The sequence below is a fragment of the Pelodiscus sinensis genome, chromosome 3 (assembly GCF_052426305.1).
Source record: "Pelodiscus sinensis isolate ZL-2025 chromosome 3, ASM5242630v1, whole genome shotgun sequence".
In the NCBI taxonomy this organism is placed as follows: Eukaryota; Metazoa; Chordata; order Testudines; family Trionychidae; genus Pelodiscus; species Pelodiscus sinensis.
Window position 1 is genome coordinate 142359326 of NC_143054.1, and position 281405 is coordinate 142640730.

The 281405-nt window shown below is 53.1% G+C and overlaps 5 protein-coding genes across 19 annotated transcripts in view; 4 read left to right on the plus strand and 1 right to left on the minus strand.

The window, feature by feature from the left end:
* Nucleotides 1–22410: 22410 nt before the first annotated feature.
* On the minus strand, nt 22411–37475 carry MRPL14 (mitochondrial ribosomal protein L14). 2 transcript variants are annotated; one of them, XM_006126512.5, is made up of 3 exons: nt 37320–37475; nt 26981–27074; nt 22411–22996 (listed from the first exon to the last, which is right to left on the minus strand). In XM_006126512.5, exons 1-3 carry the CDS (start codon nt 37432–37434, stop codon nt 22630–22632), a joined length of 576 nt encoding a protein of 191 aa, XP_006126574.4. In that variant the 5' UTR covers nt 37435–37475; the 3' UTR covers nt 22411–22629. The 2 variants fall into 2 exon arrangements, with proteins under 2 accessions (XP_006126574.4, XP_006126575.1); XM_006126513.5 differs by having other exon boundaries at nt 37288–37426.
* A 75-nt stretch (nt 37476–37550) lies between these two features.
* On the plus strand, nt 37551–135490 carry TMEM63B (transmembrane protein 63B). 4 transcript variants are annotated; one of them, XM_075925034.2, is made up of 24 exons: nt 37552–37714; nt 95933–96131; nt 99070–99149; nt 106055–106093; nt 113289–113379; nt 114513–114550; nt 115688–115830; nt 116295–116346; nt 117262–117370; nt 117882–117952; nt 118766–118846; nt 119872–119995; nt 120459–120592; nt 120785–120922; nt 121329–121482; nt 122444–122550; nt 124002–124088; nt 126643–126708; nt 127017–127179; nt 127661–127766; nt 130351–130518; nt 130724–130839; nt 131357–131437; nt 133032–135490. In XM_075925034.2, exons 2-24 carry the CDS (start codon nt 95955–95957, stop codon nt 133197–133199), a joined length of 2493 nt encoding a protein of 830 aa, XP_075781149.1. In that variant the 5' UTR covers nt 37552–37714; nt 95933–95954; the 3' UTR covers nt 133200–135490. The 4 variants fall into 4 exon arrangements, with proteins under 4 accessions (XP_075781152.1, XP_075781149.1, XP_075781150.1 ...); XM_075925035.2 differs by lacking the exon at nt 37552–37714 and adding an exon at nt 57820–57965; XM_075925036.2 differs by lacking the exon at nt 37552–37714 and adding an exon at nt 80422–81136.
* A 7459-nt stretch (nt 135491–142949) lies between these two features.
* CAPN11 (calpain 11) lies at nt 142950–177896 on the plus strand. 2 transcript variants are annotated; one of them, XM_075925039.2, is made up of 22 exons: nt 142950–143105; nt 155604–155885; nt 156527–156596; nt 164110–164228; nt 164421–164554; nt 164716–164884; nt 166282–166365; nt 166450–166535; nt 167072–167146; nt 167535–167695; nt 168515–168684; nt 168939–168950; nt 169562–169773; nt 170282–170321; nt 170592–170657; nt 171381–171438; nt 171551–171615; nt 172563–172631; nt 172762–172840; nt 173340–173456; nt 174607–174665; nt 175247–177896. In XM_075925039.2, the coding sequence occupies exons 2-22, from the start codon at nt 155640–155642 to the stop codon at nt 175271–175273; spliced, it is 2118 nt and encodes a 705-aa protein (XP_075781154.1). In that variant the 5' UTR covers nt 142950–143105; nt 155604–155639; the 3' UTR covers nt 175274–177896. The 2 variants fall into 2 exon arrangements, with proteins under 2 accessions (XP_075781154.1, XP_075781155.1); XM_075925040.2 differs by lacking the exon at nt 142950–143105 and adding an exon at nt 143136–143281.
* A 17916-nt stretch (nt 177897–195812) lies between these two features.
* LOC102448657 (uncharacterized) lies at nt 195813–248425 on the plus strand. 5 transcript variants are annotated; one of them, XM_089777398.1, is made up of 35 exons: nt 195813–195971; nt 196527–196596; nt 198549–199840; nt 205855–205962; nt 211831–211992; nt 212934–213065; nt 213268–213459; nt 214200–214283; nt 215378–215496; nt 215646–215760; nt 216686–216772; nt 217146–217261; nt 218249–218396; nt 219661–219770; nt 220101–220204; nt 220307–220434; nt 220810–220947; nt 221547–221803; nt 222129–222252; nt 222574–222768; nt 223121–223276; nt 225684–225904; nt 227081–227258; nt 227774–227875; nt 228492–228905; nt 229298–229417; nt 234310–236148; nt 237436–237516; nt 239503–239589; nt 240729–240820; nt 242318–242403; nt 244445–244511; nt 244927–245099; nt 246178–246312; nt 246643–248425. In XM_089777398.1, exons 3-35 carry the CDS (start codon nt 199418–199420, stop codon nt 246858–246860), a joined length of 6711 nt encoding a protein of 2236 aa, XP_089633524.1. In that variant the 5' UTR covers nt 195813–195971; nt 196527–196596; nt 198549–199417; the 3' UTR covers nt 246861–248425. The 5 variants fall into 5 exon arrangements, with proteins under 5 accessions (XP_089633524.1, XP_075781146.2, XP_075781147.2 ...); XM_075925031.2 differs by lacking the exon at nt 220307–220434 and having other exon boundaries at nt 220101–220182; XM_075925032.2 differs by lacking the exons at nt 220307–220434; nt 229298–229417 and having other exon boundaries at nt 220101–220182.
* Nucleotides 248426–251750: 3325 nt separating this feature from the next.
* SLC29A1 (solute carrier family 29 member 1 (Augustine blood group)) overlaps nt 251751–281405 on the plus strand; it is a 78096-nt gene continuing 48441 nt past the window's right edge. The window contains exons 1-2 of one of the 6 annotated variants that reach the window (XM_075925044.2): nt 251751–251875; nt 271528–271704. The gene's annotated coding sequence lies outside the window, so the exon portion shown is untranslated. The other 5 variants (XM_075925045.2, XM_075925043.2, XM_075925042.2 and 2 more) reach the window with 5 other exon arrangements.

The following is a 281405-nucleotide window of genomic DNA, read 5'->3' on the forward strand; positions in this document are numbered from 1 at the left end:
ACTGCGCTTGGGCACCTTAAGGCGACGCTTGGCGCAGCTGAGTCGGTGCCCGGAAGCAGCTGACGCGCTGGGCCGCTGCCAGGGCTGGTGACTGTTGGATCGCGGAGCGGCAACGTGCAGCCTGACATGTAAACTGCCGGCCAATGCTAATGGACAGGGGAGGGAAACGGCGCAGGCTCCGCCAGCTCCCTCCTCCCCCGCCGGCTCCTCCATTCATAAAATCAGGTGGGCACTGCCCCCTATTTTACAAATGGGAACTCACCTCGCGTCTGGCCCCCTTCCGGGGAAGGCTGCTCGCTCCATGCTCAGGGACCCCCCCTCCAGACACCTGCCTGCTGCGGGGTGCTATGCCACCCTGCTAGCTCACCACACCACAGCGACCCCTTCTCCACACTCCTATTTACCTCTCCTGCCCCATCCATCACATCCACCCCTGCACCAGCCTCCCCCTCCGGTCCCACATCTCCCACGGCTGAGCTGCAGTCTTTGTCCTCCGCTTTGTGTGTGCTGCACGGTCTTGGGGCTGCTTTTCAGCTCTTAGGAACAGAGACCCAACCTTCCAGTCACAACGCAGAGCCCTGCTCCGTAGCCCTGAGCTAGGGTCCCACCAAGCACCATCCTTGGTTTGGGGGTTCATAGCATTTGCTGAGGGGCCAAGTTCAACACTGTCTGCCCTACAGATCATTTGACTGCTTTAAAAATCAGGGGAATTTAAAGAAACAAAAATTGGAATCATCTTTCTTTGGCTTCTGCCCCTTAAGGGTACCCCCAGGTCATGATTTCAAGTGTCTGTGTGCAACCATGGAGGCGAGGCACCTTTTTTACGTGAAAGCTGCAATTGTCCCATAGCACACGACTCCAGGCGCCGGGCCTTTCAGAACACCCGCCACCAGGTGACTTCCGTGCAATTGTGATTTCCCTCCCGTTTTTTCCCTCTTCCGCCCCATACAGCCACCTGGCATGTTCCTTCAAAACAGGCCAAGGAGCAGTTTTGCAGGAAGGGATGCTGGGGGCAGATACAAACTCAGCTCTTTTCCCACTGACAAGTCCCCATGGAACACAATGTGCAATGGAGGTATGGTGGAAGGATTTCTGTGCTCAAGGTCATACAGCAATTCAATGCCAGAGCCAGGAATAGCACCCAAGAGTTTCCCTGCCTGGGGTCAGAGCAGCAAGGTCTAGTGGTCTGAGTCATGACAATGGAAGCTTATCAGCTCAGGCCTCCCCCTTCTTGTTCCCAGGCAGGCTAAGTCCATGTCGGCTGCAGACCCAATATCACAGCAAAGCATGCAAGTGGAAGCCTGGTATATCTCGACTAGCCTTTGTGCATGTGGAGCAGATCTCCTCGCTCATGCACACGCATGTCAGTGTGTGCACGGGTATGTCTGATGCGTGTGCAGGTCTGTAGTCTGCTGGTGACTAAAAGGGAACGGAACAGGCCGCCTGACTCTCCAGGGCAAAGCAGCCGCTCCCTTGCGAGTGCAGTGTGTGCAGAATGCGCTAGCAGTAAATAGCTGGGGGATAGATGGCGTCTCTGTACGTGAGGCAGAGCACGGAGACCTGCACCTGAGCTAGGCACGGGCGCTGCTCACTTCAGCATCCTAATGGAGAAGCCATTCACTGGTGCATCTGCCCCAGACAGCCAGCTGTCCCTGTGCATCCGTGCCCCCCCCCCCCTTCCTCCAGGAGAATGCAGTGTTCAAAGGGTCTCTAACACCCAGTGCTGGACACAAAGGAGATGGCAGGCAGAGAGCACAATGAGGCTTGTTTTAGGGGTTGTCTGATGCCAGGCACTGTGGGCAAGGATATTCAGTCTTTGACACTTGCTTGCTAACCCATTTTCCTGCTCTGTACTCACAGCGGCTTCCGCCCCCTTCACAGCCTTTCCCCTGAGGAAGAGCAGGCTTGGCGCCAACGCACCCGGCTGATTTTGTTCTCTCTGCATCACTGTGTTCTCATGCCAGCACCTCTTGCCTTTGACTTGGCTGAGGCCAAGCAGAACTCATTCCACATGTGTGATTCAGGCAGGGCCCTAGCCACGCAGTTGGGAAAGACCTAAACAGAACTCATCTCACTGATCCATGGAGAATCTGGCATACTAAGCATCTCTCCATCCCATCGGGAGAGGCACAGAAGCTCCCCCACCCCCCATTCCTTTAGGAAGAGTTGTGCAGGCAGAACAGCAGTACAAACAACACAAAAGTAGCCAAAGAACATGGTTCTGCCTGGGGCCACTTCTTTTCATTACATTGGGGTTCTGAAACGCCTTCACCCCCCACGCCAGCCCCGCTGAGTGACTCCAGATGTCGAGGGCTGCTTGTGCACTGGGACTCCCGCACATGGCCAGGGCTGTCAAAGCGCCACTTTTACTAGACACCGTAGCTACGCCACAGCTCTTGCCTTGTAATAAAGCTCAGCAGCTGCTGGTGTGGAGCTGGGTCCAAGGCTAGCCACTTGCTTAGACCACGCACGTTGAACGTTAGAGGGAGGCCAGCCCGAGTCAGGACCAGGGAGGGCAGGAACTGGGGACAGGAAAATTCTCCTCACAACTGAGCCTAAGGTGCGGATCAATAGCTTCTGCCCCTCGCAGCCCGGTCCTCTTCTTCCAGCGTCTCCCTCCCCTCATCATTTGTCTCACCCACCCTCAGCCCCTCTCACTTCATCTCTGTCCCTTGCCTGCTGTTAAAAGTGGCTTCCACAAGACTCCCACGCCCTGAGTGACACCATGTGGCCATTGTCTGTTTTGCAGCCTTCCTGGTGTACAGTTAACAAGTGAGCTATTTATAGTTATCTTCACACACTTTCCTTCCTTGGTGCTGTTTCTAGGAGTCCTCTTCCCCCCACCCCCTTCCCCCTTTAATCTATTTCCTTACATTTACCTCTGCTCCTGCATTTGTTTGGAAGTGGGTGACAGGGGAGGGATCACGTGAGGATTACCTCTTGTGTTCCCTCCCTCTGGGGCATCTGGTATTGGCCACTGTCGATAGATGGGATACTGGGCTGGATGGACCATTGGTCTGACCCAGTAGGACTGTTCTTATGGCTCTTCTGCCTCACTATCATCACAATAATTGGCTGCCAGGTCAGACACCAAGTGTGGTGGACAGTAAACAGTGAAGGCTTGTTGAGCAAAAAAAAAAGGGGGAACCGAACAGGGCAGCAAAACTTGATGGGGGGGGGGGAGGGGACTGGGTTGCCTTGCGCCCCCCTAGAATATCTTCACACACCCCATTTTGGGAACCCAGGCTCTAGCTGGTGCTGCTGCAAATCCTGTGAGCTGAGCTGTATCTGTTCAGTGAGCCCACCTGGAGCAGATCCATCACTTTCTAAGGCTGCAGTGTTGCACTGTGCAGAACACACTCCAACATTCCTACCCAGGTGGCCCCTCTGACATCTCCAGCTCGGGCCCAGGAAGTAGCCTGCATCCCCCACAGAGCAGCCAATTTGCGCTCAAGCGGGGACAAAGTTAGCTGCAAGTGGATACTGCATGGAGCTGACTGTCTTGAAGAAATGCGGGGGGGGGGGGGGGGAGAGCCCACTAGCTGCTTGAGGCAATGATTCCTGGGAGGGAATCAGATACCACCATGATGGGTATACAAACCTAGATGGAGATAGGTCAGACAACAGGAAGTGTTGTCTCAGCCTAGCTGTAGACCTCCAAGAGCTGGTACTGCCACTGTGCGGAGAGAGAACTGGGTCTCAGCAGGGACACCAAGGGAAGGTCAGCCTGGGCACCCACGTTCCCTGGTCCCTGATCGGAGCTGGGGGCGTAAAGGAAGAGCCCCTTCACTGCTGCCAGGGTGGCTGGGGGCCTTGATTCAATTCCAGTGAGTGGCATTGCAACCTGACATCTCAAATCTGAAGTGACTAGCAGGAAGCCTGGGTCCCTTCCTTAGCAAAGGTCTGTGCCCCTAGGTGTCCACTGTGGAGGTAACACTGCAGCCCGGAAAGAATCTATCCTGGGCTTCATTTGCATGTTCCCAGGCGCCGCCATTTTTAAATCCGCCTTAGTCTGAACTCCGTGCCCGTGGCTACACACAGCACGGACTAGGTAGTTCGCATTAAAGAGCCTAATTCGAACTACATGGAATGAGGAGTAACGGTAGTTTGAATTAGAATCTTTAATGCAAACTACCTAGTCTGTGCTGCGTGTAGCCAAGGGCACGGAGTTCAGACTAAGGGGGATTTAAAAATGGCGGCGCCTGGGAACATGCAAATGAAGCCCGGGATATTTAAATCCTGGGCTTCATTTGCAACTCCGCTTGCTCTCATTACCCTACTTAGCTCGAACTAACGAGCTAGTGTAGCCGTACCCTCTTTGTGTGAGAAAGCTGGTGTTGGTCTCCAAGCCCAGACTGAATGTTGCCAACATAGGAGCCAACTCCCTGAATTGCACACCCCACTCCACCGTCTCCTGCACTGGAGACGTGAGGCTGTGCCCATCACAACACACACCCAGGACCTCCTGCATAAGGGATGAGTCAGAGTGAAGCCAGGAGGGAGGACAGGCTGGGAAGGAGCAGCCAGCCCTGACTATTAGTCTTAGCTTTGCTCTGCTAACATGCTAACGGGACGGAGCCAGAAATGGGGCCTGAGAACAGAGCATGTGGTTGTCCTGCCACCCATTAGCCAGGGGAAAACATCACAACTGCTTTAATAAAGCAGCACGCATGTGTCCAGACTGTTCCTGCAGGTGCCAATATAGATCTGAAAGAGAACGCATTTCAGTTCACGTTAACTGATGCCACAGTCTCTTACACAACATGCACTAGTTATGGGGCTGTGTGCAGAGCCCACTGCGAGCACACCAGTAACTGTATGCACACTGTACACACAAATGCAGTGGAGTCCCCACTTTCATGAATGTGCATGCACTGGCTGTTTGCTTCCCAGGTCCAGGAACTGGGGGGGGTGTTTGCCCTCTAGAAATACCCCCCCAAAGTTCACTGCCATTGCACCTAGCCAGGGTACCTGCACTGCGTGGCTTGTTTTGTCTTGCGTGCTCCATTCTTGTTGACTTCACATGCCTTTATTATCATCTGACCTATACAAATGGACATTTCTTGTGTTTGATTACAATGCTTAATGTACATCCCACAGGAGGAGAAAATTGCTTACCACCTGTCTGGACAAAAAAACCTGTTTTTCACCTTCGCTGGTGACTGAGACCTTGACACAGACATTCAAACCATGTTTTCAGTGTATGTACTTTTCTTCTGTGGTGTCTGCACCTATACTCCACAATGCCATTGACAACCGGTATAACCCGGCGCTCGGTTGAGGCTTCACATAACATTCTTTGGTAAAGCAGAATGTACTCGTCAGAGCCATGCCATTGCTGTTGCTCCCTTTGTTACTAAGGCTACGTCCACATTGCAGGCTAGTTTGGGATACTGGAGCATCCCAAAATAGCTATCCAGTGTCTTCACCGCAAGCCCGTTACTTCGGGCTTGCTATCCGACATCCGGGTAAACCTCATTCCATGAGGAGTACAGGACGCTGTGGAATAGCGGATTATTTTGAAATGTGGTGCTGTGTAGACTGCACCAAATGACAAAATAAGCTATTTCGAAATAGCATTGAAATAAGATACTCAATTCGCATAGCTCAAATCACAGATCTTATTTCGAACAACAGTGCAGTGTAGACGTAGCCTAAGAGGCTCCATGCTCAGAAACACTAGTGCCAGAGGGAAATTCAGCAGCAGCTGCACACATAGCCCCCTGCCCTCCCCCAACTCTCAGACCTTCCTCCCCATGTATTAGCCATCTGCTTAAGAGTCACCCAGGACCCCTCCAAATATGCCCCTGGAGAGGAACTCTGTAACTACTCTTCTTGCCAGGGAGAACAGCACTGAATCAGGAGTCCCTGACCTGGAAAGGAGTCTGCAAAGCTGCTTCACACCAAGAGGAATGCTTCCTTTCTCCAGAAAAACTCATGGGAAGTCCCCCCCCACCACCACCACTTCAAAATCCCTTGGGGACCTTCTGATCCCCACTCAGGGTGCTGTAACACCCGTTTGGTGCCATCGAGCTCAGTACCTCTCATACATGGAGCCCAGAACCCCTTTCCTGCCGCCCAGCACCATTCTGTGACCAGGGCACCAGAAGGTTCTGGGGTTAGACGGGTAGGTGGCCCATGAAGGAAGCTGTTTCTTATGAAGCAGGTCCCAGTTTGTGAGCCATTCACTCCAGGAACATAAGGAGACATTGACATCTGGGGGTGGGATGAAACAGGAGAGGCCTTTGTGCTGGAATCCCCTCCTGTGACATGCCAGGGGGATTCCAGGCACCTCTGAGTGGGCAGGGAGATGTTTGCCTTTATGAAGGTGCCCTGGGGCTGACAGTCCCCTTAGATACCCTTGCTCATTTCTCATGGCACAGTGGCCCCCCTTCCTCCCCAGCTTGTAAGACAACGAACAGCACATGTGGCCAATGCAAACCACTCTCCTCTAAGGACATCGACAAACGCTCTCCCAGTAGATACCAAGCACTACCCCTGCTGCCACTTCCCAGGCCTGGGCCCATTGTGGCTGGCCCACCAGGTACTCCAGGGAGGGGAGGGATAACTGTGCTGTCCTGCTCAGCACTATCTCAGATGCTCTCAAGAAAGTCAGGCCTGTGCAGAGGCAAGAATAATCACTACTGCCCGGCCCCCAGTGGGCCCTGGCCTCCCGCAACTCTGGGCAGGGCTCGCCCCTGTTCTCGAATGATTTGGCAAAGGTATTGTGGAGTTTCAGCTGCTTTCCCCGCTTGGAACTGGCAGGTTCTCAGAGAGATCTCGGTTAGATGGTTCAGACCCAGCAAGTCTCTCTGTCCGTACCCCACCAGGAGCATGAGCCATGAGAGCAGCATAGGGCAGTGGGACCATTCAAATTAACATGTGGGCAGTGGGGAGGGGGTGGTTTGGGGATGCTGCAGGAGCAGAAGGGGCTATACTTGTAACTTCAGGAAAAAATGAACTCCCAGAGGGAGGGGTGTAAAATGGATGGCACAGAGGCAGACTCCTGGGAAGGGAAAATATTCTTTCCCCAAGGTCCACGCTGGGAAGTTATCATATTGTGACTAGGGAAGCATATAATATGCTGCTGAAGTTTCCCTCTGCCTCCCACCCCAAAAAAAAGGCCAGTCAGGGGTATGGGACTCTTGAACATAATGCCAGCAGGAACACACCTCAGGAGCAGGAGAAACGTCTATTTCCCTGGTGAAATTCAACCCTATGGAGAAGGAGCAGCAGCAAGCCCAGGCACTGTCTAAATTGAATGAACAATAAACAAGAAGAAAGTCAGACCAAAAACCGGAGGCGATCCTACAGCTGTGGGACATTCCTGCCAAGCTGTTAGGAATGGAAGCAACAAACGCCACCTTCGTGAGATGAGAGTGATCCATGGAGCCTGACCCATTCCATTGTCTGTGCGGGAACCTCAAAGCCACAGTGCTTTCTGCGCCAAATTTGTATAGGTCAATCTTGATGCCAGTTGTTGCTGAGGGTGGGAAGAGGCTGAACAGGATGAAAATGAAGGAGAAGATACGCTGAAGAGAAATGTCCTCACTGAGAGACGGAATTAGGCTGTAGAATTTTCTCAGCAGGGATCTGGTGAGGAACCCCATGACTTGGGAAACTTAGGACAGGACCAAACAGTAGTGAATGTACAGTAAGAACCAATTCTGCCCTGGCCCCTTGTGGATAGGCTGGATGGGTCCCCGAATTAATGTCTGATCACTGCGATTTTCCCACATTGACCTTGATTCCCTATGACAATTCTCAGGGAATCCCCCCAGATAGAGACACTGTCTGGCTTTGAGTTGACAGAAATGCTTCCCCCTGTTCCATGCAATCCATACTTCCCACTCCCTATATTATCTATGAACATCAGCAAGTTGGGTCAGATTCACCCCCTCTGCATTGCGCAATTCCCATAGGTGCAACGTAGGGACAAAAGGGCCATTACTTGTTTGAGCGAGCAGAGAATTCTGACTTGGGAGCTTTTGCTCCACCCTTTTCATAGGTATAAAGTTCTCACGCCAGGCATAAGGCAGGGGAGAACTGAGTCCCATGGAGCCTCTGTATTATTGCCAGTCACCACTCTTTCCTATAAAGGAATAATTGAATAGATGAGTACCAGAAATCCACCCCTCTGGACTGATTCCAATGTCTCATGCTACACAGGTCCATTGAAAAGCTAGCAGATGAGGACAGCTGCCTGGGCAGTCTTAGCAGCAAAGCCTTTGGTTTCTCATTCCTACTCAGCGGAGCCCCCCCTCGATAGGCTGGGTTCAAAAAGGTGCTGGGGAGGTTCCGCTCCCGGTCCACAGGAGTCCAGCCATGCCAACCCACAATGCCTTTCACACCACGTGGAGAGCATCGCCATCCAATGGAATCCATCCAATGGAATCCTGTGGAATGTTGGCAGCCAGAGGCTGTGGGGCTGCTCGGCCAATCACAATAAAGAGCCTTAGTTGCTGACCAGAGCCAGCAAGACGCACTCCGCCTTGCAGGAGCCAGAAGAACCAGAGACAAGGATTCAGCAGCAGGGCCCACATGCTGGGCATGGAGGGCTCTTGGCCTCCCAGGGATCGTCTGCAAATAGGCCAGTCTTCAAGATCCCGGAGAGTGAGAAGGCTGGGGACTGGCAGGACCAGAACAGCTAGGAAAGGCTAGAGAGAGGCTACGTGAGCCTTCTCAGGCAGGCCTGATCTTATTAATAAAAGCTGCTTCTTCCCAAGGCCTTGATAATCTCTCCCGCGGCAGATTATTTACAGCTGTGGAATTTGATACTCCAATGAACAAAGCTTCCCCAAGCACGCTGGAGAGAGGTAGAGGCCAGCCTGTTAACCCTTCTTGGCAGAACCTAAAGCTTTCAGCTCTCCTATAGTGCCGCTGTGCCCCTTTTGCACCCTGGTCTCCTCAGTGCTGGGTAACTAAGGCTGGCCTGGCTGGCACTGGGAGAGAAGTCAGGGGAAAACCCACATGCACACCCACCTGGAGAGGAAACAGTTGCCTTAAGAAGGCGCTTCACTTAACCGTGCACAAAGGGAGAGCCTGGTCCCAGCACAGGGGCTGGGGGGTGTCCTGAGCTTTATGCTCCAGGCAGGATGGGTGAGTCTGTAGGATAGTGGTGAACAACCTATGGCCTGAGGGCTGCACGCATCCCATCGAGGGTCTGTGTGTGGCCCTCAAGACATTTTGGCTATGTCTACACTCGCGGCTTCTTATGCAAATGAGGCTAAGCATGGAATATCGCCAAGCCTCATTTACATACCTAATGAGCCACCATTTCTGCAGAAGAAGCTCTTGCGCCAGAAGGAGCTGTTTATACTGCCCCTTCTTGCGCAACAAAAACCCTCTTGTGCAATGCCACTATGCTAGGTAGGCAAGCACTGTTATCAAAACTGCCCTACCCCTGACTGGCTGGGTTAGGGCAATCTGGCAGCTCATTGAGATGAAAAAGGACACCTCATGTGGCCCGCTCACTAGCCTAGGTCGCCCATCACCGCTGTAGGGGGTGCTCTCCCATCACCGTGCTGGCCTCGTGCTGTGGCACTGTGCTAAGGGGCACCCCACTGTGAGGGGGGCTGTGAATCTGACAGTGCCTCCCCCAGGGTCATGTGTGCAGGAACAATTTGTGCAATGGGGGCCCCCGCACCAAACTGTAACTATTTCAAGCCAGGGAACAACTTCAAGCCAGGGAGTGCGGCTCCCTCCACTTCCCCCCGGTCCCCTAGTCCTGAGACCTGTGCTCAGCAGAGAAGCGCACTGGCAGGGAACAGAGCATGTATTAACCTGCACGGCCCCCAGCCATCCTAGGGAGGAGCAGAGGACTCCACTGAACCCAGTCCCTTTTCCCAGCCCACTATTCAAATACTCACAACTCTGCACCAAAAAGCAGCTACCTCACTTGGCACCATTTAAAATTGGAGGGCAGAAGGGTGGGGTGGAGGTGGGCAGGAGTGTCCAGCAGGGCTCCAGGGGCAGTGAAGTGGGTAAACTACCCTCATCTCCATCTTCCCTCTCCTGCTCTTACTAGAGCCTGTGCTAGGGCTCAGGAACCACTTCAACTGGACAGGCATGGCTGCAATCTCCTGTGCAGTCCTCCCCTTGGGAGGTGTCTGGGGTTCTACCTGCTGCCTTGGCTGGCAGTCTTGGAAGGCCTGCTTCCCGGGGCAGAGCTGCGGGGGTTATGTTGTGGGCGGGTTGCGGGTGGTGTGTCCCAGGGCCAGCTGGCAGTGGGGGAGTGTACATAGCTGCAGATGCAGGTAACTGGGGGGGAGCCAAGTTCATGCAGAACAGACACACTTCAGGGGCTGTTGGGCGCCCAGCCCTTCCCCTAATAACCTTCTCCTCAGAGGGCTGCAGTACCAGTCCCTCTCCATAGTATCCATGAGCTTCCATCTTCCCCCCTGTCCTCCCCAGGCCATTGGGCCCAGCCTCCCACTGCCAGAGGTGACATTAAGGTGTAGCCTGAGCAGTACGGTGAGAAATGTATTGTTCCTAAAATTAGCACATGGTGTGAATTACAAGGGTGCCAATCGCCCTCCCTCCACCCCGCCCCCGCTCTACCTAAATGGCACTCCAGCCCAGAGGTGGCTGCATTTCAAGGGGGAAGGAAGCAATTCCTGTCGCAGAGGCCTGGGCCATGCTTGGAGACAAAGGCACTATGAAAATGTGAGCTGTAATTAGTTCTCTATAAAGGCACAGGGCTCTTCGCCAGGGCTGAGTTTCTCACGCAAAATCCTGCTGACTTCAGATAATCCAGTTCTGATAACACAGCCGGGCTGACACCTAACATCAGATACATGACCAGCAGCCTTCACTTTCAGCATTACTGGCCCCTGCTGAATTGTCCAGCACAGGGCTCACTCCACATCCATTGGAAATCAGCCTTCTCCTGTGCAGTGGAGTCAGCACGGCCTGAGAACCCCAAAAGGACCTCTGAAAAGAACCTGAATCCAGCTCGGGGGACAGGACAGGAGCAGGAGAGGTGATTTGCAACCGACTTGCTAAGTGGAAGAGACACACAGAATTCTCCCAAGGCAACAGAGACCATAATAACCTCGCCCCAGAGACCCCTTGAAGCATGGATCCCACCACTGGAGCTCATTAGACAGCCAGTTTCACCCCCACATACCCCCAAGAGGGAAGTGGCTCCTTTCCTTTCTAGCCCCCACCAAATGAAAGCAAGGCCTGGAGCTCCACTTAAAACATGGGTCGACATAGCAGCAATGCTCAAGGGTGTGAAAAATTTACCTCCCCTGCCTATGGCCACTCTGGGAGATGGAGTCCTACAGCAAAGGAAAAGTCCCTTCTGTTCACATTAAGCCAGCCCAGCTAGAACACTGTAACCGTGCTGCCGCCATCCCTGTTAGCATAGACCTGGCTTAAGCCACCCAACTCAACATTGGAATTGCCGGAGGCGTTGTTGCTTTGTCACTGAGCCCAGGGAGACCGTTTGCAACTGCCCCCAGTCCTAACTAACCCCTGTGCCCTGCAGTCACCACTGTGGACAGCACCTCCAGTTTTGGGATCTCGCTTGTGGATTCTTGGGAGCAATCCGGGCAAGGGGAGTTTCTTACCCCAGGCTTTGAACTGTGCAATTGAGGATAGTGAGAACCACTCCAATAAAAGCATAGCTCCAGTAGCCCCCTCATGCTCCTCCAGGCTGAAATCTCAGCACACAAAGCAATTCAGTGCCCAACCCTCAAAGCCAGGGGGTCTTTTTGTGTGTCCCCCTCTGCCCTGCATTACTCCCACCCCCCATTTCTATTTTTTCCTCTACCATGTAGCCACCCATTCACCTCTCCATCTTCCCCGGCACTAGACTGCTTCTTCCCCTTTGCTCCCCTGCCATTCTCTTCCCCCCTGCTCCAAATCTTTCTCCTGTGTTGTGCCTCCTCTGGACCACAGACATTACTATTCACGGCTACCTTTCTGCATGGCAGGTGCATAGCGTTGTCATCCCTGATGCGCACACACCGCTGGCTCTGTTATTTTAGAGTAGACCTCGCTGTCGTCTCTGACAGGGAAGCACAGCACTGAGAGGCCCAAACCCACAAGTCTGACATCCAGAAGCAGGGAGAAATTCTGTGTCCTACCATCAAAGCTGCAGAGACAAGGGCCGAGGCCAGGAGATCCTGGTGGTCAGTCCTGCGTTCACTTCACCCCAGCAGGCGGCCTGTCCTGCTCAGTAAAGCCACAAGCTCAGTTGTTAACAGCTGGGAGGCAGCTTGTGGCAACCCAAGAGCTCTCAGCAGTAGCCGGGGTCCCCCCTTGACTCTTCCTCACAGTGGTGTCCGTGTTGTGGGAATCTGTACCACAGATAGGGGAGAAACCAGGAAACCACGAGAAGCTTTCAGCCCCAGCCTGGCTTTCCATCTTCTCAGGCACTGTGCAGTGTAAAAGGCCAGACTGTGCCTTAATTCAGTGGAAGCAGAGACTAGCTTTGACACCTCAGCCCCAAAACACTAGGAGAAGCCAGCGGCTACAGCTGTCAAGGGCCCAGACAGAGCCTTGGTTTTACCTGTGCAGGCGCTTCTCAGCTGCACAGACAGTGGCCCGACCCCACACGGGGTGGGAGTTAGAACAGGGACACAGACACCCCCAGCCCTGGAGGGATCCCTGAAGCACTGTACGTTAGCCGAGCCCAGACTGAGGCGGGCTCCCCCCAGGACACACTTGGCATGTAAAATCCCCCTGGCTGGGCCCAGGCTGGTTTGCCATTGGCCCCACTAACAAGCAACCTAGCAAACTCCCCACAGCAAATTCCCTCAGGACAGGGGAGGCCTCCCACGACCAGGCCAAGCTTCCTCACCGCAGGCTGCCGCTCCTTTGTCCTGTTGCAGTTGCCTGTGGAACGCGCTGACAGAGAGAGATTTCAGCTATTTCATGTCAATCAGGCTTAGACTGCTTAGTCTCTGGGAGCTCATCTTCACAGCCTCTGGCCCGGCCCACATTTTTGCACCCACGCTGCCCTCCAGCGGCCAAAAGAGGGTTTGTGCAGAGATCTGCGGTGGCTTATAGGAATACCCTTACCTTGTGATCTCTGGTTTAAGACTCTCCCTGAGAGGCAACAGGTGGTCCACTATCTGGATATCGCTGCTAGAGAGAAGCACAGCGACAGTCCCACCTCTCAGTCTTTTGCTTTTGTGTTGCTGGTGATAGGTTCTCAGGCTGGACTTTGCTAAGGTATATCATACCAGGGTCTTACCTCCTTTGGCATCACACTCCCTCACTGCCTCAGTTTCAGGGCCGGATTAAAGCATGGGCTAGCCAGGCAGCTGTCCGGGGCACCAACCTATGGTGGGTGCCTGATGGCAGCTGTAAGGGACGCACAGCACCCCTTATGGCTGCCATCAGACACCATGCGCCCGGCTCCCGGGCTGCAGCAGCTCCCAGCGGCCACTCTGCAGCGGCTGCCTGGGGCAAGGGACGCATTAACCCCCACAACACTGGCCAGCAGCACCCTTCCTCCTGCAGCCCTGCATGGCCAGGCTCGGCCCGCCCTGGGCAGCCTCGGACTGCATGCCAGCAGCAGTAGCTGGGCTGGGCACATGTGTCCTGCCGCCACCAGCTCCACATGCCCTCCCTCATGTGCCGGCGCGGGGCCACGCGTGCGCCCTTCCCCACACGCCGGCGCAATTAAACTGTCTGCCCGGAGCGCCAGAATGGCTCCGTCTGGCCCTGCTCAGTTTACCTGCTCTGGTCAACTCGTGTTTCCCCTGATGGTCCTCTGTCTCCTGGCCTTTCACACTCCAATGCACCACTTCTTATGCTTGCTAGTGACGTAGCCCTCTGTGACGGCGCGTTGGGGGTTCCCCGTCTCCTGCACCCCGAAATGGCACAAACAGACTGCACCAGCCAGTGGAATTGAGGGTGGTTTATTGCTCCTCCAGCACAGCGCAGCACAGATGTAATCTGGTTACAGGAACTGGGGCTAAGAGGCCTCAGTGCCCCCCCCTTGAGATAGGGGAGTCCCAGCCCCCTCCCCAGCTCCTTATTCCCTGCCTTCCAGCCAGGAACTAACTAACCCTCTTCCAGCCCTGCCCCCCAGCCAGGGCAGCATTCCACCTCCCTTTGTTCCTCTCCATGGGGGGTGTCTGGCCACTGGTTCAACAAGTTTGGCATTACCTTTGCCTAGTGAGGCTTTCCCTGCTGGGTCTTGCTCCAGACCAGCCCAGCAAGTACCCCCACTACGTCACACCCTCCTGCCACATCAGAGTGTCCATGGTGGGGAGGAACAAAAATCCAATAAAACAGCTCTCTTGCAACCTCACGTTGGGTCTTCCCCCATTTGACCAGGGTGCACCCCCCACACACTTCACTGAGGCTGGGCTATAGTTCCCTTCCTGGTCTCAGCAAGATCACAGAATAGCAACTTCCTTCCACTCTCACTGGAAGGCCCAGCCTGGACCCCTAAGCCAGGGTGAGTCAACTCTCTTTGGCATCTATCCTGTCCAGATACTTACTTCCTCAGGTACCACTAGCCTCCTTGTATCAGAGCTCCAGGCCCTGGCTCTCTCTCAGCTCCCAGTCTCCTCAGAGTAAGAAAGCATAACCAGTCCTACTCCAGAGCCTAGGCCTGCGGAGAGATCTCACTGCAGGTCTTTCCTAGCTAAGCAGCTCCTGGCAGTCTCTCCCCTCCAGCCAAACATGCTGTATCTTCTAAGAAAGCTTCACTCCAATCTGCCACCACATTATACCTGGGCATCTGAACCCCAAACGCATCACCAGAGAAGCAGGCCTAGAGGGGACTGGGCCTCACCCTAGGAGAGAAGTTCAATTTGGGGGGAGGGGAGGAGGATTTAATCCTAGGCAAGCGCCATCTCTCAGCACACAATCCGATAATAAATCATACATGGTTGTTAGTGCGCTGGCTTTTCACTGTGAGAAAACAGGTTTCTTTGGAATTTGCAGGCCAGTCTGACTTCAGAGCATCTCAGAGGCAGTACTCCCAACAATTACAGCTTGAGCTGGAAAGGGAACATTTATTACTACTCAGTGGGACTGGGGCACTATTTGGTCTCCCTTTGCATAGGGGCTCAGTGGCAGGACTACAGAAAAGACTGCTTGGGAGACACAACGGGGAGAATGCCCTTGGGAAAATCAGGGCCCATAGCAGCTTTATAGAACTGGATTGGACTCCACACACACTGGTCAGACTTTCTCTTTAGAATGTATAGCACTTGGCTCCTTAGTTATGAACATGAACGGGGGATGGAGAAAAGACACACACCTTGTGGACAGCAGCTGTACTTTTCTGACACATTCCATCAGGTGACAGCCACCTTCGCAGGCAAAGAATTAGAGGGATTGGTAATAGGGCAGGAGGCAGGACTAAGTGATGAACAGTGCAGATGCATAGTAGGGCCTTGCTTATACTTAATACAGAGATCTATGCTCCAGCGATCAACCTTTGGAGTTTGATTTAGCAGGTCTAGTAAGAGACTGCTAAATCGAATGTGGGGGCACCCCTATGAATCCTGGTACGCCATGTGATTTTGAGTAGTAGGGGATATCAATGGGCGAGTTTCTCCCATTGACCTCACGCAGTGCAGCTACCCCAGAAATTCGGCTGAAGATACGTCCACTCCAGCTACACAATTCTCGTAGCTGGAGTTGCATCTCTTAAATCGACTCTCAGTTTCTGGGGCCCTTGGTTGCATTTCCCAGAGGGCAAGCTGCGTAAGAGGGGCCACTAAAAAAGACACTCCAAACAGGTGGCAACCTTTTCCTTGAAGTACAACCAGTGGAGGATGCTTGTTACAAAGTAAACATGCAACCCTGAACTAGACACAAGGCCCTGAGTTCCCCAATGGGATTGCCTGTATAGTCACTGTCTCTCCATTTGAAGGTCTTTCAGTAGGCTTCCCTGCACTTAACAGAAGCAAACATGCATACAGAGCATAGATGGCAAGAGAAGAGCGTCGGAAGAAAAAGTGAAGATGAGAAGAAAATGTATTTTTGGTTATTGCCCTCTGTGCAGAAAGAAAACCAGCAACAAAGGAGATGGAAATTTTGGACAGATCACAGGAAAATAAAATTAAGACCCCTAAGCCAGCCAGAAAACAGGGGGAAGCAGTCTGTCTACCTTACTAACAATTCTGGACTTGAGATATAGCTAGCCCATCTGTGCCAGCCCACAGTTATTGGGAATCCTATGATAACACACACTAGCACTGGGACTGTTGTAATATATGCATCTCCCAGCATATTCTGAGCAGGACAGAATTCTGTACAAAACACACAAATTACTTAGCATCTTATCTGCACTGCAAGCCACCCAGTTCTATTTTTCCCTCTACCAGCCCAGACACAAGAACTGTTTCAGCAAAAAAATCACTACAAAGGGACTGGAGTTTTTCAGACAGAAAGCATAACACCGGGACACTGATTTCTGGCAGGCCTCTCTCCAGCCACTCATTCCTTGCTGGGCCAAGCCTGGTAAAAAACTGCAGTAGGTTCTATACAGGATATTAGCTTAGTTGTCTGGCGTGTCTGCTTATTTTAACCTCATCAGTTTGGGATTTAGTTCCACATATTTATTTCCTTGCAAATAAAAATCTCTTTATAGTTTAATCCTACATACATCCCATTGTCTTGTCCATTTCCCCCTACCCCTGGCAAAATGCTGGAGAGTTTTGAGATTACCCCATGAAATATTTAATATCCTAACAGCAGGGTCCACTTATCCCAAAAGAAATACATAAATCCTGATGTTCAAAGGTTAAGGACTGGAGGATGTGTGCAGACTTTTAAAGACTCCAACCATTTCTAAGATGACTGTAAGAGCAGAGTAACTGATTATGCAGGAATTACACAGAGTGGATATTTAAATGATTTACAAAGTAATAAGGCAGCTTGATTGTCCCAAGTGGCTCTTGTTCTCGTAACCATGAAGATAAGGCTAGACTCCTTGCAGAAGCCTAAAGCAGTGGCAAAGGACACTTGAAAATACATTTTCATCCTTACCTGTTCTGGACGCAGTGAAAACAATTGTATAGCAGTTGTCCAGTGCATTTTCCCCTACTTCTGTCTCCCTTTCAAAAAATATTTACAATAGGAGAAAGTCTGACTTTCCCGGGTCTTCAGGAAGGATGGAAAAGGCAACTGAGCTGATGAGACTTGATAGGAAATACAGCTTCCTGGAGAGGAGGGTGGCTGTTGAGGTCAGAGGAAGGTTTCCTAAAAGTAGCAGGAAGGATTATTTAGCAATATACAGGCTCATTCTGTGGTTCATTCAGTTTTTACTTGAAAGGCTTTAGCCAGTAGCACACAGTTATGATGAGCATCCAGACAGCTGTACTTCAAAGCACTTTAACTTTCATGATCTATTAGAAAACTATATCACATAATGCTGATTTTCTAAACCTTGGTTGGTTTAACTCACATCATTTTAGGCTCCCCTGTAATTGCACTGGCTAATGCTATATGGGAGTGAAGATTCTGCAAGCCTGACATCCCTGAACCAGAGGAATGTTTATCTGAGGAAACTAGCTATTGTAGCTCCTCAGTGCTAAACTCTTTCACGAACCTAGGAGTCTGTTTTCCAAGTAGATCTTTGCTCAAATTACCTAAACATATACCTGCTCAATCATGGCAATCTAACCTATTTCTGATCTCTTTAAGGATCTCCTGGGATTCTAAACAACTTTAAAACAGGAAAAAGTTTGTCTTGGAACCATTTGACTGTAACCCTTTAAAGCAGGGGTGGCCAACCCATTAAACGAAGAGACCTGAAACAGTAGCGGAAAAAAATGCAAAGAGCTGCACCAGAATTGTTGAGCAACAAAAAACAGAACAAAAAAAAAATGCTGCCCTTTTAAAACCAGGCAGGCTTTTTTGCCACATCAGGCTCCTGTCAGCCGCCACCATCCTGCCATGCCAGATGGCTCCCCTGCACCCGGTGACCACAGGGGGTCAGGGGCCGATTATAGGGGCACATGGGGTGGCTTCGCAAGCCCTGGGGGAGGCTTTGCGAGCTGCACCTTCAGGGGGTGAAGAGCCGCATGTGTATTTGGCTTGTGGAATTTATTCTTGTATTGTGTATACAATGCTTCCCTGTGTATTTGGCTTGTGGAATTGGCCTGAAACAACAAGATGACTCTGAGATCCATTAATAAGTGCCAGGGCAGATTAAAGTGTTCTCCAGCAGGTTTGTGTGTGTTGCCGTTTTGGATATCTGATTTGTGTCCATTAATTCTTTTCTGTAGAGACAATCCAGTTTGGCCAATATACATGGCCATGGGGCATTGCTGGCTTTTGATGGCATAGATCATATTAGTGGATGTGCAGTTAAATAAGCCCCTGATGTAGTGACTGTGGTTGGTGGGTTCAGTGATGAAATCGCTTGTCTAGATGTGTGGACAGAGTTGGCACCGGCTGATTGCAGAGGTGGGTTCCTGGATGATGATGATGGAGATGTGCTGCATGGTTACTGGAGAGAATTTGTTTGAGGTTAGGGGGCTGGCTGTAGGTGAGGATTGGCCTGTCCCCAAGGCCTGTAAAAGTGAGGGGTCATTTTCCAGGATAGATTATAGACTGTTGATAATGTGTTGGAGGGGGTTAAGTTGTGGGCTGCAGGTGATGACAAGTGGAATTCTGTTTTCTCTTCTTGGCCTGTCTTGAAATAGTTCATGTCTGAGTATTCTTCTGGCTCTGTCAATCTGCTTTTTCATGTCTCTGGGAAGGTAATTCAATTTTAAGAATGCTCTATATAGATCCTGTAGGTGTTTGTTTCTGTCTGTAGGATTGGAGCAAATCAAGTTTATTTTAGGGCTTGGCTGTAAACAGTAGATTGAGAAATGTGTCTTGGATGGAAGCTAGAGGCATGAAGGTAAGTGTAGCGGATGGTAGGTTTCTGGTATAAGGTGGTGAAAATGCATCCATCATGTGGATCTCTGATCCAGGCTGAGACTGATGGTGGGGTGGAAGTTGTTGAAATCCCTGTGAAATTCTTCAAGAGTCTCTTTCCCATGGGTCCACATGATGAAGATGTCATCAATGTAGTTAGAGGGAGAGAGCGGAGGAAACGTTGTTCAAGGTCAGCCATAAAGATGTTGACATACACATAGAAACCTGTTGGAGAACACTTTAATCTGCCCTGGCACTCATTAATGGATCTCAAAGTCACCTTGTTGTTTCAGGCCAATTCCATAAGCCAAATACACAGGGAAGTGTTGGAGCTTAACTTCATTTACAAGTTTGCGACCCATCACAAAGGTATGAATAAAGTCATTACCTGGCTAGCACACTATCTTCCACATCCTAATGAAGAGAAGAGTGAGGGGGGATTTGATAGCAGCCTTCAACTTCCTGAAGGGAGGTTCCAAGGAGGATGGAAAGAGGCTGTTCTCAGTAGTGACGGATGGCAGAACAAGGAGCAATGATCTCAAGTTACAGTGGGGAAGGTCTAGGTTGGATATTAGGGAAAACTATTTCACTAGGAGGGTGGTGAAGTGCTGGAATGGGTTTCCTAGGGAGGTAGTGGAATCTCTATCCCTAGAGGTTTTTAAGTCTCGGGTTGACAAAGCCCTACCCTTGCTGGGTTGATTTAGTTGGGATTGGTCCTGCTTTGGGCAGGGGGCTGGACTCAATGACCTCCTGAGGTCTCTTCTAGCCCTATGATTCTATGACTTTACCAACCAAACAATGAGTAGTCAAGAACAATTTTCACCTTCTCAATTAGCTTTATGTAACGTGAACTCTCTAATTCACTTCCCCCCCCCCTCCTTCTATCCCATCCCCCTACCCCATCCCCTATTTATTCTGGAACTGGACTTTTAATACTCCGTTCACGTGAAGAAGTGGGTTGTACCTACGAAAGCCATCTACAGTTTTTTTTAGTCTTTAAGATACTGCTAGACTATTCGGGTTTTTTTAAGTGTTTCCAGTTATAGACTAACTCGGCTACCCCTCTGAAACTTCAGTTGATGAGGTGAACAAACCTGCAACAAGCACAGGAAGTAACTGCTAAAGATCTCAGAGGTTGCCTTACACCTATAAGAGAGGCAATGCTAAATGTCTGGACTACCTCCACATGGGGTTTATAAATACGTAATTCAGAGGAAAGAAGATGGCTTTCAGCTATATAAAATCCCAGCTGCAAGACTCATTCAGGCAATGGAGATCCACTAGAGGGCACCACGAGTGCAGAAATAGTGAATGCTTCTGTCTTCACTCCCTCTAATGTAGGATTTTGTGATTCTTTTTAGGAAACAATCGGATCATTTCTGCTGCCCATGCCTTTAACAATCAGAATTATTATAACAAATAAACCATCACTGCTACTCCACTAACCTGGAGAATATGAAAAGGATTACAGATAGAATTTAATTTAACTCATGGGATTTTCACATAGCCACCTTTATCCCGCCAGAGCCCTGACTGTATTGCATCAGCTGTATGCAATCTTTCCCAGTCCTTAGCCAGCACTTCGTAAGCCTTGATGCAACATGTAAGTCAGATGTTTGCTTCCCAAGGTGGCAGATGCCTGTGACACTGTGGAACACTGTAGTGCTGATTTTAAAATAAGTCACAGCAGCTGAAACTCCCTAAAAGTATCATGCCATTCTGGGCCCACGCTCAACCAAAAATGACTTTCTACAATGCCTATGTTTGCAACTCCCTATAGTAGAATAGTAACAAACTCAGGCTCAGGTATCTAACCTACCTGCACTGATCACTGTTAACCACCAGAAGTGGCGTTCCTACTGACCACAGAATCACAGAAATGTAGAACTGGAAGGGACTTTGAGAAGTCATCTAGTGAGTCCAGCACTCTGCACTGAGGAGGTTCACGTATAACTAGACCATCACCAACAGGTATTTTCCCGTCCTGTTCTTAAAAACCTCTAACAGGGATTCCAGAGCCTTGTGGGGGTGCCTACTCCAAAGCTTAATTATCCTTAGAGTTAGAGCCCAGGGCAGGGCCTCTTTTCTACCACAGACACAACAGGTCTTGCACAAAAAAGTGACATAAATGTCCCCTCAAAGGTTTGTTTGGAAGGAGATTGCTATAAAATGAGATGAAGAAACTGTCCTGGGTTAGACTAGAACTAGTCTTTTCTTTAGTTACACCACAAGGCTGAGAACCCGGAAAGCTGGTGGTGTGAAGGTGAAAAAAGGAACCTGAAAGGATTCAAAAAAGAAGTTTTCTAAAAAGAGACTGGGTCTAGTTTAAACCCAATTTTAATTTACTTTTAAAATTATTAAAAAGATTTGGTTTAAAACACACAAGAAACAGTCTGAATATACACCTTCCACAGCAACCTTTGCAACTTGAACCTAAGAGCTAGTGCAGAGAACTAGAAAACAAAACAGACTAGTTTATTTCCAAAGCCCTCCCCTTCAAGACTCTACACACCTGAGTTAGGTATGTAATAGTGTAGTTGATTAACGGATAAGCAAAAGCTTATACATTAATGCTATAGACTACATGCATTTCCCTCCCCCCCCCCCTTGCCAGTACATTTTTTAGCATGCTGGACAGCAGCCCAGCTCAGTCCTGGCTTGCGCAAGGTCCAAGATCTGCTGAGGCTCTGCATTTAAAGTGTAATTAGGAGCCAGGCGGGCAGGCAGCCCGATTCAGTTCCGACTCACACCAGACAGGGGCTGCTGCCACCTTGTGCTTCTGCCTCTGTATCAGAGGCAGCAGCGTGGGGCAAGAGGCAGCCAGGCCATGAGGGGAACTGTTTTTTAAACTGGCTCCCTTTGTGGACCAGCTCCCTCCTACCATCCCGTGCCACTGCCTCCGATACAGAGGTAGCAACGTAGAGCGGCAGGGGGCTCCTCAGGAGAGAGGTCAGAGCACACTGGCTGCTGTTCCCACCCCCAGGGACTATAGAATAGTCGAGTAACCAAGAAGAATTCATGAGGTTAATCGACTATTCAATTAACCAATATTTAATATCCCTAACCTCAGTCCTGGCTTGCATCTCAGATCTTATCAGATTCCCTCAGGCCCCCATTTGTTTTCACTCCCATTCTCACCTCTGCACCTTCCTCTGGAGTGCCCACAGACATGGAGCAACTTCTCACTACCACTATGGTAATTCCCCACAGCTATCCTCATAACAAACCCTCCTGAAGACTTGCTTTTTTCTGCAAGGTCCTAGGAGACTAAGCCATCACTCAAATGCCTTTAGCACTTCAACATTTAATTTCAATCATATACTTTTCTCTGGCTTTCCCCCCCGTGTTTTTTATCTGAGTCTTTTAGACTTGCAAGATCTTTGGGGGCAGGAACTGTACTTATTTGTGCATTACGCATCAGAAAGTATTCTCAATGCTCACACTGTCAAAACTGAGAAACGCAAAAGAGTAAAAAACCAATATAACTGAGCAAAGCAAGTTAGAGTTTTAACATATTAAGTGTTAATGATCTTAGATCAGGTTAACACCACAGGAGGGAAAGGGTTAATCTAAAATAGTTTTATTACCTAACTGCATCACATCCTTTCAGATGTTTCTGCCAAAGTACTTAAAAAATGTTTTTTAATCTTTACAATCTTTTATTCTTAATTCACAATCAGAAGATAAGTCTCCAAATGAACCTTAATTCTTAAATTGAAGCACATGGAACTCTTATGGTTTCCAAGATTATGCAGCAGGACAATCCAAGACCTTTCTTAGTCTTCACACCAAGTTTTGGGCAATGGCCAACACTTTAGAGAACTCTCCTTCGTGCTTCCGCAGGATCAAGGGTATTGGGGTTTTTATTCTAGTCCCAGTTGGGTTTCCATTGTCTTCAATGAGCACTACATTGTTGGAATCAAATCTAGGTGTCATGCAAGGGCCAGGCCTCCTGTGACCTACAATTAAAGCCTTTTTCTTTTCTCCTTTGATAGCCAGGAGAATTTTATCTCCCACTTTACCAACTCCACTCTTGTTATACACATGGATGCATTTGGGTGGCCGATGGTATGGCGTGTTCCCCAAGGTGCTGTTGTCCACCACTCGCACGCGGGTCATTTTCTGTATTGCGCTGCATGCGCCAGTGATGCTGGGAAAAGAGAAGTAAGAATGCTAGACAGAGATTCTCAAACAATTCTTAGGGATCAAGAGCAAAGCCAGCACAGTATAAAACTGATACATGAGCTTGTAATAAGGAGTCAGTGAGAAATACATTCTATACTGGTCATACATTACTGCATGGAAAGTGTTCTTTGAAAGTCAGGTGCTACTTTGGGCTTCATGTACAATTTACTAAATGTAAACAAATTATTCAGGCTAAATTTTAACAGGGTATTCTGAAATATAACTAACACCCTGGTGAACATGCAGCCCATCAAGGTTCTATGTCTGGCCTGCAAGGCATTTTGTTTATCATTGCCCATGCATGGGGTTGCCAGATTCTACTGGTTTCTGTCCATGTAGTTTTGCTCCTATCAGTATTACTAAAGTGACACACAGGTGAAGCAAGGGCATGGTAAGTGAGTTGCATGCTGCTTGTATACAACACTGACTGTAAGAGCTATGTGCTCCCCCTTTATCCAATCAAAGCACTGCTATGATTCAATTAGCACATCCCACAAATTTTAGCTATGCAAGCACAGTTAGCAAAATTATCCTATCCCAGGGGACAGTTTTGGCTGCAACAATCTTGCTTCCCACTGAGATGGAGGGCGACTCATAAAGCCCACTCACTAGATTACGTTGCCCATCGTTGCCTCAAAACATGACACTGCAGAGCTTCATGTTTACTTCACCCTTTAGAACCTCCACATGCAAGGTGTTCAGTTTAAAAGTGAAAGGATTTGGGGTTTGGTTTTTTAGTCAGTGCCAAAAACAGCACCAGGGACTTGAGAATCAAACTGAGCTTTTTGTTTCATGCATGTCTTCATGAGTAATAAAGGTTCTATATATACTACATTCTCCCTTCAAGAGACATCTGTGAAGCCCCACTGCCGTCTGCAAATGCGCACAGGTGCCACTTAGGTGGAACTTAAAGGAAAATTCTCTTCATAATTCAAAATAAGGAACAGAGCATGAACTGGCCAGAGACGGGCAACCAGGCCAGAGCAGAGATGGCCCGCCTCCCGGTCCACCCCTGCTTTTTTTTTTTTTTTTTTTACTTTTGTTATTCCCATGAATTGCAGAGGGGCCAGGCAAAAATCGCTCGTTCAGGACCAGTCAAGTCCCCAAGGTGCCAGACCAGGGAAGTCCAATCTGTTGTTAGTTACTGAATTACACATGGTCACTCAAAGAAGTTCATGGTGAAAGGCCAGCCTATCCACTCAGGCTCTCCCTAGTTTTACAGATTATTGTAACAACCACAAGATCTCCCTCATTCTCTCTTGAACATAAAGGATTTATGCACATAAATTTGTCTCCCACCCTCCTGAAAGGAGTGGTACACAAACTTCCAGACTCATCAAGTACAGCAGGGGGATGTTAAATTTAGCTTAATCAACAACTGACTAGTCAATAAGGAGAGGGAGCCACAACAGGGTTAGCTCCTGGGCGGGGCGGAGGGAGGGGGGGGGGGGAAACGACGACCTGCTAACCTCACTGCAGCTCTGCCTTTTAAATATATTAAGAGCCTGCTCTTAGATGTGAGCCAGGACACCTGATTCCTGGCTCATGCCAGGTGTCGTCCCCCCCCCCCCCCACTGCACTTCTGCTTTTTAAATGTATTAAGAGCTGGCAGGTTCTTGGTTTGACAAGATTTGTTCTTTATAAATTCATGCTGGCTGTTACCTATCACCTTATTATCTTCCAGATGTTTGCAAATGGATTCCTTAATTACTTGCTCCATTATCTCCCTGGCACAGAAGTTAAACTGACTGATCTGTAGTTTCCTGGGCTGTTCTTATTTCCCTTTTTATAGATGGGCACAATATTTTCCCTTTTCCAGTCTTCTGGAATCTCTCTCGACTTCCATGATATTTCAAAGATGATAGCTAAAGGCTCAGATACCTCCTCTATTAGCACCTTGAGTATTCTAAGATGCATTTCATCAGGCCCTGGTGACTTGAAGACATCTAACTTATCTCTAAGTAATTTTTAACTTTTTTTTTAAACTTCTAAACCTACCATATGCCTTTGCCTTTCTAATCTTTTCCCTGCATACTTGCATTGTTTACTTGTATTCATCCTTTGTAACTGTACATAGTTTCCACTTTTTATATGACTCCTTTTTTATTTTTAGGACATGTAAGATCTCCTGGTTAAGCCAAGGAGGTCTCTTGCCATACTTTCTATCTTTCCTATGCAGTGGAATAGTTTGCTTTTGGGCCCTTAATAATGTCCCTTTACTACAATGATGGGCGTGACGTGAATGACTAATAAAGAGTCCATTTATTATACTAACACTCCCCTTGCAAACTTAGGCTTTAATACACATTCAAATTTAAAGCATTTTAAGACATCAGTGTGGCTACGGCACCAATGCTCTAGGTCAGTGGTCGCCAACCAGTCGATCGGGATCTACTGGTAGATCTTGGAGCCTCTGACAGGGGATTCCGACTGGTTTGGCAAAGTGGCTATCAAGCACTGGCACTTCAGCTGAGTCCCCAGAGTGCTGTGCATCTCCTGCTCTTTGCTGTGGAGCTGTCCCTTTCAGGATCCATAAGCTTTCTGTGCAGTGCAGGAGAGGGTGCGGTGCTCACGCCAAGGTGCCCCCTCTCCCACTCTGTATCCTATTTCCACAGAGCAGAGAGGGGGCACAACAGGACTTGGGATGGAGTTTGCTGGCTGCTTTTGAGAGTGGTACAGGGCCAGAGCAGGGGTGAGCCTGCCTTAGCCCCACTGCTCCACCACTAAGGCGCTACCTGAGGTCAGCGGGGCCCCGCTGGAGCCTACATCCTGAAACCCTACCCCAGTCATGAACCCCCTCCTACACCCCAAACTCCTGCCCTAGCCTGAAAACCCCTGTATCCAAACACCCTCCCAGAGCCTGCACCTAGAACCCCTTCTGGTACTCCAACTGCCTGGCCCAGGCTCAGCTCAGAGCCCCCCTGCACTCCAGATCCCTTAATCCAAGACCAGAGCCTGTGCCCCAATGCCTGTTGAAAAGGAGGGAGGATGGAGTGAGCTGGGGGTGGGGCCTCGCAGAAGGGGCAAGGGTGTTTGGGTTTGAGGTAGATCTTGGATTGCACTTAAATTCAAAAAAGTGATCTCCTGCTTAAAAAGGTTGGAGACCACGGCTCTAGGTAAACCACCTCCACAAAGGGAGTAGCTAACAGTGCGGGGAGACTTTACACTGGCACTTTACAGAGCCATAACTTGCTGCACTTGGGGAGTTCACACCCTAGCCAGAAAGTTACAGAGCAGTAACTTGCAGTGTTGATAAGCCCATCTCTAATCAATCCTGCAATGAATACTGTGTTGGTGGCTCCACACATCCACACACAGCATATTGCAGGATCGAGGTCTTAAAGACTAGTCAATACGTTGCAGTGTATGAAATTAATAAATGAGACTTTAAATTCCTAGAGGCAGGGACTGGCACTTTAAAAGAAAAAGAAAGCTACATAAGGGACACAGTCAAGATACAAGGAAAGAATTTTTAAAATTATTTGTGGTCTAAATACTACACAATCAACACCTGAAGAATTCTAAGCATGTAACTTGACTTTTCACCACTCGGGGCTTTGTTATCTTTTCTGCAAATCATATTCCAGGTGGCAAAAGTAACAAGGCAGCTTTACCTTCTGCTCACAAACCCCGATCATGCAATCAAATAGATACAAGAACTCAGTACACAGCCACAAGATCTGATCATTGGATCAGGCCCACAGCCAGTATCATGTCTTGACTGTCAGGCACCAGCATACATTGTTGTATTTGGATTGCTTAGGCAATCTTCTGAATGTCTTTTCATGGATTGTAATTACAATGTTTCTATGACACTGATTTTATATAAAATTAGAATCATGACATTTTGTGTTTGAGATACTAAATGTCCCTTTAAACATGAAAAATACTCAGTTTAAGAAAACAACAGGCATTTCAATAAATTCCGCTTACAGTATTTGAAAAGTACCTGAAATGTCGCTGCTCAACTGCTCTGTTTACTTGGGTTAACAGCAAGCCCAGTCGCCTACTCAAGAAAGCCATTGAGATTCTGGTGACAAGCCCTGCATGAGAAACAAGAGAATTGTGGATTCTGGAAAATGGATAGTGCTGATTTCAAGGGTTTTTTTGTTAAGTAAATCATAGGCTAGAACGCCAAAGACACATTTGGGATGTACAAATATTGTACTCTGAGCATACATTACTTGAGTGCTGACAGCATCCCCAGCATTGGACAAACCAGAGCAACAGTCCCTGTTTGAATCCAACAACCAGTACAACTCAGGCATATTGCAGTGGCAGTAGTAAGTTCAATATCACTACAGTGCAGTTTTCTACCTACGGGGAAATATATCATCTTAGTGCATTTTCCCTCAATGCAAGCCATAAACCATTAATTTTTGGAATTGTGGCCCTGCATGTAGAAAACATAATCTCTATGTAAGAGACTTTATGCAACCATTAACATCTATTAAAATTCTCCATAAAAACAAGAACCAAAACGGAAAAAGAAAATTCTGATTCCTTTAATGCAGGTTTAAATAAAAAAAAAATCTGTGAGTTTGTGGATTGCAAGAGTCAAGTCACTAGAAAACATGAAAGGAATGAAGCTCAAATTCCCACTGATCAATGGTGTTCCAAATCTTAGAGAGCAGCAAGCACTCCTCTAGTTTGTAGACCCCAATGCTATTTTCAGACAATATTTCCCCACTTAGGGTGTCCACAGGACACAATCCCTATAACTCAAAGTTCTTTCAGGAGACACAGCACTGAGTAGTAATGCCATCCTTCAGTTCCTGCAGCATTCCGAACTCTTATAGCCTTTTGTAAGACTTAGGCATGAATTTATCAGATACCAAAAATGCAAAACTAGATTCCCTGACTTTCTCCCAGACCTATATTTTAGGCACCTTTATTTCTTTGCATCTATGACCATACGGTATAACTAGATTATTTTAAACAAGACTCCCTTTTGCCTCTCTCCTTCCTGAACTAACACTTAAAATACAAAAAATGCTTTTTCCTTCTCCCCCCCCCCTTCCCCCACATTCCCTATGTATTTAGAAACTGGATCTTTATTAACTCCATTCATCTGAAGTGGGTTGTGCCCACAAAAGCTCGGGATACCATTTACATGTTTTGTTAGCCTCTAAGGTGCTGCAAGACTATTTGTTGTTTTTTAAGTTTTTCCAGTTACAGACTAACTCGGCTACCTCTCTGAAACCTTAAAATACAACGAGGAGTCCTGTGGCACCTTAAAGACTAGCAGTTTTATTTGGGTATAAGCTATCATAGGTCAAAAACACTTTGTCAGATGTGGCAGAAAGATTAATGTTGACCTTGCCTAGCTACATCAAGGTTAAGACTCTCTATGCCTTGACTCCACTGGGATTTTACAGCCAGATTGCTTCAGTTGCCTAACCCTAAACACATACCTTTCCTGGCACTGACGACACAGACTTTGTCCCCAGTTTTGCTAACCATCTATATGCTCAGTTTTACTTAATGAAGTGAAAGTAAGTCAGGGATGGGCAAGATACCTCTCACAGGCCAGATAAGGCCCATCAGGCCACCGGATCCAGCCCATGGCCGACCCTCCCGGGCCCCATAGGCATGCAACACAGGGCTGCTCCGTGTGAGACTCTATTCTGGAGGGAGAGAGAAGCTTCAGGTCATCTCCATGCCCCCAGACTAATCCTCAGCTCCTATTAGTCAGGAACAACCAGCCAATAGGAACTGACCCCACCCAATCTCTCAGCTCCTAGCGGCCAGAACAACCAGACAATAGGAGCTGAGAGATTTGGCCTGGGAATGGGGGCAGCGCAAGCCTCTCCCCTCTCGCAGAATGAAGAGCCACGCAGAGGGAGGAGGCTGCATTTTCAATGCTTTGGTGCTGCAGTAGGCAGAGAGCCCATCCTGCCTTGGGGGGTGCTACAGGGCTGCTGGCTGGGAGATGCTTAGGTAAGCGCCTCCCAGCCAAAGCCTGACTCTGGCATCCTTGCCCCTCCTGCACCCCAACTCCCTCCCCTAGGTCACTTTCCAAACCCTCTGCCCCCTGCACCCAGGTCACAACTCCCTCCCAGACCCTGTACCCCCCCTTCCCCCGGCCAGAATCCTCTCCTGCACCCATACTCCCTCCCTGACCTTACACCTCAATTACCTGACCAGGTCACAACCTCCTCCTTCACCCAAACTCCCTCAGACTTCACTGTCTCCTACACTCCAGTCCCTTACCCCACGTACCCTTCTGCACCCAACCTCCATCCTAGACCCCACACCACCTCCACAGAAAAGTGTGGCCCTTGACCACTTTTTAAAGTCTTGGAGTGCCCCCCCACCAAAAATTATTGCCTACCCCTGAATTAAATACACACACAACTCCAGAGCCTCTGTCTAGGCCATGGATCTTTCCAACAGAAGGCATCAATGAGAAATACCAGTGCCTGTCTGCCTCTTATGTTTCACGCTCTCTGTTAAACTCTACACTTCTTATCTTTCAGTGGTGGCTGGATGCAGGATGATGCCTGCCAGGGGGAAAAAGTCACTAATGAGATTTAAGATGACTGAGGAATCTGATCCATGTTCTACACATTTTTCCATATATAATACGATGAGTGGGTGCAGGGAGAGAACACAACAGCTGGCTGGGATACAGTAGACTTCCTTCCTCCTCTGCCATTTCTTAGCACCTTGAGCAAAGTGATTCTTTTCATAACAGGCTGAGGCTTGGTGCAAGATGGGACGCCACTGCGGTGTATTGCCAGCCAGCTCTTTCCAATTCATGGGGTCAAGCCTCCCTTCTTAAGACATACTTTCAGGTGTCTTTGTGGAGTTTCCTCTCTCCCCCCATGAGTCCTCTTATGACTAGGATGAAAAAAGGGCCCCATTCTCAATCCATACTGGTGTTAAGCAAGGCTGTGTTGTTGACCCCAACCCTTTTTTTCTGACTTGCCATGATCTTGATTCTTATTTGTGACCACTTTTCTTCTGAAATTCAGATTGAAGAGCTGGAGGTCCATGCAATACTCAACCTGTGACACCTTCATTCTAAAACGTAGGTAACCGGGACTGTTATTACTGATCTTCAGTATGCTGAGAACTGTGCTCTCCTCACATACATGGAGGCTGACTTGCAATCCACTCTAGTTCTCTTCTCAGGTGCCTATCACAGCCAGGGACTTTCCCTCAACACTAGGGATGTTAACTAGTTATCCAGTTTAACCAATTATCCAATAAGCATTAGGTTTACCAGAATGCTTACTGGAAAACCGGTTTCACAGCCAACCACAGTAGGCTCAAGCAACCCTGGCTGAGTTCAGTCTGCTATGGGGAGCGGCAGGCAGGGCTGTGCCTGTGTCGGCCAGCGGGACCCTGCCTGCATCAGGGTGTCAGACAAGAACCCCAGCTGCTCCGACTTAGCATGGGGTGTTCCAGCATCCCAGCCTCAGCTTCATGGGGCAAGCAAGTGGGTCTCTAGCCCCTGCCAGCCAAAACCACTGTCAGTCGGACTTGGCGCAGGCATGCCAGCAGGAAACCACCTCCTCCACCCTGTGTTAGAGCAGCAGAAGCCAGGAGGGTGTTTAACTAGTTAAATAACTAAAATGTTAGTAGTTTAACTAGTTAACTATTTAAACTCTTTTACATCCCTACTCAACTGTGAAGATTCAGGTGCTCCACCAGCCTACTCCAGCACAAGTCTCTCCTCCCCCTTCCCCCACAAATTGTCATTGGTGGTGAACTCCTGGAAAACACTGAGCATTTCATTGGCTAGCCATTGGTTCATGGAAAGCTGCTGGATGCTTCTAACCCCAAAGCCTCTGTGTGGCGTAAAATTACCCGGCCACTGACACAATACACACTCTGCATTATTCAAGTGGACAGTATTCAAGAACTGTGTGATCAGTATTCCATCTTTATAGCAATGCTGAAAGAGTCTTCCATTCCCTCTTTCCCATCACATTCCACTAGTCTTAACACTCCCTTTAATCTGAAATGCCCTGCAATTTAGCTACTGCAGTGAAACACACCTTGCACTTACTACTACATAAACAGCAAATCCCCAGGGAACAACAGGTAAGCAGTTTTTTGGTCAATAGTACTGGGTGCCAGACACTCCTGAGTTAAGATTTAGCTCTGATATAATCTGGGTAGCGTTTAACAAGTGATCTATCCTCCCTGCCTTTTTTTCTCCATCTTAATCCCAAGGGGTAGATTTATTTTTTTACTATCTGTGTGGCTGTATAAAAAGCTGGGTTTAAATACACATTTAACAGTCCTTATAAAACACTGAAACTTATCCCATCAGTTGAGCACAGAACAAGTCAACACTCCAGAGAGCTGTTCCCTCATGCTGGCAAATCTTCAAAGCAGGACAGAGAGGAGGAGACAGCATTTGGTACATTCTGTTAGAACAGTAACCACAAATGTATGAACAACAAATTGACTTAGTTTACTTAAATTAGCTTTCCACTGTCATCTCTGTTAATGTTTCAGTGCTTTGACATGTATTTGTAAAAGGTTCTTCCCAGCCCCTCTCAAGCATTCATTTGGGCAGTTCCAAGAGCTACTCACCTATAGCTGCTACTGCCCAATCAGCACACAAGAGTATGTTATCTAGGCTAGGCAAGGGACTATTAAACAGTAATATTTAAATATTAGCATTCTTCTGACTGTTGAATCATTCATGTTAGTATAGAAAAGGCATCTTCTTGTAGCTACTGTTGAAAACAGACTCAAGACAGCCACCAAACCAAAAGCCAATTTCACACAGTGTAGCATTTATATGTCAAGAGCGGCTGCCTTATCATAGAAATGCTCTATCAGAGGCAACAAGTGAGGGGGGCGGGGGAGCAGGAGCCAGTGCTAGGGAGAGCTGGCTTAAAAGCCAGTTCCCCCCAGCACTATTGCGGCAGTGCTGCCTCTCTCCCCATTCCCATGCTGCTGTCTAAAGACAGCAGCACAGAGGGAAAGGAGTCAGGGAGGCTGCCATGAAGGAGCCTCTGCGTGCAGCATGCCCAAGCCTGGCCTGCGCAGACAGGGGCTGCTGGACCCAGCGTGAGCCAGGAATGAGCAAGCCCGGCTCAGTGCCGGATCAGGCCAGGTCCAGGAGCTACTCCCGTTGCAGCTCGGCATTTAAAATGTAGTAATAGAGTAAAATGGAAAAAGAGGAAAATCCATTTTTAAGGGACACAATCCACATGACATCTAATCAGTTTGGAAAATGAGTTAGCTACTTGCTTCCTATGGGACCGCATGTAGTCTGACAATCACATTTTCCTATTTTTAACTTATTTTTCTGTCCACTATTGCCAAGTAAAAGGGCAAACATGGAAATCAACTACACACAAAATTGCTATTAAATGTGCAAAACAAATCTGAAAAAAAGGGGGAAAAACATCTTTGCTAAAATTGAGAGCGAGTAATCTTATTATTGATAGAGTAGCATCTAACATGACCATTCTTTCAAACTGAGACTGAAAAAGTCAAATTCTGGACACTAGGAAGAAATGAGTTCTTTATTCATCATTAAATTGAAGGTGATGAATTCAAGATGATATGCACAAAGCAAATGTCTGAACCTGCAGCAACAGTGTAAGGGCTTATTTATGGAAGGTCTGCAATGTGCTCAATGAGAGCCTACTGAGAGCTACAGGGGCTCAACCAATTAAGAGTTTTCTTCAAAAGGAAAGATGTGATTAAGAGTTTGTATGTGTTAAAAACACGGGAGATATTCATTACAAAGGCATAATTGGTTCTATATTAATAACAGACTGTAAAGCCAAGACTCACACAGAGGGAGTTAAGTCTTCTAGAATTCAGGATTTATGAATGGGACTGGTTATTAACCAGGGTATTTATTGGTTCAAGGCAGCAATAAAATTCATTACACCTGTCTTTCAAAAAGAAAAGAAGGAACAATTCTACTTTTACACAGTTTCCAAATGAATCACAAGAATTTGGAATTAGTTATAAGTAGGAATGTAAGAGTTTAACTGGTTAATCAATAAGCTGGTGCTTATCAGTTCTAGGTACTGTTAAACTCTACTGGATCTTACTTTCTAGTCCCCACAGGCTATGCACATATACATCTCAAATCTCAAAACATCTCTTTTAAATATTTGTGAGATCTAGCAGATAAGACAACAAACAGGAAGTCAGAAGACTGAGTTCTAGTCAAAGATACTGATTTGATTTCCTTCCCACTCCCCTCCCCCCAGTTCTGCCTTGTCCTTCCTTTATCTCTGCTATTATAGTCCATGATCCCTCACATTTCTGAGCCATCTCCAAGGTTTCCATGTTTTTCACTTACCTGAGGGCAGGTAACCAAAGCCCACAGTTAAGTGCAAAACATGGAGACCTGGAAAATGGCTCAGAAATGGGAAGGAGCATGGGCTATAATAGCAGAGATAAAGGAGAGAACGCAGAACTGGAGGGCAAAATCAAATCAGTATCTTAGATGCCTATATATAAATGCAAGAAATATGAGGAATAAGCAGGAAGAACGTGTTGATTTATTAGCACTACAAAACTATAACATAGTTGGTATCACAAAGACTTGGTGGGATAATATACACATCTGGAATATTGGCACAGAAGGGTACAGCTTGCTCAGAAAGGATAGGCAGGGAGGAAAAGCGAGGTGTTGCCTTATATATTAAGAATGAATGCAATTGGACTGAGGTGGAGATGGACATAGAAGACAGACTTGTTGAGTCTCTGGGTTAGGTTAAACGGAGTAAAAAAAATAAAATAAAAATAAAACAACAGTGACGTCATGCTAGGGGTTTACTACAGACCACCTACCCAGAAAAGGTGGATGAGGCTTTTCTTAAACAACTAACAAAATCATCCAAAGTCCAGGATTTGGTGTGATGGGGGACTTCAACTATCCCCCATCTGTTGAAGAACATATCTATCTGTTGGAAACTAGAACAGCAGGGCACATATTTTGTAATAAGCTCTGGTACTGCATTGGAGACAATTTTTTATTTCAGAAGGTGGAGAAAGCGACTGGGAGGAAGCTGTTCTAGATTTGATTTTAACAAACAGGGTGGAACTGGTTGAAAATTTGAAAGTGGAAGGCAGCTTGGGTGAAAGTGACCATGAAATCATAGTATTCATGATTCTAAGGAATGGTATAAGGGAGAACAGCAAAATAGAGACAATAGATTTCAGGGAGGCAGATTTTAGTAAACTCAGAGAGCTGGTAGGTAAGGACCCATAGGAAACAAGACTAAGAAGAAAAACAACTGAAAAGGGTGGCAGTTTTTTAAAGGGACATTATTAAGGGCTGCAAGCAAACTATTCCACTATGTAGGAAAGATCGCAAGTATGGCAGGAGACTACCTTGGATCAACAGGGAAATCTTATATGATCTAAAAATCAAAAAGGATTCATATAAAAAGCAGAAACTAGGTGAAATTACAAAGGATGAATACAAGCAAATGATGCATGTATGCAAGGGGAAGATTAGAAAGGCAAAGGCACAAGATGAATTCAAACTAGCTAGAGACATAAAAAGTAACAAGACAACATTCTATAAATATATTAGAAGCAAGAGAAAGACCAAGGACAGGGTAGGCCCATTGCTCTGTGAAGAGGAAGAAACAACAACAGGAAACTTGGAAACGGAAGAAGTGCTCAATGACTTATTTGTTTCACTTTTCACCGACTTTGATGATGAAGGAATGCCTAACATAGTAAATGCCAATGGAAATGGGGTAGGTTTAGAAGTTTAAAAATGTGTTAAAATTACTTAAAAATAAGTTAGATGTCTTGAAGTCACCAGGGCCTGATGAAATGCATCCTAGAATACCCAAAGGAGCTGATACAGGAGGCATCTGAGCATTTAGCTATTATCTTTGAAAAATCATGGAAGTCAGGAGAGATACCAGAAGACTGGAAAAGGGCAAATATAGTGCCCATCTATAAAAAGGGAAATATGAACAACCCAGGAAGCTACAGACCAGTCAGTTTAACTTATGTGCCAGGGAAGATAATGGAGCAAGTAATTAAGGAACCCATCTGCAAACATCTGTAATAAGGTGATAGGTAACAGCCAGCATGGATTTGTAAAGAACAAATCATGTCAAACCAATCTGATAGCTTTCTTTGATAACATATCAAGCCTTGTGGATAAGGGACAAGCGGTGGATGTGGTATACCTAGACTTTAGCAAGGCATTTGACATGGTCTTGCATGAACTTCTTATTAATAAACTCAGGGAAATGCAACCAAAATGGGCTTGTTTAGTTTAGAAAAGAGAAGAGAGAGGGGATATGATAGCGGTTTTTGGGTATCTAAAAGGGTGTTATGTGGAAGAGGGAGAAAATTGTTCTTCTTGGCCTCTGAGGCTAGAGCAAGAAGCAATGGGCTTAAACTGCAATAAGGGAAGTTTAGGTTGGACATTAGGAAAAACTTCCTGCCTGTCAGGGTGGTTAAACACTGGACTAAGTTGCCTAGGAAGGTTGTGGAATCTCCATCACTGGAGATATTTAAGAGGTGGTTAGACAGACACCAGACAATGCTTGGTCCTGCCATGAGGACAGAGGACTGGACTTGATGACCCCCTGAGGTCCTTTCCAGTTCTAGGATTCTAGTCTTAGCTCTACCGCTGACCTGTTATCTAACTACGGCTGTCTTCTCAGCAAAAGAAAAAACAGCTGTGTGTTTACACAAAGAGCTGAGTCAGCTGTCTCAATATAAAATTCTGCAGGAGACCAAGCTAGTTTTTACTCTAAGGGAGCTAGTTGAGGCCAATGTTAGGTCTGGGTACAGTTTTTATCAAGATAAAATCTTAGTCTCCACTGAAGTTTTACTGAGAAACAGCTACGATATTAAATTGTCTTGGTCCATTTCACCTTCAATTTTTTGCGCTTGTCTTCATTAAACATTTACCACCTTCACTACAGTTGGTTCAAGCATTTACATGGGTGCTGCCCCAACCCCTCTTATCAACATGGCTAGACGGATAATTGGTCTGGTCTAGTGTGGCCGTTCTTATGTTCTCAAGAAACAAAATTGTGAGTTATAATACACTTATGGAGTATCCAGCACAGACATACATGTTGTCTACCTTTTGTAGTTATACCATAAGTTCATTGACACAGGGAGTGTCTCTTACTACAGTGGTTCCAACTGCCGGTCCGCAAACCACTGGCTGCCGGGCCACGGCAGCTCTGGGGACTATGATACATCACCTAGCCAGTGCTCCCTCTGAGGGCCGCCCACCTCAACAGAGCCATGCAGTGGCAGCTCAGCTGCTCAAGAGTGGGGCCATGTGGTGGGCTGCTGCTGCCCCCATCCCAGGAGCAGCAGGGCAGCCACCATGTGGCCCTGGCCCTAGCTTCAGCCATTCCCCAGAGATGGAGCAGCCCCAGCCAGAGACAGAGCAGGAGCTGTGTGGTGGGAGGCCTGTGGCTGCTCTGGTGGCCCCGGCCAAAGCCAGAGTTGGAGCTGCTTGGTGGGAGGCCTGTGGCTCCTCTGGCAGCTGGGACCAGAGCCATGTGGCTGTGGCGGCTCCTCTGGCAGTCAAGGCCAGAGTTGCATGGCCCTGTGACATGACCCCCTATGGTAATGGGGCTCTAGAAATAGGAGGATGTCACTGGAAGGTCTGGGGGTCTCTATGGGGCAGGGACTGGCAGAGCTAAAGCAGGCTGTTCACAGCGGCTCTGGGGGGCAAAGCTTTTGGCGGACTGTCAATATTTTATCTTTATATTCATTACTCGCACAACGAATATGGAAATATGCAAATAAAATGTGACCAGTCCACCAAAACGTTGTGAATGGGTTTGCCGGTCCATGGTGTGCAGCACTAAAGTAACGGCCCCCAGTGTTGGTTGGGGATTAGCGGCACTAGTAAAGAATCACCAGGATGGCCACCCCAAGCCCCATCTAAACCTGAACAAAATGTCCCCTGGCCCGCCAGAAGGGTTACAAGAAAGGGCCGGGGCAGGTTAACAGAAAGGTCTTGCGGCAGGAAAGAGAAGCGGGACAGGCTCGGGGCTGCCACCAAGCGAAGGGGGGGAGGCCAATGAGCGGAGCGCGGGCCAAGCCCGAACCCCCCGGCATTTCAGAACAGCCCCTCCAGGCTGCTCGGTCCTGTATCCCCGTGGCGCCGGGACCCCGCCGAGAGAAGCGGGGCCTTTGCACAGCGCAGCCCCCCCCCCCGGGGCGCGACACCCCCGCCCGGCCGCGCAGGAGAGGAGCCCGGAGCTGCCTCCAGCCAAGCGCCCGGCCGCCCCCGACCCTCAGCGCCCCGCTCCAGGCCACGCTCACCCCGCACGGGCTGGGCCCCCACAATCACTCACAGGCTCCCGGGCCCTCGCTCGATCCCAGCACGCATGCGCAAGAGAGGCGCCTCTGAGAGATGAGGCAGGGAGGGACGGGCGTTCCAACCGGCCCGAGGGGAGGGGGGGGGCGCATGCGCACCAGCCTCTGGCGAGACGTCCTGGGAATAGCCCCTCCCACCCCTACTACCTCCTCCTCCTCCTGCGCAGGAGAGGCCACGCCCCCTCGCTCCTTGTCCCTCTCTCCGCCTACCAGTTCTGCCAGCTGAGCTAGCCAGTGGCTGGCGCGGGAGACTTGGCTGGTGAGGGGCCGGGGTGCCTCTTGTGGGTGGGTGCGGTGCCGCCCTCCCTGCTTCGGAGGGGCCAGCGGGAGCCCGGCAGAAGGAGAGGGGAGCCGGTCCGTGTCTGACCCTGGGGTAAGAGAGCCGCCCGGCACAGACATTGCAATGGCTTATTCCTTCCCCTTCCTCCGCCCCCTCCCCCGCCGCTCTTCCCTCTGCAGCAGCACCAGGGACCTGTCTCCAAGGCAGCCTGGAAATGTCTCACTCCTGCGTGCACCTCTCGCCGCCCGTGGGAACTGCTCTCCCCTTCCCTGCTCCGAGATCGGTTCTCCATAGAGCCGAGGGTGGCGCTGAGCCTGCCTCTGAAACAATGGTAGCGGGGTGGCTCGGGGCTCCCTGTGAGCCACCGCTAGGGAGGTGGCTCCCGCAAATGCCCCCGGGTGGTTTTCGACTCTGCCGGGAGCCCAGCAGCGGGCTAGGAGGCTGTCTCAGAGTAGCCCGGGCTGCCCGCAGACGCACGCCAGCCGTATCGGTGTGTCCCCGGCGACACTCGTTCCCCGTGTCGGTGGCGATTTTTGTTTTAATCGATCCAGCTCTGTCTGCTTGCAGCTTTCCCCTTCCCTCCCCCACGTCCCCATGTCAAAGCCGATTGGCAAAGGAGGCCACGTATTTTCCTGCTATTGAGGCTGGATGGTAGGACTGATCCGGGTTCATTGTCAGGCTCCGAGTGTACGTGAAGCAAGATGGCAAGAGGAGTGTTTCTTTGTTGCTCTCCGTTTTTGGTGGGGTGGGGTAGCGTGATGTGATGTGGGTTCGCGGTGCTGCAGTCTCGCTTTCCCTGGCGGAAGGTGTATTTGTGGGGAGTTGCTTCCTTCTGTTCCACAGTCCCACTCCAGAGCCGTTCTTCTTGGGAGATGACTCTGCAGTCGCCCTTCAAACTGCAGCAGTATTCCTGGGAGAGAGGCCTTGGAAGATCCAGGGCGCTGGAGGCAAAATCCACCGTCCTCCTCCTCAGTTAAAGGAATCTCTTTGAATCCACTCTCCTTCCCCTGGGAGCAAAAGGACTCCCTTGCTTCTGTTCAGTAGCTCATTGTCTGTCAATCTGCCCGATTCTTCTTTTAATGGAGCCTGGCTGGACTGAAAAGGCTCTGAGACAATGTGAATGTAGCCACACACAAAAAAAAACCAGCTGGGGCAGCTAGGATCTCTGTCAGAGATGCTTTCTTCTGTCTGGTTTTGAGGAGGAAGGGGGGCTATTTTTGTCAGCTCAAGCAAAGGTATAAGGAAATTATTTTGCCTTAGACTAGATTACACCTCCTAAACCCTTTTATCTGCTGCATGCTGACATCAGCTATTCACTTGCTTACTTCTTTTCCCCAATCCTTTCCTCTTCTCTCCTTTTACTAGTGCTTCACCACCACTACCACCTCCTCCACTTCCTCCTCACTTTCTACCAGGATGTGTTTCTCCTGCTGCTCTGCTATAAATAACAAAGTTGGCTTAAAAGCAAAGAAGGCAACCAGGAGAGATGGGGTGTGATCCTGGGCTGCTGCCATTCCTGTTTGTTATGACTTAGGAATTCCTCCATTCTTCCTTTAATGATCGCAATATTGTCTAATTTTATTCCAAGTCAGAGTGTGCTAATGTGGATCGTCATCTCATGATGCTGATCTGTCCCCCACCCTCCACCCCAGGGATGAATTAGCTAATGTTGAGCCATGTTCAATACTGTATACCTGCCATATTATTAAATGGCATGGAGTTGACCCCCAACTTTGTTCAGGTTTGTCATTCTGGATGGAATTTATTCTTTGACTATTGTAGACAAAATATTAAAAGCCTGAATTTTTAGTGAGCAGTAAGAAAAATGGGAGGGGAGGCACTCATGCTCCTTCTGGCCACACTGTAAATTGGGAAATAGCTTCAGATTTTTTTAAATGACATGTCTGATGTGGGAGTATAACATAATTCACATGGGTAGGGTCTTCTGGAAAGCTGAGGGGCATGAATGAGCATCCAAGAGCCTTGTGGGTCTCTTGCTGGTTGGATGTGATTGGCTGGTAGTTTTGGTACTGATTGCATTGGTTCTGAAGTTAGTGCCCCTTCTTAACAACAGTCACCCTTCTGTGAACAGCCTGAAATGTACAATAGGTGTTGGGACTTTGGCTTACATTGCCTCTTATATAAATGGGGATACCGTGTGAGTTATATTTTTAAATGCTGATGGCAATAAAGTCTAGGTACCAATCCTTTCTGTCAAGTAAGTATTATTCACTAGTTCTCAACCTCCATTCAAACAGAAAATTAATATGCATAATCCTGGCCTTAAGGACATACAATTTAAGGCCCTCATTCTATAGCCACGACCAGATGCAAAGCCCCTCATGCTGGCATGCCATGCCATTACACTTTCAGGACTATGTATAGTGAGGGTAGAATGTGTATATATTGTTACATTTTATATATATAATGTAACCAGTGGAATGTTACAATATTTCTGCAGCTACAAATGTACCATAGACAACTATATTCCTGATGAAAAGCTGATGCCTATAGCTGACCATAGAACCACATCTCAATGATAAATTACATTAGCGATGGTCATAACACTTAGCATATAGTGTAACTACTCTCTGCAAATGGTTTTTCTAGCCGGTTATGCACCCACCTTTATAGTAGCTCCAACTAGGTTGTATTTCCTTAGTTTGTTTATCCTGGCCTCTGATTTTCTGGATACTATGCTCTGTGTGAGGCTGGCCTTGAAAGGATCATCTGACACAGAATGTGGCTATATTAGCCCGACAGGACATTACACCAGTTCTCCAAAGATGACATTGGCTTCCTCTTCCCTTCCAAGTGCAATGTGAGACGTTGATATTGCTCTATACAGCTTGGCTATGTCTAGACTGGCCCCTTCTCCGGAAGAGGCATGCAAAGCAGGCAAGTCAGAATAGGGAAATCCATGGGGGATTTAAATATCCCCCGCGGGATTTAAATAAACATGTCCGCCGCTTTTTTTCCGGCTTGGGGAAAAGCCGGAAAAGAGCGTCTAGACTGGCGCGATCCTCCGGAATAAAGCCCTTTTCCGGAGGATCTCTTATTCCTACTTGCAAGTATCCCACGGGGGATATTTAAATCCCCCGCGGATTTCCCTATTCTGACTTGCCTGCTTTGCATGCCTCTTCCGGAGAAGGGGCCAGTCTAGACATAGCCCTTGTGTATGGAGTGGGTCTTGGCCACTTGGGAGACATTGCTTCTCTCTTCCAGTGCATCATTGTGGTGAGTGACAGCAGATGGGGGCAAGCAAAAAATACGGGCATCAGGCAGATATGTCGAAGTTAGGGGAAGGCTAATAATGCTTCTAATGTCTCCAAGAGTCTTGAAGCACTTTGCAAAGATAGTTAAGTATTATCCCTGTCTTGCAGGTGGGGAAACTAAGACACAGATGCCAAAGGACTTCCCCACAGTTGTACAGCAAGGCAGGGCCAGGACTCACTCTGCTGTCCTTCAGTCCCCGGCTCCACCACTAGACCAGTGATACTCAGACTGAGACTCGCAAGCCACAAGTGGCTCTTTAATGTGTCTCCTGAAGCTCTTTGCAGCATGGTACTAAAACACTATGTGATTTTAATTATTAAGCAAGCTGGATATTTTTCCTATGTTGTTAACCAACTGTAGTTGTTAAAATAATAATACATAGTCATTTTGCTGTGAAAATACTTTATAACACAATCTACATATTTCCCTTGTCATATTGTTTAAATATAAATATGAGGTAATATAATAAATGAAACAGTGAATTCCCACTGCTGTGGCTGTTTGGGGGAATGTGGGTCTGTGTGTCCCTGCATGTTCCTTCTCATACCCAAAAGTGTGTCTACTGGGGCAGTGGTCCCCGAACTTTTTTATGCTGTGGACCAGCAAACCCATTCACAAACATTTGGTAGACTGGTAACATTTTAGTTGTATATTTGTTATGCAAATAATCACTATGCTAATGTGCACATAAAATGTTACTGGTTCGCCAAGCCCCTACCCCGTCTCTTGCTCCCCAGTGCCTAACACCCTCCTATGCCCCATGCCCTTTGACCTTTAAATCTCTGACCCCTACAGCCCATGCCAACACCCTCTTGTCCCATGACCCTACCATGCCCTCACCCATCACCCCTTTGCCCCCACCCCTGCACTCACCACAGTGAAGCTGCCACCTCTAGAGAGCATGGCTGTTACTGCTGCATGGGCAGGGAGAACAGCCCTCCTCCTTTGTACCCCCTCCCTCCTCAAATGCATCTTGCACCCCCATGGGTGGGGAGGGAGCGCAGAGCCCTGGCCAGCCTCCATTACAGGGTGGGAGGTGGGAGGCAGGTGCCTTCTGCTGCTGCCGCTGGCAAAAAAGATTGTGTGGGTGGGAGGAGAGGAGGAGCCCTGGGGAGGCGCCTGCTCCGCCTCAGTGCTGCCACTGGCAAAAGCGGCTGCATGGGCAGGTGGGAGGGGGCAGCAGAGCCCTGGGGAGGCGTCTCGTGCTCCACCTCCTCCTGCTGCCATTCGCAAAAGTGGGCGCCTGGGCAGGGGGAGCGGCCATTGGTGGTATGCGCACCTCCCTCCTTCTTTGTGCCCCCTCCTTTCCTAGCACAGCATGGGGAGGAGGAAGGGAAACTCCTCCTGCTGCCACCACCTGAGCCACCACAGCTGCCAGAAATGAACCACGGGGAACAGCCGGCTTGTGCTCTGATAGCCACCATGGTCCAACAGCCAGTGGTTCAAGGCCCGGCAGTTGTGGGATGCAATGACCACTTGTAGGCATCACACAGAGAGTCTGGGTTATGACTGTGGGCAGCCTAAAGACTATTGCTGATTAAAGAGCTCCCAACTGAATGGAGGGCAGGTAGTAAGGAATGCACCTCAGTGGTGTATGGGGAAAGAGGAACTTAGTGTGGGGACCATTAGGTGGACCTGAAGCCCAAAAGCTGATGTGTGTGACTGTGTCTAGGAAACAACCCATCTAGATGAACAGTACATGCTGTACCCCTGTTCTGGTTGTTGAAGCAGTCTATTCCACACCTTAATTAATCTTTGGGCGTGTGCATGTGTATGTGTAAAGCCATTGACTTTTTGGGAGGACTGTCCATTTCCAGGGCTAACTCCTAGTGACCAAGTGGTTTGCATTTTTACTGGTCCCTCCTGACTGACTACTTCTGCAGATGCTTCACCCTAAGATTGGAGAAAACCTTTGAGGATACGTTGCAGGGATAACCTCACCTTGTGACTGGCATCTAGGCTAGATGGGCTTTAATAGCTTTTGATCCTTCTCTAACTCTCTGTGCAGCAAGCAAGCCAATCACTCAGCTAATAAGAAACTCCAGGAGGACTCCATGCAAACCAGAAATAGCAAAGCATTAAGGATATTACCTCTAATGAGTGCAATTAGCTCGAGTCTTACCTAGAAAATGCCTTTTCCTCTGAAACCTTTTTGCCTTAAGAATATTCTCTCTTCACTGATGGAGGAAGCCAATTCTGCCTTAGCCACCCAGGTAGCACTAGTGGGAATTACATGAACATGACCAACTGTAGAGGGTAGCGGGGAGACCCCAGTGGGGGATGGTGAGTAGATTGTATTACACAACGTTCTGTGTGTCTTTGTAACCTTGGAAGGAAGTGGGGCTACAGGATTTTCTGAGTATTTTGGCTGTTAGCTGTGTAGCCAGGAAATCTCTCTGGAGGACTTGTATACTGGTACCTCTTCCCCTTGGACAAAGACACAATTTTGCCAACCCCAACCGTGTACAAATCATGAACTGGGTACAAAAATCATGTTGTTTTTAAGTTGGGCTCTGAGCCTTCATGTAAACTGAGGGCAACATGTTCCTGATTTGTGAGGAAGCCCTAATAGTCAGCCACACTGTTGGAATGTTTTGTCCCGTGCTAATAATGGAACCAGGCTGAGGTGCCTCAGGCTGCAGGTAGCCTCATGGAATTGCTACCTTCTCCTTTAATACTGTGAGATAGTCTGGGAAGAGTGCATATCCCAGCATACAGTGCTCTGTCTTCATCCAGGCAGCCCAGATGGCACATTGCATGCTGGGACCTATACAATATGTCTACATTGCAACGAAATTAACACCTGTAGTTGGTACTGGTCAGCTGACTGGAGCTCCAGGGCTACAGAATGGCAGTGCAGACATTGAGGCTCTGGGACCCTGAAAGTGGGAAGAATCCCAGAACCTGGCCTCCAGCCTGAGCTCAAACATCTAAATTTCAGCATTACAGCCCCACAATCTGAGCCCTGTGACCCCTGTGGATATCATTAGTCTCTGTGGGAGGCACCTCTAGCCCTGGGGCTCCTGTTCAGTTGCCAAGCCCTGTTCAGTTCCCAGCCTCTGGAAGTCCTTTCTCCCTGCACTGAGATAATTGCAAGAGAGCATTGATTGTGGCTCTAAAAGCCAGTTTGCATATGAAAGGATCTGTGAGCTCTGGAATCTGTTGCCTCCCCTCCTCCACCCTGGCTTACTGGACTTTGGGGTAAATCTGCCCCCAGCTTTTTTTTTTTTTTTTTTTTTTTTTTTTTTTTTTTTTAAAGCAACATAATACCCTGGTTGGCATCTGTGGTAATAAATGTCCTGTCAACAGCTATCTGCTGTAGAACTGTCTTCTAGAACACAGGAACAACACAGATGGGAGAAAATGGAAAGTTAAGCAGGAAGGGTCACTCTCTGGGATCCTGGTGCAGCCCTTCCCCCATCTCATCTGGAAGCTGTGTCCTCTGATTGCTAGCCCTTCAAGGCCTTGCATATTCCTGTGTGTGAAGTGCCTCGTGCAACATGACATTAAACAAATAATCAATCAACAGGCTGGCTAGAGGCCAGAATCTGCCCAGTGTTCCCCCCTAGGCACGTGTAACCTTGTTCTTGTGTCAGCCCAAGAGCTTGGAGGTTTTATTTTAAAATGGGTGCCAACCAGGCCAGCCTGCATCTCTGTCCCTATGGTAACAAGCCAGCAAATACAGCCCTGGAACCCTGGGCTGTCGGGAGAGCAAAGAGCCCAGGCTTGCATCGCCCTGCTGACCCAAACTATCTTGCTTGGCTCCACACTCACAAGGAGACCCTGTAATCAACTGGTGAGCCGCCAAGCCCATTTTGTGAAGGATGGTTTATTTCCTTGTTACCACTAGTTTGCTCAGGACTGCTTGGTGCATACAAATCCAGGCATTGTCTGCCCCAAGGAGCTTTGCTAATGAAGCAAACTCAAATGTTAGCTTCTCTAGCGAACTAGCAACTATGACCAGGAATGGGGGACTAAATGATGGAAAATCTTTGGCCAGTTTCCCATCTAGGATTCTGTGAGGTTGCTCAAAGGAAGTTGTTCGAGCATATGGCAGCTGGAATCTCTGGGGATGCCGAGAAGGAGGTTGGAAGCTGATGTTCCCAACATGTGCCATGCAGGAGGGCTCCTTGCCATCTGCCCAGTGCAGTGATCTGCTGGCAGGCATGGCCCAGGAAAAGAGAGCAAAAGCACACACAGGATCCAATTCTTGATGCATATTTTCTCCTCTGAATTTTCCATATGACTTGCTGACTACAGGAAGGAAACAGAAAGTCTGTCAAAAGCTGGAAGTGAAAGGAAAGGATTTCTACCCCTCCAACAGGCTCTGCAAAGTCCCAAACCATGCATAATGCACTTGGAGGCCCTGGGGAGTGGGGAGGAAGGAGAGATTGGAATTCTTAATGCTGCCATTGCCCTTAAATTTCGGAGATGTCACATGAATCTGAGCAGGCCTGGTCAGTGCAGAGCTGGATTTCCTGCTTTGTCCTGTATCTGAAAGTCTTGTGAGTGGGCTAGCAGGGAATGTATCTCAGTGCAATGGCTGAAGGGGCCCAACTACCCCCAGTCCATTCCTAGCTAATCTGAGACACTGCAGCTACTGCAACTCAGGGTATGTCTACGCTTGATTCCTCCTTTGAGGGAGGAATGCCAATGTAGACATCCGAAATTGCAAATGAAGCGGGGATTTAAATATCCCATGCTTCATTTGCATAATTGCAGACTGCCGCTTTTCCGTAATAGCGCTATTTTGGGACATCAAACTCGGTCCCCGCGAGGTTATTTCGAGAGAAAACCCTTCCCTCAAAATAACCCTTAAACCTCATTTTTTGAGGAGTAAGGGTTATTTCGAGGGAAGGGTTTTCTCTTGAAATAACTCCACAGGGACTGAGTTTGATGTCCCGAAATAGCGCTATTGCGGAAAAGCGGCAGTCTATGATTATGCAAATGAAATGTGGGATATTTAAATCCCCGCTTCATCTGCAATTTCGGATGTCTACATTGGCATTCCTCCCTCAAAGGAGGAATCAAGCGTAGACGTACCCTCAAGGAACTGGACTGGTTGATCGTCTGTCTTGAAGAAAAGCTTTCCCTTTCAGGCCTGGATGTTGCGGAAATGGGACCTGTAACTCCCCAGCACGGCGAGTGGGACCAGAAGTGCAAATGGGGTGCGCAGGGCTTTACTGAGAAACAGAGTACTAACTTTGCCCCAGGATAGAAATATCCGCCCCTCCCCCCCCAATGGGATTTAGAGTCAAGCAAATAGCTTGCTGAGTTTAAGCAGATAGCTCTACTGAAGCCACTGAATCCTGCCCTGCAGCCCCCTCACTAGTCCAACCCTGGGCTCCCCAGTTAAAATCTGCTATTTCAAAGCTAAATTATAGTAATGCCCAGTACAAGCTAGACTAAGATGGTCCAACTCATTTTAATGTGTTACCTGAGCTAGATTTTCAGCCCAGATTTCTTGGGAGGAGGAGGTGAGAGCCCTGCGCCCCTTGGAGTACTTTCCTTACTCCTCCCAACTCCTTGCTGGACTTCTTGGTCTTGGTGCTGCTGCTTCTAAAATTTTTGATGGCTCCTCATGTAGTGGTAGGAGACCTCCTCCTGCACAACCCTGACTGCAGCTGGGATGGATGGGATCAGCACATGTTGGGAATAGCTCCGCCTGCCTGCTTCCCAGTACAGACCATCTCCCTTTTGGATTCCTTGGCCCCTCAGCCTGCAGGAACAGCTCTGCACTTGTTACATTAGGAAAGGAACATCTCTGTCTGAACCCGTCAGGATGCGGGGTGCAAATGCTAATTCACTGCTTTTTTTTCAAGACTGAAATCTGGAAGTGTAGGCCAGGGATACTGGGGTTTCAATGAGACTAAATCTTATGTGATGCCACAAAGCCTTCCGCCCTGACCCTGGCAGCCCATCCCCATGACAGGCCTGGCACCGCTCCTAGGAAGAAGGGTCTCTTCATACCGAAGTCTGGGGAAGTGAAACACATGCAGCGGAGGGTGAGGCACTTACGGAGCCAGAGCAATATCTGGTCCAGAGAGAGTGCTCGGAGTGTGATATGGCAATCCTCTGTGCCCCCAAGCCTGTAATGAGCAGTACCCTCTTTCTCCATGCTCTTGTTCCTAAGTTAGTCTGGGCATCAGCTACTAATTTCAATGCAAATTAGCAGCAGGGAGCCCATGATGCACAGTGTAAGGGGCAGAATGTTTGTTCTCCAACCCGTAATGGATCATGTTTGTTCCTCTCTGTTACATCATCTTCACATGCTGCCCATCATCCAGCCTCCCACAAACCTAGAAGGTGGCTCTTGAAGTTTTATCCTTCCCTTCCTCAAAGACAGAGATGCTCCTGCCCAGGCCCTCTCTGAGTATGTCTACACTACCACCCTAGTTCGAACTAGGGTGGTTAATGTAGGCAACCGGAGTTGCAAATGAAGCCCGGGATTTGAATTTCCCGGGCTTCATTTGCATATTGCCGGGCGCTGCCATTTTTAAATGTCCGCTAGTTTGGACTCCGTGCCCGCGGCTACACGCGGCATGAACTAGGTAGTTCGGATTAGGCTTCCTATTCCGAACTACCGTTACTCCTTGTGGGCGGGTGGCGTATGTGTGCACCCGTTGCAAGGAGCTCCTGACCCTCAGAGACCGAGTTCGGGCTTTGGAGGCCAGGGTGGCTGAACTGGAGGAGCTAAGGGAGGTAGAGAGCTATGTTGATGAGACTTTCCGGGACACTGTAGAACAGTCCCACCTCCAGGCTGAGAGCCCTAGTGCTCTTAAGGAGGATAAAAGTCTCAAGGGAACAGAGCATTCAATGGGAGCAGAGGGAAACCATCCCGTAGTTGGGACCCTCCTCCCAGAGGATGTTGCGGTATCCTCTCGCACTGAGGATACCTCTGAGGGGGAGGGAATGCCAGTTAGGAAGAGGCAGGTGTTAGTAGTGGGTGATTCGATCATTAGAAACATAGATAGTTGGGTTTGTGATGACCGGGAGAACCGTATGGTCACTTGCCTGCCTGGTGCGAAGGTTGTGGATCTCTCGAGGCATCTAGATAGACTTATGTGTAGTGCTGGGGAGGAGCCGGTGGTCGTGGTACATGTAGGTACCAATGATGTAGGGAAGGGTAGGAGAGATGTTCTGGAGGCCAAATTTAGGCTGCTAGGAAAGAGACTGAAAGCCTTGCTCCTCCCCCCTCCCTTGCCAGCTTGAATGAGTTTAGAGTAGCCCCATTTGAGAGGTGTGTTCTGGGCAGATGTCTGTGTCTCCTCTGAAGGGAAGGGGATGCACTTTCTTGGGCTCTGTGAATTTCAGTGCTCCCCTAGGGGTGTTGCATCAGCACCAGAGCAGAGCTGCAGCCAATGTTTGTTTCTGAAAGCCCCAGGTATCAGGGCAGCTACTCCATGATCCTTCAGTAAAAAGATCTTAGTCAAGTCTCTTCTTCATATTCTCCTCTCTTCCCCTCCTAGGGAAGTGGTCTGTGTAGCGTGACTTCTGTCTGGTGTCACTGCTAGTGATCTGATCTCTCCCTGGAACAACCCTCCTCCCCACCTGGCCCCACATGCTCCCATATTGGATGTGCTCTGTAGGTTGCCTTTCAGCCTCTTCTTTCGCCCCTTGATTCCTCTGATTCTCTGTGTGTTGTGTCTGCTGGCTGTGAGCCCCTGCTTGTCCCAGTAAGGAGTTGGCAGAGAGGTGAGGTTCTCCAGGGACCCTCTCTGGAAGGTGAAGGACCTTGGAGTCTAGGGGTGTAGAATTTCAATTAATTGGCTAATCAATTAATTTGCATTGACTATTTGATTAGCCGATAAGGGCAACTCCACCCTTGAAGTGTAGCAGCAGCCCCAGGGCTGTTGCTGCAGAGGCAAAAGTGCGGCAGGCAGAATGGGGCCAGCAGGGGATTCAAGCAGTTCCCTGCTGGCCCTGTGCTCCCCACGCTGTTTCAAAGCAGCAGTGCTGCATGGAGCCCAGGGTCAGCTCAGGCTCCATTCGACATTTCAAAGTGGCAGCACCGCATGGAGCCTGGGGTCAGCTGAGGATTCCCCTGCTGACCCCGGGTTGCACGCGGCATTTCAAAGTGGCAGTGCTGCATGGAGCCCAGGGTCTGGCCCCGGGCTCCACATGGCGCTGCCTCTTTGAATTACTACCTCCGCTTTCCCCACCTTGCTGCCTCTTTCTGATAGAGACAGCAAGGTGGGGGGAGGGGTGGAAGTGACTAGTCGACTAGCCTATCGAATAGTCAACTAGTCATTCACATCCCTATTGGAGCCTACAGACTTTTCACCAGCCACAGCTCTAGCTGGTGCTGAACAAAGCAGCTCAGCTGTGATAGCAAGGGATAGCATGGTTACCTGTCTAAGATGTGATCTCGGAAAACCATGTGTCCTAGCATGCAATGTGGCCTGGCTGCTTGGATGGAGAGCGAGCATTGCTTGCTGTGTTCTGTAGTCTCTGCTGACCAACATCTGTAGTGAGAAAGAAGGAAGCTTCAATTTGTTCCACTTGGTGCCACCTTTACTCTCCTGTCAAGCTGCTGTTGCTGCTCTAGGTTGGGTGAAGTTTGAAAACTCCAGTGCCAACAGAGGAGAGAGTTGTTACCTTGGTTCGGTGATGTGGTAGGAGCCTCAAGGGTTAAAGCCGACTACCCAGTGAAACTACTGGATGATGGTGAAACATATGATTTTTTATTAAATGGAATGATTCTTTTATCAAAACCAAATAACTTTCAAATGATTTAAAAAAAACAAGCAATTACCTAATGCTTATACAGGGTGGAAAAACCTAAACTTAGCTATACTTAACGAATTACAAATTTCTTTGATTACAATTCAACTGTACGAAATCACTGTTTCTAATTCTCTTAAGGCAGCGCAGCATGCAAGCAAAAAATACAAAAACAAAGCCAATATAATGATAATAAAAACTTCATCCACAGCCAGCCCCTCTATAGTTATTTTAGGTAGCTGGTGGTTAGTTATTAATCTACCTCTACAACGTAACAACTCCTGGGTTACTATTTCTAACACTTATACTTAGCCTATATACAACGCCACTATACAACACAAGATTATACAATTTACACAGTGTGGTTAATAGAACTCAGTTACACTTTACAGAATTACACAGTGAAATTAACACGATTCAACTGTTAACTAAACCAATAACTCATATATTTAAGCAATACTTAACAAATCCAGCAATGATAACAGCATAAAGACACACTAGAACTCGGAGCATGCTCAGAACTCGCACACCCCTATCTTTGACTCGAAGGGTGGGGAGGCAGCTGCAGGGTGATCAATCCTTCAGCTGGACAAAAAAGACACGTGCCCTCAACACTCAGAACCTCCGTCAAACAAAGGGGTTGAGGGTCTTTTATAACATAACCTAATATCCGGTACCTTATTAGGGTCTGTTCCCTGGCCGGGCCTGATAGGCCGGTAATGAAGTAATGTGCAATATTGCCCTATAGGATTTTTCATGATGCCCGCCTGATGGCCCCGTGGACAGTGCCGGGTGCGGGCATAGTCAGTGTGCATGGCAGTTGCATCTTATCTCCCTATGCCTACCTCCCTATTTTTCAGAGCCTGTAAGTCCCAGGATGCCTGTATGGTTAAATTCCGTTCACAGAAAGCTGCATTGTGCTTCCCATGCCCCTCTGAGTATCTCACAGTCTGGGTTTTCTGAGAGGGGCCTTGTGTGGCAGGATGGGCTATACGCGAAGGCCATGGACAGAAAAAGCCTGCTTTACAACACGAGTCCTGTGCTGTTGAGCCTGAACTGGCTAATTAAATAGAGATCTTTTGGTAGTTCCTGACTCAGACTCCTCTGTGCGTAAATTATACTTGTTAAGGATCTTTTGGACTCCCGAACACTATAGTCCTGGCTACACAGACTTGCAATGGTTTAGTTAAGACAGTGCAATCCCCTATGTGGAGATTCTTATTTCAGATTGAGTGGTTTATTTTGAATTAGTTTAGTCCAAAAAAAAATCTTAAACTGAGTCTGTCCACACTGGGGATTGCATTGCTTTAACGACAGAGGTGCAAATTCATACCTTAGGTGAAATATGTTGACAAGTCTTAAGACCCACTTACTGGCATGTGAGTAACACGTGTCCCTGAGTGAAAGGTGGGTAAGATTGTGAGACACACATGCCCAGGATCGAGGACTGAGTTACTTTCCTTTCCATATCCCAAACAGCTCGGGGGGGGGGGCTAAGTTGAGGCTACTGCCTCACTGTCTGCTTCCATCTTGGCCAAATTCCCTTGTCTGCTGAGTCATCAGATGGGAGGTGCAGACCTGGTGGTTCCTTCAATCTAGGTAGCACCACTGTCCATCTGGAATCATTGTTCAATGGTCACACCTCGCTGAGGACATGTCACCGTGGAGGAAAAAGTAAATGCTCACTATCCACACCTAATATAGTGCAACCTCTTTACACATCCCTCTTCTCCATACCTCTATGTATGCAGCCCTACCATCCCACAGTCCATCTCTAGATCGGTATAGTGTGCCCATCTCCACAACATCTGCATGCCTTCATTCTTGAGAGCTGTCATCAGTACCGCACGTCCCACCTGCCCAACACACACAGCACGCCAGGCTTCTAGCTGGCTAATGAAGTCAGATGAAACCAAAGGTAAACCTGGTCCCTGCAATTCCCACTAGATAGCAACCTTGAGTTCAGTAGCTTGTCATTTATAGCTCCCTTTCTTTAGGATCCTTAAGCCAGTTTCCAGTGTATGGGACAGAGTTCCTACTCCAGCCTGTTTGAATCAATATTGAGAGTGAAATCTGTGGAAACACTGCTGCAAATGCTGTATTAAGTTCCAGCCATGTCGCACATGCAACTTTCCTTTTGGCCACTAGTGCTTTAATACTATTCAAAATAAAACATGATCCAGTTTGTTTGGCAAGATGTATCCTTGATAAAATCCATGCTGCCTATTGCTCATGGTGTGCTGTAGCATGGGAAGGGAAGGGGATTTACGAAGTCCAGTTACAATGGGGAATCCTGTGGCACCTTAAAGGCTAACAGGTTTATTTGGGCACAAGCTTTGGTGGGCAAGGACCCACTTCATTAGATGCACTGGAGTGGAAAATCCAGTTAGGATCCTTACTCCACTTTTGAAATAGGAGTTTTGTGCTTGCTTGTTCTTCTGAAACTCCCTCCCTCCCCTCACCCAGTGGATAATTATACCTGCTTTCTCTTTGAATCGTGAGTGTACGATTTTAATGGGAATGGAATTTTGACTCCTTGGCAGAGACTGCCAAGACCATTCCTGTGTCCTTTTTGGAAGCTTGGTATTTCAGCAGGTTTGTGAGGTAATTATCAGGGGCTGAGTGAGTTTTATCAGGGGCTGAGTGAGTTTGTTCAAAGGGAGTGTCCTGTGAAAGAGCAGAGTGGCTCACTCCGAAGCATGGTAATAACAAGCTAATCCTATGCTGCTGTCCGGATAAAGCAGGAGTGTCCTTGAGGCAGCTTTGCAAATCAGAAGATAGAAGAATAGGAAGAGACCTGGAGAGATCATTTAGTCCAGTGGTTCTGAACCTTGAGTGGGGGGCCACAAGCAGGTTTCCAGGGGTCCTCCAAGCATGGCCAGCATGAGATTGTTGGGCCCAGGGCAAAGAGCTGAAGTCCCACCTTAGGCAAAGCTTGAGCAACTTGATTCACAGAGACTAGTTTGGCAAGGGCCTCAGGCTATTGCCTTGCTTGCTACCCCTTTAACATTGACCCTAGCTTTTATATGTAGAAACCCAGGCGGGCCATGGACTTATGGCACAGCTGGGCCATGGACTTTTTATAGCATGTTGGGAGGGGCCTCAGAAAGAAAAAGGTTGAAAAACAGAGGAGGCCACTAGCCATGTGACACTTCCCCCCTCCCCCGCAGCCCGGGGAAGGGCCAGGACAACCCCCCCTATGTCCCAGGTCTCACTGCTCCCCGCTTTCCCATGCTTGCTCTACTCCTTCCCCACCTCTTTTCCCCCTCCCCAAAAGCAATGTGACCCAGGGGATAAGTGGGGCCGGGAGCTAGCACTGACAGGAGGGGTCTTCCCGCTCTCCCCCCACTTCCCCCGCACTCACAGGCAGCAGTGAGGTGAATGGAGCAATGCAGCCCCAACTTGCTCTGCTCCCCGGCCACATCTCTCCACTTCCCACTGGTGAGTGCAGGGCTGTCCCGCCCCTCCCCCAAATGACATGGCTGAAGCAGCACAGCGAGCTGGGTCGGTTGTTCCACTTGTTCCACAACTGCTGGTGAGTGCAGGAGGGGGAAGACCCCTGCTACAGGCACCAGACCCCCTTTTCTGCCCCTGCAGCTGGTCCCCCCGCTGGTGGCTGGGCCATTGACTCTTGCCCTTCCTGCCTATGGTGTTTGAGGGATGTAACCCCTTGTGCTTCCCACATGCATTGCCTATGTTGTGACCCCCTGATTTAGTCCACACAGACACCCCTCTCCCTTATCGCATGCTGAGGCAAGATCAACTAGCCCTAATCTGCCTAGATCATTCCTGATGGCTGTTTGCTAACCTGTTTTTAAAAACTTCCAAGGGTGGAGCTTCTGCAACCTCCCGTGGTAAACTATTCCATGCTTAATTATCTTTTTGCTTAAAAATCTTCACCTAATATCTAGCCTACAGGCCCCCTTGCTGCAGAGTAAAACCCATTGCTTCTTGTTCTTCTGTCAGTGGACAAGGAGGACAGTTGATCACTGTCCTCTTTACGCAAGCCCTTATTTGAAGATTGTTCTTAGGTCTCTCCTCCAATGTCTTTTCTCAAGACATAGATCAAGTTTTCTAAACCTTTTGTCATTTTTGTTGCTTTCCCTGGACTCCCTCCAGTTTGTCCTCCTCTGTCTTGAAGGGTGGCACCAAAACTGGACACGCTATTTCAGCGAAAGCCTCATCAGAGTAGAGTAAAGCTGAACGATTGCCTCCTGTGGCTTGTAAGTGACCTTCCTGTTAATACAGCCCAGAGTATTAGCCGTCTTTGCCACTGCATTACAGCATTGACTCATGTATTCAATTTATGATCCATTATAATCCTGAGATCTTCTTTAGCAGCACTATCACCAAACCATTTTTCTTATTTTGTATTTTTTTGCATGTCATTTCTTCCTTCCCTAAGCATTGTACTTGGCATTTGTCTTTAATGGATTTCATCTTATTGATCTCAAATCAGTTCTCAAGTTTGTCCAGGTAATTTTCTCCTCCAAAGTATTTGCAACCCCTCCTGAGTGGCACACAACTTTTATATGCATGCTCTCCAGTCTATTTTCCTACTCATTAATGAAAATATTGTGTAGTGCAGACACAGACTAGATCTGCAGGACCCCCTAGATACATCTTCCCAGTTTGACAGCAAAAAACTGGTGACTACTTTTTGAGTATGGCCTTTCAACAAGTTCTGGACCCATCTTATAGTAATTTCATCTAGACCATATTTCCTTAGTTTCCTTATGAGGATATTGTGTCGGGACTGTATCAAGAACCTTACTACCATCAAGTTCTATCACATCTACTACTTTTCTCCATCTAGACCACTGACACTGTGAAAGAAATAGATTATGTTGGTTTGATATGCTTTGTTCTTGACAAATCCATGTTGGCCAATATTTATTACCCTACTTACTACCTTTAGGTGCTTACAAATAGATTAATAATTGGTTCTAGCATCTTTCTAGGTATTAAAGTTAGGCTGACTGGCTTATAATTCTTTGGATCTGCTGTGTTCCCATAGCTGCTAACAGTTTGGAGATTAGTTTCAGATTGCTTCAATTAGTTCAGTACGTATCTTAGGGTGAGCTTCATCAGGCCCTGCCAACTTGAATATCTTCAACTTTTATGTAACTATTCTGTAACTTGTTCTTCTCCTATTCTGGTTTGTGTTCTTTCCCCTGGTTGTTAATGTTAATTGTGACCAGGTGCTTAAACACAATTAACGTTTTTAGTGAAGACTGAAGCAAAATGTACGTTAATGCCTCAGCCATCTTCATGCCATCTGTTAGCTCTTCTTCCCCACTAAGTAGAGGATCTGCACTTTCCTTTGTCTGTCTCTTTCTCCTGATGTATTGATAGAATCTCCTCTTACTGCCATACATGTACCTTGCTAGGTGTAACTCACTATGCATTATCTGACATTAGGTTGTGCTTAGAGGCCTCAGCTAGGTTTGGGCCCCATTTGTTTGGCATTGGACAAGCTTTATAGTGCTGCAAAGCTGACAGTTTAAAAGGCAAGACACAACTGAAGCAAGGAGGGGAGGTGGTGTGCGATGACTGGTGAATGCTGCTCTTCACAGATCTCTGGCAGTAACAGCAGCACTGCTTTGTTTGGCAAGGCAAGAGCCTGAGTGTGGCTGGTAAAGATGGGTAAGGAAAAATGGTAGGATACCTGCAGTTCTATGCAGTCCTTTTTAAACATATATGGATAGGAAAGGCTGCATTGTAGGTTTAAAAGAGGAGCTTGGAAGTGCACTGTTATGAATAGAGAAGTAATATGATTACAGGCAGTCCAATAACTTTTCAGCCTTCTACAAAATGCCGTGCCTGTTTTATATGCAGCGTTGTCTCTGCTGTTGCAGTTGGGGGAAAGGATAGCTATAGTATCTAGCTTGGTTTTATACCCATTGATAAAATCAGCAATGAAGATACAACAAAGAAAAAGAATGTTGGCCTGGATGATTATAAACATGTGCTGGAAACAGACTTGGTGTAGACAGCACTAGGTCAACAGAAGGATTCTTCTGTCAGCCTGTCTACCGCCACTCTAGGAGGTGGAGTAACCCATCCTGTTGGCATTAACAGTCCCCCAAATAGTCTTTACTTACCTCCTACCCAGCCCCCTTTGTTCAGAGCAATCTGACCTTGTACCTCCCTAGCTGCTATTCATGGATTATTTATATTGCTTCTGATGACTTCTCCCCGCCTACCTGTTTTATAAAAGCTCTTTTTTTCCCCTGGGAAGCAGTTCGAAGCTAAATCAGAACTTATTTCTTATTAACCCCATATAGTGAGACAAGAAAGGATTTAACTGGGAAAGGTGTGCCCACTCCAACACATAAGCACATAGCTTGTACCTGATGTTGGCTTCCCCTACAGGCACATGCATAAGTTTACCACCTACGTACACCTGCATTGCTATCCTCCAGCTTTGTGTGATGGCAGAACTGCTGCCTGCATGTACTTGGAACAAGGGCCTGAGAGTGCTTATGCCAAGAAGCAATTCTTAGTGCATGAAATTCACCCCTATGCAGAGGGTCACCACAAGATCTGTTCCTTGCTGGATCATTCGTTGCGGAGCCTCTGCAAAGGGTGAATCTTTTCCACGAGGAGTAAACTGAGGGGAGTTTGGGAGGTTTTTCTTGGCATTCTCCCACCCCTTACAAATGGCATTTCAGAGCCAACTGCAGTCAGCATTTGTGTGCAGAATTGCTCCCCTGACTGATCCCAGCAGGAGAGAAGTCCAGGACTGAGGACTCTAGGCTAAGCATTGCTGTTGACAGGGCATTTGTGGCTAGAGGGTTCTTGAAGCTGAACTGGAGGCCCCTCTGACATCTCCTGTCTGTCTGCTCTTCATAAGGTGTGTGGGAGAGAGGAGGTAGTGTAGGGGTGTGGACTGATAGTGATTCTTAAACTGCCAAATAGGAATTTGCTTGAGACAGCCAAAGTCTCTTCCTGCAGCCCTGTGCCTCAGTTCACCTCATGATCAGGCCAGCCCTGCCTGAGAGAGGGGTTGGCTGTGGCCAGGAGAGGTAAATAGCGGAGCTCGGTGTGTTACAATAAAGATTAATTTTCCCCATGGACAAAACCTTGTTCTTGTTCTTAGATGGCATGTGATACATTTTCATCAGGCTATCGCATGTGTAGTGGGCAGGAATTTTTTTTTTTTTTTTTTGCTTTTGAATGAGATTTGTTTCTCGGCCACATTAGCTCCATCAGAAATGTTTACAGTCCCCAAAACAGTCAAGCTAGTTGGTGTGCATGCGTGCGCATGCGCACGTACGTACGTATGTATGTACATACGTACCTACACCAGCCCATCATGGCATCTGGAAGCCTGGGCAGGAGGAAGGGCCACTGGCCCAGGCCCCACCACTCGCAGAACTGTCAGGACTCTCGAGGGCAGGTTCCTAGGGATTTTGTCATGCCCTGGTTTACCACACTCTAAAATAACCCTTTGTTGGATTTCAGCAGAAGGATGGCTCAGGAGGCAAGGCACTAGTGTAGGACTTGGAGACCAGGGGTCAAGTCCCTGCTCCGCCACCAATTTCCTGTGTGATCTTGGGGAAGTCACTTCAATGTGACTCCACTTTCTCCCCTACCTCCTGCGGATGGCGTGAGAATAAATACATAAGTCTGGGAAGCACTTTGAGATCTGCTTTTGTTATTTATCACCTTCCATTTGAGAATCGCAGGGTGCTCTACTAACAGGTTCATCTCATAACATCCTTGGGAGGGGACTAAATATCCCCATTGGGCAGATGGGGAAACTGAGGAACAGAGAGGTGGCAGTGACTTGCCTACGGTCATCTAGTGAGTCAGTGGCAGGGTTAGGAATAGAACCACTGCCCTGAGTTCATTTGCCACAAGTCCATGCTGCTTTCCCACTAAGCTTTAAAGCCCGGCGACCGGAGCCCTAGGTGTACTTCTGTCACTTCCTCAGTGAGGCTGAGTGGTAGGCGAGTGCCTGTGTGAACAAACAGCAATGGGTTGTATGAGGAATGGAGAATTCAGCAGAGCACTACCCAGAACGGTGGGTCTCTGGACTTCGCATTGGGTGGCTGCACAAGCATCTATGACTTAGCAATTTAGGATTTCTGAGTCTGGGAGGAGGAGAGTGGATGAGCACATGAATGAGGGGGTGGGAGAATGACTCAGCTGCGAGGGGGCGGGTGGGCGGAGTGGAGGGGCAGGACATATATGAAAACAGCTGGGCAGTGTTTTTTTTCTGAGAGCTGTGACCTGAAACCCTGGGGAAGCAAACTGGGAACAAGGAGCGTAAACAGAGGAAGACCCAGGGAGGGCCTGAACTCCTCCAGAGACAATGAGGTTCTTCCTGCTCCCCAAGGTAAGAGAGAACATTGGGCTCCATGTGGAGAGCGGGACATGGATTTCTAGAGGCAGCTTCTCAGCTTGGAGCTTGCTCCTGCTCTCCCTGGATGAGCTCTACTCTGCTTGTTGTTCGCCCAGAGGGAGGTGAAAGATATTTGGGAGCAGAAAATCCAGCCAGGTCCTTTGGTTGTTTTATATGCTGTGTGCTCCCTTCACTGTGCCCTCCCTATGCCGTTCTCTAATCCCTGTCATGAGCGCAGACTGGAGTCTTTTGGATCAAGAACATGGGCTCCCCAGCCAGGGCCCTGTGCTCCAAACTCAGCCCTGAGCAAACTTGCAACCCTTGTACAAGGGCTTGTAATGGAGTCGCTTGCCCCATGGGCGTGGCGCCTGCAGGCAGAGGTCTGGGGCCCAGACATTGATTCTGAATCCCCCTCTAAGAATATTTTCTTTCCTGCAAGGGGTCTGAGCCAGCAGCCCGACCATATGGAGGAAGTGAGTCCGGGAAGTGTAGGGGGAACAGAGCCAGGGGATCCATTACAGACTGATAATGGAGTGGAACATTTCTGGCTATTGTCAAGCAGGAAAGCATTAGATTTCTCTACCGGGGAGAGCTAAGTGCAGGGTCCTGAAGGTGAGCCCAGCATGATCAGACAGTGGGAGAGACAGAGGGAGCAGATAGTGTTCTGGGAAGAGGCAGGAGTAGGCATCGAGGGGTTCGCCTGGATGGTCTTCCAGGCTGTGATCTGGTTTTCCAGTCCAACTATATTGTGTGTTTCAGGTCCCACATTTTTTATAGCCTTCCTGTGAGCTTATCTACTGGACAAGCTTATTACAGGTGGCCGTGCATTCCTGGCACCCTGGCTTTGAAATGAGAGTTGCATTTCTCCTAGGTGAGCGGCCTATCCAAACTGTCAAACCACAGCTGCCCCAGCCAGATGTACTTTTTACGCTGGCATATATTGGCCTTGACACCCTCGTTGTTGGGCCCCTGTGGCATTTTACAGAAGTAGGCACATCACCTACCCCTCCGCCACCTGCTGAGAGACGCTGCCACTTGGTCCATAACTGCTGTGGGATGTTCACAGCTGCCTTGCGTCTGCCGGATGCTCACACGTCTATCACCTGAGGAGGTGTTTGGTGGAAGCTTGTTGTTGTAGGAGCCCTCCAGCCAAGTAGCCCTTATCTATAGCCCCTTCTTGTTCTTTTCGATCAGGGACTGTGATCCCAGGGTGCCATAGGAGAGTGAAGTGAGCAGTTCTGTAAGAAGCCCTTGGTTCAGCTTTGAGATCTTTTTGCCGTTCGCTGATTGCCCTGTGTTCGAATGTTCGCTGGGCCTGTGAGGTTGAAAGCAGTGTGCTCTGATGGCCCTGGCTCAGGCCTCCCCCTCCCACCGGAATCTAATCTAATTCAAGGATGTTTCCTTACACAGTAAGTGGCCACAGGGAAGGCCAGGGCCCTGGAGGCTGCAGCAGCGCGTTTGGTACAGCGTCACGCTGGCTCTTACTCACAAGGGCAAGTCCAATGGCCTTAGCTCTGACTCTCCTGCGGGGTGGGAACCAGCTGAAGGAACCTTACTAAAGGGTGAGGACAAGCCACAGCAGCATGCAGTGCTGTGGGGAGGTGTCTGGTGGGGGCTGCAGAAATCTGTGTTCTTGGTTCCAGTTTAACTTTTCATGTGGCTCCAAAGCGCCAAATACAGCAAACCGAACGTTCGCCACTTCCTGAGAGGCAGGAACGAGAAGTATTATGTTCTCTGTTGATCACCAAGGAGATTAAGGGCCCGGTTTCCAGACGCGTCGAGCACCCGCAGCTCTGCAGGAGATCAATGGGAGCTGCAGGTGATTAGCATCTCTGAAAAATCACTCCCCAGGTGCCACAGAGCTTCAGTGGCAGAAGGATTCTGCAGTTCCAGGCTCCCGGTGCTGTGCCTTGATCCGGAGGCCACAGTGGGTTTTTTGTTTTGTTGTTTTTGTTTTTTCCCAAGCTGGAGATCAGGGAGGCGGTAAAAGTCTATTGAAAGGACATCTGGTACTAAATTAGTGGGATCCTGGAGCATTGCTGATGACAAACCTTTTGTGTAATGGGACAGAGGGGTTGCTAACGTGAACCCCAGTGCATGGATCTGTAGCGTGGCTAGTAAAGCCAGGAGGTGTGGAGCGGATGCTTCAAGTCTCTGTGGTTCTGGTGCAGGCACCGGTGGGATACTGTGCTTGTTTTATCCCAGGTCGGCGAGAGGCTAGCTTCTCTCACCTGCCCTAGCGAGACCGGTGGTGGAATCCTTTCTGGGCCTGTCAGTGTTAGAAAAATGCCAGGTGTAGAACATGGGAGGGAGTTAGAAGAAGAGTGATAAAAGCTCTACTCCTCGGGAGAAGTATGCTAAGTGCAAACAGGCTGGCTCAGTGTGCACAATGCCCAAGGAGCAGTGGGTTTGTTTAGAGGCCCAGGAAGGTAGAACAAGGAGTAATTGAATAAAACCGAACAGAAGGCAATATGGGCTGGATAGCCATAATATTCCTAATAGAAATAGGCAATCAATAGCTGGCCTGGCCTGGGCATAGGATATTTGCCCAGGACAGGCTACATATTCATCTAGATCTCTGGGGCTATGTCTACACTACAGAGTTTTTCCGGGATACAGAGGTATCCTGGAAAAACTCTGCCACATCCAGGGAATGCATCCGCTTTTTCGGGTCCGTTTCCAAAAAAGCAGACGTGCTCTTTTGGAAGCCCTGTATTCCTCATTTCCTGAGGAATAAGGGCTCTTCCGAAGGAGGAGGTTTTTCCCACATTTGGCCCGTGTAGACAGGCCACATGTTGGAAAAGCCTCTTCTGAAAAAAGAATCGGGTAAAGGTATGCAAATTGGGGTTTGCAATTTGCGTGCCTTTTTACAAAAAATACCTGCAGTGTAGACATCACCTGGTTCTACCTGTCCAATCCATATATTACCTGTCCAGTTCCCCACTATTTCTTTTATAGGGAAATAGTGAATCTGAAGTATTGCTAGGTGCAGGGACTGTGGACTTCCCATGATGCAGAGACAAGGGCTGGATCTAGCTCGCTGCAGTTTGTCCCAACTACTTTGACTTCAGTGACGTTGTGCTCAAGTGGCCAGGCCTGCGCCTGGTTCAGGGCCCTCTCCAGCTGTGTTTCAATGCTCTACCCCGGTGCCATCCAGGAGTGGCCGTCAGCCACTTACTGCCGTGCCCGCGGCTTGGCCACGTGGTGGTCTTAGGAGGGCTGGTGGAGTGCAGTCTTGTTTCCATGCTCTGGGATTCCTCTGAGGTTTTGCTCGGGATGCCAGTCACAGAGCGCAGGCTGCTAAGGATGAAATTCCATCCCTCCTGCTTGCTCACGGGGCTGTGGCAAGATTACAGTGACAGGAATAGAGTGTAAACAAACCAGCAGGTTGGCGGAAGCCTAGGAAAGGCAGGAGGAGGTGTTGCCTTCACCCCAGGATCCTTGTACTTTTCCATTTCCAAGTGTGGCGGACTATATATAACCCAGAGCAGGTTGGAGGGGGGTGGGCTGGCTTTGCAGGCTCTGGCCCTGCAGGTCTCTGGCCTTGTTTCTCTCCCAAACTGGTCCATCTTCTCACTCGCTTGTGAGCCTGTCCTGTCCATACACCTCCCTACAGCCTTGGCTTAACGTATCCAGGAACCAGCAGCAGGGATCTTGTTGCAATAAAAAAGATTGCAACAAAAATGGTGGTCAAAAAAGCAGATCAAAAAGGCAAAGAGGATGCTAGGAATTATTAAGAAAGGGATAGAAAATAAGACCCAGAATATCTTACTGCCCCTGTATAAAACTATGGTATGCCCACATCTTGAACACTGTGTACAGATGTGGGCTCCTCACCTCAAAAAAGATATTTTGGCCTTGGAAAGGGTTCAGAAAAGGGAAACTAAAATGATTAGTGGTTTGGAACAGGTCCCATATGAAGAGAGGCTAAAGAGACTGGGACTTTTCAGTTTAGAAAAGAGGAGACTGAGGGGGGATATGATAGAGGTATATAAAATCATGAGTGGTGTGGAGAGGGCCGATAAAGAAAAGTTATTTATTAGTTCCCTAAATAGAAGAACTAGAGGACACCAAATGAAATTAATGGGTAGCAGGTTTAAAACTAATAAAAGAAAGTTCTTCTTCACACAGCGTGTAGTCAACCTGTGGAACTCCTTGCCAGAGGAGGCTGTGAAGGCTAGGACTATAATAGAGTTTAAAGAGAAGCTAGATAATTTCATGGAGGTTAGGTCCATAAAAGGCTATTAGCCAGGGGATAAAATGGTGTCCTTGGCCTCTGTTTGTCAGAGGCTGGAGAGGGATGGCAGGAGACAAATTGCTTGATCATTGTCTTCTGTCCACCCTCTCTGGGACACCTGGTGCTGGCCACTGTTGGCAGACAGGATACTGGGCAGATGGTCCTTTGGTCTGACCCAGTACGGCTGTTCTTATGTTCAGAGGTATGTTTCCTCCACCATTTCAGTGATGTCCCTCCAAACCCCATGTTCTGCAGCCTCGACCAAAGCAGCATTCCCTGCTCCGTTTCAGCTGATCACCCAGCTGTGTGAGTGCTGAGATGCTCCTCTGTGTCGACAGTCCCTTCTGCTACTTGCACCATCTCGAGAGTCCCCCTGGAGGGACAGGGATGGTGAAGGAGCTGAGTGGTGCCACTAAGTGAATCAGACGGGAGCAGAAAAGGGGAGAGTTTCCTCTGTGTGGGACGTGGCCTGGCACGTGGGTCTCAGCCTGGGGGCTGTAACCTCCCCCCTTTCCCTTTCCACATTACCACATGAGAAGGGAATCCTGGCTAGATCCCGCCTCACTCGGGTATTGTCTTGGTATGGAATGGTGCTTAGCATAGGAGGTTGTCCATCAAGATGCCTGGGCTGCCTTTGTGTGTGACCCCAGGCCTTTGCTGTGCCTGAGCCTCTTCATCTGTAAATAGGGTTGCCAGGTGTCCGGTTTTCACCCGGACTGTCCATTATTTGGGTCCCCCATCCAGTGAAAAAAAACAGAAAATACCGGAAGCCTGGCTGAGACAATTTTCTTCTGCCGCATCTGGCGGGGGCGGTGGATTAAAGAGTGTGGGGCCATTTAAAGACGCAGTGCTTTTTTCCTTTTTGTTGCTCAACAACTTTGGTCTCCTCACCAGATTTTTTCCTGGTGTTTTTTTTAGTGTTTGGTATGTTTTGTTAAACCATCTGGCAACCCTATCTGTAAAGTGGGGATACTGCCACATGGCGGAGTGGGTGCTGCTTTGCTGATGGCCAGAATGCCCCACAAGGCACTAGGCGAGCGAGGACACGTTGGTCGTGCATGGCTCGGGAGCAGGCGATGCTAAGAGAGGCAGGTAGCAAGCTGAATGCTCCTAGGAGGTGGGGGTGTTAACAGCATTTGGGAGCCTGGCAGCAGCTTTCTGAAAACCCTTGCTGGACTCCGTCCTCTGAAAGGCCTTGAAGCTGAGGAGCTCTGGGACTGGAACATTCTGCTCCTGGACAGGCAGCACCGTCAGTGTCTTCCGGGTTCTGCTCCCAGGAGGGAGGATGCATACCGGGCTTGGGGTGTGAGAAATCTGGCTGCGTTCTCCAAGTTGAGGGCATGAGGCAGAGTTAAAGCTGAGGAGCAGAAACTCTGGAGAGGACTGGGCTGACCTGTGCAAGCGCCGTGGCCACTCTCCTGTCAGCCAGTCTCCACTCTTTCCCTGCTCCTGCACCAGCTGTAAAAAGGCAAAGCGCTTTCGTGAAAGATTCCTCCTTATCTCTTGCTTGCAGAGTATACTTTCCTGCTCTGTTATTGGAAGCCCAAATCAAGATACCAAGAAGCTGTTTTTCTCTTGCATAGTAATAAAGTTCTCGCTTACACTCAGTATTTGCAGGTAGCCTCTTCTAGGCAGAATGCATTGCAAAAGGCTTTTTTGATTATTGCAGCTGTTGGGTGAAATGGTCAGACCCAGGTCAAAGCACTGTCAGACTCTGTGACCCTCACTCTTGGAGCTTTCAACCATTTCAGGTCAGGCAGATTTATTTAGATTTGGAGTTGTTTCCTTTCAGAATACCCAGTAACAGTTGCGTGGAAAGCACGGCACCTGTTTTGATGCAGGGTGTGCTTTCTAAGGATCGGATGTTTTACGCAGTTACCTTGTGAGCTGAAACAGAGTCCTCCGTTGGGGAAAATGGCTGTCTTTTTAAAAACTGAATGATCCTAGTGTAGGGAGGCCAGGTGGCTAGGGTCATATTGTTAATAGACACAACTTCTGTTGAGGAACGAGACAAGTCTTTGAGTGCTATAGAGCTCTTTTTCAGGCTCTGTGGGGCACTAAAGCCTTGTCTCTAAGGGTATGTCTACACTGCAAAGTTAATTCGAAATAAAAGCCGTTATTTCGAATTAACTTTAATAGCGTCTATACATAGCAACTGCTATTTCGAAATTAATTCGAAATAGTGGAGTGCTTAATTTGAATTTGGTAAACCTCATTCTGCGAGGAGTAACACCAAATTCAAAATAGCTATTTCGAATTAAGTGCTGTGTAGACACTTAATTCGAAATAGGGGGCCTCCAGCTCTTCCCAGGGAGCCCTGGTGGCCACTCTGGGCACAACCAGGAAAACTTCCTCTCCTTTCCCCCAGCCCCGGCGCCATTAAAGGGGTAGACCCTGGCCACAGTGCCTGTGCCAGCTCCAAGCCTGCCAGCCCAGAGCCACCAGTGGCCACCGGGGCCCCTGACTCAGTGGCCCCAAAACATGAGCCAGCAAGCCACTGGCAGCCAGCCCTCCACTGCTCCCAAGGAGCAGTCTGTCAGCTCCCAGGAGCCTGACAGAGGCTGGAGAAGGTGGGCGCCTTCCTGGTTCAGGGTGGAGATCATGGACCTTATTCAGGTTGGGGGGGATGCCCCCAATTTCCATGATATCCGCACTAGATGGAGGAGTGCGGCTGTCTACGGCAGGATAGCTGCCAGCCTGGCCACCAAAGGCCACATGTGAACCCAGGAGCAGGTTTGCATGAAAATCAAGTTGGTCTGGTGAGACCTCCAACCCTGTGCCCTGATCTTCCCCTCCCCCTTCTTCTCCTTGCTTCCCCCTTCCGGCTCGCCCCTCCAAGTTTTCCCTTCCCCTCTCCTGCCACTCTTCCCTGGTCTCCCCAGAGGTTCATCCTCCCCCCCCCCCCATTTTGTTCAATAAACCCAGTTTCTATTTTTGAACATACGTGTCTTTTATTTGACATTAGGAAGGGGGGTTAGGGAGGGGTAAGTGGAAGGACGTGAGGGAGGAATGGGGCACAAGCCCCCGGTGGGGAGGACCGGGGATGCTCTGAGGGCTCCTCAGGGTGGATGCTCTCCCTCAGGGCCTCCTGGAACCTGACAGCCCCCTGATGGACCTCCCCGGATGGCAGCCTGCAGTAAGTGCAGCCGGGCTGATGGCAACAACCCCACGAGACACACCGGCGTGCCCAGGGGCAGCTCTAGCTCCATGTGGCTGAGTGCTGTGGTGTCCCGAGTGAGGGCACTCCATGACACGACTGCTTTGCTGTCCCTCATTGAGGTAGACAAGCAAGTGGGGAACCCTGAGAACTGTCTGTGGGTATGTCTACACTACAAAGTTAGTTCGAACTAACGGACGTTAGTTCGAACTAACTTTAATAGGTGCTACACTAGCGCTCCGCTAGTTCGAATTTGAATCGAACTAGGGGAGCGCTTAGTTCGAACTAGGTAAACCTCATTTTACGAGGACTAACGCCTAGTTCGAACTAGCTAGTTCGAACTAAGGGCTGTGTAGCCCTTTAGTTCGAACTAGTGGGAGGCTAGCCCTTCCCAGGTTCCCCCTGGTGGCCTCTCTGGGCACAACCAGGAAAACTCTTCTCCTCTCCCCCAGCCCCGGGCCCTTAAAGGGGTAGACTCTGGCCAGACGGCACTTGAGACAGCCAGCCCTGCCAGGAGTCTCTGCCCCGAAGCAGTGGCCCCACCATGAGCCAGGCAGCCAGTGGGAGTGACATGTCCCCTGCCCAGTCCCCCAGCACCCAGGGGCCAGCCAGGGGCCGTAGACGGCGCGCGGCCTCCTGGACTAGTGCGGAGGTCATGGACCTCATTGAGGTTTGGGGGCAGACCCCCAACGTCCATGATCTCCGCACTAGGAGGAGGAATGCGGCCGTCTATGGCCGCATAGCGGCCGCCATGGCCACCAGGGGACACAGGCGCACCCAGGAGCAGGTGCGCATTAAAATAAAAAAGCTGCGCCAGGCGTACGCCAGGGCCACCAGGGGTGGCGCCACAGCAGGGGCTGCCACCTGCCCCTACTTCTCTGCCCTCAACCGACTCTTGGGGGGCAGGGCGGTCCGTGCCAGCCTGGGGGACAGCGAGCCGGGACTGGAGGGCCCTGACCCGGGCACACCGGAGGGGCCACCGCAGGATGTCCCAGCACCGGAGTCGGCAGGGTCGTCCAGGGAGACCGTACCGGGTAAGTAGTTTGAATTAAGTAGTTCGGGGGGGGAGGTGGCAGGGAGACCAGGGACCGCGCGCGTGGGCCATGCCTTCCACGGATCACGCAGACACCTGTACACGTGCGAGCACGTGCCATGCCACCCTTGGGCAGGTGGCTCCAGCTGCGTGACACCCAGGGGCCATTGCCCAATAGGCACATGCTTGTGCAAAGAGACGTGACATGCTCCCGACCCCGGGGCAGGACCCAGCAGGATGATTTCCCTTCACATGTCCCCTCTACACGGAGGCAGGGGACATCTCCCCTTTCCCCCCACCGCCCCGGCCACACTATACATGGCACAGGGACATGGGTGCGGTCTTGGGGCAGCTTCCAGTCCCGGGGAGAGCCAGACATCCTGACCATGGCCTCTGTACAAGCACAGCGGCTGTGACGGTGCAGGACATGGTCACCCTCACGTTGCGGAGTTGGGGAGGGGGCTGGGCATCATCCTCTGCGTCCCCAGGGAGAACTGACCCCTTCTCTTCTTTCTCTACAGCTGCACCAGCTGCTCGTGCAGGGCGCACCACCCCGCCTGGGACATGCTCCCGCACCCGCGGCCTGCTCCGGACTGCCAGCACGGAGCAGGAGTACCGGGACCAGCACCTTGGGGCCCTGCGAGCGGTGCACCGCACACTGCAGGCCTGGATGCGGGAAGACCTGCAGGTCCGCCACGAGCTGCTGTCTGAGGTCCGAGGGCTGAGCACCAACCTGCAGCTCCTGCTGCAGAGCATGGTGCCCCGTGCTGATCCTGCACCAGCTGTCCCCCCAACTGCTGTCCCTCCTCCCACTCCTGCTCCCCCTCCCACCTCTCCCTCCTCAACCCCCACAACCTCTTCCTCAATGTCCACACCCCCCACCTCAACCTCCGCACCCTCCACCCCATCGCCCCGGGGACGCCGAGGCCCCCTCCCTCGCTGTACTGGGAGGCGGTCGGCCCGGCGAGACCCCCACCCCTGATCCTTCAGTTTCCCCACCCCCTCCTTTCCCTTGCTTCCCCCTTTCAGCTCCCTCCTCCCAGTTTTCCCCCTCCCCTCTCCCAGCCTCTCTCTTCCCCTCTCCCACCTCCTTTTCCCAGTTTCCCCGAGTTTTGTTAAATAAACAGAGTTTCTATTTTTGAACACATGTGTCCTTTATTTTGTACATCAATAAGAAGGGGGGCTAGGGAAGGGTAAGTGGAAGGAGGTGAGGGAGGAATGGGGCACGAGCCCCCAATGGGGAGGACTGGGCTGGCTCTGCGGGTTCTGGGGGTGGAAGCTCTCCTGCAGCCCCCCGATTGTCCCCTCTCCCCAGATGGCAGCCTGCGGCAAGTGCAGCCGGTCTGATGGCCGAGTGGTGTGATGTGCCCAGTGTGGGTACTTCGGGCACTCCAAGCCAGGACTGGTTTGTAAGCGGGGCACCCCTGAGAACTGTCTGTCCGGGGTGGGGGTCGGGACCCTTTAAGCACAGCCCTCGGCTAGCCTGAGACAGCATCTCCACGCTCTAAGTCCTCCTCTGATGCCCTGCCGGCACTGCTTCCGGCCATCCTTAAGCCCTGTTCAGAGTCCACTCAATGTGGACTTGCTAGTTCGAATTAGCAAAACGCTAGTTCGAACTAGTTTTTAGTTCTAGATGCGTTAGTTCGAACTAGCTTAGTTCGAATTAACTAATTCGAACTAAGTTAGTTCGAACTAGCGCTGTAGTGTAGACGTACCCTGTCTGGGGTGGGGGTAGGGTCCCTTTAAGCACAGAGCTCAGTTAGATTCAGGCAGCAGCCCTGCACACTAAGTCCTAACCTGATGCCCTGCCGGCACTGGTTTTAGCCAGCCTTAACTTCGGTTCAGGGTCCACTCAGTGTGGACGCGCTATTTCAAAATAGCAAAATGCTATTTTGAAATAGTTTTTGTGTATAGATGCGTTATTTCAAATTAGCTTAATTCGAATTAACTATTTAGAATTAAGTTAACTCGAATTAATGCTGCAGCGTAGACATACCCTAACAGATGTTCATGCAATAAAAGAGATTATTCCTCATCTCACTCATGTCCAGAGACCAGCACAGCTGCAGCACTGCAAACAATCCTGAGTAGCCCAAACGAGGTACGTAACAACCGATGTGTTAAGCTATCATGTTTGCACAAGGGGAAAAAAAGTTGGACAAATTGTAGAGATGAGGGAAGCTTGGAGAGACCTGCATGTGGGAGTGGGCAGGAAATTAGACTTGTATTTCAATGTGATCGGCATGAAAGAAAGTGTCACATTTCGGGCCAGGAGTGTAAAGCTTTCATGTCCTGTATCAGGGAGGTGACAGTCTATCTCGCTGGGGTATTGAATGCATTCTAGGCACTTCCTAATCAGAAAGATCTTGACATACTGGAAGGAGTTCAGAGAAGGGCCATGACAATGATCAGGGAGTGGAGACAAGTTAGAAAGGGCAAATGTGTGGAGCTTGGCTTGGAGACAGCTAAGGGAGATGGGATAAGTCGACCCATGTTGGAAGGACATAAGTGCTCATAAAGGAAAAGCTTTATTTAATCCTGGGGCTTGATTTAGCAGGAATGGGATGAAATTAAGAAAACCAACGTGTAGGTGGTTGAGAGAAGAGGCTGTAGAACCGTTGTCCGGGAGAATGGATGAAAGCGTCAGGGACTGGGAGTTTGTTAAACTAGCCACGACAAATTATCCTACAGGGAGGTCCTGCAGGGCAAAAAGACTGGAGTAGCTCATCCTTGCCTGAGTGCGACTTGTGCGGTTCCCAGCATCCCAGAAGATGTGTGCATTGTGCTGCCTGGGTAATGAGCTCACAAAAGGAGTGGCCCCGCTTTGGGAAAGCACTCTTAGCACATGTTTACGTCCATCCCTAGGCGGGGAAATGTTTAACATTAAGTATGTCCTTACATCCCCAGTCACTTGAATGGCACATGCTTAAGGTTAAGCACGTACGTAAGAGCATTCGTGGGTAGGGATGTTTCCTTGATGTGGAGCCCTTAGGTGGAGTTGCTTAACACCCCCTCTCCCTATGCCAAGCTCAGGGCAGGCTGTGTCCACAGCAACAATGGGACAAGAAGTGCTGCTCAGATGACAGGACTTTGCCCGGGGAGCAGGTGGGCTAGGATCACAGGGCAGTACAGGTTCTCCCCCTGTGCTCTCCAGGCTATACCCTGCTCTGGCATTGTGGCCAGGGCTTTCCATTGGGAGCAAGCATATCGGGATGTGCCGGGACAGGATGGGTCTCAGCTTGTCCCAGTGCTTCCTTCCCTTGCTGCAATCTTGCAAAAGTACCACCTTCTTGCTGGCTACCACTGGATAATGGCCACACTTTGCCATGCACCAAGAGAGCACTAATCGGCGGTGTCTCCTATATTTAGCAATAATTGTGTGTGCTTCATTTCTCGGCAGTAATTAATTTCTTGGCATGCCACCAGCCAGCAACAGCTTCCGTAGGTGCAGCTTCTTGCTGATGTAAGTCTCAGTGAACGTCACTTCTGTAGCGCTGCTGCAGGAGGAATCGTCCAATGCAGTGATATCTTAGAGAACAGCCTTTCTAGCCTAACTTCCGCCTGCAATTGCTTCCTAAAACATGCGTGGCTGGTCTCCTGATCCAGCTACCCAGCTGGCCTGGGCTGAAATCTGAGGCCAAGGATGTGGCATCTGTGCCTGCACAAGGAATAGATTTGTCTCAGTTCCCAGGAAATGTGCTGCCTGTCATTAGGCCTGGCTGCTGTCTTGGGGGGCTGTTGGCTCTGGTTTTGACCAGGTGCTGATCCTTCTGCCAGTTTCTGAGTGACGTTTGGGATCTCGTGCCTTCCTGCCCGAAAGGCCAGGGTGCATTGCTCCATTCAGCCCTTCAGGGAGGAGTGGATAGGCTAGGCAGCCCTTAGGAGTTTATGGCACCCTCAGACACTCAGTTGCCATAAGATTCCTTTTCCCCAGGGGTAATGGAAGAGCCATCAGGACGGGGCCAGGAAGCCTGGCAGAGGTGGGTGGGGGTATGAGGAAGGAGTGACTGTCTCTTCAGGTTGTCAGGCTGTTTGTTCTACTTTCCCCAGCGTGGCAAGCAAGCACAGTGCGGGCACTAGGAAAGAGAAGCAAAGCTGCAGCTTCTCCCTGGTCAGGGGGTTAGCAGGCAGGCCATCGCCACAGTCACATGCCTCGCTTTCGGTGCTAGGCCATGTGACGTGGGTGCAGGGGAGCGTTGTAGGGAGCTCCGAGGGAAGGGAGCTCTTTGAGTGACACATGGCACCAGCGCTGAGCTGGTGCAGAAATCCAGTGAGGCCTGGTCAGACGGGAGGGGTCACGCTGTACTCACTGTTTGCTCTCCCTGAGGGCTGGGTGCCCAGGATCCCACAGAGCCGGGCGTGTGTGTTCAGAGTTAAAGGAACACACCTGGCAGAGCTAGCAGAGGGAGCTCTGCGGTTCCTTTGCACATGAACCCCAGTGGTGCTGCTACTAAGGAGGTCTGACGTGAGTTGTACAGTGCAGGGAGCAGAGGAGCCTTCCATGGGGCAGCAGCCACCGGGTGCCCAGCCGGTCATGCCTCGTTGATGATCTCCAAGGGCGAGACCCCCCCATTGCAGGCCAACGGGAGGCCCTGTGTTAGGAAGCAAGGTTTCTGTCCGTCTGTCCAGTAGCCTGGCTCTGACAGGCGCCAAAATTTGGTGACACACTGCACTGTGCTGCTCCTCACCCCCGAAGGGCAGCCTTCCTCACCTCACTTGTGGAGGTCTTGGAGCATGGGCCTTGCTGTTCTCTCCAAGTGAGCGTCACTTGCTGGCCGGGGGGGCAGAGCTTCTCCTTCCCAGGAACATAGTTCAAAATGGGGTCAAAACCGGCTGCGCCTTTGACCTCTTTCTGTCTTTCCACGGGCACCCTTTCATGTGACAAGCCCAGGGCCTACACGTCTCTCCGGGTGGAACCCTGCCATTCACCCCACTTTTCAACTGGGTTTCCAGGCTACCGTACCTCTCTGGACCACCCAGGAGTGCTCAGCATGGCACCCCGGGGCTGTAACCTGGCGCTAAGTGCAGTGACACAGGACGGCTTCTTCCGAAGAAGCTGCGTCTCAATCCCAATGACTGTAGCATTTAGGGGGCAAAGGGTTAACACAACAGTCAGCCCACACGCCTGGGTCTTACCGAACGCTGAGCATTCCCTCAAAGAGCAGGCAGGGCCAGCTTATCCCCCGGACTCCAGGGGGCTGGGATTCAGGCCAATTCCCTGCCTCAGTGTCCCTTGTTTCCTGCTGAACTTCAGGGGGTGTCTCTTTAAAACCAGGCATGCCCCTTTGTGCTCTGTTCTCCCCAAACCAGGGCCCCTTCCCCTTGCCAAACAGCTCTGGTGCGCATAGGGGCCTGGAGCGAGACTAGCAAAGAGAACAGCCCAGTCACTGTCTCCTAAATGGAAGCCACAAACTCCTTTCCTGGGACACCACATGGCAGGGCCCCAGCATGACACCCGGCAGCAGGTACAGCTCTCCCCCATTTGCTCACAGCGCGTGGAGCAACATTTCCTGTAAGCTGTGCACTTGGGCGGCCACCCAGGAGAGATTCAAATGCCACCCAGTGGATTAGCACCCAGCAGAATGTGTTTCTACTGGTGGTGCACAACTGCATATAACAAAATTTATTCCACGCATGGATGGAAAAAAATTAGAGGGAACGTTGCTGCAGAGCAGGTATAGTCCAGGCAGCATCAGGGCATGCTTCCTCCTACCACCCCACCAATCTGCCTCCACCCCCTGCCCTGGCAGCTTCCTCTCCTGGGACACACTCTCTGTTCCAGTCACTTGTTATATCAGTGCAGGGACTTGCAGCCCAGGGGCTGTTAGTGCTGCTTGGGGTAAGACCCCCTAAATACCAGGTGAAAGTCTCCAGCCAGTGGATAACGTCACGGTGGGTAGATGGGTAGAGCCCTGTGCGGATACAAAATTGGTATCCCCGTCTGCTTTTGTTATGCTCAGCCCCAGGCTGGTCCATGCTGTCAGTCTCTCTTGGAGGTGGATCAGTGTGTCTGTCTGAGTCTCGGAGGTAGCTGAGGAGCATGTTGGATGCTGTGGCTCATGTTAATCTTCCCCAGCCGATGTGGAATGCCTGTTCCAACTGCTCTCCCATTGTCTGGCCTAGTGGCTAGTCTCGGGTGCTGAGGGCCCTTGGCTAATGTCTGCTGTCAATCAGGAGCACTTGATCTCCTTCCTTCCTATGCTTTGGCTGTCCTATCTCTTTTCAGGGAGGTGTCACTGGGTGGAGCTGGACTTGAACCACTGATAGGCAGTGGCAACGCTTGTATCTCCTCTGCACCTCACCTGTGTAGTGGAGCCATCTGTTAACTGGTGCATGGTGTTTGGCCTCACAAGCGAGTATCTGACTGACACTGGCTCAATTGTTAGTCCCACAAAGATCCCTGATCCTGGGACCCTGCCAGACCTCGCTCCTCTGCATTCCTCCCTCGAGCTGTCTTCCCACCCGCGTACCAGACAGTTCCCTGCAGGTGTAAGTCCATGAGCGGCACTTCTCAGGAGCAGTAGGGATAGGGGGAAAGGGACAGGATGGGAACACAAGCAATTAACAGAGTTTGTGGGGGGGGTATAATAAAGCACAGCTAGTCAGATGAACTTGATTACTTTCTGGGAGGATGACAGACCAAACGCGGCTGCAGGAGAGCAGCAGGTAGATGTATTTGGAATTGAGAAAAGTGTTTGATTCGGTGACTCATGAAACTGAACACTTCAGATTTAGTGCAAATCAGCGCAGCTCTGACGCGGGTGCTTGGACTGAAAAGTGGCTGCAGGATCACAAACAGAAGGAAGCCATTGGACGGCAAGATGTGTTTTTTACTGGGAGGTTATTGCCTCTGCCATGTTTTTACTGCAAGGAAAGCAGAAAAATGGGCAGGAAAGAATTGAGGTTCACCACCATAGAGAGGAAACGGCACTCATACATCTGGGGGAGGGGGACAGGGAAGATGGCTGAAAGTCTATAGGCTGTCAGCTGATTAATAGGAGTCTACAATAAGGTAGGGTAGAGGGGAAAGACCTGCATGCAGAGGGCTTAAGCCACAGTCATGCTCAGATGCACCCAACCTTACATTGCATTCTGGGAATCTTTAGCAGAAAGCTAGATTGGAAGGAGTTCTGCAAAGAGGTGTCAGCATGACCAGTAGTCTACCAATGTGATGCTCAGGATTTCCACTTGTGATGCAGGTGACTGACGTGATTTCCCAAAGAGTTGAGAACCTGGCCCCTCTATGGGTCGCAAGCTGAGCAACCAAAACCATGGGGGTTGCTGGTGAAAATCTTGCCTGAAAGGTGAAGACACAATGGTGGGAGAGAAATTATTTCAACAAGGGACACACAGGGATTTCACTAGGAGAACCTAGGAGGAAATTTAAAAAGGAAGATGTTATTTTTGGCTGAATCTAAAAAAAAAAAACCCTTCTAGACAGAGCAGCCTCTCAGACCATGAAATGATCTCCCAAAGAGAGGGAGGGGAGCCCTATTGCTTGGCATCCTGCAGACTGTAACACCCAGAACCCTGACATTATACTGTAGGGCACAGGCCTGAGTTGGGTACCAGGGATGGGGTAAGATTTGTAAAAGCTCTTCTCTGTGTCTATGCCTACTGAGAGGCGACTGCAGCACTTGCAAATGTTCCAGAGCTAGCTTAGCTCTAGCTATCTCCTAAGACAGCAAAGCCACAGCATTTCAGGGCTGTACAAGCCACTGGGAGCAAGACATCTGGGGCCTGATCCAGAGCCCACTATGTCCATGGAAAGATCCTTATGGAAGCAATGCTTAGCACTTTTATGGTGCTTTATTAGGTTCTGTCTAGTCTTACTCTCCTTTCCAGCCACCACAGGATTGTTTCCTCCTGTATCTGTCCAGTGCTTTGCCCAGTCTAGTTTTAAATATCCTAAGGGAGATCCTGCTGCTTCTCTTAGCAGATTATTCCTCAGCCTAGCAGATCACATTTCTCCCTTGCTCCCTCCAGCTTGTCAATATTCCTTGAGTTGCCCAGAGGTGAGTGCAGGATTTGTGCTCTGCTGTATAGGCAACTCCCGCCATCCTGCTCCCAAAGGCAATGCCTCTGCGTGCGGACAAAATACTTGCTCTTTCTTGCATTAGAGGCTCTTGGCTAATTAGCAGACTCAGCCCATTTGTCCGCTTCTGACCCAGCTGCTCACAGAGCTACACTGTTCTCCCCCAGGATTATTTTTATGGACAGTATCTTTCTCTTTCTGTATGACTTTCAGATTATATGTCCTGTACAAAGTTCCATTGAGCGACTTCCCCGGGCCCACTGCTACCAGAGTGCAAAGGCTCCCAAAATGCACAGACCATTCTTGGCTGTATTCCCGCAGCTGTGCAGCAGTTCAGCACTCTCTGGGTACGTCGGCGCTGAGCTGCGTTTGACTGGTGCCTGTTGATTCAGGTTCACAGGGTTGGGCTGCAGGGCTGTTTCACTGAGCTGCAGATATTTGGCCTCAGCCTGCAGTCTGAGCCCTGGAACCTTCCCAGCATCCTAGAACCCGGGCTTCAGCTGTGGCTTTGTAACTGCCATGTAGACACGCTCATGTCTTCTGTGGCCTGGGCATTAGTGCACCTTGTATGCTAGGGGAGTTGTGTGCTCCAGCGACTACCCCCAGAGAGATGGGCTAGAGTCTCCTGGCTTGCTGAGTGGCCACGTTTGTTCCTGGTCTCGGACTGGGCGCAGCTTGATGAAGCGTCTCGTGGGTGTTACAGAACAGACCTAGCTCTGCAGCTCAGAATTTGATGGGACTGTTTCGGTAGGGCCTGATGTGCAGGAGGCACTAGGATGGGGGAGCGTGTCCACAAGGCGAACAGATTGGTACAGACAGCAAAAGCAGGGTTCTTTGAGAAGCCTAGCCCCATCTCTCTATGGAACATGCTGTGGGTGGGCCCTTTGGGAAGCCTATGGCCCTTGCCCCTTTAGCAGCATCCCCTCACACACAGGCTAAGCCTCTCTTTGCTACTGTTGCCTGGGGCTGAGCCCAGTGTCCCGCGGGCACCACAACAAGGGCCGGTCCAGGCCTGTGGGGAAAGACAGGGATGGGTTTTCTCTTTCTTCCTTCCTTCCGCCCGCGCCTTGGCCGAGGCTGTGGGGACAGTGGCTTCTTCAAACCCACAACTGGTTTTAGTGCTGAAGTGCTGTGATCGGGGTTTGGACTGCTCAGCTCGGTAGATTAGCCTGTGAGACCGTAGGGCTGCTGAGTAGGGAAAGAGAGAAGAAGAGATCCTGGTCTGCTCCTGCAGCCCCCAGGGTGGCTGGCTGACTACATGGCTTCTGGGCGTGCTGTTCCAGCTCGCGGGCACTTTGGCTACACCCCCTCGCAGAGATGTTAGAGTGAAGGCTATTGTGGGTGCTGTTTCAAAACGCCTGAGTCCCACTTCTCTGCATGTCTGTCTGTTGGTCACAGAAACCCCACAGGAGCAAGGGTCGGGGTGATAAGGTCAGCTGAGGAGCAAACCAGATCTGCCAGGTGCTCCAGTCTGGAGGGACAGGGCTGCTCTTTCTTGTGCACCCAGCTTGCCCTCTGCCACAGTGGAGTTGAGCCCAGGGCTAGACAGTCTCCTCAACAAGTAGCTCATTGTTAGCTGCCCTGCTAGGCCCGTCTGATCCCTGCCTGGTGTCAGCTTCTGCTGCCCAGAATGCAAATGACTTAATGTGCATCGCACAGAATGACTTTTCCCAGCTGCTTTTGCCATCTGTCTCAGACTGCATGGTGCTGGGCTGAGGAATTTCATCCAGTCCTTTCCAAAGGGCTCTCCCTCCCTCCCATTCACCTTGCCTTTGCAGAGCCCAAAAAGCACAGGGCCTCGTCTATAAACATGGACAGATGCCCCGACTTCCCCTGCTTCAGAGGGGGCCACGCTCTCCCTCTCCCTGCCACCTTGGAAGAAAGGGAGGCCTGTTGCCCACACCAGAATGATTGTGCTGAGCAGGACGGAGACCACGGGGAAGATTCTTTGTGCGACACAGTCGGCCTCATCCTCTGAGACAAGCCGTCCTCACTCACTACCCCTCTTGAGGTCTCCTCCGAGTTAGAGCATAGTCAGTGATGCTAGAGCCTGTGGGATGCTGTGGGTGTGGGAGACCTCCACTGGTTAATTTCTGGGGCCTAGGAGTGGACTTGAGAGCTGCCTGACAGCAGTTGATCTGGGTATGTTCTGGAGCACTGCAGCTTAGTGGCCTGGCCTGAGATCTGTGGCTGTCTCTGGTCCTGGGATTTTCTCTCTTCAGCGGGATGCCAGAGGAGGCGTAGACGTGTTAAGGCCTCAGTGAGAGTGCACTCCCAATACCGAGAGACTTCTAACGGCGGGTGCTGGTCAGGGGGAACCTTTTAACCTACAGGCTGAACCTAGGGATGTAACCGTGTAGTCGATTAACCGATAAGCAAAAGCTTTAGGTTAATGCTATAGACTACACTCATTTCCCTGCCTCCGCTCTTGCCAGTAAATTTTTTGGCAGGCTGGCCAACAGCCTGGCTCAGTTCTGGCTCACGCCGGGTCTAGAACCTCCCCCTGCTGCGTCTCTGCATTTAAAGTGTGTTAGGAGCCAGGTGGGCAGGCAGCCCAGCTAGTTCTGGCTCGCACTAGGTCCAGGAGCTCAGAGCCCCCTTAGAGAGGGGCTGCTGCCACCGCGCGCTGCTGCCTCTTTATCAGAGACAGCAGCACTGGGCAACAGGCAGCCGGTCCAGAAGGGGAGTTGTTTTTTAAACTGGCTCCCCTCTTGGTCCAGCTCCTGCCTGGCACTCGGTGCTGCTGCCTTTGATACAGCGGCTGCTGGTCCCACCCTTTGAGACTATAGAATAGTCGACTAGCTGATAAAAATTCAGGAGGTTACTCGACTATTAAATTAACCAATATTTAACATCTCTAGTTGAACCTCTCTAATCTGGCACCCTCAGGACCAAACCAGAGAATTTGCCAGACCACAGGAGGTCAGTATTGTCTAGCTGCATTACCGACACTTCCACTGCTGACTGGGCTCTTAGAGGACATTGAGGGGTGAATTAGAGCTAAATAACAGCCCAGAACACAGAGCCAGGGCTGGTGGCTGTAAACAAACTTTATCCATAAGTGGACACCCGGCTAACTAAAATCATGCCGGACCATGGATGGTGCCAGACTAGAAAGGTTCAGTCTGAACTGTGAAATATGATATGGCAACTTGTCCTCTCTGCAGTGCTACCTAAGAGCCTTTTGGCAATTTGGAGCCCGGCCTGGGGCAGTGTCATTCATTATGAAGGGGGGTGTTTTGATGAATGGCTTATGAGCATTGACAGTCCGCTGGAAGCCAGTACAGCTGTGAGAGGCACACACTGAGTCCAGAAGGAGCAGGCATGCTCATGGGGCCAGAGCACAGGATGGAGACTTGGGAGAGCTCAGTTCGATTCCTGACTCTGCCACAAATTCCCTGCATGACCTTTCACGAGCTGCTGCCCCTGTTTTCTGTTCTATACACAGGGGGGTAATGATCCTACCCTACACACCCTGCCAGGAAGCTAAATTCATTGTGCAGTTTTGTGTCCAGGGCTGCAGGAGGAGGAGGAGTGCCATTTATTCAGTGAGTCTAGGGCTGGCACCAGCAGCCCCCCTTTTTCCCCCCAGATGGTTCTGTCGCTGAGCAGGGAACCAGGTGCCGTGACCCAGGCTGGGTGGTGTGAGGTGCCTGCTGCAGCAGAGAGGGTAGGTTACCGTGCCTGTTACACTCTCTCCCCTGGGGGGGCTGAAGCCCATGGCAGCCCGCACTCTCTGAGCTGCATGCTTACAGACAAGCACTCACTATGCAGGAGGCGGCTGAAATGTGGCTTTGAGAGCCTCTGGCCAGGCAGCTCTCACAGGTCAGAAAGTGTAGACAGGCGAATGAGGCCCAGGATTACACTTTCCAGTGAGGTTTCTAGAGGCTGGATTCTCCACCCTCACCGGGTGGGAGGGAGAAATATACTGTGGATAACAGCCGCAAAGAGTGAACTGTGACCCAGACAAATGGACTCTGGCGTTAATGCCTATCCGCAAAGCTAATCTTATCCTTCCTAGTCCCACTTCCCTGCCGTTGTCCTGCACCCTTTTCCCTCCACATGCTGGGCCCTGTCCCGCCCCTTGGACCAACGTGTAGCCATCCAGATGTAGTGGCATCCAGACCCACTTCCACAGCCCCCCAGGGCTCTCCGCATGCCCCAGTGCTTGTTATGCTCCACCAGCCCGCCTGGCGCTGAGGCCAGGGAGTGGGGTTGGGTGCTGGGACTTAACCCCTGGCCCTCCTCATTTCCCACGCATGCTTCACTGCTGCCTTGGACATGTATGGGCCTCAGTGGGCCAGATGCCAGGCTGCAGTGTGTGATGCTTGGTGTGTTCTCCTGCACTGTATAAGAACATAAGAACAGCCAGACTGGGTCAGACCAAAGGTCCATCTAGCCCAGTGTCCTGTCTGCCAACAGTGACCAATACCAGATGCCCCAGAGGGAGGGAATACAGCAGGTAATCCTCATGTGATCCCTCCCCTGTCACCCACTTCCAGAGAAACAGATGCTAGGGACACCATTCCTACACATGCTGGCTAATAGCCGTTGATGGACCTGATCTCCATGAATCTATCTAGCTCTTTTCTGAACCCTGTTAAACTTCTACCCTTCACTGCATCCTCTGGCAAGGAGTTCCTCAGGTTGCCTGTGTGCTTGCATAAAGAAAAACTTCCTTTTGTTTGTTTTAAACCTGCTGCCTATTAATTTCATTTGGTGACCTCTAGTTCTTATACTGTGAGAATAAATAAATAACTTTTCCTTATTCACTTTTTCCACACCAGTCATGATTGTATAGACTTCTATCATATCCCCCCTAAGTTTCCTCTTTTCTAAGATGAAAAGTCCAAGTCTTTTTAATCTCTCTTCATAGGGGACCCGTTCCAAATCCCTCATCATTTTTGTTGCCCTATTCTGAACCTTTTCTAATATCAATATATCTTTTTTTAGATGAGGCAACCACATCTGTACACAGTATTCACAGTGTGGGCGTACCATGGTTTTTTATAGAGGCAATAAGATATTCTCTGCCTTTTTCTCTATCCCTTTTAAATAACTACTAACATTATATTTGCTTGTTTGATTGCTGCTGCACACTGAGTGGATGTTTTCAGAGAACTACCCACAATGACTCAATGATCTCTCTCTTGAGTGGTTGTAGCCAAATTAGTTCCCATAATATTGTATATATAGTTGGGATTATTTTTTACTTTGCATTTATCAACATTAAATTTCATTTGCCATTTTGTTGCTCAATCACTTAATTTTGTGAGATCTTTTTGAAGCTCTTCACTGTCTGCTTTGGTCTTAACTATCTTAAATAGTTTGATATCATCTGCAAATTTTGCCACCTCACTGTTTACCCCTTTCTCCAGATCATTTATAAATAAGTTGAATAGGATGAGTCCCAGGACAGACTCTTGGGGGACCTCACTAGTTACCTCTGTCCACTGGGAAAACTGACCATTTATTCCTACTCTTTGTTTCCTGTCTGTGGCTGTGTACATGCGCACTTCCTGCACTGGGGCTGGGAACCTGGCTGGGAGGCGAGGCGGAAGGGGGAGTTCCCTTGTCAGATGGCTCTGTTCCAGGGCGAGGCAGCACCTTGGAGAGTCAGACCTCATCGGGGTGGGGCATCTGGGCGCAGGGACGGCCTCTCTTGTTGCAACACATGATATTTATTTTTCATACTAAGAAGCATGCCCCTGACACCAAGGCTGCACCCTCTACAAGTCCTCTGTGTTCTCTCTCTCTCTCTCTCGCACACACTCTCACACATACTCTCACAGAGCGTTTTTCCTAGTGTGAAACAGTCCACCTGATCTGTGACTACTGCTGCCCCCGAGTTCAGCAGTGTGGGTCCCCCTCTGGAGGCATCTATCCATTGCCCTTGTGCCTGACTGTCCGATGGTGCAGATGAGTGAGGAGAGCACCCGGAACCAGCTGTTAAATGTCACAACCCCGCGGGTGGTTCCTGGCATCCTACAGAACTGCTCTGTGTCTAATGATGTGCCAGCTGTATTGTCCCAAGCAGCAGCTGTATTGTGCAGCTCCGGGACAGGCAGGCTCAGTAGGGAAGGCAGTGTTAGGGGAACTACCCGGAACAGGTAGAACAGGTCTGATTGGGGCAAGGTCTATACCCCGGTTAGTGGGGCAGCTCAGCACATCTGAGGAACGTTTCTCCCTCCTGCCAGCCCGATTGCCGTGAATGTCATGCAATGCTTGACCCTGATTCCCATCTAGGAAGCCTGGGGCGGCTGCACTCCCTCTCTCTCTTTGCCTTACTTCCTCATTCCTTTATGCTTTCACATGCTGACTCATCAAACTCAGGGCAAGCCTGGGAGAGGCGAGGGGATCCTTCCTCTAGCCAGATGGGTCTTTGAAACTCCCCAGCACACCCTCAAGGGACACTTGGGGCGTGATCCCTGCCACAGCGACCAGTCTGGGTTCAGACTCTGGCAGTACAAGTGGGACAAACGGAGCACGAAGGAGTCTCTGTGCAAGTCCGGTGGTGGGTGTGTCGTGAGAGAGCTGTGTTACACCTAGACTGCCTTGGGAGAAACAGAACAATCTACAGTCACGGAGCTGGGTAGAGCAGTTGGATCTAATTTGCCTGTCATCTGCCTCCTGACCTGTGACTCCCAAGTCCCTTAGACCCGTCAGGAAGCTGATCTGTAGCTGCTGGCAGATGCTTGTGCTGGTGAGTCTAATTCTCCAGTCCTGCTGACTGGACATTTATTGGTTTGGGAGCCTTCTGGCAGAGCTGTGAGGAAGTGGAATGTGTCTTTGCCCGCACACCCTACTGGGCGGAGGTGTGTTTGCCCAGGTTCCCACCTCCAGCAGGAATAGCATGAGATGTCTGGCACCCAGAGGAAGCATGGCCAGCTGGTGCAGTTTCTGCCAGCGCAACTGTTGGGAGAGCTGTGCCCACAACTAATGCCTGGGCTAGCCAGCTGTTGAAACTGTATCCAGGAGCAGATGTAAACAGTGAGTGTATGTTAAGCTGTCTGCTTGGGCAGGGTGCATGAATCTGTCGATCCAGCCTCAGATCTGGCTTTCACATCCCAAGGCAAAGGCTGATGTGGGTAGCACTGGGACAGAAATGGCAAGTGGCATTTCTCCAGCCCACCCCCAAGAATGTGCCCCAATTCTGCTCCAGGGTGGGACAGGGACTCCTCCTGCCGTGAGCTGTGCCCACAATGGGCACAGAGCTTCCCCTCCTGGTTCCACGTACATCTACAGGCTGAGAGACCTCGCTCCTGCCCAGCCAAAAGGGTTGGACCATGACTGGGAATCTTCTCCCATTCCTGTTTATGGGCCGGGAGTAAATCTCTCACAGCCCATTGTTGTGCCAGGGCTGGGCCCTCTTGCTGTGCCCAGAACTCCAGTGCCACAACTGGGCCGGGCTGGGGCAGGGGAACAGCCTTCAACTGAACCATTCAAGCTTCCGTACGTAAGGACTGGAAGATAGCTAACATGCTGCCAATATTTAAAAAGGGCTGTAGAGGTGATCCTGGCAGTTACAGACAGGTAAGTCTAACGTCAGAACTGGGCACATTTGTTGAAACTATAGTAAAGAATAGAATTGTCAGACACGTAGATGAACATAATTTCATAGAAAGTCAACATGGTTTCTGTAAAGGGAAATCATGCCTTACTAATCTGCTAGAGTTCTTTGAGGGGTCTGTCCTGGGAATAATCCTATTCAAATTATTTCTAAATGATCTGGAAAAAGGAGTAAACAGTAAGGTGGCAAAATTTGCAGATGATACTAAACTGCTCAAGATAGTTAAGACCAAAGCAAACTGTGAAGAGCTTCAAAAAGATCTCACCAAACTTAAGTGTTTGGGCAACAAAATGGCAAATGAAATTTAATGTTAATAAATGCAAAGTAATCCACATTGGAAAAAATAATCCCAACTAGATATTCAATATTATGGGGACTAATTTGGCTACAACTACTCAAGAAAGAGATCTTGGAGTTACTGTGGATAGTTCTCTGAAAACATCCACTCAATGTGCAGTGGAAGTCAAAAAAGCAAACAGAATGTTGGGAATCATTAAAAAAGGGATAGAGAATATCTTAATTGCCCCTATATAAAACCATGGTACACCCACATCATCAATACTGCATACATATGTGATCGTCTCATCTCAAAGAGATATTAGCATTGGTAAAGGTTCAGAAAAGGGCAACAAAAATGATGAGGGGTTTGGAACGGGTCCCATATGAAGAGCAATTAGAGACTGGGACTTTTCAGTTTAGAAAAGAGGAGACTAAGGGGGGGTATGATAGAGGTCTATAAAATCATGACTAATGTGGAAAAAGTGAATAAGGAAAAGTTATTTACTTGTGCCCATAACATAAGAAGTAGGGGTCACGAAATGAAATTAATCGGCAGCAGGTTTAAAACAAAGAAAAGGAAGATTTTCTTTACTCAACGCACAGTCAACCTGAGGAACTCCTTGCCAGAGGATGTGGTGAAGGCTAGAACTTTAACAGGGTTCCAAAAAGAGCTAGATAGATTCTTGGAGATGAGGTCCATCCATGGCTATTAGCCAGGATGTGTAGGAATGGTGTCCCTAGCCAATGTTTCTCTGGAGGTGGGTGACAGGGAAGGGATCACATGAGGATTACCTGTTGTGTTCCCTCTCTCTGGGGCATCTGGTATTAGCCGCTGTCGGCAGACAGGATACTGGGCTAGATGGACCTTTGGTCTCACCCGCTATGGCCATTCTTATGTAACAGTTGCAGTTGCCCTGTCTATGTTCTGTCTTTGCTCAGTGCCATAGGCGTGCAGGCACCTCTCTTCTGTGCTCCTTGACCACACATCACTTTTGCAGAGGTGGGGGAGCAGTTCCCCTGCCTCACTCAGATTGGGAGAAAGCTGGCAATAGGCATGGTAGCACCAGCTGGTATGGGGATGGGAATTGTTACTAGAGGCAAGTGGATCAGCACAATGAAATAGCAGGGAATAATCACACACTGCAGCGTAGGGATGGATATGAGAGGACCGACAACAAATGTCTCTAAGAACCCATCCAGAGCATAGAATCATAGAACCCTAGGACTTGAAGGGACCTCGAGAGGTCATTGAGTCCAGTCCCCTGCCCTCGTGGCAGGACCCAGTACTGTCTAGACCATCCCTGATAGACATTTATCTAACCTACTCTTAAATATCTCCAGAGATGGAGATTCTACAGCCTCCCTAGGCAATTTATTCCAGTGTTTAATCACCCTGGGTATGTCTACACTACCCCCCTAGTTCGAACTAGGGGGGTAATGTATGCATACCGAACTTGCTAATGAAGCCCGGGATTTGAATTTCCCGGGCTTCATTAGCATAAAGCCGGCTCCGCCATTTTTAAAAGCCGGCTTGTTCGAACCCCGTGCCGCGCCGCTACACGCGGCACGGGCTAGATAGTTCGAACTATGTAGTTATTCCGAACTATCTGTACGCCTCGTGGAACTTACAACACCGCAACTGACCCTGTGCGAAAGCTAGTGGCTTCTGCTTCTAGCCAGGCACCAGAACGTGAGCTGTGACTCTGAGAAGCAGATGCTTTCAGAATGTGCTGCCAGCTAATAACTAATGCTCTGCACTAATTCAATCAGTTTCTGTACCAGAGGACTTGAAGCAAGAGCTGTGCACCGTTTGTGTGTAGGCACTGAGGTGACCCTGGGAACCACACACCAGTGAGACTTAACTGGTTGGACTAATTTACAACATTTTTTATAAAACCCTTAGCTGTGCATTACCTTTGTGCAGTTCCACAAAGGGAAATCATGCCTCGCTAATCTAATAGGATTCTTTGAACAAGTTGGTAAAATAGTGAATAATGGAAATCTGACCATCCTAATCTGTTTAAAAAAAGCCTCAATAACGTCTCCCACAAAAGCTGTGAAGGAGACCAGTGATGGGAGGAGATGTGTTGTCATTGATCAAAAACTGGCTAAGTAACCAGAAACACACCGCTGGAATAAGTCACATTTTCAACATGGCAAGAAATTAAAAGCGGAGGACCACAAGGTTCTGTACTAGGAATGGTGTTGTTTAAATATATATATTAATGCTCTGGGAAAGACATGAGCAAAGTAGCAGCCCACTCTGCAAATGACATGGAATTATTTAGATTAGTCTGGACAAGAAGAGAAGACTAAGGAACTCCCGAGTGACATGACATACAGCTTGGTGAATGGGCAAAATGATGGTAGATGGAACTCAGTATTGAAAAATGCACGTGAATGCACACTGAAAGGAATAACTTGTATATTACTCAGCCATCGCTGTGTTCTAAATTAACTGTAATATTCAGGGAAAAGACATGGGCATCACCAGGGGATGGTTCATTAAAGACGATCCTCACGATCCTCAGAGGCATATGGAACAGGGTAGAAAAAAGTACTGAAAATATTATAACGCCATTATGTAAATCAATGGCACTGCCTCATCTGGAATACCACGTGCCGTTCTGGTCAGAAAGTACTTTGCAAGCAAAGGACATAGTCAGAAATGGGCAAGAAGAATGAGCAGAGATTGGGAGAAACTTTACATGAAGGGAGGTCAAAACAACTGGGTAGTTTTGGAGAGGAGGCACGTACATACGGACCTAATGGTGTATAAAACAAAGAATGGCCTAGAGAAGGGAGAGTGGATGCTCGTAGGCCAGGGTTGGGCAAGAGGCTATCAGAGGGCCGGATCTGGCCCACCTATCCTTTTCACCCGGCCCATGGTTAGGGTTGCCAGATACTTTCAGAAAAAATCCTGAACATGGCAGGGGGGATAATTAGCTGGGGGGGGAGGGAAGCACTGCGCCTTTAAATTCCCACGCTCCCTGCTCCCCTTGCCCCAGCCAAGAATGTCCCCACGAGCCTTCCGTCCGAGAGAAACAAAATATCGGACATTTTACGTGTCTGGTATTTTCTGGTTTTTTGGGTTGGGGGATGAGTGGGGTTTTTTTGGCTTTTTTTATACCGGACTCTGCAGGTGAAAACTATATCTGTGGCAGCTCCCTGCCACACCCCCAGTGGGTTGCCTGGCAGCCACTGGGAATGCACGAGCCTTTTAAATAGCAGAGTTGAAAGGGCTCACGCCTCCATGGTGGCTGTGACGGGGTGGAGCAACCCCGTCACCAGCCGCGGGCGGAAGGACCATCCGCGGTTGCGGGGGACGCGGTTTCAGCCCCGGCGACCCAGGGGAACCCGCTGTCGGACAGCCCCCGAGAAGGGCGGGGGCTGGGGAAGGCTGCGGCCGGCTGGCCCGACAGCGGGGAAGACGGCGCACCGTGTCGCCCGGCGATGGCTTTGCCTGACGTCACCGACGCGCCGGCGAAGAGGGACGCCAGGCACCCGGGGGCAGGGGAAAGCGGCCGGGGGAGGGAGGATAAAATGGGCCGGATGGACAAGGGAGGGAGGGAGGAAGGCACAGAGGGGAAGGAGGAGCAGGTATCGGAGGGCGCGGGGGAGCCAGGGCGCGGAGGACCCGGGCTATTCACGCTGGGGTAGAGGGAGAGTTGAGCCCGTTGCCGGCGGGGTTTACAGGCCCAGGGAGGGTCGCGGAGCCCATGAGCAGGCGAGTTTAGGGGCAAGCCCCCACCTGCTTCCACTGGGAGTCAAGTTCCTAGTGTTAGGGCCCTGGGCCGGGGTCCGGGAGTGAGGGAGGGCCCGGACCCCACCCTGCCGGCATCGGCCGCGTATCACCTCAAATCCTTTTTTTTGAGCGACACGGTCTTGACCCACGCGAGTAAGGCGTGACAGTGGCTCTCAAGCAACGCGTTAGTGGTAGGCTGGGAACCCTGACAAGGCACAAGTCCTTTAAATAGAAGCAGTTGAAAGGGCTCCCAGCTCCCAGCCCCGCTGCTAACACGTTGCCTGGGAGCCACTGGGGAGGCACGAGCCCTTTCACTTGCTTCTATTTAAGGGTTTGCCCCTATCAGTAGGCTGCCAGGCAATGCACGAACACACACATCCCACCCTTGGCAGACACAAGCCCTTTAAATAGAAGCATTTGAAAGGGCTTGAGCCTCCCATGGTTGCTTCCGGGCAGCGTGTTAGTGGTGGAGCCGGGAGCTGTGAGCCCTTTCAGCTGCTTCTGTTCAAAGGGCTTGCGCCTTCTGCGTGGCGGCTAAGGTGCGAGATCTTTAAATAGCAGGAGTTGAAAGGGTTCACAGCTCCTGACCCTGCTGTTAATGGGTTGCCTGGAAGCTGCAGGGGAGGTGCGAGCCCTTTCAATTCCAGCTATTTAAAGGCCACACCCCTCCTACCTGAGGCTCCACCTCTTCCACCTGAGGCTCCACCCCTTTCAGGGCAGCCCATGACCACTTTGGCATTTTTGAAGTGGCCCCCTTTCAAAAATTATTGCCCATCTCTGTCCTAGGCTATGTCTACACCAGCACATTTGTTTGTCAGAGGTGTGAACCCCCAACCAGTGTAAGTTTCACAGACAGAAGCACCAGTGTGAATAGTTCTTTGTTGGCAGGAGATGCTCTCACAGCAAAGTAGCTACCACTGTTCATTGGGGGTGGTTTAATTATGCCAATAGGAGAGGTCTGTCCTGTTGGCTTACAGTGGCTATAGCACAGCTGTGCCGCTGTAAGGTCTCTAGTGCAGACATAGCCTCATTTACTCTTTCTTATGACAAGAATGCAAGGAAAATTGAAAGGGGATACATTTTAATATGTATAAAAAGCTATGGTCTTATTCAACATAATTTGCCTGGGGAACTCACTGTCACAAGAAGTAATTTGAGGCCAAGCACATAAAAGGATGCACTAAAAAAAGTTCTGGTATTTCTGCTGATAATGAAGCCATCCACAGTTACACTGGACGGGACAAAAACCCTCCTGTTTCAGGGCATGTGCCAGTGTCTACTGGACAAGCTTGGAAGACACTTCCCTATAGATGGGTTTTTTCCACAGTTGTCCACTATAGGTATCATTACACTTTCCTCTGAAGCATCTGGTCCAGCACAGAGAGGATATGGGGCTAGAGACACCTCAGGGCTGATCCAGAAGGGCAATTGTTATGGTTCACAGGTATTGCAGAGGTATTTTGGCTCCTAGCTTCCAGTGAATTCAATGAGACACAAGGTGGGTGAGTTAATATCTTTTAATGGATCAACTTCCATTGGTGGAAGAGACAAGCTTAACAGAACTCTTCTTCACAGCAAACCATGATTGAATTCAGTGGAAGTTAGGCACCTCCATACCTTTTGTGGGTCTGTTCCAGTGTTCCTAACACATTTCATACGGGGGCTGTTGAACAGCCATCCTGCTGTTGTCAATCACTGGCACCCTGGAGCTAGGGGGAAACTGGAATCTCGGGGGCTAAGATCCCCAGAACTGGCTTCTGACCTCTCCTCCAGCATCTGAGTCTGTGTTTGGCTCTCAGGATTCAGCCAGCTTTGCCAGAAGTCTGTCCCCACCTCAGTACGTTTCTCCTCAGGAATCCTGTGAATGATTTTCCAAGGGTTTGCCTGTCTGTGTGCTCCAGTTCCTGAGAGAGGCACGCTGCTTTTTAGCAAGCCTACAAGTGCCTGAATTTGCTGGTGCCTCTCTAATTGGTCTCTAGCATGAGCGCCCATGCGTCTTGGCGATTGCCCATCGGTCCTTGGGAGCTGTGCGAAGGGCAAACTGACTGATGGTCTGCTGGGCTACTGACCTTGAGGGGCACGGGTGCACATTTGGCACATCTAGGGCTACCCTGGCATAGGAATTCCCACACACCAGGTGCCCCAAGCCAATCCTTTGACTCCTGTTCTTTCTTGCTGTTATGGTCCCTTCTTGTCCGCCCTGCATCTAATTGGCTGTCATGACAGCCGTTCAGCCCTGTTGCTGTGGCTGAGCTAAGCGAGGCTAATTGCCGTGCAGGTGCAGCTGCTGCATGAAGAGGTGGGAAGTGAGTCTCGGGGGAAACCAAGCCCAGGCTGTTGTGAGCTGTGAAGAAGCTTAGCCCTGACTCTGCAGCATACATGGCTGATGCCTGAGCAGTCTGGTTTTGACCACCTAGCCCCTCAGAGCAAGTCTCTTTCAAGCTGGCCAGCTCTAGCGCCTGTAAGAGTTTAGTCCTTTGAGTTCCTTGGGGTCCTTCAGGCACAGCTCCCATCCTCCCCTCTGCCCACTCCTGGGTCCGGTGGACACAGCTAGTGAATCTGAGACCTAGAGCCTGGGCAGCAGTAGGACAAGGCAAACGTCCCCTGGGCCCTGCCCTGGAGGGTCCCGCCTCTTGAGAGGAGTTGTCTCTCCATTGCCCATGCTACGTACAAGAGGGCTGATCGCTGCTAATTGAACTAGTGGTGGTTTGTGCGATGGGGCTGTTCTTCCTTTATTATGACTTGGGTCCATACTGGTACGGAGAGTGGAGGAGTCACTGAGGCCGGCACTCCCATCCACAGCCAGAGGTGACTCTCGGACAGTAGAACAGAAGGTTTATTCGTTGACAAGGACACAGCGTAGCACAGACTTGTTAACACAGGAGCCAGGAGCAGTCAGTACAATCCAACTTGAGGAGAAGGGGACCCAGGGCGGCCTGTCTGCATCGTCCACCAGCCAAGAATTCACACACCCTGCAACTTGTCCCCCAGCTTGGAGGCAGCTCCGCCCCCTCCTTTGTTCAGATTCCAGGGCAAGGTGTCACCTAGGTGAGCTCCCCTCACCTAGGCTCAGGTTACAGGACAGCCTGAGCTATTGTGTACCTACTAAAATGGGACAGCCTCCCTCAGTGAGAGCCGCACCCAACATTCCCATTCCCATCTGGACACTGGTGCAGTGCCCAAGGAAACTGAGGCGCACGTGCACACACACACTGTTTCAACAGAGCAGCACAGGAGAGTAGGAATCACCCACAACATCACAGAGTGAACACAACCCCCTCTGTGTCACACCTACATAACTAATCTCTGCCCATCTGCTAATCTCCTTCCCATCAGGTACAGGTGACATCCACTTCTTCTCTGCTCCCTACAACACTTTTTCTGGCCCTTTTTCCAGTCTAGTTGTGAACATCCTGACTGGTGGAGTTTTAGCCCTTCCCCTGAGACACCGCCCTGCAGCCTCCTAGATCTAGGTCAAGAGGATACTCCTCTTCTGCCACTCCACTCAGTCACTTGTTGACTCCCCCTCCGGTCACTTTGCCCCTCCTAATGTTGGTTGATTGTTATTATTTTCCCCTTTCATTGCCATGTGCGTGTTTCCCAGCAGCCTTCTACCCTATTTAGAGCCCACTGAAGTCAGTGGAAAGATTCCCCTTGACTCCAACGGATGTTGGATTGGGTCCTCTAGGCCTTCCATGTTTGTTGATACCCTGTGGTCTTGCTCAGAGTTGTCTGCAGTATCTGAGGCGGGGTTTCCTCAGCGCTGTATCACACAAGGCCTCCTCCCCTGATCTGCATGCAGCCCAAAACCACAGGGGCCCTTGGGTAATTTTGCTGTTCAACTCCATTCCAGGCTCCTGTGTCATTTGCTGCCCCCTTTTACTCACCCAGATTGCTCTGAGCTGCCGTGTTTTCTCCCTCCCATCGAGTACCTGTTTCTTATTCATTTTGCCAGGGTGACTAAGCTGGCTGACTCCCACGTTATTAGACCCTGATCACTTTATGGCAGCCTGCCCCCTGCTGTCCTGGATTTTCCTCTCCCTCTCTGACCATGTCAGCACCCTCCCCCATCTCTTATTCCCATCTGTGAATTTAAGGTGATGTATGGCTTCTTTTCCAGGTCATTAGTGCTGCTCTTAAATAAAATCCCAGCCACCTCCCAATTCCCACTGGACTCCTCTAGCCAATCAATAAGCTGCTGTATGTTGTGGCCTTTTGCTTACAGCTTTTCTGGCAGCTCTTCTCCATGTGATTGTGCCTCAGCTGAGCCAATGGGGGGGTTGTTTTTCAAGCAAGATCTCCTGGGACGCAGCAGCAAATCTTCCTTCCCGCGAACCAGCATCCTTGTGCTGGGATGGTGATAGAGCTCTCCAGCTAAACAGGGTGGCTCAGGATGTGGGTGGGAGATATTCATGAAAAACCCAAGTGTTCAAGGAATCAGTGTTGGCCATTCAGCGATGGGGACTCTTTCCTGTTGGTCGGTAATGAACCAGGATGTCGCTATGGGGGTTGTGGGGCTTGCCATTCTTTGGATGTGATCTCATTAACTCCTTGGTAGTCCCAGCATCTTGGCCAAACTTGAGTTAACTACACTCTGCAGACCTCTGTCCTCCCTCTATGGGATGACCATCCTTCTCTTCCCGCCTTCAGCTGTTGGGTAGAGTTCCTGGGTGCTGTTAAACAGCTTCCGTATGTCCCCCAGTAGTGGCTAGCCAGGAGAATGTCACTTTGCGCTATTGTTCTGTGCTCTTGGGGTGTAAGGTACTCCGGGGAAAAGTTAATTACAGCAACCTAATGGCTGCATAAATCCTCCCATAGAGCCTTTTCCTTCAGCAACTGATTTTTGCCCCCATTCAATGAAATTATCACACTTCTGTGGGATGACTGGTCTTCCATAAACCACCCTCATGTTCTAGTCACTGCTTCTGAAACTGATCCACTGTGCAGTCCCATGTGGTCCACAGCTTCCATGCTGGTGGAGAAGTGTGTGTCTCAGGTTTACAGGGGTTTTTCTGACTAAGTGATCTAAAACTCCCAAGCTGTCACTGCCCTTAGTTGCCTATATGGGTGTGTCAGACGTTCCCTGGTTGGCTGCTGCTTTGATGTAAATTCAGCTTGGAGGCAGGAAGAAAACTCCCAGGAAGATGGAACCGACCTGGAAAGGGGCCTGGAGAGATTAAAGCGGAGAGGGGGGAAGGGCATGTAACCGGATGAGAGGTGGAGTCAGTCTAATCAACCTGAAGGCCTGCCACCGGAAATGGAAAATCGAGTCCAAATACAGACCAGGGGAGCATACTGCAGCAGCTGCCCCCGGGGAAAAACAAAAAAAACAACCCCAACCCTCAATGATGTGGCCCCCAACTGAGACACTTCACTACCCTGGCGTTCCAGCCCCACTGGGGGAGGAGGAGGGACAGGGAGGATTGAGGTTCGGAGCTTTCCATAGGCCAGATTTACCCTTCTGGGGTTCCAGAGTTAGTGGATTTTGTGGACCTTGCTAGTCTCTGGGGTTGGGACAGAAATAGGGGGTTCAGTGTGTGGGACAGGGCTGCCAGGGGTGCGAGGTCTGGGCATGAGAGGGTAGGGGGTGCTTACTTGTCTTCATGCCCCATGCCAATCCCAGGCACCACCTCCCACTGCTTCCATTGGCCAGATTCCAGCTAATGGGAGCAGCAGGAAAAGCCTCTGTTCTCCAGCCTGGGAAGGGGAGCACTTCTTCCCCACAAGCCAGATCACACTGTGAGGCTCGCAGTTTTCTCCCCTCCCCCCTGCATTGGGAAGCTGGTGCTCCATCCGGGGAGGGCAGGCAGACGAGGCTGGAGTGCCAGTGCGGGCTCCCCACTATGGGAGGAAGGAGGGAGGCTGAGCTCCAGCCACAGACCACCAGGAAGGTGGCCACGGAGCCCCCTCGCGCTGATGAGGACCATGGGGAGGGTGCGTTTGCACCCCTCCTGCATTTGAGCCTGTTATCCCCTGACTGGGTGCTCTAGCTCAGTGTTTCTCAACCAGTGGTGTGAGTACCCTTAGGGGTATGCGAGAGACGTCTGAGGGGTATGTCAACACAACTTGAAATTTGGAGAAAACTGAATTTTTGTTTTAAGTTTTACAGCACTTTATTATTTTTGTACTTTTTACACCCAAACATTTCATCACCCAGCTACTATTAAGTTGTTTAAACAAATGTGTTGCAGAAAACTGTGTGTCTGAAAACTGTATGTCCTGGGGGTACTTATACTTTGAGGGAGGGGGGGATACTTTATTAAAAAAAAGGTTGAGAAACACTGTTCTAGCTGCTGTAAGGAAGGGGACTGAAGTTACCAGGTGGCTGGTGATTACACTGGGAGAGGCTATGAGTGCTGCATTGTTGCATTTCTGGGGCCCTCCTGCAGCTCTCTTGTAAGGACAGAAGCTTAAGCTCACAGGGCACCAATTGTTCTGCTTCCCAGTGTCATGTTGTAGAATCGTAGGTTAGAAAGGGCCACCAGGGTCGTCTAGTCCAACCGCCTGCCAAAATGCAGGATCCCTTGTGTCTGAGTGATCCTTTGAAAACATCCAGTGAAAGAGTTTCCACAACCTCCCTGGCAGTCTGTTCCCTTCTCCTACTGTTCTCACAGGTAGGAAGTTTTTCTTACGGTTTAGCCTAACTCATTGCCTCTTGTCCTGCCCCGTGGCAAGAAAGAACAGCCTTTCCTCTTCTCTCTCTCTCTCTCTCTCTCTCTCTCTTTTTTTTATGGCAGCCTTTCAAGCATCCTGTCCCCCTCAATCTCTTTTCCAAACTAAATGTACCCAGTTTCTTCAGCCTTTGCACATATAGCTTGTTCCGACCCTTTGATCATCTTTGTTGCCCACCTCTGAATCCTTTCCAGTTTCTCCTATGCCCTTTCTATACATTGGAGCACTCTCTCCAGGTTGGGTCACCAGCTAAGACCCAACCAGAAGTACTAGCACCTCCTGTGACTAGCATCCTCTGCTGATGGTAATGAAATCCAGAACTGTATTTGGTTTTTTGCAGCAGCATCGCACTGCTGACTCATACTGCGATTGTGGTCCACTACAACTCCCAGATGTTTCTCAGCCGAGCTGCTGCCAAACCAAGCAGCCCCCATTTTGTATTTGCGCATTTGGTTTGGCTTCGCTAAGTGCTGCACCTTCCTTTTGTCTTTGTTGAATTTAATTTTGTTGTCTGTAGCCCAGTTCTCCAACTTATTGGGATCCCTCTACATTTTACTTTTCTCTTCCAAAGTATTTGTAACTCCCTCCCCCTTCTCAGCTTTGTGTCATCTGCAAATTTGATCAGTATATTCTCTCTGTGTACATCCAGGTCATTAATAAAGATGTTAAACGATGCCAGAGCCAGCGCAGATCCCTGTGGGATTCCATTTGAGCCCTCTCTCCATTCTGACATCATTCCATTAATAGCTACTCTTTGTTTGCTCTTGTTTAGCCAGTTATGTAGCCACTTAATGGTAGATCTGCCAAGCCAGAATTACTCCAGCGTACTTATCAGAATGTCATGTGAGATTATCAAAAGCCTTTCTGGAGCCCAGGTATATTACATCCACTGCATTCCCTCTATCCACAAACCAGTCACCCTGTCAAAGAAGGAAATCAAGCTGGTTAGATGTGATTGATTTCGTGATATATCTATGCTTGCAGCTAGTGATTACCCCTTCATCCTCCATGTATTCACAAATTGAATGTTTTATATAGGGATGTCAGTTATTCACAGTGAACTCCTGTGATTAACTCAAAAAAATTAATTGCAATTTTGATTGCACTGCTAAACAATAGAATAGCAATTGGATGTAATATATATTGGATTTTTTTCTACATTTTCAATTAAAACACAGGTTATCAAACGTGCAGTGCTTACTTTATAGTATTTTTATTGCAAATATTTGAACTGTACAAATGATACAAAAATAGTACTTTTCAGTTTACCTCATACCAGCGCTGTTCCGCAGTCTCTTTATTGTGAAAGTGCAGTGTACAAGCATAGATTGCCACATATCTTCACTCAAACAAAACAACATAAAACTTCCGAACCCTCAAGTCCACTCAGTCTTAGGTCTTTTTCAGTCAATTGCTAAGAGAAACAAGTTTGTTTACATTTGCATGAAATAATGCTGCCTGCTTCTTATTTACAATGCCACCTGAAAGTGAGAACAGGTGTATGCATGCACTTTTGTAGCTAGCATTGCGAGGTTTTTATGTGCGAGATACATTGAGCATTTGTACGTTTCTTGGTGCTTTGTCCACTTTTCCAGAGGATGTGCTTCCATGTTGATGATGCTCATTAAACAAATGTGTTAATTACATTTGTGACTCAACTCCTTGGAGAAGAATTGTACATCTCTTGCTCTGTGTTTTACCCACATTCTGCCATAGATTTCATGTTATAGCAGTCTTGGGTTATGACCCAGCACACATTGTTCATTTTAAGAACACTTTTACTGCAACTTTGACAAAACACAGAGAAGGTATCAATGTGAGATTTCTAAAGATAGCTACAGCACTCAACCCAAAGTTTAAGAATCTGAAAGTGCCTTACAGAATCTGGGCGACAAGGTCTGGAACATGTTCTCAGAAGCCTTAAAAGAGCAACACTCTGAGGCAACACTACAGAACCTGAGCCACCAAAACAGAAAATCGACCTTCTGTGAGTGGCATGTGACTCAGATGATGAAAATGAACATGTGTCAATCCACAGTGCTTTGGATCATAACCGAGCAGAGCCCATTAGCAGCATGGGCACTTGTCTTCTGGAATGGTGGTCGAAGCATGAAGGGAAATACGAATCTTTTGTGCATTTGACATGTAAATACTTTGTGATTCTGGCTACAGTAGGGCCATGTGAACAAACAGCTGTTTTACTTTCTGGTGACATTGTAAACAAGAATCAGGCAGCATTGTTTCCTGCAAATGTAAACAAACTAGCTTGCCTGAGTGGACAAGAAATAGACCTTGAGTGGATTTGTAAAACTTCAGCGCTTACATTGTTTTATTTTTGAATGCAGGGCTTTTTTTGGACATAATTTTATGTTTGGAAGGTCAATGTTCATGATAAAGAGCTTGCACGTCATTTCTTGCATTAGGTTCTATTTCTTTTGTGTTCTACAGTACAAATATTTGGAATCAAAATCCTCAAAAAGTGAGCACAGTGCACTTTGTATTCTGTGTTGTAATTAACATCAATACATTTGAAAATATAGAAAATATATAAATAAGTAGTATTTTGTTGTTGTTTAACAGAGCAATTAACCATGGTTCACTTTTTTAATTGCTTGACAGCCCTAATTTTGAACATTGCTCTAGTAACTTCCCTGGTATCAAAGTCAGGCTGATTGGTCTATAGTTCCCTTATGCCTCTTTTTCCCCCCTTTTTAAAGATGGACACAACATTAGTCCTTTTGCAGTCTTCTGGGATCTCCCCTCTCATCCACCAGTTTGCAAACATCCTTGCCAGTGGCTCCGTGACTTCTTCCGCTCCTTCCTTTGGTACTCTGGGGTGAATCGCATCAGGCCCCTCGGATTGAATTCGTTCACGTTGGTCAGATCTTTGCTCACTTATTTCAGTCTGCGTCCCTTCCCCTTAATTATTTATGGTACTTTTGCTAGTTGTCCAGTCACATGCTACTTTTTGAGAGAGGGCTGAAGCAAGGTACGTGTCCTCTTCTGCAAGCTTTTGTACCTCCCTGGGCTTCCCGCTGATGATCGCTAGCCAGCTGGTAACTTCATTAGCCAGCTCCCCTTGAGATCACAAAGCAAGAGGCTGCTGTTCAGAAGAGACTGGCAGCTGTGGGAGGTGGCTCTGGGAGATCCCCAGCAGCTGCTTCCTCTGTTACCCAGGTTGCTGACTGGTTGATCAGGTGGGTTTCTAACTGTGCCTTCTCTCCCTCCTCCAGGTAAGACGATGAGGCAGTAGAGATGCTTCCGTTCCTGTTTGCCACCCTGGGCTCGGCAGGGGCCACCTGCAAGGCCTCCACCTGTAGCAACGGCACCAAGGATTACTGCTACAGTGCCCGCATCCGCAGCACTGTGCTGCAGGGCTTGCCCTTTGGGGGAGTGCCCACTGTCTTGGCCCTCGACTTCATGTGCTTTCTGGTACGTCTCCTGCACCATTCTGAGCTGCTGTTTTCTGCGGGGGGCACAGTTGTATGGACATAACCAGTCAGGACTGTCCCCAGATGTGGGAGGGGAATACATCTGGATTGGAGCTGGGATGCCTGGGAGTCAGGACTACTGGCCCTGGTTGTCAGCTCAGGATGGAGGGTGACGGGATGGCATGGGAGCTAGGATTCCCTAATTCTTTCCTTTTCTCAGCTTTGCTACTGGCTCCTCTGTGACCTTGGGCAGCTCACTTGACCCCTCCGTGCCTCGGTTTCCCCTCAGTGAGCACGGGATAATGCTACTGACCTCCCAGAGGTGGTGCGGTTCGGAAGCTCAAGGGATTAGCATCCACAGAGCATATGGCAGCACTCATGTTTGGCAGCCCGGTATTGCTCTTCCTGCCTCGTTTTAGCCACCCGGGGGCTGCTCTGTCCCTGGCAGTGGTAGGCTGGCCAGCTGGAGCACACTGGCTCTCAGGCATCAGAGCACCTGGGTTTTCAATAGCTTCAAGAAAAAAATGCCATGAATCCCTGCTGAAAGGGCGGTGCGCCGCATGGGCAGGGCGAGCTTTCCTGGCAGCCCCACCAGAAGGAACAGCGCCAGGAAGTCACTTACCATGGCCCTCAGTCCTTTGGCTTCTCTGGCAGGGCTGCCAATGAAGGGGCCAGTTAGGGCTGGCTGGGATGGTTGTGAGGAGCAGACTCGGACTCAGGCCTCTCCAGCCCGGCTTCGTGCCACGTCCCTCCTGCCCTCACTCACGTCTCACTAAGGAGCGGCGTGAAGTGGACAGGCAAGAAGACAGGGATGGGGAAGGGTTGGGGCTGGAAGGTGGAGGTTTAGGGTAGGGATGCTAAGAGGTGAGTAGTTTCTAATCGTGTAGTCGATTAGAATGTTTATCAACTACACGATTAGTCGATAAGGGAAGTTAAAGCGCCCAGTCGTGGCTTGCGCTGGGTCCAGGACGTACCCCCGCTGCAGCTCTGCAGCTTAAATGTAGTAAGAGCCAGGTGAACAGGCAGCCCAACTCCTACTACATGTAGAGCTGCAGCGGGGGGATGTCCTGGACCCAGCGCGAGCCAGGACTGAGCCAGGCTGCCTGCCTGCCTGCCTCCTACTACATTTTAAATTCAAAGCCGCAGCGGGGGAAGTTCTTCTCCCCCCCCCCCCCCAACTGGGGCTCTGCATTTAAATGTGAGCAGTGCGTACCATTAACCCGTAAGCTTTTGCTTATTGTTTAATCAGCTAATCAACAACTCTGTTACATCCCTAGTTTGGGGTGGGCACTAGGGCTATCTATAGGAATAGACACAACTAACGCCAAGGCCGTTGGGCCTTCCTGCCCTGCCAGCCCCGAGCTCCCCTCTGATTCTTCTGCTGCTTCCTGCATAGTCTGAGAGCAGATGGCTTAAACTCCACTAGTGAAATCAGGGCTCGGGAGGCGGGAAGGTTCATCTCTTTGTGCCCTGGAGAGCAGGCGAGGTTGTCACCTATAACGTTCATTGCTTTGTATGACCACAGTGCCTAGGAGCCCTAGGCATGGACCAGATCCCCAGTGTGAGGGGTGAGACAAACACAGTCTCGAGCTGTGTGTGTGGACACAGACGTGTCCCTCAGGCTGGGGAGCTGATCCCGACGTGCTTGTGCTCTGCCTGGGCATCGCCCAGCAGCCATTCCTGTGGAGCCTCCATTCAGGGCTAGGCTCAAGGCTAATGACATCCACCAATCCAGAGCTCCTTTATCTGGAGCCTCTGGGCCGGCTCCGCCTCTCTGGTGTGGCCAGCGTCCATGTAGGCTGTGGGCACACACTGCCTGTGGTGGGCTTGCCCCCTCACGGCCTCTGCTCAGAGGCATTTCCAGACTGGGACAGGATCAGCGGCAGGTGAATGATGCCAAGCCCAGCTGTGGGGCTCTCTCCGAGGAAGAAGCAGGGCCGTTCCAGCCGCTCTGGGAGCAGCATAGCAGTGGGGGCAGGAGCTCTGGTAGGAGAATGCTACAGACTCACTCCAGAGCTCAGATGTGGGCAGTCCTGCATCTCTCAGTCCCGTTTTCTGGGTCTGCCTGCCATGGTGCCCAAACAAGGGCCCTGTTGATGCCTTGCCAGGAGCTGCAGGGCTGCAGCCAGCATGGACACAACAGCAGCCCCCAGGGAGTCCCAGGAGTTCAGAAGTACACCCTTCCTCTCCTGGATTCACACGCAGCACGACCCACTCACCTGGGTCCTTGGTTGCAGGGACTGTGCTCCCTGTATCCCCCTACCCATCAAATGGGATGGCCACCCTTCAAGGTTCCCTCACACCTGCGTGGCAGCACGGCCTCGCAGCCGCTTAATGAGCCCTGCCCAGGGGCTCAGGGCAGCTGGGCACGGAGCTGCCTGTCTGGGGGAGGGATACTGGCTGGGAGAGACTCACCGCTCTGGCCTCAGCAGGGGGCTGCCGCTGTAGCTGAGGGATAAGTGCCCTCCCTCCCCCCACCTAGGCTGCTCCATGCCCGGGCTCAGTAAGCAGCTGTGGGGCCGTGCTGCTGTGCAGCTTAGCGGGAATCTTGCCACCCTGCAGAGCTCTGCTGGTAGAGCAGTGGCCACACCCACTTCCTGCCGTGCCTTTTCCCTCCCCACAACAAGAGCAGGCCTCTGGGAAGCTTTGGCTAACCGGCAGCAAACTCACACGTGCGTTCGGCTGCCGCTCCGCAATGCGGCCACCCCTCATGGCCGGTTAAGCTGTGATGGCGCCTTGGATTCTTCTCCCTTCCTAGGCCTTGCTGCTGCACCTGGGCGAGAAGGCCTGATTCCTTACACCACATGAGCCAGACAAGCTGCTTCCTCTGTGCCCTGCCGTTATTCTCGCTGTGTCAGGCAGATGGGGCGGGGCGTGGGGGGCAGATCCACCAGCTAGTGGGGCTTTGTCTCATGGTTTCTTCTTGGCTCTTTTTGCAGGCACTGCTGTTTGTCTTTTCAATCTTGCGTAAAGTAGCCTGGGACTATGGACGCCTGGCCCTGGTGACTGACGCTGACAGGTAAGGTCAGGATGTGGGGGGCTTGAAGAAAACTGAGTGCAGTGCAGTGTGCCTAGATGGCACTAGGGTGGGGAAGAGGTAGTGCTTATATTGGCTTACCCCCCATAACTCCCAGGAAGAAAGAGTCCCTGGAGTCCAACCTGCCAGCCCTTTGTCACTCTGATTTCATCCCTGTGCGGCAACAAACCCCGGTGGCTCCAGAAGTAGGATTGCAAAGTATGACTTAAGATTCCCACAATGCTTTGCCAGCTCCCTGCCTTGTGAAAACAGCAGTGGCCCAGCAAGGGATGGCAGAAGAAGATGGGGTAGGGGAGAGGACAAAGGGCAAGGCCTGCCGCAGTAACTGCGTGGCTAGCAATGCAGCAGAGGGGATTGTGCTCACTGATTTCGCCTTACGTACAGGTGGGAGCCGCATGCTGGGCTGTCGGGTGTAGAGTTCTTAGCGGGACGGGTCCCGGTAATTGGGGAAGCAGATGTAGCCAGGTGGGGCTGGCTGAGAAGCAGGGCTCTGAGCAGGACGTGTGAGTGAATTGGGTCAGGTGCAGGGGTCCAGGTGACGTTATTGAGGTCCGTGGTAGTGGCCGAAGGGAAAGCTTTTCCCCTTACTGCTGAGGGCAGCGTAGTCTGAAGTCTAATGGGATGTGGCTTGGCTACGGCACTGCCGTGTGGGCTGAAACCCGGCGGAAGAGTTCCAATGGCAGAGAGCAGTGCGCCAGGCGGAGGGGGGGACTGGAGATCCCGGCTGGCTATGACCTTTCCTGAGGTGGAGGAGGAGTGGGATAATGGTAACGACTGGGAGGCTGCGCTCACACCTACCCTCCCTCGCTCGCGGGAAGCCAGCTCCACAGGGAAGCAATGAGAAGCAGAGTTGTTTCGGGGGCTGCGCCATTCCCCTTATTCCTCAGCATTCCTTGTTTCCAATGCCAAGATGATCTTGCGTTCAGATGCTACTCAGCTCCTCCCTAGAGGCTCTTGAGAGAGGCTTCCATGCTCTCTGGGCCTTTGGTAAAAGCAGGGGTGGCGAACCTACGGCCCATGGGCCGAGTCTGTAGACTCTGCCTTGCAGGGGGGAGGAAAGAGCTCTGTGCACTGCAGCAGAGCGCCCCCTGCAGACCTTGCCAGGCAAAGACAGCTATGTCCCGTCCCGCCCACATCTGAACTGCACCAGGTAGGTGTCCCAGATCCCACATACCCTCCCATTCCCCTTCTGCACCCTACCTCCCGCCCAGACCCCACCCACCCCGCCGCTTCCCAGCAGTCCCCTCCCGCACACTGAGAACCCCTCCATTTTAGCCCTCAGCAGAGTGGGCCCACAAAATCTACTAGCCTGAGACCCCCAGAAGAGTTAATCTGGCCCTGGGGGCAAGCCCTGAGCCTCGATGCCTCCCCTCCATTCTTCCTGCTTATCACTTGTCTGGCCCCGACTGATATTTTCTGTGGCCCTGGACTCAACAAAGGCTCCCTACCCCAACACGCTTCCTTTCTCAATGGAGGCAAAGGTGTTCTATGTATTTTCAGTTTCACTTTCCATTACACAAGTTACTAGATTGACCTTTAAAAGCAACAGGGAGTTCTGTAGCACTTTATAGACTAACAGATGTATTGGAGCATAAGCTTTCGTGGGCAAAGACCCACTTCGTCAGGTCTTTGCCCATGAAAGCTTATGCTCCAATACATCTGTTCGTCTATTAGGTGCTACAGGACTCCTTGTCGCTTTTGCAGGTATCACGGCTACCCCTGTGATAGATTGACCGTTGCTTCTTTGCTGTCTGTGGTAGGCATTCAACATAGTCTGGTGCAGCAAGGGAAAGAATGGCAGAGCCATTTTCTTCTAGCACTGAACAAGGACTTTTACTAGAATAGATACATTGCCAGAGCTGGTCTGTCTCCTCTGTACTTAGTCAGTGCTGTAAATACTGCAGAGGGGAGAGAAAAATAACACTAGAGACCCAGAGAGATGGGGAAAAGCAGGCAGGAGCTAGTCATGTGAGAAATGTAGCTTATCCCTTGTGGGGAAACCAAATCTCAGTTGGACGGAGGCACCTAGTCAGCAGTAAGACCTAGGGTGAGAACACACAGCTAATTATATGGTCATTGCAAGGAGCTGAAAGAGTTACTACACTCCAAAGCCAAGAAACTCTCACATGCCCTTACCCTTTACAGTCCAGTGTTCTCCGTCAGCCTTGCCAACCACACCCCAAACGATCTGTCCAAGCTGAGGCCACGTCTATGCTAGACCCAGAAGGTTGGCTTAACATACCTGGAGTCAACATACCTTAAGCCGAGCTTGGCGTTGTCTTCACAATGGGAGGTCAACGGGAGCAAATGCTTCTGTTGGCTTCTCTTATTCCTCGCGACTGCCAGAAGTACCAGCGTCGACCAGGAGCACCATCCACATTCGATTTAGTGCAGTGGTTCTCAATTCATTTCAGTCCACGGACCACCAGGCCAATCAAAAAATTTTCTTGGACCACCTCCAGCGCATGTAGCACAAGACGAACGACACAGCAACCGCTCAGCACAACGGCAGCAGTTACACTGACGCTCAGAGCCTCAGATGGAAGTTACTGGCAATACAACGCGGTTGCGTCCTAGGTGACGCTATGGATGACACGCCACGTGCTTGTGAACACGGCGTAAAACAGCCTAACGGCGGCGCTTGCTCATGCCGTGTGACTTTTTCGGTGGTCCACAGGAACATTGTCCAAGTCACCATGGACAACCAGTTGAGAACCACAGATTTAGTGGGTCTTTGCTAGACTCATTAAATCAAACGCCAGAAGATCAGTCTTCAACTTTGCAAGTGGAGACATGGTCAGCATTGATGGCATTGATGCATCTCCTATTTTTTTAGAGGGAGGAGTTGAAGGGGCCAGTAGTTTGAGAACTGTGCCAGGGTCCATCTGGTCCTCCCAACAGAAAAGCAGTACCCCCAGTTCTCCTACCCATCCCTGGGCAGGCAGTAGGGACAAAGGATACCGGGGGTGCTGCTTCCGTAAGGAACACTTTGGATTTTCACATGAAATGTGGTTGCCCATGTGACAGTAGCTTTGGGCTGGGATGAGAAACCTAACCCAGGTTTGGAGACACAGTCCCTGCACCAGGGGGCCTGTAGTATCAATTAGACAGACAAACCTTCCCCCCCCCCCTTCCCCTCCGCAGGAAACCTGCTGCAGGGGCAGGCTCCATGCGGAACAGGCGGTTTTGTAATCCATTACCACACTGCCCCTTACCAGAATTATATTTCCTGCACCTCCTTATTGGCCTTTTACATTACACATTATGTAAATTAACATCTGAACCCAGGCCCTGCCCATGCTATCAATATTGATAGAAATTGGAATAAAACATTCACAATCCTCAAAAACACTCATTACAAACCCTGCTTAAAGCAGTTCTAACCAAACCAGAATAGCACCATGTCCCTGGCTCATGTCCTTGCTTGATGTGTTTTTTCCATCTCACTGTCTCCAGCTTCTCTCTAATTCTCTCACACTAACAACCTCCATTCTCCTGACCGGAACACCTGCTTGAAAAGGGACCTTGGTGACTCTGGTCAGCACCACTGACCAGCCAGTTAAAAGGCCAGTTGGTGCCACTGCAGGGACCTGCCTTGGCTCTGTGCTGCTCCTGGAAGTAGCTGCCATGTCCCTACAGCCCCTAGGTCAGGGCTACTCAACTTTGGAAGCCCTGGGGGCCACAGTGATACTCACAGCACATGCCGAGGGCCGAAACTTGTGTGGTTGCATGTACATGCAAATATATATGCAAATAGCTTCTTTCACACTGACGGGCATGAATATAAAGATTAAGGCAAGACTACACATTTAAGTCAGTCCTGCTGTTATTAATAAAATGCAATACAGGCAGTCCCCGGGTTATGTACAAGATAGGGACTATAGGTTTGTTCTTAAGTTGAATTTGTATGTAAGTCGGAACTGGCTCCAGATTCAGCCGCTGCTGAAACTGATCAGCGGCTGACTACAGGAAGCCCTAGGCTGAGTTGCTCTGCCCCCGACTTCCTGAAATCAGCCGCTGATCAGTTTCAACAGCGGCTGAATCTGGGCTCCTGGGACAGAACAGCTGGGGCACTGCCGGGTAGGTCCCCGCAGGACCAACCCGGCAGCACCCCACCTGCTCTACCCCAGGCGTCCCGCAACAAAAGCCTGGTCTGCTGGGGGGGGGGGGGGGGCGCACTAGCTGCGCCTCCCCCCCCCCCCCCCCAGCACAGCAGGGAGACCCGAGCAAAGCCGCACAGGCGGCGGGACCCCGCTGCCCGTACGGCTTTGCTCCTTTGCCCCGGAGCAAAGCCGCAGAGGCGGGGGACCCCGCCGCCTGTGCGGCTTTGCTCGGGTCTCCCTGCTGTGCTGGAGAGCTCTCCCCCCCCCCCCCCCCAGCACACCAGGGAGACCTGGAGCAGCTTTTCTCACCCTGGAGGACGTGGTGGTGGGACCGCTGCGCTCTGGGCGGTCCCGCCGCCCGCGAGCTCTGGGGCGAGAAAAGCCCCATTCGTAAGTGCGGATCCGACATAAGTCGGATCCGCGTAAGTCAGGGACTGCCTGTATTTACCCGATTTCCACCCAGATGACAGCACTTTCAATGAGCAATGACAGTCCAGGAATTTAACTACTAAAACGCATCTCAACAGAAGACCATTATCTTGACTTGCCATTGTGGAGCATGTTCCCAGTGGAGGCTGTGTTCAAAGGATCCCACCTGCAGGCCACGTGTTGAGCCCGGCGTAAATCCAAATCGCACCCTGGGCCACAAACACACAGGCCGAGGGCTGCGTGCTGAGTAGCCCTGCTCTACGTGCTGGGACAGCCAGGAATGATGAGGCTCCGCACACTGGCCTTCCCTGACTGCTGGCTCCGCAGCTCCTGTTGGCTGGGAGCCATAACCATTGGGAGCTGCAGAGGGCTAGAGCCTCTTCCTGGGAACTGCAGTAAGCGCCCCCAGGGTCTGTAACCTGCGCCCACATTCCAAACCCCTCAACCCTGGCCCTACTCTAGAGCCCTTACCCCCACTCCTTGCCACTCTGGAGCACCCTCCTGCACCCCAAACCTCTCATCCCTGGCCCCACCCTCTACTTTCCGCATCCTAAAGCCCCCTCCTGTACTCCAAACCCCTCAGCTCCAGCCCAGAGCCCTCTCCTGTGCCTCAAATGCCTCATCCCTGTCCCCACCCCAGAGCCTGTATCTCTTGCCCCAGCCAGTGAAAGTGAGTGAGGGTGGGGAGGAGCAAGCAATGGAGGGAGGAGGGATGGAGCAAGTGTGGGTCAGGGTCTCGGAGAAGAGGTGGAGCAAGGGCAGGCCGGGGTGTTTGGTTTTGTGTTTTAAGTAAGCAACCCTGAATTGGCTGCATCATGCACACTAGTCCTCGCCCCGGTCACTGCTGACTCATTGGCCCCTGCCAGAGGGCAGGGAGTTCTGGGGGGTGAAGTTTTCATGCTCCCCATTCTGGATGCACCAAACAATGAAACAAGGCTCCAATCCTGCTTCCCTGGGACTCTGTGGGGTTGTGCCATCGTCTTCAGTGGGAGCAGGATTTGGCCCCAGGTCTTTGCCTCTAGGAAAAGTGGAGCTGCTTGTCCTAAACTGGCCCCTTAGCTAACACAAAACACGGGGCCTACTTCCCTCGCTGTCAATTTGTGCTAGATGGCCACCGGCACTGCAGGGAGAGGCCTCCATGTGGAAGAACAGCTCAAGGGAAGGAACAAAAGAGAGCAGGGAAGGGGAGCTAAACCAGGGGACTCCTCTAACTTAGCATGGCAGGGATCTTGGCTTAGCCGGGAGCAGCCCTACCAGATCAGCCGTCCAGTTCTCTCAGCTGAGCAGACTCAGTTCTTCAGCAGCTGCCCCAGTCTGGTCTGGAGTTGTGCTGGCGTTCCCAGCGAGGGCAGTTCCTGAAGATCAGCTGGCGTTTTCCCTTTCTGTTGTAGTGAACACAGTAGTGTCCCACCTAGTTGGGGGTAGCAGGCCCAGCTGGAATGTCAGGGCAGATTACGTGGCACGTTTGTAAAGAGCTGCACAACGCCATTGGCTAGAAATGAGTTCTGGGGCCTTGTGCTTGCGTTGCACTATGCCTAGGGCATGGGTTCCCAAACTGGGGGGGGGGGGGGTATGTGAGGCAACCCAGCCCCCCCCCCTTCCCCCAAGTTTTGCTGCTATTTGGGGGGTGCGTGCGAGGGTTTTTTCAAAAATCAAAAAGGGTGCATGATGCTGAAAAGTTTGGGAACCACTGGCCTAGGGAGTGGAGGACTCATTTTGCCAGATTTAGGAGTCACTTGTGCACTGTGAGTTCTAGATTTTAGGAGCCATTTGCAAAGAGTAGGTTCCAGATTTGGGACAGAGCTTGGAACTTTTGGGGATCATTGGGTTCTGGCCTGCTGGGTGTTTCTTTATTTAATTCCCTGAAGATCTCTGAGGATAGACGAGCTAATCTGTCCTTGAGGACACTGTTTGCACTGGCTCGGGAGGGAAAGCCAATGTTTGTTTCCTTCTGTTTGTCTGGGGAAGCAACCATTCAAGTGATGGCGCAATTTTCTACAAAACCCCAAATTCCCGGGCACACCCAAGAATCATCCTAGAGGTTTCATCATTTTAGGGTCTCCCACTCCAAACTAAGGGTCCTTTAAAGGGTGACAGCCTCAGCTGCGGGGCAGACCTGCTAGGAGTGTGTTACTGAGGGAGCAGTGCCATCAGAGAGGTTTCCAGACAAAAAATGCCCTTTGGAGCCTGAAACTGAGTGCTGCATGGAAGGTTTCCCTTGATTTTTCTTTGATCAGATCGTTGACAGGTTTCTCCCAGGTTAGCAAGGGTGTCTGCTGGGACCCAGGAGGCTCCCTGCATGTGCTGCAAAGTTCCCACTGTTGTAACCCTCCCTTTTTGTTTCTCTGCCCCCAGGCAGCGGCGCTGGCAGACGGAGCGAGAGGAGCGGGAATAGTATGTTGTTTTTTTCAGGGTTTTTTTCCTTCCTTTTCTCTCTTTCTCTCCTGTTTTTTCCCTTTGGAGTTGTGTCTCTTGCTTCCAGACTAATCTAAATGGCTGGGGGCTCTGGGCTGGGTTTTCGTGTCTCCTGATCAATGCAGACCCTTCCCCTCGTTTCCGTGCCAGCTATACATCACCACTGCGGGCGGATGGGGCTCGTTGTGGCCCCTCTCAAAGAATGGCGCTGGGACACTCCCCCTGCTTCACCACAAGTTCATGTGTGTGCTGGGACTGAGACCTGTTTCCAAAGGCTGGCTGTGCCTGCACACAACTTACCACTAGATCTTTTTCTCCACCCTTCCCCTGTGTGTCTATGGATCAAGAGGTAGCAGCGATTGTGGGATTCCTGAATACAGATTGCCTTTCATTACTGCTCTTTTATTGGGGTGGCTGGGGGAAGGGGTTTCTCTCACCCCCTGTTTGGAATTAGGCTTTGATCATATAAGGCCTAGAGGAACCAGAATTCAATGACCCCACCCAAACCAAGAGCAGCTATGAATAATGCACTGGTGCACTGTCCTGTTTTCCCAATCGCTCCCTCCAGTTCAGCCAGCAGTGCAGACATGAGCTTCCTAGTAGAGAACCGTTGCCAGCACCTCCTGGGACCTTGGCTTGGCATTACCCACTGTAGACCCCCGCAGGGATGGGCGATATGCGGGATGGGCCAGACTGAATAGTCCCTTGTACAGCCACACGTTTGACTTGTCCCCCTCCCTCCCGGGATGTCCTTTTGCATTTGGGTTTCTTCTTAAAAATGCCCCAGAGCCACAGTCTATGAGCGGCCATATTGGGTCAGACTAAAGATCTATCTAGCCCAGTACCCTGAGCCAGGTGCCCAGGAGGGAGTGAACAGAACAGCGAACCATCAAGTGATTTATCCCGTCGCCCATTCTCAGCACCTACACTTGGAGGTTTAGACCTAATCGCTGAGTCTTTCTTTTGCTGCTGAAAGTGGCGAGGCTGTCTGTCCTGAGGAGGGAGTAGTCGGCTCTCACTGTCGCTCCGGGCCAAGGTGGGAGGCAGTCTGCAGCGGCAAAGCAAGTTCTGCTCAGCTCCAGGGACAAGCAGGGAAGCAACAGAAACTGACCCCATTGGCAAGTTCCCGTTGCTGCTCTGCTCACCGCTGGGGCCAGGTGACAGGTGATGTGGGCAGGGTTGGTGAGGCTTCAGAGGGCAGTCCTGCCATTTCCCCCCACTCTGTACTCTTGGCCCTGTGTGCAGAGCCACAGTCTGAAGCCTTTGGCGTGAGAATGTGTCCGGCCCTCGTTCTGTGAGTCTGTCTCACTTGGGCAGCACCAGTGCCTCGTCCTCCTGTGTGGGTTCCTCGTCCGGCTGGGGAGACTCAGGCTAATGTAGGGCTACAGGTGTGAGGACTACAGCAGGAGGGCTGCCTATAGCAGCGTGAGCCTGTGCACCAGAGGGCAGCTGGTGCTCGTCCCAAATCCTGCAGCTCTTCTTATGTCTGAACCGTGTACTTGGTGAGGCTGTGGGGTGAGCTGCTCCCAGCCTAACTCATCTGCCTTTTGGCTGACAATGTGGGTGTTGGGCCCCATCTTGCCTGGCCCCAGTGCTGGCTGTGGGGAGGCACGGATCAGCCTGTGTGTGCTGCCCGGAGAGATGTGGGCAGGTACTGGTTGCTCTTGGGGTTAGCGTGGGGCAGGCAGTGGAGATGGGACAGACCTTTCACACCACCCGCTGCTCTACCAGGGCCTAGTGCAAACATGGCCAGAGAGACTCCGCAGCATCTCCTGCCTCTCCCAGTTCTTCCTGCCTCATTCTCCCCAGCAGCAGGCACAGGCTTCTCTAGGAGCCTCTCTGCTGTCAGCCTGCGAGTGATCTCCAGGTGAGGGGGGGGGGAGTCCCAAACTTGCTGGTTGAACTTCGAAGTCTCACTCCCCTCCAAGTCATGGATCTGAAGGAGGAAACCCTGCACCAGACCCATCCTCCTCCATGCTGGCAGGAAGGATGTTAAATTGTGTTTAATCAGCTAATGGAGTCATCGATGGAATTTCCATTGACAACTTGATAAGGGGGGAAACTGCAGAGCTGTAGTGGGGTTAGCTCCCGGCCCGGGAACTAACCCCACTGTGGCTCTGCCTTTTAAATGTAGTAAAAGCCACCCGGCTCTTACTACATTTAAAAGGCAGAAGCGCAATGGAGGAATGAGCGTGAGCTGGGACAGCTGAGTCCTGGCTCGTGCCTAGTCCCCCGCTGTGCTTCTGCCTCCCCCACCGCTCCCACAGAGATGTGCTGGGGGAACTGGCTTTTAAACTATCTCCCCCCAGCACTGGCTCCTGCTCCCCCCCGCTTGTTGCCTTAGCTCCCCATTGAGCCTAGGTTTATCAGGCAGTCAACTACTCAACTAGTTGCTTACATCCCTAGCTGGCAGCATCCTCCCCCAGTTCTGTGCGGGGACACAAGACCTACGGAGAAGCAATGCCAGCCACAGTGAGTCTGGGTAGGTTCCTGCTGTAACACTGCTCCTTGCTGGCCATGATCGGGCACCCTCCTCTCCCAAAGGGTGTGGTGTGTTTGTCAGTCTGTCCCTGCGCACACCTGTCTGTCTGCTTGGGCTTTTGGCCGTCTGGCCCCTGGGAGCCCCTCCTCCCTCAATCAGTGAGTCAACTGGCTGGCATCAGCGGAAGTGAAGGAGAAGACTAGCTGAATGCCATGAGAAGGAAGCCAGTCCTCATCTCAGGCTTGCAGCCCCGCCGGGGTTCCCACCCACGCGGCTGCCTACATCACACCACCGACATCACACCTCCCAAACCTTCCCCCATCATCTGCCTGGCAACACGTTGCCCGCTGGCTCCCCCTGGTGGGTCCTGTGTGTGTTTGTTTCTCTGCGCACAGGATTATCGACTCCTACAGTGAGTCATAGCTGCACAGAAATCAAAGCCTGGAGGACACAGATTGCCGGGGGAGGCCTGCCCGTTCCCTTCTCGACCAGGTCTTGAGGGACCAGGCAGGATCAAGCCCCACAGCAGGTTTTGCTAGAGCTTTGTGTCCAGCCTCACGTCCAACGTCCTCATTGCTGGGGCTGCCCGTTCACCAGGGCAGGCCACGGTCACACTAGTGTCATTTGGAATAATCATTTTGTTAATGTTGCCGCATTACTCCTAGTTATATCCCCCTCACCAGACCCTCTCCTCTTCTTCCCACTCAGTCTCCTTCTCCCCCCTTCCCCCTCCCCCCACATTGCTGAGCCAAGCTGGTCAGATGAAATCCTCCTTTCCTCTAAATTGCTTCTCGCTGCCCTTCTCTGCACACCCTTGGTTTGTCTTTCTGATACCAAGGAGCCCAGAGCAGAGCACAGTCACCCAGGTATGGAGCCAGAGCAAGGAGCTTGCGGCCCCTCTGCTTAGGGACATAAAGCCCATGGAATTGAGGGGCTCAGAGTGAAGTGTGGGATACCTGTGTGCCTCAGGGCAGTGCAGAGGGATATGTCTGCCAAGTTCCGCCGGAGCTGCCCGGCTCTTCTCCAGACTCCCCTCAGGACCCTTGGCAGGCAGTATGAATCCTCCAGATTCCTGCAGCTGGGTCACAGTGTGGCCAAGGTCCTTACCGTGGAGTCACTAATGAGGAGCATTTGCCTCTTGCTCCCTTGCTAGGCCTCTGACTTCCCCTCAGCTGTTCTCCATCTGATCCTCTGCTTTGTCAGGCCTGGTAGGAGGTTTGAATGGCTCCATGATTTGCTCTGTTCCTATTGCTGCCTGGTTTTCCTGCTTCCTGCACCTCATCCTTCCTTTCCCCTTTCAGGGTTTAGACAGATGGGACTCTCCCACTGTTCCTCTTCTGTCTCCCAGTAACTTCGACTGCTTTTTGCCCCACAGCTCCATATTCTTGTGGTCCATCTGTGGGCAGCCATCTTGAGCCTTGCTCATAAAGAGAGGCCTTGTCCATGCCATACATGAGCCAGCCTTGGATGCTTCAGTAGCAAGCTGTCCCAGAATCTGCCACAGGCAGCGGCTAGGGGCTTCAGGTGCAGAGCTGTGGCCCCATTGCCAAACGTACACTGAGTCCCAGACGATGTGTGCTCCTTCAGGCAGGTCTTTGCTTACTGGAGCCTGTTTAGCTGCCTTCAGGCCTCCCATTAGGCCTCTGAGTGCCCTGCTGTTTAAAACTCCCACTTCAGGTAATCACCCTCTTCACCCTTTGCCCCCTCAGGAGATCATAGAATCATTGAGGATGGTTTTCTGGAAGCATCCACTCAGTGTGCAGCTAACAATGTTGGGAACCGTTAGGAAAGGGGTAGATAATAAGACAGAAAATATCATAATGCCGCTCTATAAATCCATGGTACGCCCACAGCTTGAATACTGCATGCAGTTCTGGTCACCCCAGCACAAAAAGATATATTAGAGCTGGAAAAGGTCCCGAGGAGGGCAACAAAAACTATTAAGGGTATGGAACAGCTTCCGTAGGAGGAGAGATTTAAAAGACTTAAAAATGAAATTACTTGGCGAGCGGGAGGGTGGGGGGGGGGGGGGAAATGGTAGAGATCTATAAAATCAGAACTGGTGTGGAAAAAGCAAATAAGGAAGTATTATTTATCCCTTCACATAACCCAAGAATATGAAATTTAATAGACAGCAGGTTTAAAACAAACCAAAGGAAGTATTTCTTCACACAGCACACAGTCAGCCTGTGGAACTCCTTGCCAGGGGATGTTGTGAAGACCAAAACTGTATTAAAAAATGGGTAAGTTCATGGTGTGTAGGTCCATGAATGGCTATTAGCCAAAATGGCAAGGGACTCAACCCCATGCTTTGGATGTCCCTAAATCTCCAACTGCCAGAAGCATTCTCAGAGACCGGATACTGGCTAGATGGACCACTGGTCTGACCTAATGCTATTATTAATAGAGCTCTGCGTGGATACAAAATTGGTATCTGCATCTGCAAAAGTGCATCATGGCTATCTACATTGATATCTGTGGATGTGGATACCTGTGGATAGAAAGTAGGCATCAGCAGATTTGCAGGACTGTACTTACTAATTCGCACGCACACATACACACACACATACACACAAAGAGCCTTGCCTAGGTTTTCCTAGCCGGTATGGGCCCAGCTAAAGCTATGGAGCCAGCCCACGAGGTAAACCTCATCCCACGAGGCATAACGGGGCGGTCGACAGATGCGTTTGACGTCGACCGCAGAGCGTCCAGACTAGCGCACTGAGCTGACAAACAGCTGATTGTCACAGCGTGGCAGCTATTTTAATTTAAATGAATTGGCAGTTATTTAAATCGCCTCTTCATTTGGGTATGTCTAGTAAACTAATCTACATGGCTCTGTCGCCAGAGCCATGTAGTCTAGATATACCCTTACTAACTATCCCTTTCCTAACAGTTCCTAACACCCTGTAGTCTTCTTGACTGCTGCTGTGTATTGTGTAGTGGTTTTCAGAGAACTATCCACACTGACTCCAAGATCTCTTTCTGGGGAGTAACAGGTAACACAGAACCCATCACTTTGTGTGTATAGTTGGGATTTTTTTCTCAACGTGTGTTACTTTGCACTTATCAACATTGAATTTAATCTGCCATTCGGAGCAATCCTGGAAATGAAGTATTTTACATTACTTTGCATTAGTCTATTTGCTCTGCTATGTGGTTGGAGTTTTTTAAAGTATTATGTTAATTCATTCTCCCACCAACCTGATCATTCGTCCAGAGGGGCATAGGAATTGGTCCATCTTTTCCAGAATCATACCTATTGAAATAGCTAATGGCTCCTAGTCACAACACTACCCTAGGAGGAGCCGGAGGCCGTGAGCCTTTAAAATAGCCACAGCAACCCTGGATGGCTGCCAGGCAATACAGTGAGGAAAAAATTGGTTGAATACGGTGAGGAAAAAATTGGTTGAGCAAAAACAACCAAAAGTTGTTGAGCAAAAAAAAAAAATCAGAGGTGGTGGGGGAAGAATGTCCCAAGTGGCTTTCCATCTCAGGAAAACAGAAAATATCGGACATTTTTTCCAGACACATGCTGCAAATACTGGGCTGTCTGATCCAATACCAGACACCTGGCAACCCTAGGCAATATGGTAGTGGCTGAGCAAGGAGCCTTTTGCTGTGTTTTTAATTCAAAGCCTCCAGCCGCAGACGATTCTGGGAGGAGGCTAGTCCCCAACCCCTCCTCTTCCACCCCACATCCTGCCCCTTCCAGGGGAAGGGGAGCTAGTCCGTGACCACATAGCAAAATTCATTATAAGTGGACCTGATGCGAAAATTATAGCTCACCCCTGCTCTAGAAGAAGGTCCAAGAACACCTCTAGTGAATAGTTATAGCATAACCTCTCCTACTTCTGTGTTTCCCAGCTTTAGGGGTTCCAATTTGAATGGTGCACAAGCCCCCTGCGCTTCTATCTTAGCTAGTATCTGTCATTTGTATTTATTCCTTTAAATGTCTCATTCTTACTGTCTTTAACCTTGCTTAGCTCCTGGCCTCAGTAATATCATGTGGCAGAGTGTTCCACAGGGTACAGTTCACATTGTGTTGGGTATTTCTTCCCTTAATAAGTTTAAAGTTTGCCTCTTGGTTTCATGGGGCGCACCGGGGCATTGTGTTATAAAAGGGAAATGGGAGCTCCCACCTCAGCTATGTGCAACCATTGGTCATGGTGTGTCTCTTGACTGGCTCCTCTCTTATTCATCACCTTTCTAAACTAAACAGCCTTCATCTCTCCTCCTGTGGTAGCCTGTGCAGGCCCCTCTTCACTGCGCCTACCGTGTACTCTCTCTCTCCTGTGCATGTTCATGGAAACGCCATGTTCCTTGGTGTTGTCTGAGCTGCTGCAGGGGTCTCCAGCCAAACCTGGGAGGGTGGGGTTAGCAGGGAGGGTGGAAGGGCAGGGACGCTGCTCACATGTGCTCCCCTATGGAGGCCTGCAGAGCAGGTGGACTGTGAGGCTGGCCCTGTGCGCTGCAGCAGGCCCCCCTGGACAACTGAACGGTGCTCTCTGAGGAGGGGGTCTTCACTAACTGCTGTCCTCTCTGCTGTCTGAGGCTCTTCTCTCCATCTCACCTGGAGCAAGCTGACCTGAATTAACCTCTGATTTCCTGGCTAACCTCTGCTTCCTAGCTCAGCCTCCCTCCTCTCCTTCATTAACCCTTTGATTGCCCTCCCCCCCCCTGTAATTTCAGCGTGGCCTCTGCTCTGCACTCCGACAACCATGACCGCTACGAGCGCCTCACCTCCGTCTCCAGTTCTGTGGACTTTGACCAGAGGGACAATGTGAGTAGCAGCAAAAATAATCCCGTGCCTGCCAGCTGAGTAGCTCCTAGCCCATCACACACTAGCCAAGTTTTCCAGCCCCCTCAGAAGTGGGGCAGTGTCATCATTCCAATTTTGCAAAAGGGAAACTGAGGCATGGAAAAGGGGAGCCCAAAGCCATATGGTAAATGGGTGAGGGAACAGAACCCAGGAGTCCTGGCTTCTAGTCCCATTCTCTAACCACTAGACAATATTCCCCCTCATAGAACTGGGAAAGGGCCCCAGCGGTCGAGGCCCCCAGTCACACTTCTCCACCCAGTAATTAGCTGTTCAGTTAGCAAAATGTGGTACCACGCAGAGGTGGCCGGTCACATGGTACTGGCTCCTGCTGTTCACATCCAGCTGCTAAATCCCATTACAAGCTAGGCAGCCCACTGATGATTTCCCCGAGGTTGTGGTGAAATGGGGCGGCAGTGTCCAGGTCAGTCGACCAATAGGAGCATGGTTCCCAGGAGACAGGCCCTCCTGTCATCTGGTAAGATGGCTGCTTTTGACATCCTGGGTCAACAGAGGATGACCAGGCCATTGGTGGTAGTGTTGAGCCTGGCACGTCATAGTCAAGGGGGCATCTGAGGTGTGACCTCCCAGGGCCGGCTTTAGGAAGTGCGGGGCCCAATTCGAACCAAATTTTGGTTGAGAAAAAAAAAAAAAAAACCCGCACACAAAGAAACAACTCACAGACCCTTTAAATCCCCAGAGTTTCAGCCAAACCCACAGGCCAACTCCCCCTCCCACTGCCGCGCTCCTCCTCCGGAGCCAATGTCCCCTCCCGCAGAGCACCCAGCGCGCCTGGCACACTTCTGGGCATGGGGCCCGATTCGGGGGAATCGGGCGAATCAGTCCAAAGCCGGCCCTGTGACCTACCACCGATGGGCCTGTCTGTGGTCCTGTATACCTGGGCATTTGTGACCATGTGTGCCCTCTCAGTGTCCCTTTCGTGGCAGGGGAACAAGTGGGCCTGGGGAGAAGAGGGAAGAGGAGCTTTATGTTGCCTGGGGAGGAGCGACAGGGGTAGACTCCCTTTGCTAGGCCCCAAGGAGACTAGCAGAAAGAACCCTCAGTAACCGGGAGCCCCCCATTGTCTCTCTGCACAGGGCTTCTGCTCCTGGCTGACAGCCATCTTCAGGATAAAGTAAGTGGCCCTTGGGCTTGGTTCTAGAGCTTACCCCTGCCAGGCCCAGCGACTAGCGGGCAGTGGGAGATCTGAGGTGGTGGTTCTAGCTGCTTATCTGGGTGGTTGTAACACCTGGTAGCCCCAGCTGGGATCAAAGCCTCCTTGTGCTCGGTGCTGGACAAGCATGTTTTAGGAGCCGGCCCCTGATCCATTGAGCTTACAGTCCAGCTAGAAACAGCAGACAAAGGAAGGACTGGTCCCCCCACCCCCACTGTATGGATGAGGCATTGGGACACGGAGACTAAGGGCTCGTGCGTGCAGGTGTGGGTTGCACAGCTGCGTGGGCCCTGCCGGAGTGAGTGCTTACAACAGCCGTGTGGCTACGCCAGCACAGGCCAGCTGCCCAAGGGCAAGCGGCTAGCCCCTTGCAGCCACACTGCTGCGTGCAGCACGCTCACTGGAGTGGCGCTAGCTCGCATCAGTGTCTCCTGGCGGCTCTATAGGTGGGCCTACGTGACTTGTCCAGGGCCACCCAGTGAGCCTGCGGCACAGCCGGGAATTCAGCCCAGCTCTCGCCATCCCATTCCAGTGCCTAGGCATGAGAACCTCTCCCCGCCACCTGCTTCCTTGCTGTATGGCCCCTGCTGAACATGGTGCTCTGAGCAGGGGTCAGGGTCAGTGAAGATCAGGAGAACCTGCCAGGGCCTTTGCAAGAGGACACCTTTGAGCACTTTCCATCCTTCGCTCTGCCAGTCCTGGGGTCAGCGCCATCAGCCCCCTTGCACGAGTGGTTACGGAGACAATGGATTGCATGGGCACACTGCCTGGCAGGGGCTGTGAGCCTCCCTTCTCCATGCTGCAGGGCTGGGAGCACCAGGCTTCAGCCGCAGCAGATGGATGTTGGCTGGTGGATTTCCGTGTGGGCTGGTGCAAGGCGCTGAGGTCCCTCGCAGGCTGCTCGTGGGCTTTCTGCAGCTCCTCTGAGGGAAGGGGCATTAGAGTGCCTTTCGCTCCGGTGTTAGGGGCTGGTGCTCCGGGCGCTTGCCGTGCCCACATGACACATGTAGACGCCCCGGCAGTGGGGACCAAAGGGCTACTGGGATCTGGCCCAGGCCTGTATTAGGTGACGCCTCACCACCTTTGTGTCCTTGCCAGGGACGATGAGATCCGGGATAAGTGCGGGGCCGACGCAGTCCATTATCTCTCCTTCCAGCGGCACATCATAGGGCTGCTGGTGGCCGTGGGCGTGCTCTCGGTGGGCATCGTGCTGCCCGTGAACTTCTCAGGGGATCTGCTAGGTGAGTGGGGAGTGGGTTCTCGCTGGCTCTCTTGCGTTCCCACCTGCGGAAGGGACTCAGCCGGCCCTGCTCACAGCAGCTCAGCACCAGCCCTTGCAGGGGGCCAGTTAGGCTGTGGGCTTTCCAGGTGAAGGCTTCATGCAGTGGCAGGCGGAAGGGGTGCTGTTGTGGGTGGGAGTGGGTGTCTTTTCTCTAGTGGAGACTGGGGTTCTGGCATGCTTAGGGGATGTCCCCGCTCCCTCCCCCTAGCCCCACTGTGGCCTGCTGAACCATCACCCCCTTGCCGCTCAGGCAGGAAAACTGGAGCTCACAGACTTAACCCCGTGACCCGTTAGTGTTCCATGGGGCCTGGGGGGTGACTCTGGTTTCAGAGGCATCACCGAGGTGACTCCATGCCCTGCGCCGCCCCAAACCACCACCCTCTGGACTGATGGAAAGGTGTGTGTCTGTCACTCTCTCCCCAGAGAACAACGCTTACAGCTTCGGGCGAACGACAATTGCTAACCTGAATTCTGGGTACGTCGAGGAGGGGTGGAATGGGGCCCTTGGAGTCTCTCAGGTGGAGCCATGGGCGGGGGGTGCTATCCCAGGAAGGCCCAGGTGGCTCTTTTGCTGCCTCCTCTGTCCCCTACTGCTGCGTCCCAGCTCATTCACTCTGCAGAGCCAGCTCCCAGAAGCTGTCTCCAGAACAGAAACCTGGGCGCAGCCTCTGGGGGGCCACAATTGAGCCCTGTACTAGGGATATAATAGTCGATTAACCAATAAGCAAAAGCTTTGGGTTAATGCTGTAGACTACATGCATTTCCCTCCCCCCCACCCTTGCCAGTACATTTTTTGGCAGACTGGTCAGCAGCCTGGCTCAGTTCTGGCTCTCGCTGGGTCCAGAACCTACCCCTGCTGCAGCTCTGCATTTAAAGTATGTTAGGAGCCAGGTGGACAGGCAGCCTGGCTCAGTCCCAGTTCGCGCTGGGTCCAGGAGCTCAGACCCCCTTAGAGAGGGGCTGCTGCCACCCCACGCTGCTGCCTCTTTCTCAGAGTCAGCAGCACTGGGCAGCTGACGCACAAGGGGAGTTGTTTTTTAAACTGGCTCCCATCGTGGACCAGCTCCCGCCTACACTGCTGCCTCTGATACCCTGTCCTCTGCCCCTGGGGACCACAGAATAGTCGAGTAACCGAGAAGAATTCATGAGGTTACTCATCTAGTCAATTAACCAATATTTAACATCCCTACCCTGCACTGGGCAGCAGCCTCGCTGCGTGGGCGCATCCTGCCAACCATTGGACTGTCCCCAGGTGCAGTGCCTGTGGCTGGGGGCGTGGCCCTCGGGGAGAGGGGACTCCCGCTTTGGCTGAGTGGCCCGGCGCGAGGTGGGAGAGGGTTCACTGCACAGGCAGGGTGGCCTCGGCTAAATGGCGTCCCTCTGGTGACAGGAATAACCTGCTGTGGCTGCACACGTCCTTTGCCTTCCTGTACTTGCTGCTGACGGTATACAGCATGCGCCGGCACACCTCCAAGATGCGCTACAAGGAGGATGACCTGGTAAGGCTGGCCTGGTCTCCCACCAGGGCGCTCTGCTCTTCCAGGCCCCCTTTCTCTGAGTCACGCCCCAGGCAGGATTCTTGCCCACACCTCACCCCTGACACAAGTGAGACAGGCTCTGCGACCCCAGGACCCTCACTGGGTGAATTGAGCTGCAGCAGTGAGCGTGCAGTCTCCTGCCCTGTCCCACTAGGCCCTGCCCCTGCTAGATATGTTCTGGGTCTCCCCCCGCTGCACTAAGCCACCTCGCCGCCTGTGGTTAATGCTCCTGCCCTGTCTCTGCACAGGCAGCCGCGGTGTAACAGCCTCACCAGGACAGAATCTGGGCTGGAGCAAATGTTGGCTGTGTCGGGTTACTGACATGCCAGCCAGTGCGGGATAGGAGACTGCCTGGTAACTGTGGGCGCAGCCTGGCCTGGCTTCACTCCATGACCACGGCCAGCTGTCCTGTGCTGCCCACGCTGGGGTTCCCATGCTGCCCTCCTCTCCCCGGCCTCTTTGTCTCTTGCAGGTGAAGCGAACGCTCTTCATTAATGGCATCTCCAAATATGCCGAGTCGGAAAAAATCAAGAAGCATTTTGAGTGAGTCTGCGCATGCTGGGTCCCTGCGTGAGCTGCTTTTCTCCTTGGTGGGAAACTTTTTGGCAAACAAATGAAAACTGCCAACATTTCATTAAAAAAATATTGTCGCCGTAGTTGTTCGTAGGGGCTGTAGTTCTGGTGCCTCGAGCCTGCCGTCTGTTCTATGGACTGGACTGCGTCCCCCAGGGGTTCCACTGTTGTAGCACAAGGCTGCCCCAGTCCACTAGGACGGACGTAGTCCAGCAGGGGAACCTGGTTGATAGAGAAGAATGGGGGCATCAGGCACCAAAACTGAAACTCCCATGAGGCACCGGGGTGGCATTGCCGAACTGAGTGGTTCTGGTGCTCAGGTGTGGCCGCTGTAGAAGGCAGCCCTAGTCCCAGCCTGTGGAGGAGAGGGAATGCCAAACCTTTCTGCACCCTCTGGAGATCCCTGGGCACAACCAAACCCAGGAATGTGGGGGGATGATGGATTCTGGGGCAGTGGCCAAGCTACACCCAGACCCTCTCCAGCAGTACAGAGGATTCCCCCCCACCTCTTTTTGGGAGCCCCCTACTGAGACCCTGGCTCTCCTTGGGTAAAGGACTGGAGAGCCCAAGGGCTCTGCTGCCCAAGCAGGCCCTCTCCTCCTCAGCCACCCTCAGAAGGGCAGCATGCATGGACACTCACTCTCCCACCCTCGCCCTCCAGGCACAGCGTTAGCCGAATTCCCTGATGGCCTGAGAACCGAGTGTGGGGTGCGCAGAGACCCCCCTGGCACTGGTGCTTTTCACCTCATCACTAATGAGCCTGGGGGTGTTTGCTGTCCACAGAGAGGCTTATTCCAACTGCACTGTGCTGGAGGCCCGCCCCTGCTACAACGTGGCCAGGCTGATGTTCCTTGATGCAGAGAGGTAAAGCTGGGGGCTCCCAACAGGTCTAGGCTAGGAATGTTGCACAGGGGGGCAAGGGATGCAGCTGGGGTGAGGGGCTGGGACTCAGCAACCGGAAGGTTACAGGTCGCCAAAAGAATGCATGTGATGGTCTTGGGGTAGACTTATCTAGGCCATGTCTGCACCACTGAACAGCAATGGAATGGGGGACTGGGTGTGGGAAGCCCAGGGCTGGGATAGCGGGGGGCTTCAGGGAGGGGCACTGGCAGAGCTGTGTGTGGGGAGCCCAGGGCTGGGATAGCAGGCGGCTGCAGGGCAGGGGGAGGGGCACTGGCAGAGCTGTGTGTGGGGAGCCCAGGGCTGGGATAGCAGGGGGCTGCAGGGCAGGGGGAGGGGCACTGGCAGAGCTGTGTGTGGGGAGCCCAGGGCTGGGATAGCAGGGGGCTGCAGGGCAGGGGAAGGGGCACTGGCAGAGCTGTGTGGGGAGCCCAGGGCTGGGATAGCAGGGGGCTGCAGGGCAGGGGGAGGGGCACTGGCAGAGCTGTGTGTGGGGAGCCCAGGGCTGGGATAGCAGGCGGCTGCAGGGCAGGGGGAGGGGCACTGGCAGAGCTGTGTGTGGGGAGCCCAGGGCTTTGAGGAGACATTAGCAACTGTGTGGGTGCAGGGCAGAGTGGGGTAGGGCAGAGTTGAATTACCTGGGATGCTCTGGGGTCACCCATCCACACATATGATCCCCACCAGTGCAATGTCTGAACCCCCCAGATGATAATGGATTTTACTCTCCCGCTTGAGGCCGGGAAGGACCCGCACAGAGGGCCGTCACTTGCTATGGTCACACCAGTGCAGCCTCTGCTTCAACCAACCGGGAAGCTTATTTTCCAAAAATCCATATGGGAGATTCACATAGGCGGAAAGAGCTCCCCTCTCTGCACCCGTGTCTGTGCCCCACGGTGCTTCTACCACCCCTGTGTTCTCCCGCACTCTCCCTGTGGTCACTGCTGAGCCTGTCTGAGCCTCTGCTTCCCCTCCCGCCTTGTCCCTTGCAGGAAAAAAGCGGAACGTGGGAAACTCTATTTCACCAACCTGAAGACCAAGGAGAACACCCCGACGATGATCAACCCCAAACCCTGCGGCCACCTCTGCTGCTGCGTCATCAAGGGCTGTGAGAAGGTGCGGGAGTGGGGAGGAGGGGCTGAAGGGCCCTAGGCAGCAGCATGGGTGAATCCTGGGAGATGGCCCCTGCTGCTAGCTCCCGCCAGCCACCACGTGGACAAGGGGTTGTTGGCCCAAATCCTGGCACACCAGCTTGCTGCTGTCCCCTTGTCTGCCCTTTGCATCTCAGGGCCTAGTCAAGGAGAGGAAACGTGTTTTCCCCACCGTGGCCCCATGCCACTGCCCACCCTGCTGGCCCCCTCTAAACCTCCACCACCACGTCCCCACTCATTGCCTTGTTAGCTCGGATGCGTCCCACCCTAATGCCAGGTGGAGCTGATGCATCACGAAGCTGGTCCAGATTTCCCGGTGGAGCCGCCTGCCACAGGCTGTGGGGCAGGCGAAGGAGCTGTATCCCCAGGCCCTCGGGGCCATGAGGGGGTGGATGGCTCTCGGCTCAGCCCTGCGTCCGTGTGTCCAGGTGGAGGCCATTGAGTATTACACCAAGCTGGAGGAGAAGCTCAAGGATGACTACAAGCGGGAGAAGGAGAAGGTGAACGAGAAGCCTCTGGGGATGGCCTTCGTCACGTTCCACAATGAGACCATTACAGCCATGTAAGCACACGGGGCTGGGGAGGGAGAGTCCCTGTCATTCCCAGGCAGGTGTCTGAGCAACTAGAAAACTTCTTCAGGTCCCCTAGCTCAGCGGAGGCTCAGTGCTCAGGCACCCCCTCCTGATTCCCTGGGGCTCAGCCGCCCTGATCTCGCCCTCTGAGGCCGCCTCACTCTCTCTGCCTCTCCCTCCAGAATCCTCAAAGACTTCAACGTGTGCAAGTGCCAGGGCTGTGCGTGCCGCGGGGAGCCCAAGGCCTCCTCCTGCAGCGAGTCCCTCCACATCTCCAACTGGACCGTCACCTACGCCCCTGACCCACAGAACATTTACTGGTGAGCAGGCCACCCCTCCTGCCAAGCAGCTCTGGGGAGCCGCAGGGGCAGGCTGGGAAAGGGAAAGTATCATGGACCTAGCCCAGCAGTGCCTGGGACAGCTGGGGGGCTCAGGAGACGGAGTAGTCCCACTGACAGGTCCACACAGCTGGCCAGAGGGGTTTGGCTGATTCTGGGCCAACGGCCCAACCCCGTGTGAGGAGCAATGGATGCGGGAGCCTCTTGCAGGGGTACACGCACATGAAGATTTAACGTCCTGGGTTCTGTTCACCCTGCCTCATAGCCCTACCCAGCACAGACTCAGTGTCTCGGGCACTGGGCTCTGCCCTTCTGCTCCCCCCCCCCCCCCCCCCCGTGATCCCCTCCTCACCGGCTTCCACACCCCGTCTCTCCCCTCCCCCTGCAGGGAGCACCTCTCCATCCGGGGTTTCATCTGGTGGATCCGCTGCCTGGTTATCAACGTCGTCCTCTTCATCCTCCTCTTCTTCCTCACCACCCCTGCCATCATCATCACCACCATGGATAAGTTCAACGTCACCAAGCCCGTGGAGTATCTGAACGTAAGGCCGGGGGGATGAGCACGGGAATGAGGGACGCTCCAGTCCCATCCCATCCTGTGGCACAGCATGGAATGCCCCTGGTTGGTGGGGGTGGGGAAGGTCATGAATGGGCACTAGGTCCCTCCACCTCACGTGTCCATATGGGCTTGGCCCTGTGGGTTCAAGTGCTCCTGCTGGGGAGTCCTTGTCTACGTGACTGCTGCGTGGGCACTGAGAGGGCAGAAAGGTGCCAGACTCCCCATCGCACAGAGCCTGGTGGAGTAGAACAGGGAGCACGTGTTGTTGGAGCCAGAGCCTCTGAGGGGCTGCAAACTGCGTTCTCAGGGAAGACGTGAGTGCCCAGCATTCCACCTGGGTCTCTACAAGAGGCCTTGAGAATATCTCTCTCGTCAGAACCTGGGCCAGTGGGCAATCCCCACTCTCCCCAGGGACCGCCGGGGCACACCAGCCCACAGCCAGCCACGCGTGGCAAGCGGGAGGAAATCCTGGTTCTCCTACCATAATGGAGAGCACGAAAACGCTGTGCTGGCACGCCAAGAGGCCAAGTGGGAAAGCCAAATGTTATGAGAGCAAAGGGGAATTGCAGGGGACACACTGACTGCATTAGGCCACCCCAGCCCGACAATCGGAGTAGCTGCACCCTGGCTAATCCCTACATGGAGATAAATGATCCCCAGGCCTGACCTGAGCTGGTGCATCATTCCCTGCACTATACAACTCCCAGACTCTCCTCTCTCACCAGGGGATAAGGCAGAGGTGCTGCAGGCTTCCATCCAGGATTCCCAAGTAGAGGAAAGCGCCCCTGTTGTTACAGCCCCCAGAGGGGCAGAGTCACACTCAGCTCTGCCTTGGCACAGCTCTGCCATTGGCGATGCACTAGCTTTGCCCCCTGCCCTGCTGAACATGCCCACCTCCGGATTTGCATGGGTTGCAATGAACAGTGTGTGCTTTGCCTTCCCAGAACCCCATCATCACCCAGTTCTTCCCCACCCTGCTGCTGTGGTGCTTCTCCGCTCTGCTGCCAACCATCGTGTATTACTCCGCCTTCTTCGAAGCTCACTGGACCAGGTGAGGACCGCTCTCTGCCTGTGCACCGCTGCCAGCTGTGCACACGCTCCCCACGTTGCACAAGAGCAGACGTCTTAGGCTTGCTAGTCCCAGGCACTGAAGTGCAGCCACCACTGTGCACTGCAGCTGTGAATCGGGCGCTGGATCCCACATCAGAGGCGGCTGCACTTGAGTGACTGGAAAACTGACTGCTGTATGCACAGTCTGTTTTGCTGTATGGGTTCTAGATGCCTGGCAGGCACGGCATGCGCATACATATAATTATCGTTCATGACGTGTCCCATGACCCAAGAGATTTGCTGTGTCTGTCCCGCATGTCCCTGTTCACATGAGGTTGCCTGGCTCAATCTGTTTGAGCTGAGATTTGCTGTAGACCTGCAATCAGGGGGTCTAGTAATCTGACCATAGGGCTGGCAGCCTGGAAATCCACAATTCTCATCCCAGCTGGATATGGCCCTGCGCCTCAGTTTCCTCCTCTGACCAAAGCGATGAATGATTCGAGACAGGGACAAGCTGTGTCCGCCACAGGGGAGGGCTTTACTATACCACTATACCAACAATTCTTGTGTGGTAAAGACTAGCCTCAGTTACTGTTGGGCACTAGGCATGATGCTGTCTGCATTTCCTCCTGTGGCTGATTCAGGAGGGCTGGAGGCTGTACTAAGTGAGAGGGGAAGGGGAATACAGGGATTAGAGTGCCTGCCTGGGGCTTAGGAGACTAGGGTCAGTTCCCTGCTCTGTTACAGATTTCCTCTGTGACCTTGGGCAAGTCTTAGTCTCCCCACCACATAGGGCTGTTGTGAGGATAAAGATATTACAGACTATAAGAACGTAAGACATCTAAGTACACAATATCCACTGGATCACCCTTGTCCATGTTTGTTGACCCTCTCAAAGAACTCTAGCAAAATAATATTTTTCTTCATGCAGTGTGCAGTCAACCTGTGGAACTCCTTGCCAGAGGATGTTGTGAAGATCAGGACTTAGGGTTCAAAAAAGATACATTCATGGCAGTTAGGTCCATCAATGCTTATTAGCCAGGATGGGTAGGAATGGTGTCCCTAGCCTATGTTTGTCAGAAGCTGGAAATGGGTGACAGGAGAAGGATCACGTGATGATTACCTGTTGTGTTCCCTCCCGCTAGGGCATCTGGCATTGGCCTCTGTCAGCAAACAGGACACTGGGCTAAATGGACCTTTGGTCTGACCCAGACTGGCCTTTCTTATAGAATCATAGAATTATAGAGCTGGAAGAGACCTCAGAAGGTCCAGCCCCCTGCCCAAGGCAGGACCAATCCCAACTTACATTAATAGTCAAGTGCAACAGACGGATCGGTGCCAAAGAGACCTAGTGGGTACTTTATAAGTATTTAAGATGGATCAGTAGATGGGTGTGATCACCCACAGCCAGGCTCTCAGTCCACTTGCTAATGGCCTCCCCTTTGCCTTCAGATCTGGAGAGAACAGGACGACCATGCACAAGTGTTACACCTTCCTCATCTTCATGGTCTTGCTGCTGCCTTCGCTGGGCTTGAGCAGGTGGGTGAGGAGGGAATGAAGCAGGTCTGGAGACCCATGCAGCACTGGGCTGAGGATCCCCTAGTCACTGGGGAGACAGCACGCTCACCCACCCAGCTCTTCTGTAACTATTTGCTGCCATCTGCGCATTGAGAATCGTTTCCCTGGCATTTAGGATGGTGGCAGGCACCTCAGAGTTATGGGGTTTGCCCTTTCAGCTCTGTGCAAGCTGGATCATTTCTCTCCAGTTGCACAGAGCTTAGATCCTGCTCAGTGGGCCCCATACAAACCTATTCAATAAGCGCATTCTCAACTCCGAATTGGCACAATTCCCCACTGTAGTCAGGTGGGGGCAGGATTCAGCCAGCCTCCCCATATGTAACAATGATGCACCGTGCTTTCAGGGTACAGAAATGACAGCCTGTCTCCTGAACCCCCTTCCCAAGCCCTCATGCAGGGTTACATGCTGACGCTCACAAAGCTGCCATTGATGGTTACCCGCCTGCTCTGCCACCAGGACAGGTGCTCTGCACTGGAGGCCTCATTGCCCAGCTGCTCAGGCATGAAGTGGGAATGAAGGAGCATGCAAGAAAAAAGGAAAACTCCAGGAGATGCTCTTACTTTGTTAGGCCGCCTCCGCACTGAGGGAAAACCTCATTCCAGTGATCGGCATAGCTGCACCCTGGCTGACCTTTATGTGGAGACAGGGACATGCAGCACCGATTGCTGAACTGGGGCTGCTCCTGAGAATGGGCAACCCGTACACGGCTACAGAAAAACACTCTGAATCTGACTGTGTCAGCTCAACAAAAAAATTCTCCTGTAGAAGCTGAAAATACCTGACGCTGTAGCTGAATCTCCACTGATGCGAGCTGAATACAGCCGGTCCCCAAGTTGCGAACGGTTGACTTACGACCGTTCACAGTTACGACCAAAGCTGTCGTAAATGGCGGACCCTGAGTTACGAACGCAATCCGCGCTTACAAACAGCGCAGTCGCGTGTAACTCAATGGGGTCCGATTTACAAACGAACCGAGTAACGACCAATTGCTTGGTCCGTCACCGGTTCGTAAGTCAGGAAGAGGCTGTAGCTGTGTAATCTCTAAGGTGGGGGGTTCCCACTTAAAAGGTCCCTTCAGTTTAAAAATAGAATAATAGAACACTAGAACTGGAAGGGACCTCGAGAGGTCATCGAGTCCAGTCCCCTGCCCTCATGGCAGGACCCAGTACTGTCTAGACCATCCCTGATAGACATTTATCTAACCTGCTCTTAAATATCTCCACAGATGGAGATTCCACAACCTCCCTGGGCAATTTATTCCAGTGTTTATCCACCCTGACAGGCAGGAGGCTTTTCCTAATGTCCAACCTAAACCTCCCTTGCTGTGATTTAAAATAATCATGCTGTTGATTAAGAATATTTTACTAGCTATTTATACAAGTGATGCTTCATGTTCAAACTCTTTGCTCCACAGATGATTCCATAGGAGACTATAGGCTGCAGAATTTAGGTCTAAATCTAATAGAATTAAAAGAAATCTGAGAACAAGGATTTATTTTCTGCCTGTATATTCTGGTGTGTTTGAGGCCATTTGATCCAGATCCTCAAACAGATTAAGACACCTCACTGCCATTGATCTTAGGGCCTGGGCCTTTGGGACGAGTCAATTTCACTCTTTCGCTTACATAGTTGGGTTCACCCATTCTCTGTGTGGGTCTTTCACCCAGCAAAGGAGAGAGGAAAATGATGCTGCAGGGAGAGGGGCAGGGGGCCTGAAAAGACTTGAAATCCATTTTTTAAAATTAATTAGATTTCAAGTTCATAGGACATGCAAATCACTGATATGTCAGGAGGCAGAAAGATCAAATGAGCAGCCCGGACAGCAAGAGATTATCTCTACTCTTGTTAGGGCAAGTTCTGTGAGGTTTTTTCCTGGACATGTGTATATATTGCCCTAAAAAGATCTGTAGAAATCGCTTGCCCTTCCCGACAGTCCTGCTCTTCCAGCCTTGATATAAATCCTCAGACTGAAAATGCCTCTGCCTCCTCGTTTCATTTTGTATATAACCTCAGAGGTTTTAATCTTTTTTTTATATATATATATATATATATATATATATATATATATATATATATATATATATATATACTGTTTTCATGCAGCTTTTCTTTAAAGCAACCATGTAAAGCCCGAGCATAGGGGTCAGCAGAGAATTGCAGCAGACGTTGCTGCTAACTGCCAGGCTAAACTGAATGTGGAAGACCAGGTGTAACAGTGACCAGGGACAGACAGCCCAGTATAATCCAGGCCTTCTCTCCCAGTAGTCTCTCCATGTCCTAAAGATTGCCTCCTCCTCTCTAAACCCTGCCCTGAAGACTAGAAAGGGGAGGAAGGCAGCACGCTCTCATGTACACGCATGTCAGAGCACCTCCGTGTTCCAAGATTACTCTGCCTTCGCAGCAGGTGGTGTTCCAGCTCCCACCACGAGTCACAACCGAGTGTGCGTACAGTGTGGGATCTCCCAGCATCTATATACTCACGCTAGACCCTTTGTTTCCCATTGTTCTCCCTAGTCTGGATGTGTTTTTCCGCTGGCTGTTTGACAAGAAATTCCTGGCTGTGGCCGCAGTGCGATTTGAGTAAGTGGTCTCCAAGGCTGGAGGGTAGGGAAAGCCTGTCTTCACAAAAGTGACTCCTGCTGGGCCTGCAATTGGGAGGCGGGAGGGGGGCTCTCCCCATATATTCGTGGGAAATGTGGTGAGGCCTAGTCTCACACAGACTTCCTAAGAGGCAGAATATTAGGAGGAAGAGGCAGAACAGTGGCCGTTGCCTGGCAATGCCAGCCCTGGCCAGCATCCTGTCTGCTCCTCTGAACCCGCCCGTATGCCCCTCTGTGCCTGCAGTCAGGTTCAGGTGCGTTACTTAGCTCGCTCTCCTTTGTCCCCAGGTGCGTCTTTCTGCCTGATAACGGGGCTTTCTTTGTTAACTACGTCATCGCCTCCGCCTTCATCGGGAACGCCATGGACCTGCTGCGCATTCCCGGCCTGCTCATGTACATGATCCGCCTCTGTCTGGCCCGCTCGGCCGCCGAGCGCAGGAACGTCAAGCGGGTATGTGCCAGAGCCGCCTCCCCCCGCCCTTGCAGAGAAGGGGTGTGGAGACCTGCACTGCGCACTGGATGCGTGTCAGGCCTCTGGTGAACAAACAGAGTGTGTTCCAGCAGTTGTGCACTTGTGCAAGCGTGCATGGGGGAGTCTCTGCCTGTGCAAGCTGAACAGCCAGACGCATGCTCGCATGCAGAGGTATGTTGTGTAGTGTGTAAGGAACCAGCTGGCTGGCACGTATCCCCTCAGGAATATCAGTGCTGCATCCTGAGAGCCTGGGGAAAGCGGGGGATTCCCACAGCTCTTCTTAAGGCATGTCCCTGTGGAGCTGCAGCGTGTGCAGGCCCATCCACCGAAAGTCTGAACAGGCTGCTGTCCACAGACAGAGCAGTGCACCGGCTCCTGAGATGCCCTCCTCCTTCCCACTGGCCAGGGCACCAGGCCACTCCGTGAGCCATACCGATGCGATGTCTGCTTTCTCCCGCAGCACCAAGCCTACGAGTTCCAGTTCGGAGCCGCCTACGCCTGGATGATGTGCGTCTTCACCGTGGTCATGACCTACAGCATCACCTGCCCCATCATCGTCCCCTTTGGTAGGTGGCACAGCGCCCCTCTGCCTCGCTGCTCATGGAAGGGCTTGAGGCCAAAGCAGGGGGAAGCGGTGTCTTTCATTGCCTCCAGTGGGGGAGCCCGTCTGCAGGGCGGGATGGGAGGCATGGGGGTAAAAAGTTGGGAAACTGAGTCACTGGTTCACTTGATATAGGCTTACTCAATTTTCACCTTCCTTTATACAATTTCAGGCAATGATTGTCACTTACAGGGCCTGGGCATACCATTATGCCAGACAGTTGATCACAGGCAAGACAGAATTGGTAAATGGGCCCTCATTACCACATTGTGGGGTACCGGGATGTCCTACCACTTTCCATGGTTGTCATCTCCTCCTCTGATCCCTTGGTCTGGCCCTTTCTCTTTCTGGCCCAGTGCTTCTCAAGTCTGGGCCCATGTTTGCTTAGGCCTTTCATACATTCCTTTCATACATTAAGTGCTACAGAGCACTTAATCAGTATCCTGATGGCTTTTAACAGGCTAGCCCACTGGGTGTGGGTGGCCCTTAAAATGAGCATGTGCACATGTTAATTACCACCGGCAAGGTTTTTCCTGTTCAGTTTTGCAGTTTCTGTGTCATGTCATTTTATGTCATCCTGCCCTGGGTCTTCCCCGAAAAACATGGGGGGAGGGGTTCTTTGTCACAGGTTTGTCTGTTTACCTCAACATTTCCAGTACAATACGTACCTTTGTTCTGTCAGCAATACCCTCATTTTGTTCTGTCAGAAATAACCTGTGTAAAAGAATTGGCAAAACCACACTTACGCAGCGAGGTCTTGGCCTGAGTGTTACCTTATCTATGCTCCTTCACTTCCCAGAGATACAAACCCTTAAGCTAGGACTAGCAATGCTTTCAGTGTTTCCATTTAGCCAGGCTGCATGCATCTCTGTCAGCCCTGCCAGCCGGTCTCCAATATCTCCTGATCTGTCTGGAGAGGGGAGTTGGAAAGCAGGACTATGATTCTTTAAGGGCACAATTTCTTATTGTTTCCAAATGGGGCTTTCAGTCCAAATCTGGTCTGGTTTGGGAACCATTATGAAGAAACATCATAAAGATGCTGCTCTGAATGCATTTGGAGGGCTGTCTCCATGTTGAGGGTCTTGCTGTTCAAGCAACCCCCGTGAGGCCTGGTTAGTGTCCCCTGGGTCCAGTATGTGAGTGTGTGTGCAAATGAGACCCTTGAGAGAGCCAGTCTGTACATAGACACAGTGGCTCTTGCCCGCCCCCCGCCCCAGGTGCCCTGCATTCCCAGCGAAGGGACAGCGAATCACCAGCTGGAGGCTCTGTGCAAATGCCTGCTGCTCCTTCTCACCTGGCCATGTATTGCACAGCGCAGGTAAGAGACGTGGGCCCCCTGCTCCCTACCTGCAGGCTCTCTGCTGCCCCCATTTCAGGGGATGGCCGCCCCAGGTAACTGCAGCGAGAACCATCTGCCAGGCTGGGCACTGAGCTGTAGCTTTCCCAGCAGGAACAGAAGGGGCCTGGTTGTCTTTGCATCACAGCTGCTTCGGCTCCGCCTCTTACCCTAAAGGATCCCAGATGCTTTCCCAGATGGCAAGGTGGCCCCTCTGGTGCCCTGGAGGCAGCAGTCCCTGCAGGGTGACAGTTGCAAATTTGTGAGGCTGGCGAACAGAGTCTGGAGGGCCCAGGCCATGCTGTGAGCTGGCGGATCATGGTCTCCGGATGAGGGTGGAGAGTGGTGACCTAGCTACATGATGCTCCATGCTTGGCTGGCTGAGCAGCTTCTCTGCCCAATATGATCAAGGGGGTTGCCATCTCTTGCCTGAAATCGCTTCTTTGAGAGGCCCTGTTTGCAGAGCCCCTGCCTGGAAGGGTGTGCCTGGCCAAGGGTTCCCAGCCAAGCCTCTCAATGCCTGCTGAAGTGGTCATTGCTAATGCCCTGCCTGATTGCTGGTGTCCAGGAGATTGAGCTTTTGGTGTGGTGGCACGGGATGCTTTGTCATGTGTAGGTGGCACAAGCTTCAGCTGGCACAAAGGGGCACCAGAGAGGTCTTTCCATAATGACACGGAAATAGGCCGGGTGTGATACGCCAGGGGCTCGAGGATCCCCCTCTCGAGCAGGGGCAGAGCAATGTGCTTGTGCCCCAAAGCAGGTGGGAGGGAGTTACAGCAGGTACATGTGTCACTGCGAGCACTCAGCTGCCTAGCACAGCAGCCCAGCCTGCTGGAGAGGAGACTGGGAGTGGGGAATAGGCCAGATCGGTCTGGAAAGTCCTCCCTCGCCCTGCTGAATGATGCCTTTCCTTTGTGGAAACGCTGGCTCTGCGTGGGGTGAAACTCCCCCATCACTCTGACCTGCTGTTCAGCGGCGAGGTGGGCTCTGGAGAAGGGCCCTCCCGACAGGAATCGGCACGTGCAGGGGGTAGGAGGGTGTAATGGATAAGTCACTCCCGCGTCCTGGCACCTTGCCTCTGAGTTGTCTCCCTAAAGTCGAGCCCTAAACAGCCTGGCAGAGAGACACTGCTGCTGTCTGTGAGCCATGCCCTGCTGCTGACCTTGGGGCTCAGCAGCCACCTCACTGCTCTTTCCCACTGTCTCTCTCCCAGGGTTGATGTACATGCTCCTCAAGCACCTGGTTGACCGGTACAACCTGTACTACGCTTACCTGCCAGCCAAGCTGGACAAGAAGATCCATTCAGGGGCTGTGAACCAGGTGGTGGCAGCCCCCATTCTCTGCCTCTTCTGGCTCCTCTTCTTCTCCACCATGCGCACCGGTGAGCACAGGAGCTAACAGGGCAAGGGAACGAGTGGCGGACACCGGGTTATAAAGACGTACTCAGCCTGGCTGAGCCTGACCGTGTCAGGCTGCCGGTCCCCCCAGAACCAGGCGCTCACTGGATGTCTCCTCTCGGTGGTGTGCAGAGGCCCCGGAGCGGTGGGTATGGGACCACCCTGACTGTGACTCTTTGCCTTGCCCAGGGTTCCTGGCCCCCACCTCCATGTTCACCTTCGTGGTTCTCGTGATCACTATTGTGATCTGCCTGTGTCACGTCTGCTTCGGACACTTCAAATACCTCAGTGCTCACAACTACAAGGTGAGGTTGTGGGAGGCACCAGGGGGAGGGCACTGTGGCTGAGGTGATGAGGGGTTACCTCAAGCTGGGCTGTGAGGGAAACGCCTCACAAGGCCGTTCCCCTTCATTATGGGCTCCCTGGTCTAATACCTCTCCTGCCTCCCATATCATACACAGATGGATGTAGTGGAGATGGGGCTCTTGCCGCACCTTGGGGGCACCACACTGCTCTTGGGCTGGGGGGCTTATTGGGGGCATGCCCCCTTGCCATGCCCCATCATCGGCACATGAGCCTGTTCCCTCTCTAGTGACAAAGAACAGGAGCCTCATAGGGCTGCCCCTGAGCTAGGTGTTCAGCCCCCCTTGCCCCTCCCAAACACCAAACCATTGCTTGTGCGCGTTGATTCCCGGATCACATAAGGCTCCCAGGGAAGGCTCGAGGGAGGGCAGCTCCTACAGCAGTGAGGGGGGGCTCAGTGGGCCAGCTGCCCTGCCGTCTCCAGTCCGTGTCTCTCCATTTCATTCTGTTGGCCTCTAGATTGACCACACGGAGGTGGACGCCGTGGACGGGAGGGAGAACGGGCAACCTGTCGCTGTGCCGCCAGTTCCCAAATCCGCTGTAAGTCACCTGTTCCCCTGCTGTCCTGTGTGTGGGTTTGGGATGGGGGAAGAGGGCAGCACATGTCTCTTCCTGTCAGAGGGCCTCGTTCCTGGCCTGGCCCAGCCGGCATCCAAGAATATCTTTGTGCATGTCGCTTGCCCAGCAGAGATGGGGAATTGTTCCACCCTTGCCCCATTCCCCCTCACGCCCCTGATGCTTTGTTCACTTTTTGCCTCTCTCTCAGCTGGGACAGTGAAACCAGACTGGTCAGTTTCCCTGTTGGTTTTGCTTTGTGGCTCTCACCTCTGGGGACGCTGCAGGGCTGGGACCACCATGTCCCAGCGCCAGCTGTTTTCATTGGAAGCTGACATAATGGAATGAAAACACTTTGGGGTAACCCCTGCCCCTCCTGTCCAGCCTTCTGTCCAAGGCTGCCCCTTTAATCTCCTGAGCTCACCAGTTCTGGTAATATCTGCTGAGGGGGGAGCTTAAAGGAGCTGGTTATAACTCCTTAACTCTGCCCCCACCTCCGTTGTAAGTTAGAGCTACCTGAGGGCTGTTCTGACCTGTGCCAGCTAGCAGCTGATCTCCAAGAGACCACTGGCCATCTGGGGCTAGCTAGACTGCAACACATCCTAGCCATGCCCTTCATGTACCAGGGCTCTGAAGGCCTCCTAGAGGGGCTGGCTATCCCTGTTCTGAGCGGCACAAAGGGGATGAGGAAGCGGAGCTGGGAGTCCTTCGTAAAGTCCAGATTTGTCCTGAGAGTGACCAGAGGGTGACTAGTAAGGGCAGCTGGGTTCCCCTTCAGCAGTGTGACTCCGCTGACTCTGAATCCCCCGAGTATGGGGAGCAAGGGCGGCCCCTGCCAACTCAGCCAGGGCTGCGTGTGTGCGTGCAGTCGGAGTGGCTACCCCTTGTCACCATTTCCGTTGGGTAAAGCTGCTGTGATGACACAGCTGATCTGTCAATGCGGGGCCAGAATTCCCCAAGCTGTCCTGTCTGCTCCCGGGCTCACCCTGCAGCCCAGCAGGGGCTGTACCAGTAAACCAGCTCTCGTGCTGAACTCCAGCTTGGCAAGGTAGGGGGGAGGCTGAGGGTTCAGTTCCCTTCTGTGCCCCATCTCCACAACAGGGCAGCATCTTTCAAAAGGGCTTTGCTATGTGAGGGCTGGGCTTGTTGATGGCAGCAAGTGTTGGGCACCTGTCCTTTGAGAGAAACTCAGACCTTTCTAATATCCGGCTGGCTAGCCCTCCCCACCCACCACCACACACACACACACACACACACACACACTCCCAGTTCTCCCACCCCGGCTCTCTGGGGGGCTCAGGTGTTCCCTAAGGCCTTTAGAAAATGGGGGGATGACCTGCAATGGAATGTGAAGAGCTGCCCCCCGGGGCATGTTGCCGGCCTTTCCCATCATCCCCGCGGCTCCCCCGAACACCCACCCCCTCTCTGGGGCCTGTCCCCTGCTGACACAGGCATTCCACCCAGCAGGGGTGCCCTGCGCTCAGCCCCCAGTCTGCATGGCGCTGGCCTGCCAGCCTGCGCTGCCGTGGCTTTCCAGCAGCCTCACGCAGCTAACGACCTGTTGTCTTCCTCGCTCCAGCAAAAGTACATCGCCCAGGTGCTTCAGGATTCCTCTCTGGAGGGCGAGGCCACTGAGTCCGAGGAGCAGGGGTCTCAGGACGAAGAGCTCATCAACCCGGACGGCATGAACGACACGGATTTCCAGTCGTGTGAGGACAGCCTGATAGAGAACGAGGTCCACCAGTAGCCCCCCCCCCCCCCCACCATGGGCAGGAGGGGCAGGAGAGGCCCGGGAGCCGAGGCAGCCGCTGTGAACGGGAGAGAACTGAATGGAGCCGGAAGTGTGGCAAGGACAACGCCAGCCCGGGCCCCTTCCCACCTGCCCAGGCCGCTGCCCTGAAGCTCATTCCAAGGGTGGGACAGGACTGTGCATCAAATTCTCCATTCCCTGCTTCCCCGCCCGCTTCCTCTCACTCCCATCAGGGCGGCCGAGAAGGGACCTGCTCTGACCAGTTACCTTCTCTCACATGGACCGAGGCCAGGTGAGCCCGGCGAGGGGGAAGGAGGAGGAGGAGGAAGATGACTTTGACCCTTGCTGCTTCCATGCTGGGAGGAAGAGGACCCAGAGGCAGCAGAAGCCTGGATGCTTTGGGGTGGCAAGTGTTGCAGTGGGTGTGCTCGGGCCTCCCGTCTGCCCCCCACACATGAAATCTTGAACACTAATAACTTATTAGATTTAAAAGAAAAAAGCTTTAATCAAGGTATTGCAACCCCAGCTAGTAGAGGGTGGCTGTGAGCCCGGCAGCGGGCACTGGTCCTAGCCGCGGGAGGAGCAGTGCCCTGGCACTGTGCTGCCCTCTGCCCCGTGCCCGTGTCTCCCCCACGCATGTGCATCGGCGTGTGAGGGCCATGATCCTGCTTGGGTGACGTACCCGGGCCCACTCCTGCTCCTCCGACAGGCTGCTGGGGGCTGGTGGCAACACCCAGCCATGTGTGGGGAGTAGACGTGTCCCGGTGAAAACTCTGCTGGTTCCCTGATGGCGGGAGAGCCCCTCTGGGTGGGGAGGATCCTGGCAGGGCCCCTTGCAGGGCAAGGGGAGCATGGGGCTAGCACGGGCGCATACGGCCTTTTCATGCCTGTGGTAGCTGGCGCCGTCAGGCCACGATGGGGCTCACCGTGGAGCATGTGGCATTGTTTTAAGTGGCTTTTTTGTACATTTCCCCCCCTTCCTTTAAAATAAAAAACTGACACCCAGCTGCTGCCCCCTGTGCTCTCCTGTGTCTGCGCAGCGGAGCCAGCAAGGGCGGGCACTGGGGTAAGCTTTCCCTTACTGCTGCGGAGTGGGGCTGGGCCCTGACCCCAGCCATCAGCCAGTGCTGGGACTGACCCAGATGCCCTGGCCTGGGTACGGAGCCCTGGCTGACTCCTCCTGTGTGTTTGGTTTCCGCCAGTGTAGGGCTGCATCTCCTCGTCCCCATTGCTCAAGCAGCAGCCTCTGCCATCCGCCTCCCCCAGCTCTAGAATCCCCCTCCCCGCCCCGGGAGAGCGGGGTGCCTCCTGGGAGCCTAGTCCCATGGGTGCGTGTGACATGCTGCTGTGGGATTCTCAGGAGACACTGCCGCCTGTTGGGCATATTCCAAACCTCCCCCACCCCGAGCACCGCACTCGTGCTAGGTTGGATTTGCATAGGGAGCTGAGTGCTGGGCAGCTTGGGCACGTGACAGGCCTCCCTGCTGGTAAGCTGTATTTATTTTCCCTTGCCTCCCTCCCCCTGCTGCTCTGTTCCTTGGCCACGGCCAGCCACAGCCCCGACTGTGCAGCCTGCATGGGCACAGCTCCAACGAATTGTAGCTCAAGCAGCACTTGGACTGCAGGGGTGTGTTGGAGCCAGTCGAAGCAGGCTCCGCAGAGGGCTGTAATAACTCGCTCTGGTCCTTCGCTAGCAACTTCCAGCCGGGAGCACCAAGCACTTTATAGACACTAACGAACTATGCCCCTGTGCTCCCAAGAGGGCATTCAGAATCACCACCCCCCTGGTACAGAGGGGGAAACTGAGGCACAGGGCAGGGAAGAGACTTGTCCAAGGTCACACAGGAAGTCCATGGCAGCTTGGACCAGAGACCAGATGTCCGTCCTTTACCTGCCCCTCTGATAGGAAGTCCAGAGACAATAGCAGGCTTTGCTCCTCGATGGAAGACGACAAAGGAGGAAGGACTCAGACTCCGGCTCCTTCTTAGGAGCATGTTCTGTGATAGGGGCTGTGAGGGGTTGGGCCTGGTGAGTTTCTCTGACTTACTTCCCCTCCCCTTAAGAGCTCCCCCTTGAAATGCACGTTGTTGGGTCTGAGCGATTTCTCCCAGAAGAGGCTAGAAACGCAGCCCAGGGCTCTGAGTGTTTGTGCCCAAACAGGAAAGCCAGGCGGCTGGCTGGCAGTGGTTGCTGTGTCCATGCGGCTGGTGCTAACTGGCACCGTGTCTGTGTCGAGCTGTGTACAATACCCTGTATATATTTGTGTAAAAAAGAAAAACTGGAACTCACCAGCTTGCCAGTCTCTCTGTGTGGAATGGGTTCGTGCTGGCGGTTGCAGCACCTTGGGGAGGGCGGTTCTGCCTGAAGCCAAACCCCAGAGCCTTCCGCACTGTGGGGAGGAGACCGCTGCCTGGAGCTGGGACCCAGTGTGACACGCAGACTGGGGCTGGCCCTCAGAGCCGTGGGCACCCTGCGGGCAGGGCATTCTGCCTGCAGCTGGGAGCCACTGGAGGGGCAGGAGGCTCTGCCCAGCCTTGAACGTGACCCTGTCCCCCCGGGTCAGTGTGCCGACAGTGTGGCAGGAAGGCCAGACTGGCCATGCAGTTCCCCAGCTGCCCAACCATCTTCCTCTGCGCCGTGGATAGACTCAGGCTCGGCCACCCAGAACCCAGCGTGGGCTCCTGGTTACCACACCCTGAGTCAAGCACCCCTCCCCCCCAGCCTGAGGTGCTGCCTGCTCTGCCCATTAGCTCCCACAGGGCCTTTTGCCTGAGCAAGCACTCCACAAAGGCACCTGCCACCAGTGGAGAGGGTGGGGCAAATGCCTTTGTAAGGTTCAGTGGTCCCAAGGTGGAGCCTGTGCCGAGAGCCCCAATGTGCCCTCGCTCTGCCTGAGCTGTGGGGCTGGGGGGCTTGGTGGGGTGACAGTCTAATAACCAGTGGTGTGAGGGGCACATCCCAGCCTCTGCTCCTAGGCCTCCCCTGCTAGCTCCGGGCTGGCTCTGGCATCTTGCCCTTTCCTGTAGGGAGATGGAAGGGAACGGAGGCCTGTGGGGTGCATAGCTGGTGGCTGTTCCCCACTCTGTGCTCTCCACAGCTCCGTGTCCCCTCTCCGGCTTGAGAGGGAGGCTGACTGTTGTATTTGCCCGCTCCCTCAGCCCACTGCCCAGTAATTGTGCTGCCCCTCAGGCGTAGCAGTACCTGGCCCGGCTTTGTGCTCATGTGCCAGGAGTATGGCAAGGGAAGTGGGTCTTCTTCCAATCCACCACAAACAGTCCCACCTATTGGGGGGAGTCTGCCCCTCCACATGATGTCATTGGGGCAGGGATGGGCTCAGCATGGCCATTTTTCCTGGAGGGCTAGGGTATAGGAACCAGCACAAGAGGCAGGGTGAGGGTGGCAGGTTGGGGAGTTTTTTGTCTCTGGCTCAGCAGGGACCCACAGTTGGTCACTGACAGCCGTTCAGTGGCCCATGTGGGAGATAAATTGGCTGGTCTCCAGACAGATCTCAGTGGACAAGTGCTCATCTCACGCCTGCACTGACTGGCTGCCGTGTCGCCACCTTCAGCAGCAAGCCCAAGGATTGACTGGATACCTTGTGGGCGCCCACCCTGTGCCTGCACGTCTGGCTCCAGAGCTGTCAGTTCAGCACCTTTGCCAGCTCTGTATAATCCCAGGTGCCCAGCGACTCTCCACACTGCAGCCCAAGCTGCCTCTGCTCTGGAATCTGCCTCGCCCAGCTGGATCCAAGCGTGAAGCTCCATGCACTGAACCCGTCACCATCCTGCAAGTGGGTGCTGGGCTCACATGGTCCCATACACAGTGTGCCCAGAATTTCTCGGCAATGGAGAATCAGGTGAGCTCTGGCCCCAGCCAGATCCCTGTAAAGGGGTGGCGCGGGTGGCATCTTGCAGTGCGGCCCTGGTGCTGGATAACCTTGGTGGGTTGCAGAGGTTGTTTGCTTTTCCGTTTATTCCTGGTGCAAATGCGGGGAAGTGGTTTCCCTTGGCAAACAGGTTCCCTGTGTGCTGGGCAAGGCTGCAGCTGCCTCTCCACTGCAGAAGCAGGGATGCTTGCTCAGCACCTCCCTGATCCTAAACAGTATAGCTGCCCTCAACCAGTGTGAGCAGTGAGTCTGTGGTCCTGAGCTCGCCCCTGCTGCCCCCGGGCTGTGGGTGGCCCGCACAGCACTCTGGTGTGGCTTTGGGGGCATGCTGATGGTGACCCAGGATGGGATGACCCCCCCCACAGCACCCTGGGAGGCAGGACTGGAATTGGGGAGGCAGCCAGGGCTCAGGGCAGAGCTGGTTATCAGGGGTCGTGGGTAGAGCTCAAAGGTCCATGAGGGTGTCCCTGACTTAATCTGAGTCCCTGATTGCCATGTGCCCTGCATTGGCATCTCCCTCCCCTTACTGGGTCACGGACATTGGGTAGGGAAGGGCTTTGGCAGGTCCCTTCCAACAGGGCACAGGAGGGTGGGTCCCACACTCCCCTGCAGCCTCCTGCCCTGTCTAGGAGGCAGAGCTCTGGTTTCAAAAGCTGTGGGGGTTGATGTTCCCCGTCCTTCCCTGCGGGAGGTGATTGCCCAGCCTGGCAAGTCTGGGTGTGGGGAAACCTGATCCAATGGGCAGCTTTCTGCCTTAGTTGCTCCTTCTGGGGAGGAGACTATCTTCCCTTTTCCTCTCCCGCCAGCTCTCTCTTCTCTCTGCCCCACGCGCAGCTCTCCCCCGCTCTTATCTCCTGCCACCCTTTTTCATCAGCCTCGTTCTCTTGGCACATCCTTCAGCCCTGCAACCCCTGGGCCCCAAACGGGAACAGTGTCCCTCTTACCCACTCCCAGAGGGCCCAAACTGGCAGGGCCCTCTCTTGCTTTGCCTCCCTCCCCAGGGCCCTGAGCTGCTTGGCGAGAGCCAGGCCCTGGCCTAGAATGATGCCCTGTTGACTCTCAACCTTTGGAGCTCCCTGACGTCTTGGAATATTTGAATCTGACTGACATTCCCACCCTCCACCTATTCCCTCCACTTGTCCCTTCCCACTGCATCCCCTGATGCATCTCCTGACACTGCCCAAAGGCGCCCCAGACTCACTGTCACAACAGCAGCGCCTGGCACTTCTAGCCCACGTCACCCATCCAAAGCGCTGCCAGTGCCCAGCAATAGTGTTCAGTGGAGAAATTGTGGGGGTCCCACTGTGGCTGGGTGAGCTGTGGTTCCTTCTGCATCCCGGACAGATTCTCACTCTGCTTTGCTGGGAGCTGCCAGGTCACTTGGGACCAGCGCTGCCTCCTCTCCAGCTGGTCCTACCCAGCTCCTTCCAGCATGTGCCTGGAAGAGGGGGACAGAGCACATGGGGGGGAGGAAATGAAGAGCAAAGGGAGGTTGAGTACGGTTTGTTCTGAGATCGCAGGCCAGGCCAATCAAGCAGCAGCCCATTCCTGGTGGCACAATCCCAGGGAGCGGAATGACTCCAGAGATGCAATGCAGAGGTGGGGTGCTGTATCCTAGGTGATGGTGACTGGCAGGGCATGAGGGCAAATGGTGTGGGGTGGGGCCACAAACCAATTTTCTATCAAGCCATGGCCCATGCTGTGAATATCCTTGGATGGCTCTGGGCTCCGGGGGCAGGGACAGTCATGTGTGGCAGGAGCCAGTTCTCCTGGGTTGCCAACTGTCTAATGCCACAAACCCAAAGGTCCCTGCCCCGCCCTGAGCCCAGGCCCTGGTCCCAACCTTTTAGGCCCCACCCCCACTCACTCCATTTCCCCCTCCCCACTCCATTGCTTGCTCTCCACCCCTTCACTCGCTTCACCCTGCTGGGGCAGGGGATGGGGATGCAGGAGACTGTGTGGGCTCCGCTCTGGGGCAGAGGGTGGGAGTGCAGGAAGAGACTCAGGGGACGGTGTGTACCTTGGGCCGCTCCTGGCCTGCTCACCCCTCTAGGAGCCCCTGCCAGGCACCTCCAGACTGTCAGGACCCAAAAGCTAGTCTGGCGGCAGTAGCCTGCGAGAGATAGCAGGGCACGATGCCAGGAGCCTCCCGGCAAAACCGGGAGGGTTGGCAAACTACAGGCAATGCCAGCTCCCGGCAGCAGGGGGCGCTCGTGGAGCAGCTTCCTCTAGTTTTGTCTACGGCCACTGGCAGGGTCCTGGGCCCCTTTGCTGGGTGCTGCCTGGCTGCTCTGCTCTAGCCAAGAGCCTGGGCAGCACTCAGGCACTCTGGGTGAATGTCCCTCCTGGGCACAAGAGAGCAGCTTCAGGCCCTGCTTCTGGGTGTGGTGCCAGGCATAGCTGAGGCGTGACTCACGGGGATGTGGCTCCAGAGACAAAAACAGCTGTCACTAGGGTGAGAGGAGGGCTGCCCTCTTAAAGGCACAGGGGCCTTTCTTCCTCTGCCTTGGCCCTGAGGCACCGCCAGGGGTGCTGGAACAGTTTGTGGCATGAGGGTGCTGAGAACCATTGGCCCAGCCTGCAATCTCTGGATACAATGAAGACCTCATCAAACCTGGGGGTGCAGCAGCCCTCCCCGCAGGCCTGTAGGGTCCGGTGCCACAGGCCAGTTCACAGGCTACATCTTTCCACAGAGGCGCTGGGCCCGCGGCTGCTCCCCTTGAATCAGTGCCCAGACTGTCGCTGGTTTCAGCAGGAGCTGGAGCAGGTCCTCTGGGAAGGAAGGTTTGTCCCAGAGCCCAGGAGGGCACCCAGAAGGCAGGTAGCCCAGAACAAGCTGTAGATAACAGGGAAGACACCTGCAGCAGGAAGGAGGTGACAGGGCCATCTCAAAGGGGCAAGGAGTCTGGGGGGAACATGTACATTTCTCCAGCTTCCCCTGTACCTCACTGACTGCACCCCTTACCCGCTGCTTGTTCCCATTTGAAATGGACCCATTGTGTCCCCTGGTGCAGCCCTTGTTGCTCCCACCTCCAGGGAGATAAGGCAGGGCCTGCAGCTGCATGGATAATTCCGCAAATGCTGATCTTGGGGAAGCACTTTTCTGTACTGGCACCAGAATGAATGAGTCCATCACCCAGCTCCTGGGGCACCTCTGAGCCCCTCACTCAGCCCAGTGGCCTCTGAGCCACTGGCCGTGCCTGGGAGCCTTGATGGGCTCACTGAGCAGCTCCACCCACCCTGGGGCTGCACGCTGCATGTAATGAATGGACAGTTCTCGTCAGCCGCCTTTGTCTCTCTCCTCAGGGCCAGAAGTCCCGGCACCCTTGCCCCTCTCCTCCAAGGGTTCAGTAACCCTTCTCCCACCGCTCATGCCAGGGGCAGGTGGGTGACGCTGTGCTAGCCATCTCTACAGCTACCACATGCCTGCCCCCCCCCGCTAGTCTCTGCAGTGGCTGGTAAATAGTGCTGAATATGTAGCCACCAGCTCTTTCCCGTCAGCCCAGGTGGATCTTCCCTCAGACCTGGCCACGTTGCCTTCACCAGAACTTCTGGAGTGGTTCTGCAGCTCTGTTCAGCTTGCCGTGTTCTCTCCTGGGTGTGTCTGTTTGGCCTAGTCCATGAGCAAGGGATCTCTTGTCTCTAGTTCCCAGCTTCTTGTGCACCCCACAATAGGCTGCTGGGTATTTTGGAGCTAGCTCTTGATCAGTGAGGGACACCTAGAAGATAAAAAGGTCCCAGCAGGTTTTCTGTTAATTCAGCCGCCCAACTGGAGTTTCAATCCCACTCCCTTGGAGCCAAGGGCAACATTTTCACTGCCCTCACTGGAAGAAGGCTGAGGTTAAAAGGGGTGAAAGCAAAGCTCATTAGCCAAATCTAACCTGCTCTGAGTGCTTTGTCCTTGGAGATGTGACCCCTTTATAGCACAGCTGTGTCTGTTCCGCCAGGGACAGGCTTGGGCTGCCCAAGGCTCTGGGTACACCCTGCACCAGTGGGACTGCCCAGGGCGGACACAGAAATGTCATGGGCCAGGGGTTCTTGTGTCATGTTCACCCCACCCGACATTCTCTCCCTCCCAGACCCCAGTTCCATTCTTGCCCTCGCTCCCTGCAGCATTTTCCTTCCTGCAGCTAGTTTGAATTAGTACTTGGCTAGCCTTGCCTGCTTTTGCCTGTCAGCAACAGGCTCTGCCTGTGTTATCCCACCAAGGCAAACCTGTCCTCCAAGTGGAAACGGACTCCCTCTCGCTGTCTCCTGCCCCTCCCATGCTTTGCACCAAAGCAGCGGGTGCTGCTCTTTTCAAACACAACAATGGAAACAAACAAACAGGAAGCATGGGTAAGCTTACAGCAAACACTGAGCCAGTTTCTTCTGCTAGGACTTGCCTAGCCACATGTACTGCAGGGTAACCTAGCACTGCATGCACAGCCCCTCCCTCCATGTGGGCCAGGCGCACACAGCTATACACCACCCCCACTCCTCACACGCCCACCCGACCCAACATTCACAGCACCCCTTTGTGTACTTGCTCCAGGTGCATCCCCCTCCACCAATACTCTTGCCCTGCATGAGTAGCCCCCCAGAACATGTGCGCCTGTCAGGGCATATTACTGTGTGCAGTCTCATAAGCTGCATGTGTGGCTTTATGGGAATAGATGGGTGTACTTGTATAGCCAATCTCGCTGTACAGCCCCGTGTGCTTTGGCACATCCTTCCCTCCCACGGGCTGTAACTATGGGGGGAGATGGGACACTGTGCTTTGCCCCTCCCTTGAGAGGTGTCTTGAGGGAGAATGCTATCAGGCCTTTCAGTGCATTAGCTCCTAATCTAGCTTGCTGGGGATCTGGTCCCCTCGAAGGGCATCAAGAGCTGCAAAGCCCTTCCCACTGGGTGCTGACTGGATCACTGACCTTTCTGCAGCGCCTCCGGAGCAGTTCTCAGACAAGTGCCTGGAGCGGCTGGAGAGGAGTTTCCCTGTGACCAGCTGAGAAGGATCCAGTTGGCTTAAGGCTGCTGTGGAGGAACACAGCCTCTTGTTGTTGAGTAAGCAAGGCCCAGCCCTGGGACATCCCAGGCAGTGCGAGAGGAGCATCCTGCTACTGGAGTACAACATGCAACCTGGCCCCAAGAGGCAGAAGTGATTGTGATGAGCGAGCCCTCCTCAGGGTGAAGGAAGATGGCAGCAAGTCCCCATGGCCTGAGCATTCGAGAGGGAGCCAGGAAGGCTAGGGTTATATTTCTGATTCTGCTGTGGATGTGTTTTGTCACCCCCGCCTCAGTTTCCCCACAGAAGGCTGATCCTGAGCACCTCTTATGTGGGGTGAGAGGTTGTTTGCACAATGCTGCATGGTTGGCATGCAGGCTAGAAAGGCAGGGTAGCATTATGTGTGTCCTCTACTGGATGGAATCAGAACTACTCACGTGTGTGTCAAAGACCCTATACCCATAATGGAGATTCTCCTTCATTTCGTGATTAGCTCCTCTGCTTCTGGATCCAGGCAGGCCTGAGCCTCTGCTTTAGCCTAGAGTGGGGGGCCAGACTTGGAGCTTTCTGTTAGCCCCAGGGCTTGGCCCTCTGGATGCATCCCTGGCACAGGCACTTTGTGTGGCATGGGGGATCTCTTTGGGCAGCGAAGTGGGAGTGGAGGCTTGTAGTGCAGTCTCCTCCGGCCTTATAACAGCCAGGAGTCGAGTCCTGAGGCAGCCGGAGGCGGCCAGGAGCTGCAGCCCGGCCCACAGCGCAGGGCGAGCCCCAAGCAGCGAGGAAATCCTGCAGCGGGGCGGGGAAGGGGAAACGGGCTTCTCCAGGGAGCAGCTCCAGAGCAGGGAGTCCGACAGCAGCGGCTGCGCCTTTAATTCCTCCGCCCATCCCCCCCGGAGCCCCGGCCCTCCCTCACCCTCAATCTGAGCTGCATGCTCGGCACATCCTGCCCAGCCAAACCCCACCTCCCTCTGCTGCAGCGAGCGGGCCGGGCGGCGCCCAGGGCAGGAGCCGCAAGAAGGGAGCAGCCCGCACAGTAAGTGCCTGCGAGCCGATTAACAGCTCAGCTACTAGCGGCTGCTATTTCCAGCCCCCCCCCCGGCGGCCAGGGCCTGTCTGGCAGGGAGGGACGGGCTGGTGGCAGCCCCCCACCCCCCACCCCGGGACACTGGCCCTTCCTGGCAGCTGTTGGGTGTCTCGGTGACTGAGCAGGTGAGTCAGGGCGGAGGCCGCTGCCCCTGGAACAGGCTCCCCCCCCCCCATCGCTGAAGGGGGGGGACTCGTAGGGCTCTGCCTAGGAGTTTGTGCGCCAGGCCGCCCCCCCTTGGGAAGCGTGAAAAACCCTCCCCACCCGGCTGGGGGCAGCGGTGGCATTTTCTCTGCGCCCTGCCCGGCGAGGGGGAGCAGCTGGGCTGCCCCGGTGCCTGTGAGCCGCAGGGCTGCGGAAGATGCGAGTGCTCAGCCTCCGCCTCCGGGCTGGGTGTGTGTATGGGCGGGGAAGGGCGGGTGTGGGTGCCCCCTGGGCATTGTGGGGTGCCCTGCTGGGAGTGCCAGGCTAGAGCATTCCCCTTCGCTGCACTTCCCCAGTGCACCCCGGCCGGAGAGGGGCCTCTTGCGGGGGAGGGACAGTGGGCATGGGGAGGATCCTGCCTTGCTGAGAAATGACGTCCCAGCCTTGGCCCTGGCAGCAGATGTGTTGCAGCAGTGGGGCCCTGTAAGTGCCTCTTTAGAGGAGGGTGCAGCCCGCAGGCCCTATGAGACTTGGGGGGTCCAGTGGCTCAGGACTGGGAGCTATGCGGGAGCCCGGGGGAGCTGTGTGTGAGGGTGGCTATTGCAGTTTGGCCTCTGCTTGGCTCCTCTTCGGTGCTGTTTACAGGAAATACTTTTCCTGCTGAGAGGCTCTGTGCTGGGCCTTGCGCCCTCTGGGAGGGTCTAAGCCTGTGTGCAAGCACCTCTGAAGACAGCACCTTTTCCTCAGTTGAGATGTCAGACTCGGCCAGAGTGGCTTTGTGGCTACAGAAGATCCCAGAGCATGTTTCCCAGGAGTTGGTGCAAACTCCCTTGGCCTGGCCAGATCCCAGGCTGGGTAACAGAACTGTGCCTTCCTCTAGTCCTCCTTGTTGCTTTTGTTTGGGTGCTTGCCTTGAGTTCTTGTGTGCAGTGTTACTCTCTGAAGTGTTTCACCCCAGAGCCTTTCAGTGCTGGGTGATCAAGCATGTAAAGCACTGCAAATCTGCAGATATCTACTTTAGCTCCATTGGTATCTGCATCCCAGGTGCGGATATCCATGGCTTATTTTTGCATATACAGATGTGGATACAAATTTACATCTAGAAACCTGCAAATTTGCAGATACCAGCTTTATATCGACGAATATTTGCATCCATGGATGTAGCTGCAGATATCAGCAGCTCATTTTTGAAGATGTGGCTACGGATGCCGATTTTGCAAACGCGTGGGGCTCTACAAGTGTGTACAGGCAGTCCCAGAGTTACGCGGATCCGACTTATGTCGGATCTGCAGTTACGAACGGGGCTTTTCTTGCCCCGGAGGATGGGAGCGGCAGGACGCCCAGATGCACCGCGGTCCCACCGCCTGCGTCCTCCGGGGCAAGAAAAGCTGCTCCGCGTCACCCTGGTCTGCTGGGGGGGACTCCCCCCCCAGCAGACCAGGGAGACGCGGAGCAAAGCCGCGGAGCACACGGGCAGTGGGACAGCCCAGATGCGCCGCGGCTGTCCCGTGGCCGGCGTCCTCCGAGGCTTTGCTCCCCGTCTCCCTGGTCTGCTGGGGGGAGCACGCGGGCAGCGGGACAGCCGCAGCACATCTGGGTTGTTCCGCTGCCCGCGTGCTCCATGGCTTTGCTCCGCGTCTCCCTAGTCTGCTGGGGGGAGCCCTCCCCCCCCAGCAGACCAGGGAGATGCAGAGCAAAGCCGCGGAGGATGCGGGCGGGACCGCGGCGCGTCTCTGCGGTCCCGCCACCCGCGTCTCCCTGGTCTGCTGGGGGGGGGCAGCTAGTGTGCCCCCCCTCCCCCAGCAGACCAGGCTTTTCTCGCCGATGACGCCTGGGGTAGAGCAGCTGGGGCGCTGCCGGGTTGGTCCCACAGCGCTCCTTGGTGCTACTGGACCAACCCGGCAGCACCCCAGCTGCTCTGTCCCAGGCGTCCAAATTCATCCGCTGTTGAAACTGATCAGCCGCTGATTCCAGAAAGCCCAGGGCAGAGCAACTCTGCCTCCGGCTTCCTGTAGTCAGCCGCTGGTCAGTTTCAGCAGCGGCTGAATCTGGACGCCAGTTCCGACTTACATACAGATTCAACTTAAGAACAAACCTACAGTCCCTATCTTGTACATAACCCGGGGACTGCCTGTATTATATGGAATTTAGGATTGGGGTGTGGCATTCCTTGGACTGATGAGAGGGAAAGTGCTATGCAAACAGCCATGGTAATTCCTTTGTTGCACAGTGTGGTGGTCAGGTGGGTTCAGGCCAGGTTTGAATTAGACCAGGGGTGGGAACCTAAAGCCCCAGGGCAGAATGCAGCCCCCAGCATGCTGGATCCGGCCCCCACAGCTCAGGGCTCCCCTCAGCATTGGTAAGCCTGCACTGGCACTCCCGTCTTCCTGTGGGGCTAGAGCACACACAATCTACTAGCTTGGGACCCCTAGGCTCTGGTGTGCGAGGGAAATGTGGGAGCGTCTTTCTCCTTCTCGGTCAGGAGCCACGTCCGTGAGGATTTGGTTTGCTTCTCACTTGTGTGTAGCCCCCAACTGATTTTTCTGTGGTCAGCAGCCCCTGACCCAAAAAAGGTTCCCTGCCCCTGAACTAGACTCAGTTCCTGTGGTCTGAGCAGCATTCCAAAGTGCTGGGCTCTTTGTGGAGTGAGCAGGGCCCAACCACACACAGCATGAGTGCAGCCCCAGTGCTGCGTGTCCTGTTTCCTTTTGCTTTCTAGCCATGGAGGGGGTTTACCCCTTTTTCCAGTGGGCGATGCAGGCCTTTTCCCTGACGTCATAACTGCAGGGAAGCAGGGTGCTCGTCCTCTTACACAGGCTCTTGATTCAAATCTGGAGGGTTGGCATGGAGCCAGGCCTGTCCTAGATGTTTTGGCAACACTCTCTCCTGCATTGAGTAGGGATGTGACTGGTTAACCAGTTAACATCACTCTTACCGGGTGATGCTTACCAGTTCTGGTTAACCCACAGCTAGGCTGGAGCAGCTCCCTACTGGCATTGCAGTGCAGTGGATCCAGGCCAGCCCCTGCCATGGCCAGACACAGACACATACACACCCTGTTTAAGCAGTTAACTGATTAAATGGGATTTTACATCCCTAGTATCGAGTACTACCTACGGCCAATCCTGGCCAAGGCATGGGAGGAAATGAGACCTGCAGCCGCCCTGCACTTGGTGGGCAGCCCCCTGCAAGCCCATCAGCTTTAGTCCAGGGTGACTTAGTCAGCTCAACAAGGAGCCACTCGCAAATGCCTGGGGAACAGCATGGCCCACAGCAGTGTGGACGGGGCACTTGTGATCAGAGCCAGAACAGTCACCTGGGTTCTGTACCTGGCCTGTGCACTTGTAGAGGGGTCTGCCTGCTGGGTCACCTGCTGTCAGGTGTCAGAGTCACACTGGGGTCCCAGTGCATGGTTCCAAAAAGCTTTGATGTCTGTTCCCTCCTGAGGGGGATCAGTACATCTGAAACTGCTGTCCCTCAAGGGGTACCTAAGACGGTGGTGACCTGGTTGGCAGGAATTGTTGAAGATCGAAGGGCTAGCTGGAGGCTTGTCTCCCCCAGTGCATGGAGACTGGAAGAGTCAGCTCCTTGCTCAAAGATGGAGGGGGAATTGGTAAGACTAACCCTATTGTGCAACTGGGGAAACTGAGGCAGAGAACAATGGCCTGTCCATGATTGCACAGGGAGTCGGTGGCAGGGCTGGAATTTGAACGCAGGAGTCTTGTGCTGCTTTCCTGGTTAATAATGATTGCAGCCACTGGGTAGTGGGATTCAATGAGGGCATGATGTCGCTGAGAGCTGAGCGACGATGGAACTGGTTGTACGGGGTCAATTTGGGTTTTGGGAGGCCTGGAACAAGAGCAAGTGGAGGCCCCTCCTCATCCCTTTCTCTTGCAATTGTCCCCCACACTCACCATCCTTCCCCCCACCTTGCTCCTGCGGGGAGTGGAGCTAGGGCACAGGGATTTGCCCTGCTTCTCCAGCCAGCCCCTGCATCCAGACCCCATGCCCCAGCAGGAGCACAAGGTGGGCAGAGTGGATTGGGGTGTGAGGGTTCCCCCATTGACCCAGTGGCTAATCTTCCACTGTTGGTAGAGGGGTTGTTTGGCCACTGGAGAGAGGCCTTTGGGGACTGGGAAGGCTGGTTAGTTTGCACCAGACACTGAATAGTCATGTAACTGCACAGAATGTTATCTGTTACATGATGACTCTTTGATAGTCCCCGGGGCGGGGGGGAGGCTGGCAGCAAGTGAGCTCCTGGCCCCACTCCCAGGGAGCCCCCTGCCACCCTACACTGCTGTTTCTGTATCCGAGGCAGCAGCACAGGGTGGCAGGTGGAGCCGGTCCATGAGGGGAGCCAGTTTAAAAACTAGCTCCCTGCTCAGACCAGCTCCCTGCTGCCCCACACTGCTGCCTCTGATACAGAGCAGCAGCATGGGGTGGTAGCAGCCCCTGTCCGTGGGGAGCCCAAGCTCCCCAAGGAGAAGCCTCTGTCCCTGGGATGCAGAGGCTGCTTTGCAGTAGCCTCCCCTCCCCTTCCCTTCCCACCCCAAGCTGCTGCCTCTCTCTGAGACAGCAGCATGGGTGGGGGCAGGTGGCACTGCAGAGCCAGTGCTGGGGGGAGTTGGCTTTTAAGACAGCTCCCCCCAGCACTGGCTCCTGCCTGGCCAATATGTGTGGGGAGCTGGCTCCCTGTGCGTATTGGATTCAGCCTGCCCCCCAGCCCTCCGCACTGCTGCCTCTTTTTCTGAGAAGGGAGCAGTGCTGCTCTGAGAGGCAGCAGTGCGGGGGGAGAGGGAGGCAGATCCAGTGCTTATGTGGAGCCAGCTTTTAAGCCAGCTCCTCACGGACACCGGCTCCCCCACGCTGCCCTTGATACAGAGGCAGCAAGGGGGGAACCCGCATAGTTGACAGAAGTAACCGATAAGCCCAGGCTTACCCGTGAATTGTCTAGTGAACTGCACGTTGCCGTCCCTCGCTGGAACCCGAGGTCATGGGTTCAGCGGGGGGGAGGAGGCAGAGCAGGATCTCCCTGGCAAGGCACCGAGCTGCTGGCTGCTCTGATGCTTGGCAGGGCTTGGGGAAGGGAGTGAAGCCAGGGAAGGACTTGGAGGGGGAGCCGTGGCATCAAACAATCACACTGAAGAGAAGGAGCTGCAGGGAGAGATGGGAAATGGAAACCTATTAGGTGCCCTCCCGTCCAGCTCTCGGAGGTCAGTGCCCTGCTGGCCCTGTTCCACGTGGCTTGGCGATGGGGCTCCCCCTCCTCTGCAGTGGTGATTCCCCAGCCATAGCCATCCTGGTGGGAAGACTTCCCTGAGATTCAGCTTTAATTCCCACTATGGATGTGAATGGTTAACTGGTTCCAGTTAACTGGGGGGGCTGGAGTAGCTCCCCACCTGCTGTGGGCAGGGGCTGCTGCAGCCAGTCATTCAGAGCAACCTCTGTCCGCTGGGAGCGTCGCAGGCAGGGGCTGCTCCATCCCACTGAAGCAGTCCCTGGCCTCCGCAGGTGGGAGGGTCACTCCAGCCCAGCCCAACAGGACTGGAGTGACCCCCCCCACCTCCCCGCATTACCCTGTAATCGGTTAACTGGCTAAATCTTGTGTTTAACCAGTTGACCAATTAAATGGGATTTTACATCCCTAATTCCCACTTCCTTGATCCCACTCCACCCCTCCAGTCACATCCCTACTGCCCGTGGGGTTTACAGCTGCAGGGGCTGCATGATCCACTCCCAGCCACCTCTGAGCTACGGCTGGCAAACCTAGCTCTTCTGATCCTCTCCTCAGCCCCCACCTTCCTTGGGCCCTTCTCTGAGCTCCTTCCAGCAGGCTGCCATCTATGTGAGGAGATGTCCAGAAATAAGCACTCTATCCCCGACACCAGAGCCCCCCCGCACACCCGAGGAACAGCCCCTGGATGGCACTGTGATCTAACAGTTGTGTCAGTGCAGGATTTGCCACCCCCCCCCCCCCACCCAGTAGAGCAACCTGTGGCTATCCAGAATCAATAACTACCCTATTTTGTTCTGTTCTATTCTGGTTCTTATGCTGTGCCCATCACCTTGGTATCTTAGCACCCTGTCCAGAAGAGGCTAGTGATGAAGTGAAACTCCTGGTGTGCTGTTCATGCCACTGCTCTCTGGGGCTCCCCACCATACTCTTGTCCTGGGCCTGGTCCTCTGGTCTCCCCCAGCCAAGGCACAGAGTTGAGGTTACCGCCCCCCTGCAGAGCAGCACAGACACTGAACCAGTTCCGTTCTGGGAGGACTCGGGCCTAAGGGCTCAGCACCCAGGAAACAAACCCCCAACTGGGACCAAAACCCCAAATAAATCTGTCTTACTCTCTGTAAACTTTTACTCCAAGAAAGCTAAAAGGTCTGCCCACTTTATGAACGAGAGATATGCACAGTGATTGCTGTTCCCTTCTAGGTGACAATTATTTACACTGCGTTTGATAATAAAAAAAAGTTTGTATGAAGTATAAAAAGTAGGATTTCAATGGTTGCAAGTGAAAAGAGTCAGATCCAAGCAAGTTGCTAAATTAAAACGAACAAAAAAAACCACTTAGCTAGTTCTAATCCGCTAAGAAATTAGTTACAGGCAAATTCTCCCCCTAAACAGCTGTTCTTATCACAGGTAAAATCTTCAAGACAGAGTTGATCTTAACTTGGGCCTACAGCTTTTCTAAGTTCTTTGTCCTCTTAGGGTGGCCCAGACAGTTTCAAAAGCCAGCTGAAGACAAAGGCTGATTACTTCCCATTGCTTAAAAGGATTCCCCCCCCCCCCCCCCCCCAGGACTGGAACCCTTTGTTTGGTATCTGCCATCCCCATGGAAAAATACCAGGTTCAAGATGAATTCCAGGGCCAGGTGGCATGGTCACATGTCTTTCTAGGACCAACCTCAGTGGACAAATATGACCATTCACAAGTCATTGGTTTGAATACTGAGTCATTAAATACCTAAAGTATCACAAATGATCCTCGTGAGCATATTTAGTACTATAAACAGATTCACACTTCATATTTCTAATCTCATCTGAAGAAGTGGGTTTTGCCCACCCAAGCTCCTGATATATATATGTATATTTGTTAGTCTCTAAGGTTCCACAGGACTACTTGTTTTTAAAGTTACAGTCTAACAGGGCTAACTAACCCTCTGAGACTTTTTTCACAGGAAAGGATATACAGGTTCAGCAGACTGTAACTGTAAAATTGATGAGTCACATGACCGGTTTTGCCTAAAGCGTCTGAGTCATGCATATTTATATGCCAGTTCTCATAAAGTGGGGGGAGGGAAGGGGCACATCACAGGGCCTTCTCACCAGGAGGCCTCCAAAGCATCTGGATGGAATTGGGGGGCCCCATGCCACAGCTGTGCGGAGGAGCAGGCTTTCTGGTTGAGCTGGTATTTCAGGGCCCTATTGGTAGCGCTGTGTCTGGGGTCAGTTTTCCAAAAGTCTGGGGCGCTAGAATTGATCCCTGACATTAAAAAGGTCCGTGCTGTTGGAGGGGCCTGCCAGGTATGGAGGGGGCCTTGGGCACTCCCTGGATGACTGTTTGCTTGTGCTTCTCTAACTAAAGCACAATCCAGGGGATCCATTGGCTCCATCAGCACCCGCCTGCAGGGAGATCTGTCTGTTTCTGCTCAGCTGGCATCCAGGCCTGTTCTCCCCTGTGCCTGAAATGTTCTTCACTCCCTCTGCACTGAGGAGGCCTCCAGAATCAGCTGCTGATTTCCCTCCTTTGTGATCATAGCAGTCATCAGAGCCTTCCAAAATACACTGGATCACAAGGCTAATAATAACCTATGTTGAGCCTACTAGGCAAGGCTCAGCTTATCCACAGGTGGCTTGGCCAAGACAGGGAGCTGCTGCAGTGCTGGGAGGAGCTTGAGATCTTTAAAGAGGAACCAGGAGTGTAGGGAAGGGTGCAGGACCACTAAAAAAGAGGCTGCTAGTTTCTATCCCCCTTGGGGATGAAGAAGAGCTTATAAGAATGGCAAGTGTTGCTAGCGCAAAGAAGTCTGCCTGCATCTGCAGACAGCCTGAAACCGTTGCTCTGTGAGGGTGGCAGCCCCCATCCTCATGCAGGGTGTTCACTCAGCTGGTGATAGAAATGTCAGCATTAATCACCTCATTGCTGATCACTGCATGGAGGGATGGGGAGGGAGGGATGGTCTGTGCAGGGTGGCTGGGAGATTTTGGGGTCACAAGTGGGTGGCCCTTGAGAGATGGCCCCCAATTATTTTTTTTCGTCTGATCTCTAGAACCAGGCAGCCAGAGAGCAGGAATAGAGAGCCCTGTTAGGGCAGAGAGCCCCACCCACCAGGAACTAAATTTGCAGAAGCAGTGAGGGGTGTTTCCCACAATGCTTAGTTTGGGCCTCATTGTGTTCCCGGATGACTGACAGTCCCTGGAGGTATGAATCACCTGGGCAGGCTGTTGCTGGGCATTTAGCCTTTCACCTGCAGCACAGAGCACTGGCAGTGCCACTGGGCAATGCTCTTTCCCATGGCCAGAGCATGCTCACACCCCTTTCCCTTTCAGTGTTGCACAGGCCTGACAGGGAGGTAGGAAAGGGCCTGGCAGAGCACCACAAGGAGGCAAGGGAAACCACAAGGCAGGAAGCAAAGGTAGCACAGATGACTGCCTGATCGTCTTCCTCGCTCTGCCCTGCCTGTCAGGCTACGGCTACACTATGGGTACGTCTAGACTACATGCCTCTGTCGCCTAGACTACATGCCTCTGTCGACATAGGAAAATGAAGCGGCGATTTAAATAATCGCCGCTTCATTTAAATTTACATGGCTGCCGCGCTGAGCTGACAAACAGCTGATCAGCTGCCTCCACCCATTAGTCACCTACCCAAGAGGTTGCAGTCAAAGCATAGGAAGCTGGGATCTGGCCCATGTGATCCAGGCTTACGTGGCTGTGGGCCCTATTTGGGAACAGGTGGCTAATGACTGGTGTGGGGAGGGCCACTGGCCACCCATGTCCCCAGCACCGGTGGGCGTTGGTTAGTTGCACACATCCCAACCAGGCCAGAGCTGTGCTCTCACTAATCTGGCATATGGTCTCCTGTGGGGATGGATGGCTGGATGCTCTGGACCTGCATACGCATACACATACGCCTCTCCCTCCTGAACCCTCTTGTGGAGGGAAAAATGGCCTGTCAAGCTGGGCGCCATGGCCCAGTTCTACACACTCGCCTCAGTGTCTGTGCTATGGAGTGGGGCGTGGGAATGGCTCCTAATTGGGAGGCTGTCCCAGCCAGGGTCCTTGCTATGCTGCCAGCTGGCTCTCACTCAGTCACTTGGTCTCTGTGGCGCTCCTTACCAGGAGGGGCTCTCCTGGAGCAGATGGCACTTTCCCACAGGTGTGGGGAGCCATGCAGCAGGGTCCCATCCCCCCACTGCGACCCGGCTGCCTCCAGGCAGGGCTGCCCAGCCCATGAGCTGCCCAAGGCAAGGAGAGGTGAGAGCAAGGGAAAGGCAGCTGCACCCCAGGAAGTGGGGGAGCATTGCTTATTGAAGGGAGGGGCATAGCTCAAAATGTTCTAGGTTTCTGCCCCCTCTCCCCCCCCCCCCCCCCACACACACACAGAGAGAGAGAGAGAGAGAGAGTCAGCAGGCACCGGCCATCTGCGTTTCCAGGAATCATGCATCCTGTCTGCTCTGAGCTGGGTTTGAGTCATTTTCTCCTGCAGGAGGCGGGCTGCCCCCCTTCACCCCTCAGCAGTTTATCAGCCCAGTGATTCTTGAGCTGGCACCCTACACAGGGCTGAATCCTATAACTTAGCTTCACAGGACTCCCTGTGGCATGGGGTCCTGGGCAACTGCCCTGCCTACCACTTCCCCCTCCTGCACTTGTGACCCCTTAAAACCTGTCCTGCAGCTCCCAGGCTGGGAAGCCCTGATCTAGACGAGTTGACATACCTGGCTGAGAACCACTGCTCTCACTCCCTGAGCAGTGCTGGCTCTGTCCTGCAGAGACCTTGCCACTTGCTAATGGGCCTACACATGTGCTGATTCAGCACGGGCTCAGCCAAGGGCCTCAGAAGAAACTATTGTAGGCAAAATCAGCAGTGCAGTGGGAGGGGAGCCTGAGATGCAGCCACTGGGAATGCCTGCCCAGGCCAGGGGGAGCCTGAGGAGTTCCCACTACAGCCCGCTGCCCCACTCTCACCCATCTCTGAGAAGAGTATCACCCACACCTTCCCCTCACCAACCCGCAGGGAGAGCTAGAAGTGGGACTAAGAGGGACCCAACATCTCCAGTGCCAGTCTCACCCAGCAGGAGCACTGGAGTTCCCACATACAGGGGTCCCCGCTGAAAGTCGCCCTGTTATACATCCGTTCCACACTAAAGTTGTTGACATTTGTAGGAACTGATGCTTTGTAAGTCCTCCCATTCCCCACTATAAGTCGTGCAAAACACTTCCCCCCAATTTGCTTAAATGGAAGTCAGCTGCAGGAAAAAAATTCTGCAGTTTAAGTTGTTTTGCTATAAGTCCAAGTTTTTTTTTTAACATATCTGGGACTTGTAGCGAGGATCCCCTGTATTCCAGTTCCAGCCTCTATCTGGAGGTGCCATGGGTTGTGGGGCAGGGGCACAGGTGGAGGGGGTGTGCCCACCTATTCCAGGCACTGTAAGCAGGAGTACTGGCCCTGGGAGCAGCTCCCAGCCTCCCCCAAAAGAAGGCACCATGGGGCAGGATCACAGGGACTGGCAGGGCTCCCATCTGTTCCAGTCGCAGAAAGACAGAAAGAGCTGTCAGCAACAAGCATTGCCTTTGGAGGTGGGGGGGAGGGGCAGCTGAGGTGGGCAGGATTCCTGCTTGCTTGGCCCCTTTGCAGCCAAATCTGAAATCCCTGTGTGCTGCTTGGTTCAGAGTTTCAGAAGTGGAGCTACCCTCCCCTACCCCCTTCTGCTCGGAGCTGGGGACCACAGCAGCTGTTTGTTCAGCCTAACATTATTGTGGATGGAAATGTGGCCTGTCAGGCTGGAAGCCATGGCCCAGTTCTGCACATTAGCGACGCTGCCTGTGCTGTAGAGTGGGGTGTGGGAATAGCCCCCACTGTGTATGGCCACCCCAGGGGTCCTTTCTGTGCTGACAATGGGCCCAAGCTCTGTTAATTGTTCTGAGCCAAAAACCAATCTGTAAGGAGAAGATGGTTACTTGGTGGGCGGAACTTTCCAGCCTATTGAAGTAATAATGGCTGAAAGTACTGGTCAGAGTCCAGAATACAGCAGCTGGATGGTCTACAGCCTTCTCCATAAAGCTGCACTGTTGCATTGCGCACTGGACCAGCTCTGGGCTCCCCACACACAGCTCTGCCAGTGCAGCCCTGCCCTGCCCTGCAGCCCCCTGCTATCCCAGCCCTGGGCTCCCCACACACAGCTCTGCCAGTGCCCCTCCCCCTGCAGCCCCCCACTATCCCAGCCCTGGGCTCCCCACACACAGCTCTGCCAGTGCCCCTCCCCCTGCCCTGCAGCCCCCCGCTATCCCAGCCCTGGGCTCCCCACACACAGCTCTGCCAGTGCCCCTCCCCCTGCCCTGCAGCCCCCTGCTATCCCAGCCCTGGGCTCCCCACACACAGCTCTGCCAGTGCCCCTCCCCCTGCCCTGCAGCCCCCTGCTATCCCAGCCCTGGGCTCCTGTGACTTAGTGAGGGGTACCTTGCTGGTTGCTATGCTGGGCAGTGGGCTGTGGGTGACGTCTGCTGTCTGTAGCGCGGCCCAGCAGGGTAGGGGATGAGTCATTATGCAAGGGGGCTCCGAACCTGTCCGACCACTTATCTCCCAGGGAGCGGAACAATGGGAAGAAGGCAGAGGGGAGCCCTGGCTGGGAGGCAGGGCTGGAAGAGAGTGGTAGTTTCGTCTGGGAAGCAGGGGAGAAGGAGCTAGGGAGGGGGGCTGGGATTGTAGGGCCCAGCCACCCCCCATCTCAAGGGGGGGCACTGAGGCCTCCTAGCCCCGGTTCCTGTAACCAGATTACATCTGTGCTGTGCTATATTCTGGAGAAGCAATAAACTCCCTCTATTCTACTGGCTGGTGGAGTCTGTTCATGCCACTACGGGGGTGCAGGAGGTGGGTAACCCCAATGTGCCGCCACAGCTCCCCACACACAGCTCTGCCAGTGTGCCTTACTCCCAACTCTGCCTCTTCTCTGAATCTTCTTCCAAACTCTGCTTTCCTAGCCATTCCTGAATCTCCTCTTCCCCAGCATCCCCCCTCCCCAACACGCACGCACGCATGCGCCCTGCTGTGCCATGTCTCATCTGGTGCCTTTCTAATTGCAGGGGAGGTGCTGAAGCTAGTGCAGCCTGTGCCTGGCCATGATGCCCTTTGGGGGAATTGCCGCCCGGCTGCAGAGAGACCGGCTGCGAGCGGAGGGAGTGGGTGAGCACCACAATGCCGTCAAGTACCTGAACCAGGACTACGAGGCTCTGAAGCAGCAGTGTCTGGAGAATGGCACACTCTTCGAGGATCCCCAGTTCCCAGCTGTCCCCTCCGTCCTCGGCTTCAAGGAGCTGGGGCCAAATTCTGGCAAGACGCAAGGGTTGCGCTGGAAGCGCCCGTCGGTAAGTGCCTGGCTCTCTCCTTTGTGGGACCTATATCGTCAGTCTGGATCCATGCAGTCACGAGGCCCTGGGCTTTGAGAGCTGCTCTGCCCGGTGACCGCTCTGTGGCGCTCCATCCCTTATTCCTTGGCTCCCTCTGCCTGCCCCAGGCCCCATCTCCCTCAGATGCCCTCCTCCCCACAGGGTGCCAAGGGAGTTCTGTTTGCTTGTTGCCTGCTCTGTGCCTGTAGCCTTCTGCAGGGAGTTCCTTTTCCCTCAGTTAGATCCAGGCATTGAAATTTGGGGGTAGGTCTCAGGGTCACTCCCGCCCCTTCTGCATGGAATCAGACTTGTGCAGGGGTGTGCGCATGTTGTCTTCAGCGACTGGGACCCTCAGTGTGAGTTCTCGTACCATGGCCACTAGCGAGGCTTGAGGCCTTTCTCTGCAGCAGAAGGGCTCAAGGTCATTCCCCACTGATCCCTTTGGAGTGGTTACAGTCCTTGCCCTTGCCCACTGCTGGTGGCACTGGGCACCCATCTCCCCTGAGAGTGCTGCCACCCCTGCTCTCTGAACCAGTCCAGCTGACAGCTACTGGGTAGAGATCAGCACGCAGAGCCTGCTGAGAGCTGGTGCCGGCTTTTGAGTCTCTGCCCTTCTGCAGGAAATCGTGAGTGACCCTCAGTTTATTGTTGGAGGTGCCACGAGGACGGACATCTGTCAAGGGGCTTTAGGTAAGTACTGTACACCCAGTCCCTGCACAGCAGCACCTGGGGTTCAGTATAGGGTGGGGAGCAGGGGTTTGGGTAAGGAGTGCTCAAATGGATTGAAATTGGGGGGAGGGTCCTCTCTCAAGTGCAAAGTGAGGACCACAGTGGCAGGGGCCAGGAATTAATAAGGGGCAATTTCCCAGCATTCTTTCCAGGAGGTGGGGAAGTGACCCCAGGGCGCCAGTCAAATCAACGCTTCTATGACTTCTGTTCTTCCACTATAATCCCGCCGAGCCCTGGAGCTCTGGTTCCAACCAGCTCACCAGGATCTAAGTAAGGCTTCCCTCCTGTTTAACTCTATGGAAAGGGCAGGGGCTCACAACCCCTTCCTTTGTGTGCCTGACTCTTGCTTACAGTAGTACCTGGACATCCCAGTCAGGAGTCCACACCCCATTGTGCTAGACACTGTGCGTCCTTGTCTGTAGAATCATAGAATCATAGGACTGGAAGGGACCTCGAGAGGTCATCGAGTCCAGCCCCCCGCCCTCAAGGCAGGACCAAGCTCCGTCTACACCATCCCTGACAGATGTCTATCTAACCTGTTCTTAAATATCTCCAGAGAGGGAGATTCCACCACCTCCCTTGGCAATTTATTCCAATATTTGACCACCCTGACAGTTAGGAATTTTTTCCTAATGTCCAATCTAAACCTCCCCTGCTGCACTTTAAGCCCATTACTCCTTGTCCTGTCCTCAGAAACCAAGAGGAACAAATTTTCTCCTTCCTCCTTGTGACACCCTTTTAGATATTTGAAAACCGCTATCATGTCCCCCCTTGATCTTCTTTTTTCCAAACTAAACAAGCCCAGTTCATGAAGCCTGGCTTCATAGGTCATGTTCTCTAAACCTTTAATCATTCTTGTCGCTCTTCTCTGTACCCTTTCCAATTTCTCCACATCTTTCTTGAAATGTGGCACCCAGAACTGGACACAGTACTCCAGCTGAGGCCTAACTAGTGCAGAGTAGAGGGGCAGAATGACTTCACGAGTTTTGCTTACAACACACCTGTTGATACAACCTAGAATCATATTTGCTTTTTTTGCAACAGCATCACACTGTTGACTTATATTCAACTTGTGGTCCACTATGACCCCTAGATCCCTTTCCGCCATGCTCCTTCCTAGACAGTTGCTTCCCATCTTGTATGTATGGAACTGATTGTTCCTTCCTAAGTGGAGCACTTTGCATTTCTCTTTATTAAACCTCATCCTGTTTACCTCTGACCATTTCTCTAACTTGCTAAGGTCATTTTGAATTATGTCCCTATCCTCCAAAGAAGTTGCAACCCCACCCAGTTTGGTATCATCTGCAAACTTAATAAGCGTACTCTCTATCCCAATATCTACATCATTGATGAAGATATTGAACAGTACGGGTCCCAAAACAGACCCTTGTGGAATTCCACTTGTTATCCCTTTCCAGCAGGATTTAGCACCGTTAACAACAACTCTCTGACTATGGTTATCCAGCCAATTATGCACCCACCTTATCGTGGCCCTATCTAAGTTATATTTGCCTAGTTTATCAATAAGAATATCATGCGAGACCGTATCAAATGCCTTACTAAAGTCTAGGTATATGATATCCACTGCTTCTCCCTTATCCACAAGGCTCGTTATCCTATCAAAGAAAGCTATCAGATTAGTTTGGCATGACTTGTTCTTCACAAACCCATGCTGGCTATTCCCTATCACTTTATTACCTTCCAAGTGTTTGCATATGATTTCCTTAATTACCTGCTCCATTATCTTCCCTGGGACAGACGTTAGGTCTGTAGTTTCCTGGGTTGTTCTTATTCCCCTTTTTATAGATGGGCACAATATTTGCCCTTTTCCAGTCTTCTGAAATCTCCCCTGTCTGCCATGATTTTTCAAAAATCATAGCTAAAGGCTCAGATACCTCCTCTATCAGCTTCTTGAGTATCCTGGGATGCATTTCATCAGGACCTGGTGACTTGCTGACATCTAACTTTCCTAAGTGATTTTTAACTTGTTCTTTGTGTATCCTATCTTCTAAACTTACCCTCTCTCTGCTTGTATTCACTACGTTAGGCACACCTCCAGACATCTCGGTGAAGACCGAAACAAAGAAATCATTGAGCATCTCTGCCATTTCCAAGTTCCCTGTTACTGCTTCTCCCTCCTCACTAAGCAGTGGGCCTACCCTGTCCTTGGTCTTCCTCTTGCTTTTAATGTATTTATAAAAGGTCTTCTTGTTTCCCTTTATGCCTATAGCTAGTTTGATCTCATTTTGTGCCTTTGCCTTTCTAATCTTGCCCCTGCATTCCCGTGTTGCTTGCCTATATTCATCCTTTGTTATTTGTCCTAGTTTCCATTTTTTATAGGACTCCTTTTTTATTTTGAGATCATGCAAGATCTCCTTGTTAAGCCAAGCTGGTCTTTTGCCATATTTTCTATCTTTCCTACACAGCGGAATTGTTTGCTTTTGGGCCCTTAACAACGTCCCTTTGAAATACTTCCAACTCTCCTCAGTTGTTTTTCCCTTCAGTCTTGCTTCCCATGGGACCTTACCTACAAGGTCTCTGAGCTTATCAAAATCTGCCTTCCTGAAATCCATTACCTCAATTGTGCTGGTCTCCCTTCTACCTTTCCTTAAGATCATGAACTCTATTATTTCATGATCACTGTCCCCTATACTGTCTTCCACTTTCAAGTTCTCAACTAGTTCCTCCCTATTTGTTAAAACCAAATCCAGAACAGCTTCTCCTCTGGTAGCTTTTTCAACCTTCTGAAACAGAAAGTTGTCTCCAATGCAGTCCAGAAACTTATTGGATAGCCTGTGCCCCGCTGTGTTAGTTTCCCAACATATGTCTGTATAGTTGAAGTCCCCCATCACCACCAAATCTTGGGCTTTGGATAGTTTTGTTAATTGTTTAAAAAAGGCCTCATCCACCTCTTCCACCTGGCTAGGTGGCCTGTAGTAGACTCCTAGCATGATATCACCCTCGTTTTTTACCCCTTTTAGCTTAACCCATAGATTCTCTACACAGCTATCTCCTACGTTCATCTCCACTTCAGTCCAAGTGTGTACATTTTTAATATACAAGGCAACCCCTCCTCCCTTTTTTCCCTGTCTGTCCTTCCTGAGCAAACCGTACCCTTCCATACCAACATTCCAATCATGCGTCCCATCCCACCAGGTTTCTGTAATACCAATGATATCATAGTTGTATTTATTGGTTAGCAATTCCAGTTCTTCCTGCTTATTACCCATACTTCTCGCATTTGTATATAGGCATCTAAGATACTGATTTGATCTTGCCTCCCTGACCCTCCTTTCTCCTTGCCATTATAGGCCGTAGTCCCCCCCCATTTCCAACCCATCTCCCAGTCCCGCACATTCAGCACTTACCTGTGGGCTTTGCTCACCTGTCCCCGTCGAACCTAGTTTAAAGCCCTCCTCACAAGGTTAGCCAGTCTGTGTCCAAACAAGTCCTTCCCACTCCTGGAAAGGTGAACTCCATCTCCGCCAAGCAGTCCTTCCTGGAAGAGCACCCCGTGATCAAGGAAGCCGAATCCCTCCTGGCGACACCATCTTCGCAGCCAGGCATTCACCTTTAGGATGCACCTCTCTCTGCCTGGGCCCCTACCTTTGACAGGAAGGATCGAAGAGAATACCACCTGCGCTCCAAACTCCTTCACCCGTACTCCCAAAGCCCTGTAGTCACACTTGATCCGCTCAGTGTCACACCTGGCAGTATCATTTGTGCCCACGTGGATGAGTAGCATGGGGTAGTAGTCAGAGGGCCGGATAATCCTCGACAATGCCTCCGTAACATCTCGGATACGGGCCCCTGGCAGACAGCATACCTCTCGAGATGAACTGTCAGGGCGACAGATGGGTGCCTCCGTTCCCCTCAGAAGAGAGTCTCCAACCACCACTACCCTACGTTTCTTCCTCGCAGTGGTGGCAGGAGACTGCTCAACCTTGGTGGTGCAAGGCCTTGTCTCCTCCACTGTGGGGGGTGACTCCTTGTCTCCTGCAGAAAGTAAAGTGTAACGGTTATGTAACAACACAGTGGGAGGGTTAGGAGCAGGGGTGGAACACTGCCTGCTGCCGGAAGTAACCAGCTGCCAGTGCTCACCCTGCACCACCGCCTCCTCCATAAGTGGCTGGTCAACAGTCCCACATCCTAGGACAGTGACCTCAGTGGACTCCACAGGAATACTGTCCAGGAATTCCTCATGGCCTCGAATGCTCCTCAGCCTGGCCACCTCCTCCTGTAGCTCTCCCACCTGCTGCCTGAGAGATTCCACCAGCAGGCACCTTTCACAACGGTTGTCTCCCCCAGCCTGGAGATCACTCAGTGGGAATTTGCAAGCCACAAATACTGCAAGACCACACCAGGACCTGGGTAGAGGCATCCATGCTCAGGTTCTCTGTCTGGATACAGGCACAGGTGGAGGAGACAGGAGAAGTACTGGCACAAGCGCTTCGGGTCTTCATCACCATCAGTCACTCCCTCTGCTCAACTCCCTCTTCAACTCCCCTGTAATAAGCCAGTTCCTGCTCCAGAGAGCTTTCAACCTTGGCATGTGCTGAGAAGGGATAGGGACAGGGCAAGGTAACAGAGCGCAGACTGTGCATGGTGATGGTGGCCGCTCACATAGTGTTTTGCGTGCAGTGTGGTGGAGATGCAATTCAAGGGCTGTGCAGTGGCCCTGCTGATTTTCACAGGGAATGCCTTCCAGGCATGAGGGGAACAAGAGAGAAAGCACAGAGATGGCCCATGGTCTGCGAAGGCTGAGGGAGGCTGTCTGGATAATCTATTAGGTGGGTAGGGTCGAGTAGGGCAGAATGTTAAAGATGAAACCAAGTAGCTTGTGTTTGATGCTGGAGAAGGAGGATCCCATTGAGGGACCCAAAGAGGAAGGTGACACAGTCAGAATGATCTTAGCAGCAATAGGGATCAAGATGGGATGGAATCACAGACATGTAGGGCTGGCAGGGACCCCAAGCATTTGTCTAATTCAGCCCCTCATGCTGAAGCAGGACTAAGGAAACGTAGACACATTCCTGCCATGGATGGTCTAACCTGTTCTTAGAAACCTCCAGTGTCGCAGAGTCCGCAGCCTCCCTAGGTAATCTATTCCAGCACTGAGCTTTCTGTAGTCTGAAAGTTTCCCTGACAGCTAGCCCAAGTCTCCCACGCTATAGTGAAGCCAGTCATTTCCCGCTCTACCCTGAGAATGCTTAATCACTGTTCTCTTTATAACAGCTCTTCACATATGAGGAGACTGTTCTCAGGTCCCCTCAGCAGGCTGTCCTAAAATTCTGCTTGTTAAACTGCTGCTGTGTTCCACCCCAGAGAAGGCTGCATTTCAGATCTGGGGAAGTGACTCCTGTGTCTAGTCTGTAGTACTCCTTGGATCCTCTGGGAATGCCAAAAGCTGTCATGGCTCTGGGTGGACAGCTACAAAGCTGGGCTGGGCATGCTCTTACAGGAGAGTGGCATGATCCCCAAATCCTCTCAGCAGGCAAAATTAGCTGCAATTTTCGGGCTGATCTGCCAAGAGTCTGTCCAGGACAGAGCCATGCCCAGAATAAAGGTGGGAGGCTGCAGGCCAGAATTGAGAGGCATAGGCAGAGTGGAGTGGATGGGCCAACACTGGAATGGTAAGGTGAGGGGAGCTGTGGATCAGGAATGAGGGCATTGATGCAGCTGGAGCTAGGGCCCCAGGACTGGGAGAGCAGGGGGAGTTGCTAGTCAAGATGGCCAGGCACTGGCACAGCTGGAGTAAGGCAGGACACTCGGTGGGGTCCCCCTGGCATCACCGCCATCTCCAGAGCAGGCACTGCTGCCTCTGCCCTGCTGGGGTTAGTGAGTGGAGCACATGTCCCAAGCCCAGCCGTGCCTGGGCAGGAAGTTCCCAGGGAGCTGAGTCATGCGGGGAGGGTTGTTGTGGCTTGTGGGTTGTTGGTTGTTGTAGTGATGGTGCGTGTGTTGGTGCCTAGTCTATATTTAGAATTCCCAGGGAGATGTCAAAACTAGGCACAGCCCCTGAGTCTAGTCCAGAGGAGCCTCTGAGTCCAGGCCTGGTTCTTCTGCTGGGGGCTTCCCTGCTCTGCCTCTGGGGAGCGCTCTTTTTCATCCCCCTCCCTGCCCCCTATGTCCCCTCTAGCTGTTCCCCTCCCCCTGCCTGTGCACCATTTCCCAACTGCACCCAGGTTCCATCTCCCATCTATCTCTTGGGTCACCACCTGGCCAATATTTGACCAGCCCTGCCAGGATTTTGTGTGGATTTACCTGTTGCTAGAAAAATAATTAAATTTTCCGGGTTTTTTTCTTTTGTAATGTGGGTCTAAAGGTTTGCATTGTTGTCACAATAGACGGGGATAGCCGCTGTTCAAAGTTTCTGCATTCAATTAAAGAGGCTGGAGTAGTCCCACTTCTGCAGTTTAAGTGCTGGCAGATGAAGGCGGTTAAAAATACAACAGCCATCTGCCCAGCAGCACACAAGTGCAGCGAGCCCCTGTGAGAGAAAGTTTGGGTCACGCCAAAGTGAGTAGAAGTGTGAGGTGAAGGAAGAGCAGGGCGAAGGTGGGAGTGATCCTCCCCCCACAACCCAGGGGAAAAAAAACGCTAACAGCAAAAAACCTGCATATTAGTGACAGCTGGCTGAATGAGACAGACTACAAAGAGTGGCTTGCAAGCTGTGCTGATAAAACAAACCTTCCCTTTGTTATCAGTCATGTCTAGACGTGTTATCTCTCTAGATACTATAAGGGGGTGGGGGATGTTGCGGAGTGGCCTTGTGGTGGGGGGTTGGGCTTGCTTGTGTGGAGGATGCTGGGTTTTTGGGCGTTTCGGAAGGGGTAACTCCATCTGTCTCCTGGCGCCCTCAGCTGCTTGCCATTCACTGCCTGGCTCCTGCCTGCAGGCCAAGGCAGCCTGGCTTGTTCACTTCTGACTGACAGGAGCACCTGAGGGGAAGGCACAAGCTGGCTGGCCACCCAGCAGTTCCTGCCCTCCCTGTGGCTCTGAGATACTCTGGGATGGAGTGCAAGCCACAGGGCACAGTGCTGGAAGCCTGGTGGGGCCGTGCTTCCAGCCCCTGGTGGTCAATGCATCCAACCCCACTGGGCCCTGGGGCTCTGCCTGCAGAGCACATGGGGCATCCTTCTGTATCCACAGGGCTACCCAGGGATCTTGTGGGGGTGGAGTATATGGCCCAGAATCCCTGGGAGGAAGCTGCTGTGACTGCAACCCTCACCTCACCCCGCCCCATGTTAACTCTTCAGTGCCTGGGTTCTGTGCGCCCCAGGGATGTGACTGGCTCTTGTGACGTAGTGGGCAGCAGGCTGGAGGAACCCATGTGGCCTGCCTGGGCAGGGAAGATGTTGAGGTAGAAGTGGGGAGGGATACAGTCTCCAGTTCCAGTCACTCGGCAGGGAAGCTGTAGGGAACAGAAGGCTGGGGCAGATATGGTGGCTGACCTCACTTCCTTGTTCCTCAGGTGACTGCTGGCTGTTGGCTGCCATTGGCTCCCTCACCCTCAACGAGGATCTCCTGCACCGCGTGGTGCCCCATGGGCAGAGTTTCCAGGAGGACTATGCTGGAATCTTCCACTTCCAGGTGGGGCCAAAGGCCAGGCAGCTTCCTCCCCACAGCGTGTGTTGCAGAGCCAGCCCAGGCCTGCCCCATGGCTCTGGCCTGCTACACTGAGTAATAGAGACTTGGCCCCTCTCTGCTCCCAGCTCCACAGCTGTCCCTGTCCAGAGGAGCCTGGTCCTGCCCCACTCACCCCCAGCTCTCCTCCCTCCCCAGATCTGGCAGTTCGGCGAGTGGGTGGACGTGGTGGTTGATGACCGGCTGCCGACCAAGGACGGGGAGCTGGTGTTCGTGCACTCAGCAGAGTGCACTGAGTTCTGGAGTGCACTGCTGGAGAAGGCCTATGCCAAGTGAGTGCCCTCCCAGCTGGGCCTGGGGCCAGCGAGGTTGGGGAGGGTGTGGGGCTGAGTGGGGAGCACATCTCTGAGGACTCCTCCTCAGATCTGGGGAGCAGCCGGTGAGTCCCGGTGCTGTCTGCCCTGGCTCATCCCCGGCCTTGTCTGGGCTGCAGGCTGAACGGCTCCTATGAGGCCCTGTCGGGGGGCAGCACCACAGAGGGCTTTGAGGATTTCACCGGCGGCGTGTCGGAAATGTATGACCTCAAGCAGCCGCCCAGAGACCTATCCAGGATCATCCACAAGGCGCTGGAGAGGGGATCCCTGCTTGGCTGCTCCATCGACGTAAGGGGTTTTCTCTGCCCTTCCCTAAGGGATTGTGGTGTGGGGAGCTTGGGGCCCTTTCCTCTCCTTCTACCACTGGCTCTGAGGCCAGATTGCTCCTCGCGGTGCCCAGCTGCCCCGGGGAAGATATAAAATAGCCCTTGGCTGGGTCACAAGTCCCTCAATAGAGAGGCTAATCCCCAGCTGGTCTCCCACCCCCACCCCTGCAGGGCTGGCCGAAGAGACCCCCACCAGATCCCTCCCATCTGAGGTCAGCATGGCCCCCTGCTGAGCCCCGGGGGGGGGGGGCCGGAACTGGGTTAGTCCTGGCAGATGTCGCTGGCAGGGGAGTCCTGTGGGTGCAAAAAGACCATTCATGCCCCTCTGCCCCACTGGAGGGTTTTGGAGCAGGCATGTGTCTACTTGGTGCCCCCTTGTGGTGACATAGCGAATCCACACCCACCGAACAGTCATTTCCTAGGGGGCCAGAAAACCTCAAACAACTCTTGGGTTGGGTCAGTCCAACCCTCTGAGGAGAGGACCCGGGGGGGGGGGGGAAGAGGCTCCAGCATTAGCCCCCCAACCAGAAGGGTCCCAGGAGATGTACTGTGCAGTAGGGGGATTCCCCTCGCCAGACCTTTGCCTTAGGTACAGGCATTCACACACTGGGCAGTATCCATTCATCTCTCCCTGTGTCCCATGGAACCCATCACATTGCAGCCATCACTTCAGCAGAGCCCTCGGGTTGCTGCTGCAGGGAGGGCGAGCGAACTCTGTCCAGGCCAGTCCCACCTGTGGCAGCTTGCCAGGAGCCCAGAGATTGCTCCCAATGTGCTACAGGGACTGCACCTTTGCTCATTTAATAGGGAGACTGTTGCTCCCCGCATGCAGTGCGGTGAATGGCAGGGCTGCTGGAACAATGCATTCTGGGGCTTGTAGTCGCCATGGACAGCATCTCCCAATGGGAGGAGCTTTGTTTTGGGTACCTCGAGCCAGTGCTGGAACAGTTTGTATAGTAGGAATGCTGACTGACAGCCATTGACCCAAGCTGTAAGTCCTGTGTACCATGGAAACCTCGTCAAGCCAGGGGGTGCAACAGCCCCCCAGAAGCCGTAGATCCAGCCCCTATGCCTTGAAATGCTTTTGTTGTATTGCGCTAAGGGCAGGCGTTTGCCAGGCTGGCACTTGAGGCACAGGCAAGGGTGAGGTAGCTAACTCCCCATGGCAGCTAAATAGATTGGCCCACATCTACAGTCCTGATCCTCTGTGGGGCCCCTCTCTGGGGCTGGAGCGGCTCAGGATGGGGGCTCCCTGTGGGCTGGCAGCAGGACGCAGGTGTCAGTGTCTCCTTAGCTAGAAGAGGAGGTGCTGGCTCTGGACTGGAGGAGATGCACTGATGCCTTGTCCTTTCCCCTCAGATCACAAGTGCCTTTGACATGGAAGCAGTGACCTTCAAGAAGCTGGTGAAGGGACATGCCTACTCTGTCACAGGCTTTTCCGAGGTGAGCGGCTGCCTGGGACCTAAAGGAAATGCATGGCTCAGCCAGTGGTATCAGTTTAATCTTTTGATCTCTGAATTTTGCCAGGTGGATTACCGGGGTCGCCAGGAAGAGCTCATCCGAATCAGGAACCCCTGGGGTCAGGTGGAGTGGACTGGAGCCTGGTGCGACGGGTGGGTGAGAAACGGCTGCCAGGCCGGCCACGCATGGTACTGCTAGGAGGGAGCGCTTGCAGTGTGTGGTCTGGGTGCCATGCACGTGGCACTGCTAAGAGAGCTCACAGCTCGCCATGCCAAGGCTAATGGGGTAGTTGAGTCACTTAAAAGCTGGTTCCCCCCAGCACTGTCTCCAAAAGCGGGTTGGGGAGGCAGAGGCACACCAGGGTGCGAGCTGGGACTCAGCTGTCCTGGCTCACACCTGGTCTCTTGCTGTGCCTCTGCTTTTTAAATGTAGTAAATGCCACCCGGCTCTTAGAACATTTAAAAGGCAGAGCCAGGGCGGGGTTAGCTCCCAAAGCTGGTAGCTATCCCCCTTGTGGCTCTGTAGTTTCCCCTCTTATCAATTAATCACATCATTAATGGAAATTCCATCAACTACTCAATTAGCTGATTAAATGCAATGTAACATCCTTAGCACTGGGGCACCAGGCAGGCTGGCATAGCTCAGTGTCGGTGTGCCCTGTCTAACTGCCTGTCTCCTGCCATCCCAGCTCCTCTGAGTGGAACAATGTGGACCCCTCGCAGAGGGAGGAGCTGCAGCTGAAAATGGAGGATGGCGAGTTCTGGTGAGTATCAGCACAGAAAGATGGTGCCACTCTCTGGCACCTGCGAGGCAGGGCAGCCTGCAGCTTTGGCAGGCCTGAGGCGGGGCCGTAGGTTCTGATCCGGGGGAAGGGAGAATAGCATGCTTTGTCCTAACTGGCTGGAATCCTGCCAGATCAGGAGACTAGGAAAATGTCTCCATCTCCCCAGGGAATAACTCTGCTCTTCTGTGGCCCTTCCGCCCAGCCAGTCGCTTCCAAGCTGGCCAGCAGAGCTAGGAAGGTGAAGGTCCCCTGGATGGGAGACTGGGAGTCCCCGTTCCCTCACCACTGCTGACAAAAACCCCTGGCAAAGAGAGCCAGGCTGTGTGGAGCCTCAGTCTTTTCTCTGCCTCCCCTCCCCCGTGCTCAGGATGGCTTTCAGGGACTTCATGAGGGAGTTCAACAGGCTGGAGATCTGTAACCTGACCCCTGATGCCCTGGACAAGGACAGCCTGAGCAAGTGGCACACAACGCTGTTCGAGGGCTCCTGGCGTCGAGGCAGCACAGCAGGGGGCTGCAGGAACCACCCAGGTACCACTCACCGCCAGCCTGCTCCTTAAGGGGATGTCTGTGCTGCAGCCTCAGCCTAGGTTCCAGTTCAGGCTTGGCATAATCCCCTTTCCATCAGCATGCAAATTGCACTAACCAGGGCTCTAATTGGGCAGGAGATCCAAGGGGTTCAAGCCCTATTGCTCTGTAGTGTAGATGCAGCTCTATTGGGCTCATGCTCAGGGAATCTGCCAAAAGTATCCTACGGGCCAGCTTCCTGTGTCCTCTGGACAGCCAGGTTTGGTGAGCAGGCAGGTTTTCTGGGACCGAACCATGAACAAAGCACTAGAGCAGCCACATCTATGGGAGGGTGCTAGGAGTCTGGGATATGAGTAGCTGGACTTGTGCCCATGATGCACTGTAGATGCTGAAGACCCAGGCTGGGACTCAGCGGTTCTTAACCAGGGATTACAAATGAGTGTAGACGCTCAGGCCCTAGGTTAGCAAACCCCGGGACTGCTGACTCCGGTTCTACTAACCCAGTGTAGACATACCCTAAGGTGCCAGTTTCCATGTGTGTGTGATCGGGGAGCTGGGTGATGCTCTGGGAACAGGTCTCCCATGGGGAGAGGTTGTGGGGCCTGCCGTTGCTCTGACAGGGGGCAGCCCATGGCAAGGAACTACCTCTGCAACCCAGCCCATTTGAGCCCTGCGACAAGGAGGGAGTGGCTGGTGATCAGAGACACAGGGCGGATGCAGGAGCCTAGCCCTTGTGCAGCGTCACTGTGGGGAAGTGGGCGTGATGGGGAGAGGAGGTTGTGGGCCCTGCTCACCTGTTATCCCGCATGCTCGTCCCTGCAGCCACCTTCTGGATTAACCCCCAGTTCAAGATCAAGCTCCTAGAGGAGGACGATGACCCTGAGGACAACGAGGTGGCCTGCAGCTTCCTGGTGGCCTTGATGCAGAAGCACCGGCGGAAGGAGCGGCGGGTGGGGGGCGACATGCACACCATTGGCTTTGCCGTCTACGAGGTAAGCCTCTGGGAGTCACTCAGCACCCCCTAAAGGTGGCAAATCCCCCTCCCCACCCATGTGGAGGCGGTACTAGCTGAACCCCAGGGAGAGCCAGAGAAGGGATCACAACACCCTTCCCTTTATTATTCCCCATGAGTGGGGTGGCACTTGCCACTTGCCCCCATAGAGTAGTGAATGCAACAGGGAGTGGTCAGGGGCTCTGATCCCCTCCCCCCACCCCGGTCCTAAGCTCTCTCTCCTTCTTTCCACAGGTCCCAGAGGAGGTACGTCCTGCGCTGCCAAGCCCCGCCGCTGGAGTGTGTGAGGGGGTGCTGGGGTTGACGGGAAGGGGCCCATGCTCCTGAGATTCACCACCAGCCATGGGCACTTCCTTCCTCGGCCTTTTGTCCTTCCAGTACCCTGCTAGGGCAACCCCTGGCCACGCCTCTCCGGGGCTGGCAGTAGAGAGCATGCCAAAGTGGGCTTGGCGAGGTAATGCCAGGAGGAGCTGCCTGGTCTCGGCCTAGCTAGGGGAACAACAGGGGCTCTGCCTGCTAGGCTGGGGCAGGGAGAGCCCCCTGGAGTAATCACTCACTGCAGTGTGTGCATGCACATGGGGTGGGGCTTTTGCCTTGTCCTCAGAAGATGCAGTATTGGCCAGTGTTGAGAACAGCTGCTGGATTAGCTGGGCCGTGAGTAGGACAGGGTGAGGCTGGGCTAGTCTAGCAACTTCCGGGGGGTGGTCTGTTTGGGGTGGCTAGGGTTGGTGGGTGCCTTCCAGAGCAGTGAATCTGCCTCTGTGCTGGTATTCTCACCTGTCTGGTGCCCTGTGCCCTGGGCAGCTGCGTCCCTGCCCTTGCCTGGGCTGTTACACAGGGCTGTGTTTGGTCCCCAGGCCCAGGGCTGCCAGAACGTGCACCTGAAGAAGGAGTTCTTCCTGCGGAACCAGTCCCGGGCTCGCTCCGAGACTTTCATCAACCTCCGGGAGGTGAGCAACAAGATCCGGCTGCCCCCAGGCGAGTACCTCATCGTGCCCTCCACCTTCGAGCCACACAAGGAATCTGACTTTGTCCTGCGCGTCTTCACGGAGAAGCAGTCTGACACAGAGTGAGTCCACATGTGGGAGGAGCGACCAGGTCTCGAAACGGTAGCCCAGCTCAGGCGTGGCTTGGTTCAGGTGGTCCCTGGGCAGATCTGGCTGAGTAGGAAGCTTCTCCAGAACCTGCTTACATAGGGATAGGGAAGGGCAGAGCCCGCCCGGTTTGGGCATTGGGATTGGGGTCCCACACAGCTGTGGGGGAGGGACTTGACCCTGCCCTGTCCATCACTCCAGGTCTGTGCTACTGTGTCTCAGCACTTTGAATCCCTTGGGTGTCTGTCTCCACTCAGTTCGGGGGTAGGACAGGGTTCTCAGGAGGAGTTCCTTGGTCCCCTCTCTCCGGGGTCTCAGAGCTAAGGTTTCTGTCCCCAAACCTCCTGGCCTGTCTCACCTAGCTGCACTAGGGGACATGCCATACAACCACCCCCATAGCCCTCCGTGCCCATCAGGACCCTGCTCCCCTTCCAGCTGGTGCCCGGCCCCTGCACTCACTGTGTCTCCCTCTTGTGTCCCCAGGGAGCTAGATGAGGAAATCACAGCGGATCTGCCAGATGAGGTGAGTGTCCACGAGCCTTGTGCCAGTGCCACCCCCTTTGGGAGCTTAGGGCAGCACAGTGCGGTCTGGGGGAAGAGCGCCTAGCTGCTTTAAAATGGCCCCTCAGCCAGAGGACAGCATACTGGGCGATGGGGCACGACTGAGGGAGGGGGGCAGCTGACCGTAGAGAACAGGTGGGGAGCTGAAGGGAAGCTGGAGGAGGGGTACACAGCTCCCCCTGCTGGCGCCAGGGCTTATTCAGTAACTTTCCCCTTGTTTCTGTCTCCCCAGGAAGAGATCTCCGAAGACGACGTGGACAGCTCCTTTAGGAGCATGTTCCAGAAGCTGGCAGGAGAGGTGGGCACTGCCACATTGGGCTCCATTAATCACCTATCCCCCGAGGGGCAGGCTAGGAGCATTCTGCGAGTCAGAGATGCGGGTGGTTGTGGTTACTGCATCCCTGCCAACACCAGGCCCTGTTGGGCTGGACACTGAGCACACATGGCTGAATGCTCCCTGCTCTGAACAGTCCCAGGCGCCACAGCAGGCGTGTGAACACCAGTCTCCGAGGTGGTGGGTGGGCAAGGCCAGGTCGCTCTGTATCAGTGGGGGGTCCATTGCTCAGTGACTCAGCCCCTCCTCCTGTCTGGGTGTCGGGTGCAGCCCAAATCCATAAGTACCAGAGAGCTGGGCCTGAGCATCCCCATTCCACACAGGCTGAGATGGGGCAGTCTCACTTCAATGTTCCGCCTCTTCCTGCTCCCATTTTGTACCTCCTGCAGCCTCAGTGTAGTGGGGCTGAGAGGCTGGGTGCCTTGCTGGCTCTGGCCTGTCCTTGGCTGGCAGGGAGATGCCGCAGGCCAGCACATCTCCATCACTGACAGCAGACCAGACCGGATCGCAATACGCCGCTGGGGGCAGGGGGAAATCCCTACTTTGGGGGTGATCCTAGAGGGGCCCAAGTGCTGCCCGAAGCCTGCCTGGCTCTAGGGAAACCCACCTCCCTGGTATCCCGTGAGCAAGTCTAGGCCGGGGACGGTGCACAGCTGGGATGTCACTAACCCTCTGCCTTCTTGCCAGGATATGGAAATCAGCGTGTTTGAGCTCAGGACTGTTCTGAACAGAGTCATCACCAGACGTAAGTGCTGCCCCCTGGCTCTCCTCCATCTCCATAGCTCTCGCTCCCCTGGGCCCTGTCTGCTCTGTGACTTGTTCTCCAAATAACGGCACCTCCTCCCTTCCTCCTGCAGACAAAGACCTGAAGACGGATGGGTTCAGCATGGAGTCCTGCCGCAACATGGTCAACCTGATGGATGTATCCTGCTGCATGCTGGGGGGAACCTCTCCCATCAGCACCCACCCTTCTTGCAGAGACCCTTTTTCCCAGGGTAGGGGTGGAGGGTGAATCTGGTTTGGGCATGCTGTGGGACAGGTTGGAGCCATGGGATGGGTTGGAAGAGCAGGCTTTCTGGAACAAGCTTTCACGTCTTCTCTGTGCCTGCTGCCCAGGGAGCTGTGCCTGCTCCAGCCCAGAGCCTGGCCACCCTTTTCTGTGAGGGGAAGCAGCCTGCCACTCCGTTCCCTCTCTTGGTACACTCTCACGCCCCAAGCTGGGACCGTTTGTTGCCCAACAGTGATCTGTACCATCCCCAGACAGGGGCAGATTGAGGGAGACGCCTGGCCCCAAATGGGACTGAGTGAGGGTATGTTAGGGTCTCAGCCAGATTCCTTCAGTGCAGCAGAGCATTTCTCTCTCTGCCCTTCTCCCTCTCCTCCACCTTCTGACTGCCAGGGCTGGAGGTGGGAATTTGACAGATGCTGGTCTGTGCTCTCAGCTCACACTGAGCATCACTACGGCAGTGCCAGAGAGAGGATCACTAGGGAGCAAGAATGAAACACCAGCACAGCCCTCCAAGGGGGAGTGGGAGTATGTGCCAGACTAGACTGACTTTTAGAGCCTCACTGATCCCAGAGCGCATCACAAATTGCATGTATATGGTGCCACTGAAATGCAGCCACCTCTGGGATGGGGCCCAGCTACGGTGGAACTGCCGCACAGCTCAGCAGTATGAGGGAACCCTGTGCCCAGTTCACGCCACAGGAAGGAGAAAGGCAGGTTAGAAATTGGCCTGGCTGAAAGCTCTGTTCTTGCCAAAAGTATACTGGGATCTTGCACCCAAGTGGCCCAGGCCTCTGCCCTTTGCAACCTCTTCCTGCCCCTCCCTCCACTCAGAGCTAGAGATCCTTGACTCTGCTCCCCAGAAAGATGGCAGTGCCCGCCTTGGCCTTGTGGAATTCCAGATCCTGTGGAACAAGATCCGGAGCTGGCTGGTAAGAGAGTGGTTTGTGGCATGCTGGGCCGAAAAGCACTCCTCCCTGCTAGGTGGGGGGCCGTGGAGCACGTGGGGTGGGGGGAAGGAAGCGCCAGCCTAACCTTCACTCCCCTGTTGTGTCGTTGCAGACAATCTTCCGCGAGCATGACCTGGACAAGTCAGGCACCATGAGCGCCTATGAGATGCGCATGGCTCTGGAGTCAGCTGGTAAAGCAGAAAGGGCTGGAAGAAGGGCCCTGGATGGGGCTAGGGGATACATTGATCTTAGACCCTGTTTGAAAGTCCCTGGCAGCTGTAGCCAGCCTAGTACTCGGATGCCATCTGCTCAGAGACTGCCAGCCCTGGCAGTAGGGTCGTGCCTGCGGTCACCTGCTCGGCACGGGGAGCACTGTCCACACGGCTGTGGTCACAGCATTGCTAGCCCAAGGCCCTTGAGACGAGATGAATCTGGGCACCCTCCATCCACTCCAGAGTGGGCTGGCTTCCTGGCAAAGGGGAATCCTGAGGAGTGAGTGGGCAGATTGGGGGAGTGAGCTGTAAGCAGGGGGCTAGTGTCCTCCAGCCCATGGGCCCCTCATTCCCACATGGGCTGGATTCAGTTTTCACCTCCCAGCTGCCGCTGAAACCCAAAGGGGAGGGCCCCCTCTCTGTCGCCCATCCCACGCTCGCCTGGGGACTCAGGGCTTCCCCCGTTTCTGCCCTCCAGGCTTCAAGCTGAATAACAAGCTGCACCAGGTGGTGGTGGCCCGCTATGCCGATGCAGACTTGGGTGTGGACTTCGATAACTTCGTCTGCTGCCTGGTCAAGCTGGAGGCCATGTTCAGTAAGTGCCATCTGTAGGGCACCCACGGGCAGGGGAAACCCACCTGCGACTGAAACGGGCAGGTCAGGGGAACCCAGTGACATTGCCTGGGCTGGGGGTGGGTTAACACCCCTGTCATGGACTGTAGGTGGAAGGCTCCCCCCATTTCCCCCACAGGTGCTCTCCCAGCTAAAGGAATCCGAGGCTGGCCAAAGCCCGGAGCACCCCTCCTCCTCCCCCCTCCCCCACACCAGAGGAGCTCCAGGCAGGCCGAGAGAGGCCTTGTAGGCTCGTCGGGGATGGGTGCACCCACCACCCATTGGCACTAACACACACAGCATGGTCAGTTTATTAGTGCACTGGAACTCAGCAGAGGAAGGTAGCATAGTCCGCTCTGGTCAGCCCAGAGCCCAGCCAGGCTGTACTAAACCCCTATGGTCACGCTCTGTCTCATCTGGCCCCCGTGGTCGGACTCCAGGTAAGAGCTCCAATTCTTTCTGGTGGCCAGTTCCTCTTCCTCCCACCTCTCTCTCCAGTCCTTTGCTCTCCAGCTGGGGAGTTTTGCTTGAGGGTGGGAATGGGGCAGGAGTTCTCACCATAGTTACACTGATCTCAATCCCCCGGATGGACAACGCTGTGCTGGCAGGAGGGCTCCTCCTATTGACATGGCTGCCGCCTGCCAGGGAGGTAGATTAACTACCCCAGCACAAGAATCTCTCTGTTGGCAGAGGAGTGTCTTCATTTAAGTGCTACAGCTGCTCCAATGCAGCCTGTTAAATGTAGGACTGCTCTAAGCGCCCCTTTCCACCCACTGGTTTACAATCCAGCATATGGGGAAAGTGAGGCACAAAGAGAACTTGGTAAAAATATTCCCACTTCGTCACACTTGCTATGACTACAGCCTGGGTTTTCTGCAGGGAGGGAGGGGGGAATCTCCCTTCCATATCCTGATTCAGCCTGACCATGCTTACCTTGGTGATGTGACCTGGTGCCATGTGTGGGCTGGCTGTGAGTGGTGAGGTGCTGGAGAGTCACTAGGTGCAGTCAATGGTTCCCACATCACAGCTAATCAAGGGGTTGGGCATTCAAGGGAGGGGCTGTGGCTAAGAGGGGAAAGGAAAACTTGTGCCAGCTGCCCCCAGAGCAGCTCTCGCTCCTTCTGCCCCTGCAGGATTCTTCCGCAGCATGGACTCTGAAGGCACCGGCACAGCAGTGATGAACCTGACTGAGGTGAGTGCAAGCCCTGCAGGCAGGGGGCAAAGGGAGTTCTCCAGTGGGGCTGGACTTGGGGAAGCTGGGTGGATCCTGGAGTAAAAGGGGAACCTAGGTTGGGGAAGGGGGAACCTTCCCAACTCCTGGGGTAGGAGAAGGAGAAAGTTCTAATAAAAAAAAAAGATGGAGAGGGAGACAGCATACTCCTGCCCTCGCTGGCTCCCTGCAGCTGGGCAGCATCCCCAGCTCAGTGAAATCTGGTTCCAAACTCCTGGGAATGTCCCAATAGGAACAGATCCTGCCAGGGGTCAGGTTTCTTTACCACCCCTGTCCCCTGCATCTGAGGAAGCCTCCTGCAGAGAGGATGTACCCGCCCCAGTGCCCATCAGAACCCGTGGATCAGAACAACCAGGACCTGAACTCCAACTGAGCTGTGGATCAAGGGAGTGGGCTTGGAGAGAATCATTACAGTGTAGCTCCTGCCCCTCCAACGCTGGCTGTTCGTTCACTGTCCCCTTATTGGTGGCCCAGTGCAGGCGCAAGCTTAGGCTTTGGGTTTCCCTGTGTGGCAGCCTGATCACTCTTTCCTCTCCCCACAGTGGTTGCTGCTGACGATGTGTGGCTAGGAGCAGAGACAGAGCCATGCTGGCTGAAACACCCCAACGGGCTGGGACACCCCAAAATGCTTCCCCCTCAGATTTACAGACACGAGACATCCTGTCGTCACCCCTCTCCTGGCCTCTCTGTCCCCTTCCCTTACCAGCGTCTCCCGGCATGACAGACTCTCGCATCGTGTTGCCCCATTCAATCCAGTCTAAGCGTGGGGCCCCACGGGTGTTCCAGCTGGGAGTAGAAATTGGCAATAGGCCAATCTCTCTTTGATGCAATTTTGTGTATTTACAAAGAATGTAAAAAGTCCTGTGTCTGTGAAGGCAGAGGGAATCAAATAGCAGGAACCAGTTTCTTTGGTACACAGCACTTAACCACTTCTTTTCACCTGCACCCTGGCACATAAATGTCTCTCCAGGTTTCTTTCCAGGTTAGCCATTGTGCTTTCAGCTTTTCCTCCTGCCTGCCTCTCACTCTGTCTGCCACACCATTTGTGTGTTATTCCCCCCACCCCCACATCCACCTGCTGACCAGACCCAGTTGCACGCATGCTAGTTTCTGAGCAGACTATTATGTTTTCTTTCAGGTGTGACCCCTTCGCTGTCTCCTACGGTGGGGTTAAATGAGGGACTCATTCACACATCAGTTAAGGGTTTCAACTCCACCCATAACAAGGGTTTTAGCTAGCTTGTAGCCCAGCCTCTCTAGATTATTTCCCAGGCTGAGTGTGACTTGTACCCTCCAGTAGGAGGTGCTTGGGGACGATATGCTGCATGTAGAGCATTGTTGCATGTGGGCATCAGACCAGCAACTCATGCTGCTTGTAGCAGGGTGCTAGTTAGGGATGCAACTTGACTGCAGGGTGCAGACCTGGCTCCCATGAGAACAAAGTGGGATCTGTGTCACTTGCTGGGGGGCTGCTCTGGCCCGCTCTGGTAGGTTGATATTTGTGAGTGAATCCCACCAAGGCTCAGTATTGGGAATTATAACTCTGCACCTTTGTTTGGGGCTGAGCAGCAGGCAAGGTGGGGGTTGCCTCTGGTTAAAACCAAGAGGGAGCATGTGAGTAGAGGGGAGAGGTCTAGTGGTTCAGAACCAGGCCATCGGACTCCAGACTTCTGGATTCTGGTCCTGCTCTGAGAGGAGAGTTTGGTTGAGTGCTTGGAGGAAGGAGAGGGGAGTCAGGACTTCTGGCTGCAGAGCTGTTCTGAGCACTTACACGCTCATCACCATAGTGCCTCAGCACCTTCTAAATGTGGACATGACCAAAGTATAAAGCCCCTTTGTGGGTCAGAACTTCTGGGTCCTAGTCCCACTGATCCATTGCGTGGCCTTAGACAAGTCCCTTCAGCTGCTCTGGGTCTCAGGCCCTGTCTACACTAGAGAGTTTAGCATGGCACAGCTGTTCCAATCCAGCCACGCTACTCTAATATTGCTTATGTAGCTGCTCTCTGCCAATGGGAGAGAGCTCTCTCGTCAGCATAATCAAATCTTCTCCCCGAGCAGCGGTAACCGTGTCTCCTGCCGACATAGTGCTATCCACACGGGTGTGTCTGCTGATGTATTTATATCGCACAAGGATGTGTGGGTTTTCCCCGCACCCCTGAGTGACATAAGTTACACCAGCAAAAGTGGGATAGACGAGCCCTCCGTCTCTTCATCTCAGGGGTTGCTGAGCGCAACAAGATTGTGGTGGACATTACTCTTCTGCCCCCTGCTGTTTTGCAAGGCACATTGCCCCCTATAGCTGCCCTAGAGCAGTGTTTCTCAGCCAGTGGTACGAGTACCCTTAGGGGTACTCGAGAGAAGTCTGGGGGGTACGTCAACACAACTGAAATTTGTTTTATGTTTTACAGCGTTTTATTATTTTTGTACTTTTTACACCCAAAATGTCATCGCCCGCCTGGCTACGATTAAGTTGTTTAAACAAATGTGTTGCAACGGTAGAAAAAAATCGTGTGTGTCAGAACATTGTAGGTACTGGGGGTACTTATAGAGGCTTTTTTTTAAGGGGTACTTTATAAAAAGAGGTTGAGAAACACTGCCCTAGAGCAGTAGGTCCCAACCTGTGGCCTATGGACCCCTAGTGGTCTGCGATAGTACTGGAGGGGGTCCACGGAAAGTTTAAAATGTACGGAGCCTCGCGCAGCTAGCACATCCTTCAGCCCACGTTGCTTCCCGAGTAGCGGGAAGCAACTCACGCTGAGGGATCTGCAGGCACAGCTATATTGTTGGAAGGGGGGATCTGTAAAATTGTAATAGATTGAAAAGGGGTCCATATGCTGGAAAAGGGTTGGAGCCACTGCCCTAGAGAGAAGTGCAGGGTTTTCTCTCCCCTGTACCATCCCCCGGTGTCTTGACTGGAACAGGGCTGAGATGCCCCCAGGCACGAGTGCCTTTCTCACCCCTCATTTCCTATTCTCACCCCTCTATGCTGCAGTGGGCTGGCCCAGGCTCTGTCCAAAGCCCCTGCCCTGAGGGATCTGGGCAGCCGCACTAGCACTGGGTCTTCCACCTCCTTGCCTATGCATTTCTGAGGGACATGGCTGTGGAAATAACCACTTCTGCTCGGCTGGCAGAGCTGCCTCCCCAGCCCCTGCTCACCGTGTAGCCTGGATAATAAATAGTGAATTGTACGAATGCAGCCTCTGCAGTGAGTGATTGCGGTCATTAAATCCGGCAAGGGGCACGGAGCTGAGGATCAGCCTAGGCCTGTGCGTGGCCTGGCCCCTAGGCAGCCCTTTGGGCTAGGCTGAGTAAGGAAGTAGCCCCCATCCGCACTGGAGAAGAGCAAAGTGCCTGTCCCTCTCCAGCTGCATCTGGGGGTAGAGCCTGAGGATCAGCCCTTGAGTAGTAGGATGCTGGCACTGCTCCCTCCCTGTCATTGTACCATAGCATAGCAGGTGCTGTCAGTGTTTCCTCCTCCCCCACTCTAGGTGCTGTCAGACAGCCTCCTCTCCCTATCTCTGCTGAACTGAGGTAGAGCCTGAACTAGGGTTTGGGGGTCAGGGGACTGGGCAGGTGGCAATGTTCTGATTGTGTCAGGGCCCAGCGCCTGCGGGGATGAGACACACAGCTGTGTCAGAGTGCCTGACTGGAGCCCAACTTCCAAGGGGATCCTGTTTTTTGGGGTGCAGGGGAAGGTACAGCTGCCTTCTCGTGGGTCACAAGCAGAGGGGCAGTGCTGTCTGGGGGAGCAACAGGAGAAAGCGGGGGCCGAAGGGGCCATTAGGCTTCTCTCCCCAAGCCCTTGAACTGGGGAGGTAGCCTTGGGGAGAGAAGGGTGGATGGAGGGAATCCCCAAGCCCTGGGTTAGTCACTGCTCATGAGGGGAAAACCCAGCCTTTCTAGGGGTAAAGCGACACCATTGGGTTTCAGCTCTGTGCACAGCTGTCCCATGTGTGTGCTGTCCCAGTTGTGGCCCCGGGGCAGGTGAGGTGAAGCTGCAGTGCTATTACTGCATTGGAAAAGTAGTTAGCTAGGAATCTGCCCTGAAGCCCTGACTGCCCTCTGAACCAGTGTGTAATATCCTGTGGCATTTCTGCTGGACAATCACTAGTGGGCAGTATGGCTGTGCCACAGCCCGCCTGGCAAGGGCCTGAGGTGCCAGTGGGCCATGTTCCAGCCAGTGATGCTGCTGGCTCAGGTCCTGGAAGGAGCCATGTTGGAAGTCAGCAGAGGGACTCGGGTTGGGAGGCTGGGAAGCATCTGGCCAGCCAGGCTGGCTGGGCAGCACCACCCTCCTGTGCTGGGAGCCCTGCCCAGCTGCCATCCTGTGAAGTCATTTCTCACTTAGGGGAGTCCCTGGAGGGGAAATGCAGGGTTGAGCGGCAGCTCTTGGGTCAGCATTCTAGGGAGCCCACTGAGTCCCTGCAGTATTTTTAGGGGGCTTGGAAACTTAGACCAAGTTTCCGACCCTGATAGCCCAGCAGCCTATGAATTGCAAGTCAAGCTCCAGGTCTGTTTCCACACCATGTCTGGGGCCCATGTCCCACCCCATCTCAGCTGTCTGTGGTAACGTAGCAGCCATTCACCACCAGGGAGCCAGCCTCCCACATGGCTGACGTGACAGTCAGTGTCTGGGGACCATGCTGGATTGCTCTCCCCAAAGAGACCTAAAGCAGGAGTAACTGAGAGGGCTGCTGGTGAGGAGCCCCAGGCTGGAATAGCAAGGGGGCCGCAGGACTGACTAAGGGAACATAAAGCAGGACTTGCCCTTCTTCCTGAAGCAGCGGGTGCCCTGGATGAAGAGGCTGGGCTCAAGGTCATTTCTCCATGCCCAGTGTGTCAGTTGTTGTTTATTCCTGAGAGACCAGGTGGGTGAGGTCAGAGCTTTTAGTGGAACCAGGTCTGTTGGTGGAAGAAACAAACACGGCGCTCTCACCACCAGAAGTTGTTCCACTAAAAGCTATGACCTCACCCAGCTTGTCTCTCTCATATCCTGGGCCCAACATGGCTACAGGGACTGTTTACTCCTGGCATTCGTCAGCACAGAAAAACTCACGGCTTGCCACATGCAAATCTGAGCCTGGGCATGTTCCTGGAGGAGTGCAGGGAGGGCTAATGTGGGACAGGGTTAGCTCCAGCCCCCACTAACTAGGCCAGAAGTGCCAACTTTCTCATTTCCCTGGAAGTGCCCGACCCTGCCATATCCCTGCCCTCAAGGCCACACCCCTGCCTCACCCCTTCTCCCAAGCACACCTTACCCTTACTTCCCCCTTCTCCCCTCACCAGCACCGCCTGCACATTGCTGAGCTGCAGCAGGCCAGAGGTGCTGGGAGAGAGGGGGAGGAGCATATTGGCAGGACTGAGCACCCCTATGTTTTTCCTGAAGGTGCTCCGGCCCCACAGCACCCCCGGAGTCAGCGCCTATGAACTAGACCATTGCACAGCATCTCTGGCTTCAAACAGCCAGGTCACAGGAAAAAGCCCTCCTATAGCCAGGGCCACTTGGCACATCACAGGTTGCCCATATGTTTTGTGTTGGGGGGCTGGCAAGGACAGGGGGAGGATGCTCAGGCAGTAAGGGGTTAAACATGCAGGGGGAGGGACTCACATGGAGACTGGCCAGCAGCTTTGGGCCTCTGGCCCTAGAAAGGAGACCACACACACGGCACTTGACCTTGGGGGTGGGAACAAGGGTGGTCCTTAGCCTGAATTGCTCAAAGCAGCTTCAAGACTTGGCTTCTGCTGGTGGAATAGCCATTGGCTGCTAGTATCCAGCGAGGGATCACAGCTCACCCTTGGAGCAAACCTCATGTTTTCAGGTGCTGCTTTCCCTTGGGTGCCTCACCCCCACGTTCAAGCTGTGCCAGAATAGCATACGCAGCGGTGAAGGGGGCTGCTCGCTGAGCCAGTCTCCTGTGCTGGACGGTGCCACTGCAGAAAAGTGTCCCATCCACACAGCTTCTGCCATCCCCCCTGCTCGTCTCCTCCACCCCGCTCTCCTCACCACTTGGGGCTGAGTGCCTCTGGGAAAGCTCCCTTTGTCTGCACTGCAGCTGCCTGACTGGATAAGCTCCCTGTGTGTGTTGGTGGGGCTGGCAAGTGTAAGGGGAAGCACTGGCTTAGCCTCCCCCTCCCTCTCCCCCCCAGCTCCTTGTGGGTCTCACTGGCTCCATGCTGTCTCCGTATAGGGCTCAAAAGAGCCTCTGCAGCTGGGTCCCCTTGGTGGGGGAGGGGATAATGGGGGCTGGGCAACCAGGACCGGCTGACAAGCAGGAGAAAAGCAGAAGCAAAAGTAGCTTTTGTTGATGTCCCAGCTGTGGGGACTCATCAATGACACAAAGGGCTCAATTGTGGGGCACCTGGCCTCTGCCAGTGGGCTGACAGGTGCCCGAGCTTAGCCTCATTGACCAGGCCTTCTGGGCAACAACTGGTGGATCCTTCCTCATGCTGCAGCTACCAAGTGCGGAGGGAGGGGGTTGTAGGGAGGCCCCGCTGATGCCTCACTACCCCCCAGAGGTATGGTCCAAAGAGGGCAACTGGGACCCCTAGCTGGGCCCTGCACAGACACCCTCCCACTCCATATAAACTCAGGGTGGGAGCCATCCTTGGATGGTCCAGCCCACAGGCTCGCTTACCCAAGGCTAACCCAGACCCACCTCTGCCAGCTAGAGGTGGCAGTCACATTCCTGCCTCTCCCTGCACCCTGGGGACTTCCACCTTCCCAAAGGGCAAACAACTCGTGCCCAGACTGCTGTGAGATCAGCCAGCAGGAGGCACTGTGGAGCAGCTGGGAGGTCAGAGCTGCTCATGGGCAGGGAGAGCTGGGGTGGCTGATGCCTCTGAGAGGGCAGTGTGTGCCAGAGGGTGTTGGATGCTGCTCAGCAGGCAGGGAGCGCTGCAGCAGCAGGGGGCAGTCAGAGCTGGGTAGCAGGCAGGGGGGCAGCCTGGGGTGGGCAGCTAGCAGGAAGGATTGGTCACTGTGGCGCTGCAGGAAGGTGGGTGGTGGTCAGAGGAACTCGGTGGGCAGGGAGTACCACAGCAGGGCCAGGGAGGTAAGAGCTGCTCAGATGGCAGGGGGGCACATCCTTCCTGATGGGCCTGGCCTGCCTTTGGTCCCTCTGAGTCTGATGGGCAGGCTCTCTGTCAGGGAGACCTTCTCTTGGGGAAAGTGAAGGACCGTTGAGACCAATCATGAGTCAGCTAGAGTTGGAGGGGCCTGCGTCCTGACAGTGCCCCATCACCCCCATCACTTGAGCATGCACCCATCGGTCTCCTGCCCAGCTGTCAGTATCTGAGCGCCTTCCTCCAGCCATTACTAATTCCTGCCACTGCTAATCCTCAGTGCGGCCCTGAGGGCCAGAGACTGGCCTAGAAGACCTCTCATGGTCCCAGCCAGTCCTACGAGGCTGTGATTTGGAACAAGGGAGCATACCTTCTGTGACCTGATGAGGGAAGGGAGGGCACTCCCAGGACCTAGGACTTCCCCAGGTTACAGAGGGTGCTCCTGTGGGCTGAGATTCCCCCTAGGATGCGGGGCAAGGTGCTCCCATGGGCTGGGATTCCCTAGTTTATCCTGGGGAAGCTGTGTTCACTAATAGTCTGTGCTGGGACCAAAGGGGAAGGGGGACGCTAGTTCCCCCCAGCACCCACAGTGGGCACCCACCTGTAGGCTCTTAATGCATTTAAAAGGCTAAAGCACAGGAGGGGAGACCTAGTGCGAGCTAGGACAGCTGATTCCCAGCTCATGCAGGGTCCCCATCCTGCTCACCAGCCTTTTAAATGTATTAAGAGCCTGCAGGCTCTTAATACATTTAAAAAGCTAAAGTGTAGCAAGAGGGACCCAGCACGAGCCGGGAAAGCTGATTCCCCGCTTGCGCCAGGTCCCCCTGCTGTGTACTTTTAATACATTTAAAAGGCTGGTGCACAGTGGGGTGGGACCCAGCGTGAGCTGGTGTGATGTAGTGTTGGTACCTTGCTGGTTGCTAGGCTTGGGCTGTGGGTGACCCGCACTGGCTGCTGTCTGTACCACAGCCCAGCAGAGTAGCTGATGGGTCAGGTAGGTAACCTGTTCTACTGGTTACCTCCCAGGGAGAGGAACAAAGGGAGGAAGGCAGAGTGCAGCCCCTGGCTGGGGGGGCAGGGCTGGAAGTTGGGCAGTTTCTGTCTGGTATCATGGAGGAAGCAGCCTAAGCAAGGGGCTGGGATTTAGGGGCCCAGCCTTCCCCATCTCAAGGGGGGCTGAGGCATCTAGGCCTGCCCTGTAACCAGATTACATCTGTGCTGTGCTGCATCCTGGAGAAGCAATAAACTCCCTCTATTCTACTGGCTGGTGGAGTCTGTTTTCATGCCATTATGGGGCTGCAGGAGTCAGGGGAACCCTGATGCGCCGCCTCAGCCGGGAATCAGCTGTCCTGGCTCACTCTGGGTCCCTCCTGCTGCGCTTTAGCCTTGACATTTATTAAGAGCTGACAGGGCCTTAATACATTTAAAAGGCAGAGCTGCAGCAGGGTTAGCTCCCAGGCCAGGAGCAAACCCCCCTGCGGCTCCCCTGCTTATCAACTAAACTAAATTTAACATCCCTATCCCAGCCCCCTTGCCACTGTAGCAACTATCAGTGCCTCGCTCACTGGGCCCAGCATGGCTCAGAGCCTACCTCAGCTTTGGGCCTGTCACCCTGGCAGCAGAGGCTTTCCTAGCCCTGTGAGCATGAAGCCTGGCCTGTCGCTGCGCCACTTCTTCTGGCAGGGCGCTGGGCCAGGAGCTACCTCAGGCGCTTTGTCTCAGAGCCAGCAGTTTGCTTGGCTGGCTGGTGTCAGGCCCTGCCTCAGAATGTGCCCTGCCCTTAAGGCCTGGCCGCCCCATCGGGTCCCTAGCATTTGTTTTCAGTGCCAGCTGCTCCTGTCGATCCTCCCCCGCCCCTCCCTGCCAGCCCATCGGGTGCCTGTGAGTGAGAGGAAGACGTGGGGGATTTGCAAGCCATGCCCACCTGGCCCTACCAGCTGCTGCTGCCCATAGCAGGCATGCTTTCTGGCCTGCTCTCCCCATCAGATGTGGGTTTCACCCTTCTCCCAGGCCCACGGCTGCAGGAATTTCAGACCCACTGGCACAAAGGGCCCTTTGTGTGAAGAGAGGCTGCTGCTCCTCAGAGCTCAGCCGCTGCTTCTGGCAAACGTCTCACACGAGGTTCAGGCTGGGGAGAACTACCAGAGTGGGGGCATAGGTGACTCATGGTAGCACTTAGGAGATGCACTGCCCCCCTGTGCATGATCGGGCCCTTCCCTACATCCTCCACCCCAGCAAATATCAGTCACAGCTAGTGGGGGGAGATGGCAGACTGGAGCCTGGGGGGGCTGCTAGGCCCACTGCAAGCTCAGCCTAGGGGCAGCAGGACAAATGTAACTGCCCCTCTGCAAATGTGCCTCAACCCTGCCCTGTGGAACAGATGGGGGTTTAGTGTCTATGATCCAGCCAGTCCTTGGCCTCTCTGCAGTGGCTGCCCATGAATGACAATAATGGTGGGGTTTGCCGTGGCGATCCCTAGTCACCAAATACCCAACCCTTGCTACCAGACTGGGGCTGCAGGGGCGGCAGTGTTGGAGGTCTCTGTGGGCAAGGCTAAGAAACTCCCTATACCTTCTGTTCCCCTGCCTACCCCCTCTTGTTCCCAGAGCTTCACCAGCCTGTGCCGGGGGTGGGCTCGGCACCTCGAGAGAAAGCCATCAGTGGGACTCTCCATCCCTAGAGGTGTTTAAGTCCTGGCTTGATAAAGCCCTGGCCGGGTTGATTTAGTTGGGGTTGGTCCTGCCTTGGACAAGGGGCTGGACGTGATGACCTCCTGAGGTCTCTTCCAGCTCTATGATTCTATGTGGGAGAGCAGCTAAATGAAAATACAAGAGCAGCCCCCCAGCCAGTCTCTTGGGAAATGCCAGCAGCTCCATAGGGATGAGCTACAGCCCTGGCACAGCTCGGAGCCTCACTGCTTGTGTTCTGCAGGCTAGGGGGCAGTAATAGACAAAGGCCCCTATGCAGAAGGGGGAGCCAGCGGAGGGGTTGGCTGATGGGGATGTTGGAGTACAGCATGGGGGGGTGCCTGAGGGAGGTGGTCCAGATGGTGGGCGAAGAAAGTCTGACTGCAGCACTGGGGACGGGCAGGGAAGCAGGGGTTCTGGGAGGCAATGGAGGAAGCCGTGGGAGGCAGAATTCTGCTGCAGGCCTTAGGGATGGAGAGAGGAGCTCTGCTTCGGTGGCCATGTCTGGAGCGCAGGACGGCGGGCAGGTGTTGGCCACTCCAATCAGCTGCTATCCTAATACCCGCAAAGCAGGGGGAATGTGCGGGGCCTGGCTCCTTCCACGCCTCCCAACTCACTCCATTATCCAAACTATGTATAGACAGAAACCTCCCCTCCCCGAGAATGACTATCCCACATTCATCCTGCAAAGGCCTGCCAGCAGATGCTGCCCAGGAGAATGCCCCGGATCAGCTCCCAAGAAAAGCATGCAGTTCACCAAAAAGCAGCCTGCCTCAGCTCCCAGGACACAGGGAACCCCTGAGATGCTGAGGGAGCCCTGTGCCAGCCTCCAGCGGAGGCTGGGCTTGCCGACGGAGATTCCTGCCGCTGCAAGGAGAATGCTGCTTGGTCAAGCCAACAACCTGCAGGAGCTGACTGAGAAGCAGGCCCTTGTTCAGCCCATGCCACAAAGCCCAGAACTCCTTACTGCCACAGTCCCCACAGCCCACCGGCCCACATGCAGCGCTACATAGCGTCTTGCTACATGATTTCTGATGCACATGGGCTGCAGTCACTAGACAGCCAGCAAGTTCCCACTCCCCTGTATCCTTGCTACCCTGGCCATCCGGCCCCACCCCAAGCCGGGGCCTGCCAGCGGTCAGTGACACCACCCTTTATCTGCTTTGTGTCTAAGCTGTTGAAATGCCTCCTAAGGGGGGGTGGCAAAGGCAGATCATTCGTCTTGTGGCTTTGTCGTTCCCTCCAATAATGGCATCTCCCTCCCACGCCCTGGGTCTGTCACCACTGTTTCTGCAAAGGCAGTGGCGTCGGGGGCAAAGGTTACTGTTCTGGACTAGCCAGCCGCCTTCCCACCATCCTTGCCTGCTCCTTGAACCCCGTTCCTGTGTTATCTGTACAGTGTGTCCTCACACTGCTTGCGTCAGTCTGACCTACTATGCCCACTCCCAGCCAGCGAGGTTCCTTTGGGGGATAGTGTCAGCCTGGTATCTAGAGTCAATGAGAGCAGCTCTGGCTCTTAGCTGGTCTGCTCCAGTGTGCTGAATCCTGCAGTGCCGGTCCTGTACATATGCTTCCTTGGGGCCTGCACGCAGGCCAGGGACCTTCTCCCTGCCTCTAGAAAGGGGCCGTGGAACATTACTCACTGACAGCCAGATGCTGGCAGGCTCTATCCCTCGGGCTGCTGCCTTTGCACTTGGCTCGTGGGCTGTGATCTCACCCTTATCCGGCAGGAAGAGGGGTTGGGCCACAGGCAGTCCAGTTCTCTCGAGGGTTGGGATTTCCTGTGATTAGGGCTACATCTGTCCAGCCCCAGCCACCCTCACTCCCAAAGGAAGCTGTTCCCCACAGCAGGCTTCAGAATGAACATATTGCTATGGAGCAGGCATCTGTCCCGATGGACAAAGGGACATTCTCTGCAAGCCTGTGGATGTGACCACAAGGGCACTCCCATCAGATTAGCCACAACATGGGGTATAATATGCAGCTCTTGTGGAGCGCTGCAGAGTCCCACCAGGGCCCTCCCTGCTCTGTCCTTAGGAGCCTCTGAGGCTCTCAAGGCACTTGGAATCCACCTCCCACAAGACAGGGAAGAATCCTTCTCCCTATGACACAATTGGGGGAAACTGAGGCACAGAGCAGGCAGTGACTTGCTCAAGATTACACAGCAAGTCAGCAACAGAACTGGGAACAGAACCAAAGGAGCCTTAACCTGTAGTCCCTCTGCTCTAACCAGGAGCTACCACGCCTCTCTCAGAGCCAGGAGGGGATCCTGTTAGCGCGGGCTCCCTTCATCATCACATTATTATGCATCTGGCTGAATTTACAGTGCGGAATGGGAAAGGTACAATCTCCAGCCACAACAAACCCTGAGAAACAACCAAGAGCCCCAGACCCTAAATACACCACAAAGTGTGCATGTAAAGCAGATGGGGGACATCTTTGCTATGCAGAATCCTCCATGCCTGGACACTCAGGCTGGCTGCAGTGGGGACAACTGGTGGAGGATCCTGAGCTCAGAAGGGGAATTCACTGAAGGAGCAGCAGTGGATAAAAAGCCTCTTCTTATGCCAAAACCTCTGGTCCTAAAGAAGGAGGGGGAAGAAATACAGTGTGCAGAAAGACCCTTGCCTCTCTGGCAAGGATCCCTGCCTTTCTGGTAGCTGGAGGCATGGCTTTTTGCACTCCCCAGCCCAGCATAGGTAGGGGCAATGTAACCAGGCCGGGACAGAGGCAGCGAGCGCAGCACCTTCCCATAGCAGGCACTTACAATGGCTAAGGCAGTGCCAAACCCTCCCCCAGCAGAAGAGCAGGCTTTTTGGTGGGTGCACAGAGAAGGGCCATTCTTCAGACTGGCCAGCCCTGCTCTGTGGTGGTGAGGAAGGGGAGATGTCATCAAGCAGTGCATGGGTTTGGCTCTGGGAAGGAGCTGAGGGAGCAATATAGCTGTAAGGAGCCAAATAATACCCCAGTGGTGCAAGGGTGTAGTCTAAGGTTAGAGCACAAGAACTGGGCCACCTTGGATCCATTCCCAGCTCGGCTGAGGAAAAGCAGGAGACAGGGAGTTGTGTTCAGCTCTGTCAGTGGCTCACCGTGGGACTTTGAGCAATGCCCTTCCTCGCTGTTTGCCCAGTTGTACAATGAGGGTAATGAGCCTGACCATTCCGGCAAGAGAAGGGGGGGACCTGGCAAATGTTTAACTGCTCGAGAGCCCCGGAGCAAGGGAGCTGGAATCAGGCAAAGCGTTATTAGCATTCGTTCTAGTCCCAGCAGCTCAGCAAACAAACCTGCCCCACTTAAACTGAGCTCTGGTATTCAACAAGCCCCTTTCCGAGGGTATGTGAGCAACCCGGCCCTTCCACTGGAGCACATTACAAGCAGTTGTTTCTGCCTGTCCCTGCTCTTGTTACCATTGGGGCCTGACGCTCACAGCCTGACACTCAACAGGTTTCTAAACATCGTATTCACTAAAGCCCCTTTGTTCCACAGGGCCTCTCCCCATTCAGTATCTCTCTCCAGGTTTGGTAACCTGCATACTCAATACACTTAGAAAAGTATTCAAATATTTTTCCTCTTGGCGTGAATTTCTCATTCTGCCATCATGACATGGAACGCCTCAGCACAGGGCGATGGTGGGCAAATCTGGGCCATGCATAGTGATAGCTCACAGCTGATCATGCAGGGCTTTCATAGGGAGGTGCAGGCTTTCTGGTCACTGTCTCTGGCCGCTCCCAGCCATGCAACACCTTGTATGGATTGGCATCAACAATTGTTTGCTCCTTCTGGGAGCCACCCCACCTTGGTCTGATGCTAACTGGGAGGCTGCAAAAGTGCTCTGTGTGATAGAGGGATATTAATGTATTACTTGCATTGTACTGATGGAGAAACTGAGGCACAGATGGGGCAGTCACTGGGCCAAAGCCAGCCCTGTAAGTCAGTAATAGAACCCAGGAGTCCTGACTCCTATTCAGCTGTTGTAGTCACTGCCTCTCCCATACAAGCTGAAAAGCTCCCAGGTGTGAGAGTATAAAACCAAACACAGCTGCAGCAAATGGCTTATCCCCTGCCTCCTGGGCTGAAGGCTGCTCCTACTCCACTCGTGCAACCTGCTGACATCAGTGAGGAGGAGGGGTGATGGAGGGCAAATACTGGCCCGAGGGGTGTACCATGTGGGATACACCTGGGCAGCTGTGTGCCTTTGCATGTCAGTGCCTGTGCTCTGTGTGTGAGAAAGCGCGTTCATTCTGGGCCTAGGACACAGGAACCCTGGCAGGCCCAGGGGCGTCTCGGAGGCAAGTTCCAGGAGGGTCACGTCACTGGTGACCCTTGCAGCTCTCATGACTGTGGCAGAGCTGTTGAGTGAGCGTTTGTGCTTTTCAGGCGCCGAATATCTCCCTGCTGGGGCTGGGGCTGGGCCAGCCCCTCAGCCGAGTGTGCCGCTCTAGCTCCCCGTGAGAAAGCTACAGGGCTGGGAAAGGTCATGGCAGCTGAGCTCATTGCCGGGGCTTTCGGATGGGATCGTCTGGGCGATGGATGGGTGTGTCAGCCTGGGCTGGAAGGAAAGGGGAGGCGGGCTGTTGTGCTCACTGTCCCTGCCCCCCATGCAGCGTTTAGAAATGAGCCTGTAGGCTCCAGTCTTTGCCCTGGCTGTGCCCCATCCCGTAGCGACTCCCCAGTCCACTGCATGCCCAGGCTCTGAGTATGTTAGCCCCACCCTGGGCACCTGGGCAGGCACTGTGTGGTGCAGGAAAGTGAGGCAGATGGAGCCACAGCATTCTCTCAGTGCAGGCAAGTGCGGGGTCAGCGTGTCTGGGAAGGGAGTTGGGAATCTCAGGACTTTTGGCTAAATGGAGGAGGAGTTGGGGAGATGACACAGCTGCGAGCTCCTAGGTACAACGTGCAGAGGGACAGACTAGAAATAGAAAAATGAGCGCTGGGACAAAATAAGGGCCTAGTCTGACTCCCCCCGGAATGCTGTGGGAGGGCAGGGCGGGGTTGGGCCTACCCCACCAGGGAGCTGTCCTCTAGAGCAGTGTTTCCCAAATGGGGTTCTGCAGAACCCCTAAAGCTGCCAGGTGGTTTCCCAAAAAATACCAAACACACCGACAAAAATTTGTTGATCAAGTAAAAAAAAAAAGAAAACCACCGCAACTATGCTTAACACAGCCTCCCAGCACCGCTTGCAGCCCTGCCTCCCCAGCCACTCCCCCCGCTCCCGCCAGGCTTCCACACACAACCAGCTGAGCTGAGAGTTCCCAACGCTAATCACGGCCCCACCTCCCCAGACAATGCCCCCGCCCCCACCAGGCCTCTGCCGGGTGCCCAGCTGGAAAGCAGAAAATACTGGACATTGCACATGTCCAGTATTTTCTGAATTTTTTACTGGGCAGAGGATGCAAAATATGGACTATCTGGTTGAATACCGGACACCTGGCAACCTTAGGAACGCCGGGGTTCTGCAAAGTGAAAATAAGGGTTCCATGAGAAAATTCCATTACAATAACATTCTATGATTTTAAAAAATTAATATTTAAGCATTTATGAATTTTATTGAAAACAATTTTCATTTGTGTTTGCCACGATAAGTGTCCCTTTGTAATGCCAGCTTAGCCAGAGTGGGGACGATGATGTCACTACTCGGCGCTGCACGCGCAGCCCATTAGTAGTGCAATTGCCTGTTATATACCACCGTAAATCCCCGCACTCACTCTCAGGGAGCGTGGATCATGTGGGCGACTGAATACGAATATACTAGCACCGCGTCGGACAAAGTCGAAGCTTCAGCTGTCAAACCAGTTGTTTGTATGGGAGTGTGCAGGCAGTGCTCTCACAAATACTTTACTTCAGTATAGTCACGTGATTTCTTGTATTTAAAAATCCAACCGTGACAAATATAAATTGACTATGATAGATTAATCTACATATGATCTTGTTTAGCAATTGTTTATTATTATCCTTACTTATTTGTGGTCTACTTTTTCAGCTCCATATATAAGACTGTTATTAGGGGTTCCGCAAAATTCTTTCGAGTTTAAAAGGTTTCCGTGGCCAAATAAAATTGGGAATCACTGCTCTAGAGAAGGGGCAGAGGAGGGCATCAAAGATGATCCTGGCCTTGAAGGGTTTGGAGGAAAGGTCTGGGCAGCTGGAAGGGGACAGTGGTTTGAGATTCCACCTGGAGAGGAGATGATTCTGCAGGGAGGTTTGAGATTTGCACAGTTCCCAAAAGGATTGAGAAATAGAGAGAGAAAATAGAGAAAAATCTGTCCCCTAGGGGAGGGGACATGACCTGAACCTGAGCAGCCCCCCTCCCAAAAGGGAAATGAGCAGATTAAACCAGTTAGCAGGGAAGGTGTTTGGAATGGAGTGCATGAAAGCATGTGAGGCACCTCGATTTGCATCTTGGATAGGAGGGATTACATGACACAGTGGAAGGTGGGATTCTGGTAAATGTGAAGAGATGGGGATGAACAGGTGCCAGGTAGGGGCTAGAACTGAGGGACTCTCAGGACCAAAGAAAATGCCATGGAGACACAAGGCTTTTTTTTTTTTTTTTTAAATCCAGGTTCTATGGCTCCTGCTTTGCTGTCTTCATCAGCCCATGTGCAAATCTCTATATCTATGAGTCACGGGGCCAGGCATGCTCCAAGCCCCAGGATCACTATAGCCCACTGGCCAAGTCTCTAATCTCCCCCTATTATGGTTCAATATGGCCCAGCAGCTGAGACTCTGATTGCCCCTGTCGGGGTTCAATATGGTGTAGCGAGATGGGGGGTCTGGGCCCTCCCTCTCCACTGGACCCCAGCCGAGGGCCCTATCAGTGGCGGATGATTCCCACCACTAGCTCAGCGGGGGATCCTCCCTGAAAAGTGCCAAGCCCTCTGGGGCAGGCCCTACTCCCTGTCCTGGGCTACTTCCTATCCCGTCAGCGGTGGCTGGTCCAGCGGCTGGCGCAGCAGTGTCCGCTGGTGCGTTGGGGTTGGGGAGCACAGCAGCAGCTGGTGGAGCAGTGGTGGCTAGAGTAGCTGCAGGCCACGGTCGGTGTGGAGGCTGGTGTTGGCACAGTGGTTGTTCCTGAGGTCCCACAGGAGCACCTTCCCCTTCAAAGGTCAGCCCCAACTGAGCTGCTCCTCTGGCTTTTATACCAGCCCTGCAGTTGGAGCATGCCCAGCAGGGCCTTGGGGGAGGGGCCTTCTCTGCCCAGCAGGCCTGGTTAGCCTCCCCTTTGCCAGTGTAAGAAGCAGCTGCTGGTTGACTCTACATGTTGAGTCCCTTGCTAGGCAGGAGGAGACTTTGCATGCTCCCCCACACCGAAGCCAGTGAGGGCTTGAGGGTGAGGGGAGTGTATGAAGTCTCCTCCTGCACTGCCCCTTTCCTGCAAAGAACGTGCAGCGCTTCTAAACACTGAGCTCTCCTTTCAGGGCAGGGACAGGGAGGGAGGAGACTGTGCGTTTCACCCTGCCTCCAGACCCTGATTGGCATGAAGTCTCTCGCTCTCTGCCCTCTGGCAAGCAACGCTTAGAGTCAACTGCCAGGGTTGACTCTAAGCGCCGTGCGCTCCCCATCCCCAGGCCCTGATTGGCCTGGGGGCAGGGAAGCGGCAGTACCTCTGTGGGCTGGATCATCCCTTTTGGAGACCCTTTTGCCCACCTCTGTGATAGAGTATAAAGTTCTCCATGCTGTAAGGATGTCATACATTCCTTGTTCTCAGGTGTATATGTTTACATTTAGCCATATTAAAACACACATTGTTTGTTTGCACTTAGTTTACCAAGTGATCTAGATCACTCTGTATGGGTAACTTGTCCTCTTCACTAATTACCACTGCCCCAGTTTTTGTGTCATCTGCATACTTCATCCGTGATGATTCAATGTTTTCTCCAGGTTATTGATAAAGATGTTAAACAGCATAGGGCCAAGAACTGATCCTTGCAGGACTCGCCTGCAAACAGATTCACTTGATGAAAATTCCATTTACAGTTACATTTAGCCACCTATCAATTACCCAGTCGTAAATCCTTTTAATGTGTGCCATGTTCACTTTATACCATAATAGTTTTTTTAATTAAAAATGTTGTATGACATCAAGTCAAACACCTTATAGAAGCTAAATATATTATGTCAGCATTACCTTTATCAACCAAATTTGTAATGTCATCAAAAATGTATCCAATTATTTTGGCAAGGATCAATTTTCCATAAACCCGTGTTGATTTGCTTTAATTATATTACCCTCCTTAAGGGACTCTATTAATAAACAAACTTATCAGCTACTCCATTATCTTGCCTGGGATTGATATCAGTCTGACAGGTCTATAATTACTAAGGTCATCCTGTTTGCCCTTTTTAAAAATTGGCACATTTGCTTTCTTCCAGTCTTCTAGAACTTCCCCAGTGCTCCAAGACTTATTGAAAGTCAACACTAATGGCCCAGCAAAATGTGGATAGCAATTATCTGAACCAGCTGATTTAAAAATGTATAATTTTAATAGCTTCTATTTTAATGTCCTCCCAAGATGCAAGAGAAATGGAAAGAGTGTTAACATCACCATATGATGAGACTGCATCACCAGTTTTGCCCCGGTTATAGAACAGAAATATTTATTGAACACCTGTGCCTTTTCTGCATTATTACTGATAATTCTGCCATTTCCATCTAGCAATGAATCAATACCATTATCAGGCAATGAACCATCACCATTATCTTTTTGTTCCTAACATATTTTAAAAACTCCTCCTTATTGTCTTTAACTCTGCTGGTCATAGAGTTCTGCTTGTATCCTTTGGATTCCCTCATTGATCTACTATATATTTGAGAGAGTTTGTCTGTCTGTTTGTTTAAGAACTCCTCCTAAATGGTAACAGCTAGGACCACCAAATTCGGTATACAGCTGCTTCTTATCATAACTTAAAGCAAAGTAAGGATTTGGTTGCACCAGGAAAATGGGGTGTGCCTGGAATGGGATCATCATCATCATCATCATCCTTCACACCCACTGGCATATAGGGCAGCAACAAAGACTTCTGTCTGTCTCTGGCCAGCCTCTCAATAGTGCTCCAAGTGTAATTCACGCTCTTCATTTCTACTTCAGCAGTCTAGTGCCATGTTGTCTTGGGTTGTCCTTGTTTCTGCTTCCCTTCAGGGGTTCAGTGCACAGCAATCTTTATGATGGAGCTTCCATCTTTCCTGAGCACGTGCCCAATCCATCTCCAGATTTCTGCTTTCACTACTGGCAGTCATACAAGCCACTGAACCTCCCACCCCCCAGCGCTCATTAGGGAGGCGGGGTGGCTGAAGCCTCTCCCCCCCCCATCCTGATTCATACAGGAACACTGCTGTCTGTTCCACTTCATCAGGGAGTGAGGGGAAAGGGCGCAGTCTGTTGCATTCCTCACTCTGGCAGGGGAGCAGACAAACCTAGACCTGCCTACCCAGGGAACATGCACCCTTCTCTTAGCTGTGTCCCCTGAAGCTGCAGCATGCATGGAGGAGTGCTTCTCACCTGGCCCCAAGCTGCTGTGGTGAGAGATGGCTGAGATAGTCCTCTCTCCCCAGGGCAGCTTTCATATTGAACCCCTCATCTCCAGCCCCACCCTAGAACAATGATTTAAATGAAGCATATACATTTTCACTTTATTTTCTGAAACCCAAAAAATTAATGGAATTAAGGACCTGAGCAATGCCAGGTAAATCTTCTAGTTTTCTCGTAACTTCTAACTTTTACATCCATTGTCTTAAAGTACCCTTTCTTCCAGGTTGTTTTTAAAACTCACGCACCCTTTTTTCCTCAGTTGTGAGATTGTGGCTTTTGGGGCAGCTAGTAAAGTGTTCTTACACACGTCCCAATTATCATCCACGCTCTGAAGAAAGCAAAAAAGAAAAAGCCTCATGCTTCCTCTTAACAATTTGCAATAGTGTCCCTACCTGACACCAGCATGTAAGTGGCACCAGGCACCACCACCCACCAAGAAGCACTCTCCGCTAGGATCCATATGGCACCTGTATCCATCTCTAGCATCTGTGTGGATGGCAGTTATTCAGGACCCCAGATCCCGTGGTACATTTTGCATAAATGGGCAGATCTGCAGGGAAGTATATTTGCAACAGCAGTTCTGATCCTAAGCTTGACCTTCACACTTCAGGTTGATGGCAGCATGAAGCAGGCTGGAATGATTTAAAAGGACCTGCTCTGGCCTGTATTTGAAACAGGGTTGTTGGATTGCCACTTTCCTGGGACAGAAGGAAAGGTTGGATGCTTGAAGAGTAGAGAAATAACAAAGGGAGAGCACAGAGCAAGGCCCCTTTCCTTCCAAAGTCTTAATATCTACCCTATTGGTCAGCACTGGCTAACATCCTCAGAGTGTAACTGTAGGACACCCTTACAGCAGAACTTACAAACAACTATCAGATGGCCTTAAAAACTATAATTACTGCACCCCAACTGCATAGCCTCTGGAACCCCCAGTGATAATAGATTACAGCACCTCCTACAAGCTGTGGTCAATTTACTCCTAAGGCCCCATATGATTACTTCTGCTGCTGCTGAATCCTCCATGCCTTTTGAGAGCGATGGACCAACCCTGAATGCCAGTGGCTCCCGACATCCACTTTCTCCTAGGCTGAAGCACAAGTGCTTGTGTTATTTGGATGTACAGGCAGTCCCCAGGTTACGTACAAGATAGGGACTGTAGGTTTGTTCTTAAGTTGAATTTGTATGTAAGTCGGAACTGGTACATATTGTAGGGGAAACTCTAGCCAAACATTTCTCCAGAGCTCAGTTTTATTCTCCCACACCTCATTTCCCTCAGTCCTTTATTCTCAAGCTGAGGTGTCTGCTGAGAAAAGCCGCTCCGCGTCTCCCTGGTCTGTTGGGGGGGAGGCGCTAGCTTCGCAGTTCCCTGGTCTGCTGGGGGGAAGCAGCTAGTGTGGGGTTGCCTCACCCCGTTTGTAAGTAGGGATCCGATGTAAGTCGGATCCATGTAACCCGGGGACTGCCTGTACTACTCTCCCCTGGGAAAGCAGCAGTGAGGAGCAGGGTGTGGGTGACAGGGCAGCAGTTGCTGTGGGGGTTGGCTGTATTTTTAACTCAGCTGCCTGTTTGGGGTTTCAACAAGAACTTGTATTGAAACAGAACCCTGCACTGCTGCCAAATTGTGTTATTGTGCAGGACAGATGTTGTTATTGCAATCCCCTCCTTCAGCCCCCAGCGCTAACCGCCCTGCATGTGCTGGGAGCCAGCGCAGCCATGCCGACAGATGGGGTCATGGGGTTGAGCACTATCACTTACACCAGAGCATGTGCCTTGCCCCCCTCCCTCCCCCCCACCCCAAGGGAGAGTTTAAAGGGGCAGCTGGTGAGGAGGGGAATTTTGGTTGTTTCGCATTGCTGGGGACATTATTTCTGTTAGTGCCGGAGACAGGTCAGGTTGTCAGGGGGAGCTGGGCAGTGAAGGCTCCTCTTTGGGGAAAGATCCAGGGACGTTGCCCAAGCAATCCCAGAGAAGGAAGAATTCCAACCACTGTAAGAGCCACTTGATCTACATGAGTCCTCTAAGGTTGATTTCCATTTGGAATCTCAGTGCTGGAGCCCCAGAGCTCTGGGGTGCATCCCAGGACAGGTTTGATCCAAGGCAGGGGCACCTTTTGGCACCCTTGCTCCATAGGACACTCAAAAGAGGCAGACTAGGGCTGTTTGTTGGGGAGACAGGGTATTTCTCTGCCACCATAACATCACCCTGGCATAACTATGAAGAGGTGGTGTTTGGAGCTGGGTATTTTCATTGCTCTGAGAAGGGAGCTGAGTGCAAGCAGACTGTGAGCATGGGGGCAGGGGGAAGATGTGGACAGTCAAAATCAAGACTGTTGGCACTGAGCCATTAAAGAAGCCATTGCTGTGTATAAGATCAATTTTTGGATTTAATTCTTCCCTGGGTTACTCCACAGGCTGCGGTGGGCTACTCAAGGTAGCAAAGTGTTTGCTGGGGCAAGCTCCCAAATCTGACCATGGGGCACAGACTATGCCTCTTTGTAGAAAAGGGGATCTACTTTACTATGAGTATTTTTCTTGTCTTCCTAGATTTTTTCCCACATACAGGCCTTCTTGAGAGTGAGAGCTGCCCAAGGGGAAAACTGTTGCTGAGTTTGCGGTAAGGCTGATTGTCATATACAGAGTTCAGGGCAGAGCTACTGTTAATCGAGCTCCTCTTGCTGGTGGTGTGGGGTCAGATCCTTCAGCTTCTCTTTGGCAGGTGTTACTAGGTTGGGCCTTAGGTTGGACATTAGGAAAAAATTCCTAACTGTCGGGGTGGTTAAACACTGACCTAGGGGGATTGTGGAATCTCTATCATTGGAGATTTTTAAGAGCAGGTTAGACAAACACCTGTCAGGGATGATCTAGATCATGCTTGGTCCTGCCATGAGGGCACTAGACTGGACTTGATGACCTCTCGAGGTCCCTTCCAGTTCTATGATTTATAAATGTACAGGGTGCTTTACTAAGCTAGCATGTTCCCTATTCTTCATGAGAGATGATGAGACCTGCACTAGGCTGTACACTGCCTACATGAAGCTTTCAGTCACTGGTGACCACTTTTAAAAGTGATATAAGTAAGGATAGTCCAGGGGTTAGGGTACTTACTAGCTAGGAACTAAATGGTCCTAGGTTCAGTTCACACTGACTTCCTGTATGAGGCTATGTCTAGACTGCACTGCTATGTTGGGATACCGGAAGTATCCTGAAATAGCAATGCAGCATCCAAGGAACGCATCCATTGTTTCGGAAAAAATTTCGAAATAGCGGACTCGCTCTTTCACCATCTCTGTAAACCTCATTCAACAAGGAATAAGGGATGGCTTGAAAGATTACTTTATTTCGAAATTTGGTGCTGTGTAGATGCACGAAGTTTCAAAATAGCCTCTTTCGAAATTAAATAAAAAATATGCAATTTGCATACCACAAATTGTGTATCTTTTTTCGATTTTACAGTGCAGTCTAGACGTAGCCTGAGTGTGGGCCTTAGTCCTTCCATTTATAATGTGGGGAGGTAGCCCTGCCTCATAGGATGTTGTGAGGAACAAGACACTAAAGCTTGTGAAGTGCTCAAATACTGTGTTAGTAGGGGCCACAGAAATATATCAGATGGGTGGCCAAAGATCTATTCCTGGTAGGTAGCATTTGCTAGTCCCTTGGGGCAGATTTCCCTGTGCATTGTATTAGAAAATCTACTCCCAATTTTGCTACTATGCTGCATGCTGTGGCCATGGGGAAATTAATGGGGGGAAGCAAGAATAGAACTCTCCTCCTCTTGCTTTAAAGGCCCAGGCATCACTAGACCTAAAGGAGATTTTCCATGAGCAGTACGGGGCGTATGACTCACAGAACAGTTCAGAATCCCCCCCCCCCAGATCTCCCTCACACCGGCAAATAGGAATTTGCTGTCCTAGTGTATAACACAGGCAGCTGATCAGCAGATCCCCGTGACCCTTGCTAAGAGGTGACCCCGGCAGAGGTGAGGCTGAGCCCCCGAGGGGCAGGAGCCTGGCGGGGGCCAGGAGGCGGTGGAGGGGGCCCTGGCCGTGCAGAGCCGACGGGAGCGGGCAGGCTGGCCCTGCAGCGCCCCCTCCCCCGCGTGTTTCCCGTTGCCATGGCGCCCGAAGAAGTTTCCTTGCCGAGGGCCGCTCCGCCGCCCATGCCGGTGGAATCCAATTGCATCATCGCCTCCGGCGCTGGTTGCCTGGACAACTCCGGGCACATTCGGAGATGATGATCCCTCCCCCCTCCCCCGGCCGCGCGCTGCGCCAGGGGGCAGCAGAGAGCCGCGGGGCAGGGCGACGCGCGGGCCGCAGCTGGGATCCCAGCCCCGGCAGCTCGGCGGGCTGCTGTGCTGGGCAGCGCCCCGGCCCCCAGTCGCAGCCCCGGCGAGCGCGGCTGGAAGTGAGCGCGGGAGCCGCATGACCTCATGCTCAGGAATTGCCTGCCGGACGGGCTGGGCTTGCGCGGGGGAGAGGGAGCCGCGGGCCGGCCTGACTTTGGCGTGAGCCCCGCCGGCAGGATGCGGGCGCCCCGGGCTGCTGACCCCTCTGTGCGTTTGCCCCGCAGAGCCCGGCCCGGCGCCCTGAGCGCAGCATGCCCGCCCCGCTGCTCCTGTTGCCGCTGCTGCGCACCCTCCTCGCCCGCCTGCTGCTCCTGGCTCGCAAGCGCCTCCTGCCGCTGCTCCGGCGCCTAGGGGCCCGCTTGGGCTCCCGGGAGTCCCGCGAGGCGGTGCTCACCTGCCTAATCTGCATCCTCAACTTGCGCAAGAAGGCGGACGACTGAGACCTCGAACCGGACAGCGCCGTGCACCCAGCCAGGCGGAGAGAGCATACAGCCCAGCAGTCAGCCCCGGAGCGGGGGGGAAGTTGCTCAACACTCTGCAGGAGCCAGGCCCCCGCCTGAGAACAGACTCCCCTCTTCCCATCCCAGCTCTGCAGAGCTGCACCGTTTCCAGCCCTTCCCTGCGAGGATCATTTCCCTCATCTTCTGAAGATGGGACCCATTCCCCCGCTGGCCCCCCTTCTCCTCTCACTCCCTCTCCCGCCTGTTTGCTGACTCTGGAAGGGATCCCTCCCCCTGCTCTCCCCTCCCCCCCACTCCTCAAGAGACCTGGGATGGTGTTTTTGTGACTGGTGCCCTGTGGAACAATTGGAAACCCCACGTTTTGGGCCATTTCAAAGGAAGCTGGAAAGAGGCCTGGGAAGTGATCTGGCCCTGGGCCCTGGGGGACGGACTAGACGGCACCAACTGGGGCTTCTCCATCTCTGTTTCTGGAGGCGGAGTTCAGCTGAAATCCTGTGTCGTTTCCTTGCCCCGAGGCTGTGCAGGCTGCTGGCTGGATCCTTCTCTGCCTTCCCTCTCCTTTGGCAGCTACATGGGGAGTTTGGGGTTGTGATATCTCCTGAGGACTCCACAAGGCCCATGCTGGGGGAAGGATGTCCGGCAGCACAGTGAGGAAGGTCCAGCCCTTTACCATCAGCACCAAGCTCTCCCTGCCCAAGTGCACTGGGGACTTTCCTGCGGGTTCCTGCCCTGATGACACCACGGCTGCCCTGGATAACCGAGTCCTGTGCCAGAACCTCAATGAGCGTGTCCCCCTCTACTTGACCCAGGCTCAGTCCAGCCCAGTGCCCACTGAAGGTGGGTTCCGGAGCACCAGCTCAACTGAGGAGGGCATCACCGAGGAGGACCAGCTCAACCGCAACTCGCTAGCCCGCTCTATTAAGAAGATTACACTATCCAATTGGCAAGGGGAGGCTGGCCCAGGTGAGGAGGGGGTCCCAGGGAGTCCTGGACACACCAGCTGTGAGAGGAATCACAACAACAACAACAGCAGACCGGGGAAGGCTCATTTCAAGGTAAGAACTCTGTACCTGTGTCTGTACCCTGCAGAAACATGGTCTTTTTCTGTGCTGTGCTGCTCTGCATTCTGCCTCTTGTTACACCAGGGCTAGATTTGCCCCCTTAAGCCCCCAACCATCTCTGTTCTCAGCTGTGGGAGTCTGTCTCCATGTCTTCTGCCCTCTTTCCTTCCCAGTGAGAGGAGAGAGCAGAGGGCATGTGGAGGGGGACAAGCATGGGATTGGGGAAGAATGTCCCTTCTTATGAAGGGCCACTGGGAGCTCACTGGCTTCTCTATTTGTCCTGTTATTGAAGACTGGCCTTCTGGGAGCACTGACCACATGAGCTGTAAAGGCAACATCACTGCTCCCCCTCCCCCACAGAAGAAACCCTTTCTGAGGGGAGTTTGGAGAGAAATAAATGAGCATTCCTGAGCTTGGGAGAATCTGAATCCAGGGTTTGTTCCTCTGAAGCATTGTGCTAACTGCTACAACACTCCCGGGGGGCAGGGGGTGTCTCTCAACCATTTGTAAAGAGAGGGCAGCATCATTATCCCCCATTTTACAGAACGGGAAGTTGGGGCTCAAGGTTTCATCTAGGAACACACAGCATGTCAAAGCTAGGAACAGAATCCAGGAGTCGTGGGAGCCAGTCACCAGTGCTTTCACCACTCAGACACACTCTTCTTTTAATCACATGGTGCCTGAGCTCAGAAGATTACACCCTCCCCCAGGTGGAATAATGCAGTTGGGGGAAAACCAAGCAGAAACTCCCCAAGATTTAACCCCAACCCAAAACAGCTGCTTTCACAGTGGGGCAGGACTGAGAAGAGCAGATCCCAAATCTTTGAGCTTTAGCACCCCTATTCGTAAAGGCCACAGCATTATGTGAGCCTCTGATGTGCTCAGCACACAGGCAGAGAATTGCCCCATCAGCTTTCACTGAGCAGCCCCCTGCCCTAGCAATGAATGAGGGATTCTCACAGATCCTTTGCCTCCTCTTGTCTGAGAGGGGAGGGGGGATGTGTGATAATTGCTTTCCTTTTTCTGTTACCTGGGACTGGGAGATTGAAATGAGTGAGTCAGCCCCCATTGAGGGGGACTGGAAGGGAGGGGACACCTGTAAACTAGGGCTTTATCAGAGTGGGAATGATAGAGAGCTGACAGGGAGTGGGGACATGTTAGCAGGAGTACTGTGTGCTGGAGCAAAGCTGTGTTGGAAGAGAAGGAACTATGATATCCACACAGGGTGATAGTGGGGCTGGAAGAGAGCGAGAGCAACATATTACTGCACTCTTTCCTGCCCTGCACCCCTCCTCCTCCTGCTATCCCAGCCCTGGGCTCCCCACACACAGCTCTGCAGATGCTCCTCACTCCTGCCCCTCAGGGCCTCTCCCCACTGTCCTGTTTTGAACTTCTGACTCATCGCTCCCTCAATGCCCTTTGATCCTGAATTGCAGCCCCTCAAGCCCCTCCCTTCATCTCTCTGCTGTTCCAGCCTCATGAGTAGCGACCGATATGCCAAATTAAGGTTGTGGTTTGTGATGTAGAGAAGCATCTCTTGGAGAGTCAACTGAGACCACTAAGCTCATTTCACTTATGAGTGAAATAGGGATTGATGTCCAGGTTCTCAGTAGTGACCTGCTAACATGTTACCTCACTACACTCATTAGACCCTAAGGAACAAGTCCTCTAAGATGACGATGAATCCTCAGTCAAGAATGTGTGCGCATGCGCTCATGTCTTCCTGGCATTGAGCCCTATGGGATCTGTGCTTGTTCCTCCTTTGGGTGGCTCTGGTTTACATGGTTGTGGCTGGCAGTGAAAGACACCAGCCTCTCATTTGCAGCCTCCAGTCGCCAAAGCAAGGCGAGGCTTAACTTATTTCTTCGTTTCCCATGCTCTCCAGAGCAAGTCACTGCTGTCTGCTGGAGGGGCCGGGCCGCGCCGCCTCTGCAGCCCTAGCGCAGCAGCTTGGCAGGAAGGATGAGGTCATCTTATGCTGACAGCCCTGTTTTCCTCGAGCTGGTGGATTCTGAGGCACAGTGTGTATAAAGTGCTGGTGTCACCTGCAGGCTTATTGCTCATGGCTGGGCGCTGGGTGGGGAAAGGCTGACCAGATCACATTGGGCATGGGGTCAAGACTTCCCAGAGGTGGTTCCCAGGACATTACCTGGCACAGCAGCAGCCGTTCAGTGTCTCTAACCCCTTGTTGTTCCACAAACAGGAAAGACACAGAGGTGCATATATATCCGTCACTTCTGGGGGTTTAGAGTCAGACCTGTAGGCACTGGTTGGGCAGAGAGGGCCCTGTTCTCCCTGAGATCTGCCCATCCTGCAGCAGCTAGGATGGTCCTGCGTGGGACCCTTTGGCTCAGTTAGATTTTTGTGTGCCTCTGATCATCCATTGCTGCCTCATGTCCCCTTTCCTGTTCAGGTGGTTCACCTCCTGCAGTGAAAATGAGACAGATAGAGCTGTTGCAGGGCTACTTGACTCCGTTATAGGAATCTGCTAGCAGCAGAATGGGTTGAGCATGTTGCATAGATGCCAGGTCTCCCAGGGTGTTAGCTACAGAGATTCCTGGGGTGCTGCCACTTGACACTTAAAGCAAAAAGCTAGACCCCTGCAGATAACATCCAGTATATTTTTGAAGCCATCTGCATCCATGAACATGGATATCTGCGGGCCATGTTTGTGGAGCGTGTAGATTTTGTATCTGCACAGGGCTTTACATATAGACATCCTGTCAGGGCCGGTTATGTCCAGATGTTTCCAGACCCAGAGAGTGCCAAACTAGAGAGGTTCAACCTGTATAATTAAATTTAACATACTTGTGGCAGGAAAAACACCACAACAGCCCAACACTGTGGCATTTAATTTCAGAAAACAGAACTAAACAAAAATGAGCAGGCTAGTTAAACAGAAATTAAAAGGCACAGTGCCAAAAGTGAAATACTTGCAAATTGCATGGAAACTTTTCAGAGACACCATAATAGAGGTTCAATTTAAATGTATATCTAAATTAAAAAACATAGAGGATCAAAAAAGTGCCACCGTGGCTTAAAGACCAAGTAAAAGAAGCAGTGAAAGGTAAAAAGGCATCATTTTAAAAAGTGGAAGTTAAATCCCAGTGAGGAAAATAGAAAGGAGCATAAATTCTGTCACACAAAGTGTAAAAATGTAATTAGGCAGGTCAGAAAGGAATTTGAAGAACAGCTAGACAAAGCTCAAAAAGTAATAACAATTTTTTGTAAGAACCTCAGAAGCAGAAAGCGTGCCAAACAACCAGTGAGGCCACTGGATGATTGAGATGCTAAAGGCACACTCAAGGACAATAAGGTCATTGCAGAGACACTAAATAGATTCTTTGCATTGGTCTGAGGACGTGAGGGAGATTCCTACACCTGAGCTATTAGTTTTAGTTGACAAATCTGAGGAACTATCTCGGATTGAGGTATCCTTAGAGGAGGTTTTGGAACTAATTAAGAAGTAACAAATGACCAAGACCTGCTGACATTCATCCAAGACTTCTGAAGGAACTCAAATGTGAAATTGCGGACCCCTACCAACTGTGGTTTGTAACCTATCCTTTAAATCATCTTCTGTATCAAATGACTAGGTGATAACTAGTGTGATGGCAGTTTTTAATTTGTACCAATTATAGGCAGGTAAGTCTGACTTCAGTACCAGGCAAATTGGTTGAAACTATAGTAAAGAAAAGAATTTTTGAACACATAGCCGAGCATAATTTGTTGGGGAAAATTCAACATTGCTTTTTGTAAAGGGAAATCATGCTTTATCAATCTACTAGCATTCTTTAAGAGGGACAAAAAGCATGTGGACAAGGGGGATCTGGTGGATATAGTGTACTTAGATTTCCAGAAAGCCTTTGACAAGATCCCTCACAAAAGGCTCTTGAGCAGAGTTGGACAAGATGCAGCCTGGGGGCTGGATCTGGCCCACCTAACACTTTGATCCGGCTTTCTATTTATGTCCTGTTGCCAGCACCACTGAATTTCCAGGCAGTGACTCAGGCAGCAAGATCTTATTTAAATGGCTCCCGGTCACAACACTACCCCAGCTGGGGCCGGAGCTGCCTGCGAGCTCTTTGCTGTGTTTTTAGTTCAAAGCCTCTGGCCTGAGATGACTCCAGGAGGAGGCAAGTCCCCAGCCCCACCCTTTCCATCCCAGACCCCGCCCCTTCTGGTAGTGGAGCCAGCCCATGACCACATATCAAACATGGTCCCCCTACAAGCAGTTGAGCAAAGTAAGCTGTCATGGGATCAGAGGGAAGGGTCTCTCATGGATTGATAACTGTTTGAAAGATAGGACACAAAGGATAGGAATAAATGGTCAGTTTTTGGAATGGAGAGAGGTGAAAAGTGGTGTCACCCAGAGGTATGTACTGGCACCATTTCTGTTCAATATATTCATAAATGATCTGGAGAAAGGGGTAAAAAGTGAGGTGGCAAAATTTATAGATGTTACAAAACTGCTCAAGATAGTTAAGTCAAAAGTAGGGATGTCAAGCAATTAAAAAATGTAATCACGATTAATCGCTCGATTAAAAAATTTAATCACAATTAATAGCATGATTAAGGGCGTGCACTGCCCCTTTGAAATGCTGCGGCAATGTTTCAAAGGGGCAGCGCTGCAGAAGCCCGGGATCAGTGGGAGTCCTCAACTGACCCCAGGCTCAGTGCAGCTGCCCCTTTGAAACGCAGTGGTGGCTTTTCAAAGGGGCAGCACCGCGGGAGCCTGGGATCAGCTGGAGTCCCCAGCTGACCCCAGCTCAGTGCAGTGCTGCCCCTTGGAAAGGCCGCCCTGATGCCAGACCAGCGCTTCAAAGGGGCAGCGCAACGTGGAGCCGGGGATCACTGGGCACACCAGCTGATACCCGGCTCCTAATGCGCTGCCCCTTTGAAGCACTGGAGCAGCACTTCAAAGGGGCAGGACGGCATTAACACCTGCAATTAACGTGTTAAAAATATTACTGCATTAATTCTTCCCAGCGTTAATCGCAGGCATTAACGTACATCAATTGACAGCCCTAGTTCAAAGCAGAGCTTTAAAAAGATCTCACAAAACTTAGTGATTGGGCAACAAAATGGCAGATGAATTCGAACATTGATAAATGCAAAGTAATGCATATTGGAAAACATAATCCCAGATACATGTATAAAATGATGGGGACTAAATTAGCTGTTACCACTAAAAAGAGGGATCTTGGAGTCCTTGTGGACAGTTCTCTGAAAAAATCCATTCAGTGTGCAGCAGCGGTCAAAAAAGCAAACAGAATGTTAGGAATATTTAATAAAGGGATAAAGAATAAGACAGAGAATATCTTATTGCCTCTATATAAATCTTGGTACTCCCACATTTTTAATACTTCATGCAGATGTGGTCACCTCATCTCAAAAAAATATATTGGCATTGGAAAATGTTCAGAAAAGGGCAACAAAACCTATTAGGGGTATGGAACGGCTGCCTATATAGAGAGATTAAAAAGACTGGGACTTTTCAGGCTAGAAAGACACAACTAAGGGGGATATGATAGAGCTCTATAGAATCATGACAGATGTGGAAAAAGTGAATAAAGAAGAGTCATTTACCCCTTTCCGTAACACAAAAACTAGGGGGTCACCAAATTAAATTAGTAGTAGCAGGTTTTAAGCAAACTAAAGGAAGTGTTTCTTTGCACAACACACAGACAACTTATGGAACTCCTTCCCAGAGGATGTTATGAAGTCCAATACTATAACAAGGTTCAAAAAGAGCTAGATAAATTCATGAAGGATAGGTCCATCAATGGCTGTTAACCACAATGGGTAGGAATGGTGTCCCCAGCCTTAGTTTGCCAGGAACTGGGAATAGGCAACAGGCGATGGATCACTTGATAATTACCTGTTCTCTTCATTCTCTTGGGGACACTTGGAGTTGGCCACTGTTGGAAGTTTGGATATCAGGATAAATGGACTTTTGATCTGACCCAATATGGCTGTTCTTATGTTCTTGTGTTTTTTACCTCTAGGTCTTTCTCAGAAAGGAAGTGGATGTGAAGGAAGAAAAACAGGAGGCCAGGAGCCCCCACGCTGGTGATTTCTGCTCTCCAGTGGACCAGGGCTCCCCGTTCCATATGGTACAACCCTGGTTCTTTTGATTTATAAAGGACTGTGTGGGTGTGGTCCTGGGGAGGGATATTCTGGGTTGGTTTGGTGTAGGGATGTAATAGTGTAGTCAATTAACCGATAAGCAAATGCTTATAGGTTAATGTTAGGGCTGTCAATTGATGTGCATTAATGCCTGCAATTAACACATGAAAGGATTACTGCGTTAATTTTTTTAACACGTTAATCGCAGGCGTTAATGCTGTGCTGCCCCTTTGAAGCATCGCTCCAGGACTTCAAAGGGGCAACGCATTAGGAGCTGGGGATCAGCTGGAGTCCCCAGCTGACCCCAGGCTCCGTGCAGTGCATTAGGAGCCAGGGAGCAGCAGGAATGGCCAGCTGATCCCCGGCTCCGCGGTACACTGCCCCTTTAAAGGGACAGAGCAATGTGGAATCAGGGATCAGCTGGACACTCCATCTGACCTTTGGCTCCTAATGCACTGCCCCTTTGAGGTGCTGGGGCAGCGATTCAAAGGGGCAGTGCTGCACGGAGCCCAGGGTCAGCTGGGGACTCCAGCTGACCCCAGGCTTCCACAGCGCTGCCCCTTGGAAACACCAAGGTGGCGTTTCCAAGGGGCAGCTGCACTGAGCCGGGGTCAGCTGAGGACTCCAGCTGAGCCCGGGCTTCCGCAGCGTTTCAAAGGGGCGTTCACGCGATTAATCACAAAAAATGTTTTTAATCGCTTGACAGCCCTAGTTAATACTATAGAGTACACGCATTCCCCCTCCTCCCCTTGACAGTAAATTTTTTAGCATGCTGGCTGGCAGCCTGGCTCAGTCATGGCTTGTGCTGGGTCCAGGGCCTAGGCTCTCTGCAGCTCTGCATTTAAAATGTATTAGGAGCCAAGCAGGCGGGCAGCCCGGCTGAGTTCCGGCTCGTGGTGGAACTGTATCCGAGGCAGCAGCGTGGTGTGCCAGGCAGCCAACCCGCGAGGGGAGCTGTTTTTTAAACTGGCTCCCCTCACAGACCAGCTTCCGCCTGGTACCCCGCGCTGCTGCCTCTGTATCACAGACAGCAGTGAGGAGTGGCAGGGGGCTCTTTGGGAGTGGGGCTGGAGTGCACTGTCTGCTGGCCCCGCCCCCGGGGACTATAGAATTGTTGAGTAACCAATAAGAATTCAGGAGGTATCTCGACTATTCACTTAACCAATAATTAACATCCCTAGTTTGGTGCTGCAAGAATGTGGCCTGCGAGGGCCCTTTCCTGAGCGCAAAGATAGCTGGGAAAAGTGAGCTCCCTCCTACTCCAGGTGTGATGAAAAGCCAGTGAAACAGGAGGTAATGGAGCCTCTCATTTAGAATCCTTGTGGCAAATGCGCTCCATGCCAGTTGTGGGGCTTCAGTTTGAGCGAGCTTGTGATGTCTATGGAGAAGACCCCGTTGCTGAGCAGCCCTGCGCACAAGTGTTGGTGCTGCTTATTTGACCCAGGCTGGGTTAAGGCACCATGGGTCTATGCCCAGGGCCCAGGCTTATGGGGTCACATGATGGTGCCAAACTCTGTTTCCAGGGTTGTTTCTCTGGTCCTTGAGGTTGCATAGAAAAGCTGGCGAAACGTGGCCCAAGTGTAGTGAGCGCAGTGTGGTCTGCCGACAGAGAGCCTGGCATGAGTGCCCCAAGGGGGTACGCGGCCTGACCTATCTCGGGTAACACTGCTGCTCCAAGTGCCCCACTGATACCATCCCAGCAGAGGACTCTGTGTGTTGCGAGACCCTCACGGCTAGGGCGGTGTCAAACCTCCCCACCGAGTCCTCAGCTTCAGTGGTTGAGGGCTGAATCCTCCCTTCCCAGAGACAGAGCCCAGCCCAGCCTGATGACCGGGAGCAGTGACACAGTGCAGAGCCATGCCCATGTCATGGTGATGGGTGTGTCTAGGGCCCTCGATTGCCTTAGTCTAGCCCTGCTGCCAGGGCAGGTTTGGTAAGAGGGCTGATGTGGGTTACAGGTTTGTTGAAGGTGGCAGTGAGCAAAGAGCCTGCTGGCTCAGTTCGGTGCTGTATGGGGGAGGGATTTGTCCATCCAGTTCAGATCAATACTCATTTCCCAGCTGATTTATTCTTTACCCTGGGTCCTCCCATTGCTGGAGCTCTGAGCTTCAGCTTCTTGTGGACGGATCAGCTGCCATCTCATTGCTGCCTTCTCGCGCCACGCACCCCTTGGCCACAGCATGTGGACTGTCGTCAGGATGTCCGGTTCCCCATTCAAACAGAATTCCAGCCCCCAGAGGCTTCGTGGAGACAGAATTGGTCACCCCCATGGTCAGGCACAGAGAGAGGCAGGAGAGCCCCTTGGCATTGGTCATAGAGCAATAAGGCCAAGGGACCGGAGACACAGAAGTCTAGCCAGAGAACTTCAGCCAGTGTGCCCCACAGGCTGTGTGGCAGCTGCTGTGTTCTAGGGGAGCTGTGTCCTGGTATGGCCCCGCCCCATGGCAGGGCGGGGGGAAGTCCTTTACATGATCCCATCTCCAGATTGTTCTTGCCTTCTGCAGCTGGGCTGCTCAGGGGGCCTGGGTCAGCAAACAGCCCTGCTGGGGGTGGGGGAAATCATCCTGCAAGATTACAACTCTACTGACAAGCTGCGTTACTCACCACCCACAGCGTGGCCTAGTTCCACCTCTCCCCACTCCATGCCAAGTGCTGCGCCTTGATCTGTCCCCTCCCAGCTTGATCTGCTAGCCAGGCCCTACCTTCCCTTCTCAGGGGCATGCACACAACCTTCACTATTAAAGCTATGGCGTATCGCCCACTACTGCCGATCCCTGTCCTTGTGGCTGGACTGTATGCTCCATGGGGCCGTGTCCACAACTGGTGCCATACCAGGCTTCTCTGCCTGCTCCGTCTCCCAGGAGAGGCTGGCACTGAGCTTCCTCCATGCAGCAGGACATGAGATCCTCACAACCCCAGCCCTCTGCAAGGGTTTGTGCAGCTGGACTTCGGGCTGAGCTTGGAGGAAGGCCAATCCCGTCGCTGGCTGACCTTCTCTGTCGCCCCCGTCAGAGCTGGAGCCCGGACAGAACATTCCGTCAGCGCTGACCACGGGAGCCAAACCCCAGAGGAAATGCAGAGCTTCTCCCCCTTGACGAGTTACTTAAAATAAGAGTCTCCAGATGCCCCTGGAGGAGCTGTGGGCTTAGCTCACTGGGAAGGAAGCAGTGCCCTGTGGGAAGAGCGGGAGACAGACAGGAGAATCACCCTTTTGTTTCAGCTGCTCTCTCACTTCTGAGCTCTGCTCATCATTAAAGAGTACTGGATGTGCAGGCGAGGAAAACGCTGTCCCCAAGGCCCTCAGAGTCTGGTGGGGGCGGGCATGGGGGTGGGGTCAGGGCACTGCAGCCCCCTCCCCAGGAAGACAGAGCCCCTCACTCTTGACATGCAGCCGGTGAGCTGAAACCACAACATTAATTGGGCACACTGCAAAGTAGTTCACATATGTGGAGAGAGATCCTTGGGGGCAGGGGTGATCCCCGCTCCCACTGGGCCCAGGCTAGAGGGCATTAGGCTCCTGAGCCACTCCACTCCATTTTTTGGCTGAGTGCAATTGGCACAAAGCTGATGGCTTCCTGTGCTCGCAGAGGGGAGACTTCCAAGATATCCCAGCATGCTTTGATGTTGCGCTTGAGGGCTGGGGGAGGGTGGCAAGATTGAGGAGAAGGCAGCTGTGGGGGGGGGGGGAGGAGTGAGGTAAGGAGAGAGCAACAGATGACTGAGTTTCTCACAGAAATATGCATTTTCACTAAAATCCACTACTTACCACAGGGGACTGAAGAGCAGCACGTGTTCTGAAATGGGGGGGGGGAGCACACTGGGAATTACAGGCCAGCATGCTTTATTGGCATTGCATGTGATAAACTAATTGAAAGGATGATTAAAAGTAGGAATTATAAGCCACCTGGCTAATCATGGAGGCTAACCAGCGTGGCTCCGGCCGGGGAGAATCTCTTCTGTCGGAACTCTGTGAACAATAAAACAGGGTAATGGCAAAGTGTTTGACCTAATTTATTCGGACTTCCATAAAGCCTTTGATGAAGTCTGGCACAAGAGTCTAGTAAGAGAACTATGTAGCCATGGGGTGAGAGGCAAAATACCATCATAGATCACAGACTGGCAGAGACAGAAAACAGAGTTGGAATAACTGGTTAATTTCCAGCATGGCAAAGGTTAGCAGCGAGGTGAGCCAAGGCTCCAGGCTGAGACCAGCGCTGCTTGACAGATGTATTAATCTGGAAAAGGCAGGGAGTCGCGAAGTGGGAACATTTACAGCTAGCTCAAAATTACTTAAGTTAGTCGAGCCCTGAGAAGAGTGTGCAGAACTTCAGAGGGATCTAACCAAGCTAGGTGAATGGGCAATTTGATGGCAGATGTGTCCGTGGTGATGAATATGAGGTAAGGTACTGTGGAGGGAATCGACTGAATCACTCATACACCTTACAGGGCATAGGTGCTAGAACTAGGAAGCTGGGGGTGCTGTGACAACCCCTGTCTTGAAGTGATTTCCATCAAACACAGGATTTACGGTTCAGTTTGATGGCTCTCAGCACTCTGCCTAGTCCCAGCGCCTCGGTTACAGGGCTCTATATTAACTGTGTCAGTTCAGGAAGAAGACCCGAGCATCGTTGTGGACAGCTCAATAAAAACCTCTTGGGAGTTGCTGCCCAAGAAGGGAACCAAATGTTCAGGAGCATGAGCAATGAGAGGAAGAATAATACAGAAAATATTATAATGGCATGTGCAAGTCTGTACTACGTCCATTCTGATCATCCACCTCACAAAGGAACTAGTCAAAATAGAGAGGATTTGGAGACAGGCCATAAGGATTTGGAGACAGGCCATAAGATTGATTAGAGACCTGGAAAACCCTCAGAGGGAAAAGAGATTGAAAAGATTGGCATTGTTTATTTTAGAGAGGAGATAAGCAAGATGGGATGTGAGGGAAGAGTGCAAGCTAATGAAGTGCAGAGAAAGTAGATCAGGTCATTCAGCTCATAACATCTGACCAGGGAGTATCTGGTGCATTTGAAAGGTGAGAGTATATTTGAAACTACCCCAAGGAAACACTTCTTCATGCAATGCACAATTGGGCCATGGAGCTCATTGCCACTAGATACCAAAAAGCCAAAAACTTAGCAGGATTCAACCAAGACTGGAGATTTATCTGGAGAACGAGAATGTTCAGAGATACAACAATAAGGATTTTTGAGAGAGGGAACGTTCTGGAAGGGTTATGAACTCTTCTGCTTCTAGAGAGAAGCCAACCTCTAACTGCTGGATATTGGAAGGAGACTTTTCATGGAAACAGGTTCTCTTACAACTGACTACTGTAGGGTTTCTTTCACTCTCCTCTGAAGCATGTGATGTTGGCTGCTGTCAAGGACCCTATCTGGAGGTAGCTCTGGGCTGATCCAGGAATGCAATTCCTGTGTGTATAAGGGAGAGGAAATGTACGGAACCAAGAAGAAGCCGATGGAGAGGGTTGCATTTTACGTGGTTTATCTATTTAGATTGCAAATTCTTGCCGGTTGTCCCTAGGACTATCCAAGTGCGGAGACCCGTGCATGTGTGTGTGTGAAACCATGCAAAATTCTGTGCACAACAAGCGACTTCCATCTCCGAAAAACACCAGACCAGAAACTCAGCTGGTGCAAACCATTGAAGTCAGTGGGCCAGATCCTTGGGTGGACTGGCTTGGCGCAGCCACATTGAAGCCAATCCTTAGTATTGAATGCCTGCAACACTCAGACCAATCGAGCTGCTACCCCCTTGCGTGTGGATGTGTGGGGGGCGGCTCAGGTTTCCATCCCCAAGTAAGGGCACTAAATCTTTTCTCTCCATGACTCCCTTAGGTTTCAGGGTGCCATGCAGCAGCTGTCTGGAAGGAAAGTGTCAAGAACAAGGAGCCAAATGGAGTGTCTGGGCTGAAAACTGGCATCCAAAACAGTGCAGGGCAGGCAAACCTCCCTGCCCAGAGTCCTCTGATAGTCCAGTTCAACCGAGAGATAATGCAGGTAGAGTCTGGGATATCCTCTTCTGGGGATCCCGGGAGGAAGGTCTGGGAGCAGTTGCCTGGGATGTTGATCCACACGATGTGCCTCTCCATTGCAGGGTGCTGGGAGTGGGCCTGGGGGTGGGGGGGCGGTGATGGTAGGAGACAGTCCCTTCCTTCCAGCTCCAGTGGAGTGGAGCAGGGATGTGTCCATGGCCGGAAGCCTTTCATCTGAGAAGCAGGCACATCGGGGAGTGAATGCTCAGCCCATTGTTGTGGCATAACGTCATATTTGGCAGCCTTTCTCCAGACCGTCTGCCCCAGGGAGCGTGGGTCAGTCCTCACAGGGACCCAGCTTCCTCCCGCCTCCCCCTGCAACAGAGGCGGCACAGGAAAAGGGGTCACAAAGAAGGGGTGTCTCTGCTCTGCAGGGGCATGAGGGCCGCGGGGGAGGGAATGAAAGGAGAACAGGCTCCTCGTGTGATGGGTAGAGAGACAGCCTGTGAGGCCTGCCTGCCTGGCTGTGTCCTCTCCGCTCAGCCTGCAAAGGGCTTTGGCAGCCCAGCAATGGAGATGCCGTCCGGCCAGACTGCGGGGCTCTGCAAGGCAGCGGCCTAGGGATCCGCCCAGAAGTTTCAAGCTTTAACACTTCAGGATCCTTCTCCCAGGGGCTGTGCCCGGAGCCCATGCCAGGGACCCGCAAACCAGCCTCATTCTGCAAATCAGAAGCTCCTGTGCCACATCAGCCCCATGGACCCAGGCCAGTGTCCCCTCCTGCCTCCTCCCCCAGCTCACATCACTGGGCCCATCTCTCTGCCAGGCCAGGGCAGACCAATGGCCCCATGTGTCCCTCTCTGGGATGGGCCCCTTTACCCTGCCATCCCACCAACTCCTGCAAGTGGTTGTTTCCTCCAGGAAGGAGGCAGTGGGACTCCCAGATCATAGCACCTCCCTGTGTTCCAGGCCGAGAGCTGGGTGCGAGGGAAGCTGCGGGACCTGAAGGACAGTGGCTGTATCCAGGACTGGGAATGGGTGACACAGACCCTGCAAAGAGACATGAAGGATTTTGAGAACAAGCTGATCAAACTGAACCAGGTATGGTGGGGACTCCGGGACAGACCCACTCCTAGTCCAGCCTCCTCCCCAGCAATTCCCTGGGCTTGTGCTGTTCTCGCCTGCCCCCAGGCAATGCCTGGCTGTCCCTTTGTGCTGCTCCATGCCTGGGAAGTTCTCCAGCGGGCCAGTGGATTGAGGGCTTAGGTTCTCTGAGCTGCTTCACTTCCTTGCCTCTCCCCAGATGGGTGAGCAGCTCATGGGCCGGCCCAGCCCCAGCGTGGAGACAGTCAGGAGGCAGCTGCTGTCCCTGAGGGAGCAGTGGCAGTTGCTGAAGCAGACAGCCGCGAATCAGAGCAAAGCGCTGAGTGGGCTGCGCAACCTGCAGGAATTCAACAGGCGAGCAGAGCGGCTGGAGGCTTGGATCCGGCAGAAGGTAGGCGGAGTGGGAGAGGGACCATCAGCTGGATGGGACCTTTTCAGCCTTCTCCCCACTGTGTTAGGGATATACCCCCACCTGGGGGCTTGGAGACCGCCCAGGAGCAATCCCAATGCTGCCCAGCTGCTTAGCAGAGTGTCCACAGCTAGGCTTGTGTTTCTATTGGTGGTGCACATGCATGGTGTAACATGTCTCGATGCACATAAAATTTATCCTGCACATGGATGGAAAAGATAAAAGGGAACACTGCCCCCCACCCCTCTGCAGTGTCCTGGGGCCCTGCCCCTGCAGGGGGGTCTTTTGAGCACACACACCACTTGGAAAAGGCAGGGCAGCAGCCTAGGGGCCCAGGATGGGATTATAGGGTGGGAGATGTTAGGGCCCTGGCCCCACAGGGAACATAGCGCTGGATTACAGATGGCATCTTCACACTCTCAGCCTGTGGGCACAGTGCATTTGCCATGGCAGCCAGGAGCCGGCTGCCTGTGCGATGTAGAGGGCAGTCGAGATCACCCCTGTACAGGCATTTATCCTCTTTACAGAAGGGGAAACTGAGGCACGGGGAAAGGACTTGCCCAAGTTGACCGGTGAGCTGGGAGTGGAACCCAGGAGTGCTACCTGCCCATTGCCCAGCCCTCGCTCTAGACCTCCTGCCTCAGGTTCAGTCTGGGGCAGTTTCTCTGTGGATCTCTGAGCTTCCTTTGTCCTCCCCTTGTTCTAACTCCCATCTGTCCCAGGAAGAGAAGCCCGTGCTGGCTGCCCTCCTGCAGCAGAGTGTGGACAAGATCCAGCTCACGCGCCGCATCCTTGATTTAAAACAGGTGAGCGTCTTGTCCCTGGCTTGGCCCCTGCCACTCCACTCCCAGGGGACATTTTGGGGTTCTCCACTGTAGCTCAGCCCCCAGGAGACACCTCAGCTCCCTGTCCGCTCTCCACTTCTGCTTCCACTGGCTTGGTGTTGGTGCCAGAAGAACGACCAAGCTGAGCCGGGGAGCATCTCAGACACTGTCCTTTGGGGCGGCCTCTGCAGGTTCGCACTGTTGAGCCTAGCGCCCCCAAGAGCAGTAAGTATCAGAATGCTCTTCGAAGCCAGGCCCGTCAGCAGCAAAGTCCATTGTGCTGGGGGCCCCCAACTCGGCTGGGCCACAGCTCCCGCCCATGCCTCTCTGCAGCCAGTGCTGCTGGAGCATCTGGAATGGCGCTCATAGACTTCAAGGCCAGAAGGGACCATCATGATCCTCTAGTCTGACCTCCTGCACCTTGCAGACCACAGACCCTCATCCACCCACTCCTGATGGAGACCCCTAACCGCTGGCTGAGTTACTCACGTGGGTGAATCATGGTTTAAAGACTTCCAGTTACAGAGAACCCACCATTTCCACGTGTTCACACCTGCAAGCGACCCGTGTGCCACGCTGCAGAGGAAGGCGAAACCCCCCCAGGAACTCTGCCCACCTCACCTGGAAGAAAATGCCTTCCCGACCCCCAAATGGTGATGAGGGAGACCCTGAGCATGTGGGCAAGACCCACCAGCCAGACACCTAGGAAAGAACTGTCAGTAGTAACTCAGAGCCCGCTCCAGCTAGTGCCCCATCACCAGCCACTGGAGATATTGGCTGTTAGTCACAGATCAGCTCCATGCCAACGTAGGCCGCCCCATCCGAACAATTTCTCCATGAGCTTATCAAGCTCAGTCTTGAAGCCAGTTACCCCCCCCCCCCTTTTCCCCGCTGGGAAGGCAGTTCCAGAACTTCTCCCCTCTGGTGGTTAGAAACCTTCATCTAGTCGGTGGGGGCCAGTTTGTATCCATTTGTTCTTGTGCCCACACTGGCGCTTAACTGGAGCGGGCGCCAGGTGCTGAGTGCTCCTGTGGGGAGAGTTGGTGGGATTTCTCCCTTTCTCTGTCTGAGCCCAGGAGGAGCAGCAGTTCCAGGGCCTGCATGAAGAGATGAACAGCCTGGCCCAGAAACTGGAGAAACACGGCAAGAGTGAGAGCCGGAGCATCTCCGCCCGGCGCAAGCACCTCAATAAAATGTGAGCGATGGGGCCCAGAGAAGGGAGGAGTCATAGCAGCCAGGGGGCTACAGAGCCAGGCTGACTGGGGGGGGGGGGATGAGGAGGCCGGGGGAGGCTGCATTTGGCAGCACAGTCTGCAATAACCTCCTCCTGCTTTCCCTGTCTAGGTGGCTGCGGCTCCAGGGGACCCTCAGGGAGCATCACGAGACCCTGCAGCTGGCCCTGGAGGCAACTGCCTTCCTCCAGCAAGCAGACATGCTCCTCAGAGCCATCCACGCCAAGGTACCACCCAGGGCTCAGAGCGGGATCGGACTCCAGCCCTGTCTGTGGTTTGAGGAGTACTGGGGGCCAGGATGGGAAGTTCTCAGGCTGGGCTATCGGGGCACCCGAAGCCAGAGAAGTTTGGAGAAGAGCCAGCTCTGCTCTCAGCCCTGACATCTGGGCTAGAACAGGGGCTGAGGCAGGTGTGAAAAGAATATTCCCCCCACCAGACAGCTGGGGAGAAAGGCCTTTGCTTTGCTTTGCAGCCACCAGTAGCCAGCCCAGGATGAGCTGTTTCCACTCCCTCATGGCCACAAGTTCAGTGGCTGGTGCCTCAGGATATCAAGGGAATTAAGGGCAGGGGGACCCCAATATTGCAGAGAGGACACCCACAGAAAAGGGCTTGGCTGTCCAGGCCAGTTGGAGTGAGAGCTACCCCACGGCCTGTGCTCCGTCCCTATCAGGCCCTGGGAACTGAGCTGAAGTGAGATCTCTCCGCAGCCCTGGGTGTGCGCAGAGCCATGGGGGCCTGATGGGGAACATCACGCTCTGCCTTTTCTTCCCTGGGGCCAGTCTGTACTCCCAGGGAATGAGGGATGTTCCTCTTCTGAGAGCTGGTGGGAAGGTGACTTTCTGGGAACTCCCTGCTCTGGGGCTGAGTCACCAGCTGCCCTGCCTGCTAGGGAGTGGCTGCCCCGTTAGGCAGACTGAGAGGTGACGGACCCCTGAGTTACATCATTGCTGTGCTGGGAGAGATGACCACTGTCACTGGAGAGCATGATGGTAGGTGATGACTCCCATGTAGCTAGGGTCCTCCTAGCCTACGAGGCATGGGGTGGGGACTAGGGTCAAGCAGAGGGGATCCAAATGGCACAGAGCTCTGCTCTGCAGGGCCCTCTCCCCATGTTTCCCTAAGGGGTACAATGGCGACTCTTTTTTCTTGCAGTGGAGGAGCCTGTGTGGCGTGGGGAAGCAGGGGGACTCTGAGCCCGGACGGGACCGAGATGTCAGGGATATTGCCAGCCAGATCATGGTAAGTGTTGGGCCCTGAGCTGCCCCCACCCCCGGAATGTCTCACCTGAGAGGCAAGGGGATACTGTGTGTGCCCTGGTGGAGCATCTTCCTCCCCCCCCTCCCATACAGCCCTAGCAGGGTGTGCCGGGGCATCAAGGGATTTAGCACATGTCATGCCCTGAATCCTCTTGGGCAGGGCCTGGTGTGTGGAGAGGAGGGGTCCGTGGGAGGGCTTGTTAGAAGGGAGCTGGGTCCCCTGTGTCCTGCTGCTCACCTGCCCTCGAAGGGTTAACCCAGCGTTTCCTGGGTAGTGCCATGCTCAGCTCTCGCCTCTGCAGGCCCACTCTCAGCCAGCCTCATCAGCTCACTCCAGGCCCGTCTTGCTCCTCCAGGTGTTGGATGTGACCATGTCCCAGCTCATCAGCCTCCACCCCAGCCTGGCAGCGCAAGTCCTGCACAAACACCGAGACGTCAAGGAGAGCTGGGCCCAGCTTCAGCAGGTGCTGAGGTATGGCAGAGCCTCATGGCAGCCCATCTGCCAGCACCCCCACCCCCCACCCTCAGAGCGAGTCCCAGGCTGAATTTAGCAAAACGTGTGGTCACTCAAGGCCCTCTCCTGCCTCAAGACCCGGTGAGCAGAAGGGCAAGTGTTTTAAAACATGACGGAGCCAGGACTCCGGGGTTCAGTTCCCAGCTCTGCACACGACTCACGCCCTGCTCCATGCCTCTTCTGCACCCGGGGCAGATTGCTCCAGACCTCTTTCTTACAGGGGTGCAGGCTGCATTAGTGGTGTTGTGGGTGGGAGAAGGCTCTGGGAGCAGAGTGGCCTGTGGGAGTGACCTCTGCCTGCAGAGCTATTGTGTGATTGACTGAGAATGGACTGCGGGTGAGCCTAGCCAGGGACATGCGGGTTGGCTTTGATTTTATACGCAGGCTGGTCCCTGACTGGCAGAAGTTGCTCTTTCCTGAGCTACAGAATCTGAATCCATGGCTGTGGTTGCTCGCCGCAAGCTTGGCGGTGAGGGAGGGGCTTTGCCTTGGCCCATTATACGGTCATGTTCAAATCTGAGCTGCCTGCCATTGGGAAGGGGAGTGTTGGAGCTGGGGTTGTAGAGCTGGACTTTCCAGAGAACTCAGCTCCTGAGTAGGGGCAGACTGCTGGGAGCTGATGGGTGTACAGGGCAGGTGCAGGGAAGGGTGACCCCTGTCATTGGGGAGCATATTGGGGGAAGGGACTCCTGTGTGACAAGAGCCCCTCCCCCCATCATCTGCTGGTTTGCTCTGTACTGGGGCTCCCCACAGCTGGCTGGAGTGGGGTCCCTAGGACAGAACCCGCATGAGCTCTTGGCTGCCTTGAGCCTTTCTCTTCTCCGGAGTCAACCTCAGAGGATTCCCGGGGCCTGACCAGCTTAGGGCTCTCTTCCCCATTCTCTCTCCTCTTGCCCCTCCCTCTCCTCCTCTCCCCTCCCCCTGCGTGTGCTCCCTGTCCCCCAGGAACGAGAAGTCGCCTTTGCCAGCCCTGACAAGCAGTTTGCCGATGGAAGAGCCCAACACCCTGAGCCCTGAGCAGACAGCAGCCGGCAGCAGGGGGGTTGTGGGGAGGGATGTTGGAGAGAAGCGGAGGAGGATCCCAGGAAGTGTGGTGAGTGTGGTAGCTGGGGCCCTGTCCCTTTCCCCAGCCCTCCCCTGCCTTGCAACAAGAGCAGCCAAACTAGAGCCACTTGCCTTAGTCTCCCAGCAAAGAGACATGGGAAGGGCACATGGGGAATGAACCCTAAGTGACAGCTGTGTGATCCCTCCTGAGGCCCCCTTGCCAGCCCTTGGGACCCCCCCGCAACCCTGAGCGACAAGCACGTGGCCATGCAAACCCTGCAACCTGCGTGCAGTGCTTGGTGAGCGGCATGACCTGCGTGTGGCTCCAGACGCCGGCCTGGGAGATGGCCTGGGAGTGCTGTACGTGCCCTTGCGTGCCCCTGCACCAGCTCGCGTGCCCCCATACACGTCTGCCCAGGGCCACCCTCACACAGGCTCCTGCAGAGCTATTCTGACCCCACGCTTTTGGAGGCCCCGCAATGGCCACCCCGTCTGTCCTATGGCCAGGAAGGACCTGGGGCATAATGAGGTTCTGGTGTGGGGCAGTGGTTGCCTCCCCTGCACTCTCCACGCAGGGAGCTGGAGCGGCCCAGCAGCCTGTTCCACTCTGCCGCTCCGCCCTCCCCCGGTTCACTGTGCTCGGCTTCTCCATGGCAGCAGGCAGCAGAGCGCCCCAGCCCCAGGGAGCTCCACTTCCCACCGCCACAGAGAAGTGAAGGCAGCCGGCCGAGAGAGGGCAGCACGGCAGGGCAGAGCAGGTGCTGGGGCACTCCAGCTCCTACCGCCCATGTAGTAAGTGTAGGGGGGGGGAACCCTGCTGCCGCCACACCAGGCCCCCTGCATTTCCCCAGGCTGCATTGCTCGGGGGAGGGGGCAAAAAGGTGGAGCAGGGGCGGGGCTTGGGGAAGGGGTGGAGTGGGAGCCTATTGCTGCCGAGGGATTGCCTCAGGCCCCATGCCTGGGGCACTGCAGGGGAGAGGGGGTTGCTCCAGGCCACATGCCCCTCTCAGGATAGCCCTGGGTTCCTGCATGTCCCTCTGGACTCTGACGCATCAGTCTGCGGTGCCACCCTGGCCCCTGCAATTCTGGAGGGGTAGCCCAGCAGCACCTGCTCCACCCACAGCCCCAGGACCACTCACCGGGCTTTGCTTTGGACCCCATGCTGCTGCCAGGATGGCCCCATGCTCAAGGGTGCCCAGCATGTGGTGGCAGAGGAGTGGGTTCTAGGCCCGGTGCAGTGAGAAGTCCCCATTTCTCTGCCTGGTGCCAGCTGAGGGAGGAATCAGAGCTGGGAGACTCCCTTTGTGTCCTAGGTGCAGAAGGACGTTGCAGGGAGCGTGAGGGAGAGTGGGAGGAGCGAGGAGGGCAGCCCCAGCTCCCCACGAGGGCAGGCCACCCCTGGCTGCCACAGCAACAGTAAGAGGTACTAACTCAGCATGGGGCCGGGGGAGGGTGTCGGCCAGGTATTCCTTAGGAGGGGAGCGTTTGCTGGGCCAGGCCTGGTGCTTAGCTGTAAGAAACCAGCTCCAGGGCCTAGTCAGGCAGGGAAGGACATGGGCACCTGGGTTTTCCCTGGAGCAGGCAGCTGCCCGCATGTCCTGAACCTGCAGGATCTGTATGGCAGGGATAACTGCCCCTGCAGACATATCTCTGGGACTCTGTACAGTGTGGGGCTGCCTTGGCCTCTGGCAGAGCCTGCGAGGGTCCCTGTGACGGGAGAGAAACTGTCCGTGACTCTGCATCTCTCCCTCAGGAGGAGGAAACCCCCAGACACTGTGCGGGGCCCGGCCCAGCAGGAGGCCCAGCGGCAGGACTTCTGTCAGGCTGCTAATGTGGTAATGTCTCCAACGAGCCAAGGCGCGTCCCAGCCCCTGTCCCTGGGTCCCAGCGTCGGGTGTCTCCCCCCTCTGCTCACAGCCCCCCTCCCTTGGCTGGCCGCAATGCTGTGTTCTGGCTGAGCACGCGGGGCTCAGACCCGGCTGAGCCAGATGGAGGACACAGCGAGCCTGGGGGTTGCACAGACCCTACTGGCCTCACTGCAGCAGGAGATCCTGGGCAACAGCTCCAGCATAGAGGCTGTGTGCCTGGTGAGCACCCACTGTAGGGGGGTGCTGTGTGGGGCAGGGAGTCCCCTACACATCTTGCTGCTGGGCAGGCCGAGGGGGCACCATGCTAGCTGGCATCCCGAGCAGCAGGCGTTTGTGCGACTGGGGGGATAACACTGGGTTCCCAAGCCAGGTACCTGGGGCGCCAGGAGCAGTTTCCTCTTTGCTGCCTTCTGGGGAGGAATGGGCGTTTGCAGTGAGATCCATGCCCCTGTGTGCCCAGGGACAGGCGGCCTGGGAAGGGCAGATCCCCACCCTTGGCATGTGCTTCATTATCAGGCCCCCTTGAGGGCCTGCAGAGTGGGAGGCCCAGGCGGACAGGAGCTAATGGTGCGTGTCCGTGTCCGTGTCCCTCAGGGAGGGCAGAAGCTGCTGCGTGGCAGCCCTGGGGGGAGCTCCCAGGTGGAAGGTGTCCTCCAGGAGCTGGAGGGGCTGTGGGAGGAGCTGCAGAGGAGGCACCAGGAGAATGGGGCGGCGCTGAGGGAGATCGATCAGGTGCGTTGCGCCCCTTGTCCCTGCCAGGCACGAGCCTGAAGCAGACAGCGAGGGGCATGAACAGGACGGGAAGGGGATGCACCTGGGATAGCCCCAGTGCAGGCACTGGTAGGACCAGGAATCCCCACAAGGGTCACTGGCCAGTCTCTGGGAGGTGCTGGTGCAGGGGCCGTCTTGAGCCGCGGCTGCTCCCCTGGCAGCGATGTCTCAGCAGGGTGTGTGTGGGGGGGTGCCCAGCCTCCCACAAAGATCAGCCATGTCTATGCCAGGCACGTCGCCCGGAACAGGTGCCCTGTGGAGCCAGCTCAGGAAGTCTCTGCTCCTCCCGCTGGCTCTCCCCGCTGTGACTGGGATGCCTGTCGTTGAGCAACCCAGCACCATTTGTGCTGCCGGGTGACAAGCCCTGTGGTGCTCATGGAAACATGCTGCCCTAGCGAGGGTCGCATGGTGCTGGGGCACACCTAACCAGCCTTCCCTGTGACCCAATGTCACGGCACCTGCGGAGGCTTTCATTCCTGCCCACCCTGAGGCTGGGCATGGGGTGGGGGGAGCTGGCCTGCGAGGTCCTGTCTGCCCCACTCTCCCATCTCTCCCCGCAGGTTCTGCGGCTGGTGGGCGAGCTGGACGGGGCTGAGCACTGGCTGCAGGGGGTGGCGGGCTCGCTGTCAGAGCCCGCCACCGTGAGGAGCCCGGAGGAGCTCCGCCGGGACCTCCAGGAGATCAGCTGCTTGGAGAGCCAGGTCCTGTTGTGGGGCATGAGGCTCCAAGCCCTACGGGAGGAGATGGGGCGAGAGCCCCCTGCAGAGCGCGGGATGGCGGGGAAGATTCAGAGCAAAGTGGAGATGGTGGAGGAGAAGTGAGTCCTGGGGAAGCAAGACTGGGCGGAGCGCCAGGCTACTGGCATGGGAGGCAGCATCAGAGGACGGGAGGAAGAGATGGTGCTGGATGGGCGTGGGGGGCGGATGTGGCAGGGGAGAGGGGATCGCCTAAGGGCAGCGAGGGGATGGCAGGAGGGGGTGGTGCCAGAGGGGTGGGAGCCCCTGGGGGGCGGCAGCGTTGGGGGTTGCAGAACTGAAGGGACTGAGGAGGATTCCTCCTCAGTGGTTGGCATGGGGCATAGGAGCTCCCTGTGGTGCTGCCTCTCTGTGTGCCCTGCCCCACTGCTGTGCTTGCTGTGCCAGGCTGGTGGGCGTGCGAGCGGTGCTGCGGCGGCGGGCAGAGGACCTGCGTGATTCTCTGCTGCTGTCCGAGTTCCTGCAGAACGTGCAGCAGGAGGAGGTGCAGAGCCAGAGGACCCACACGCTGGTGAGGAGTGAGAGGAGGTGGGCCTGGACTCGGGCCCACGCTGGGAATCCCCTCCCTGCTAGGTCAGGTGGGGAGGGGGAGCGGGTGCTACGGCTGGCTGAGGAAGGTCCTGGGTGGGGGTCGTTGGGCCCTCTCATGTCCCATCCAGCACCAGCCCCAACCCCAGCCGCACTGACCTCCTAGTGGGGGAATGGCTGTGGCCAGCAACCCCCGTGAGTGGCGAGAAGGCTCCACAGGACCCCTGGAGGGCCAGGTAGTGCCAGAGTCACCTTGTGTCCCAGTCTCTCTCTCAAGCCCAGCACCCCTGTGTGTCTGTTTTAGAGAGGGACCAGCCGGCGGGGCTCCCAGGAGCCTGTGCACCCGCCCTTGGCGCAGGCTGGGCAGCAGCTGAGCCGTGAGGACATGAGCAGCCCCCTGGGTGAGCTGCAGGAGGCCGTGGAGATGCTGAATGATGTGGTGAAGGAGCGGGAGCGTGTCGTGGAGGCAGCGGCTGAGACTGACAGACTGCAGCGCCTGGTGAGGGGCCCAGCGTGGGGTGCCTGTGATGGGTGCCGGGGGTAGAACACACCCCCAGTGGCCATGCAGTGTAGCTAGCTCAGTCAGAGGTAACGGCAGGACAGCAGAGTCTGACTGCAAGGGGGCTCCTGTGTATAGTGCCAGCCTGAGAGAGTAGTGGTTAGAGCAGGGGGTGGGAGCTAGGACCTAGTCCTGACCTAGAGGGGAGTGTGTCCTAGTGGTTAGTGTCTGGGCGAGGAGCCAAGACTGAGGCAGCCGATGCTAGTACTGCACAGTTATCTGGCTCGCGCCCCATGTGAGGCCAAGGAAAGGGAACTTACACTGGGGTTCACCTCACTTCCCCCTTCCCCAGTTGGCCACAGTCTCCCCATGCATGGAGGCCTTTCGGTGCGGAGCAGAGGCGCTGGCCCGTGACCTCGCCCAGGTGGAGAGGAGCTTTGCCACAGTGAAGAGCAAGCTGGACCTGCAGGGGCTGCAGGGACTGTTGAGCCAGCAGCAGGAGATGGAGGTGAGTCCCCAGACTGCTGCTCTAAGCAGAGCCCTGCAAATCTGCCACTAACCGCTTCCTAGTCACCAGATGTGGCTGTGGTGTGGATATCCGCAGCTCATGGGGGCAGACACCGGTTTTGGAGCCAGGCAGGCTCCAGCTGTAAGTGGAGGCACTGGCGCCCTCTATTGCTTCTGGAGAGCTTGGCATGGCCCTGGCTCTGCAAGGCGTGTGGGAGCTAAGGGCTCCCCAAGGGTGTCAGCAATAGTGACCCTTGCCCTCAGGCCCCACAGCCATCAGTCCTGGCCTTTCATGGAGGGCTACCTGGAATCTTCCAGCAGACTCTAGTCCACTCCTGTTCACCGCCCCCCACCCGGGGGCAGGCAGGGAGAAGAGAAGGGATTGCGACAGCCCCTGTGCGCCAAGGCCTGGCAGCCAATAACTCACTCATCTTTCCACTCTGCATCCCCTTGGAGGAAAGCTGCACCATGCAGAGCAGAGCACAGTGGTGTGCTGGGAAACCTGGATCCCCCTTCAGCCTGCTGCTCCCTGTCGCCTGCACCCGCAGAGCACAGCTCCCCTGAGCACTCCCAGCCTGCTCCACAACGCCTGCAGCCGCAGAGCACAGCTCCCTTGTATTCCCCCCGTCGCCTGCAGCCGCAGAGCACAGCTCCCTTGTATTCCCCCCGTCGCCTGCAGCCACAGAGCACAGCTCCCCTGTATTCCCCCCGCGCTGCTCCCCGTCACCTGCACCCACAGAGCACAGCTCCCCTGCATTCCCCCTGCCTGCTCCCCGTCGCCTGCATCCGCAGAGCACAGCTCCCCTGTATTCCTCCCGCCTGCTCCCCGTCACCTGCACCCACAGAGCACAGCTCCCCTGAGCACCCCCAGCCTGCTCCCTGTCGCTTGCACCCACAGAGCACAGCTCCCCTGTATTCCCCCCGCCTGCTCCCCGTCACCTGCACCCACAGAGCACAGCTCCCCTGAGCACCCCCAGCCTGCTCCCTGTCGCTTGCACCCACAGAGCACAGCTCCCCTTAGCCCCCCATCACATGTCACAGAGGAGAGATGATAAAGCAGAGGCTGCCCCTTGTCCAGTGGCTCAGGCTCTGAGCTGTATGCAGGAGGGCCAGGTATGCCTGTCTACATTAGCCTGTCCTGCGATGCTGTGATTTGAACTAGGGTCTAATGAAGCGATAGGCAACCTAGGCTAGTGAAAGGGCTGCATGAGAGGCCCTCCTTCATCTCAGTGGGCCACTAGATTGTCTTAACCAAGACAGTTTCCCGGGAAAGGATAGTTTGGCTAACTGCGCTTGTGTGCCTAGCGTTTGCGGGATACGCCGATTGACCCGTAGCGGGGCTTTGATTGGATGCGGAGGGAGCACACGGCTCTTACAGTCAGTGCTGTGTGCAAACAGCATGTACCGCACCTCACGAGCCTTTGCTTTGTGTGTGTGTCACTTTAAGTCAGTGGTTCTCAAAGTGTGGTCCACAGACCTATTGTCTTGCAGGTGGGCCACAGGCTTGGTGCTTGCTCCCCCTTGCAGCGTGGAGCCTGTGCTAGCGCGCCAGCCATACTCCTCATGTCCTGCGAGGTTGGAGCGCCAGCGCTGGCTTCCCACTGTGTGGAGGGCGGTTGAGCCTTGTGGGACAGATCTGGCTTGTGGGGGGAGAAACCAGCTCTGCACACTGCTGTTCCTCCCCCCCCCTGCACACTGCTCTTCTGGAGGCTTTCTCCACTGCTCCCATTGGCTGGAATCACAGCCAATGGGAGCAGTGGGAAGCACAGAGCCAGGTAAGCACTTCCTATCCACCTCATGCCCAGATCCCACATCCCCATCCTCCTCTCACACCCAGACACTGCGCCCCCATCCCTCTTGCATCTCCCTTCCAGACAGACCCACACCCTCAGTCTGCTCCTGCACCCATTTTGTCATCATGGGTGGCTGGCTGGTGGTGCACAGAAAGGTCAGTGTTGAGCTGGGTGGGACATAGGCCAAAAAGTTTGATAACCCCTGCTCTAAGTTATACCAGTTGGAAGAAAGTTAAGTGGACTGAAACCAGTGGAATCTGGCAACCCTTGTACATTGGCAACGATAAACAAAATATCTCGCAGGCCACATGTCGAACCCCAGTGATTGCCCACCACTAGCCTAATGTCTGACACTGCCCATCTCCCGTTGGCAGTGCCTGAGGGGAGTCAGCCCAGTGCTCTGCCCTGCTATGTTGATCCCCAGCCCTGATCTTTGGTCCAAGTGGGAGGGGAAGGAAACCCCTTTGGTGAGCCAAGTAAGCAGAGTTACCTGTGTTCCTTTCTGTCTCGAGGCTGAGGTGCAGAATCACACTCCGCCTGGGGAAGGGAGCTGGGCGCCTCCTGCTGAGAGGGTCTCCTTTAAGTGTTCAGAGTCCTTTTGTCTTGTGTCCCTAGTTCAACATATCTGAGGGCCTGGAGGAGAACATGGGGGAGCTGGAGAAGGCAGCCATGCGCCTGGACAAGTTCTGCCTGGCTCAGATGCATGACCTGGGCCAGCAGATCCAGGGGAGGCTGCAGGCCTGGAAGGAGTTGCAGAAGCTGGTGCTGGAAAACAAGACCCATGTGCAGCAGGCCTATCGGCTGCAGCAATTCTTTGCAAATTACTTGGCCATGATGTAAGTGGCTGCAGCCTGCCGGGCTGCCTTCCAGTAACTACTAGCCCTGTCCGGGGAGCTGGGAGCCAGGGAGAACAGCCTGTGGGCTGGGGCTCAGCTTGGGGTTGCTCTGTGGGGAGCAGGCTGTGGAGGGACAAGGGGAGCTGAAAGAGCACCCTGGGGAGACTCAGAGAAAGCCAGGATGTTTGGAATTTAAAGGGAAAGGGGTGCATGGACACTAAGGTCTGCTGGGTGGCTTCCGGCTAGCTCAAGGCCCTGTGGCAGTATTGCAAGCCCCACACATGCAGAAAGCGCCAGGCACCCCGCCCCCCAGCACCAGGTTGGTGTTTTTCACCTGCCTTTGGATTTCTGAGCACACAGGCTGCCTGAGGCTGCTGCCACGGAAACTCCCCGTACTCTCTCCTAGCACAGCGGTGCAGGACCTGTCCCACCCTTTACCCCCTGCCTCTTTTCTGCCCCACCCACTCTCCTGTCCCTCCCCAGCTTTCCCCACCAGCTCCTGGCCCTTGCGTTCACCCCCCCTCGAGCTCTCCCATGCTCCCCTTCCCTGCCCCCTCACATCTTCCTGTGTTTGCTGCAGAGCCTGGTGGGAGCCCTCCTCTCCAAAAGCAGCCTGGCTGTAGGCCCAGTGAGAACTGTGGGGCCCCTCTTTACTGGGGAAGCCCGAGGGCCACTAGCAAAACAGTAGGTAGGGAAATGGCAGTCATCTTAACTAAGGGCAGCATGCATTTTCAGTTGAATTGAGAGCAGTGGCAGGCAGCGGCCATGTTCACTAAGGGCAGACATTCACAGGGACGTTACAGCAGTTCATGGGACTCTTTAACAACACAAGTGCCACAACAGTCGCAACAGCCTCTCTTCGTGCCTCAGCGTGGAGGGAGCCTCACGACTCCCTGCAGAGACTGAGTCAGAGAGAGGGCGTTGCCTCTGGCATTCCTTGTTGGTCACATCCATGGAGCAAGGGCAGTTCGTTGAAGGGGCGTTTTGTGGAGAGTTGGACTGAATGAAGAATCAGTTGCATGGAAGATCCGGTCCAGCCCGTGGTCTGCAGGGAGTTCTTCAAGACGGGGTGCGGAGTGGGGAGAGAGGAGAGGAGAGCACTGGCTACCATTTGGCAGCTACATTCCCGCCCATCGTCCCAGGAGCTCCTATGGCTCTGTCCCCTTGTCGCCGCAGCTCCTGGACAGAGGATACGAGGGCTCAGATCTTCTCCGAGAATGTGAGTGCCCATGGGCTCCTGGAGGCTCATTGGGAGGAGCTGGAGAGGAAGATTGAGGGCAAGTTCCAGGAGTTTGAGGAGCTGGCAGCCACAGGGCAGATGCTGGTGTCAGAGGAGCACTACCTGAGTGAGACGGTAAGTGGGGGATGAGGCTGAGGGACACTTCACAAGCTCCCCAGTGAAAACCCTTGGGGATCAACCTCTGGCCTGGTACAGGACAGGCATGACCTGCCGGCTCATCAGTGAAGTGAGTTGGGGGTACAGGCCCCAGCAAAACCATTCACTTATGGGAGCCCTGGGAGACAGATTTGCCAGCAAGCCATGTCCGGAGGAGCCAGTCTCAACCACCCATCCTGTCAGGGGCCCACTGGGTGAAGGAAGCGTCTCACCCTGAGCCTAACCTCTTCTCTAAACCAAGCACAGACCTGCTGGGGCTCTGCTTCCTTCCCACACCTGGCCCCAAACGGCCGATTACAAAGTTGCTCCTGAAGCCAGCGCCTCTCTCCAGTCCCTGACAATGGATCCTTGGTGTCTCGCCACTCTCCCCACGGGACGCTCTGTGCCCGATCCCAGGCTGAGGCTGCGTCCGCGGAAGAGGGGGCTGGGGAAAGGTCTCACAGGAACCTGTTGGGTCTCTGTTCTCCCATTAGATAAAGGAGCGCCTGGAGGAGCTGCGGAGCATGCTGGGCTGGGTGCTGGTTCGCTGGCGCGCACAGAAACAACATTGGGAGCCTGGGAGCAAAAAGGACCAGGTCAGCCCTCTGGACTCCGTGCACAGTGTGTCCCCCAGCTGCCAAGTCAGTCTGTAGCTGCTGTCTGAGTCTGAGGGCAGGGACCGATCGGGACCATTTAAGGGGATGGCTTCTGGCCCAGCCCAGCTGCAGGGCCTCTCAGCACAGTGAAAGGCCTCTGCACGAGGGCAACATGGAGCAGGAGCTGGTACACAGGCAGTGTGTCTGCCAGGGCAACTCACATCAGCCATGATAGTTGCTTCCTTCCGGAGAATCTCAGGGTTGCCTCAGGCCTGATAGAGGAAGCAGAGGACCAACTGTCAGGGCTCTTGGGTTCTAACCCTGGCTCTGCTACTCACTCTGCGGCACTGAGTCACTTCCTGGGGCTGTGCCTCAGTTTCCCCACCTGCATCGCAGGGATAAGACTCCTGATCCACCTCTCTAAGGGGGGGTGGAGGCTGTGAAGCCTGTAAAGCACTTGGAGATTCGTGCATCCAGCCTGGCACCCAGTGCTGTTGTGTACAGCATGTGAGTCCCAGGCTCCTAGGAGCCAGGTGTGGGGTGGCATGGAGGAGAGAAAGGAGGTGCACAGGACAGGGGCAGGCCAACATCTTCACCATCTTCTATTGCTTCCCAGGACCCATGTGCCCAAGCAGCTGTGCCCGAAGCAGAGAGCGTTCCGGACCCTGACGCTTGTAAAGGGCCTCAGCCCACGTTGCGCTCCCTCGCCTCGCCGCAAGGGCCTGGGACCCAGCCCCTGAGGCGCGAGGGAGAAGTGGCCTCTCCTTCCGCCCCATCTATCCCAGATGCCCCGCAAGTGCCGGAGCAGAGCGGGGCCGATCCTGCTGACTCCATGCCACTGGAGGTGGAACCCCCCAAGGAGACTCTACTTCTGGATCCTTTAGAGACCCCTGTGCTGCTGATGCCACAGCCTGGGCCCAGCAGCCTGGGCGGGACAGTCAGCTTGATCCTGAGTATTGGCAAGAAGGGGGAGAAGAAGCTGCAGCTTGCGCAGGCTGGAGCGATGCAGGGGGAGGAGTCCCTGCACAGGGTAGGTGATGCCGCACTGGGGGGGCACGCAGTGCGAGGGGAGACTGGGGGAGCCTGAGCCTCGAGCGTGTCCAGCTGCAGGTGAACTCAGAGTGGTGGCTTTGTAGAGCTGGGAAATGCCCTGGTGCATGGCTAAGCTGGGGAGCCCCGGCCCTGCAGGGGAGGCCGAGCAGCAGAGGGCTCAGGAGATTCTCCAGTGCATGAAGAGCGAAGGAATTGGACCCTCTAGGGAGCCCCAGCCCAGCACGTGGGATGGCAGATGCAGCACAGGCTCCCTTGGATTTCAAGCAGGGGGCTGGCCTTGAGCACCGTGTTGCTCCTCTTCCTCTCCTCCTCCTCGCTGTACCAGGCCACCTCAATGCTCTTTTTGTCTCTCTCTTTCCCCACACTCAGCTCCCTGGCATTAAACCCTCAGGCTGTAAAACCTTTTGGAAGCGTTGCCAGGGGCTTTTAGGACACACTTTGGGTAGTTTAAAGCGAAAGAAAAAGCCGTCCCGCCGGCCCGTGGAAGAGGTAATGTCCCAGGGGCTGCATGGCAGGCACGGGGGCTGCATGGCGTGAGCTTGCCCTATACTAACCCATGTCCCCATGCGTCCCTCTGTGTCCCGCTCTCCCCCGAGAGGGCAAGCTAAGGCTCATCCCCCTGCTAGAAGGGCTGCAGCAGTGGAGGGGGTGAACAGGGAGGCCACCATGCAATGCTGATAACCTGGCCACAGGAATAGGCCTCCCAAAGGCTGCCTTGAATTCAGGAAAGTGCCGATCCATTCCCTCCGCCGGGGAGGATGGAGGCTTTTGCCAGCATCTTCTCCCGGCCTCGGGGTGCACAGACCCAGTCGGGGTAGTCAGTTTATTTTTTGTCAACTTCGAAATTCCTGGGTTAAGATATAGTCAAGTTCCAGACTCCAGAGCGCATACTAACAAAGCAATAGCAATAACGATAATAGTAGGTAAATACAAAGATTTCAGGCCCCACTCAAAAGCAGCTGGCAGTCTGTATTTGGCCCATCCTCCCATCCAGTGGGAAAGGCCAGGAAACTCTGAGCATGGAAGAGAGTGGAGGTGACTTAGAGAAAGGAAAAGGTGCTTTCACTGACTGGTGGGGAATGTAAGGACAGAGCAAGTCCCAAGTGCTTGAGTCCTTTCACTTGGTACATACATGAGGGAACAAAATCCCAGCACCAGGGACCAGCAATGACTGAGGCTCCTTTGCTAGATGGGCTCCTGCCAGCAAAGGATGCAGGGAGGGGATCTGTGCTGTTTGAACCGTCCAGCCTCTGCTGTAGTGGGGCAGCCAGACAGGACATCTGGGGCTCTGCATCACAACTTGCAACCACCAGCCTCTTTAGATGTATTATAACAGGAGGGTTGAGTTCACTGCTGTGAGGGTCCAGTCAGGGCAAACTGCTTAGAACCAGGGCTACTTACAGCCCAAGATTGGGGTCCTCTGTAAGGCACACCAAACTAGTCACAAAGAGCACCTCAGCTGCCAGTCTGGCCAGCAAGAAGTCACACAAGCGATCCCCTTGGACACACCAGCTTTGTCTGTGCCACAACCAGCACCACACCTTCCACAGATGAGGGGTTATGAAAACCTGAGTCACCAACTCCAAACAGGTTCTACTGATCCCAAAGGACCAGCCACGTTTCTAAGTCAGTTTATATCTTAGATCGGTGTTCCCAAACTTTTTGACATGGGAACCAGTAAATCCATTCACGAGCTTTTGGAGGACCAGTAACATTCATTTAATCATAGAATCATAGAATACTAGGACTGGAAGGGACCTCGAGAGGTCATTGAGTCCAGTCCCATGCCCTCGTGGCAGGACCAAATACTGTCTAGACCATCCCTGATAGACATTTATCTAACCTGCTCTTAAATATCTCCAGAGATGAAGATTCCACAACCTCCCTGGGCAATTTATTCCAGTGTTTAACCACCCTGACAGCAAATGATGAATATGGAAACAAGTTGTTTCTGGTCCTCTCAACTCCCCCAGTGCCAGCTTTAGCAAAGCTTTTGATATGATCACTCACAATATTCTTGCCAGCAAATCAAGGGAATGTGGATTAGATAAATGGACTGTAAGATGGATAGAAAGCTGTCTAGACCAGGATATCCCAAACTTGACTGGTCCCAGATGAGGGATTTTTTGGACCGGGGAGGTCATTTCAGGGCTCCTGGTTCCTTCCCTACCCACTAGGCTTCTTTGCACCTCCCTCCCCTGCAACCCAACTGAGCTGCCCACCCCTGCTGGTTCCCTGCACCTCCCCCAAAACCATCCCCCATAATCCAAGGGAGTGCAGCACCAGTTCCCTCCAGCCCCTCACACCGCAGCTGAGCTGCCCTTCTGTTCCCTATGCCTTCCCCCATCCACCTCAGCCCAGTTGAGCCCCACACTGGTTCCCTGCATGCCTCCCCCACAGCACAGCTGAACCCCGTTTCCCTGCACCTCCCCCCCAAACCCTGCAAAACTACTGAGCCCAGCTCTGATTTCCTGCCCATCCCTCCCCTTGAGTCTAGCCCCAAGTTCCTGGCACCTCCCTCCTCCTGCAGCCCAGGTGAGCCCAGCGCCCCGCACCTCCTCCACCCACAGCCCAGCCCGGCGCCCCCCCCTAGTGTCAGAGGAGTAGCGAGGGTGTTATGTGCCCGGGGGCAAAAGCAAAATTTGTGCCCCCCCCCCCACCCCGCTGCCACCATGGGGCAGGGCCCTGAACCTGGCGCATAGCTGAGCCGGATCCCGAGAGGAGGTGGGGAGCTTGTACTGCATCTTCCCCCACCCCCTCTAGTTTGGGGCAGGCCCCCCGCATGCACTGTCCACAACAACACATGGAGCGAATCAATCACCTCAGTAATGCCAACTCCTTTAGAATTGAGGCCCGGATTATCCAGCACAAGTTGAGGTAGAGAGGGCACTGTGTGCACATGTCTGATATATTTTTACCAAAACTGCTGCCTGCCCAACTTGCCAAAGGAGAAAGGAAACAGGGAGGCCAACAGGAATGATTTGGAACAGTTTCTCAACCTTTTTTTATAAAGTACCCCCCCTTAAAAAATTATCAGTACCCCCAGCACAGTTTTCAGGTACGCACAAAATGTTTTTACCATTGCAACACCTTTGTTTAAACAACTTAATCATAGCTGGGTGGGGGATAAAATGTTGAGGTGTAAAAAGTTCAAAAATAATCAAGTTTTCTCCAAATTTCAGTTGTGCTGATGTACCCTCCAGACTTCTCTCAAGTACCCCAGCATTCTACTGGTTGAGAAACACTGGTTCAGAGCAGTGTTTTTCAACTTTTTTTATAAAGTATCCCATTTAAAAATTATAAGTATCCCCAATGCACCCACCCCTCCCCCAGATCCAGGCATCCCCAGCCCCCCTGCTTCAACCTAATGCCCCTTGTGCCCCAGAATACCCCCCTCCCGCTGTAATCCAATGCTCATCCCCCAGAGCCAGGCACCCCCAGCTTCCCTGCCCTAGCCCAATCCCTCTCCCCCTTCCGCAGAGCCAGGCAGGGTAACCCTACACTTACAGTGGCTGCCTCTGCCGCTTGGCCCTGCCTCAGAGGTGTGATTGCACAGGGAGCATGTGGCCCAACAGCGCTCGCTCGTGTAATGTAGAAAGCTGCTACCTTAGCGGAATGTGCTACTGGTAGCATTTTCTTATCAGTACGATTGTAAGGAAATGCTCCTATAGGAAACTGCTACCAGAAGTAGCACAATCCTACAGGGAGCATTTCCATTCAGACCAGGTTCGCCGCTCGCCGCAACTCATGGTGCTGTGCGCTCTGCTCCCACCCCAGCCCAGCACCCCCCTAGCATGATGTCCGGGGACAACTGCCTCCCCGTCCCTCCCCCTCGCTACGCCTCTGCCTAGTGTGGCGCCCAGGGGCAACTGCCCTCCCCCCACTTCCCCATCGCTACGCCTCTGTGCTGGGAGCCCAGAACATCCAGCTGCATCCTCCGCCCAGCCTGGTCTAGGGCTTGGGGGACCCGGTGCTTCATGGGCACTCGGGAAGCCTGGAGCACCCCAGCAGCCACGCTGAGGCCTGGTATATTTTTCCCAGGGCCCAGTACCGGGCCGTGGCCTTTAGTTTGGGAAACGCTGCCTTAGATCTTACCAGAAAGAGCATGCTGTGTTAGTCCTTTAGAATCTAATATCTAAACGTTTGTTAATAAAATAAAGAAATAGGTTGAGAGTAGAATTGTTAAAGAAAGCACATTCCATACATCAGTCACCAAGTTCTCGATGCAGGCTCTTAGCAGAGCTGTAACAAACTGCTAGCTTAAAAATCTCTGGAGTACATCCTACGTTAGGATGGGTCAACAGATCCTTCCAGGCTCTCTGTCCATAGCGAAGATGCTTCTGAAGTGAAGGACAGGCTTGAAGACAAAGATGGAGGAATCCTCAGGATCCTTTTATAATCTTGCCCATGTGGAGGGAAATCCATTGTTCTCCTGAGTGATGGTACCTCCCAAACTGGAGCTGATCACATGATAAACTAACCTGTCCACGTCCTTTTTAGGTCAACAGCCATGGTATGTCCTTTTTAAGCAAGGGGTTATTGTGTACTCCTCAGATGTTTACTGGCAACACTCGCGAGCCATTGTCCATGCAGCATAGCTATTTACTGGGTCACCACCCCTACCACTGTCTCCCAGACAGAAAACATTTAAAATACAAGTACAGAGCCAAGATTCATATCTTTACATACAGAAATCATACATGTATATGAACAGCACAAACAGAATCAGCATGGCAGAAGCTTTCATTCTATACCTCACGTGGCTCACTTTGCCCAGGATGTGAGGCAAACACACAACAGTGGGTGCAACAATGATCAGCGCTTTCCTATTAAAATCCAATAATGTCACAGTAGGCAGCTAGGAGCAGCCAACTGCATTGCATCGCCCAGCATGCCAAGCCACTAAGCTCCCTGGGAGCACTGCATGCTGGGACCTGTCGCCTGCAGGTGATGGGGGACACAGTTAGGAGCAGCCTTGGGCTGCTGCTGAGTTAGCTGTGCAGCTCCCGTTTAGGCAGCATTGGGCTGGCCCTGCACTAGAACTGGACTGTGGGAGCTGGTCCCAGCAATGAAGCCAAGAGACTGTAACATCCTGGAATGTCTCTTAGGCTGCCTGACTCCCTTGGCCACTGTGTGATGAGAATGAGGCTTACTGTGATGTGTGAGTGAAAGCTGGGCAGGAGGAGCCCTGTGCCAGTGCATGCCATTAGCCCATCTGGAGGGAAATCCATTGTTCTCCTGACTGATGGTACCTCCCAAACTGGAGCTGATCACAGACCAGGAGCAGTTCTGGGGCCGTGCCCAGCTGGGCAGGCTTGGGCACTGGTGACTGAGCAGTTGGACGGGTGGGTCTCACATCTTTCCACCCTTGTGTTTCCCAGGTGAGCACCTATCTGCAGGTGAAGGAGAATGAGGGGGCTCAAGAGGCTGCCCCTAGGAGCTCGACCGTGCCCCGGCCAGCCAAGCGAGCACCCACCAAAGCTCAAGCTTCTTTGGTCCCAAGCCCTGGGCCTGAGGCCACCTTCCACACCCTGCCCAAGATCAGCTCCAGCTCCCTCTTCAGCAGTCCGAAGAGAAATGGGCAGAGAAAGGCAGAGGACGCTCAGCTGCAGGACATCATGGGGGCAGGCCCCAGCAGGCTGCAGTCTTTGCTGGAGGAGAAGCACAATCCCAGCAACACTTGGCCTCTGAAGTGCAGCAGTGGGAAGAAATTGGCAGGGAGGGCGCCGAGCCCCAGGCTTGGGCAGCTGCAGGACCATGAGAAAAACCCACTGGGGAGAGCCTCTGAGGCAGACCGTGGCACTGTCAGGGCAGCATCACTTGGTCCCAAAGCTGAATTCCTGAGGCAAGGCTGGGGGCCCAGCAGTTCCCAACTGGCAGTGGCGAAGAGTGCTTGCCGGCACCTTTCCCTGGGGTCTGTCCTGAGCTTGGAGCTGCCCAAGGACCTTGGTCTCCTTGGTGACGTCCAGGATGCCATTACAGTAGTGCAGAAAGAGGTGCCAGGAAGGGAGGAAGTTAGGCAGAATGGCGGGGTGATCCCGTGGGACCCCAGTGGGGCAGAGAGGGAGGCAAATGGTGCCAGCCCTTGGAAGGAGACTCGGAGCCAGCCACTGGCCACATGCCAAAGGCCCAGCAGGCCAGAAGATGCTTTCCGGAAGGCTCTGAAGAGCGAGGGAGGCACCTGGTTCGAAGAGGTGAGCTTCAACCCAAGCTACCGCAGGCCAAAGGCGCATGGCATGGGAGCCACCCCCTGCGTGGAAGAACCATGCACTCCCAGGAGCCAGGGCAGCGGCGGGGATGATTTCCTGGACTTCAGACTCAACCGGCTCTCCCGGATCAGTGTGCTGCACGAGCAGATTGGCCGCGAGTGGGACAAGCTGGCAGCCACGCTGGGCACTGGCAGGGCTGAGAAGCCAGCAGGCTGCAATCCCAGACTCGGAGAAGCAACCAGGGCAGAGTTCAGGCCTTCTCCCACTACGCATGCGAGTGGCACAGGAGGGGCCCCCAGCATAGCCAAACCCGAGCACCCCACAGAGAATGGCAAGCTAAAGGCAGATCCCCCAGAGCATCAGCCGGAGCCTGCCCCCTTCAGGGAGGCCTTGGAGGAAAGCCTGGTGACACGCCCTAGACGGTGTACAAACCTACCAACCCTGCCGCCTGTGTCTGAAAGCGAGCTTGGCTCCCAGCCGCGTGACGTGGCGTGGTCTGGGTTAGACCTCCAGGGCCTGACCGCAGACATCAGGGTGGCTGGATCAGGGCTGTCCAAAGGGGCAGATCTCCCAGGCTCAACAGAGGTTTGCCACCCTGACCACGAGCTGTTTGAAGAGGAGGAGGAAGAGCTGCGGGCCATCTGGAGGAATGTGGAGGCGCACAACAAGCAGAGCCCCTGTGCAGACTCTGACGCCCACCCCACACTGGGGAACAAGGCAGACAAGGCGCAGAGCCCGGAGGTTTCCAGTGGGAGACTGATCCTAACATCAGCAAATAACATGCTGGTGGCCAAGTTCACCCTTCCCACGTCAGGCCAGCTCCTTCAGAGCCCAGACAGAGGCACCAGAGATGGGCACAGTGGGGAGGGCAGCCCACGTGGGTTCTGGGCATCCCTCCCCTGTCAAGATGCACCACGTGGGGCAAAGGAGGCTGCATCCGTGGGCTCAGTGGAGGGCACCTGCCCTCAGGACCAGCAGGAGCATCAGGAAGAGGACAGAGACATTCGCAAGGTTTGTGCACTTTGTGTACTGTTCCTTAGGGCCTGGGGGAGACCTGCCAGGTACCCGCTGGCCCCTGTACTATCCCTTCACATGCCCTTGGGCACGGCAGCAGCGGGGCCAGATAGGTAGATATTCCCTGCTTTGTGCCAAGCCTCCGAGCCCTGGTTCCCTGGCTAACCTGCACTGGCCACAAAGGGCCACTCGCATGTGGGGCTTAGCTGGCCAGCCAAACTCCCTCTGCAGCCGATGCTAAGGCTTAAAGCCAAACCTCACCCACAGCCATCAACAGGGTCAAACCCAAGCCTTTCAGCACCAAAATCACGTCCTCCTGTCTCCTCAGCTGAAGCAGTAACTCTGTTAGCTGAGCTATAGCACGCTGGACCGGGTGCAGAGAGTGGACACTAGAGGGAGATGCCGTCCCACGCTCAGTCTAATCCAGTGGCTCTTAACCTTTCCTACTGGCCCCCTTCCAGGAGGCTCATTTGTCTTGCGTACCCCCAAATTTCACTTCTTGCTTACAGGAGTTAACATAAAACCACAAAAGTGCCCCGGCACACACTGGTACCGAACAGTCCCGTACGTGCTCATTTTACCACATAACTAAAACAACATGACTGGGCGATAGCTGTACTCACATAGTACAGCGAGCCGGATCAGCAAGTCTCTGTGTGACACTTTCGTTTGTACTGTGCTAGTGGTTTTTCCATTGCCTGTTGTGAAACTAGGCAAATATCTAGATGAGCTGCTGTACCGCCCGGGAGGGCTCCTTTAGCGTGGGCCAGAGGGGCTGTGTTTTGGAAGTGAAAGGCCGGGTTCTCGTCCTGCTGATTTCTGCAGCAAGGTGAATTTGTTGCCCTGTCGAGGGTGCACAGGGCTTATGGCAAATCCAGGCCAATGTGAGGAAGATGGTCTCTGTGCTGTGGTTCTTTTGGTGCTCTGCAATTCACTGCTGTCTTCTGGTGCCAGAGGCCCTCAGTGGTGCTGGGAAGAGCCACGTAGCTAGTGGGTCAGGGATACAGGATTGCATTGCACAGCACCACAGTGTTACCTCTGAATATGTGCAGCACTGCACATCTCTACTAGTCCACAGCATATGGCCCCATCAGAACACACATGGTCCTGTTACAAGTCATGCCGCTGACGGACACTAGCCCCAAATGACCCATTTGCCATGCAGGCCTCAAGTTATACTCCTGGGAGTCTGTGGGACCCCCTGGATTGATGGCTGCCAGGGACTACCCTTCCCACTGCCCAGTGGGGATGGGGCTGCTTTGCTCATTGTCTGTCTCCTTGCAGACTCCCCCCAGTAAAGTGGAGTTCCAGATGATGGAAGGGACTCTGGAAAGGAAGCACGTGCTGCAGACGGGAGGCAGGAAGGTACAGTTGGAGCTGCTCAGCCTTCCCCATGGGCCCTGTGATGTACCAATGCATTTTTCTTTTTTGAGCCCTCTCTAATCACAGCCATGCCACGTTAGATACGCCACGCTCAGGGCTCCCAAGGGCATGGCGAGGCACCTGAGGCAGTGGCTTGCTTCTCAAAGGGGCTGTCAACCAGCAACAGCCGCTCCCTTCACTGCGTGGCACAGGGTGCGCAGCACTCCTGGTGCAGTAGCCAGGCTTCACACATAGGGACCTCATGGGACGCTCCCGCTGTTGGACATCTTGTCTCCTGTTTTGCAGGTAACATGGAGAAAACCCGCAAAGGGCAGATTCTGCCCATCTAAATAGTTCCCTGAGCATTTCTCCATCTGTTCCCCAGCTGTGGAGCTGGGGGGTTGATTTCCCAGCTGTCCAAAGCATTTCCTGCTGGTCCTGTTTGCCTTCTGTCCAAGCAGGGTAAGCCAGGGCTTCATCCCTGTTTGGAGGCCAGTTGTGTAACACTTCGGTGCCTGGTCATAGGAGCTAAGCAGCTGCTGAGCTGTTATTCAGCATTCCCTAAACACTGGAAGCATTTCCCAGGGAAACTGACCCTGGACAGCATGGAACTAGCGCTTGATAGTCCTCAGGATACCAGCCATTGGCAGCAGCTTCTAAGAGTGTACTGCCCTGCTCAGACCCTGCCAACCGATGGCCGTGTGTGGGAGTCAATCCTGAACATGCCTGGTGACATGCCACGAACAGAGAGGAATTAGTGCTTGGACATCGAGGGCCTGGTCTTCAGCTTTTGTAAATTGGTGCAGGTTCATTGAAGTCAATGGGCCATATCCTCAGCGGGTGTAAATCAGCGCAGCTCCACAGAAGTCAGCAAAGCTCCATACTCCTGGGCTAACAGCCCCCAAATGTTCGTTTGCAGGATAGGGGTGTAAGCAACTAGTTGACTACCCGATATACATAAGCTTATCAGATAGTCAAGTAGTCACTCAACTAGTCGCTTCCCCCCTCCCCCCGCCTTGCTGCCTCTATCAGAGAGAGGCAGCAAGGGGGGGAGCAGAAGCTGGTGCGGGGGGGGGGGAGCTGGCTTAAAAGCTGGTTCCCCCCCAGCACTGTCTGGAAGAGAGGCAAGGGAGAGGCGCAGTGGGATAGCAAGTGCGCCCCTTACCGACTGATTGAGTAGTTGATGGAAATTCCGTCGACTACTCGATTAGTTGATTAATTGAAATTTAACATACCTACTGCAGGATCATAGGGAGGGAGCTGCACTAAAGTGAGCTCTGCTAGGGCTGTTTTCTGCAGCATTGTGAGGGGGCTGCGTAGGGACTGGCAGGCACTAAGTCTCCTCCCTTCTGCCTGTGGTCTCAGGAAGCTGAGGGCTTTTGAGGGATGATACATGGGAATGTGAGCCACAGGATTTACCTGAACTCCATCTCAAAGGAAACCAGTCTAGGCCCAAACCAGACACTTGCTGCTCACTCCACCACCATAGCTGCGCTTGGGAGCAGTCTCGGTTCAGCCATCGGAGTGCTGGGCCTGTGCTAACTGCTAACTGCAGACAAGGACAGGCGATACTTTGCCCCACCTGTGTCAGCATCGTTCCCAAATTAAGTAACTCAGGTTTGTATCTCTTAGCCTGGGGCCCCAGCCTGCTGCGCCCATGGTCTGCAGGGCTAGCTGTACACATCGGGGGCTCCTGGGACATCAGCTGTCTTCAGTGCTGCTGCTGGAGAAAGGTGTTGGCGGGGAAGGGGAATCTCACTCTGACCTGGCACACGGGTACCTCTCCAGATTCCTGACCTGTGTGGCAGTGCCACAGGGATCTCTGGGGACATCTGCTGCTGTTTACCTCTCACTAGCAGGTGACCAGATAAGCTCCGCATCCGAACAGGAGCAGTTCCAACGCCTGGCACTCTCCCTGGAACAAGGGCAGAGATGCAGGGTGGGTCTGGCCTTTGGCCTCACCTTTGGCCTCTGCCTCTGATCTCATAGGCAACCTGTCGCACCTGGCACCTGTTCCACGCGGTGCTGATGAGGCAGACGCTGTGCTTCTACCAGGACAGGAAGGATACTCTCAAGGTACGGCGGGCAGCCGGCCCCTCCCAAAGACGGGGGGAGGGAGGGAGCCTGACCCTGAAGGTGGAGCAGTGTCCACTGGTGAGGGCAGGAAGAATGAGAGTTGGGGCTTCTGGGTTCTGGTCTTGGCTCTAGTGGGGGATGAGCTCTAGTGCGGGCAGCAGTGGTTGAAGAACTGGGGGTGCCAGGACTCAGAATTCTTGGATTCTGTTTCTGGATTTGCCCCTCATTTGCTGCGTGACCCGGGGCAAGTCTCTTCTTCGTGCCTCAGTTTCCCCCACCTCCAATTGCAGAGCAGCACTGACACAGCTGCCAAAGGCTGTAGAGCCTTGTGCATGAATGCCAGCGAGTGCTGTGAGGAGCGAATCATCATCAGTGGCAGGGGGCTGCAGAAAGCAGGGCTGGGGAAATGAGCCCCTCACCTCTCAGCCAAGACATGTGGCTGAGGCGGGGGGGCGGGGCGCTCCAACAGGGAAGCAAGGATCTCTAGGAAGATGGCAGGAGCTGAAAGGAGAACCAGGGTCTCTTGCTCTCCAGCCTGCCTCTCGGTGCCTGGCCTATTGCATTTGAAGGGGCAGGACAAGTCTCCCACCAATGCAGGAGTCCCCGGCCGCTACCCCAGGATCCTGCAGGGTCCTCTGCTGCAACTGGCCTCTGGCAGGCCATTGGGGGCTGGAGCATGGGGTGCTCCTCCTAAGGGCTGCATTGCTGTGAGCCTGGGAGGTGGCCTTGGTTTCCCAGACTCTTGTTGATAGTGGCACTGCATCCAGCGGGAGGGGCTACAGACTCAAAATGCTCCCCTTAGGTGAGTATCCCAGACAGCCACTGAGTGGCACCCACAGGAATTCACTCGCCTTTCACACCTGCATGGTGCTGCCAGCTGCCCTCACAACCCCGGTCTCTGCCCCTCACGGTGTCACCGTCCTGCAGTGTTGGTGTCGCGTTGCCACCCGCCCTGGATACTTCCAGCCTCTAGAGCTTAGCACGGCATTGCTGCTCAGCCGCCTTGTCTTTCCTGAGCTATTGCCCCCTTCTGGCGCAGCAGCGACCCCAGAGCAGGGTGGACACGCGCTAGTTGAGTCACAGGTACGAGGGAATCCTGCTAGGCCTCACGGTCGTCTTTGCTCTCCCTTGTGCTGCAGAGCTCTGTGGTGGCCTTGCCCCTGAACCTCTTGGGAGCACAGTGTGCCCGGGAAACAGAGTACACCAAAAAGACCAACTGCTTCAGGCTACAGTGAGTAACCCCGGCCAGGCAATTCCACAGCACCTCAGGGAGAGTGGGTGGGCCCATGAGTCCAGTGCCCCCTGCTGGCCAGCTCATAGTGCTGTGCTGCAGGCCCTCAATTCAGTGGTTCTCAAACTGCAGTCCGCAGACCACCAGGGGTCCACAGCTACCTTCCAGGTGGTCTGCAGCTCAAGCTCCGCCCCCTCCTCCTCCCTCCTCACTGCAGTAGGGAGCCGGGGCTGGTGCTCCAGCCTCTCAACCCCCTGTGAGGTTGGAGTGCCAGTGCGGCTTCCACTGCGGGTGGGGGTAGAAAAAAAACCAGCCTCCCTGCTGGACCCCTAGTTTGCAAAGAAGCGGAGCTCGAAGCATCTCCACACGCTGCCATCCCCCCATCCCCAGCTGGGGGAAGAGCAGTGCACGGACACGCTGCCTGCAGGTTTTCCCCACTGCTTCCCACTGCCTGGGAGCAGTTCACAGCGCAAAAACAAGTAGGTGCCCCCCACTCCCTCATGCCCAGATCCTGCACCCCCAGCCCTCTCATGTGCTCCCACTAAGATCCTGCACTCCCAGCCTCATTGTGCATCTTCCCTTGCTCTTGCTCCCTTCCCCCTGGTCAGACATCCTATTTCCACCTTGGTCCTGCACCCTATCTCCCACCCAGACCTTGCACCCTCACTGCCTCCTGCACGCCACTTCCCATCCAGATCTTGCACCTCCATCCCTACCCCACACACTGAACCCCTCATTTTTGTCTCCACCCCAGAGCCTAGGAGGGTCCACTAAATCCGCCAACCCTGGAACTTCAGCAGAGTAAACATGGCCTATAGGAAGCCCTGAACCTCGGTCCTCCCTGCCTCTGCCCCTCCCCTAATGGGGCTGGAGCACAAGAGGAGTGAGATGTCTTAGTTGGGGGCCACGTCAGTGAGGCCTGGGGGTTTGGGAGTGGGTTTTTTGCTTCTCACTTATGTGATCCCTAACTGATTTTTCTGTGGGTCAGTAGCCCCCGACCCAAAGAAGGCTCCCCACTGCTGCCATAAGTAAAGAAAACTTTGAAACCTTTTGTGTTGGACATAAATTAATATTTTACATTATTTAAAATAAAGATTGATAAACTAACCTGAAAAAGTTAAAGCACTTGACCTGTTTAATAATTTAAATTCATATTTCCTTTCTTACGGGTTAAATTAAACTGTTCTCCCTAGCAAAATGGCTTGGGCATAATTATATAATTAATGGCGAGTTTCCATTAGCGACTGATGGTCCGCAGAAAGATTTATATTGAGCCAGGTAGGCCATGGGCCAAAAAGTTTGAGAACCACTGCCTTAATTGGCCACTTGAATAGACAGATAATGGTAAGCTGGCAACTCCAATGAAATGCCAGCCTCAGCATTGGCTAGGGGCCAGGTTTCCTTGCCCTGTGGCCTGGAGCCCAGAGGGTGTGAATATGGGGTTCCAGCATAATGTTATCCTGTTATCATTTTACTGACACGCTCTTTTCCGCCCAGGCTGCGGGATGGCTCTGAGTACCTCCTGAGAGCTCCATCCCAGCTGCTCATGAGCCAGTGGGTCTCCAAACTGCAGCAGAACTCAGGTGAGGCACCCTCCAGCCACTGACAGAGCCAGAGGAAGTGCAGTGATGGAGCAGTGAAGGGCATGGGCAGAGCTGTGTGTGGGGAGCCCAGGGCTGGGATAGCAGGGGGCTGCAGGGCAGGGGGAGGGGCACTGGCACAGCTGTGTGTGGGGAGCCCAGGGCTGGGATAGCAGGGGGCTGCAGGGCAGGGGAGGGGCACTGGCAGAGCTGTGTGTGGGGAGCCCAGGGCTGGGATAGCAGGGGACTGCAGGGCAGGGGGAGGGGCACTGGCAGAGCTGTGTGTGGGGAGCCCAGGGCTGGGATAGCAGGGGGCTGCAGGGCAGGGGGAGGGGCACTGGCAGAGCTGTGTGTGGGGAGCCCAGGGCTGGGATAGCAGGCGGCTGCAGGGCAGGGGGAGGGGCACTGGCAGAGCTGTGTGTGGGGAGCCCAGGGCTGGGATAGCAGGGGGCTGCAGGGCAGGGGGAGGGGCACTGGCAGAGCTGTGTGTGGGGAGCCCAGGGCTGGGATAGCAGGGGGCTGCAGGGCAGGGGGAGGGGTACTGGCAGAGCTGTGTGTGGGGAGCCCAGGGCTGGGATAGCAGGGGGCTGCAGGGCAGGGGGAGGAGCACTGGCAGAGCTGTGTGTGGGGAGCCCAGGGCTGGGATAGCTGGGGGCTGCAGGGCAGGGGAGGGGCACTGGCAGAGCTGTGTGTGGGGAGCTCAGGGCTGGGATAGCGGGGGGCTGCAGGGCAGGGGGAGGGGCACTGGCAGAGCTTTGTGTGGGGAGCCCAGGGCTGGGATAGCAGGATAGCATCAGTTTAACTGTGCAGGAAGTTTTGTTCTCTGATTTCATTGCCTCACTCTCACCACAAGCTGATAATCTAATATAGAAGCAGCAGCACGGAATGGCAGGGGGTTCCCCAGACGTGGGGCCAATAGTGTACTGGCTGCCGGCTACACCTCTGGGGAATATTGAATAGTCATGTAACCACTAAGTTTTCATGCACTTACATTACTATTCAGTTACACACTGACATCTCTAGTATTGTGCGTGAATTGCTGTGTGTAGACCACCCCACACCCATTACTATCCCTCAGTGAGACTATATGCTTGGGCTCTGCAGGGTATGTTAAGCAGACTTTGACTGAAAGTTAGACTAAATGTGGATGAGTCTGGGGACTGGCGGCTGCTGATGTCTGTGAGAGAAGCTGGAGACAGTAGGATGGGAATATTGCAGTTAGCAAGGACATGATGCCGTTTTGGTTTGGTTAGAACTGCTATAAGCAGGGCTTGTAATGAGCATTTTTGAGGATTGTGAATGTTTTATTCCAATTCTGTCTTTATTGATAGTATGAGAAGGGCCTGGGTTCAGATGTTAATTTATATAATGTGTAATGTAAAGAGCCAATAAGGAGGTGGAGGAAATATAGTTCAGGGAAGAGGCACTGTGAAGTTATGCAGTATGATAATGGATTACAAAAGGAATCATTTTATTCCTTTGAGAGGAGCTCTAATTAACGTCCAAAGGGACTTCACTGTACTAATGATCTAATCTCTTACTGATACACCATTTCATTTTTGCGTGTAAGTAGAATTGTGGTGCTGTGTAAATGGTTATCACCTCCCCCTTTGCTTAGTAAAGCGTTTTGCTTTTGAATAAGGGTTAGCTTCATCATTCTAAGTGTCTCCTAGTGGTTCTCTACAAAATATATTTTCTCTAAATGACCTATATTTTTTGCATCCTTATCTTTAATGAATTCATATTAACTGGAAACATTTCAACATAAAGTCACAGCTCACGGACAGACACTGCCCCAGCCCATCCCACATGCCCAAGGCAGCCTCCATAACCTATTCCCCAGACAAGAACCTCTGCTGTTGACCCAACACTGAGCACAGAAAGGCAAACCCGGACCAGTGCCGAGCACCCAGTATTGTCAGCACCTTAGCCCCAGGTGGTTCAGCCCACCATGGCACGAGATGGGCCCTACCATCTGTGGATTTCAGGATGCTTAGTGCTGGCTCTTCCCCACATTATCAATAGGTATTTGCTTTGCCCACAGGTTTCCCTGAAGTGGATTATTTCCAGGCAGTCACCCAGCCTGCCGAAGGGGCCAGTTCTGCTCCAGGGTGAGTGCTGGAAAGCCCCATCCCGTCAGTAACAGCTGGTGGTTAATGCTTAGCAGTCAGAACCACCCATGTGGGCCTCTGCTGATCCAGTGAATTAGCTGCAGTGCTCAGGCCAAGTTTCCCTCTATTACCTGCCTATGTCTCTGACCTCTCCCCACATTCCTTTGGCTATTGCCCTAGTCTCGCTGGAGTGCACAGCTCTTCCCAGATTAGTGTCCCCTCCCAGCACCATTAAGCTTCTTGGGCCATGAAGAAGCTTCAGGTGAGCCAGGCTGTGGCCTACATTATATGCCTCCCCCACTCAGAGCACCCAAGTAGGGGTCCTGTCCAAGCTGGCTTGAACTCTGTGTGTGTCCGATTGCAGGTGAGACCAGCTCACTAAATCTGTCTCTCTACCGCTCCCTTTCATTCCCAGACCCAGCAAGATCTGTGGGCCTGGAAGCTCCAGCAGTTCCCACCTGCTTGAACATCATCAGCCTGTTACAGCCAAGAACCAAGAGATCACGTTGCTGCCCAAATTTAGGGCCAGGTTGCAGCCGTGTTATGGGACTCAGGAGGACTCACTGGATTCTGCAGCCTCCCAAGCAGGTGGGAGGGGAGGGGGGGCGGGACTTCCCAGCCTGTCGGGGCCTTCTCAGACGCCTGGCTCAATCTCCCTTGCTCCCTGTGGCAAAGCAGTGCTCCTCACATTACTCCATCACTCCTGGGTAGGTGGCTCCATAATAAGCCCTGCCTGAGCCAGAGGTTCTAGCATCATGTCCTGAGTCCTTCCACCAGCAGGGCTTTCCTGCACGTTCTCAGGCCGGGCTGGTACGAAGCCCGTGTGAGCGACACCAGCCATTGTGTGGTGGGAGGAAGCCAAGCTGAGCGGGAGACGCTAATGTCCTCAGGAGCCTCTCTCCAGCTGGAGAGACACCATGGAGTTTGAGCAAGACAGCTGAGTTAACTGCCCCCCCACCCACTTCTGTGCACATGACCCCACTTGCCCTGTGCTGGGGCACTGAGATCACAGGAGAGTGTGCCCCCTGCTGAGCTACACACCCCACCAGCCTGCAGCACAGCACCCCTTGGCGCATTAGGCTCAGTATTGACTTCCAGTATCTACTGACCTTCTGTTGAGATATCGCTCCTGTGCCCTGCAGCACAGCACCTCCTAGTATTGTGCTGGGTCACTGCTACTCAGGAGGGGAGAGTCGCTTACGCTCCCTTCTGCAGCCCCTGGTTTTAACTTGAGTCTCTTGGCCAAATGCCAGGCCTCACCCTGTCTGTTGAGCTGGGGATTTTGTGATGAGGAGGCTTGTGCCATCAGTGCCTGGACTAAGAGCCATCAGCTTCCCTTGTGCTATCTAACAGGAAATAGGGCTGGGGCACTCCTGACCAGGGCTGGTTTGGGACTGATCTCCAGAGGAGAAAGGTCCCATCTTCCATTCCCATCACCACCCTGAGTTGTACAAGTGTCCGGGGGTGCTTTGGGGCTGGCACAGTGGCATCCTGTTGTGATCTTGCATCGTCATGTGTCGCACCAGTGTAACGACAGCACCCCTGTAATGGGCTGAGCTTGTGCTAGGGCAACCTGTGCTGAGGAAGGAGGGACCCTTAGCTTTTGTCTGTCTGTCTGTCTGACATATATAAGCTCTTACCCTTGCATTTCTCCTTGCTGTATTAGGAGATAATCCCAGACCCGACAGCCACACAACAGGGCACAAGCAGTGCCAGTGGTTGCGTGCTGGGTCCCCAAGGCCCCAAGAGGTCGAGGATGCGCTGGTGACACACAAGAGGAGGTCCCACTCATTCACCTCAGGTATGCAGCACAGGGAGACTGGGTTAGCGGCAGGAGCAAGGGACTGGGAGCCCCCGGGCAAGCCTCTATTCCTGGCTCCTACCCTATATCTCATTCCCCAAAGCCCCTTATCCAGACAGTCCCCCTCCTGGGAGGCCATACTGGAGCTGGAGCCCTGCTAGGGAATGCGCTCGTACCTCCTGAGAAGGAATTGAGGGACTGTGAGCCAGACAGTCCCCCCGACCTGGGGCCAGGTGGGCAAAGGCTCCAAGTTCCAGACCCCTTGATAGTTCAATGGGGATGATGTTTTTAGGGGAAGCTGCAACCTACCCAACGCTTCGTCTCTTTCAGCCACGTACCAGAAGATCACTCCAGTGTCGTTGCCCAAGGAGCCCTTGGAGGCTGGGAGCAGCTACTCCATCACGCTGTACATTGGGGAGCAGGCTGTGGTCATGCCCAGGGCTCGCTGCCACTCCTTCGTGGCCAGGCCAGGGAGCCCAAGGGAAGGCGCCCCCTCCCACCACAAGAACAAATCCATCTTTAAAAAGTTCTTTGGGAAGAAAGAATGAGCCCAGGATGGATTGCATGGGGGCTTGAAACTGGCAGTGCTTCCTCCATTCAGGCCTGCTAGCTACCACTTGTGGTATTCTAGCAGGACCTCTTCACCCAGCAGCTGCCTGCAGGGCCTGCTTCCTCCCCAAGGCTGATGGGAGTACTGGGGGGGGGGGGAGAGAGAGAGACTGCACTGCTGGATAGGACTAGCCCAGGGTCAGCCTGGCTCCATGGTGGCTGCACTGGCAGACACATTGCTGTATCGACCAGAGCCTTCTCTCTGAGTTTGCAGGGTCCGGTCTCTGTGCCAGTGGAGCTGATGGAGCCCTGTGGGGGGAGTGTCAGGCAGCTGGTTCCCCAGACACCCCAAGGCACATGCTGCTCAGAGCAAGGAAAGGAGATTATTAGTGTTATTAAAACCAAACAAACCAAACTATCTTGCTGTTCCTTCCTCTCCTTGTGAGAAGGGTCAGTGTTAGGTGGAGGCTCCCTTGGGCTGCAGTTCTCCTGCGTCCCATGCCACAGGGTCTTCCGCAGATCCCCCAGAGTGCTCTGAGGACCAGGGCTTGCTAGGGAGCAGGGCTGGGTTCAGAGAAGAAGGGGGCTCCCTGGGACTGCCCAGGGAAGATTGTTGGAGAGAGGCACCTTGCAACACCGAGTTGCAGGAGAGCCGGCCCTTCTCACCAGGAGCATTCCTTGGCCTGGAGCATTCCTTGTCCATCATAGCTCAGCACCAACCTGCCCAGCTGACCCCTGCCAGAACCTACGGCAGGATCTGCAGAGAACCTCACTCTATCTCAGGGAATACAGCCTGGAGGTGATTCCACAGCACCAAAGTGCTGAGTTGGTGAACTTTCCTCTCCTTGCCCCTGCCCCCTGCTGCCCAAGGAGAGCTGCCTGGGGAATGATTAATGGGTCAGGCCAGGCCCAGACATCCCTCCCTGGGGAACTCTGTCCAGAGGTAACGCGCCTGCTCATCACCCACTTCTCCGGTGGGATTTTCACAGGGCTATGCCCCAGGTCACATGGTTGGTGAAGGGGTGTGTATTACTCTGTCCGCCAAGACTCCAGATGCTTTGCAGCAACTCTGCTGGGCTGCACTAGCCTCTAGTGTCTTTTAACCAACCATAAGGGCTTAAGGGATGGGCACAAAGGCAGTCATTGGACTTCTTGGGCTGCCGCTTGGAGTGGCAGGGTATCCAGCACTGGATGGAGTAGGGAGCTGTGTGCTCAGCCCTAGAGAAAGGGGAGCCATATCACACCAGTGGGATTGTACACCTCCCCACCCCCAGGCACATGCCTCTCTTCCCTGCTGAATTGGAGCACTAGGATGGGTTGGAAAGGCAGAAATGCTCCAGGATCAAGGAGAAGGCCCAGGCAGGTATGCCAAGTTTAGAGGGCAGTGTCCAGGGTAAGAGGCTGCTCCTGCTGGCTTGGGAGCTCCCATCCTTCCCTTTACCCACTTCTCTGCAGTCCCAGCCAGTACTGATGCCAGTGCCCTAGCATGTTGGAAGGGGTGCAGTGCTGCAGCAGCAGGGTAGGTAGCTCAGTAAGGAGCACCTCCAGCTCTGCCTATGCCCACTGAAGTCCATGCTCCTGTCTGGTACTGCTGCTTGAAGGGCCTCTTTGGTAAGCACCCTAAAGCCAAGGCCCTGCCTGTTTGCACCCCATGGAGCTCCCCAGCCTCCTTCCTCATCAGTTCTGGCACTTAGCCCTGGACTCCCAATCAGGTCACATTCTACTGAGAAGTCTTCCCTGCAGTTTCTGTGGGTGAAGCTACTTCCTCTTGCAAACTGCTGATGCAGGTCACATCCACCAGCTGAGCCAGTGTGGGATGTTCTCAGCCGGTGGGGCCTGGCTCCTACATGTGCCCCTGCAGTGCAGTTTGTGCAAGGGCTTGGGTCAGCTTTGGGATTAGGAGTGCTTCGTTCCTGTGGGTGCTAGACACACAGTGGGACAGTCCAGTCAAGAACGGCAGAGAAGGTGAGATGGCAATGTAAACCCGAGGCAGCGGGGTCCTGAGGTTTCAGGGGAGAGAGAGGATGTGGGACTGATGCACAAAGCTGTGAGGTGAGGAATGGGGGTGATGATGGGAGTCCTGTGGGGTTACATGCTGGAGTGCAGGGGGACGAGGGGTCCTGGGAGCCCAGCTCTGGGAACATGGGTTGAGCTCTCATAATGGTAACGTGGGTGTTCTGGTGAGGGGTAACGCTGACAACTGAGATGCCAGCTCAGGGACCCAACTCTGAGCCCCACAGGGCTAGCCTGGCCTGTCCCCTCTGGGTTTTTCCCCTCCCCACACTGAACTAGGGCTCTGAGCTGAGCAAAACTCTGAGGCATCCCATCCCAGTGTCTGTAGAAAGGCTAACACTGGGATGACCTCCACCACATGTGAAAATGAAAGGGCTTCTGGGGAGAAGACAAAAGCAGAACCAGCTGCATGAGTTGCTGTTTTCATCCTCTTAGTCCCAAGGTGACCCCTGCTTCTCACGGTAAACTGCTGCGCCCCTTCCCCCCCCGATCTGGTTAGGGAGCCATGGCCTGTCCCACCCCAGGAGGCTCTCAGAAGCAGCTCATCAGTAGGTTCCTCCCAGGAGGGGGATCCTATAGGACTGAAGTCCACAGCACTGTCTGGAGAAGGATCTGAGCTCAAGTTCAGCCCTGGGCACCCTGGCCTTGGAAACCAAGGAAATGGTGACAAATGTGGAAAAGATCTGAGTGGCTGGGGGGATCCCCTCCTGGCTAGGGAGGGCTAGTGTGTGGGATTCTTTGGCCCTCTTCTCTGGGATGAGGGGCTGCAGAGGGGGAGAACCAGGGGTAGACACTTGCTGAAGAGTCACAGTTGGATTCTGTATGTTACAGGTAGAAACCCAAAGTGGGGAAAGGGCCAGATGAAGTGGAAGAAGACAGATCTCAGGCCTCTAACCCTCTAAGCTAAATACTCCCCCCCCCCCCCCAAAAAAAAGCTGCACATCCATGCAGCTTCCCATTAAGCCCTGTGCAGGGGCTGAGGGCTGCAGCAGGGAGAGAGATCTCTCTGCAAACCCTCTATACATTGCAGCCTGCCTGGAGGAGTCCCTCCCTCCTGACCCCCTTAGGGAGCTGCCCAGGTAAGCCTTAAGTCCCAATTCCCTGCCCCATCTTGAGGCCCCTCAGCCCTGAGAAGCTTCCTGCACCCCAAAACCCTCATCCCTGGCCCAAACCCAAAGCTCGTAACTCCAGAGCTTGTATCCCCTCCTGCTCACCTAACCCCAGCCCCAAACCTGCCCCCCCTACACTCCAAGACCCTCATCCTTGGCTGCCCCCCTGAATCTGCACACCCAGACAGAGCCCTTCCATCCCAATCCTCTGGCCCAGTGGTCCCCAACAGGGTGCCCGTGGGCCCCATGGCATCCACGGGGGCATTTGTGTGTGCCCACCAAGTGCTCGGGACTGGCCCCGCCCCGGGCGTGTGGCGCATGCATGGTGCCGGCCCCAGGCGCACTGCGCATGCACAGCACCAGCCCCGGGTGCATGGTGCATGGGGAGCGCCGGCCCCAGGCATGCAGCGAATTGGCCGCCTGTGCCCTGGGTGCACGGCGCATGGGGAGCGCCGATCCTGGGCGCGCGGCGAATTGGCCACCCTGGCCCCAAGCATGTGGCAAATTGGCCGCCCTGCCCCAGGCACATGGCTACGGGGGGGCGCCAGCCTCAGGCGTGCGGCAAATTGGCCTCCCCAACCCTGGGCATGCAGCTATGGGGGGTGCCGGTTCTGGGCGTGTGGCTCTGGAGGGCGCTGGCCCCAGGCTTGCGGCGAATGGGTGGCCCTGCCCATGGCCACGCGGCGCATGGGGTTGCTGGCCCCAGGCACATGGCTGATGGGGGTGTGGCGTATGCGCAGCCCAGCCCATGGGCGTGCGAGTGTCTCAGCCCCCTGGCACCCGGCAGGCAAACGGCCCCGCCCCCTCGCCCCCAGCAGCTCCAAATGGTTGGGGACCACGGCTCTGGTCCATCTACCCAGGAGTCCTCACCCCCAACAAGAGCCCTCACACTAGTGTACCCTGACTTTCCAGCCCAGAGCCCCCTCCCACACTCAGGACCCCCTTGGCCCTACTCCCACCACATGACTTTTGTTATGTGCATGTATCTGAAGGTGATGGGTGGCACATCACCTCTGTGTTACACATCACCTCCACACTGGTGCATGTAAGAAAATTCATTCCACTCAGTGGTGGGAAAAAATAGAGGGAACACTGCCTCTAAGGCAACCAGTGTCAGAGCCACGTTGTTCTGCTGCAGGGCAGAGGGAGGGGCACTGGCAGGGCTGCGTGTGGGGAGCCCAGGGCTGGGATAGCGGGGGGCTGCAGAGCAGGGGGAGGGGCAGTGGCAGAGCTGTGTGTGGGGAGCCCAGGGCTGGGATAGCGGGGGGCTGCAGGGCAGGGGGAGGGGCACTGGCAGAGCTGCGTGTGGGGAGCCCAGGGCTGGGATAGCGGGGGGCTGCAGGGCAGGGGGAGGGGCACTGGCAGAGCTGCGTGTGGGGAGCCCAGGGCTGGGATAGCGGGGGGCTGCAGAGCAGGGGGAGGGGCAGTGGCAGAGCTGTGTGTGGGGAGCCCAGGGCTGGGATAGCGGGGGGCTGCAGGGCAGGGGGAGGGGCAGTGGCAGAGCTGTGTGTGGGGAGCACAGGGCTGGGATAGCGGGGGGCTGCAGGGCAGGGGGAGGGGCAGTGGCAGAGCTGTGTGTGGGGAGCCCAGGGCTGGGATAGCGGGGGGCTGCAGGGCAGGGGGAGGGGCACTAGCAGAGCTGTGTGGGGAGCCCAGGGCTGGGATAGCGGGGGGCTGCAGGGCAGGAGGAGGGGCACTGGCAGAGCTGTGTGGGGAGCCGGGGCTGCAAGCGGGGTGACGACGACGGGGCACGGCTGGGGGCCCAGCACTCAGCGTTTCGAAGCGATGGGCACTAGGACCGGGGAGCGCTTTCGGCGCCAGGGGTGAGGGACCGGAGCGCTAGGGCGCCAAGCTGCCAGTGGCGGGGGAGCAGCGGCCCGGCCGGGAGACATGTAAGCACGCGCCGCTATGCCCCGGGGTGCCGCAGCGCTGGCGGGCTGAGCCCCACGCGCCGGGTGGGGAAGGGGAGGGGGCGGGGCGCTACAGGTTGCAGCCAAAGGGGAGCCCCGCGCCGGAGCCCGGGCAGAGCGGGAGCGGGGATGCGCGGGGGCTGAGCTCGCCGAGCCCCGGCGCCAGGGCGGGCCTGAGGCGGGAGCACACGCGCCGCGGCCGGGTTCGGGGCTGCCCAGCCCACGTGTGGAAAGTTGTCCCGAGCGCTGCAGCGACTCTGTTCCCGCCCGACGGCCGCACCCTGAGCCCGTGCTGCCCCGTTGCCCCGCCGGCCAGGCGGCTCTCCTAGGAGGCTGCCTACCCCGGCCACCTGCCTGATCCGTCACTGCGGCCCTTGGGCTCCGGGGCCCCGATTCCTGTGCTGCCCTTCCACTTTTGTCCCAGTCACGCCCTGCCCCGCTTTGCTCCGCACGGGGCTCACACTCGTGTAACTGGCGCGTTGAGAGCGCTGCAAGCCCCGGGCTGGCCACAGCTGCGCTAGAAAGAGCCTGATGCGAGACATCTGAGGGACCGCTCTCAGCACCGCCCTGCCGCTGTAACTGCCTCCCGACCGGACCACTACCGCTGGAGGAAATGGTGTTTGGGGACCAGCCTTCGGACTGCATCATCCCCGCCACTGTTGCCCTCCAAACCTTACTCCTGCATCTGGAGTCTCATTCCTTATGGCCCGGCCCCTTCTCCCCCCCCTCCCACCGTGGCTCATGATCCCAGCTATGCATGGGGTGGCCTCCCCCCAGACCTGTCTGATGGCCTGCTTTCCCTTTGATGTCCCTGCTCAGATTCAGCATGGACATCAATGCCCTCACTGCTACTCGGGCTGCCCAGCACCACGGGACTCTCTGTCGCTCTCAGCTCCATGGCAAGGTCAGGCTTCAGCAGCAAATCCTGAGCCTGTAAGCTCAGCTGTGAGTAGCCAAGTCTGGCTCTCTGCTGGGTGCCAGTGTGTGTGTCAGGGACCTGAAAAGGGTGCAAATGCCACCTGTGCACACCATGCTGTGGGCTCTCAAGGTCACAGCTTTAGACTGCAGTCCTATTGAAGGGCAGGCACGCAGCTTGCTGGCACTCGTGCAGAGGTGTCACTGCAGTGCTGTGTCCAGGTCCTTTACAGTCCCTAGGCTCTCCCTCCCATCCTACTGCCCAGTGCTGCCTCCCAGAGGGAGTAGCATGTCCACAGTCTGTGATGGGTTGCATGTAGGGATGGGGCAGTGCCAGGGGTTAAGTATCCAGGGAAGGAGAGGCAGCAAAGCCAGGTAGGAGATGCATCCTGAGAACAGGGAGAAGACTGGGAGGGTGAGCTGGGCTCTTGTCCAGCAGGAAAGAGTGTGTCTTCAGGAGTACAAGCACATGTTTTGTCGGCGTGGTTAGAGCAGGGACTGGGAACCAGGACTCCTGGGCTCTGTCCCAGACTTGCTGTGTGACTGTGGGTATACCTGGGGCCCTCCAGCAAGTTGGAGCTAAAGGTGAATTCTTTGTTTGCAAAACTTGCTGAACCCTCATCCAGAAGGCACTGTAGGAGGCAATGCATGATTATTGCCACATCCCTTTGTAGTATGGGGTCCATTGTGCTGCACAGCTACTTAAGAGACCTGATTCTTGCCACATAGAGCTTACAGTAGTAGTGGCCAAATTGTGCCCCCACCCCAGGCCACATGCAGCCCATTGAGGTTCTGTGTGTGGCCCATGAGACATTTTGTTTCCCATTGTCTGTGAGCAGGGTTACCAGATTCTGCTGGTTTCAGTCTGTGTATTTTTTTCCTCCCATTATTACTAAAGTGACACACATAAAGCAAGGGCACATAAAGTGAGGTGTGGCCTGTTTGCACAACACTGACTGTAAGAGCCATATGGTGCCTCTGCATCCAATCAGAGAGCTGCTATATGTCAATTGGTGCATCCTGCAAATTCTAGGTAGGCAGGCAAGCACAGTTAGCCAAACAATCCTATCCTAGAAGACTGTCTTGGTGACGATAATCTTATGGTTCAGTGAGGTGAAGGAGGGCCTCTCATGCGGCCCATTCACTAGCCTAGGTTGCCCATTGCTGGCTTATGGTGTTTTTAGAGATAAGATGCAACAAGTGTGTGTAACAAACTGCAGGGAGGGAACAGAGTGATCAAAGCAAGCAGGTCAGTAGCCAAACACTGCTCATAAGTGGATGGCTCCAGGCCTCATCCATGTGACTGCTGCTACAGACAAAGTGCAGATCCAGGACTTCCTATAGGGCTGATATTAATGCCAGGGCACCATCCTCTACAATACATTGAGGAGCAATTCATCTTCCAGGGCCACAGTGAGCATGTGTTATTGGAGGGACCCTGTGCTGCTTCCCAGCTGTGATGGATTGTGAGGGTGGGACCAGGACCCTAGGAACATTGTTTGGTAGCAAGCAGCAAGTAACCCCCTTCTGCTGGCTCAATTCCAGTGCAGGCCCACCCCCCTGCCAGTGTGCACATTTCTTGTCCTTTTGCACATCCCTATCCTAATCCTGCTGAGGGGCCATTCTGGGACCAGAAAAGCTGGCTGCCCCAGTGAGGATGCCAACTCCTGCTTTGGGCACAAGGGGATGCTATGAGCCCCGTTGGAAGCTGCCTCTCCCAAGCAACAGGAAGGGTCTGATACTCAGCTACGTGTATCCTTGTGTGATACTTTCAACTCCCCCTGGTTTCCCAGACAGGCAACTCAGAGGGACATTCTCTTGCTCAGTGGGCTGCTATGTCAGCTGCTCAAGTGATGCTGCTCTGGGGACAGCCTCTGAGTTACAATCAGCTGAGAACAAGAGCGGAAGGAGTGAGTCAGCCCCTGCAGTGAGTTCCCAGGATGGACGCTGGAGCCCCAGTCCTCTTTCCCTGTGGCTGTCTAGCCCACTGCAGGGATGCTGGTTGCATGAGTGCAGTGGAGAGAGGCTGATGCACATTTCAGGATAGAATTGTATGGCTCACAGGAGGTGACACAGCCTGGGAATAGAACCCAGAAGTCCTGCCTGACTCCATCATGTGTTCTAACCACTGCAGCTCTTAAGACATCATTTCCTTCTAGACCTGGCAGTAGAACTAGGGATGTAAGGGAGAGTTGGCTAGTCGACTACTCCATAAGCATATTCCAGCTTAAAAGCCAGTTCCCCCCGCCCCCTCTTCCCAGCACTGTCTCCATGAGGTGGGAGGGCAGAGGTGCAGTGGTCCCTAGATCCGGCGTGATCCAGGACTGAACAGCCCTGGCTCAAGCTGCCCCCAAGAACTATCCCCGCTGAGGCTCTGCAGTTTAAATGTAATATGAGCTGGGCTGCTGTGTCCCTACAATCGATGCCCCCATTTGTCACACTGATGTTGAGCCAATAGGAGAAGTCCAGGGAGACAGGCACACCTATTGGGGTGGTGCTGAAGGTTCAGGAGGGTCTGTTCTGGGATTTACAGCAGCGCCATCAGTCAATTCTTCTTGCCTTTCTAAGGGTACAGCTAGACTTCCGCATCCAGGGTTTGCTCTTCCTTTTTTTTTTCCAGAAGAGCAAACGCACACTTTCAGAAGCCCCTGTATTCCTCGTTCTACGAGGAATAAGGGGGCTTCCAAAAGAGGGTTTTTTCCAACATTTGGCCAAATCTAGATGGGCCAAATGTTGGAAAAGCCTTTTCCGATGAAAGGATTGAAAAAAGCTATGCAAAATGCATGCTGCATTTTGCATAGCTTTTTAAAAAAAGCGGCAGTGTAGCTGTACCCTAGCGGGGTAGCCCTCTTCAGTAACTCACTTGTGGGCTTCCCATCCCATCTCTCTTTTGGTTTCCTGTCCATCATGAGTTTCCTCCGTATCTCTGCTCTCAATGTATCTCTTCCACCTTCAGCCAAAGTACCTCTATTCTGCATCTGATATCCATTTCTTCCTCTTCCTCCTCCTTTGCTCATTGCACCTCCCCATCCTCTTCCTCTACCATGCCACTGTGCACCAGGCCCCTTTTTCCCCCCATTCTCCTTGGAGATTTGGGGGCCCATTGTTGGCAAACATTACTGCCAGTACAGGCTCCATTCTCCTATCCTTATTTCCTTTTCCTGTTTGTCCCCATGTGTCTCGAAAAACTATTCCTGCTCAAAAAATATCCTGCTTTAACTCCAGGTATCCCCTATCTGGATCTGTGGGCCTAAAATCACTTTCATTTTTTAATTCAAACTATCTAGCAATGCAGTCTTATAAGCCAATGTAGTGAAAATCAGAGGCAGTTCCTCAAACCATGGGCATAATCACACACAATTCTGGGGAGTCACCAGGGCCCTGTTCTGTTACATGGAACAATTTCCCGAGTTGTCTGGCTGACATCACTACCTTCATTACTTCCTTCACCCAGTCCCATCCAGTGACAGCAACACCGTTTCCACCTCACTGCCCCTCAGCACTGTGTATCACTAGAAGATTGTACTAGTGCCCAATCAGAAGCACTAGTACAGGCCTGGGCCAGAACCTCATAATCTGCTGGGCTCCACCCAATCTGGGACAACACCTTCACCATCCAATCCAGACACGTGTCCTTCTCTAGGGGTCCCAGTAATTAAGCAGATGCCTTTATATGATCTGGAGTAAAATCAGAAATCTCAGTAGTGGTGTGCCTGGTTTGCCTTTGTCGTTGTGTATTATTTGGGTCAGGTTCTGTGCTTGTTACCACCCTTGTGATAACTGGAGCCACAGGATTGAGTTGTTGTGCTTTTAATTTCAAATCCTGCAATTCCCTTTTTGCAGGGGCATAGGGCCCCTCAGGAAGAGCATCTGGGGGTCTGGGCATCCAGGATCTCTCTGTTCAGGATCCATCCACCTATTCCTATTCCTGGTGTCCTCCCAGGTGTCTGTGTCCCAGTGCCCCCACACACCTCCTCTTGCTGCTGCTGCTACTTTGCCCCTCTGGGCTCCCAACATACTTTCCAACTTCTCTCTTCGCTGCCTGCAGGCTGTATGGTCACTGCTTGTCTGGGCCCAATCCTTATTTTCCTGTAACACAACTAACAGCTGCCTGTGCATCCCCCAGCTTCATTTGCAATGTAGATAGCTCCCTATTCAGCTTTTCCACTCTTAGCTTCAGCTGCTCACACTCTCCTGTTTTTACTGTTTTTTTACTTCTGTAAGGTTGAAGCTGCACTGGCACACTCAGATGCCGTATACTGAGCCAAATTGCCCTTAATTATAGCCAAATTGAATTGGTAATCCTCCTGGGTATGTCTACACTACCCCGCTAGTTCGAACTAGCGGGGTAATGTAGGCATATCACACTTGCAAATGAAGCCCGGGATTTGAATTTCCCGGGCTTCATTTGCATAAGCCGGGCGCCGCCATTTTTAAATCCCGGCTAGTTCGAACCCCGTGCCGCGCGGCTACACGCGGCACGAACTAGGTAGTTCGAACTAGGCTTCTTAGTCCGAACTACCGTTACTCCTCGTGGAATGAGGAGTAACGGTAGTTTGAACTAGGAAGCCTAGTTTGAACTACCTAGCTCGTGCCACGTGTAGCCGCGTGGCACGGGGTTCGAACTAGCCGGGATTTAAAAATGGCGGCGCTCGGTTTATGCAAATGAAGCCCGGGAAATTCAAATCCCGGGCTTCATTTGCAAGTGCGGTATGCCTACATTACTCCACTAGTTCGAACTAGCGGGGTAGTGTAGACATACCGCTAGTTGCCTTTCCCAGAGTGTGACCAGGCTGGAGAGATTGGTGACCATTTTCCACAATGCTTGGGCTGCTGCTGCTTTCACAGCCTTTTTCTTTGGGTTTGGTTTCATGCACTTACAGAATACTTCAAACCCCTTCAAACCCTTTACAAGCAGAATCCAGGGCATCCCTCCCCTGGAAAGAATCTTGCCCCATGGGCATGGACCTTGTTCCGCTACCCATTTAGCAAGGAGGGAGAGCTCCTCAGCTAATACCCGCCCCTCCTGGTCACTTTGCTTGATTTCCTTTCCCTTCTGTTGCTTCAGGGTGAACATTCTGCCAAGTAGGTGGTGACCCTTTTTACACAATGCCACTAGTATTCTGCTATTACTGTGCTAAGCTGGATTAGTGTTTCTCAACCTTTTTTTTATAAAGTACCCCTTTTTTTTAAAAAAAAATTATAAGTACCTCCAGTATCTACAGTTTTCAGACACACAAAAATTTTTTCTACCATTGCAACACATTTGTTTAAACAACTTAATTGTAGCCAGACAGGCAATTAAATTTATGGGTGTAAAAAGTAAAAAAAATAATAAAGCTCTGTAAAACTTAAAACAAACATTCATTTTTTCCAAATGTCAGTAGTGTTGATGTACCCCCCCCCCCCAGACTTCTGTCGAGTACCCTTAAGGGTATTCGTACCACTGGTTGAGAAACAATTAGCTAGATCAATTTGGTCCAAACGACCTTAGGCTGCCCACATTCTCCACCAAATGTGTTACTCACACAGATTTCTCTTGTCATTCCCACACACTAGGGATACACACTTTTACTCAATTTCTAGGGCTCAAGGTGCAACCCTGTTAATTTAAACACCCACTCTTATCCAATTCCTAGGCCTCAGGGCGTACCTTCATGTGGGTTTGCAGGATTTTTTACCACTGAAAGAGCCTAACAGTAATATTCTTACTCTCTGTTGACAATTACCAAGCAAGCAGAATACACATGTTAAGCATACAGTGTCATGCTCACCAATCCTGATAAATGCAGGTAAACTTCCACTGTTGGCCACGCAAGGTCAGTCTCTGGTTGCTGCATGTCTTGGCTGTGCAGAGTAGTCCTGGCAGCTTTGGTCTTACACTGGGTCTTGGAGGTGAGTTCTTCTTCCAGGTCTTTCTTTCTTCTTCTTTCTGTTTTTTTCTTCCTTTCTTCTTTCCCTTTGGTTTCTTTCTTGGATCCCGGTTTATGTAGTGAAACTTGAGTCCTGCTTAGCTCTACCGTAACCAATTATTTTACTGTAATTTTATTAACCAGTTGTAACATTCTGAAACAAAATTATCTAACCAATCATACCCCGCCACCTTAACTGATTTACACCTAGCAAAATTAATTATATAGCAGATAGAATTAATTAAAAACCAGACAGAGATCATACTGAAAAACAGTAGGAAATTGAGGACCATAATCATAGAATAACGATTCCACAGCCTCAACTATTGATTTTGTCTGGCAACAGTTTCTTGCCAGACAAAATGCTGTTAAACTAAGTTTTCTTTACCCTTCTTGAGATCTGTTTCTTTATCTGGTGATACTGGGTGCCACTAGGACAGGATCTCCTTCTGAACAGCCTGGTGTGACACTATTGTAATGCAATTTAGATGGAATGTGAGTATATGACTCCAAGCTGTACAGCTAATGGCTGCTGCTCTTCACTCTGGCAGAGAAAGCTGGATGTGCTATTTTGAAACCTCATTGGCTACAGCAGAACCCCCAAATTGCCCACTAGTGTCTCTTTCCCCATCCAGCAAAGCAAAGTGAACAAGACCTCTGGAGTGCTTCACTTGCTGTGTGCAATTTTGCGCTGCAGAGATGGTGTCCAGTTTGCTTTGCTGCTCCACTCGCCCTGTCTCCCACCCCCTGATCTCATGGGTGGTTAGCACTGTCCTCACTCACCCCCTGTTTAACTTGTCCTCCTACCTTCCTATATCAAGCTACAGAGGAATTTAAGTCTGTAAACCACCTAATCCATTTCCTGTGCACCTCATGTGCCACCCTGATCCCTGGCAGGGAAAAGGCAGGACACCTGCTCTCTACATGCTGTGGGAAGGAGGGGCCCCAAGTTTTCCCTCTCTGCTGCTGTGGCTGAAGGTGAGCTATATACGGGAGCCCTGTATCACTGGATGTCCCACCTCCCGAGGGAGGCTTTGGCTGAGCCAAATGTGTGTACTGAGCCAAATGTTAGCAGGGGGACTGCTCCCTCCTGCTGTCTGAGTGGATCAGAGTGGAATTGACAAACAAGCCGGGAAAGATCTGATGTGGGAGCAAATCCATAAGCAACTGGGATTTCACAGTTGTCTCAGATCTGCCCTGCCCATTGTGGCATTCTAGAACTTCGCTGCACCAGTGGGGATCACATTAAGATCCTGATGCGCCGCCACCAGCACAGGCCCAGCCCGAGGAAAGTTGCCATATCCATACAGGGGCTTATGGCACCTCACTCAGTAATTCAGCTTCCTACCAGCAGAGGGCAGTGGTTTTCTAGGTAGCTCCCTACTGTGCATTAAAAGTTCTCACCTACCTGCCATTCTTCTTGCAGGGCATCTGCCTGCTTTGTTTCAGTTCTCAGGCAAACCAGCCCAGGTAGTAAATTGCAACTTTATAATTGCCTGTCTTCACTGGCTTTGCCATAGGGACAAGAGTGTATAGATTCGTGGCTCCACAGCTGAAATGGGGAATTGAAACCAGTATCTGGAGCTCCAAAAGTACAAGACCTAAGGGAGTAACTCCATTAGTTGGCACTAAGTAGCAGTTTGTTATAATCCCTCAGTCCGGCCTCTGGGGGGGGCAGCAGCATGCCAAACCAGCGTCTTATACCAGGGGTTTTCAAACTCTGGGACACCGCTCCTGCAGCGTCCCTTGGCTAGGAATGGCAATCTGAGGCCAACGGGAGCAGTGATTGCCCGTACCTGGGGAGGTACAGGTAAACAGAGCATCTCGCAGCCAGCTAGTGGTTTGCCCTTACAAGCCACGACCCAGAGTTTGAAAACCCCTAGGCCCTAATCCAAAGGATGATATATTAAAGCTGTCATGCATAAGGCCTGACCCAGACACTCAGGGGATCCCAGGAGACCAACAGGTCTTTTCTTCCTCTTATTTCAGTGCCAATGTAAGTGTTCAGATATAGGCCCATAAATTCTCCCTCCTTGCTTGGCAATGGCTGGAATGAACCAAGTTGGATAGCTCTGCCATCTGGGATCCACTGGGGAGAAAACCTGATTTCCCCACCCCGTTCACTTGTAATGTGTTGTCACCCAGCAGGTGCTTTAGCTTGGAAGTGGGTGCTCCCAAGGGAGCCCAGCGGGGCTCAGAGAGGCCATGTGGCAGTTCATGAGAGGTGCCCACCCATCTACTAGGCACAACTGGGCTGTGCCTGGCCCTGTTGCTGTCAGCTAGCTATGGTGAATTTGATAGCAGTGAAATACACAGGATTTCCTGGACTGGAGCTGCAGGCCTCTGTGGATGGGGGACAAACACATACCTTCGCTCTTACAAACAATGTGCCACAACCCTTCTCTGGATCCTAGGCAGGGGACAGGCTGATTTAAAGGGACAGTGCAGCACAGAGGCACTAGCTGGGGCACTTCTCTCTGACCGGGCGAAGATGTCACCATTTGCTAGGTGGCTGAAGTGAGGGAAGCTGCTGGGAGACTGGGCCTTCCTGAATCGTGAGACCACCTCATGATCTGCAAAGTTTCATGAGGTGACATGAATAGGTAGCAGATTTAAAACAAACACAAGGAAGCATTTCTTCACATGACACACAGTCAGACTCTGAGACTCATTGCCAGGGGACGTTATGAATGCCAGAACTATAGCTGGGTTCAAAATAATTGGATAAGCCTGTGGAGGTTAGGTCCATCAACTGCTATTAGCCAGGATGATCAGAGAGAGACAGAACTCCATTCTCCGGTGTCTCTCAGCCTCTGACTGCTGGGACTGGACAACAGGGGATGGATCAGTCAAAATTGCCCTGTTCTGTACATTCCCTTTTCAGCATCTGGCACCAGCCACTGTCACAGACAGGAAGGATACAAGGCCTCCATGGACCATTGGTCTGTCCCAGAATGGACGTTCCAGTGTTAAAGTCAGCAAGCCAAGGGCTGGCAACCAGAGCGTGAATGAGTGAAATGATGTAAGAGAGAAAGAATTTGCCTCATCCCTACAGGCATCTTGCTGGCTCCATGGCAGCAGAGTCCAGAAAGCCACTTGTGATAAAGAGCTGGGCTGCTCAGCAGCAGCCTTTAGCTCAGAACTGTTCCTTATCTGAGGGACTGAGATAAGGCTGTTCCCAACCCAGGAGAAATGGAGCTGCTAGCAGGGCCTTAAGACTTTGTGTCTCCTTACTGCTGCAGCCTTTGGTGTGAACTGTGCACAGCACACAACACTCCAGGACTTTACTGTCTCCCCCAGCAAGCCCTATGGGAGCACCCCACCGTGGCCCAGTACCACCCACGCTGATGGGAGCAGTCTCCCATACATGGCACACACTTTCCTGGGGCATGGAGGAGGGGAGGATTGTTTCTCTGGCACAATCTCCGTGAAGGGCTTGACATGCTTCGGCCAAGCCAGGCTGCAGTGTTTCCAGAGCAGCTCCCTGGTCAGATCTAACTTTGTGACTAGAGCAAACAAAAGTCATTTGCTTAAAGCTTCAGCCCGCCCTGAATCTGGATCTGTGCTCTGCAGTGTATTGATTTTAAGAGAAAAAAGAGTTAAAGGCGCTGATAAGCTTTTGCACTGTTGTAATGTTTACTTACCAATACAAATCAAAGTTCCTTAAACAAGTGCAAGAACATAACTTTCAGCCCAATTGCTTCTTCTGTCTTAGGGGCTGGGAAAAGTAAAGTAAAACAAAACACGCTAAATTGTGTTGGGATGTTTGGCAAGATGTTTGCATCTTTTTTTAAAACTCCTAAATGAAAAAAAGTGGGTGGCATAGTTTATTCCCTCATTATTTTGTCCACCAATTAGGCCTCAGATTCGCCACATTATTTTTACTCTGTTGATTTCAGGACTCCTGTCTTTTTGTGGTATATTTAGTTTAATTTTAGCACAGTCCTTACCGTAAATCATATTAGTAGGCTTTTTTCTGTTTAGACTAATTTAGTTTCTCTGTCTGGTTCTCTTGCATTTGTTCATAACACTTAGTATTAAAAACAACTTGACCTATTTTCTGTAGTTCATTCCCAAGCCAGCATACAGTTATAGGTTATTGTAACAGCTGATAAACTTTTACATACTGTTTACATTGAAATTTACAAATAAAGTAATTTTTCAAGTCCAATAATTGCAACAATGTCTATCTCGTCCCACTCAGCTATGGCAGGCAAGTCCTTTTCCCAGAGCCTGGCTGGACTGCAGCAGGGCTGAGAGCGAGCTAGTTGAGCCCAGTGCAGAGATTCTTAGGGTTTTTTTTTTTTTTTTTTCCAAGTTTGGATAGCAATCAAAAGATAGAATGAGGGTTGTATGTGAAGGAGGAAGTTTGCCTGCCAGGTGGCACTGGTGCTCCCAATCCAGGAGCTGAGTAGATTGCCAGTTACTGTTTAACCAGCTGCAGCATTAGTCTGGGAGGCTTTTTCTCATATGCATCCAGCTAGGCGGATATAGTCTTTTCTCCTCTATGGAGACTTTGCTACTTTGATTCATGCCTTTGCCATCAAGATTGGATTTCTGCACCACCCTGTGTGTGTGTCTGCACCTTCAATCCAGGCAGAAGCTGGTGCTGCTCACTCAATGGTGTGTCTCGCCAGGCGCACATGTCGACAGTGCTCCAGGATGTGTGTTGTGGGAGTCTAGATGGTCCAAGATCATGATAGCCCCAATGGCTCTGGAGGATCTGCCTATCTGAGAGACTGCCTCTTCCCCATGCTGTACTGCTACAATAGAGGTTGTATGAAACAGAAGGGGCAGAGCATCCTATTGGCTTTGGAGCCCTCTTCCCCCTGGGTCCAAAATAGTCCACATCTGGGGGTCTTCTTTGGAGGGGTACTTTTGGAAGAGGGGGAAATTGCTAAGGGTCCTATATAGGGAGGGCTGGGTGCTTTCCCTTTATGTAAGACGTGATCTGTTGCTATTGGCTGTTTCAGAGTCGTGTCTCCCTGTTTGTTATACATTTGTCATGGCACTGTGCATACTGGCTTGTGTGTGTGTGTTATTGCAAGTAACTAAAGCTGGGAAGCCATTTGGGGAATGTTTAATAACAACTTAGCAACTGCTTAGATCTAAAGAGAAAACATTTTCTGAAGCATGATAAATAAACTCTGCCTTCCCGAAACATGGATTAAGTATTAGGCAGCTTTAGACAGAAGATAAATATTTACTGCAGAAAGCTATTAGGGAGATCAGTTAATTTTGGGCGCTGTTGTTTCAGGCTGTGTGCAAACTCAGGCAGGCTAGGTTGGAAGATTTTGTGCATGAATGTGATGGCTAGAGATTTTATCATTTTAAAATGAAGAGTAAGAAGCTGGATCCTGAGTCTGTGGGGAGAGGGAGCTCCATAGCTGTAGCACCTACAGGTGGTGGGTACTGCTTCCTTTATTGCTGGGGCAGGTAGAGCTGTGTGCATTCGCAGTGAGGGGGAGAAGGCATGGGAACACCACGTACTACTGCAGGCCTTTTAAATTTGCTGTATGCGTGATGCGGGGGGGGGACCAGGTATTGGTGGCTGGGAAGTGGGTTAGCCAGATCCAGCACCTGCTGGGATGTGGAAGTCAGTAGCTCTAAATTCCCATTCATCCCCAAATTCAGGTGGCTCAGTGATGTGGTTGGATAGGAAGCCCAAAACTCAGGCCTGTTGTCAGTGACACATCCTGGCATTTCTGGTGGCAAACATAGGGCAGGGGTTGGCTAGAGTCATGCCAGCCCTTAGCCCAGACGTTGGTTTGTTCTAGTGCAGGACATCTGATTTCAGCCTGGAGGGGTCCCCTAACCCCTTTACCATCCTCTGTTGTCAGGCCTGGCATTCAGCTGCTGGGACAGGCAGGTAGTGAAACCACAAAGGAATAGTGTGTCCTGCCAGGCACAGCCAGTCTGGGTTCTTCTGGCACCCTGCTACCCCAGGCACCTGAGCTACCTTGCAATGCCTGGGGTGCAGGGAGTAGCTACACAGGAGCGTGGAGCTCTGTTTTGAGGAGCAGGGCTCAGCAGGAAGGGCTCATTCTGATTTTTGCATGGCAGTAAGCACGCCCAGATGCCAAGGCAATGGAAACATTCTTAGGAGTCCGTAAGAAGCCCCCATTTCTGGGGAGCTCAGAGGCAGGGAGGCAGCACTGCGGTGGCAGCACCTGCACGTGAGTGCTGGAGGACGCAGATGGCACCGTAAGGGCCACAAAGAAGGGCTCTCTACGTGCCGTCTCTCGGGTGACGTGGAGCAGGCCCAGCGTGCTGCGTGGGGGAGGGCTGCTCTGGCGGTTAGGAATGGAGAAGCGAGCAGCCATGCAGTCTCAGAGGGAGGAGACCTCTGTGACCGCTCCCTCCCTTGCGAGGCCTTGATCCCTCCCAGCCGTCCATCTCCCTCTCATTGGATTTGATGAGCCTGGCTGGGCTCCAGCAGCTATTCTCTGCAGGGAGCTCTGTTCCTTCTCAGCACCCTGGCTCCAGCAGCAAAGCTGGATGATACATGCAGCTCTGTCCAGCCAGGAGCAGGTTGCACTCGCTGAGCGGGTCTGTCAGGGCACTGGCAGTGCAGGGTCCTGGGTGGGGGCCGTGATGTTGCCGCAAGGGGCTAGAGTTTGGAGGAATTCACTTGGGGCCTGGCTGGCAAGGCGAGAAAGGCTTCCCTGCAGCAGAGGGAGCAAGACCTGGGTAATAGGGAGAGGGTGGATGGGAGGTGGGCAGTGTGGTGCTGGGTATCGCTGTGTCCACGAGTCCAGCGATTCATTCTCTCTGCACCTGTCCCAGAGTAGCAAGAAATCCCTCATGGGCTCCCATGTTGGGTCACTCCTGGAACCCCTCTGCCAGCACGAGCCCATGTGATGCATAAGGAGTTTGCTGGGTCTTAGCTCAGTCCCTCCCAGGTGACATAGATGGGTCTCCTCTCCGTACCCTGCCGCAAGCATGTAGTGCCTCAGGACTCAGCTAGGTGGGCACTGGGCATGTGCTGAAACCCTCAGGCTTAGCACCACAGCCAAGGGGCTGTCCAATTGCAACCAGCCTCCCCTGCCTGCCCAGTGAAGTGCAGCCCTTAGGCAGTTAATTACTGCAGTAAGAGAAAGTGAATCATAGAATCATAGAACACTAGGACTGGAAGGGACCTCGAGAGGTCACCGAGTCCAGTCCCCTGCCTTCGTGGCAGGACCAAGCACTGTCTAGATCAGTGTTTCCCAATTGGTGCTCCACAGAATTCTGGGCTTCTGTGAAGCGAAAGCAGGGGTTCCGCAAAGAGCCGGCACTCCCCCGCCCCCTCTGAAACAGAGAGGGAGCCAGCTAACCAGCAGAGGCATAGGGAGGCAAGGGCAGAGGGAACAGCTGTTCCCAGCAGGCACACTAAGGGGGTGCCGGACAGGAGTGACCTCACGTTACCCACAGCAGGGAAGGAAGCACTTCCCCTCCCCAAAGGAGCCAGCACGCACTGCCTGAACTGCTGGGGCGGTGGCATCCGGCAACTTAGTTCCGCCGCCTTTCTGCGTGGTTTGGGGGGGCAGGGGAGGTCAGGAGACCCAGGGCTGCACAGCTCCGACTATGCAGGCAGCACACTCTGCCCTGGGACTCACTGTGCCCTCCTCCTCTGCAGGACAGCGTGGTGGAAGTAAGTTGCTGGAGTGCAAGAGCCCCTGTTGTTCAGGCAGCGTGCACGCCAACTGTTTGGGGAGGGGAAGTGCAGTCGCACACTCCCATAACCCGAGGTGCTGCAGGATTGCCAGGTACTGGTCCCAGCTGCCCCTGACCCCTGCCCAGACTCCCCACGCGTACCCTGTCCCCTGCCCCCACCAACACTGTCCCCAGCACCCAGCAGCACCCTGGCCCTGCCCCCAGCACTCTGCCACCCACCCTAGCACCACCCTGTCCCCAGCCCCAGCACCCCTGCCATTCACCCCAGGACCCAGCACCACCTTGTCCTTGTCCCCAGCACCCTGCCATCCACCCCAGGACCCAGCACCACCTTGTCCTTGTCCCAGCACCTGTCACCCACCCCAGTGCCCAGCAGGACCATGTCCCTGACACCAGCACCCTGACACCTACGCCAGCATCCTGCCCCAGCACTCTGCCACCTATGCCAGCATCCTGCCACCCAGCAGCACCCTCTCCTCAGCCCCAGCACCCACTAGCACTCTGTCCCCTGCCCCCACCAGCACTGTTGGGACCACATTAGTGAGGCTTGGGGGTTTTTGGAGGGTGTATTTTTTTAAGCATCTCACCTGTGTGGCCCCAACTGACTTTTCTGTGGGTCAGGGACCCTTGACTCAAAACAGGTTCCTCACCCTTCTCATAAATAAAGACAAAGCTGAAACCTTTTGAGTTTGACATAATATTTTATTTAAAAATGAAGCCTGGCCAACATGTCCGCAATTGGGGCCAAATCCCCATCTCACTGCAGCATCATAACACTCCTGCACCACCTGACCCCAAATCTGAGCCTATCATACACTGGAATCCCCGTCCTGAGCCTCTTACATCCCCACACTCCTGCATCCCCACATCCTCAGTCTTCTGCCACAACATTCCTGCACCATCCACACATCACAAATCTGTGACCTGAGCTCATCATACTCACAACCTTCCTGCCCTGGGCCCCTCACATATCCAGCCCAAACTCCTGCACCCTCACATCCACAAGCCCGTGGCTTGCTCAGCACCCCAACCTTCCACCTGAACCCAACACCCCCCAGCCTGGAGCCCCCTCCCCGAGCCAGCATCCCCTTCTCCTGCATCCAAATTCCTTCCCAGAGCTTGCACTTCTCACCCCTTCCCACACCCAAATCCCTCATTCCCACCCCAGAGCCCGCCCCTCCTGTCTCAACCCAGTGAGAGTGTATAAAGTCTGGGGATAGCAAGTGATGGAGAGGAGGGGAACAGAGAGGATGGGGCCTCAAGGAAGGGGTGGGGTCTTGGGGAAGGAATGTGGTTTTCATGCATTGGTGGGTTCCTCCCCCCCCCCTTTTTTTTTGCTTGACAAACCTAGAGGTTCCTTGAAATTCTGAAAAGGGTTCCATGGCCAAATAAAATTGGGAAACACTGGTCTAGACCAGGCCTGCACAACATACGGCCCGAGGGCTGCATGCAGCCCGCAGAGGCTCACTTTGCAGGCTATACCGACTTCAGGTGGCATGGCCCCATCCGATCTGCCGGCCGGCCGGAGGAGCGGAGCACCGCCGGGGAGAGGGAAGTGTGGCGATTCTTGCTGCCAGGTTGCCTGCATGCAGCTCTGGTGCAAGGCGGCAGGGCGCAAGCTAGAGGGCGGGACGCCGGCAGACGCCAGGATGCTGGCGTGACATGGCGTCATGACGTCACGGCCAGCGACCGCCGGATTCAAAAAGGCTCCAGCAGCCCCGCAACCTGGAAGGCAGAAGCCAGGTAGGGGAGGGGAAAGGGCTTGTGCAGAGGGGAAGGGGGCAGGTCAGGAGAAAGGGGAAGGCACCAAGGGGCAGGGTGCAGACAAATGTCAGGGGGCCAAGTGGAGACACGCATGGTGAGTTGGTTTTTTTTTTTTTTTTGGTTGGTTGGTTGGTTGGTTGGTTGGTTGGTTGGTTGTTTGCTCGACAAAAATGTTTTGCCTGGGTGTTCGGTATTTTTTGGGAGAGCATCCCTACTTGTGGCCCACAGCTGTTTTCTTTGGAGTAATGTGGCCCTTGCCGCTTTCCAAGTTGTGCAGGCCTGATCTAGACCATCCCTGATAAACAAGGTGCAGCCTGCTTTGGTGAGAGGGTAGAAGCTGGAAAGAAGGAAATGTTAGAGGTGTGGGAGTGGCAAAGGCAGTGAAGGGAGCTGTGTGTGCGGGAAGAATAAAGAACAAGGTGCGAGAGGTAGGAGTATGGCAGGGAAGAGAGGGGCTGAGGAGGGAGATATGGGAGAGGCTGCTGGCGTGCCAAGGGAAGGGAAAGATCACTTCCAAAGATGGCTGTGCAGGAGTGGGCACTGTAGTCAGCCTAGGCCTGAACTAATCCTTCCCAAGGAGGGCAGGGCAGGAGGAAGCTGTATATCTTATAGGCCTTTGGACTGGGTGGACTGGAAACCCTCTGCAGGCCGTGAGGATGGGGAAAGCCCCTGGCCATCAACCCTTGCCCTGCTTCCTGAGAGAACAAGTGGCTGTCCTCTCATATCCATACCGAGATGTCCTTCAGTCTGAATGAGTTGGGGAGAATCGAGGGGTCTGGCCAGGAGCCATGATCATGACTCCAGTGGTGCCAGCATTTAACACCTCTCCCTCCCAGCTGTGCCAGACGGCCCTGCTAGTGACACAGTGACCAGGGGCTGTAGTTTGGATTGAGCCTTATGCCAGACTCCCCCTTCCCCAGTCCAAGGGGCAGTGCACAGCTCTGAGCTTGGCCCAGCTGTGGGGAGGCAGCTGGCTGAGCTTCCCTGGTGGGCCCCTCGCAGGGCTGCAGCCTGAGTCAGACAATGCGGGTTTGTTTGTGCCTGCTGAGCTGGAAAGGCAGAGCCCGCCTTCCGGGCACCGCCGGCAAAGCAACCTATTGAGTCTCCACCCAGCACGACAAGCCATTGAGTCCCCATCAGGGGCTAGAGACACAAGTGGGTGGCCTTATCTGTGCTCCTGCGGGGAGAGCAGCCACAGCTCTGCCTGCCTGGGGGTGATGGAGCGGGTGCAGGCTGATTTGGGAATGCTAGACAGGTGCTTTCTGTCATTCCCCAGCAGAGGGCAGTCATTCCATGCCCTGGCATTGCCACTAAGCCAGGGCTTCTCAGGACACACTTTTTGGTGGCATAAAAGTATTTTTTCCTAAAATACTTGGGGGCATCAGCTTGAAGCCTTGTGTCCAGATCCCAAAGCCCCACCCCTAGGAGATGGGGCCTGAGAAAGGAGCCTGAGGGGACAGGGACCTATGTCTCCTGGGAGCACCAGCAGCCAACACTAAGGCAGCGTATGCAGAAGCACCATAGAGGGGCCTCTACTTCCCCCACCCCCATCAAGCTCAGATGGCTGAGAAACCCTAAGCAAAGCCCTGTGAAAATAGTGACTAGATCTGACCCCTTCTCCTGTTAGATCCAGGGCTGGGTCTAGGGTCCCCACAATACAGCATGGGCCTGGCCCAGCCTGGCTCTTAGTTAGCAGCTGTATGGGGGAGTCAATGATAAAAGTAGGAAAGGGAAACATGCAGGCAGTGTTTGGAGGGCTTTCCTGGCACTTAGCTATGAATTGCTTCTCCAGGGAAGGAGCGGGAGGCCCTAGGATGGATAGAGCCCCTGTGGGACGTGATATATAGCCTCCTCCTGCCTTTCCCTCCTTGGGAAGGATTAGTTCAGGCCTGCGCAAAATACAGCCCATGGGTCAGATCCAGCCCACCAAGCCACCAGATCTGACCTGCAGACACAGCGGGGAGCACCAGGCAGGCTCCCTGCTTGCCTTGCTCCACCTGCACACCACTCAGAAAAGCAGTTGCTGTGCTGTGTCTCTTTCAAAACTGTGAGTCCAGAGAGAAGGGGGGAAGGTTTCAGAAGGTGCCCCTGCCCCAGTACAATCCCCTAGATTGGTTTCTGACCAGAAACTGGCCAATGGGAGTGTGTGTTTGAATAACAGGCAGCCATGAAGTATCATGCCCCTCACCTCGAGCTCGTACTTATTCACACACACACACGCCTCTGCAGCCTGCGTGGGGGCAGGACAGGCTGGTTGGTGGGCACCTGAGAAACATGCTGGGCTGCTGGCTAGGAGTCACTCAGGGAAATCTCCTAGCCAAAGCTTGCCTCTGGCACCCCAGCTCCTCCCTCTCTCCAAACCTCTGCCCCCCTATGCCTACCTTCTACTTCACATATCCAAACATTCTGCCCCCCTCGTGCACCCATATCCCCTTCTATATTTGGCACCCCAATCCCCTGCCCCAGATCACAATCCCCTCTTGCCTTAGGTCACAACCCAAACCCCTGCACCTCCTCCTGTACCTCAGTCCCCTGCTGTAGGTCACAATCCCCTCCTGTCCTAGGTCACAACCCAAACCCCAGCACCCAAGTCCAGTGCCCCAGGTCACAACCACCTCCGCCCAAACCCCACACTCCCTCCTGCACCCTAATCCCTTACCCCAAGCGACCTTCTGCACCCAACCTCCATCCCAGACCCTGCTCCTCCTCCATTAATATGGAAGAGTGCGGCCCGCGACCACTTTCCAAGTTCTTGGAGTGGCCCCCCATGAAAAATTATTGCCCACCCCTGGAATAGATGGACTCTGCTGAGGCATCTCTGTCTCTGCTTTCTTTCCTGCTTTGAAGCCTCACTTTTCTCTACAGCCTGCGCTGGGTGGAATTAGGCTGGTTTATGACACTGGGCTGCCCACAGTGCTCTCCTGCTGTTAGCACTTTGTGCTGCAGCTTCTCAGCACTCAACTAAAAAATGTGTAGTCCTAGAGATGGTGAAGGGAAAACTTCAAATCGGGAGACAAAATGTTCAATGATGTCTGAGTCTTCAGGGAGCCTCAAGCAGTTGCTCTAGAGATAGTGATAGAGATGCAGCCGTGTTAGTCTGGTCTAACTGAAACAAAAGACAGAGCTATATAGCACTTTAAAGACTAACAAGATGGTTTATTAGGTGATGAGCTTTCATGGGCCAGACTCACTTCCTCAGATCAATTTGAAGTGGGTCAGGCCCACGAAAGCTCATCACCTAATAAACCATCTTGGTAGTCTTTAAAGTGCTGCATAGTCCTGTCTTTTGCTCTAGGGATGTGGGAGCTGCCCCCATGCTTCTCACGGAGGTGTTAATTATGAAGCAAAGATGAGGAGAGTGTCACCTTGTCAACTGTTTCACTTCAGGTTGCGTCATGCAAGAAAGGTGAGGGCAGGGCACACAGCGGAGATCTTCACAAGTCCATTGTGAGTGGTGATGCTAGCGGGTGGAACGCAAGCTGTGGGTGGACCTTGGAAGAGGACAGTAACATACTCTTCCCAGTCTGAGATGTGGAAACAAACCAGCCTGCATAAAGAAACCAGGTTAGTTTTCCAGCTGCCCTGCCACCCCTCCCACACTTCCTGTTCAAACACAGGAGGGCCAAGCTCTGTGTTTTGTTGTCATTCTCTGTCAAGGGGCTGTTCAGCAGGAGCTCTGTGAGCAATAACAGGAAAAGCCAACTCCCCCGGCTCTTTCACATGGAACTTCCACATTTTCAGATAATAGACATGATGGTGGATCTGCCGTGACCCTAGATCTCTGACCCTGCTCGGTAAAGTGAGGTGGTAAGAATAAAAGAATGTGTTACCCCCGCTCTGTGCTCCATCCCCAAAAACTAAGAACACACCAGGTGGCTGCTGTTGTTACCCTGGTTGGTGTTTTTTAATAGAGGCATTTGCATTATTTATTTTTGTCTACAAATGAATCATCAACAGATGTTCAGGTCTCATTTTTAACCCAATTCCTGGGCCCCTGCTTGTGGGTCTGTTTCCCATGGTCAATAACCTGCTGGGAGTGACGCTTGTGTATTGCTTGGGACAGATGGTTAAAATGCGCATATCCTGGGCCCCTTCCCCTTTTTTATAAGAAATGCAGTGACAAGGCAATCATTTCCTGCATCTGTAGGGACGTGCAGTGTGATTCTGCTCCACGTTAAGGATGTAAAATCCCAGTTAATGAGTTAACCAGTTAAACCATAGGTTTAACTGAAAAAAATTAAAAAACAACAAATGGTCCTGCAGCACCTTAGGGTATGTCTACACTGCCATCCTAGTTCGAACTAGGGTAGCTAATGTAGGCATTCAAACTTGCAAATGAAGCCCGGGATTTAAATATCCCGGGCTTCATTTGCATGTTCCCGGGCACTACCATTTTTAAATGCCCCGTAGTTTGAACTACCTGCCCGCGTCTACCCGCGGCATGGACTAGGTAGTTCGAATGAAAGTCCTAATTCGAACTACCATATTCCTCCAGCAAGGAGGTTTAATGGTAGTTTGAATTAGGAGCTTTAATTCGAACTACCTAGTCCATGCCACGGGTAGCCGTGGACAGGTAGTTCGAACTACGGGGCATTTAAAAATGGTGTTGCCCGGGAACATGCAAATGAAGCCCAGGATATTTAAATCCCGGGCTTCATTTGCAAGTACGAATGCCTACATTAGCCACCCGAGTTCTAACTACGGTGGCAATATAGACATACCCTTAGAGACTAACAAAACATGTAGTTTTGATGGTATCATGAGCTTTTGTGGACACAACCCACTTCTTCTGATGAATGGAGCAAGGGGTCCAGAGGTACAAATAAATAACAGAAAAGCAGGGAACATGGGGAGGGAAAGAGAAGAGAAAAAAAACATAGGGTTTAGTTAGGCTTCGTCTTCACTGTGAGTTTTTCTGGCAGAAAATATGCTAATGAGGAACTCATTAGCATAAGTTGTGACATTAGCATATTTTCTGCTGTTTCTTTTTGAGCAAAAAAAAATGCAGTGTGGACATTTATTTTTTGCGCAAAAAAACCTGTCCCAGAGAAGCATAAAGATCTTGAGCAAAATGGGTTTTTTGTGCAAAAAATAAATGTCCATGCTGCTTTTTTTGCGCAAAAACCCCTTCCGCAAAAAGAAACAGCAGAAAATATGCTAATGAAGTTGTGACTTATGCTAATGAGTCCCTCATTGGCATATTTTCTGCCAGGAAAAACTCGCAGTGAAGATGAAGCCTTAGAGTGTCCATGTTAAATGAGGCTAATAGAATGGGTGTAAGTGCCCAATACTTAGCTTTTGATGTCATTAAGGTGTTGAATGTAGCGCCCCATCCAGTTCATGTCTTTGTTCAAACCTTGATTAAATGTGTCAGATTTGAAAATGAAGGCAAGTTCCGCAGTTTCTCTCTCCAGCTGGCTTTTGAAATTGCTTTGTAAGAGTATAGTCACTTTTAGATCCATTAGGCAGGGCTTCTCAACATGCGGACCACACTGTATTTGTTGCGGCCTGTGGTGCGGTTTGGGTTTCCACGGGGCTCAACATGCAGCCCATCAGTGGGATCCTTTGAACATGACCTCCCGGGGGAACGCGCTCCACAACAGCAAGGTGTCTCCCAGGTGGGGTGAGCATTGAAAGATGCAAGCGGACAGGCTGGCTGGAACAGACAGGTACAGGGTGTTGGCATTTCTAGCCTCCACATGGAGGAGGTGCCGGGAGTGCTGGGAATTGTGGGAAGTGCTTTGTATTCATGCCCATCAGTGTGAAACCACCGAAGTGTGGTTGTGTATATTTCCATATATATTTGCATGTATATGCAACCACACTTAAGTTGTGGCCCTCAGCATGTGCTGTGAGTAACATTCTTCCAAAGTTGAGTAACCTTGCTTTAGTGAGTGCCTGGGCAAGTTAGAATGTTCCCCAGCAGGTTTCTGTGTGTTACCATTCCCTTCCCATAGAGACTGTCCACTTTGGCCAGTGTACATGGCAGAGGCACATTGCTGGCACTTGATGGCATAGATCACATTGGTGGATGTGCAGTTAAATGAGCCTCTGATGTGGTGGCTCATGTGGCTAGGTCCTGTGATGGTGTCACTTGTGTAGATAGAGTTGGCACTAGGGCTGATTGCAGGGGTGGGTCCTGGGTCAGTATGATGGAGGTGTACTGTGTGGTTACTGCAGAGAATTTGTTTGAGGTTAGGGGTGGTCTGTCGGCGAGGATTGGCCTGTCCCCAAGGCCTGTGAGAGTGTGATCTATGTCATCAAGTGCCAGCAATGCCCCTCGGCCATGTACATTAGCCACACTGGACAGTCTCTATGAGGAAGGATTAATGGACACAAAGCAGATATCTGAAAATGGTAACTTGTGCTAAGAGAGCCTGCCACTAGTGAGGGTTTCCCCAGTCCCAGATAAGCAGACTATGGAAGAGTGTCCTGCACGGCTGGTTTTATGGGCTTGTTTTAGTGTTAATGAGACACTAACAATGCAAAGTCTGTGCTTCTGCCTTTGCTCTCACAGAGCCCTTGGCAGCAGCAGTGACCCTTGGCATCCTGCCCACAGCTTCCAGGTCTCAGGATCAGCTTAGAACAGAAAACCCACTTGGAGAAATCCTGAATGGATTTGGTGCCAGCAGGTGCCAGGTTGAGCTCTGCAGACAGAGGGCCTCTCTGCACAGAGCAGAAACTTGGCCAGGCTACAGTAAAACTCCTCAGCCCGGCCTGGCAGGGACCTTCTTTAGATGGGAGCTCTAGCTCAGTGGCTCCTCAGCCTCTTGGCCTCTGCTGAGACTGTCAGCAAGTGGGCCAATAAGTGCCAGCAGTGATGGTGGGTCTTGTGCCATAGACACATGTCTAATGGGAACTGGGCTGAGAACCCACCAATTCACTTCACATATGGGCTCTTGAACATCTGTCAGAAGGGGACAACTCAGTCCCTGCTGCTCAGAGTTAGAATTGGAACCAGCAGTAGCCTAAAGGATAATGTCTGTTTGATCCAGCCTCCTGAGCTCTCCTGTACCTTTTATGCTGAGCTCCTTGACCCTGGACCTCTTGGTGCCAGCTGGCAACAGGCATGGGAGCAAATAAGAGTTACAGGATTGTGATTCCCCATTTGTTGATGTCTGTGGGTTCTGTTTCCATTTCTGCCACTAACTCATTGTGTGACACTGGGCGAGATGTTTCATTTCTTTTCACTTAGCTTTTGATGTCATTAGGGTGTTGAATCTATAACCCTGGGATTGTGCTAGTGTTTTACCTGTTGTGGAGGGGCTGGGAGGGTCCGTTAATGAACGGTTGTCAAGTGCTTCAGATCTCCAGGCAAAAGATGGAGACCTTCTATAGGGGTGCAAAGTGTAAAGGAGTCTAAACACACTGAGATCATACAAATATTGACCAGCTCTCAGGTCCTTAGAAATCAAATATTGGTCCAGGGAAATAATATTTTCTTAGATTATCTGGTGTATTGCCCAATGCCGAGGGCAAATCTCTCTTTCCGCTGCTGCCCTCAAAGACTGTTTGTTTGTTTGTTTTTTCCCTTTGGATTTTGTTACTTAAGTAGAAGTCATTGACTGGCGGAAAACAAATGAATCTTTCATGAAACATTTTGTAGGAAATGGGATGTGTAAAAGGAGATCATGTAGCACATTTATTATGGATTTTAAAAAGATAACTGAAAGGGAAGGAAACAAATGGCCCATTGATGAGGAATTTTCTGTCCCACACTCCATGTTTTGGCAGGTTTCAGAAGCTCCAGTGGGCTGGAACAAGCTCGGCTACAAGCACGGTTGGCATGTAGCTGTCACCCTAGAAATTAGTGCAACAACCTCTTTGCTTTCCCCTTGCTCCACTTGCTGCAGGGCTGTAGCAGAAGCAAATTGTCATGACACCCTGCGGATTCAGCTGTGTTAATGAGAACATTGCAGAGGGTGGGGCCAAAGCACTGCCCTCTCCCACCCACAAGGTCAGGAAGGAATAGTGGGCACACAGTCCCTAGTTATGCCTGTGTGTCTTCCCTGGGGATGGATATAAGGGGGGCTCTTACTTCCCGTAGATGCCAAGGCAGGAGTTGTAATACACCAGCTGAGGGTGTGGTTGCTATAATTTGTAAAGTCCCTGTACAAAGCCCAGCTTTTCTCAGGTTTGAGCAAAGGCGTCTTAGGTTTTTGTGGGTGTTTGTTCTTTCCAAATAGCTTGGAAGGAGTCCTGTGATGGCATATAAATCTTTTTTTTTTTTTGTGGTCGGTGACTGAGATATTATTGGAAAGGTATTTGGCAAGGCTATAGCTGCTACAGCAGAGGCTCCTAGCTGTTTGGGGATTAGGTGGAGTCACAGGATACAGGATGATTCATCTGCCTTGTAATGAAAACTCTTACACATAGACTGCGAGTCACTAATTGTGCTTCAGATCCAGGGCTACTTAATAGAATGAACGTCACCTTCTTCAGATCCACTTGTGTCTGGTGTGGTGATGTGAATGACTCGATGAAGGGCAGAGATGTTCGTAAATATCCGTGAGCTGTGCCCTGAAATTGCTTTCATCAGATTCACCTAATTGAGAGAAGCCTGCTTCAGTTTTGCCTTTAGCTGTTGCCAGAAGCTGTCATTTGCGGGGTGGAATTGAAGGAAGTAGGCCAGCCATTTGAGCTTTCCTTCTTGGGTAAGTTCTCATAATAAGTCTGTGTTGCCTGCCTGCTCTGCGGTGTTGCTGTGGCTGTGCTGATGTCAGAGCAACACAATAGGTGAGGTAATATATTTTACTGGACCAACTTCTGTTAGTGAGAAAGATCAGCTTTTGAGCCACACAGAGCTTTTCTTCAGGTGTAGGCGCCAAAGCTTGTCTCTTTCACTAATAGAAGTTGGGCCGATAAAAGATACGACCTCATGCACCTTGTCCTTCGGACCTGCCAGTACGGCTGTAAGGATTAGTCATTTAGGCCCTGCTCTGGCAATTGGATCCACAGGGGGCCAAGGGTTTGCCTGAACAGATGCAGTTGCAGGATCAGGACCTCATTATGCATTCAGTACAGGCAGTCCCCGACTTACGCGGATCCGACTTATGTCGGATCCGCAGTTACGAACAGGGCTCCCCGGAGGACACGGACTGCGGGACCTCGCGGTCCTGCCGCCCGTGTACTCCGGGGCTTTCTCCGCGTCTCCCTGGTCTGCAGACCAGGAAGACGCGGAGCAAAGCCGCGGGGGGGGCTCGGGCAGCGAGGCAGCCCAGGTGCGCCTGGGCTGCTCCGCTGCTGGCTTCCCCGCGGCTTTGCAAAGCCTCGGGAAAGCCGGCAGCGGAGCAGCCCGAGCCCCCCCGCGGCTTTGCAAAGCCTCAGGGAAGCCGGCAGCAGAGCAGCCCAGGCGCGCCTGGGCTGCCTCGCTGCCCGAGCCCCCGCGGCTTTGCAAAGCCTCGGGGAAGCCGGCAGCGGGACAGCCCAGACGCCCCGCAGCTGTCCCGCTGCTGGCGTCCTCAGAGGCTTTGCTCCCTGTCTCCCTGGCAGACCAGGGAGACTGGGAGCAAAGCCGCGGAGGACCCAGGTGGCAGGACCGTGGTGCGTCTCGGTCCGCCGCCCGCGTCTTCCTGGTCTGCTGGGGTGGGGGAGCGCAGCTAGTACGCCCCCCCCCCCCCCCAGCAGACTAGGCTTTTCTTCAGACGCCTGTGGCAGAGCAGCTGGGGCGCTGCCGGTTGGTCCCGCAGCGCCGCTCTGGGCGCTACTGGACCAACCCGGCAGCACCCCAGCTGCTCTGCCCCAGGCGTCCTGATTCAGCCGCTGCTGGTCAGTTTCAGCAGCGGCTGAATCAGGACGCCTGGGACAGAGCAGATGGGGTGCTGCTGGGTTGGTCCAGTAGCACTGAGGAGCGGCGCTACTGGAGCAACCCAGCAGCACCCCAGCTGCTCTGCCCCAGGCGTCCCCAAGTCAGCTTCTGCTGAAACTGACCAGCGCTGACTACAGGAAGCCCAAGGCAGAGTTGCTCTGCCCCGGGCTTCCTGGAATCAGCTGCTGATCAGTTTCAGCAGCAGCTGACTTGGGGATGCCTGGGGTTCTTAAGTTGATTCTGTATGTAAGTCAGAACTGGTGGTCAGTTTCAGCAGCGGCTGAATCTGGACGCCAGTTCCGACTTACATACAGATTCAACTTAAGAACAAACCTACAGTCCCTATCTTGTACGTAACCCGGGGACTGCCTGTACTTTGAAGATGAAAACTGCTATGTCCTGCTCTCTTTTGCTACATTCTGCTGGGTTTGGGTCTCCTCGTGGCCACTGGTGACTGCTGTGTGATTTGGTGCTAATGGATTTTAAGCTTAGAAACTGTACTGAAAGGCAATCAATGCCTGTGTCTGGAAATGCCTGCACCTCTTGCAAAGATTTGTGAATGAAAGTCTCTCCAGTGCTTTGAAGCTTGAAACTGCTTGTGACCGGGCGCCCATGTCCCAGGCTGCCCTCGTCCTCCGTCCAGGGAGGGGTCGTGCCTAACACCTTTCAGGTGTAACGCCCATCCCGGCGTTCAATCAGAGCCTGAGTACCCTTTGACGCGATACACGCACTTCCTGGCTCCTCGGCGGGTGCCGAGACCGATCAGGGTGGGTAGGGGGGCTCAGGCCCACCCCCACTCCAAGCCCCGACCCAGGGCCCTAAGAACCAGGGAAAGGAGCTTCTACCATGGTTCGGTTGGTGAGGGGTTCCGTCCCCACAACGCACCAACCCACGGACCGTCACAGCCGCGCCCTGGGTCACTTCCTACCTCCCGTGGTCAAGGGTCTGTGGTCTCAATGTTCCCACTGCTTCTCTCTCTCTCTGGGAGCCGTCTCCCGTCGCCCCCCCCCCTTTCCTCTTCCGCCGGTGGCTGCCTTTTGAGCCATCCTGCCGGCTCCATAGCTGGCGTCAGGGGGGGCGGGGCCGGGCCATCCCTCCTCCAATCCCCAGCACCATCCGAGAGGGTCTGTTCTGGCCGGGAACGTATGGCCGAGCCTCCTCCCGGCTCTTCTACCTTGGCTCCGCCCCCCCCCCCCCCCCCCGGTGCGGGCTGCCGCTGCTACGCCGGTTGCGTAGGGGGTGGAGCCTCGGGTGTCTGGCCCAATGCCGCCCGGCTGCAGGTGCGGCAGTGTTGGAGCCGTGGCCGGAGGGCAGCCTCCCCCTAGAGGGATGGGGACAGCACGGCCCCGTAGCGGGGAGCTGGAGCATCCCCGTCATACCGCTGAATACTACATTGATTGCGAACCTCTCGGGAACACAGCGGGATATGCACATCCTATCGAGAAGTAGAGACTTTCTAGAACACCCTCCCAGTCAGACGGAAGCGATGCTTCCCTTCCCCTGGTGTTCTGACTCAGTAGTTGTCCTTTGAGCACTCATGTACTTCCGGGAATTCCCCGGTTACAAATAATGGCTTTGTTGATGGCTCGTTCTGAGTGTTTATGAAATCCACAGCAGGTTCTTACCCTGAGTATTTCCTTCAGTTTATAGTTCTGAACCTTGCATTGCAGAGGCCCCCAGAGGGCATGAGGGGCTGGATTTTCAGAGGTGCTGAGCATTCATAGATTTCAGTGGGAGCTGCTGGTGTGTCTCACACCCAGCCAGAAGGCATATTAGAGATCATTAACTGATAGGTTCCCTGAGGAGTGAAGGCAAGTCTGAGTCTGATCTTGTTTCTTTCTGATGGCTTCGGAGTCTTTTTTTTTTTTAAGGTTCTATCTTTCCTCCCACAGTAAGATTTTTCCCTGACAGAGTTCCTATCATTTAGGACATGCCAATCTAGATGGGAGAAAGCTCTGAGAAAGAGGCTATTGGACAGACTCCACATACTCCTAGTAAAACGGGCCTGAATTCCACATCATTCTGATGTAGCGGATGGGAGATTTATTAAGAGCTTTATTTACAAGACAAAAGAAACTTTTTAATGACTTGGATCTGAAATGAATAATACACTCAGTACCCTCGGTTTTTTATTTTATGCTGTTCCACCAAAATGCAGTTGGCCATAGAGTTTTATATTACAATACATAACTGAAGCGATGGAGTAATCAAAAGGGAAGTGGGGGTGGGGAGTTGACACTGGAATAAGGACATTAGCTGGATGTGTCAGCTAAAGTTACAGCAGAGACCTAGATAACAAGAGCTTCAGAGAGGGGTAGCTGAGTTAGTCTGTAACTGGAAACACTTAAAAAACAACAAACAGTCTAGCAGCACTTTAAAGATTAACAAAACATGTAGCTGATATCATGAGCTTTCATGGGCACAGCCCACTTCTTCAGAAGACAGCTATTTGTTGTTTTTCCTAGATAACAAGGTTGCTCTCTAAGTGTTTGTCTAAACTACATCCCTTTTTCGATAAAGGGATGTAAATTAGACTTATCAAAATTGCAAATGAAGCTGGGATTTGAATTTCCCGTGCTTTATTTGCATAATGGCGGCTGCAATTTTTTTTCAAAAAGCCACTTTTCGGAAAAAATACATGGTCAAGATGGGGAACTTTCGACAGAAATGCCCTGTTTCGAAAGATCCTGTAACCCTCAAAAAATGCCATTATGCAAATGAAGCGAGGGAAATTCAAATCCCGGCTTCATTTGCAAGTTTGATATGTTTAATTTACATCCCTTTCAAAAAAGGGATGTAGTTTAGCTATACCTTAATTTGCCACCATTAGGTCTCAGAGTCAGTGCCTCGCCGAGGTGGATGAGCTGGTTTCAGGCTGTTTGCATGCTCGGGCATCACTGCTTTGGTTATATTTGGATCGTATTTTCTAGGTTTTTTTGCAAATGTAAAGGCTACAGACATCTTTTTGTTTTCTAAATGACAGCTCAGTGCTGGAGCATGATTCTTCAGTGAGGCTTGGATTCTAGAGCATATCTCACAGCTGCAGATGTCTGATGGCCAAGAGTAATCTTGCCCTATGAGTTAGAAAAGCTGGGCTCTATTGTAGGTTTTCCCAGTTCTACTTTCTGTCGCCATCTGAACCTGATGCAAAGTCGGATTTTTTGTGCGTGTTTCTCTTAACGTAGGAGAGCTGCAATAGGAAAGATTTTCGGTAAGCAGCTGTAGTTTCCGTTTCCTGCCATTGCTGTTGGTTCTGGGTTCTTTGCGACAGCCCTGTCTGAATGAATTACACATAGGAAGGGGTACTGTGTACGGAAATCAGCTGACTAACTTTGAGTGGCATTTTCCAGGGCATGAGCACAGGTTACTTTTCATACAATGGCGTGTTTGGAATTAATCTAACACGATCAGTTTAATTACAGTATGACAGCTGGAAATATTGGCTGATTGTGTTTGT

Excerpts from the sequence above, each read along its gene's own strand:
- MRPL14 (XM_006126512.5), bottom strand. The coding sequence starts at position 37,434 with ATGCGCCCCCCCCCTCCCCTCGGGCCGGTTGGAACGCCCGTCCCTCCC. Across the intron at positions 27,075-37,319 it reads GAGCGAGGGCCCGGGAGCCT|GGCTTGTCACCAGAATCTCA; the intron begins GTGAGTGATTGT and ends TTTCTCATGCAG. Across the intron at positions 22,997-26,980 it reads GTTGAGCAGCGACATTTCAG|CATCACTGGCGCATGCAGCG; the intron begins GTACTTTTCAAA and ends CTCTTTTCCCAG.
- TMEM63B (XM_075925034.2), top strand. The coding sequence starts at position 95,955 with ATGCTTCCGTTCCTGTTTGCCACCCTGGGCTCGGCAGGGGCCACCTGC. Across the intron at positions 127,180-127,660 it reads AGCGCAGGAACGTCAAGCGG|CACCAAGCCTACGAGTTCCA; the intron begins GTATGTGCCAGA and ends TTTCTCCCGCAG. Across the intron at positions 130,519-130,723 it reads CTTCTCCACCATGCGCACCG|GGTTCCTGGCCCCCACCTCC; the intron begins GTGAGCACAGGA and ends TGCCTTGCCCAG.
- CAPN11 (XM_075925039.2), top strand. The coding sequence starts at position 155,640 with ATGATGCCCTTTGGGGGAATTGCCGCCCGGCTGCAGAGAGACCGGCTG. Across the intron at positions 156,597-164,109 it reads CATCTGTCAAGGGGCTTTAG|GTGACTGCTGGCTGTTGGCT; the intron begins GTAAGTACTGTA and ends CTTGTTCCTCAG. Across the intron at positions 170,658-171,380 it reads TCCAGAAGCTGGCAGGAGAG|GATATGGAAATCAGCGTGTT; the intron begins GTGGGCACTGCC and ends CCTTCTTGCCAG.
- LOC102448657 (XM_089777398.1), top strand. The coding sequence starts at position 199,418 with ATGTCCGGCAGCACAGTGAGGAAGGTCCAGCCCTTTACCATCAGCACC. Across the intron at positions 217,262-218,248 it reads CAGCTTCAGCAGGTGCTGAG|GAACGAGAAGTCGCCTTTGC; the intron begins GTATGGCAGAGC and ends CCTGTCCCCCAG. Across the intron at positions 228,906-229,297 it reads GGGAGGAGTCCCTGCACAGG|CTCCCTGGCATTAAACCCTC; the intron begins GTAGGTGATGCC and ends CCCCACACTCAG.